The sequence below is a fragment of the Tursiops truncatus genome, chromosome 2 (assembly GCF_011762595.2).
Source record: "Tursiops truncatus isolate mTurTru1 chromosome 2, mTurTru1.mat.Y, whole genome shotgun sequence".
In the NCBI taxonomy this organism is placed as follows: Eukaryota; Metazoa; Chordata; class Mammalia; order Artiodactyla; family Delphinidae; genus Tursiops; species Tursiops truncatus.
In genome coordinates, this window is record NC_047035.1 from 92597747 (window position 1) to 92830384 (window position 232638).

Genomic DNA, 232638 nt, shown 5'->3' on the forward strand with positions numbered 1-232638 from the left:
CAAAAGAAAAACAGTGTAAAAATGGAAAAAAAATACATTAAGTAGTATATTACATCTTCTAAAAATGGTTTAAGTGTGAAAATTACATCTTTCCCTCACTAATTATCTGGAAAAGCATATATTATAAAAAGGAGACATTATTCAGCTAAAAGAGAAAAAGATTCAAGTTGTAAATTAAAATTCCATTCCACCTTTAATAGGCTCCTTGAGTATTAGACCGATATAACACTTGAAATTCTAACTCAGCCTGGTATTGAGAGTTGCACATAATAGATACTCAGTAAACATGTACTAACTAAGACAATTTAAAAAATTTTTAAGTCAGACAGTGGGAGAAGATATTTACAACTCATGCAACCAGCAAAAGATTAGTTTCCAGAAAAATATTAAACTTCAACAAATCAATAAGAAAAACTACCCAATAAAAAACAGGTCATGAACTAGCAATTCACAGAAGAATAAATGCTAACGGACCAGAAACAACAGGGAAAAAATGTTCAGCCTCACTAATAACAGGGAATTGCAAATAATGAGAACAATTTCATATCAATGGAGGCTGGCAAAAACAGTGTGACAATATCATGTGTTGGTGAGATGTGGGGAAATGAGAATTCTCATCACTATTCAGAGCCACTCTGGAAAGCAATTTGACAATGTCTGTCTAGTAAAATTACCTAGCCTCAATCTAACAATTCCATTTTCTGGGGAAACCTAGCACATCCCTGCACATAAGAAGATAAACATACGAGGATGTTCATTACATCACTATTTATAATAGCCAAAAATAGGAAGTGACACATCTATACACAGAACAAAGGATAAATACATATGGTATATTTATTTAATTTTATAAGTCAAAATGAATGATTAGATACTCAGATATGAATGTCTAAAATATTGATGAACTGAAAAACTCAATATGCAGAATGACATATGTATAAAATGATAACTTTAACAAAGTTTAAGAACCACAGAAACCTTACCCTATATTTATGAAATTTGGTATGCAGAAAAAGCATGAAAATGTAGACAGAACAATACATTTCAACCTCAGGATAGTGGCTGTCTTTAGGAGAGAGGAATGAGATGAGAAAGGAGAAAAAAGGGACTTCAACTACATCTGTAACATTCAATTTCTTAACAGAAAAGATTTGAGGCAAAGAAGGTAATTTTAAGATTTATTAAATTTGTAGAACACTCCCTAACACCATACACAAAAATAAACTCAAAATGGATAAAAGACCTAAATGTATGGCCAGACACTATAAAACTCTTAGAGAAAACATAGGCAGAATACTCTATGACATCAATCACAGCAAGATTCTTTTTGACCCACCTCCTAGAGAAATGGAAATAAAAATGAAAATAAACAAATGGGACCTAATGAAACTTAAAAGCTTTTGCAAAGCAAAGGAAAACATAAACAAGATGAAAAGACAACCCTCAGAATGGGAGAAAATATTTGCAAATGAAGCAACTGACAAAGGATTAATCTCCAAAATTTACAAGCAGCTCATGCAGCTCAATATCAAAAAAACAAACAACCCAATCCAAAAATGGGCAGAAGACCTAAATAGACATTTCTCCAAAGAAGATAAACAGACTGCCAACAAACACATGAAAGGATGCTCAACATCACTAATCATTAGAGAAATGCAAATCAAAACTACAATAAAGGATCCTCACACCAGTCAGAATGGCCATCATCAAAAAATCTACAAACAATAAATGCTGGAGAGGGTGTGGAGAAAAGGGAACACTCTTGCACTGTTGGTGGGAATGTAAATTGATACTAAAAAACTAAAAATAGAACTACCATACGACCCAGCAATCCCACTACTGGGCATATACCCTGAGAAAACCATAATTCAAAAAGAGTCATGTACCACAATGTTCACTGCAGCTCTATCTACAACAGCCAGGACATGGAAGCAACCTAAGTGTCCATCGACAGATGAATGGATAAAGAAGATGTGGCACATATATACAATGGAATATTACTCAGCCATAAAAAGAGACGAAATTGAGTTATTTGTAGTGAGGTGGGTGGACCTAGGGTCTGTCATACAGAGTGAAGTAAGTCAGAAAGAGAGAGACAAATACCGTATGCTAACACATATATATGGAATTTAAAAAAAAAAAAAATGTCATGAAAAACCTAGGGGTGAAACAGGAATAAAGACACAGACTTACTAGAGAATGGACTTGAGGCTATGGGGAGGGGGAAGTGTAAACGGTGACAAAGCGATAAAGAGGCATGGACATATATACAAAAAAAAAAAAAAAAAAAAAAAAAAAGCAGAAACTAACACACCATTGTACAGCAATTATACTCCAATAAAGATGTTAAAAAATTTATTAAATTTGGGTGGTAGGTACATGGATGTTTGTTAAATTATTCTCTATGACCTTCTATATGTTTTGAAGTTTTGATTAAAACAACTGAGTATTAAATCGTTTCTAACAAAAGTAGTAAACATTCTTAATTTGCTTCAGTGTTTGATGCTGAGAGTCTATTACTCTTCGCAGAAATATTTGGAAGTAGAGTCAGTTCTCTGGCAGACCGATAGTTTTTTATAAAAAGAGACTACAGATTCATTTAAGTGTAAGCTTTCTTAATGTATGTTATTTTTGTATAGCAAAACATGCAAATGCAATTTAAACTTTAAATAATTCTTGAGAGTTATAAGGATGGCAGGCAAAGGATAATTATGAAAAATAGTAATACAAAAAATGAATGCTTTACTGACTTTTATCTGGCATGCAAGAAAAATATTTTCGGGCTTCTCTCGTGGCACAGTGGTTGAGAATCTGCCTGTTGATGCAGGGGACACGGGTTCGAGCCCTGGTCTGGGAAGATCCCACATGCCGCGGATCAACTAGGCCCGTGAGCCACAACTACTGAGCCTGCCCGTCTGGAGCCTGTGCTCCACAACAAGAGAGGCCGCAATAGTGAGAGGCCCGCGCACCGCGATGAAGAGTGGTCCCCGCTTGCCACAACTAGAGAAAGCCCTCGCACAGAAATGAAGACCCAACACAGCCATAAATAAATAAATAAATAAATAAATAAATAAGCCAAGCATTTGAAGCCCTTTAAAAAAAAATATTTTCTTACAGAAAAACCAAGGAGACATTAAAATAATTCATAAAATTCAAAATTATAATCCATGTAATTAATCAGTAGTAACACTGTAATTGCATATATTTATATATGTAGAAAACATTACGTATCAGCCATGCACATGAGATCTAAACTGTGCAAATGAAAATTTGAGTAAGCAATTAATAAAGTGCAGTGGATAGAATCACAGAGATCCGGTCAAAATTTTTCCAGGAAGAAAACAGTAGTTTTGGGGGGAATTACAATACTTATCTAAAAATGAAGAGCCCCAAGAACTATATCTAAATTATATTCACTACTTGATTATCATTAATGTGAAATATTTTTAAAGGATCTCAGGGTATCAAAATGATGTAAAAAACTATAAGACTATCTATATATTTGGAAAATACTTTTAATAAGTCACAAAAATAATGATATCAAAATTTTGACTTGGAACCAGAAGCGTATTTTCCATCACAAATTACACAAAGTAATCTGAGAATGAATTCAAAGAGCTTACGTCAAACTGAGTCCATGTGCATTGAGATGTTCTCACCTAACATAGAGAAAGCAAATAGCAAACATCATTCAAAACTACAAGAGACTAGTTATCTATAATGAAATCCAAGTACAGTAAATATGACTTAATAAAATAACAAATATATTAGTTAGTTCATTCCTAAGTTGATCTGACATGATGGAAGGAGATATTTACTCAATAGAAGCTAGGTGAATAGAATTTTTTTTTTTCTATTTGCTATATAAGCCTGAGTCCTAATGCCTTGGGAACCCATCCATATGGATATAAAGGTTCCTACAATTGTTTTGTGATTTTATCTGAAAAGGGTCTTCTTCTTGATACATTTTGTCAGTTCTCAAGATCTTCCAGGTATTAAGACACAAAGAAACTTTATAGATTTCATCTGGAAGAAACTTTGTACAGAGTAAGACAAAAAATTAGTCATATCAGCATAAAGTATCCATGAATATCTATCAACTCATCAGTTCCTGTTATGGGCAAGGGTTTCTTCTGATTTTCAATAAATAGTATCATAAATGACCATGTTGAAGAAACATACTGGCATAGATTTTCATTAGCAATATGTTTTGGATAAACATTTTGTACACAGACCTTTTTGTTAAACACAAGTATAGTCCAAATTATATATTCACATTTATTTCCTTCTCTCCTTAGCTGTTATTTTGAACGTCACAGAAGAAAGCTCTCGAACTCCCAACCCTCCACCATCATAAACAAATAAAGCAATCCAGTGGTAGAGTGAAAGAAAAACTACCTGCTGTTGATATCAGGAAAGATTGACATAAAAAAGTAACTTCTAGGGCTTCCCTGGTGGCGCAGCGGTTGGGAGTCCGCCTGCCGATGCAGGGGACACGGGTTCGTGCCCCAGTCCGGGAGGATCCCACGTGCCGCGGAGTGGCTGGGCCCGTGAGCCATGGCCGCTGAGCCTGCGCGTCCGGAGCCTGTGCTCCGCAACGGGAGAGGCCACAGCAGTGAGAGGCCCGCGTACCGCCAAAAAAACAAAAACAAAACAAAACAAAAAAAATAAAAAATATAACTTCTAAAAGCCAGTAAAAATAAATGACAACACAAGCCCTTTGGGGAAGTAACTGAGACATAAATAAAGTAACAATAAATGAAAATTAGTTGAGAAGCACAGTCTCTGCAGATACCAGTTGTCAGATGAGGCTTTCTGAAATCATCACAGACCCAACCTAGAATTTGTAACCCCAGAGTTCTAGCGACTGTACACAGGGAAGTTTTAAAATCGTAAACGAGTAATTAGGCAATCAAGACATCTAGTGAACTCAGTGTCTAGAAAGTACATGACCAGTACTATTCCAGATGCACGGAACAGAAACTAATTCATTACAAGGAATTAATTCATTAGGCCCTAACATTTAGGGCATCAGAGCTTGATTCTCTCGCAGAACCCTGGTTGAGAAGGGCTGCTCAAGAAGGTGTTTGTTCATTTAAAATCAATATCTCATTCCCTTCATGAATATACAAAGAGAAACATCCTCAACCCATACGAAAATATCCCCATGCATTTTTGTTTACCACACAAATATTGAAATAAAGGAAACTGTGGACTGTTTTCTAAAAAAAATAAAGAAGGTGTTTGTTCACACATAAGTGGAAATAATTAGCCATCAATGTGGCAACCTGATGACCTTTAACTATGAATCCATCATTAGGTACTGGAAACACATTAAGTGTGGATTTCTGAAAACTTTATTATTTTATTCTGTCAGTTCTCTTAATCTTCTGCTCATAACACCATTGAGAATAAGTAGAATGCAAAGCTTTCCCAGCCCACCTCAAAACGGGCTAAAAAGAAAAAGCAAATGCTTTTTTTAGTTATAAGTTCTTGTTTAAGTTCTGATTTCATAGTACAGTGAATCAGGTGTAGATGATTAAGTAATTACACAAGTCCAACATACAGACTCTGAAAAACATGGACTTCCCCCCAAGACATTTCAATATCTACCTGATACTATCATACACTTATTCCTCTTAAGTATCAATTATTTTCTCCCATTTATGGCAAATGTTATTATAGATCAAAATTCTTTCGTGCACCAGGTAAAGTTTCTAGCAGAACAAAAGACTAGAAATCAAAGAAGGCATTAAATTCACTTTCAGAAGCTAGTTTCCAGCACTTTCTCAAGGATCTTCAGGGCCAATCTGGTCTTGGAAGCAAAACTATACAGTGGGGTGAACACGCTGCCCCTGCTCTACTCTGACACTGCACACGTTAGGGTACCCTTCCTAACATAACAAATCCATAAATGCACTAACGTACTAAAAAACAGACACAGAAAAGCAGCTTCACGCAACTGAAAATATGACTTGGCATTTGTAAAACCCAGTTTTAGATACTTTTAAGACACAGTGTGAAGAATTTATAATATTTTCATACATGGAATATGGCCGTAATACACAGAACAAACTTTTTAATGTGTGAATAAAATGTGGTCAAAATATAAGTCTACACTGAACATATGTGGAAAAGATATTTAATTGTAAAATAGAAAAGTAGGGCAGAGTACAGTTTTAAGGGTAATTGCTTCTTTATACAGTATAGGTAATCTAGAAGGGTCTTAGGGTTAAACATTTTTATAAAGCAATAAAACATTTAAAAATGAAACAGGAAAAAGAACTTGAAGTTATGTTTACAAAAAAGAAAGAACACTATGTCAGAGTTTAATGTCCATACATTGTGGAATTGAACAATATTGTGATGAGAGCCAGTCACAGCACAGACATACAGCTTTCACAGGGAAAGTAAAAGTTATGTCAGACATATCTATAGCATCACCGTAGTACAAAAAGTTCCTGTTCTACCATACAAAAGCAATTTTTTTCATAAGAATAATTTCCTGGGGAGGAAATGAGTCCACGAAATATTTCAGAAAGCCATATGCTTTGAGTTTTCTGAAAACATTATATTAAAATCCAGTGCCTTAAAGTGCTTTCATGTGGAAATCATGATGGAAGGCACAGAATTGTTTCACATCCCCACTATGAAATTTTCAAAAAAGCATAGATGTTGCAGTTTGCAAATTCAAGGTATCTTGTAAGCTGCTCCTTCCAAGAACATTGTCATTCCAATAAAACCAGCTGCTAGCTTACTTAGTTTCAATGACCTATAGAATAAAAGGGTTTCTTTCTTTCCTAGTAACTTTCATCATCTTTGTGGGAAAAATACCTATGCAAGTGATGCATTTTGAAATTATAAAACATGCAGAATATGTACAAACAGAAAGTTTTAAAAATATCTGCTTCATATACATGTAAATCTACGTGGGTATAGCTGAAATTGAACAAATATAAAAATTTGCTTTCTAAAAAATGTTTTCAGAGAATCTGAGACAACTTAAAGCTGTACAAGATTTCCTGGGAGAAATCTTCTCTTCATATAGAAGTTTATACCTACAGGAGTAATTCCAGCATCAGTCCACCACATAATTATTACACAACATTTGGTCTAATCAACAACGATCACCCTTAAAACTGTTCTGTTTCTGAGAAATTAAGGTTTGTACTAAAATCAAAAAGAATTCACAAAAAACAGTGGCTTATTGTGTTTTGGGATCTCTTCAACAATCTTTATCAACACATTTGGAACTGTAAAAAAAAAAAAAAACTATTTACAGAATTCAGTTTTAAATACATTTCACAACTTCTAAAGTAAAGTTTTATGTTACAAGAATCCAGAGCTCATGGCTTAAGTCCAATTATCAAGCTGCAGTCTCTTTTATTATCCTGTCTTCCCATGACTGCACCTTACTGTGTACAGTTCAAGACTGTATTCTTTCTTGACCAAAAGTAAACTCAAACTATATGTTCATTTCAATTAAACAGCTTCTTTATTTGTCTGAAGACGAGTCATAGCTTCTAATTTCTGTCTGTAGGCCTCTGCTTCCTGTTCTTTCTTTAGAAGTTGCTGTCGATATTTTTGTGCTTCTCGATTAGCTTCATCCAGCTGTTTCTGAAGAGCTTCTCTCTCCTAATTTAAAAAAAAGGTTTTTTTCAATTGTTGCACAAATACAATAACACATACAAGCATGCATCTTTCAAATAAAAAAATGTGGAGTTGCTAGAAGTAGCCATGTATTGGTATTTCTGAGACATCTTGCCTTTTTCACCAATTCCCTTATAATTAAAGCCCTAGTTTCGAGCTCCACACTACGAGATACAGATTAGTCTCTGACCTCAAGGAAATTATTTTCTAATTAGAAATAAGACTAACATAATGAACCCAAATTGGGTACCTGTATTTTTATACATACTACAAAAACTAGTGAACAACTTTAACAGGGAAATATACCACCATACCTCTTCACATCTTTATCTGTGATGTTAAAAAGCTACTAATTATAAAAAACTTAATATTTAATGAGCACCCATTATATATATAAACAAGGTAATTTCCAATAACAAGTCTCTAAGACAGACATTATGCCCATTTTACAGATGAGGAAAATGATGCTCAGAGACAATGTAGCTTTCTCATGGTAACACAATAAGGAGTCAGGGTTATGAGGTTCTAATATTACTGCTTTTAAAACTATCTTTCCCGGGACTTCCGTGGTGGCACAGTGGTTAAGAATCCGCCTGCCAATGCAGAGGACACGGGTTCGAGCCCTGGTCCAGGAAGATCCCACATGCCGCGGAGCAACAAAGCCCGTGCACCACAACTACCGAGACTGCGCTCTAGAGCCCACGACCCACAACTACTGAGCCCTTGTGCCACAACGACTGAAGCCCGCGTGCCTAGAGCCTGTGCTCCACAACAAGAGAAGCCACCACAATGGGACGCCCGCGCACCGCACCGAGTAGCCCCCACTCGCCACAACTAGAGAAAGCAGCCAACGCAGCCATAAATAAATAAATAAATTTTTATGAAAAAGTAAATAAATAAAACTATCTTTCCCTATGACAGCAAGCAAGATTCCTCATCTTTAAAATGAACAGTGCTGGTCTAGATTAGTGTTTCCTAAATTATACCATTTTACAAACCAATAAAATACTAATTTCTCTACTGTGATTCATTATATTATATGCTGTAAAATATATGTATCAAATTTCTGAACAAATTGAGAGGAAGAACACAAATCTGGTCCAATGTAAGTGGTATTCTTTCTCCTCTCCTCACTCTGTCCCTATACAGTTGCCTAAGGGAAAACACTTCAAAGATTCCTTTCCCATACCTCTAGTAAGCACATGGACAAAAACTCAACTTGCCCAGGTCCAAGCTCAACCTCATTACAGAAGCCCAGGCCTTCTGCTTGGGGTGGGGGCTGAGGGTAGGACTACTAATGGCAAAGAGAGGCCAGGTTCACACTGGACAAGACACTTAAAAGAGAGAACTGAAGGTAAAGGCGAGGGGTAAGAAGCTTGCTGGGAAAGAGGGCACTGTGGTCTCTTCCACTGCCTCCTAGACCCTTGTCCATTGTGAACACCGAAAGATTCCCTACCCTCCACTATTCACATGGTCCACAAGGAGGAACATGTAAAATACTCCTGCCTTCCTGTGATCCCACTGCCTTCTCCACACTGAGAATGAAGCTAGATCTAACATTTATTTTTCCCATGAGTCCACCAAATGTAAGAGTGATTGATTATATAAGTAGCCTCCAAATCTTCCAATTACACAAAATGTACAAGTAGAAGAAATGCCTACGCCCTACCCTGCTATCCTTTTCTCCTTACTTCAGGCAAGATGCCAGCCTCACGTAAGCAAATGACACCAGTCCCTGGCAGTGAACTATGCAGGAATTTGGGCACCAGTGGAAGGGTGGGAGTTAGACCCCTACCTCTGGCAGGAGTACAGCCTGTGAGTACAGCCATGCATAAGTGTTTTATACTTTTACATGTACTAAGAAATAAGATCCTTTGGCAGCCAAAGTTTTGAATATGGATAAAAACTTGCCCTGATTTGGTTGGAAATATTAGAAAAGATTAACTCTAAGGCATCTTCTAGTATTACCTATTTATTCACACTTAGAAACAGCAAGAGATTCACAATTATTTCAGGAGATGAAAGCAGTAAGGAAGATACCTTACACTTCAACTCCAAGCCCAAGCAATATATTATGATTACATTAGGCAACAGAATAATAGAACAAAGAAAGACTTCGAGTTTGCTTTTTAAATTCCAAACAAGATTCTTGAATTCTGCTTCAGGTATTAACACTTATCTTTTAATAGTTTATATGTAATTTTCTAATATTCAAATTTATTTTACTTTAGCTATTATAAAGCAAAAAAAAATCATTAAAGTGATTTATCTTCTACCATACCACAATATAAATTTTAGAAGATAATAATAATACAACTAACAGTTACTGAGCATTTACTATATGCTCACCACTGTACTAGTCCTTCACATGCATTCTCATTTAAACCTTACAACACTCTGATAATGTAGGTGCTATTATTTTCCCCTTTTTACTGATGGGGAAGCCAAGCCTTGAAAGGCTAAATAACTTGACCAATCACACTCAGAAAATTATCATTCAAACCTAAATCTGCTTCCAGACTCATATTCTTAACCATTAAATGTTTTTTTTAAAAAAGAGAGAAACTAGGCAGGGTGTATGAGCTCTCTCCTTGTCCATTGAGCTGGCCATTTTCTAACTGCCATGGGTCAAATATGATCCTGTTTTTATAAAGTTTTACTGAAATACAGCCATACCCACTCATTTCCAAATTGCCCGTGGCTGCTTTCCTACCACAACTGCAGAACTGAGCGGCAAAACACACATTGTAGGATGTGTGTAGTGTTTAGCAGCATCCCCAGCCTCTATCCACTAAATGTCAGTGGCATGTCCCTCATTGTGACAACCCGAAATGTATCCAGACATTGCCAAATGTCCCCTGGGGTCAAAATTGCTCCAGGTGAGAAGCACTGCTTTAGAGAAACTTTTTGGGTTAATGGCTAAGCAATCACTTAGAAAGGAATATAAAAGTATACCCCCAAGATAACTCTATTGGTCACCTCAGAAAATAAAATCAAAAGAACTCTTATGTACTATAAGGAAATGATTACCTGGTTTTAGAAAACATTGGAGGTCTCTCTTCATTCTGTATCCCCTGCCCACCTCTACCATCTCTTCTCACTGCATGCTTCAAAGTCTCTCTGTAATAGCTCTAACATCCTGCAACTTTGGCTTGAACATTTCCAGTGATGGAGAATAAGACTTCCATTACCAGAAAGCTCTAATTACTAAAATTAAGCTAAAACTAACTCGTGAAGTTCTTTATATCAAGCTAAAATTCCATCTCCCTGAAGTGCTAATCTCCTTGGTTCTAGTTAATTTATATACCTCAATTCACACTTTCTTGTTATTTGCGATTATTCTCCTTGGTCTCTGAAAGACTGTAAGAGTGGAATTAGGTTGATCTTTGATGAAAACAGAAATTCTCACTGGTTGTTAGGTAAATAAAAGTACAGCCTGCACATTCATTATTTTGAAAATGTTGAATTGACATAAATCTACTATACTTCAATTAAAAGAAATGTTGAATTGAGTCAGTTTATGTTCAATAAGAATTCAAGTAATTTAAAAATGTTTTATTAAATAGTTAAAGCAAAGTACATCACAAAATCTTTCTCACCTTATATGCCAGAAAACAAGATCAACTGATTTATCAGTAAAAGACATTAAAGATTTTAAAATAATAAGTATACTGATACCATTCAATGAAATAAATGGTTAGTTTATAAAAACTTCAGTGTACTGAATATCACTTTAAATTTTGAAGAAATGAAACAACTCACCCTCAATAATTAAAGTCACAAGTTTATCAAACATTCTGGTTAAACCATGAATCAAATTCTTCGTAACTCAATAATATGTCCTTTGAGATTGTGGCCAAAGATGTACCAGTCTTACATGTAAACGAATTTGGGCAAGGATATTTTCTAATTGTCCTCAGTCAGAATTATGTTGCCTTTAGATGGCATTTTTTTAAATCCTCTCTTTTCTATGATAACAAAGAATTCCTAAATAGTCACCAACATTTATTATTCACACATATTAGATATTATGAATGTGTATATAATGAGTATGCTGACTTTTTCAACTCTCATAGAAACCCCAAAATACAGATATTGTTATCTTAAATTCCAATTTGGGAGAAAATAAACAGGAACTCAGAAAGGTAAGATAACTTGCCTCAAAGCTAATAGGGAGGGGCAAGAGGTGGGATTCAAATCCAGCTCATGTAATTTCAAGTCCAATATTCTTTTCTTTACACTGCAGTTGCTCTTTCAAAGTTATTCAAGAATGATCTTATTTTCATTTGATATAAGTTAATATCAACTTTGGAAAACATAACTTTATTTACAGTCATGTGAGAAAAAAATCTGTGAGGTAATAACTATGGTTTGGTTACACTTACAAACTAGTTTACAATTACAAACTAGTTTGGCAGAGGGAAAAGAAGGTGAATCCTATCAACAGTCTAAATTTAATTTCCTTAAGGGACTTAATCGTGAAATAAACAGTTACCTATGGCTTTTTACAAAATAACTCAGCTGACAAACTTCAACATTCTTTAAGAGCATATTCCAGCCCAAATAGGCATTCGCCTTTCACTTTTGAAAGAAAAAAATTTTTTTAGTCAATATATAGTGACATTCCCTTTAGTGACTTGGGAGAATGATGTATGTAAATTTAATAGAAAATAAAGGATGCAGTACAAGAACAAAAGACATTCCAATGTTACCATGATGACAGACTTTGTTACAAACAAATTCTTTACTCATTCATTCATTCATTCAATATTTATTTATTGAAGGCTTGCTATATGGATAAGGCCAAAAAATTAGACAAAAAAGTACTCATGCTATATCAAAACAATACTGTCAGTAATAAATATAAAAGACAAAAAAAAAGAAAAGAAAGAAAGAAAAGCAAATGGAATTTATTTTGGATGACTGCAGCAAAACACACCGGGTAAAAGACTCCTTACTTCTATTTCTGCAGACTCCACCCGGTTTTCAATTATTTCAATACATTGTCTCTTGGCTGGTGGTTCTTCACTTATAACAGTTTCTTCAGCAATGTCTGTTGCTGGTACTGTTAATACTAAAATGAAAAAATGTACACATTACTTCATTTACAGATAGGTTTAGAAGAATTAAAACTAGTCTTGAGATTGTTGATGCAACTCATCTAAAATAAATATATTCCAAAAACAATAATTTCAAAACACTAATTTGCTGTTTATGAGAAATGTCCATATTTGTCTTCAACTTCTTGTCTATTTACTGAAAACTACTTACTGTTTAAGGTACCTACTTACGTTTTTTAATTTTATAGATAATATATTCATTGGCTCAAAATCAAAATAATACTTAACAAGCATATTTTGAGAGGTCTGACTTCACCCTTGCTAAAACAGATACTTTTACTGGTTGCTTATACATTGTTCTTGTGTTCATTTATGTAAAACCAAACATGAATATACATTCTCCTTTTTCTCTCTCTTACACGAAAGGTAGCATACATACAAAACATACATTCAAACATACATAAGATAGATATATCATTCTGTGTCTGCTTTTTTCACTCCATATATCTAGGCTATCTTTCGCCAAGACACAGAGAGCTTTCTTTCATTTAGCTGCATTATATTCCACTGTGAGGATACACCATTATGAACAATGTCTGTTTATAAACTTTGCTTGTCTTTCCACTGGGTTGTTAGACTGTCCCAATTTTTAGTATCTCTTTACATAAATGTACATAAATATCTTTACATAAATATACAGAGAGCAAGAGGCTGTCCTTGCTTTGCATAACCAGTGTGGGAACATAAACATGACTGTGAAAGCTAAAACTATGCAAAACAATCTTAATCATCAATGGGAAAAATTACAACTGTCCTACAGCCTTTAAGGTTGTCAAAACATTAAAAACTCTCCTACTGTCATTTATAAATGTAAATAAATGAAAAAATAGTAAAACTATTATTTATTTAGTACAATGTAATTAAAACATTAGAAATATTGAGAATTAAAGTATTTCTTTTAACTCATACCATATTACATTACACTTATAAATTCACTCAAGAAGAACTGAGAATTATATCTGTTTCACTGGACTACCTACATAGTCTATATATTCATTTTCCAGTTATAATTTTTAAATTATGAAAGCTTTAAAAGTTTATTTTAATATTCAGTAGGGTCCTCTCATTGCTCTTCTTTTCTAGTTATCCTTATTCTTCTTCCCTCCTCCTCTATCAAAATAAACTTCAGAATCTGTTTGGCTAATTCCAGAAAAAGACCTATTGGTCTTTGTTATGGCTTGAATTGTGTCCCCCTCAAAATTCAAATGTTTTAAGTCCTAACCCCCAGTACCTCAAAATGTATTTGGAGATAGGGCCTTTAAAAAGGTTAAAAAGGTAAAATGAGATTTTGGTTTTATTTTTGGCTGCATTGGGTCTTCGTTGCTGTGCACAGACTTTCTCTAGCTGTGGCGAGCGGGGGCAACTGTTTGTTGCAGTGCACAGGCTTCTCATTGTGGTGGCTTCTCCTGCTGCAGAGCATGGGCTCTAGGCACGCAGGCTTTGGTAGTTGTGGCTCGCGGGCTCTAGAGCACGGGCTCGGTAGCTTTGGTGCACTGGCTTAGTTGCTCCGTGGCATGTGGGATCTTCCCCGACCAGGGCTCGAACCCACGTCCCCTGCATTGGCAAGCAGATTCTTAACCACTGCGCCACCAGAGAAGTCCAAAATGAAGTCATTTAAGTGGGTCCTAATCCAATATGACTGGTCTCCTTATAAGAGGTTAGGTCGCAGACAACACACACAGACTGAGGGCTGACTATATCAGGACACAGCAAGAAGGCAGCCATTTGCAAGCCAAGGAGAAAGGCCTCAGAAGAAACCAAACCTGCCAACACCTTGATCTTGGACTTCCACCTTCCAGCACTGTGAGAAGATAAACTTCTGTTCAGTCACCCAGTCTGTGGTAGTTTGTTATGGCAGCCCTAGCAAACTAATACAGTCTTTTTTTTCCTATCACATTACATTTATCAATTAACTCAGGAAGAATTGAGAGCTTTATAATAGTGAGTCATCCTATCCAAAAACATGAGTTTCTTTCCATTTGTTCATCAATGAGATTAGACTGTGTGTATAATGTCAGGTTTTGGAAACAATGTTATATCTGCTTAAAACAAATACTTTGAAAGTTTCTTCTTTTCTATATAATTAGAATTAGTTCTTTAAAGCTTTGTGAAAGTACCTGGGCTTGATCCAAATCTTGGACCACCAGCAGGAGATTTCTGCATAGCGGTGAGAAAAGCCTCCCAGGCTCCACAGGTCAAGGGTTTCCTCCTCCACTGCTATGGCAACAAAATCATTCCTTGAGACCTGGCCTCTCTGCAGGGCCATACCTCCACTATCACTCTAAACCAAACCTGGTTTAGGAGAACTTCTACCTCCAGCCCTTCCGTTCCCTAATTCCTTCACAGGCCATGAAGAGGCTTGGTCTCTGCAATCCTAGTCGTTTTCTAAAAGGTTATGTGTGCACATACTTTTTTTGATGGGGGGTGGGGGAGTACAGAGTACTGGGTACTGGGATGCTTGTTCAGATAGGAACTTTCTGCACCTTCTCTTTCTGCTTCCTCCAGCTTTCATGCTCTAGTCTATCTTAATCCTACTTGCAGCACTTCCTACTCAGATTGGGCCCTGTCTTACTGGAAGTGTATATTTATTGCTGATTTCTGAGCTCAACCCCTTTTCTTGATGCACGACTGGGGGTTTCCCTGATACTGCCCTGGCTTAGATCTTAAGATGTTTTTGGCAAGCACTTAAAATATGGAATTTTGTGGTTTTCTCAGTCTTTTAGGTTCACTAAACATGAAACTGGGGCTTATGTTTCATCTATCTTATTACTACTCTCTTATTACTCAAAAGGAAAAAATTGGGACAATTATCAACAAAGCTGCTAAAAGTTGTCACTATGTTCCTACCATAACTCCTAAGTCCAACTTCTTTTTAAGTAGCTTTTTTTCACATGGTGTTTTTAAAAGCCCGTATGATATCTGAATTGCATTAAATGGCCTAGGAAAGTATTGTCCAATACTGATTTTGAATTATTTATTTAAGCTCATTTTCCAACCAGAATACTTTGGGGCCAATTCCTCTTTGTACCTAGTATACAACCAGAGAAAGCAAGCTAATTTTAACAGTAGCCTAAGCAAATAAAACTAGGCAATTAAGTCTGCTGCAAAAGGTTACAAAAACAAAATTTAAGGCAAAAATAAATGCTTTGAAAAACATGTCACAATTTCCTGAGGATTAAGAATAAATGCAAACTTTATGTAAATGCCTTCTACCAACCTTGTTGTCCATCTGGCATGGTCACAATGATGGGCTGACCTATTCCACTGGTTGGAATGGAGTGCAAATTTCCAAGCTGAATTCCATCTGTAACTATTGTGATGACTTGCTGACCCCCTGAACTAACTACTTGCTGAATTGCACCATCCACAGATTCTGCAGTAACTACTTCCTCCGTAGCCACTACTGGAAAAAAATATATATATGTAAAAATCAGTGAACATATATAAAAGTATGAACAGAAGTTTATTTTTGCTCTGCTACCTTTGCTGTCCATCCTTCTTTCTTACACAGAAAAGCTTTTACATGATTTTTAAATTCAGTCTCCATTGGTGTTGTAGATACCTATGTAAATAGTTGACTACAAGTCCCACAATTTACAATAAGTGAGTTCCAACTATCTATGCATGCACATGTTTAAATAAACTATCTTCATTTAGTTCTATGAGGTACGAAATTTAGAAGCTCTCCTAAGGTCACAGATATGACAAAGGTTATGCCAGCTTAATAAGATTCCACAATCCAAAAAATAAGATATTGTATGTGGTTATACTCCATTCAAATTTACATATATGAGTTGATATATATTTCCTATCCAACAAAACATGGAAATTTGTATTCTTCAAGCAGAGAGAATAAACAGTATTCCCTTTTTGGATTGTGTGAGCAAGGGTTGCCTTCATAATAAGTGGCAAATAGATCTGGTACTGTAGGCTATGAAAAAATATATTAACATTTACATAAATAAAATTCAAAACTATGTTCTCAATGTTTTATGAAAGGTTCAGAGAGGATTCTGGCAGCTGAACACAGCACTCCAGGTCTTGCCTAGGTAAAGAAATTGCCAAAATCCCTTCCCACAAGCTACGCCCAACTACTGATCCCAAAAGACTACACATAGCAGCTTTACTCATAATAGTCAAAAACTTGAAACAAATCAGATATCTGTCAAAAGTAGAATGAATAAACTGGTAGATTCATGCACTGGAATACTACACAGCAATTAAAGTGACTCCTGATGTGATGCAACAGGAGATTACAAAATATCCCTGTGTTCTTATTGGAAATGTTTGACCTGAATCTAATTATTAAGAAACAAATGAATCTAGAATGTGAGTGATCCTGCAGACAACTGGCTTAAACTCTACAAAGATTTCAGTGTCATAAAGAACAAGTGAGGCAGTAAGACTGTCCTAGATTGGGGGAGACTAAAGAGACATAATAATCGAATATAGTGTGTGAACTTTGATTGGATCCTGGGTGAAAACAAATAGTTATAAAGGACATTTTGGGGATAATTGAGGAAACTTGAATATGGACCATATGCCAGATAATATTACTAAATTAATATTGTTTTTAAGAAACATAATAGAACTGTGAATACATAGGAAGCTGTCCTTGTTCTTGGTAGATACATGCTGAAGAATTTAAGGATGAAGTGTCATGATGTCTTTAGCCTACTTTCAGATAATATGGCAAAATAAAAGCATGTGTCTGTGTTTGTGTGTGAACATGCAGGTGTGGCAAGATGTTTACAGGTGGTGAATACAGTTGCAAGGTATAAAGTTCATTCTCCAATTTTTCTATGGGTTTTAATAACTATCAACATTAAAAAACATTTTAATATAACTAATTCTGAAAAAAGAAATGACCAAAAAAACTATTTCTAAATGATATGGTTTTTTGAAATGTGTTATTTGAGGCAACACTTTACCAAAAGTGTAATGAAATAAAATCATTCTCTCCTGAAGTCACACTACCCTTCAGATACACAGTTACTCTGAAACACGCCAAGTTGCTACCAAATTCCAGCAGAATGTCATGGATATTAACGACCAAGGGATTTACTAAATACAGAGATGCTCTAATTAAACAAACTCCTTTTTTAATAAAAGGCAAGATAAGTACTAGGACCCTAGTTTTCAAGGATGAACTCATGGTAACAGGCCTGGCTGCAACCCTGTTACTGTGTTATTTGGGTAATCAAGGGTCACAATGCAAACCACAGATGATATTCAAAATGCAAAAACCTTTATGTTTTGAGTTCTCTCATTTTTGTTTGTCTTAAACCATAATTAGGCTTTATCACCAAGCACTTAAGAAAATTTCAGGAAGATAATTATTAAAATGAAATGTAGGGCATAAAACAGTAATGTATTCAATAGAACAACTACTGAGGTTTTCAAAGACATTAACTATTGCTTTGATCTTGTAAAAAATATCCATATGAAAAACAAATGTTCACTATGGTTGAATGTTAACTATAAGTAGCAAGTATTTTTAAAAACATAATCATATGTAAGAAATTTCTGAGACCACATATGATCAAGGCACAACTCAAGAACTTTCATCTTTGCACTATTTGCAATGACTGTCATTAAGATAAGAGAGTTCTTGCCTTTCATCTAAAAAGCTTTCTTTTTAAGTTGTGCTATGGTAAGGAATTTAAGAAAAAATTATAAGGAAACCAATTATGTAAGAAAACAAAGAACCCCCTCAGTAATCCTAAAAACAACCCAGCAGTGAAATGTTGAAACATGTAAGAATAAAACAGAAAGCCTAAAAACTTTAAAAAGAATGTTATTTAAAAAAATATACATAGACAGATATATCCAAATATAAAACCCCCGGATAAAAAAATAACTAATAAATATTCATTGGTCTAATTTAAAAGTCAAGTTATAATATACAAAGAGAGCCTAGATAATCTACAGCATCTCTGAAAATGTTTGAGACCTCTTGTTCAACATGACTTTTGAATTTTAATGCCATAAAAGTCAACTAAGACAAGGAAAAAACTGTCTTTCAGATGTTACTAGAAGATTGAAAATTCTATATGCATATAAATATTTCAATAAAATAGAAACTAGGCTTACTGAAGAAAAAAATAACATTTCAAAAGTAGGATTGCCTGCAATAGAACCTGACATTTTTTTTAAAAAGGCAAAAACAAGACAATCTTATGAAGCCCAGTAACATATACCTGAAAGCCAATTCACTTTTATTGATCTACTTTAGGAACAGACAAAAAAAAACCAACAACATGCAAAGGGGACCTGACTCAAATTTCACTATTAGGAGAAAGGAGGGAAACAGCCACCAGATGCATTATACCTTTGGAAAAAACCACCTTATTAACAATTAGCTTAAGTTGCTCTAAAGACAAAAAGAAGGGTAGTCACAGATGTCCATTTAATGGGATTATATAGCTGGGCCGCAAGAAAGAATAAGGCTAAGCAATGCAAAATCAATGTAAAACTGTAGGTTAGAGCCATAAAATATTGTTTTATAAGAGTTTCATAAGGACTAAACTACACTGCAGATGTAAGGCCTACATCCAACCAATTTTAACTTCTGATTCTACAACTAAATAACTCTCAAATCTATTCACTTCTTATTATCCCTTTGCCAAATCCTAATCCACGCTACCATTATTTCTTCCCCAGGTGACTGCATTAGACTCCTAACTAAACTCCCTTCCAGAGCCCACCAAAGAAATCATTTTAAAAGTCCTATATAATCTTACCTTCAATTACCATGACTTACTCTCCCACTTGCTGAGCTCAGCCACGCTGGTCTCTGAGTCCTCTGAAAGGACAAGCTTTCCTGCCTCAAAAGCTTCACATGTGTCCTCCTTCCTAAAATGTTCTTCCCCCAAGTTTTGCTCCACTAATTCCTATGTATATTTTTTAATATATATAGGAATTAGTTTAAATGTAGTATAGTAAATATATATAGGAATTAGTTTAAATTTAGTTTAAATGTCTCTTCCTCTAGAAAGACTCACCAACTTGGTCAAAATCCTGTATTCTTTATATATACCACGAATCACAAGTATTTATCTGAGTGAATAACTTTAATATCTCATTCTACTGAAAGACTACGTGTTCCACAAAGGTTGGGACTGTATATGATTGTTTACCAGAACATAAGAGATATTCAACAACAATCTGTTCAATGAATGAATAAATATTTTTCTAATTGTAAATGAACAGCTATTTGTAAACCAATATATGGAAAACTTAGCTCAAGAACAGTTTTGAGTTATTCCTTTAACATAAGCATGATATATCCCTCCATGAATTTTTATTATTTGTACATTTTAATTTTGTCCTAAAGCAAGAAGTGAGAGTAAGGGTGAGAGCTTCCTGGAATTTTGATTTTCCAAATAGGAAACACCTGTAACAGACTGGTGTGTAAGCTTTGGTAGAAAAATAGGACAACATGATTGCCTCTGTTTAATAGTGTACCACCAGGGGTGGTTTTCTTATGAGGAAAAAGGCAGCTGCAATCCCCAAAAGAAAATATTTACTTTTTTGTATCTTCATTTTGGAATACATTCCAAAATGGAATAACTTGAAATGAGTTCTTATCTATCTAAATCCTTAAATCCCATTCATTCTTTAGGGTACAACTCAACCTCACCCCACTCCCCTAACCCCATGCCCCAACTCCAGCTAAAAGTAATCTCTGTCCTCTGAAGAACTATAGTGCCGACCGGCACTCACCAGCCCGAGAGGCTTGTTTGCTCACACGCCGGGGCGGGCGGGACTGGGAGTTGAGCCTCGGGCTTCGGTCGGAGCGCAGGGAGAGGACCGGGGTTGGCGGCATGAACACAGCCTGCAGGGGTTTAGTGCGCCACGTATAGCCAGGAGGGAGTCCGGGGAAAAGTCTGGACCTGCCGAAGAGGCAAGAGACATTTTCTTCCCTCTTTGTTTCCTGGTGCGCCAGGAGAGGGGATTAAGAGCGCTGCTTAAAGGCGCTCCAGAGACGGGCGCGAACCGCCGCTAAAAGCGCGGACCCCAGAGACGGGCATGAGACGCTAAGGCTGCTGCTGCTGCCACCACCAAGAAGCCTGTGTGCGAGCACAGGTCACTATCCACAACCCCCTTCCGGGGAGCCTGTGCAGCCCGCCACTGCCGGGGTCCCGGGAACCAGGGACAACTCCCCCGGGAGAACGCACGGCGCGCCTCAGGCTGGTGCAACTTCATGCTGGCCTCTGCCGCTGCAGGCTCGCCCCGCACTCCGTGCCCCTCCCTCCCCCTGGCCTGAGTGAGCCAGAGCCCCTGAATCAGCGGCTCCTTTATCCCTGTCCTGGCTGAGAGAAGAACAGACGCCCTCCAGCGACCTACACGCAGAGGTGGGGCCAAATCCAAAGCTGAGCCCCTGGGAGCTGTGAGAACAAAGAAGAGAAAGGGAAATCTCTCCCAGCAGCCTCAGAAGCAGTGGATTAAAGCTCCCCAATCAACTTGATGTACCCTGCATCTGTGGAATACATGAATAGATAACGAATCATCCCAAATTGAGGAGGTGGACTTTGAGAGCAAGATTTATGATTTGTTCCCCTTTTCCTCTTTTTGTGAAAAGTGTCTATGTGTATGCTTCTGTGTGAGATTTTGTCTGTATAGCTTTGCTTCCACCATTTGTCCTAGGGTTCCAGAAGAAGAAGAGAAAAAGAAAGGGACTGAGAAAATATTTGAAGAGATTATAGTTGAAAACTTCCCAAACATGGGAAAGGAAATAGTTAATCAAGTCCAGGAAGCACAGAGAGTCCCATACAGGATAAATCCAAGGAGAAATACGCCAAGACACATATTAATCAAACTGTCAAAAATTAAATACAAAGAAGCATATTAAAAGCAGCAAGGGAAAAACAACAAATAACACACAAGGGAATCCCCATAAGGTTAACAGCTGATCTTTCAGCAGAAACCCTGCAAGCAAGAAGGCAGTGGCAGGACATATTTAAAGTGATGAAGGAGAAAAACCTGCAACCAAGATTACTCTACCCAGCAAGGATCTCATTCAGATTTGATGGAGAAATTAAAACCTTTACAGACAAGCAAAAGCTAGAGAGTTCAGCACCACCAAACCAGCTTTACAACAAATGCTAAAGGAACTTCTCTAGGCAAGAAACACAAGAGAAGGAAAAGACCTACAATAACGAACCCAAAACAATTAAGAAAATGGGAATAGGAACATACATATCGATAATTACCTTAAATGTAAATGGACTAAATGCTCCCACCAAAAGACACAGATTGGCTGAATGGATACAAATACAAGACCCATATATATGCTGTCTACAAGAGACCCACTTCAGACCTAGAGAAACATACAGACTGAAAGTAAGGGGATGGAAAAAGATATTGCATGCAAATGGAAACCAAAAGAAAGCTGGAGTAGCAATTCTCATATCAGACAAAATAGACTTTAAAATAAAGACTATTAGAAGAGACAAAGAAGGACACTACATAATGATCAAGGGATCGATCCAAGAAGAAGATATAGCAATTGTAAATATTTATGCACCCAACATAGGAGCACCTCAATACATAAGGCAAACACTAACAGCCATAAAAGGGGAAATCGACAGTAACACATTCATACTAGGGGACTTTAACACCCCACTTTCATCAATGGACAGATCATCCAAAATAAAAATAAATAAGGAAACACAAGCTTTAAATGATACATTAAAAAAGATGGGCTTAATTGATATTTATATGGCATTCCATCCAAAAACAACAGAATACACTTTCTTCTCAAGTGCTCATGGAACATTCTCCAGGATAGATCATATCTTGGGTCATAAAACAAGCCTTGGTAATTTTAAGAAAATTGTATCAAGTATCTTTTCCGACCACAATGCTATGAGACTAGATATCAATTACAGGAAAAGATCTGTAAAAAATACAAACACATGGAGGCTAAACAATATACTACTTAATAACGAAGTGATCACTGAAGAAATCAAAGAGGAAAGTAAAAAATACCTAGAAACAAATGACAATGGAGATACGACAACTCAAAGTCTATGGGATGCAGCAAAAGCAGTTCTAAGAGGGAAGTTTATAGCAATACAAGCCCACCTTAAGAAACAGGAAACATCTCGAATAAACAACCTAACCTTGCACCTAAAGCAATCAGAGAAGGAAGAAGAAAAAAACCCAAAGTTAGCAGAAGCAAAGAAATCATAAAGATCAGATCAGATATAAATGAAAAAGAAAGGAAGGAAATGATAGCAAAGATCAATAAAACTAGAAGCTGGTTCTTTGAGAAGATAAACAAAATTGATAAAGCATTAGCCAGACTCATCAAGAAAAAAAGGGAGAAGACTCCAATCAATAGAATTAGAAATGAAAAAAGGAGAAGTAACAACTGACACTGCAGAAATACAAAAGATCATGAGAGAATATTACAAGCAACTCTATGCCAATAAAATGGACAGTTTGGAAGAAATGGACAAATTCTTAGAAAGGCACCACCTGCCAAGACTGAATCAGGAAGAAATAGAAAATATGAGCAGACCAATCACAAGCACTGAAATTGAAACTGTGATTAAAAATCTTCCAACAAACAAAAGCCCAGGACCAGATGGCCTCACAGGCAAATTCTATCAAACATTTAGAGAAGAGCTAACACCTATCCTTCTCAAACTCTTCCAAAACACAGCAGAGGGAGGAACACTTCCAAACTCATTCAACGAGGCCACCATCACCCTGATACCAAAACCAAACAAGGATGTCACAAAGAAAGAAAACTACAGGCCAATATCACTGATGAACATAGATGCAAAAATCCTCAACAAAATACTAGCAAACAGAATCCAACAGCACATTAAAAGGATCATACGGGACTTCCTTGGTGGCGCAGTGGTTAAGAGTCCGCCTGCCGATGCAGGGGATACGGGTTCGAGCCCTGGTCCGGGAGGATCCCCCATGCCGCGGAGCAGCTGGGCCCGTGCGCCACAGCTACTGAGCCTGCGCTCTATAGCCGGTGCTCTACAGCAAGAGAAACCACTGCAATGAGGGGCCCGCACACCGCAAAAAAGAGTAGCCCCCACTCTGGCAACTAGAGAAAGCCCGCGTGCAGCAACGAAGACCCAACGCAGCCAAAAATAAAATAAATAAATAAAAAAAAAAAAAAAAAAAAGGATCATACACCATGATCAAGTTGGGTTTATTCCAGGAATGCAAGGATTCTTCAATATATGCAAATCAATGAACGTGACACAGCATATTAACAAATTGAAGGAGAAAAACCGTATGATCATCTCAATAGATGCAGAGAAAGCTTTTGACAAAATTCAACACCCATTTATAATGAAAACCCTGCAGAAAGTAGGCACAGAGGGAACTTTCCTCAACATAATAAAGGCCATATGACAAACACACAGCCAATGGTGAAAAACTGAAAGCATTTCCACTAAGATCAGGAACAAGACAAGGTTGCCCACTCTCACCACTCTTACTCAACATAGTTTTGGAAGTTTTAGCCACAGCAATCAGAGAAGAAAAGGAAATAAAAGGAATCCAAATCGGAAAGGAAGAAGTAAAGCTGTCACTGTTTGCAGATGACATGATACTATACATAGAGAATCCTAAAGATGCCACTAGAAAACTACTAGAGCTAATCAATGAATTTGGTAAAGTAGCAGGATACAAAATTAATGCACAGAAATCTCTGGCATGCCTATACACTACTGATGAAAAATCTGAAAGTGAAATCAAGAAAACACTCCCATTTACCACTGCAACAAAAAGAATAAAATATCTAGGAATAAACCTACCTAAGGAGACAAAAGACCTGTATGCAGAAAATTATAAGACACTGATGAAAGAAACTAAAGATGATACATATAGATGGAGATATATACCATGCTCTTGGATTGGAAGAATCAACATTGTGAAAATGACTCTACTACCCAAAGCAATCTACAGATTCAATGCAATCCCTATCAAACTACCACTGGCATTTTTCACAGAACTGGAACAAAAAATTTCACAATTCGTATGGAAACACAAAAGACCCCGAATAGCCAAAGCAATCTTGAGAACGATAAACGGAGCTGGAGGAATCAGGCTCCCTGACTTCAGACTATACTACAAAGCTACAGTAATCAAGACACTATGGTACTGGCACAAAAACAGAAAGATAGATCAATGGAACAGGATAGAAAGCGCAGAGATAAACCCACTCACATATGGTCACCTTATCTTTCATAAAGGAGGCAGGAATGTACAGTGGAGAAAGGACAGCCTCTGCAATAAGTGGTGCTGGGAAAACTGGACAGGTACATGTAAAAGTATGAGATTAGAGCACTCCCTAACACCATACACAAAAATAAGCTCAAAATGGATTAAAGACCTAAATGTAAGGCCAGAAACTATCAAACTCTTAGAGGAAAACATAGGCAGAACACTCTTTGACATAAATCACAGCAAGATCCTTTTTGACCCACCTCCTAGAGAAATGGAAATAAAAACAAAAATAAACAAATGGGACCTAATAAAACTTCAAAGCTTTTGCATAGCAAAGGAAACCATAAACAAGACCAAAAGACAACCCTCAGAATGGGAGAAAACATGTGCAAATGAAGCAACTGACAAAGGATTAATCTCCAAAATTTATAAGCAGCTCATGCAGCTCAGTAACAAAAAAACAAACAACCTAATCCAAAAATGGGCAGAAGACCTAAATAGACATTTCTCCAAAGAAGATATACAGATGGCCAACAAACACATGAAAGAATGCTCAACATCCCTAATCATTAGAGAAATGCAAATCAAAACTACAATGAGATATCATCTCACAGCAGTCAGAATGGCCATCATCAAAAAATCTAGAAACAATAAATGCTGGAGAAGGTGTGGATAAAAGGGAAGACTCTTGCACTGTTGGTGGGAATGTAAATTGATACAACCACTGTGGAGAACAGTATGGAGGTTCCTTATAAAACTACAAATAGAACTACCATATGACCCAGCAATCCCACTACTGGGCATATACCCTGAGAAAACCATAATTCAAAAAGAGTCATGTACCAAAATGTTCATTGCAGCTCTATTTACAATAGCCTGGAGATGGAAACAACCTAAGTGTCCATCATCGGATAATGGATAAAGAAGATGTGGCACATATATACAATGGACTATTACTCAGCCATAATAAGAAACAAAATTGAGCTATTTGTAATGAGGTGGATAGACCTAGAGTCTGTCATACAGAGTGAAGTAAGTCAGAAAGAGAAAGACAAATACCGTATGCTAACACATATATATGGAATTTAAGAAAAAAAAATGTCATGAAGAACCTAGGGGTAAGACAAGAATAAAAACACAGACCTACTGGAGAACGGACTTGAGGACATGGGGAGGGGGAAGGGTGAGCTGTGACAAAGCGAGAGAGAGGCATGGACATATATACACTACCAAACGTAAGGTAGATAGCTAGTGGGAAGCAGCCGCACAGCACAGGGAGATCAGCTCGGTGCTTTGTGACTGCCTGGAGGGGTGGGATAGGGAGGGTGGGAGGGAGGGAGACGGAAGAGGGAAGAGATATGGGAACATATGTATATGTATAACTGATTCACTTTGTTATAAAGCAGAAACTAACACACCATTGTAAAGCAATTATACTCCAATAAAGATGTAAAAATAAATTAATTAAATAAAATAAAAAAAGAAAGCCATTCCTCTCTCCCACATCTTTTCCTTAGTAGAGATTCACCTATGCACCCCATAAACAGTTGAATAAATATTAAATTACACATAAAGATGAAATAAATAAGAAATATATATTATTCAAGCAAATCTTTGCTGTAGTACACTCACAATCTTTAGATATTTACTATACAGTCTATTAGTAGTAAGAAATAGAACTTTTAAAATTTGGGTCAAATTCTTAAATTTTGGTGTGCCATAGGATCACTTTTGGTGTGCCATAGGATCACTTTTGAGAGCATGTTAAAAACATGGATGTCATGGTCCCACCCTAAAGTTACTGAATTAGAATCCACTGGGGTAGAATTGGGGCAAATGATTGTTGAGAAGGTGATTCTGATTCACACAAAATTTAAGAATGCTGCTCTTGTTGATATTACCATATTAATTCAAACTAACTGAGAGCAGTTCAAATTAGTAGAAAACTTGAATCACAGAATATTTAAAGTAACACAGCCTTCTAATCATTGGGTACATAAATTAACAAGATAATTTCCAACTATTTCCAAGCAAAAATTCGACTAGTTTGTTTGAAGAACCTAGGGGCAGGACAGGAATAAAGATGCAGACATAGAGAATGGACTTGAGGACATGGGGAGGGGGAAGGGTAAACTGGGACGAAGTGAGAGAGTGGCATGGACTTATATACACTACCAAATGTGAAATAGATAGCTAGTGGGAAGCAGTTGCATAGCACAGGGAGATCAGCTCCGTGCTTTGTGACCACCTACAGGGGTGGGATAGGGAGGGTAGGATAGGGAGGGTGGGAGGGAGGGAGACGCAAGAGGGAAGAGATATGGGAACATATGTATATGTATAATTGATTCACTTTGTTATAAAGCAGAAACTAACACACCACTGTAAAGCAATTATATTCCAATAAAGATGTTAAAAAATAATAATAATGTAAAAGAGGACAATTATTATATTAATGTTAGAGATGCCTGATACTTCTGAATTATTCCACTCCAAAATTATGAAGGATGTTTTAAACAAGTATCTTGAAAACTGTGTCTGCATACTTTTAAAGGCTGTAAATATTTTCACTGATTTGTTTCAAAATGAGTAAGGTAATTTCATGTATCAGAAGACAGTTGTATCCTCCCTTTAAAAGAAATTAAAAATAAATAACTTAGTATTTTGATTTATGTATCACTTTCTTATGAGTTTGCTGAGTGTGAGTAGTCCTTTATATTAACCCAGGATATATTAATAAAATATTTCTGAAACCTCAGAGCTGAAAACTAAACCTCAGTCAATGATCAATGATAATATCTTAATTCAGATGACTATTGCGAGATGAGATAGTACACGTAAAGCACTTAGCATAATAACAAGCTTATAGCAAGAACCCTATACATATTAATCATTATTTTTCTATATTTCATCATGCCAAGTTAAATTTATGACTTACATCAAGTGTTTCATCATGTTTTTCTGGCCTGGCCTGGACCTAGATAGACCTAATGATTATTTAATATAATTATGCACATTAGCATAGGCCTGTGGGCTCAGGAACTGAAATAAAAACTCCCAAAAAACCAATTTAATAAAAATGAACATTAGCAACAAACTCTTCAGGGTATACTGAGATTTATCAAATTTTTTTTTTGTACTTCTATCAAACAGACAAAGAATCATGAAAATTATGCATGGAGATTAAAAATTTAACAAGTTAAATGCTCGGAAAAATAAAGGTTTATGAGAAAAGAATAAAACTGGAAATATTTACATAAAAAATGCCAGTAAGGAAGCAATTCAATCATCAAACAGTGACAATCTGAAGTTATATTTGCTTGTAACATCAAGAAGACATTTCGTTTCACAATGAAAGCATTATACTAGACTGATTTCCTTTATGATGTTCCCATTGGACTAACATTAAGATTTGTTTTATATGTCAAAGATAGTCCTAATGTAAACATGAAAGAACTATTTAAAGCCATAGTTCAAATGAAACAGCATGGTATTCTAGACTATCATGAGTACCTCCCCTCTGTATATAGGACCATGTCAGCCAGCTAGCTTCCATTTCAAATGCAGTCCATTTGCTGCTACACTGGCTATTTATTATCAGAAGATGTATTTACTGTACTACTTAGCCTGTAAAAGAAAAGAATAAGAGCAGTACCAGTTAGTGTACTGATGGTTCTTATATTTTTTTTTCAATCATTTAAAAAGGGCAAACAGGAGAACATTTATTTCAAAAGACTGCTCCAAAAGATACACCTCAGAAGTAAAACTAGGAATAGCGATGCTTTTGTTTCATACAAGACAAAGTGATGATTACACAAATATTTATTCCTATCACAAACCAAATTATAAACATTCTAGAAGAGACTCGGCCACTGATCACCTGAAGAAACTGCGTAGAGGAAACAGTATATTTAGTGGTCACAGACACACAACTTGGGAATCAGTCAGACCTTGAGCACAAACTTCCTTTCACCACTTAATAGCCATGCTACATTAGACAAAACTATTTAACCTCCGCAAACCTCAATTTCATCATATATAAAATGGGAGTACTACTTCATTTCCCAGATCCTGAGATGTCCTTGAAAAAACATATAAACATTTCTAAATCAGGATGAGTCTGACAAATAATGTTAAAAGAAACTGGACGGCCAAGAGGCAGAGAAATAACTTGACTGAGCATGTGCAAACTGACCTGCGAGAAGATATTTCTTTATGTGATTACACAACTCAGCTGAGTTGTTTATACTGGCGGCAATGTACTCACCTGAATTTTAACTTAATTTAAGCTCTTAAAATACCTTCAGAAAGATTTCACTATGATGTAGTATTGAAATAAAAAAATTGTTGTGCTCACAGAAGACTGTAAGTCACATGCAATAAAAATCAACTAAAATTGTCAATTCTCTCACACTAGACCACACATAACATTTTCAAAGGTAGAAGTTAGAGAAGTTGGTATGACCAATTTGTGGAGTCAAACATCTAAATGTAAAAACTTCGAGCTGACTTTGAAGAAAAGATTAATTTTCAGAGATATGTACTTTAATAAAGGCAAAAATTTTACAAGTTTAATCAAATAGAAATCCACCAATGAAATTAATTTTCTTTGATATACTTATGCAATTACAAAGGTGCTGAAGAGATCCAGGCATAGGTCATAAAAGCAGCATGTCAATAGGATGATACACGTAGCTGTTAATGGCCAAAAGTGATTCAGAAAAATCTTAAGACTCCCAAATATAAAGGTTTAGATTCAAACATTGATTACAATGCTAAAGAAGCTGGAGAATGAATAAATGTTTACTATTACTAGTTGAGGGGCATAGGGGGAGAGAGGGGGGAGGGAGGGGGAGGGGGGAGACGGAGGGAGAGAGGGAGAGAGAGAGGGGGAGAAAGGCGAGAGATAAGTAACCACCCCCCCACCACCAAAAAATACATCATCCAATCATCACCTTGAAGAGTCAAATCCAGTAATATCTACCTTCGATCTTTTTGGTGAGGATTAAATGAGACGTGTAAAACATCAGCCATAGTGCATAGCACACACAGTAAACATGCAGCGAACTGTTGCTGTTATTATTATTATTAGTCACATTTTGAAAAAAAATTAAATAATGACAACAAATTATTCTTTACTTTCTTAAGCATTGGTCCAAATAAAATGGCTTAAACTACAGTAAGAAAAATAATTTTGTGGAGTCTTTTAAATTCCCTAATTAAAAAAATATTTTACTTACATAATTATAGCAAGAATTATTTTGGTTAAGTATAAAGGTAAACCTTATCAAACCAGCTATTAATACTGTTTGTAATCATTTAACCCCAAGTTATACTTTAATGGTGGTTGTTGGTGTGCTATTTCCTAGTTTTGTCAGTCACTAAGATTTTATGTCATTCTAATAGAGCTGCCAAAAATTAAAAGTTATGAAAAAGACAGCAGGTTCATATATACTTAGCTAATTTATTTATACAAAAAGTCAGAGTAGTAAAACAAAGCCAAATGGGGTACACAGACATGTTTTCTGTGAACCACACAAGTTTGTTTTTAATTTTAATTAATTTTAATCTTAATTTAATTTTAAATAATTGCCAAGATTTAATGTTCTTTTAAAATCCAGATTTTCAGCTTCCCTTGAAAAAAACAGAGTCTGGCAATACTAACTGAGCATTTTACTATAATCAGTTAGAGCTGAGTAGGAGATGCACCCTTGCCCCGCCCCACTCTCCTCAGATGGCCATAACCTCAACCCTGCCCCCTTTAGTCTTTTAAATTTCCTTCCTGGCCTGTGCAAATATTTGAATCTCCAACTTTCGATGTACACATTTGACTCGTTTTTCTAACCTGGAGTTTCTGAAGAATTGGACAATGGAGCAGATGCTTCAGCTAAGGCAGCTAATGTAGCTAATACTGATGTAGAGGAGTTTCCAAATTGAACAGCAGATACACCCGTTTCATCTACGATAAAGGAGAAAACATGTTTGAATTTTTAAGGAATTTAATCTAGTGAATTTTTCTGATCATCTGTTTTACTTTATTCAACTCTTAAATGAAGCTTAGATAATATTAGTTTTGTGAAAAACGAGCTTGGATAGCATTAACTTTTGAAAGGTAATACTGCAGTACATTTTGCAATATCACCTTTCTTTAGATTATTTTGCCTCATAAAAATTTTTTTGCCAATTATAACAAAGAAAACCAAGGTGGCTGATATAATCTTACCCTCATTCTCCAACAGTCCTTTCTTAAAAGGATGAATACCTACTAAAGCATAAAATCCCAACAGCTATCCTATATGCATCTCAATACCTGTTGCCTTGGATGAATTTTCTGAAGATACCAGACCTGTTAGGTTCACCACCCCTCCAGGTCCAATGATAAACTGTGGTGTTGCAGCGTGTATCGTCACAGTGTCGGGACTCTCTGGGTTTGTGTTGATTTGGTTCTGCATAGCAATCTAGAGGACAAATTACCACAGTGTTTTCAGAATTATAACCAGAACATATAGGACAGACTTTTAATGTAACATCCTGTAATCTAAGAATCATATAATACAAATGGAAATCTTTGTTTCTGGTCTACTGAAAGTATAGTGGTAAATCATAGATATGTATTTATATCCTGAGTTCCCCTATTAGGTAAAGCAGCAAAATCCCATGTGAGGCGAAGTAGGTATCTGAAAGGATTGTATAGAACTCAGTTGAGTGAATTCCCTGGTGGTCCAGCAGTTAGGACTCTGCGCTTTCACTGCCAAGGGCATAGGTTCAATCCCTGGTCAGGCAACTAAGATCCCGCGAGCCACGCGGTGGGGCCAAAAAAAAAATCTGTGTTCTATATATAAATAGAACACAGTTGAAAGATATTCTGCTGCCCTGCAGCTACAGAAATTAAATTACTTAAATCAAATTATGTTCTCTACTATATTCAGCAATATATAACACTACCTATATAAAGCACATCCTTCTCAGTTAATTGTCCTCCATCCTCAACCCTAGGCTCCAAACTGCACCCTTGGGAGTAAAAGAATTGGAAGAAGCACAGCAAAATTTATTTTCCTGAACACATAACATCTTTTAAGTAACTAGATGAAGTTCAACAGACTCAGATAGTCTTAGAGAAGAGTTCTACTGGGAAGGAGAACAAGAAGATAGGCAAGAAGACGCAGTAAGTAAAGAAGAAAATTTACATCAATGTTGTCTAGCTAAAGAAAAGAGAAGTAATGTTGGTTAGTAGGAAAACTTGTCCAAAAACCATAAATAACTATGTTCACAAACAGATTTTTTTGAGGATGGTGAAAAAATAAAAGAAACCAATCAGAATGATGAAGACTGCATCACTCACTGAGGGGACATGATTATGATTCCTAAAAAAAAATGTTAGTGGAAGTATAACAGACTTGAAAAACCATAAGGTATCCAAACATGCATCAAAATAATTAATAGACTAAAATGTATAGAAGGGAATTCAGAACCTTACAAACACTGAAAGTAATCACTTTATCTAATCTTCTAATGTTACATGCAAAGACTGTGGTCTTACAATTAGGAAAATGAACAGCAATGAACAAAGAGGAAGTGAAAAAGGAATAGGACTGTCCAAAATAAGTCCAAAATGAAAAACTACAAGCTAAATAGTTCAAATCATCCATATGACAGAGATCCTTTTATTTTCTTAAATTAAAAGCCAAAAGTTACCTGTAGTATCTCTGCTAAATCTTCATTCCCATTGTCTATTGAAATATCAAACGCAGTTTTACAAAATTTACTTTGCGTGTGTACATCAGCACCATATTTGATTAAGAGTTCCACCACCTCTTGATGATTGTGTTCTGTGGCCCAGTGTAGAGCTGTCATCTTCAACATGTCCTTTGCATTGACATCAGCGCCATGCTATACAAATATTTCAAAATAAGAAATTTCTAAAATACGAAATATAAAGAAGTCCTGATATGAAAATACTAGCCACTGTGCTTTAAACCAAGACTTTGCTACTAATATGACCAACTCTTTATTTTTGTGTGTTGAATGATCTACATGTTCCAGGAATCACCACACATCTGTCACGTAATCAGTTTCCTATCATGTTGGCTTTCCTAATTGCATTCCTTCTAATTTCTTAGGCGTACAGCAATTATTTTTTCAGTCATCCAGCCATGAGTATGAAGGGCTAGAATGGCATAAGGTGCGAAGGAAAACTATGAACATTCCTTCAAAACCCTCCAGCTCCTTATTTACACAAAAATATCTCTTGCTTTCAAAACCAGTGCAATATAATGAATTAATAGGGAGCTATCAAGAGATACACTACCCATTACGGTTGTCACTAGACACGTGTAGCCGAATACAGTTATGCTGTGCATGTAAATACACACTGGAATTCAAAGACCTCACACCAAAAAAAGGATGTAAAACATCTCAATAATTTTTAAATTGATTTCATGTTGAAATTATAATATTTTATATATACCGAGTTAAATAAAATATAATATTAAAATTATTTTGTTTTTACTTTTTTAATGTAGCTATACAAAATCTAGAATTACACATGACTTGTACTCGTGGCTTATATTGTATGTTTTTTGGATAAGTTGATCTAGAGGCCAGAATAAAAAGAATTAAGAATATCTAAATCTATCACTCTGTTTCAGAATTTTCTCTTTGGCATTTAGATGATTAAAGAAAAAGCCCTGCCTGTATTATTTGTTTGTTAATTATTCAAGCCTAACATTCCCTTCCATGTGCGTTTTAAATATGTTGAGTAAGACAAAGCTGTAGTCCCTCACCACAGCAAAGACCAAGATCTAAGAAGTCAATTGTCTGACTTAACTAAAAACATACAATGAGGAAGTTTTTCCCCCCACAAAATAACACTTTAAAATAATTTTCACTCAAATGAATGCTTACCCACAAAAAATGAGATAACATGGGGGAAAAAAGTAGACATTCAATAAAACAGAGACAGGCTCAGACCTGGGACCCTTTGCTGCAGTGCTTGCACCTGGACAAACATCTCCTCCAGCGACAGAATACAAAGAAACTAATATAAGGGACTAAAAATAACTGCGTGCATGTGCAGTTGGGGCAAATTATGAACAATTAAGATACAAAAGACCAAAAACCCAACTGCCACTTCTGCCAACTTCCAAACCCACTTGGGAGCAAAAGCAGGGTACTGCATACAGCACCACTAAGGGGGTGGGCAGACCACCCAAGCCACCCCTCCCATGTGACCCCTGGACTGGCCCCTACCCTCACTGCATTTAAGGGACCAGCTCCTCCCCTGTCAGGGAGCGAGCAAGGGAACCTGATACTTGTTTTCGCTCCCTAGTGCTACAGCACAAGTCCTAATAAAGCCTTGCCTGAATTACTTGTCTGGCCTTAAGGAGTCCAAGAACCCTGTCAGTAACAAAACTAGTTCCCTTCTCCCTCTTATAAAACCACTATGGTTTTATAGCCTTTGGGGTCTTACTTTCAAAAGCAAAGTGCAAAAAGAGAACACATACCTTAAGCAAAACCTCCACTATGCTGGCATGGCCCTCAGAAGCTGCCATATGCAGTGGCGTTCGGTCCACTTTGGTTCTGGCATCCCTACTTACACCGGCTCGGAGTAGTACTTCTGTGGTGGAATAATGTCCGTACTGTGCTGCCAGATGAAGTGGAGAAGTTCCAAGCTATACCACAAGAAAAAAAATCCACATCTATAGTCATTTTAAAATATACTTCTATCTTCTACTTTATATATTCTGTTTACAGAGCAAACAGATTCTCTTTATATCAAATGTTTACACAGTAACTCAAAACTGAAAAGGAATAATTTTTGCTGATCACAGTCTCTTCATAGGGGCCTTCAAGAATTCCCATTCATTTCTCAGTGAGGAAGAAATGACAATATTTCATTTAATTCAAACTTGCTTTATTTTGTTATCAGATAGTCTAAACAAAATTAATTTCATCAGGAATTAGATATAATTAGGGTCAGAAATTTTTGAGCATTAGAAAGTTTTCCTCACACCATTCACACAAAACTTTTCATCTATGAAATTCACATCAAATAATTGTAACAGTGTACATTTTTACATTAAACTGTTTCTAGGACTTAAAAATAAATTAATTAAAGCACCTCAGTGATCTTTTTAGAGGAGTTCACATAGTCATTTTTCAAGGAAAAAATCTGATGTGAGGTGCACTTGCCAAAGGTGAGTTAAGACGGAACCAAAACATGCAGCAGAAACTAACACAACATTGTAAATCAACTATTCTCCAATAAAAATTTTAAAAAAAGAATCAAAAGAGAGCCCAGTTCTCCTGAAATTGGTTCCACGTGGCCTAGTCATGCTACATTCAAAATATACAGAAGTACATACTAAAATGTGAAGAAGAGCCTTATCAGGGGTATAATTTTTTTGTGTGTGTGTGGTACGCGGGCCTCTCACTATTGTGGCCTCTCCTGTTGCGGAGCACAGGCTCCGGACACTCAGGCCCAGCGGCCATGGCTCACGGGCCCAGCCGCTCCGAGGCATGTGGGATCCTCCCGGACCGGGGCATGAACCCGTGTCCCCTGCATCGGCAGGCGGACTCCCAACCACTGCACCACCAGGGAAGCCCAGAGGTATAATTTTTAATAGGTGAAAACTAGAATTACATTATATCACATGCACTTAGAAGCACAAAAAGTCCCTACAACTCTCGGATTACCAAGGCACTCATGTTCTAAAGAACCAAGATAGTTCACTAGAACATGCAATTTGCTAAGACCACTGCTGTAATAATAGCAACTAAGGTTTTTATTTAAGCACTTTCCATAGCAAGCACTATTCTAAGACCTTTACACCTATTGTATCATTTAATCTCCTCAAAACACAGGTACTATTACTATCCTCATTTGGCACTAAAAGAAACTAAGGCATGACCAGGGGATAAGCGGGGGATAAACTGGGAGATTGGGATTGACATATACACACTACCATATATAAGACAGATAACTAATAAGAACCTGCTTTATAGAATAGGGAACTCTATTCAATAATCTGTAATGGCCTATATGGGAAGAGAATCTTAAAAAAAAAAAAAAAGAGTGGATATATGTATAACTGATTAACTTTGCTGTTCACCTGAAACTAATACAGCAATGTAAATCAACTATAATAAAAAGTTTTAAAAATTTTAAGAAAATAAGTAAGGCACAAAGAGGTTACTAATTTGCCTGAAGTCACACAAGTAAGAGTCATAATACAAAGCTAGGTATGTGCTCTCAATATATGGTAAAAATGGAAATCATTTACCCTGGGAATAATTATTTTATTACTATTAAAAGCCTTGTATTTTTAAGGGAAGGTCATTCCTGCAGATTAAAGAAGATTTTTAAACAATCCTTTCTTCCTCCATGCTCTATCATACTTTTCTAAAACTGGCCCTTTCTATACTCTTAAATTCTAATATTTAATGAAATATCTCCATAGCCTATTTAGCAACCATGAGTTCTGCTCAGTGTGATAAAATGGTTTCTTTTGTAATTTTTTCTTCTCGAGACCTTACCTTTTTGGTTGATGATACAAAATATATATATACGTACATATATGTAGTTTGAAGGAGGAAAATAAGGTAAATACCATCACAGTCTATAAATAAAACATTAGCAGCAATTTAGAATCTTCCCACGTGCCACTCCCTAATAAGCCCCTCCCCCAACCCCTGAGGTAATTACTAGTCTGAATTTTGTAATAAAGATTGCTTTACTTTGCTTTTTTAAAAATTACTATGTATCCCTAAATAATATACTTTGGTTTTGCCTGCTCTGAACTTTATTTAAATAGAATCACATTGCATGTATTTCTCTGAGACTTGCTTTCTTTGGCTTAATATCATAAGATTCACCCACGTTGATGAATATAAGTATAGTTCACTAATTTTCTCTGCTCTATGATTTTCTACCAAATGAATAAGCCATAATCAATTTAACCAATCCACTGTTGAGCATTAAGGTTTCCAGTTTTTTATTATGAATAATGCTGCTACTAAAAACAGTCTTATACATGAATAAGAACTTCCCTTGGAAATATTCTTAGAAGTTCAATAGTTATGCCAGAGGGTATGTACACATTTAAATCTACTAGGTACTGCCAAACTGTTCTCCAAAATGTTTCTATCAATTTATGGATCTCCTCACCAACGGTTGGTGCTGAAAGACTTTTTTGTTTAGTTTTTGCTTATCTGATGGATAAGCAATAGTGTTTCATGATTTTACTTTGCATTTGCCCAATCATTAATGTAGCTGAGCATCTTTTCACGTTTATTGGTTATTCAAACATTCTCTTTAGTCAAGTACCATATCAAGTCATTTGCCCTATCTTCTTTGTCTTGTTTTTCATCACTGTCATGGGAATCCCTATGTATTATGGATACTAATCCTTCTTAAGATTTTTGTCTTTTTTTTTCAGGGTTTATAGATATTTTTTTAATTGAAGTATAACTGATTTACAATATTATATTAGTTTCAGGTGTACAGCATAGTGATTCAGTATTTTTATAGATTATACTCCATTAAAAGTCATTACAGGGGCTTCCCTGGTGGCGCAGTGGTTGAGAGTCAGCCTGCTGATGCAGGGGACACGGCTTCGTGCCCCGGTCCGGGAAGATCCCACATGCCGCGGAGCGGCTGGGCCCGTGAGCCATGGCCGCTGAGCCTGCGCGTCCGGAGCCTGTGCTCCACAACGGGAAAGGCTACAACATTGAGAGGCCCGCGTACCGCAAAAAAAAAAAAAAAAAAAAAAAAAAACAGTCATTACAAGATAATGGCTACAATTCCCTGTGCTATACAATATATCCTTATTGCATATATATTTTATACATAGCAGTTTATATCTCTTAATCCTATACCCTATTTCGTCCTTCCCCACTTTACTCTCCCCACCAGTAACCACTAGTTTGTTTTCTGTATCTGTGAGTCCAGTTTCTGTTTTGCTATACACATTTGTTAATTTTTTAGATTCCACAAATAAATGGTATCATACAGTATTTGTCTTTCTCTGACTTATTTCATTAGGCATAATACTCTCCAGATCCATCCACATTGCTGCAAATGGCAGAATTTCTTTCTTTTTTATGGTTGAGTAATAGTCCACTGTATATGTACATACCACATCATCTTTATCCATTTGCCTGTTGATGGACACTTGGGTTGCTTTCATATCTTGACTATTGTAAACAGTACTTCTATGAACATTGGGGTGCACGTATCTCTTCGAATTAGAGTTTTCATTTTTTCCAGATATATACCCTGGAGTGGAATTGCTAGATCATATGGTAGTTCTATTTTTAGCTCTTTGTGGAACCTCCACACTGTTTTCCATAGGGGCTGCACCAATTTACATTCCCACCAACAGTGCACGAGGATTCCCTTTTCTCCATATCCTTGCCAACATTTATTTGTAGACCTTTTGATGATAGCCATTCTGACAGGTGTGACGTGATATCTCATTGGTATCTTGAAGGCTCTTTTTGTCTTGATGTACTACGGGATCACTATGATGTGTCTAGATATAGATTATTTTTATTGATTCTGCTGGAGATTTTCTGGGCTACTTGAATCTGTGAGCTGCCATCTTTCATCAGTCTTGGAAAAGCTAAACCATTATCTTTTAAAATTATTTCATCCCTATTTTCACTCTCCTTGTGGATTTATGATTAGATTTATGTTAGACTTTCTCATACACTAGCCTTCATGACTCCTGACATCTTTTATATTTTTTTGTTTTTCTCTGCACCGCATTCTGAATGATTTTTTTTTGTTTTTCAGTTTACTAATTTTCTCTTCAGCTATTCCTAATCTGCTATTAAAATCTTATCTAAAGTCCTTATAGGTCTGCTTATGTTGTCAGTTGTTCCAGTGGGTTATTGTCCAAGCTGCCTTGTGTCCTTGTGTGTTCAGTTTTTGTTGGGTTTTTTTTTTCGTTTGGCCACACGACGTGGCATGCGAGATCTTAATTACCCGACCACAGATCAAACCTGCACCCCCTGCAGTGGAAGCACGGAGTCTTAACCACTGGACTGCCAGGGAAGTCCCAGTGTTCAGTTATTTCTGACTGTTCATTTTCCTTGGAATTTCATTTGTAGATATGAAGCCTGGGAGGAAGGCAGCTTCCTCCAAAAAGGATATTCATTTGCTTGTGTCAAGAACCAAGGGTAACCTCTAGTCCAAAGATAATTTTAAATTCATTCTTCAGTTCAGAGTTTTGCAGAATACATAAGTATTTATGAGTTAAGGCCACAAATGTGTGCAAAGGATGGCTTTTGACTCCAAATTCTCATCAACAACATTTTTCCTCTCTCCATTTGGTACCTTAGTTCAAGCCAGTTCATTTGCAGGGGCAGGGGCAGGGGCAGGATCAAGTAGGAGGATGGAGGGGGTATTTCTGGTTTACCCTTACAACGAAGGTACATCTCTTTAGGATTCCAGTATTATGGGGAAAGGATCTCTAGGAGACTTCCCTCTATGAGCAGTCTCAGGTCTTTATCTTAAGTAACCTATGCCGGGGAGGTAGAACACCAACTGGCAAATTTACTGAGTTAGCAAATGTTCTAAGGGTGAAATTTCTCTGGGTTATGGTCTTTGCTTAGTTTTTCAGCTTGATAATCCCTTACTTTCTTTCTAACTCATCAGTGCCCTTAAGATTTTTTTTTAATATACTCAGTCAAAAAATCTTTATCTTTTAAAGACAGATGCTGAAAGCTATGGATGAAACAAAATGGTTCCTGAAATTTACTTTAAAATAATACTAAACAAAGAAAGTAAATGGGGTTATAGAGGAAGTAAGATTCATTTGATTTGATAATTTTTGAAGGGTATACAGGGGTTGATTTATGTTTGAAATTTTCCATAATAAAAAAAATTGTTTTGAATGAAAAGTTAAAAAGAACATGGAACAAGTAAGCTAAAAACAACAAAATCAAAACTCTGGAGTTTTTAGTTGTTACCAGTGGGAGAGTTAATCCATATTCCTAACCCTCCACATTCCCAAGAATATCCCTTTTGATTTACCTGCAGAATTAAACAGAGTTATGGTTTCTGTCTTCTTCACAATTGCCTTCTGTAATTACTAAGAACTCCTTCTCATTCCTTTCTTCCTTCTGAGTGATGTTTGCAATAGTTTTACAAGTATCAATTGAAATGCACACATTTTTCCTTTTTTAGAATCAATTATAACATTAACACCAAATTTGCTTTTTCTGAATTGTAAATTCTACCTGTGCTATTTATAAGGCCTTTAAATTAAATCGCCAGCAGCTACATTTTACATTCATCCTACATTACTGAACTCCGTAATTTAAAGAAAAACCCATGTGTGGACAGAATATTTGGATAAGGTGGTCTATTATAAAAAAAAGTATATGAACCATTCTCTTTAAAAGCAAGCTATAATTCTAAAATTGCAAACAAATTTGCAAAAAAATTAAATTTTCACCACTTATAAACACAATACTGACTAAACTTTTAACTGGAAAAACTCAAAAATGAGAGGAAGAAGAAGAAGGAGAAGAAGGAGGAGGAGGAAGAGGAGGGGGAGGAGGAGGAGGAGAAAACAAAAAACAAAAAAACCCCACAACATTAAAACCATTCTTTACCCAGTCTGTAGTAAAAGGAGCTCCATTAGCCATCAAAATACGAACTTCATCATCTTGACCTGCTCGAGCCGCTTCTAAAAGCTTCTTTCCCAAATCTACCAGGGACATCTAAACAAAACATAGATGAATTTAACATCTCCATTTATACATTATGACATAATTTTTTTCCCTTCTATCTTCACTAATAAGTCAGTTCTCAATTAGACCTTCAAAAGGTTGTGATATAGTTCCTCTGAAACTACAGATCATATAAAAGCAATTTTTATTTGAATTTTGGGAACAGATTTTTCTTTCTTATCAAATTTTTAACTAGGATAATAAAATTAATTTGAATTCTCCGAACACAGCTGGTAAAAAATAGAAGAGGTAAGTGGCAAAGAAAGCTTGTCTAAAATTTAAAACTAGCAACAAACTGTTTTCACTGCAGGAGTTGCAGCAATAAAGTTTTCTCACAAATGTAAATAGAAATAAGGTAAATATATTATCCTCTTTAAGTGGTACAAAATTTAAAATAAATCTACCATAACTTTTTTTAGCAACAGTGAATGTGCTCAGTATTTGAAAATAAGTATTTTCAACCCTCATACAGGCAATGTGCATGTAAATTCTTTCAGAAAAAGGCACAATTCAGGGCTTCCCTGGTGGTGCAGTGGTTAAGAATCCACCTGCCAATGCAGGGGACATGGGTTCGAGCCCTGGTCCAGGAAGACCCCACGTGCTACAGAGCAACTAAGCCCATGCACCACAAGTACTGAGCCTGCGCTCTAGAGCCCGCAAGCCACAACTACTGAGCCTGCGTGCTACAACTACTGAAGCCTCCGCAACAAGAGAAGCCACTGCAATGAGAAGCCCATGCACCGCAATGAAGACCCAATGCATGGGACTTCCCTGGCGGTGCAGTGGTTAAGAATCCGTTGCCAATGCAGGGAACACAGGTTCAAGCCCTGGCCCAGGAAGATCCCACATGCCGCGGAGCAACTAAGCCCGTGTGCCACAACTACTGAGCCTGCGCTCTGGAGCCTGTGAGCCACAACTACTGAAGCCCACGCACCGCAACAAAGAGTAGCCCCTGCTCACCGCAACTAGAGAAAGCTTGCACGCAGCAATGAAGACCCAATGCAGCCAAAAATAAGTAATAAATAAAATAAATAAATATAAAGAAAAAAAGACCCAATGCAGCCAAATAAATAAATAAAATTAATTTATTTTAAAAAAGGCACAATTCACATTCAATGAAAATAATGAAAAGAGAGTCTAACAGTATTATCAATAGAGTATGTGTCTCATTAAGAACCTATAAAGTAAGTATGCCCCACATCCTGAATACAAGATATCTGAAAATGTCACAGCCTAGGATGGGTGTGTGTGTGTGTGCATGTGTGTGTATGTGTGTTTGTGTCATCTTGAATAAGAAATATTGAAATATGTGTTAAGGAAAGATCATGTCAGGAGTACATAGGAGAAGAAAGATTTGAAAGTATCAGAAATGCTCAAATTCAAAAGATGACACTTCTAGAAGAAGAAAGTTCCCAAATCCAGAAAGACTATTCAATGATGTTATATGTATCTGGAAGAAAGGCAAACAAGTAGAATTTGAAGGTTGTGGGGATGGGAAGATATGGAACCCCTGAAATTTACACAAGAAAAAATGTGCCTCAGGTATGAATTTGTCTCAAAAAGTGAATACTCTTTGAGTTGAGGGGAAATAAATTATCAGAGAGGAATGTAAGGTTGATTAGTATATCCCAATCTGGTATGAACAGGAATTACTCAAGAAAAGAGGGGAAAGGAGTATGTGTGTGAGAAGAATGTTGACAGAGCTTGGAGAGGTTATTTATACCAGAAAGGAACAAAATGCATCACATAATTAGAGGTGTTAGGAAATCTAAAAGGGTTGATTAAAGGTTGATTAAAAAATGTCCCCAAAAGAACACAAGTTTGTGCTTAAATTATTGTATTTTTTAGTAGATTTCATAACATAGAAATAACCAAACACAAAAAGAGTGACCAGGAGCAGATGTTAATACTGGGAGGCTCACACAATGATTAGGTGAGATGTACACGTCCAAAACAGGCATTTGTCACCAAACAGGAAAGAATTTTTTATAGTTGTTCTCTTTGTAAGAATAGAAATAATTCATAATATATCCTATGGTGAAGAATAAGAAAAATAACCACATGCACTTGTGGGTTTTATGTGGGGGGTCTTTTATGCCTTTTTGTGACATTCACAACGTTTTCACCCTTGAATGTCTGATTTCCTTTCCTTTTTCCTCCCATTCTCTCATTCATACATTGGTGGAGTCACTGGAACCCAAAATATTCCTTAATCCCACTAAAAGCACTAAAATCAAGAGATTACTGTTCTTTAACGAAGGATTTTTCCTAGGGAATATGTACCAGCTGGATATAAATTAATAGCATGTTCAATAGGCAAAGAATCAGAAATAATAATGTCCTACTAAAGGCAGAATAAGGTAAAAAAAAACTGATCTCTCTTCTACAGAAATACAGTAAAATCTAAACTGGCCATACTAACAAAGACAGTGTTCTATAGTCTGGATGACCAAAATTTAATATTAACCTGGTTTTACAATGAAGTAAGTATTTCCCCCAAATACACATTTTTAAATATGTCTTACACAGTAATATAAAATCAATCTGCATTCATTCAGCATACATACTGCCAGATGGTTTAAATATCTGGATATCTTTTATGAAGTGGTGGTTTAGGGCTTTTCCTCATTCTTTAGAAATTGGATTGTCTGCCTTTTTCTTAATGATTTGTAAGCATTCTTATATACATTCTGGATATGAGTGCTTTGTCAGATATAATATGTATTATAAATATCTCCTTCCAGAACCCTGATTTCTTGACTCCACATCCCATGTTCTTTCCTTGATATCACATACTATCTTGTACAAGTAGATAACTGTCGTCTCATAAAAATACAAATAAAATAATCAAACTAAAATCAAAGATAGCATAAAAATGAATGTAAGAAACATTGAAATATTATTTAAAAGGTCTGATTCGAAAAGAGAAAACAAAAAAACAAAAAAAACCACCAAGCACCCAACAGATCAATAGTCAAAGGGCAGACCACACACTTTCTAAAAGAGAAAATAGAAATAATTCACTAAACATGTTCAGTATCACTGATGCTCAAAAAATGTGAAGTAAATAACTTTTAAAGTCAATTTGCAATTTTAAGAGAAGTTATAAAAAAATGTAACTTTTGTTAAATATTAGCCTAATCCTAATGACCTAATAAATGACCCCAGTTCTGAAGACCTATCCTAAAGGAAAAATGAAAATATACTGAAACAGATAAAAAATATATATGTTTTTATAATGTGAACAAACTAAAGGTAGGAAAATAGTTAAATTGTGGAACCTAACAGAATAGGATGCAGTAATTTAAAATAATATTTTTGAAGTTATATAATAATATTAAAAAGTTATGCCATGTTGAGTGAAAAGACACAAAACTAATTTTTGAATGTCAAAATATGCATATACAGAAAAAAATACTGAAAATATTAACAGTTGTTAGGGTGGTATGATTATGGGAAAATTTGCCTCCATTTCACAAAGTTTCTGTAATATCTTCCAAATTTAAACAATGGGGTTTTTTTAAGGGACAAATTGTGTGACTGTTAAATAAGTAAACAGTGACATTAAAGAAAGTTATATACTACTGACTTACTAAACAGAAAGAGTGGAAAAAATAAAGACTATGGAGGCTACTAGGGACCTAAAATAGCAAACATATTGATCTGCTTATAAGAACTGCAACAAAACAATGATGCATTTGAACAAATCAACTTCTTACGTAATTCTGCAATTTTCTTAACTATTTAAAACATCATATTTAAGGACCTAGGATGCTTAAGTTACTTTGGTTTTGAAATTCCATGAGAAATACAGGTGTGTAGATTAATGTAGCTAGATACTTTTAAATTGGTGGTTCTCAATGTTAGCAGCACTGCCCCCTAGAGGATCCTCTGGATTTATATAGAGGCATTTTAGGGATTACTGGGAAGAGGGATGGGATGAATACTTTACCAGCAATTAAAAGGCAAGTGCCAGAGATACTAGAGGTCCAACAATGCAGGAAACAATCCGGTATGGCAAAGAATTGTCATATGTCTTGTTGACTTTCAAAGGTCCCACTGAATATATCTAAGACTAGAACTTAACTAATATGTAAACAAAATGAATTTTCCCACATATTAATGCACCCCAAATTTTCTAGACTGCAACAATGCATCTCTTTGTTTTATTCAGAACTTTACTAAGAGTTTTTCACCATTTTGGAAAATCATGTCACCAATGCCAATGCCACTTGGGTATCTGAATCACCAATAGGTATTATAATCAGCTTTCACAGCTATCCCATTCACAGTGATTCATAGTCATTCTATGTACAGGCGCAAGCATTTGACTACCTCTTGTTTCATCTAGTGTAGTCTGCTCCAGTACTTACATATTGAAATACACATTTTATTATAAATTGCTTTCCTTCTACTTCTCCTTTACATTAAAATTAGGGCATCATAATGATTTGTTGAAATTGTGCAGATAGATAATATTAACTATGATTTTCATTTCAAGTTAGTAAAATGGGCAATACAAAATATTTATTATAAAAGAGCAATAGAGGTAATAATATTGAAAATCAATGGAAGAAAATACATGTGAGATCAAGTAAGACCAAAATCAAAGATGTTCTAATTTTCTTGCCAAGAAATTTAGTGAAAGTTAAGATGACAAAAATACCAAACTGTAGCAATTTCACTCCTGATTCTCACTGGACAGGAACATGCACATCATAGTAGAATAATTCGGACCCTTAGAGGAACTCAATTGAGTTAGGACAACAAAATTGACCAAGGGGACCATAGTTCCATGTCGAGCCCTCAGTTTACTTAGTTTGTTACCTCTATATTAAATCCTCAGAGATAAAGTGTTGGATTTACATAAGATCAGTTAAAGGCTTAGCAGAAAAGGTTGCTTTTTTGGTGTGGCAAATAACTTTTCCACAAGCATATGGAGAAGTCTAATTAAATTCAATAAATTTTAATTAATGTTTAAAATACTTACTGAAAATATATTATGTGTATGGTACTGAATGTCATTTAGTTTAACACTCCGTTCTTCTTGAGAAGAAAACCAAAAAACTCCCACTAATAAATTCCACCTTGAATTTCTTTACTACTTCTAAAAAAGCTTATCATATAACCTGATATAAACCATTTTTAACTCCAATTAAAATGTCTTTTAATAAGATCTATAGAGGAAATTCAAACTGTCTATAAACTTGCTACTTTTGCTCAAAAGTACATGCTGAGAGGGCCATCTAGTGGTAACAGGAATTATTACCAATAATTACATTTGCAAAGTTTAAAGTCTATTTTCTTGTGATTTTCTATAATTCATAGTTCGAAGAGCTATTGTGAGAATTATAGCATCTATTGGACATGAAAAATCTCTCTAAGACTACAAAGTACTAGTTCTATGTGAATTGTTATTAGCACTCAAAAAAATAATATGAATAAAAACACTTAGAAAATTTAAGCCTACTATAACATTCTTAATGACAAACTTTGTCTCACTAAAAATTTTAGAATAGGACTTCCCTGGTGGCGCAGTGGTTAAGAATCGGCCTGCCGCAAAACCATAGAGGCGGACGAGGGGAAGATGGCGGAAGAGTAAGACGCAGAGATCACCTTCCTCCCCACAGATACACCAGAAGTACATCTACACGTGGAACAACTCCTACAGAACACCTACTGAACGCTAGCAGAAGACCTCAGACCTCCCAAAAGGCAAGAAACTCCCCACGTACCTGGGTAGGGCAAAAGAAAAAACAGAGAAAAAAGAATAGGGACCTGCACCAGTGGGAGGGAGCTGTGAAGGAGGCAAGGTTTCCACACACCAGGAAGCCCCTTCGCGGGCGGAGACTGCGAGTGGCGGAGGGGGGAGCTTCGGAGCCGCGGAAGAGAGCACAGCAACAGGGGTGCGGGGGGCAAAGCGGGGAGATTCCCGTACAGAGGATCGGTGCCGACCAGCACTCACCAGCCCGAGAGGCTTGTCTGCTCACCCGCCGGGGCGGGCGGGGCTGCGAGCTGAGGCTCGGGCTTCAGTCAGAGCGCAGGGAGAGGACTGGGGTTGGCGGCATGAACACAGCCTGCAGGGGGTCAGTGCACCACAGCTAGCTGGGACGGAGTCCGGGGAAAAGTCTGGACCTGCCGAAGAGGCAAGAGACTTTTTCTTCCCTCTGTTTCCTGGTGCGCGAGGAGCGGGGATTAAGAGCGCTGCTTAAAGGAGCTCCAGAGACAGGCGCGAGCCGCGGCTAAAAGCGCGGACCCCAGAGACGGGCATGAGACGCTAAGGCTGCTGCTGCTGCCGCCACCAAGAAGCCTGTGTGCGAGCACAGGTCACTATCCACACCTACCTTCCGGGGAGCCTGTGCAGCCCGCCGCTGCCAGGGTCCTGGGATCCAGGGACAACTTCCCCGGGAGAACGCACGGCGCACCTCAGGCTGGTGCAAAGTCACGCCGGCCTCTGCCGCCGCAGGCCCGCCCCGCACGCAGTGCCCCTCCCTCCCCCCCGCCTGAGTGAGCCAGAGCCCCCAAATCAGCGGCTCCTTTAACCCCGTCCTGTCTGAGCGAGAAACAGACGCCCTCCGGCGACCTACACGCAGAGGCGGGGCCAAATCCAAAGCTGAACCCCCGGGAGCTGTGAGAACAAAGAAGAAAAACGGAAATCTCTCCCAGCAGCCTCAGAAGCAGTGGATTAAAGCTCCACAATCAACTTGATGTACCCTGCATCTGTGGAATACATGAACAGACAACGAATCATCCCAAATTGAGGAGGTGGACTTTGAGAGCAAGATTTATGATTTTTTTTCCCCTTTTCCTCTTTTTGTGAGAATGTGTATGCTTCTGTGTGAGATTTTGTCTGTATAGCTTTGCTTCCACCATTTGTCCAAGGGTTCTATCTGTCCGTTTTTTTTTAAATTTTTTTCTTACTAATTAATTTTAATAACTATTTTATTTTACTTTTCCTTCCTTCCTTCCTTCCTTTCTTCCTCCCTTCCTCCCTCCCTCCCTTCCCTCCTTTAGACAATGAATCATCCCAAACTGAGGAGGTGGACTTTGAGAGCAAGATTTATGATTTTTTCCCCTTTTCCTCTTTTTGTGAGAATGTGTATGCTTCTGTGTGAGATTTTGTCTGTATAGCTTTGCTTCCACCATTTGTCCAAGGGTTCTATCTGTCCGTTTTTTTAAAAAATTTTTTTCTTACTGATTAATTTTAATAACTTTATTTTATTTTACTATTCCTTCCTTCCTTCCTTCCTCCCTTCCTCCCTCCCTCCCTCCCTCCCTTCCCTCCTTTAGACAATGAATCATCCCAAACTTAGGAGGTGGACTTTGAGAGCAAGATTTATGATTTTTTCCCCTTTTCCCCTTTTTGTGAGTGTGTATGTGTATGCTTCTGTATGAGATTTTGTCTGTATAGCTTTGCTTCCAGCATTTGTCCTAAGGTTCTATCAATCCATTTTTTGTTTTTTTAAATTTTTTTCTTAATAATTATTTTTTAATTTAATAACTTTATTTTATTTTATCTTCCTTCTTTCTTTTATTCCTTACTTCCCTCCTTCCTTCTTTCCTTCCTCCCACCCTTCTTTCCTTCTTTCCTTCTTCCTTCCTTCCTTTTCTTTCTCTTTCTTTCTTTCTTTCTTTCTTCCTACTTCTACTAATTCTTTATCTCTACTTTTTCTCCCTTTTATTCTGAGCCGTGTGGATGAAAGGCTCTTGCTGCTGCAGCCAGGAGTCAGTGCTGTGCCTCTGAGGTGGGAGAGCCAACTTCAGGACACTGGTCCACAAGAGACCTCCCAGCTCCACATAATATCAAACGGCAAAAATCTCCCAGAGATCTCCATCTCAAAACCAGCACCCAGCTTCACTCAACGACCAGCAAGCTACAGTGCTGGACATCCTATGCCAAACAACTAGCAAGACAGGAACACAACCCCACCCATTAGCAGACAGGTTGCCTAAAATCATAATAAGTCCACAGACACCCCAAAACACACCACCAGACGTGGACCTGCCCATCAGAGAGACAAGATCCAGCCTCATCCACCAGAACACAGGCACTAGTCCCCTCCACCAGGAAGCCTACAAAACCCACTGAACCAACTTTAGCCACTGGGGACAGACACCAAAAACAACGGGAACAACGAACCTGCAGCCTGCAAAAAGGAGACCCCAAACACATTAAGATAAGCAAAATGAGAAGACAGAAAAACACACCGCAGATGAAGGAGCAAGATAAAAATGCACCAGACCAAACAAATGAAGAGGAAATAGGCAGTCTACCTGCAAAAGAATTCAGAATAACGATAATAAAGATGATCCAAAATCTTGGAAATAGAATAGACAAAATGCAAGAAACATTTAACAAGGACCTAGAAGAACTAAAGATAAAAGAAGCAGCGATGAACAACACAATAAATGAAATGAAAAATACTCTAGATGGGATCAATAGCAGAATAACTGAGGCAGAAGAACGGATAAGTGACCTGGAAGATAAAATAGTGGACATAACTACTGCAGAGCAGAATAAAGAAAAAAAGAATGAAAAGAACGGAGGACAGTCTCAGAGACCTCTGAGACAACATTAAACGCACCAAGATTCGAATTATAGGGGTTCCAGAAGAAGAAGAGAAAAAGAAAGGGACTGAGAAAATATTTGAAGAGATTATAGTTGAAAACTTCCCTAATATGGGAAAGGAAATAGTTAATCAAGTCCAAGAAGCACAGAGAGTCCCATACAGGATAAATCCAAGGAGAAATACACCAAGACACATATTAATCAAACTGTCAAAAATTAGGGCTTCCCTGGTGGCGCAGTGGTTGGGAGTCCACCTGCCGATGCAGGGGACGCGGGATCGTGCCCCAGGCTGGGATAATCCCACGTGCCGCGGAGTGGCTGGGCCCCTGGGCCACGGCCACTGAGCTTGCGCGTCCGGAGCCTGTGCTCCACAACGAGAGAGGCCACAACAGTGGGAGGCCCACGTACCACAAAAAAAAAAAAAAAAACCTGTCAAAAATTAAATACAAAGAAAGCATATTAAAAGCAGCAAGGGAAAAACAACAAATAACACACAAGGGAATCCCCATAAGGTTAACAGCTGATCTTTCAGCAGAAACCCTGCAAGCAAGAAGGCAGTGGCAGGACATATTTAAAGTGATGAAGGAGAAAAGCCCGCAACCAGGATTAATCTACCCAGCAAGGATCTCATTCAGATTTGATGGAGAAATTAAAACCTTTACAGACAAGCAAAAGCTGAGAGAGTTCAGCACCACCAAACCAGCTTTACAACAAACGCTAAAGGAACTTCTCTAGGCAAGAAACACAAGAGAAGGAAAAGACCTACAATAACGAACCCAAAACAATTAAGAAAATGGGAATAGGAACATACATATTGATAATTACCTTAAATGTAAATGGACTAAATGCTCCCACCAAAAGACACAGATTGGCTGAATGGATACAAATACAAGACCCATATATATGCTGTCTACAAGAGACCCACTTCAGACCTAGAGAAACATACAGACTGAAAGTAAGGGGATGGAAAAAGATATTGCATGCAAATGGAAACCAAAAGAAAGCTGGAGTAGCAATTCTCATATCAGACAAAATAGAATTTAAAATAAAGACTATTAGAAGAGACAAAGAAGGACACTACATAATGATCAAGGGATCGATCCAAGAAGAAGATATAACAATTGTAAATATTCATGCACCCAACATAGGAGCACCTCAATACATAAGGCAAACACTAACAGCCATAAAAGAGGAAATCGACAGTAACTCATTCATAGTAGGGGACTTTAACACCCCACTTTCACCAATGGACAGATCATCCAAAATGAAAATAAATAAGGAAACACAAGCTTTAAATGATACATTAAACAAGATGGACTTACTTGATATTTATAGGACCCATCCAAAAACAACAGAATACACATGTTTCTCAAGTGCTCATGGAACATTCTCCAGGATAGATCATATCTTGGGTCACAAATCAAGCCTTAGTAAATTTAAGAAAATTGAAATTGTATCAAGTATCTTTTCTGACCACAACAACATGAGACTAGATATCAATTACAGGAAAAGATCTGTAAAAAAATACAAACACATGGAGGCTAAACAATACACTACTTAATAACGAAGTGATCACTGAAGAAATCAAAGAGGAAATAAAAAAATACCTAGAAACAAGTGACAATGGAGACACGACGACCCAAAACATATGGGACGCAGCAAAAGCAGTTCTAAGAGGGAAGTTTATAGAAATACAAGCCCACCTTAAGAAACAGGAAACATCTCGAATAAACAACCTAACCTTGCACCTAAAGCAATTAGAGAAAGAAGAACGAAAAAAAACCCTAAATTAGCAGAAGGAAAGAAATCATAAAAATCAGATCAGAAATAAATGAAAATGAAATGAAGGAAACTATACCAAAGATCAATAAAACTAAAAGCTGGTTCTTTGAGAAGATAAACAAAATTGATAAACCATTAGCCAGACTCATCAAGAAAAAAAGGGAGAAGACTCAAATCAATAGAATTAGAAATGAAAAAGGAGAAGTAACAACTGACACTGCAGAAATACAAAAGATCATGAGAGATTACTACAAGCAACTCTATGCCAATAAAATGGACAACCTGGAAGAAATGGACAAATTCTTAGAAATGCACAACATGCCAAGACTGAATCAGGAAGAAATAGAAAATATGAGCAGACCAATCACAAGCACTGAAATTGAAACTGTGATTAAAAATCTTCCAACAAACAAAAGCCCAGGACCAGATGGCTTCACAGGCGAATTCTATCAAACTTTTAGAGAAGAGCTAACACCTATCCTTCTCAAACTCTTCCAAAATTTAGCAGAGGGAGGAACACTCCCAAATTCATTCTACGAGGCCACCATCACCTTGATACCAAAACCAGACAAGGATGTCACAAAGAAAGAAAACTACAGGCCAATATCAGTGATGAACACAGATGCAAAAATCCTCAAGAAAATACTAGCAAACAGAATCCAACAGCACATTAAAAGGATCATACACCATGATCAAGTGGGGTTTATTCCAGGAATGCAAAGATTCTTCAATATACGCAAATCAATCAATGTGATAAACCATATTAAAAAACTGAAGGAGAAAAACCATATGATCATCTCAATAGATGCAGAGAAAGCTTTTGACAAAATTCAACACCCATTTATGATAAAAACCCTGCAGAAAGTAGGCATAGAGGGAACTTTCCTCAACATAATAAAGGCCATATGACAAACACACAGCCAACATCATCCTCAATGGTGAAAAACTGAAAGCATTTCCACTAAGATCAGGAACAAGACAAGGTTGCCCACTCTCACCATCTTATTCAACATAGTTTTGGAAGTTTTAGCCACAGCAGTCAGAGAAGAAAAGGAAATAAAAGGAATCCAAATCGGAAAGGAAGAAGTAAAGCTGTCACTGTTTGCAGATGACATGATACTATACATAGAGAATCCTAAAGATGCTACCAGAAAACTACTGGAGCTAATCAATGAATCTGGTAAAGTTGCAGGATACAAAATTAATGCACAGAAATCTCTGGCGTGCCTATACACTAATGATGAAAAATCTGAAAGTGAAATCAAGAAAACACTCCCATTTACCACTGCAACAAAAAGAATACAATATCTAGGAATGAACCTACCTAAGGAGACAAAAGACCTGTATGCATAAAATTATAAGACACTGATAAAAGAAATTAAAGATGATACATATAGATGGAGATATATACCATGCTCTTGGATTGGAAGAATCAACATTGTGAAAATGACTCTACTACCCAAAGCAATCTACAGATTCAATGCAATCCCTATCAAACTACCACTGGCATTTTTCACAGAACTAGAATAAAAAATTTCACAATTCGTATGGAAACACAAAAGACCCCGAATAGCCAAAGCAATCTTGAGAACGATAAACGGAGCTGGAGGAATCAGGCTCCCTGACTTCAGACTAAACTACAAAGCTACAGTAATCAAGACAGTATGGTACTGGCACAAAAACAGAAAGATAGATCAATGGAACAGTATAGAAAGCCCAGAGATAAACCCACACACATATGGTCACCTTATCTTTGATAAAGGTGGCAGGAATGTACAATGGAGAAAGGAGAGCCTCTTCAATAAGTGGTGCTGGGAAAACTGGACAGGTACATGTAAAAGTATGAGATTAGAGCACTCCCTAACACCATACACAAAAATAAGCTCAAAATGGATTAAAGACCTAAATGTAAGGCCAGAAACTATCAAACTCTTAGAGGAAAACATAGGCAGAACACTTTATGACATAAATCACAGCAAGATCCTTTTTGACCCACCTCCTAGAGAAATGGAAATAAAAACAAAAATAAACAAATGGGGCCTAATGAAACTTCAAAGCTTTTGCATAGCAAAGGAAACCATAAACAAGACCAAAAGACAACCCTCAGAATGGGAGAAAATATTTGGAAATGAAGCAACTGACAAAGGATTAATTTCCAAAATTTACAAGCAGCTCATGCAGCTCAATAACAAAAAAACAAACAACCCAATCCAAAAATGGGCAGAAGACCTACATAGACATTTCTCCAAAGAAGATATACAGACTGCCAACAAACACATGAAAGAATGCTCAACATCACTAATCATTAGAGAAATGCAAATCAAAACTACAATGAACTATCATCTCACACCAGTCAGAATGGCCATCATCAAAAAATCTAAAAACAATAAATGCTGGAGAGGGTGTGGAGAAAAGGGAACACTCTTGCACTGCTGGTGGGAATGTGAATTGGTACAGCCACTATGGAGAACAGCATGGAGGTTCCTTAAAAAACTAAAATTAGAACTACCATATGACCCAGCAATCCCACTACTGGGCATATACCCTGAGAAAACCATAATTCAAAAAGAGTCATGTACCAAAATGTTCATTGCAGCTCTATTTACGATAGCCCGGAGATGGAAACAACCTAAGTGCGCATCATTGGATGATTGGAAAGAGAAGATGTGGCACATATATACAATGGAATATTACTCATAAATAGAATAAAAAGAAACGAAATTGAGCTATTTGTAATGAGGTGGATATACCTAGAGACTGTCATACAGAGTGAAGTAAGTCAGAAAGAGAAAGACAAATACCGTATGCTAACACATATATATGGAATTTAAGAAAAAAAAATGTCATGAAGAACCTAGGGGTAAGACAGGAATAAAGACACAGACCTACGAGAGAACGGACTTGAGGATATGGAGAGGGGGAAGGGTGAGCTGTGACAAAGCGAGAGAGAGGCATGGACATATATACACTACCAAACGTAAGGTAGATAGCTAGTGGGAAGCAGCCGCATAGCACAGGGAGATCAGCTCGGTGCTTTGTGACCGCCTGGAAGGGTGGGATAGGGAGGGTGGCAGGGAGAGAGACGCAAAAGGGAAGAGATATGGGAACATATGTATATGTATAACTGATTCACTTTGTTTTAAAGCAGAAACTGACACACCACTGTAAAGCAATTATACTCCAATGAAGATGTTAAAAAAAAAAAAAAAAACCCATAGAGGCAAAATGTAGAATGGTGGCAGAGTGACAAAAAAAAAAAAAAGAATCTGCCTGCCAACGCAGGAGACAGGGGTTCAGTCCCTGGTCCGGGAAGATCCGACATGCCGCAGAGCAACTAAGCACATGTGCCACGACTACTGAGCCTGCGCTCTAGACCCCACGAGCCACTACTACCATGCCTGCGTGCCACAACTACTGAGCCCATGCACCGCAGCTACTGAAGCTCGCATGCTCTAGGGCCCCGCGTGCCACAACTACTGAGCCCACGTGCTGCAACAACTGAAGCCCTCACACCCTAGAGCTCACACACCGCAACAAGAGAAGCCACTGCAATGAGAAGCCCACATACCACAACAAAGAGTAGACCCCGCTCGCTGCAACTAGAGAAAGCCCATGCGTAGCAACAAAGACCCAACGCAGCCCAAAAAAAGGAAAAGTTAGAATAAAATTTGCAATATCACCCCTATGGTCAATGAGTACAATTATAAATCCAATAAAATTCTTCTAAAGTTTTGCATCAAGAAATTTAGCACTGTGTATGCATCTAAAGTTTTTATTTATTTTTTGTATAATTTTTTAAAATTTATTTATTTTATTTATTTATGTTTGAATGCATTGGGTCTTTGTTGCTGCACGCGGGCTTTCTCTAGCTGCAGCAAGTGGGGGGCTAGTCTTCGTTGTGGTGCGCCGGCTTCTCATTGTGGTGGCTTCTCTTGTTGCGGAGTACGGGCTCTAGGCACACGGGCTTCAGTAATTGTGGCACGTGGGCTCAGTAGTTGTGGCTTGTGGGCTCTAGAGTGCAGGCTCAGTAGTTGTGGCACACAGGCTTAGTTGCTCCGCAGCACTAAGCACTATGGGATCTTCCCGGACCAGGGCTCGAACCCGTGTCCCCTGCATTGGCCGGCGGGTTCTTAACCACCTAGCCACCAGGGAAGCCCTGCATCTAAAGTTTTTTTAAATGTTCATACTCTTTCACCTAGTAATTCCACTCATATAAATCATAAGAAAACTATTTAAAATATAAATATATTAACAGCAATGTTATTTAAAATAGGGAAAAAACTGAAATGCCCTACTACAAACAATAGTTAAATTAAGATAGATCATAATGGAATGTTGTAGTCTTTTATTTATATTTTTTACTTTTTATTATGGACAATTTTGAGCATATATAAAAATAGACACAGCAGTATAATGAAACTCCACATCGCCACCACCCAGCTCAAATATAGATTATGCCCAGCCCATTTCCCATCCACACTCACAACCTTGTAATAGAGGAGAACAAATCTGACTCCATATTGGATCTGTTTCTTTTACTTTAACCTTTGTATTCTATTGCTTTTGCTACAAGTTAAGAATGTTGTCTATAGACTGAAATGTACAGGATAGCCCATTCTCAAGGCTCTGACCTTTAAAGGTATAACACTTTTCCATTCACACAGAGATATAAAATTGCAGAACAGATAATAGCATTTGTCTTATTGGAGGTTTACAGGAGCATCAATGACCTGACCTACCTGGACAGATGCAAGAACAAAGGATTCCGACACAAAGAAGTTTGCAACAACCAACCACGCCCCCTCCCCTTTTAGTATAAAAGAAGCCTGAATTCTAACTAGGGTAAGATGGTTCTTTGGGTCACTAGTCCACCACCTTCTCAGTCTTCTGGCTTTCTGAATAAAGTCACTGTTCCTTGCCCCAACAACTAGTCTCTCAATTTACTGCCCTGTTGTGCAGTGAGCAGTACAAGCTTGGACTCAGTAACAACATCGTATCTTTTTTGTTTTTTTAATTTTTGGCTCTGTTGGGTCTTTGTTCCTGCGTGGGCTTTGTCCAGTTGCAGTGAGCGGGGGCTACTCTTCATTGTGGTGCACAGGCTTCTCATTGTGGTGGCTTCTCTTGTTGCGGAGCACGGGCTCTAGGCATGCGGGTTTCAGTAGTTGTGGCTCGCGGGCTCTAGAGCGCAAGTTTAGTAGTTGTGGCGCATGGGCTCAGTTGCTCCGCAGCAAGTGGGATCTTCCCGGACCAGGGCTTGAACCCATATCCCTGCACTGGCAGGTGGATTCTTAACCACTGCGCCACCAGGGAAGTCCCCATACCGTTTTATCTGTAAATATTTCAGTATGTCTGTCCAAATGATAAAGGTATCTTTTAAACAAAATAATGTAGTTATCTACAAAGTTATTTACAAAGAATATGTAACAGTATAAGAATCAGGACTCTAATTTGAATACATCATGATCTTAACTACGTAAAAAATCCATAGAAAAATACCTAGAAACAATATACCATGATAATGAAAATTATGGATTTTTTCTCCTTCTTTCTAGTCTTCCCTATTTCTTAAGTTTTCCATAACGTGCAGATATTGCTCATGTAATTAAAAATAAACTTTTAGGCCCTTCTCACCTTCTGAGATGGCCCACACCCTGTCTGTGGAGCGTGTTTCTCCCAAAGCTGCTCTCGCTTTCTGAGATGGCCCATACTCTGTCTGTAGAGCGTGTTTCTCTCTAAATAAATCCCCTTCAGGACTTCCTGAAGAGTAGCCCCTGCTTGCCACAACTAGAGAAAGCCTGCGCACAGCAATGAAGACCCAATGCAGCCCCAAAATTAATTAATTAATTTTCTAAATAAATAAATAAATCCACTTTTACCTATCAAATAAACTTTTATTAAAAAGTTTTTCATCAAAATTAGATTACATATAAGCCTTTAATGTAGAAAATTAGATGTTGAAAGAACATTAATGGTAAAAAGATATAAAATGGGACTCCAAGTAAAATTAAGCATATTATTAACCATGTGTATAACTATATGTATGAAGATATTCTTGGGCATCAGATTTTACATTCTCATAAGCAAACAACTTCAGTAATAATAAAAGTAGTGCCTGGCATCTTGTTAAGTCTTAATCTGCATCTAACCTAGACAGTTATCTGTAGGGCGCGGTCAGCTAACTGCTACACGGCAGGAAGCTGAAATAAACTGAGTCATCCTTCCTGTGGCCACTGCGCTTGCGCTAAGTATACTAATGAGGTTTTAAGGTGGCGACCTATCCGATGCTGGCTCACAAATCGCACCATCGGCGAAAGCCAATCACAGAGCGACACATGTTCTTAATCCCTATATAAGCAGACTGCTATAGGATTGCGGGGTCTTCCTTCCATCTTTTCTTTAACCAAGCTGTGCTCCAATAAAGTGTGATACGAGAAGAATCTTGCGTGTGGCGGCTCGTTATTCTGCTGGTCGGAAACGGCCCGCCGCAGTTATCGACTCCATTTTGCAAAAGAGGCAAGCGAAAAGTAAAAATTACCAAAGAGCACTGGTTTTGGTCAAAAGAGAAGATGCATATTATGACCTCCTTTCAATGTAGAAAACATTGGGAATCTGCTGGGATGTAAAATAGCATGTCCTCCACGGACTTAAGCTTAGTCTCTCCCTGTGTAATTCCTTTGAAGGGAAAAATCATCATAGGAACTCCAATATATTTGGATTTTTCTCCCATTCTCATTTTGTCTAGTGGAATTTTTCCCGCTTTTTAACCTTAAAAATAAAACGACGTTTTCAAATATACCTTAAAAAAATAATCTCCCATTTACTTTTTTTTCAGAAAACCACTAGAAGATATGCTCCACCAAAGCCAGGAGTAAACAAGAAAGAAGAATTAAGGGCTTCAGGAAACAAGGGATCCAATATAAACAGAGTGGAGGAAGACCCCACAGATGATGGTAAAGGGAGACCCCAACATCCTGCAGACTTGGAAAGCAAATCCAGGCTGGAGCCAGAGGACAGAGTTTCCAAGGAAGGAGGTTCCCAAGGAAAAGACATGCTGGTAAATCTCCTAAGAGTGAAGCTTTTCTCTTTTTTGAGATGGGTTAATCATGGGTCTAAGAAATCTCAGCAAAAGAAAAAGACTAGACAATTTCTTTTTCAGAGGGAAAAATAACTATACAAGAAAGGAATTGTAATCCCAATATATACATATATGACAGGGGTTAGCAAAGAATAATAGTTCTAGGGCTGTAGTAAACAGTGAAAACTAATCCAAGCAAAATTTTTGGTGTAATTCTATTGAGAGGATAAAGGGCAAGGAAAATATGCATAGAGATTGTTTGGTTTAAAAGAACTAAAACTTCATCTTCATAAGTAGGAAGTCAAAGATATCTAAAATAGAAAACTCAAGAAATAGCATACCCTTGTGATTTAGAAATATGAAGGGAAGGAAAAAAAAACACTAAAACATAAGATAGATGCCTCTGGGAAAGAGCGTTCTGGAATGGAAAGGGATGACACAAGGGACTGCAGGTTTTTTACCATAAGCCTTGTATTTTTTACTTTTTCAACTATGGACATGTACACTTTCATAAAAATAAAATTACAATAATATGTGTTCACTGTATACAAGAAATGTATAGTTCAAAATCAAAGTCATCCCCACACCTCCTTGTGTTTTTACTCCTGAGAAGTAACCACTATTTAAATGTTTAGTGTGTATCCTTCCTGATCTCTTCTATGCATGTTGAAACACACATACACACAATGCCTAGTTCTTTTTAAATAAACAAACCAAAAAAACACACACAAAAAGGGAACATATTACATTGTTTCGCAGCTTGCTTTTTTTCACTTACCAGGGATTCCCTTTTTTATCAGTGACATCTTTCTCTGTCAGTATACACAGACCTAAACATCCTTTTTACTGGCTGCACAATATTACGGAGTGTGGTAGGTAGGCTGAATAATGCCTCCCCACCCCCAGACATCTAGATCCTAATTCCCAGAATCTGTGAATATGTTAGTTTACTCGGCAAAAGGGACTCTGCAGATGTGATTAACTTAAGGATCTTGAGATAGGAAGAGAATCCTGGATTGTCCAGGTGATCCTAATGTAATCACAAAGGTCTTCGTAAGAGGGAAGCAGGAAAGTCAGAGCCTGAGAGAAGGAAGCACAGATGAAAGAAAGGGAGATCTGAAGATGCTACAGATGCTAACCTTGAAGACAGAAAGAGGGGTCACCAGCCAAGAAATGTAGGCAGTTTACAAACTAGAAAAGGAAAGAAAATGGATACTCCCCTAGAGCCCCCAGAAGGAACACAGCACTGCTGAAATCTTAATTTTAGGTCTCCTGACCTCCAGAACTGTAAAGTAATACATTTGCATTGTTTTAAGGCACTAAGTCTGTGGTGATTTGTTACAGCAAATAGGAAACTATTACACTATAGACAGAGGAGACAAATACACAGAGTATGAGTCCATTAATTATTCTATCCTATTTTAAATTTTCATTTTTACAAATAGTGCTGCAACACTACATACATAAAACATTCACTTGTGTTTGCATTTTTATAGAAATTATTATGAAAAGTTTAGTTGCTAGATTTTTTTAAATCACATTTTAATTGTAACAGACACTGTCAAATTATCTACCAGAAGATTATACCAATTTACACTCCCACTATCAGTGTACAAGAGTGACTGTTTCTCCATAAGGTTCCTCACTCCCCTAAGAACTTGATCATGGGTCAAGATCTCCTCAAGTTAAGGCCAAGGATCCAGTGAAATCATATTGACAAAGCTGATGAAAAAACTTCCTTCCATAATAACTTTCTTCAGGAATCATGACCTGAAGAAATCTCACTACTACACCAGGAGAGCAAGACTTAAGTACAAGACACAACTCTTTACCATCTTTAAAGCCTCTATTAAAAGGACATTCTTTGCCCCCAGCTGGGAGTCAAGGAGAAAATACCCTTCTTGGATTCTCCCATGACATTTTTCACCCACTTTACCAGTGAAAGCCTGCTCAAAACCCTGTGTGTTCTCATTTGACCCACCAACTCACCAATTATTAAATGACAATAATTCCTGACATTTTACACATATTAACTCATTCAATCTCACATAATATAATAGTAGGAATTATTATCATCATGATTTTACAGATGAGGAAAGCAAGGCACAGTAGATTACACTGCCCAAGCTCAGTCTGCTAGTGGGGATCTGAACCAAGGCAATCTGGCTCCAGAGTGCAGACTCATAGTCACTATCCTCTACCCCTGGTCTGAGCCTCCTAGTAACCATAGGCCAGACGTCCCCACTGAATGCAGGCACTACCAGTGCTACTCCCTGGCCTAAACACTAACCACTATCTCTATCCACCTAATTTTATTTCACATTGAACATAGAGGTAAAACAATAAAACTCGCCACCAAATTATACTCTGATTTGCATTGGTCACCAAATAGTTCATGTTTATGTGTCTTATCTAAATTACAAAATGCCTGGAGGCTAGGATGGTAGCTAATGTGTCTTTCCACAGGATTCCTTTTCTTTTCCCCTTAAATATTGGCAGTTCCTCAGTGTTTCATTTTTTAGCCCTTTTTTCCTTTCTCTACATTCTCTCCTCTAGCAGATTTTATCTTTCTTAGCCACGGTTACCTGATGACTTCCAACTCTATCTTCAGTCCAAGCCTCTCTCCAGAGCACTAGACCCAAGTATTCACCTGCATAGACACCTCCACCTGTACATCCCAAGGCACTTCAAAATTCAAATTGTCCAAGTACTGGCTTGTTCCCTAGGGTCAGAAACTTTGGAGTTGTTTTTGACTTCCGACTCCTCCCCCTCAATTCCAAACAATCATCAAGACCTGCCACTTTTACTCCTTAAATCTCAAATACTCTACCTCTGTCCACTGATACATAGTGGGCCTTCAATAAATATTTGTTGACTGGATTTTCTCCTCTGCCACAATCCTTGCCCATGCTTCCAACCTTCCTCTCTTAGAGCACATCTAAACTAGTGTCTATGCCTCAGTCTTGCCTTCCTCTAATTTATTCTCCACTCTGTTACCAAACTTCTTAATCATTCTTAAAGAGAAATCATGTCCCTCCTCAGTTAACTCAGATAAAGTCAAACTCTTTGCCATGAGATTCAAGGCCTTTCACATTTGGCATCTGCTGCTGTTGCCCCCCACTCACACTGAATTCTATACTCCAGACAATATGTTGCACTAGGCTCTTTTTCTCATCTTTGGGCATCTATACACAACATTCCCTCTGCCAAAAACAGTGTTCTTCTCTCCATACCCACTTTGCCATATTTATTCCTACTTTTTTTTCAGAGTTCAGTTTATCTCCTTGGAGAAGTCTTTCCTGATGGCCCCCAAATTAACTCAGTTATCTTTCCTGTGTGTTCTTCTAGCATCCTAAATTTATCTCTATCATGGCATTTATCAAACCACATTAAATGTGCCCATTTACTTGGCTACAACTTGTCACTGAGCCTGGGCTATGGTGCCTGGTAAATGCTCAATAAGTATTCTTTCACTGAATAAACAAACAATGTTTGGGCACTGTAGAAACTGCAGAAATACTTGGGATAACCAATAAAGTCACAACATTTGACTTTTTAAGTGTAAATTAGGCTGACAGCTTCACAAATTCTAGAAAATAGCAGAATCAGTAGAATGCTCAATGAATTCCTATCAACCTTGTAACTAAGTTCCTCATAACTGAATGAGGCTGGGACTTGCCTGGATATTCTCCTTTTACTGGCAGCAACTCAAATTGACAGATTTGATCCAAAATAATCTGAGGTCAATTCTATATTTGCTGAGTCAAAGGAGAAAATTGTGAACATAATCAGTAAGTATGGATAATGGCTTCGTCTGGGACCCTCAGAATCACTCTTGGACCTGCCAAGTTAGTAATCTGGACAGCAAGCCAGAACTTATCTAATAACCAGCAACAGGAGAGTGAAGCAAGATCAGCTCAGGGCCACTCTCAATGACAGTGGATCAAATCCGTACCAGACTGAGTTCAAAGGTTTCAACTCAGTATGTCCTAGAACTGAACCGTCCAATACAGCAGCCACTAGCCATATGAGGCTACTGAGCACTGAAATGTGGTTAGTCCAAACGTAAAATATCTCAATAATTTTTATACTGATTACATGTTGAAATATTTTGGATATATAGGGTTAAATAAAATATTTTAAAATTAATTTCACCTGCTTTTATTTTTAAATAAATTTTACTTTATTAAAATTTATTTTAAATAAATTTTTGTGGCCATAAAAAGTTTTAAATTAAACATGTGGCTCACATTATATTTCTATTGGACAGAGCTGTTCTAGAACCACTAGTCAAAAATTCTTACAGGCACCTACCTTAGAATTTGCAAAAAGTTGCAACATTTTAAAGTAAGATATGGGGCAGGGGTATGCTGTGGGGAATGAGAGAAATAAGTAAGGGACATTAAGATGCACAAACTTCTAGCTACAAAATAAGTGAGTTATGGGTATGAAATAGACAGTGGGGAATATAGTCAATAATAACATAATATCTTTGTATGGTGGTAGATGATAACTTGACTTATTGTAGTGATAATTTTTAATGTATAGAAATACCAAATCATGATGTTGTGCACCAAGAAACTACCACAGTGTTGTAGGTCAATTATACTTCAAAAACAAAACTCATAGAAAAAGAGATCAGATCTGTGGTTACCAGAGGCAGGGGGTGGGGGGAGGGGGAATTGGATGAAGGCAGTCAGAAGGTACACACTTCCAGTTAAAAGGTAAATAATTACTAGGGATGTAATGTACAACATGACATTAATGTTGTACAATATTAATGTAATGTACAACACTATATTAACATGGGTTAATATAATTAACACTGCTATATATCAATATAAAAGGTTTTTTTGAATTTTTTAATCTTATTTTATTTTTTCATACAGCAGGTTCTTATTAGTTATCCATTTTATACAGATCAGTGTATACATGTCAATCCCAATCTCCCAATTCATTACACCACCACCACCCACCCCCCTTCTTTCCCCCCTTGGTGTCCATATGTTTGTTCTCTACAACTGTGTCTCTATTTTTGCCCTGCAAACTGGTTCATCTGTACCATTTTTCTAGGTTCCACATATATGCGTTAATATACGATATTTGTTTTTCTCTTTCTGACTTACTTCACTCTGTATGACTGACTCTAGGTCCATCCAGGTCTCTACAAATGACCCAATTTCATTCCTTTTTATGGCTGAGTAATATTCCACTGTATATATGTACCACTTCTTCTTTATCCATTCGTCTACCGATGGGCATTTAGGCTGCTTCCATGACCTGGCTATTGTAAATAGTGCTGCAATGAACATTGGGGTGCATGTGTCTTTTTGAATTACAGTTTTCTCTGGGTATATGCCCACTAGTGGGATTGCTGGGTCATATGGTAATTCTATTTTTAGTTTTTTAAGGAACCTCCATACTGTTCTCCATAGTGGCTATACCAATTTACATTGCCACCAACAGTGCAAGAAGGTTCCCTTTTCTCCACACCCTCTCCAGCATTTGTTGTTTGCAGATTTTCTGATGATGGCCATTCTAACTGGTGTGAGGTGATACCTCACTATAGTTTTTTTTGTTTGTTTGTTTGTGGTATGCGGGCCTCTCACTGTTGTGGCCTCTCCCGTTGCAGGGCACAGGCTCCGGACGCGCAGGCCCAGTGGCCATGGCTCACGGACATAGCTGCTCCGCGGCATGTGGGATCTTCCTGGACTGGGGCACGAACCCGTGTGCCCTGCATCGGCAGGCAGACTCTCAACCACTGTGCCACCAGGGAAGCCTCTCACTATAGTTTTGATTTGCATTTCTCTAATAGTTAGTGATGTTGAGGAGCTTTTCATGTGCTTCTTGGCCATCTGTATGTCTTCTTTGGAGAAATGTCTACTTAGGCCTTCTGCCCATTTTTGGATTGGGTTGTTTGTTTTTTTAATATTGAGATGCATGAGCTGTTTATATATTTTGGAAATTAATCCTTTGTCTGTTGCTTCACTTGCAAATATTTTCTCCCATTCTGAGTGTTGTCTTTTCGTCTTGTTTGTAGTTTCCTTTGCTTTGCAAAAGCTTTCAAGTTTCATTAGGTCCCATTTATTTTTGTTTTTATTTCCATTACTCTAGGCGGTGGATCAAAAAAGATCTTGCTGTGATTTATGTCAAAGAGTGTTCTTCCTATGTTTTCCTCTAAGAATTTTATAGTGTCCAGTCTTACATTTAGGCCTCTAATACATTTTGAGTTTATTTTTGTGTATGGTGTTAGGGAGTGTTCTAATTTCATTCTTTTACGTGTAGCTGTCCAGTTTTCCCAGCATCGCTTATTGAAGAAACTGTCTTTTCTCCATTGTATATCCTTGCCTCCTTTGTCATAGACTAGTTGACCATAGATGCATGGGTTTATCTCTGGGCTTTCTATCATGTTCCATTGATCTATATTTCTGTTTTTGTGCCAGTACCATATTGTCTTGATTACTGTTGCTTTGTAGTATTGTCTGAAGTTGGGAAGCCTGATTCCTCCAGCTCCGTTTTTTTCCTTCAAGACTGCTTTGGCTATTCGGGGTCTTTTGTGTCTCCATATAAAATTTAAGACTTTTTGTTGTAGTTCTGTAAAAAGTGCCATTGGTAATTTGATAGGGACTGCATTGAATCTGTTTTTAAGTTTTTAAAGGAATAAATCCTAAAAGTTCTCATCACAAGATTTTATAACTATATAAGATGATGGATGTTCACTAAATTTACTGTGGTAATCATTTCATGATGTATATAAGTCAAATCATTATGCTGTATACCTTAAATTTCTACAATGCTGTATGCAATTATATCTCAGTAAAACCAGAAGAAATATATATATGGCATTCTTTTAGAAAAACTGCATCTGATAAATTTTCCCTGTTATGTTCCTGGATAGACTTTCCCTCTAAAAACTATAGGAGGATATAGCCTTTGCCCTTGTAAGACTTCACAAACTGATTTGGGGATGAAGGCATCCATAGATTCTACTAAATTCTCTTCATCTTTGCAACCCACTGTCCCTTTACCCCATTCAACTACTAGTCTCTTTTAAATCACATGTATTCACCCAAGGAAGAGACTGAGGCTTGAAAGGATTATGAGCAGAGAATGAAGATAAGGCTAGAATCCTATTAGACCTGGACCATTAGATGGTTTTGAATTAATCAGGAAAGCATACCTTACCTGTTTACTATAAAGTGAAACCAACAAACTGATAGATGTTGTAAGTCACAAGAGTGAACCATCAATATCCTGCCCAACGATAAGAATGCATACACTTTGATCTTTTCTCTCCAAGATTTCTCTCATAGTCATCCCTTCCTCTCCACTACCTCTAGTCTTACACACTCACTGCCTCATACTTTAAACAACACAGTAGCCTCTTAGCTGACCTAACTCTAGTTTCTCCATCCTGCTGCCAGGCAATCCCCCTAAAATACAATTTCATTCAATTTAAACATTTCTATATGGGTCTCTACACAGTACCTACCCTCAAAGAATTCACCATCTAGTAGAGAAGACATACGTTTCATGATCCCTTTGTCTAAAATTCTTAACAGTATAATCATTTTGAAGAACAATTCATTGATATCTAGTAAAGTTGAAGAAGCATCTACCCTTTGATCCAGGGATTCCACTGCTAGGAAGCTAGCCTATTTCCTTGTGTACTCTACAATACGCATACAAGGAGAGGAACATGTGTAAGAACGTCTATAGAAACATTATTTGTAATAGAAAAAAAGAAACTACAAGCAACTTAAGTGTCCATGAACAGAAAAACATTTTTAAAGTTTTTATTCTAAAAATTTTCAAATATAGGAAAGTATATGTATATGCATATATGTGTATATATGTGTGTATGTACACAAACACACATACCCATATGCCTATCACCCACATTCTAAATTAAAAGTTGGCCATCTTGCTTCATCCTACTCCTTTCTAAAAAAAGTACTTTACAGCTGACACACACTGCAGTTGGTTGTTACATCTCTAAATTAGTTTTATTCTAGGTAAATTTCCCTTTCCCCCATCTACCCCAATGTTTTTCTCCCCCGTGACATTAAATGACTAGTTCATCTGTATCTCACATTCTGGATTTTTCTAACTGCTTCCTCAAGGTAGTACTTAATTTCTTTCATCTTCCATATTTCTTTATAAACTGAAAGTCTTAAAAGTTTGACTAAACTCAGATTTTAAATTTTAGACAAAAATATTTCAGATGATGCTATATACTTGATATTGAATCACATCAGGAAGCATACATTTTTTGGTTCATTTTTAGTGATGCTACAATTAATAATTAGCCTGATCTTTCCACTGATCCAAAGTTTTATCGTCTTACTTTGAGACCAACCAGTACTCTGTGGAGTTGCTTTGGTTCCACGTGAATATCCAATTCCCAATGAACCTTTTGCCTAATGGTTTTAGCATCCATTAATGATCCTGGTCCAAGTCAATTATTTCATAACAGCTTGTAATAAATTGTGATTTCTAAATCTATAATTCCTTCTATATTTATTACCTGGCATTCCTCATTATTTGTAATATAGTTTCTACTAAAAGGGCAGTTCGAATGTTTAATTACCAATTTTCAGAGTAAAGAACAGGTATAAAGGCCATTTCCATTTGTTTTGTTTTGGTTTTTGTTTCAATAAATACTCTCCTTATTCTTTTTTGTTTTTTTGTTTTTTTGTTTGTTTTGCAGGCCTCTCACTGTTGTGGCCTCTCCCGTTGCGGAGCACAGGCTCCGGACGCGCAGGCTCAGTGGCCATGGCTCACGGGCCTAGCCGCTCCGCGGCATGTGGGATCTTCCCGGACCGGGGCACGAACCCGTGTCCCCTGCATCGGCAGGCAGATTCTCAACCACTGTGCCACCAGGGAAGCCCTGCTTATTCTTTTTGATATTCAACCTGTCCCAATTTTGGCCAACAAGAGGTTCTCTGGGTTGGCTTTTTGTTATCTTTGAAAGCTTTCTTGCTTCTGGCAAAACATGTTCCAGTTTCACTATGTATGCTCCCTGCCCCAGTCCTGGAATCAGTCATTTCTTTGAGGAGTGCTGGATTCTAAGTAGAAGTATTTAAAGACCAAAATTAGAGTGAGAGCAGTACGCATATCTACGAAAGGGACACACTGTTTCTAGGTCCTTTCAATGGACAGAGATAAGAAAGAAATATGTATTTGGATAGAATTAAGAAATAAATATTTTAAATCATGAATTCATATTGATATTTATAATTCAAGTTCAACATTGTCAGGTTTTTTGCTTAACTTCTTTGATTGTACACAAGTATCTCTACTGCCTCCTAATATATAAACATAAAAACTTATGGGCTTTATCCTAACAATACATAAAAAATGCTGTCAAAATAAAAATACCAATAATTCCTGAGCATATATCCAGAGAAAACCATAATTTGAAATGATACATACACCCCACTGTTCACTGCAGCACTATTTATAAGCCAGGACATGGAAGCAACCTAAATGTCCATCAACGGAGTAATGGATAAAGAAGATGTGGTACATATACACAGTGGAATATTACTCAGCCATTAAAAAAGAATGAAATAATGCCATTTGCAGCAACATGGATAGACCTAGAGATTGTCATACTAAGTGAAATAAGTCAGACAGAGAAAGACAAATATCATATGATATCGCTTATATGTGGAGTCTAAAAAAAGGGTACAAATGAACTTATTTACAAAACAAAAATAGAGTCACAGATGTAGAAAACAAACTTATAGTTACCGAGGGGAAGCAGGGGGCAGGGGAGGGATAAACTGGAAGACGGGGACTGACATACAAACTATTATATATAAAATAGACAACTAATAAGGACCTACTGTATAGCACAGGGAACTCTTCTCAAGACTCTGTAATGACCTATATGGGAAAAGAATCTAAAAAAGAGTGGATATATGTATACATATATTGATTCACTTTGCTGTATAGCAGAAACTAACACAACACTGTAAAGCAACTATACTCCAATAAAAAAAATTTTTTTAGGGCTTCCCTAGTGGCGCAGTTGTTGAGAGTCCGCCTGCCGATGCAGGGGACACGGGTTCGTGTCCCGGTCCGGGAAGAGCCATGGCCGCTGAGCCTGCGCGTCCGGAGCCTGTGCTCCGCAGTGGGAGAGGCCACAACAGTGAGAGGCCCGCGTACCGCAAAAAAAAAAAAAAAAAAAAAAAAAAAAAAAAATTTTAAATACCAATATTACAACAAGCAATAAAATGAATGAATAAGATTTCTTTGCAGTTCTTTTTGTCTTTAGCATATATGCCATTTAGTGTTGAGCTCAAAAGTCACTTGAGATACTGTTTTTCTTCATGTATTTAAATAACTATTTTGATATACACATTGGTTCATTTGTTCAAGCTCTCAATTTTAGGAATTGTTTTTCATCTACTTTGACTTAGTGTAATTTTTGAATATGTAAAATATTTCCACATTTCAAAGTCAAAACTAAATAAAAAGGTAAACCCAGAAATCTCACTTCCATCTCTGTTTCCTTCATGTCATTCCCACCCACCCCACCACAGGGCAACAATTCTATTCTAGTTTGTCTTTTCGGTTTTTCTTTTTGCGACATAAGGAAATTAGTATATATATTCTTATTCCTCCCCCACACACACCTCTTAACACCAAAAGAGCATGGTACATACATTGTTCTGCACTTTGCCTTTTTCTACTTAATATATAACCTTGAAAATCTCCTTAGAGATTTTCGTCATTCTGTTTTACAGTAGCATAGTACTCAGCTATGTGAAAATACCAGTTTATTTTTAATTAAAAAAAAAAACCCTAGCAATCGTTTACTCTCCAGCAATCAAGTCAAGACTTCAACTTACAATTCAAGGTCCTGTATCAACTGCTTCAACCTCACACATTCACCTCATCCAGTTTTCTCACCTCCCACTTAATAACCCCCAACAGTCATCAGAATCTAAACAGTTTTTCCTCATCCCATACATGCCCACCTTATTCCAGACCCAGTGCCTCCCCTCATGCTATTTTCCCAGTTGGGAATGGCTTCATCCCTTTTCTCCAAATCCTAGACTCCAACCAAAACCCATTTCAAAAATTCCTCTTCCCCAATAAGCTTTCCTTAAATGAGCTAATCCTTCCTTTCCATTTTTTCTGAGCAATTTATGCCATAGTTCATGTATTTCCCTTTCATTCATTACACAAATGTTTACTAAGCATACACTATCTGCCAACAGAAAGGTGAACAATGACAGACAAATCCCTACCCTCATGGAGCTTGTGGTCTGCAAGGAGAGCCTGGAAATCAACCAATCAATCAGTAAAAGTAGTAGTAGTAGTAGTGATAAATGCTGTGAATAAAATCTAAGAGAGGGTAAGAAAATATAAGGCAGGGCAAGAAAATGGAGAGTACTGGATTAGGGACAGAGAACTGCCATTTTAGACAAAGTCTAAGGACAGGCCTCTTTGAGGAGGTGACATTTGAGTAGAAACACAAATGAAGGGAAGAAGCAAAGCAAGGAAGGATTCCAGAGAAAAGCATGATGGATATGTCACTCTTTTAGCTGCTCAACATCAGAACACCTTCATATATCTAGGGAATTCTCCTCTTGAGTCTTGAAAGGCAGAAATGGCCACCTATTGCTAAAGCTAGATATATACTTTCCCAGCTTTCCATGCAGCTAGGGCACAGTCATATGATCCCCTCTCAAACAGAGAAGTAACTATACTGGAATTTAACTTAGATGATAATGCATAAAAAAAGCAGGAAGTACACAGAATCCATTATGGCAAGAGTGGCAGCAGATTCCAACCACAGTAGTGGTAGCAGTTTCTTCCTCTGATAAATTCCTTTTCTGCGAAATTAACCAGAGGCAGTTTCTGGTGCTTAGAACTAAGAGTTCTGACTGTTCCTGGTGAACCAGGGAGATGCAACAGCAAGTATAAGGGCCCTGAGCTAGAGTGAAGAAGAAGAGCAGGATATGCAATCACAGAGATATGAATGGGCCACTTCACGTAGGGCCTTATAGGCACCACTAAAGCGTCTGGATTTTATTGAGTTTACTAGGAAGCTGTTGGAATATTTTAAACGTGTTGTGATGTAGTTGATCTAGTTTTTAAAAACTACTCTTGTTATTATGTGGGTAATACATAGAAGGTGGCAAGAATTGAGGCAGTAATACTAGTTAGGAAAATATTTTGGGCTGATGGTGCCTTGTGCTAGGATGATACCTGTGTGATCATTTTGACATTTTACCTTTAAGTACTATCTATCTAGGTTTAAATCTAGCATCTTATTTTGTGCTTTCCATTGTTCCCTGTTGGGTTTCTTTTCTCTCTTTCTTGCCTTCTTTTGGATTGATTCATTTTTTTTTTTAACATTCTATCTATTTCCTCTAGTGATTTGGAAGTTATACCCTCTCTTCTTTCAGTGGTTCCCTAGATATTATACCATGCATTAAAGTCTAAAGTTAATCAAAATCTTTAGTTCCCGCTTCCCCAAAGAGCCTATAGAGTTTAGAAAACCCAAGCAACACATCAACCAAATGCCATGTGTGGACTCTGGATTCAATTTGAAGAAACTAAGTGTACATTTTTAAAAGTCATTTTTTTAGGGCAGTGAAAAAATACTTGTATGAGACCATAATGATGGATACTTCTCATTATACATTTGTTCCAACCCATAGAATGTACAACACCAAGAATGAATCATAATGTAAACTATGGACTTTGGGTGATCATGATGTGTCAATGTAGGTTCACCAATTGTAACAAATGTACCACTCTGGTAGGGGATACTGACAATGGGGGAGGTTATGCATATATGGGGAAAGATGGTATATGGGAAATCTCTGTACTTTCCCCTCAATTTTGCTGTGAACCTAAAACCGCCCTAAAAAAATAAGTTAAAGAAATCATTTTGGAGATTACTGGGGAAATGTGATCACTGCTTAAATATGTACTGATATTAAGACATTATGTTGACTGTTTTTCTGGATCTGATAATGATACTGCAGTTTAAGTTTATATCTTTTTAGAGATTAAAAACAATATATTTACAGATTAAATGATATGATACTTGGAATTTGTTTTAGAATAATTGGGGGATATATCAATATATGAAACCAGATTAGTCATGAGCTGATCACTGTTGAAGCTAGGTAATGAATGTGGGGTTCATTATACTCTTTCCTTTCCTTTTATATATTTAAAGTTTTCCACACAGTTTTTTTTGTTTGTTTTTGTTTTTGTTTTTTTTCGCACAGTTTTTTTTTTTTAAATTTACCCTCCTACTAGATAAGGACCCTAAAACCCCACTTATCCCCCTTCTCCTATTGCCTTGTTTTTTAATCCATTAGATATTTTTTACTGTTTTATGCAGTCCATATTCATTTTCATTTTCTAAATATACATCACTTTCTTTACTTTTCAGCCCTTCATACATTTTATTCCTCCCATATGAGATTCATTCTGCCTGATGTATATCCTTTAGAACTGCACTAATATGGTGCACGTGACCATTTAAATTTAAATTAATAAAACATTCAGTTCCGGGCTTCCCTGGTGACGCAGTGGTTGAGAGTCCACCTGCCAATGCAGGGGACACGGGTTCGCGCCCCAGTCTGGGAAGATCCCACATGCCGCGGAGCAGCTGGGCCCGTGGGCCATGGCCACTGAGCCTGCGCGTCCGGAGCCTGTGCTCCGCAACAGGAGAGGCCACAACAGTGAGAGGCCCGTGTACCGCAAAAAACAAAACAAAACAAAACAAAAAATTCAGTTCCTCAATCACAATAACCACATTTCAAGTGCTCAATAGTCCTATGTAACTTATAACTACAATATTGAACAGCACAAAGAATATTCCTATCATCACAGAAACTTCTATTGAATGGTGCTGGTTTAAATTATTTATTTATTTATTTTGCAGTAGGCAGGCCTCTCACTGTTGTGGCCTCTCCCTCCCGTTACGGAGCACAGGCTCCGGATGCACAGCCCCAGTGGCCATGGCTCACGGGCCCAGCCGCTCCGTGGCATGTGGGATCCTCCTGGACCAGGGCACGAACCCGTGTCCCCTGCATCGGCAGGCGGACTCTCAACCACTGCACCACCAGGGAAGCCCTTAAATTATCTTTAATAAATGTTGGTAACAATCTGTTTTAGTTTAAAATATCTTTATTTCACTGTCATTCTTCAATGATATTTTCACTGGGTATAAAATTCCAGGTTGGCAGAGTTTTTTTTCATTTCATATTGCAGACATCATTTCACTCTCTTTTGATTTCTTTGTTGTTGAGGAGTCATCTGTTAGCCTAATTCTTGCTACTTTGATGGTTATCTTCTTTTCCTCCAGCTACTTTTAGATTTTTATGGGACTGGTTTTCTGCAATTTCATTATGCTGTGTCTAGGTGTGGAATTATTTCCATCCTAATTAGGATTCATTGGGATTCTTGAACCCTGGTTTGGAATCTTTCATTGTTTCTGGAAAACATCAGCAATCACCTCTTTAAATGTCCTATTTTCTCTCTCTTCTTCTTCTGGAATTCCAATTAAGGCTTTCTTACTCTATCCTCCATATCTCTTACCCTGTCATCTATATTTTCCATCTTTTTGTCTTTAACCTACATCCTGGATAATACTGTCTGATCTATATTCCAGTTCAGTAATTTTCCTGATGTGTGTAATCTGCTGCAAATTATATCATTAAGTTTTAATTCAGTTACTCTATTTTTTATTTCCAGCAGTTGTATTTGGTGGTTTTTTTCAAATCCACAACACAACCTTTTTTTCCTGTTTCCTGTCTTCAAGTTTGTTATTTATTTCTATAAACACAGTAATCATGGTTGCTTTACCATGTATCTTCTAATTCTAATACTAATATATGATGCCTATGACAATCTTTTTCTGCTATTGCTTCCACTGGTTCTTGCCCATGTTTCCTTGTCTCCTTGTATGCTTGGTTATCTTTGACTATGTGCTGGTCATTGTCCTTCAAAAATTAATTGTGGGGAGGCATAAGATGAAGGAGCATTCCTTAAAGGAACATTTGCATTTGCTTCTGCCAAACACCTGAGGGATAATACCAGTCAGGGACCAATCTAAATTAAGTCGTGACTTAAGTTTCCCTTACATAGCTAGGCTGTGATCACAGTTTTGTAGAGAGTTTTGTTTCCTTTTTTTTCTCCTGTTCTGCTCAGTACCAAGACAACCTGCCCTGAAGTCCCTTCATATTTGACTGGGAGGTAGGCAATGAAAGGGGATCAGGAGTTAGTTCTGGTTCATCCTTCCCTTTCAGGTGTAGACATATGGAGTTCAAGCCTAACAAGGAAGGATCTCTTAAAAGACTTTACCTGTCCACATGTGGGTAGGCTCTGAGTCTTGATTTCTGTCCATCTCATCCCACAAGGCTGATAAAGAGAAACCTAAATTTCCTGGTATCAGCAAACATACTCAAGGCAAAAGTGGCTTTAGTTCTCTAGGTATTCTGCTAACCTCTCTTGGTTTAGGCTTTCTTCCAGAATTTGACTTACCAGATTCCACTATCTCCCCAGTTCTTCAAAGCTCTTAAGGTAGTGCTTTATATATCTTATCCAGCCTTTTCAGTTGTTTCCAAAAAGAGAACTGGTTTAAGTAATCTATCCCACCATTACCCAGATTCAAGGTATATTTCAAAGTAGAGTTAACAGGTCTTCCTGATGTATCAGATGTCAATGCACACAAAAAAAAGAGGAGTCAAAGATAATAACTAAGTTTTTAGTCTGAACAACTTGATGAAAAGTGGGATTATTTACTGAAATAAAGATGGCAAAGTGGGATAGGGTGGGTCATGTGTTAAAGAGTTTGGCCACAGACTTGTTAAGTTTGAGATGCTTTAGCTAGGTTTAAGTTCTTATGGGGAGAGACAAAACTTTCTTTTAGTGTCATTTGCACCCATAACTACTTTAGAGCAGTGCTACATACATAGTGGGTATTCAACTAGCAAGGCATTCTCCACATTTAGCAGCATCTCTGGTCTCTACCCTTAGATACCAGTAGCAACCCCCTCCCCATTTTATGACATCAAAAAAATGTTTCTTGATATTGCAAAATCACTCCAACTGAGAACCACTAACTAAATCCTTCTTGAATTAAAGTTAATTTCTATACACTGTGCTATCACCATCCTTTCCATCACCGTCCACTCAACTGGACATATCAAAGATATATAAGATATATATGAGTTGATCCAAGCCAAAACTGTAGCCAAGCCCAATTCAGCGTTTCCCAAAAGCTCCAGAGGACTGCAGTACTGAGAAAAACATAGGGTGAAGGAGTAAGTACAGGTTGGAGGCTACAAAACAGTTTCACCCTCACTCAAATAAGAACATCTCCAGGGACTTTCCTGGCTGTCCAGTGGTTAAGACTCCACGCTTCCACTACAGGGGGCATGGGTTCGATCCCTGGTCGGGGAACTAAGATCCCACATGCCACGCAGCGCAGACAAAAAAAAAATTTTTTTTTAAACAAAAACAAAAGAACAAGGCCATCTCCAATTGTTACATGATCCTATGTAACATTATTTGTAAATTTTAAAGCATTTTTAAAAGAAAACTATTGCCAGTTCAACATCTTTTCATCAGATATAAAATGGTTAAAATTTTAAATCTCAAGCAGGAATTACTTAACAGCTCTTTTTTGTTGCTACTCCACACCCAAATCCCTGTTAACATAAACCCAGAAAAGAACTACTAATTCATTTGCAAGTCCTGGCATGTATGTACTTTATCTGTGCTCCCCTTTTATTTTTTTCACTCTAGCCAAATAGAAATCAAAACTCATATGGATAAATTAGGGCCTCTAAAATCAGATTCTGAACTATAACTCATTCAAATAAAGTTTAAACCCAAAATTATACAGCAAGAGCTTGTTTTAGCAACATCCATGCATTTCATGATTCCTTTCCTTCATTAGGTTAAAACCTCTTTGTCTTACACAGTTACTCCCCAATGTACCATATAAAAAAAAAATACTTTTATGATCTCCTATAAAGTTCCTTAACTCAGCTTTAATATTGTTTTAAATATTATAATATAATCTCAAATACCTTAAAGATCACTTTGTTATTCAAAAGCCATTTTTATTTCTTTGAATTTCAGGCATCAAAAGATGTAATTAATTTGGACCCATGCTAATAAATTCCTACTTCCCATATAAGCTATGTATTTGTCAGACATACATCCTTCTATCTACATTCTATCAGTATCTGTGCACACCAATGTCCCTATTTGACTGTAAAATTATGACATCATTACAAAGCTGTTCTCAAAAAAAAAAAGAATATGTCTGTAATCTAAGCATAAAAAATGTTTATTTATGACTGTTTACTATTCATGTTTAACCTCTAGTACCATATCTAAAGCACATAAATTATACACACACACATACACACAACAGAAAAGGAGTAAGCATTCGTCAATTGGCACGACCAGAACTTCTCATGCACATGTCAAAACCTAGTCTTCCTCTTGTATACCTGATGACACTACCACCACGTTTACCTCCCAAATTAGAAATCCAGGAGCTATCCTCAACTCCTTCCTCTCTCTCATGTCTCTGCATACAGTTGATCAAGTTCTACACAGGCTACTTCACTTCTCCTTTTCTGTTTTTTCAACAGTTCAAAAATCCAAAACACAGAAATGTATACATTGAAAAGTCTCAATGAAAGTATTTATGCTATTCCCATCTTCCTCCCAGCCACAATTATTCACCTTTACTAGTTTCTTGGGTATCCTTCCAGTATTTCTATAGTTACCAAAAGATTGCATTACTATATACACTGTTCTGCACTTGCTTTTCTTACTTAACACATCCTGAAGATCTTTTCCTATTAGTTCATAGAGAGCTTCCTCATTTTCTGTATAGCTGCTTAGTATGCTATTGTGTGGATATGCCTGTTTATTACAGGTGGACATTATTGCTATTATAAACAACACTGCAATTAATAAGTTTGTAGATGCATCATTTCACTTCATATAACTGTAGGATAAATTCCCTTAAGTAGGGTTGCTGAGACAAAGGTAAATACAACTGTAATTCTGATAGATACCAAACTGCCCTTATGTCATTTTTTTTTTTTTTTTTTTTTTTTTTTGCGGTACGCGGGCCTCTCACTGTTGTGGCCTCTCCCGTTGCGGAGCACAGGCTCTAGACATGCAGGCTCAGCGGCCATGGCTCACGGGCCCAGCTGCTCCGCGGCATGTGGGATCTTCCCAGACCGGGGCACGAACCCGTGTTCCCTGCATTGGCAGGCGGACTCTCAACCACTGCGCCACCAGGGAAGCCCTGGTTTGTTTTTTTAAGTGGGTATGTACCACACATCAGTGTTTTTCAAACTGTGGTCATAACCCATTAGCAGACTATGAAATAATTTTAATGGGTTAAAACCAACACTTTAAAAAATATCAGCATATATCAAATATAGTAAAGTCATGTTTCATGAATTTCTTCCAGCCATACGCATGTGCACACATACACACAATACACAAACAACAATACATTTGTATGCTAACAATGTTAAATACACTTCTTACCATGGGTCACAATAAAAAATAATTTGGAAGCTACTTCCATAGTTGCTAACTGGGTTTGGAGAAGCTTTAAATTAACAAACAAAAGTATATAGTCAGGAAGGCTTCTTCAGTGAAAGACTTAACCATCTGAAGCATCATCTGGCTCCCTACTACCTCTCTAATCTCATCTATCACTTCCCCTTATTTATTCTGCTCTAGCCACACAGGTCTTAGTAACTATTCAAACAAGCCAAACATGTTCCCAGCTTAGGATCTTGGAGACGTTGTTTCCTCTGACTAGAAAGCACTTTACTTGGATAACTGCATGATTTACTCCCTCATTTCAGGACACCCAAAGAGAGAAGCTTTCTCTGACCATCTAAAATAGGAGTCACTTCCCACCATTCTATCCCCTTATCCAGTTTTACTCTTCATTGCACTCATTACCACCTGACATTTGTTTACTGTGCCCTCTCTCCCCCCACCCTGAATGACAGCTTCAAGAAAACAGACTTTGTCTTCTGTGTTGTTCATTACTGTAACACTAGAGATTAGAACAGTGCCTGGCACAGAGCACTGTTAAGCTGAATAGGTTTTGACAAGCAAGGAAAAGGAAAAGGAAGAGCACATAGAGTTATGCCTAAGCATGGTGTAGTACAGAGAGGAAATACTACCTTGGTAATGTTAAGGAGTAAAGAATAAGGCTGAAGAAGCAGACTGTAATATGAAAAGATCTGAAAGCCAGAAAGTAGAGTTTGGACTTTATCCTGCAGACAATTGGGAGTCGTTCTATGTTTTGAGCAAACGGTGATCCATTCAAACATTTATTCAGCACAAGTTCAATTCACTTTGCTTGGCACAATGCAGAGTGCAAAGGTCAACAGTACATGCTCTCTCTTCAGACTGCTTAGGTTTAGCAGCAATGGGTTCAAAAAAATTTTTAGGAAAATTATTCTGGCAGCCATATGAAGGATGGATTGGAGGAAGGTAACTCTAAAGTTAGAAAGGGCAAATAACAGGCAATGCAGAATCCCAAAAACAGAGATCCAGGAGAGAAATCTAAAGAATCATGCTGACTGATGGATATACAAAATAAAGGAGAAACATGTATCACAGACAACTTTAAGATTTAAGCATGGGGACTTCCCTGGTGGCACAGTGGTTAAGAATCCGTCTGCCAACGCAGGGGACACAGGTTCGATCCCTGGTCCGGAAAGATCCCACATGTCGCAGAGCAACTAAGGCTGCGCATCACAACTACTGAGCCTGCGCTCAGGAGCCCATGCTCTGCAACAAGAGAAGCCACTGCAATGAGAAGCCCGTGCACCGCAACAAAGAGTAGCCCCTGCTTGCTGCAACTAGAGAAAGCCCATGCGCAGCAACGAAGACCCAATGCCGCCAAAAATAAATAAAATAAATTAATTAAGCAAAAAAAAGATTTAAGTATGATGATAAAACAAAGAAAAACAGAGTAGGTGGCAAGTGGGTAATAATAAATCAAAAAGTGAAGGAAATTCCTTGAGCCTCTCAATGGAAGTATTCAGTAAACCACTGGAGATACAAACCTGGAGAGTACACACTGATGAACATATAAACATATAAAACATCCATGGAGAAGAGACAAAGAGAGGTGAGCAGAGGGCTAAGTACTGAGAAGAATAACGACCGTTGTTAAGAGGATCATGAAACAACAACCAAAAGAAAAAAAATAAACGTAGTAGCCAGAAAATCAGGATGCACACTAACATGAAAAGCAAGGAAAGAAAGTTAAGAAGCCTAGGTGGAAGTCAACAGTAACACATATACACTAACTGAATAAAATCAGGATGAAGCCAATACCATTGGAAAAAAGGATGTCCTTTGAAGCAGCAGTCTGAATACGTCACATTCACATGTAATGTCATTACAAAACTGCAGTAAGTTAGGGAAGAAGTAGTAAAAGGGCTGAGGGCAGCAAGAGCTGAGGGCAGAAATTTTAACTAAGATCTTAAAATTTTTGAAATAAAAAAGAGAAATGAGGAAGATAGCTAGAAAGAACAGTAGCAATAGTTAATCAAAGTTTATTTTTTTCTCCCAAAATACGGAAGTCTGTATATACTTGAAGGTAAGGAGGAAAAACCCCTGGAGATAACCATCGAAGTGATCAGAGGAAAAGTTAAGTATAGCAGCAAGATTCCTCTTCCATTCAGTTTACAAAATAAGGTGAAAGAATAGAGATTTGTCATGGTGAAAACAAAACAAAAAAAATGCAAGCTTGTATTCTATTTTCTTTTTCAATTAAGTAGAAGTCAATGGCACCTTCTGAAAGAGAGGAAGATATATGAGACAAAAGCAAAATATTAGACTAATAAAATGATTGCCAAGTAGCAAGCGTCCATTGGATCTGTCCAGCATAAATTTATAGTGGCCAAAAATTTTCATAATTACCCACCTTCCTCCACAAATACACTGTGACCTATGAGGAAGAACAGAGGAAATAGATGGGTAGGAGAATTTGACAACAGGAGCCCAGTAAAATATGAAAAAGTGACTGATGCAAGTTCAGGCTATATATAATGCACACAGGAATAAGCTAAGGGAGAGAAATTGAGGGTCCCTATGGAAAAAAAATAGATAAAGGAACATAGGTGGAGTAATCGCAAAGATCAGAGTTCACACGAGCCAGTTAGGATGTAAGAAATTTTTTAGATCATTCACTTACACACCATACTGTATGCTATGGTCTGAATATTTGTGTCTCCCCACCCCTCAATTTTATGTTGAACTCCTAATGCCCAAAGTGATGGTATTGGAAGTGAGGCCTTTGGAAGGTGATTAAGTCTTGAGGGCAGATCACGAATGAGATTAATGTTCTTATAAAAAGACCTGAGAGAAGTCCCTTTGCCCCTTCTACCATGTGAGGATACAAGAGAAAAGTCTGCAACCCGGAAGAGGGTCCTCACCAGAGCCCAATGATGCCAGCACCTTGATCTTAGACCTCCTAGACATGCTTTAATATTAAAAATGTTTTAATATTAAAATAAAATAGGACTCAAAATTGAGTAAATTCCACAGGTTCCTTAACTGCAATTCCAAAACCAAAAAACAGCTCTGAAACCCAAAATAATGCATTTGGCAGTGAAACCTTACCAAAACTGACATGAAGCTATTTATAGTCTTTATTTACCCCATTTAGTGTAAACATTCATACATTTTGCTGCAGAAATAGTAACTTGTTTGAAGAAGGCTACTGCACTGGACTGTTGAAAGGTTACATAACACTACCTTAGCTATATCCAAAAAATTCTTAATTCCAAAACCTATTAGACCACAGAGTTTTAGTTGACTATGATCCTACAATAATTGCTAACATTTACTGAGCTATTAACCATGTGTCAGACACTGTTCTGATCACTTTATATGCAGTAACTCATTTAATCCTTCCAAGCACCATGAGGTAGTTATTATAATTATTCAAATTTTACAAAGGAGGAAAGTGCGGCACAGAGAGATTAAGCAAGTCACAGAGCCAGAGAGTGACTAAGCTGGGATGAATACAACATTTAAAATATTACACTTAAGGTGAAGAAAACATTAACAAAATATAGAACTGATTATAGTAGGGTGGTAGGAGTCAGTGATATTTTTCTCTATTCAATTAATGTATTACTTTTAGAATGGTAAAGATTCAAACACTTCATGTGTTCATTAAATACAGAACACTTCATGCACTTACAAATTCTCATTTATGTGCAATTCCTTAGTCAACTTGCATAAACTGCACAGTATAAAATCCAAACTCCTCAGCTTATGCTAATATTTTTAATTTTTTATTGAAATATAACACCTTAATATCTTTTTAATCACAAGCAATACACAATAATACATATTCATTGTAGAAGTAAGAAAATTTGTATAAGTAAAAAGAAAATAATCACCTATAAATTTACACTCAAAAATAACCACTTAACAGTTTGGCACATTTCCTTCCAGATGTCAATGTATGTTATTTAATCAAAATAAAATCATGTTTTTAAATTTACTTTTTTCACTTAACATACACCAAGACATAATTTCAAGTTTTTATTCTTCTAACCATCATTTTAATGGCTAGGCAGTACCCCACTTTAGGGATGTACCCTAACAATCACTGTGAAATATTTAAGTTGTTTATAATTCCACAGCATTGAGTCACCGGCTCTGGGAGTCAAACTGTTTGGAATCAAGTCCATGCTCTACATTACTAACTCTGCTACCTTGGGCAAGCTACCTAATTTCTCTATGCCTCAGTTTTCTCTTCTGAAAAATGGGGGATAATATAACCTACTACATTATTAATGTGGGGAGGAGGGTCAAATGTGTCAATATACAGCTTTTATTATCAACAATGCTGCAATTGGTATGTAAACAGCTACCAATTTATTGGCATATCTTTACTACCCCAAAATAAATTCATTTAAATAGGAATTTCCACATCAGAAGGTATGCCTATTTTTCAGGCTTTGAATCTGCCAAATCACAGCTGGGTTTAAAACCTTCATCAAATAGCTCTCTCACTTAATACTCATTTCTCTTTATCCAAGAAAATGAAAACTATGATCCAGTTAAGCTAACCAGCTTGTTTCAATTAGCTTTTGCTCTTCCACTTTTGTACATGCAAACCTAGACGGATTTCATAAAATCTGTTTGTAGGGAACTTAACGAAACCTGGCCCAAATCCTCATTCAGCACATCATTTCCTCTACCCTTGAATCCCTAACTTTAACACTGTCAGTGGGAGGGGACAGCCTGCCACCCAAAACAACACATTATATTTTTACTGTTTTGAGGAAATTTTTCTTGGAAGAATGCTGAAATTTGCCTCCTTCTAACTTCTACCCCTTGATCCTACTTCTTTCTAGTCAAATCAAACCTGATTTTTCTGTGTGACAGACCTCCAAATATTTAAATACTACTATCATTTCTTAGATGAGCTCCTTTTTTTGGGGCCAAACATCACAGTTTTTCAACTTTTCCTCCTTTCCATTTCCCCCATGATCAGAATTCTCTGGCTATGCTCTATAGTTCAGTGGTTTTTAAACCTGATTGTCTGTCACCTAAGGAATGTGAGAAAAACAGAGTGGCCCAGTTCCTATCTTACTTAAGCTTGGGCCTCATGGTTTTTTTTAATTAGCTCTCCAGGTGATTCTGATACAAAGTTTGAGAACTGATTGATGCAAGGTCCCACTTACAATATGATATATCATATGCTACCTGAAAATCTGACATAATACCCCAGGTATAACACAACTAGTAAAAAGTAAAGTGGGGCTAACACCTTGCTCTTTCTATATGCTGTTCTACCAACTTCAAAATGACATTTACTTTTAAAAAAATTATAAGTGTTGATTCTTATTAAATGTACAGTTAAAATGATCAAGTCTTTTCCACACTATTTGTGCATTAGCATCTTGGGCCCTAACTGCCAACCTTTATAATCATTCCCATTAAAAGGTGAGGGAACTCGGGCTAAGAGTTTAGATTTCTATTTCTAGAAATCTAGATCAATGGCCCTGCATGTGGATTTACCTTCAGTGGAGAAATCACTTCATGCTTAAGCCTCTACACTTACATTATGGACATACTCAGCCCAAATAAAAGTGCACTAGCCCACCAACGACTGAATTGACAGTTGACTGCACCAAAGCATCTCCTCTGTGCAGAGCACTGTTGTCAACATTATGAGGTAACACATAGGCACTAATACTAATAAATTGACCTTCTAGAGAGCATGATGGAACAAACATCTTCAGAAAAAGTTAAGTATAATACTAATTATCGTTGTCCCAAGGTAGACACGTTAGTGCTGTAGAAACATATGATTACTAGTTGGAAAGCTCTGGAACCAAAGAAATGATTCATTAGAAAACTAAGTTGCCCTGAACGCTAAGGTTTTGTTTCAGTTTGTTTTTTAGCAATTGCAGAGAAGAGATGGAGCCCATCCACACTCAAGCTACTTGCAAAAGGGCACTGCACCCTCAAAATTAATTCATGAGTCAAAATTTCTTGCAATGACTTCTGAATCCCTAACGATTTGTTTGCTTTACTTGTTACTATTTCTAACTTGAGGTACTCAAGGGCCAAAAAAAAGTCCATTCTATGGACAATGAGGCCCATTATAAATATATCTTAGAGTTGAGGGTAGGGGGGACAAACCAAGATCCAATCTATTTATTTTCATTTGAATAGCAAACATCAAAAATATACCTGGCATTTTCTAACAATTACATGAAGAATGACCAGATGCTTCCTGTTGATGGAACAGAACTACAGACTGACAGAATCAGACTAAAGTTCACAAAACAACTAGAAGTGAATTTAGCTTCATTTCAAAACCATTAAACCAAAGTAAGTATGGCCTTAAATTTTCACACATCTACAATTTAATTGCCCCCCAACCTAGAAAACCCAGATTGATTCAAAGAGATAGACAATTCGAACTCTAAGTTACAGACAGTTAACTCTAAGTTTGTATACACACTACAATACAAAAGCACTGTTTCACCAAAGGTTTCACTGCAGGATTCCTTTTAAATCTGGCACTCCTATATTGCTTTGAAAGTGTCCTATCTTCAAAAATTACATTTACATACAAGTTTTCACAAGCAAATCTAACACGGAATTCATGGTTTACTTGTGTACATCATTAAAAATAAGTTGTGGAATTAAAAATTAATTTTAATCACTTAAAATTTTTTCAAATGTTCTAAATCCCAAACTGAAAAAAAGTTGGAGTCCAAGAAAAAAGCACAGGAATCAACCTTCTTATCCATATTTTTAAAGTGTGTCTTGTATAATAACATCCTGATTTGACTTGTGAGACGATAGAAACGACACATTTTTTAGTTTTTTAAAAAAGGCATGAGCATACAGTGTTTTCCAGTGGTTACATGGTGTGACACCACATCACACTGAATGCAGAAGTAGGTTTAAGAATCTAGCTATCTTCTGTTAAACCTGACATTAAAGACTTGCAGAAATGCAAAACAATGTCACTCTTGCCTAAAAGGTCACTGATGTGAACATGCAATGGATTTTTCTTTTGTTATTTTTGGAAAAATAAATACTTCAAAAGAGAGAAAAGAAAAAACATAAAGCCGTCTTTAGTTTCCTTAAATTCAAAATCTGAGCCTGAAAGTGGAAGTGTCAAGGTCGATGGTTACAAGTCAATGAGAAGAAATTTAAAGTAAGCTGGCTGGGTCTATGTGTGAGATAAATATCTGCAAAAAGAACTTTTGACCACGAACTTCTGCATAATAAACTATGGTGCTTCTTTAATTCTGGGATGGCAAACTACTGTACAAGGATCATTTACTCACTACATCAAACCATTTTCCAAATAAAAACTACTTCAGAAAGTAACTTGCCTGAATCGAGACAGCAAATCAGTGTCCAGAGACAGCACTTAAAATATTTCCATATTACCAAGCCCCCTTCAGAAGTACTGTGGTCTCTGCCCCTCCTTTGAACAGATGTCTGTTCGCCAGAGTCCAATCAGCTTTAAAGCAACAGTCTGTGTACTGAAAACAGGCTTCAAGTGGGAAAACACACACAAAGCAGGCCTATATCGTTCCTTTGGTTTCAGTTTTCACGATGCACTCTTGAGGCTAGGCACGCTGGTTCAACACGGTAGGAGAGTTTCAACGAAACACACTAAATACACACTGATTAACTGTGCCCAGGCAGAAATGACCTGGCAAAATTCCCAACTTCTTCCCCGAGGCCCTGCACCCGCAGATCCCGGCGGCTAAGTCCCAAGAACAGAAGTGCCCCAGCATCCTGAGCGGCTGGCTTCGTCCCCTCAGAGACTCGAGTCCCCAAGGCTGAGGCAGTCGACGGCGCGGCCCAGCGCAGGACCGGCCGGGCGCTCCCGTTAACCCTGTCCGGGCCGGCCGCTCCCGCCGCGGCCCGTGCGCCACCCGGCCCCGCGGGCCCAGCAGCACAGCTCACCCGAAGCCGGCCGCCCCCGCCGTCCCTTCCCCGCTCCGGCGAGCCAGGCGGTGCGATCAGGCCGCCCAGACAAAGAGAGCGGCGGCTCCCGGGGCGGCGGGCGCCAAGGCCGTGCCGCGCCTGCCTGCCTGTCTCCCTCCCTCCCTCGCCCGCCTCCCGCAGAGCCCCCAAAGCCCCGGCCCGACCCCATTCCGCCCCGGGGCGGCCGCTCGGGACCGGCCGGGCTATGAGCCGCGGGGAGGCCGCAGCTCGCCAGGGCCGAAGAGGGGGCGGCGGCCGCCACCATGTCTGCCCGCCCCTCCCAGAAGCGGGGTGCGAGCGGACAAAGCGCGCCGGCGGCGCGGGCGGAGCGGGGGCCCAGGCCGACCCCGCCGACCCCCGCGGAATAAGCGGGGCCAAGAGCCCCGGAAACCCGGCGCCTTAATGCAATAAACAGGAAATCGCGGGGATGATCTGGGTTCCGGGGGAAGTGGAATTATTTTTTACCAGCGAAGAGATCAACTTCCACATCCGGTGGTAACAGGGCCCTACACAGACCCGCACTGACCTGGAAAAGCTTCGGGAGCGGCGGCCGGGGAGCAGCAGGAGGTGGTTCGGGGACCCGAGGCGCCTCGTACCCGGCCGGGCTGACGCGGCCCAGCTAAACACAAAGCGCTTCAGCTGCACAAGGCGCTATTTTCCGAAAATGCCGCGTCTGGTCGGCGCCCAAAATCCCCACCGAAAAGTCCCCCGTGCTGCGCGCGGAGGGACACATGGTGTGCGAGTGAGTCAAAGCTCCCAGCATCCCTCCCGTACCCGGCCCTCGTCAGCCTCTCTTCTGAGCCTTTCCGCCCCTGCCCTGGTCAGCAGATCCCTCTCCCACCCACTCCCCGATCCCATTCCGGCGGGAGGAAGGGGGCGAGACGGCCTGGTTTTTCTTTTTAACAAAGGGGAGGAAAATATGCCATCTCTAGAACTTGAGCCACACAAAGAAAGCGGCGGAATGATCCGTTGTCGGCGACCGCAAGTCCCGGCTCGCCCGGCGCCTGCGCGGCACGGGGGTAGGAGCTGCGGCCGGCCATGTGCGCGGCGGGGCTGCAGGCCGGCCACCTAGCCTTCCCGCCACTTTCTGCGGGGCTAGTAGTGGGAGGCTGAAGTGCGTGTGCTAACGTTATGTCTTCGGCATGAAAGCTGAGAGATGGGGAATCCTGACTCCTTTCAGGTTAAGCTGAGACATCTAGCAGAGTCCTGGGAGACGGAAGGGCAGTGAAAAAGCTAGGATTTAACTTGAAGCCGCCCTAGATTCCACTAGGCTGACTGGGACAGGAGTCGCTGTTGAGGTACAAGGGGAGGAACTACGGATGTTATTTCTCCACTTCACCTAAACTGAGCAAGTCAAGTTCGTGACGAAAACGTACATATTCCTGTAGCCACCCCCGCCTTTTTTTTTTTTTTCTTAAACATTCTTTTGATGCCTTATACTTCGTAGACCTTTCGTAACTGCTCGCCGAATTCCCTCGGATTACTGTCACCTCAGAGGTAGAAGTCTTGTTTTTCCGTGGCTGGAATGTCAAGATTTTTGTTGTGTTGTATTTTATTAAGAAAGCAGCAAAAGTTTATTTGTGGATGGTGATTTACAAAGTAAGAGTCTTAGGAGTTTAAATTACTTGTGATGATTTTGCTAAAATACCCACCACACTGGTAATGTTTTTAACAGATGAGCCTGGGAATGACTTTTCCAACCTTCTAACCGTACAATTTTTGGCTTCCTATATTTAGGAATTGGGAATATGTGAGAGAGCGCCAAGATTTTAATCTAGAAGAGTTTACAAACAAATGAAATAACATGTTGTCTACAGATTTTGGGTGGCCTCAGATAAACAGTCTTTCTCCACTTACCCTTTTGTGTTATTGATGTAGAGATTTGTAAAGTCTTTGTGTAACTTATTAAAGCGTTGTGCCTAAAATAGAAACAAAGTGAATGGCATAGGAACCTGTATTCTATTTTTCTTTCAATTTAATATTTTCAGTGCTTCTTTCGATAGTCACATGCTTCTCTTTAACATTGAGTTTATCTGAGTAAGCATTCAGCTAATGGTTGTTGTAGAATCCTTGCCCTCATTAATCTTACGCTGTAGAATGCAGACAAGTAGGCATCATCAGTAGTATAATGAGGGTAAACTGCTGAATGCTGTGAAGTTTTATATAGGAGGAATCCCTTACTTGTCAGGGAGGCATGGAATGGGACTGGAGAAGCAATCAGCTTTAATAAGGGAGTCGGGGAAGAACCTTCCAGACAGGTGAAGCAACAAATGCAAAGGTTAAAAGGAAAACTCTGGAGAAATTGTTGGACAAAGAAGATAATGCTTTTTCAGGAATGCCTAAAGATGTGTCTGAAGAGGTCTAGTCATAAAGGCCTTGAATGCCATTTGCAGAAATTAGCTTTTGAGAGCTAAGAGGATGGCATTGAAAGATTTTAAGTAGAAGCATAATCAGATTGGATTTGTATTTTAGACAGATCACTGTCATGCAAAAGTCAGAGGCAAAGAAAACAGTTTGGAGAAAACAGCAATCTATGAGAGAGTAATGACTTGGACTGAGATAGTGGCAAACAGGAGTGAAGAATATGACCGAAGATGTTGAGAGCTTGGTGATTTGGTTGACTGGATACGGAATGACTGAAAAGATGTCAAAGATGACTCCCAAGTGTGTTGAGGGAGCATTTAGGAGGATGTCTTCACTGAGATTGTATGTCTAGTAGGCACTTAGGTATTCTTTCATGTGAGTTGTCTCGAGAGCAACTGTCACTGGCACTGTTCTACACATTAGAACAGATTAAGCAGGAACAAGACCAACAAGGTTCCTGCTCCTGTTTCCGTGGAGGGAACAGACTATAAACAAGTTTTATAAAAGAAGAGGAAAGGTAATACCACATAATATCCTTTATGAAGAGAATAAAAGGGTATTTGGATGAAGCATTTCTCTGGGAAGAGAGAGCAGGCATAATTTTGAAGATTGTTCAGAAATGGCCTCTCTGGGAGTTTCCTGGTTGCCTAATGGTTAGGATTCTGGGCTTTCACTGCTGTGACCCAGGTTCAGTCCCTGGTTGGGGAACTGAGATCTGGCAAGCGGTGTGGCACAGCCAGAAAAAAAAGTGGCCTCTCTGAGAAGGTATTCTTTGAGCTAAGACCTGAATGGGAATAAGTTGAGGGCAGTGTTCAAGACCAAAGGGAATAGTAAGGCAAAATCTTTGGTGAGAAAGCAAGAAAGGCAATGTGGCTAAAGTCTAGAGAGCAAAGAAAGGAAAGGTAGAAGATGAAGTCTGCAGCCTTGGTAAGTTTCAGAGCTCTAGAAGCCACTGAAGGGTTTTAAGGTATGGAGTAACATGGATAGTAACAGTAGAGATAAAGTGGATGCATTGAAGATATATTTTGTGATTAGACCCGACCTATATTGCTAATGAATCAAACAGGGAAAGGGAAAAATCAAGAGTGATTCCTAGGTTTGGGGCATGATTGTCTAGGCCAACACTGTCCAATATAAATATAACACAAGCCACATATGTAATTTTACAGTAGCCACATTAAAAAAGTGAAAGAAAACAAAAAGAAATTTAAAAAATCTTATTTGACCCGATATATCCAAAATAGTATCATTTCATATGTGATCAGTATTTAAAAGTATTAAATATTTTGCATTCTTTTTCTCATTACCAAGTAAGTGTTCAAAATCTGGTGGTTTTTTACATTTATAGCATATCACAATAATTGATTTCATAAAATTTACAGCTGAAAAAGTAGATTCACATACTCGAATCATTCCAAACATATTTCAAAAGTTTTGCAGTAATTGAATTATGTATAAGATTTTTTATTTTAAATTAAAGTTAAGATTAAAATTTTACTTACTAAATTAGCCACATTTCAACTGCTCCATGGCCACTTGTGGCTAGTTGCTACTATATTGGACAGTGCAGGTCTACTAGAATAAAGAATAGTGGAAAATCAGACCAAAAAAGTTGTGTGGAACCAGCCTGGAAGGCCTTTGATGCCATGTTAAAGGATTGGGATCTTACCCTTTAAGACAGAGGGAACAGTGGGTCGTTTTTAAGCTAAGGAGTGACACAGCGTTGTGCTTAAGGCTAGAAAAAGTCCAGTAGGTGACCAACTGATGACTCAGGTCCAAGACTAACCCTTCAGTAGAGTCTCCACATTCTAGGACCTACCTCAGCCCTTCAAATTCAGAAGCCTGATTTTTGTCAGTGCGCTAGAGCAGTGCTACCGAAAGTATGGGCCACGGGCCACCGCCGATCTGTAAACCCTTTGTTATTGGTCCAAGGCATTTACAGAAATCGAGAGTAAGAATTTAGAAACTTTTATAGCAATTAGTGTTACACTAATTTTATGTTTATGGTTCTAATAAAAATTGGGGGCTTGTATTGTTGTATCTTGTATATGCCTTTGTTTTATTTCCCTTCTCTAGTTAATTTATTTTTATATTTTATAGAAGTGTCTATGATCTTTCACCACATATTATTTTTGCTTTTGTTTTTGTTTTTGCGGTACACGGGCCTCCCACTGTTATGACCTCTCCCGTTGCGGAGCGCAGGCTCAGCGGCCATGGCTCACGGGCCCAGCCGCTCCGCGGCATGTGGGATCTTCCCAGACCGGGGCACGAACCCATGTCCCCTGCATCGGCAGGCGGACTCTCAACCACTGCACCACCAGGGAAGCCCACCACAGATTATTTTTGAAGCACTGCTCTAGAGACACTCTGATGAAGGGAGTCAGAAGGACCAAGTTCCCAGAAGACTAATCTAAACCCAGTGCCTTTTTTTTTTTTTAACTTTATAGTGAGAACTATAATGGCTAAGAGGGGAATGGACATCTACTCAGTTTCTCCCACTATACCGAAATGGCAGGCTACATGGAAATAACCAAATTTATAATGGTTACCACTTATTAAATGTTCCTATTTGCCAGCCACTATGCAAAACCTGTTACATATTATTGTCTCATTTAACCCTCATAACAACTCTTAAAATAGGTATTATTAGCCCCATTTTTCCAAAGAGGATACTGAGGCTAAAACAGTTTAAATAACTTGCGTAAAGTCATCAAGCTGGTAAATGTTAGAGACAGGATTCCAATACAGGTCTCTTTTCAAAGCTGTTGTCCCTAATCACTTTTTTTGACATTATATTCCAAGTATCTAGCAGATTCCATGGCACAATAACTCTACATTGGTTTAGAGAGAATGCGCAAAGTTGACTGCATTACCTCCCAGAGGGTCATTAGTGAATTTGGGGTTCTGCAGAGTAAGAGGAGTTAGTGGTATTCTAATAGCATCCAACAAATGCATTCATTTCTACAATAGAAATATGTCTGTTTTGCTGCCATTCAGAATTTATAGACTCCCACAAATCAGTAAAAAATAGAGACAACCCAACAGAAAAATTGGTAAGATTTAAAGTCACTTCACAAAAGAGGATATCTAAATGGCCAATAAACACGTAAAGGTGCTCGACTTCTGTAATCATTAGGCAAATGCAAATTGACATCACAATGAGATGCTGTGGCACACCCACAATAATGGCTAAAATGGAAAACAAAATGTCAAGTATTGGAACAAATGAAACTGTACACTGTTGGTGGGAATGTATATTGGTATAGCCATTTTGGAAAATTCACAGTTCAAGAAAACACATGAAACCAAACTAGATTTAGGGATACAGGTTTAGGTAGTAAAATCTATGAAGAAAAGAAAGGAAATGATTAGCTTTGGGTGGGGGAGTAATGCTTGGGAGGGTATGTAGGGGTGCTTCTGCAGTGCTAGCAGCGTTCTGCTTCTTGACGTGAGTGGGGGTTGCATAGATGTTCACTTTGTGATTCATTGAGCTGTCAGTTTTGAGGTGGATGACTTTTCAGTATATGTATTATATATTTCATGGTTTTAAAATTTTTGCTGAAGTTAACAAGTTAGAAAAAATATCCCATGCTGGATACAGACTACCAACTATTACCTTACTGAGCCAAGCGTTACGGATGTGAAAGATAAGGCAGGCTTGAATTCTGAGGTTGGCAGTGGTGAAGGAGAGGAGAGACAGATGCAAAAAAATGCTGCAAAACTTGAGGCAGTATGAGATGGTGAAAGAGCACAGCAATTGGAGTGAGGAGTCCCAAGTTCAGGACTTAACTGGTTTTTCATCTAGACTAACCACTCTCTAGCTAATGACCTGGGCGTATCTCCTAACTTGCCTTAATATCATTTTTCCCACCTGGGGCTCAGGGGAGTTTGATAAGACGTACATTTTTGTTTTGTTTATAACACTTCGTAAGCTATTAAAATGTCATATAAAATTTTTACTGATGTTCAATTGGATGTGATGGGAAAGGGGGAAGGAGTTAGGATGATTGATATTTTGAGTCTGAGTGATGGAGGTTACGGTGATAGCGTGAACTAAATGATTTGGAGAAAGATTTTATTTAAACTCTATTTTATACATGTTGAGTTTAAGATCATGCCAGAACATCAAGGTGGAATTTTCAAACAGATTTAGAACCTAAGTTTTGGTACTCTGAAAAAAGTGTCAGAATTGGTGATAGAAATTAGAAATTACCCACATAAGGGTAATAATTAAAGCCATGGGCGTGAATACGATCATTGGAAGAGAATATAGAAAAACAGTACTGAGGACAAAGAAGGAGAGAGGTAAAGGAAAAAGAGGAAATCCGCACTTACTGAGCACCTGTTGAACTGTGTGCCAGCTGTTCTCTATTTGTTATCTCGTTTATTCCCCTCAAATTCCAGGGTAGCCAGTTGAGCTTCATTTGGTAGACTGACTTTGTAGACTCACAGTAAGGTAAAGAACCAGCATTTAAAACCAGCTTGACTCCAGCTTGTATGGTGCAATACACCATGCCTGTAGAGCCAAGTATCTAAGTCCATGGGGAGAATTTGAGTCAAGGAAAGATATGCCCTGAGAAAAGACCATTGGATTTTTGTGATTTGCGACCAAGGGTTTCTGGAGCATAAAGCAGTGCCTGTACTGTCATATTTGTTGTGCTTCTGTGAGCATGGTTAATCCAGACAAACATTCGTGTTCTAGACCTCTGGCAATGAGAAAAAAGTCAAGGTGGTAACTGTGAAAACCAGTATAATGAAAACAAAGTCAGTTATTAAAGCCTAGCTAGATACTTTTTTGCCAAGTGCATTAAATCATGCCAAAGCATGAAAGAAACGGGAATAACTCATACGTGATTCATTGTTGTTTGCTGCTTTGTTCGCATACTGCCAAGAACCATCTCGCATATCATCAATGGTATGGGTCCTTCACATTGGAAAACGCTGAAATGTTATATAATAGTGTTCACTGTTCACAGGGCATTTTCAGTCACCTGAAATTTTAAGGGAAAAGATCAAGATGGCTTTGCCAGCCAAGGGCATTATAACTTAGAATGAAAGATAATTTTGCTGGTGATAAACACTTGCCTTTTGGAAAGCAGCAATATCTCCTCAAAATTTAGAGTAATCCACTGTACCTACGAGGACGACTTTTCCCTACTAGGTTTACTAAAACTATTTACTCTTAGAATAGCATCTTAACATTAAAAAAAAGTAAAAGAAGAATGTTCCGCCACAATACAATTACCGGTTTCTTACTGTGTGTTTTTAGATTTACAGATGAATAATGTGTGCGTTTTTGGAAAACAGACTGTTGAGGAATTTTAACTTGATTGCAGGAGCATGATGTCTTCTGTCTTTATCTACTCCCTCTTTCCAAGTTCTAGAGAAGACCTCCAGTAAGCAAGTGAAACTCTTTGGCATAGTCACTGATCTCAGAATCGCTTAGGCGCACCGAGAACTTTGATTTCCAGGAATTGGTTAGGCACAGCCACTTCACTCAACCTTATATTTTACACCCCAGAGTAAAGGTTGCATTTGGGCAACCTGATTTTCTTTCTTTCTGTTTTAAGGCGGTGGGCAGTTAATAATTGTTGGTTGGTTACAGCCTCCAGCCAGATTTGTTAAAATAGATAATCCACCCACAGGTGCAAAAAACTTTTTAAACATCATCACTGTCTTCCATCTATACATTTCCCACCCCCAAGGTAACCTCTACTCTTACTTTTTTGTGTATTTTTCAAGAGTTTTTCTTCATGCTTATACGTGTAATTATTTTCATGCCTTTACATGTTATTTTTCCCCATTTTTATATAAAAGGGAGGATACCGTATACAATATTCTGCACTTTGCACTTAAGACATCTTGGGCTTTTCCGTATAAATGCATCCTTTTTTCTTACCCCTGCAGATTATTTAACCAGTCATTGTCCAATTGAAGAACATGAGTTTCTTTTTTCTTTTTTCTTTTTTTTTTTTTGGCTGTGTTAGGTCTTCATTGCTGCATACAGGCTTTCTCTAGTTGCATTACGTGGGCTTCTCATTGCCGTGACTTCTCTTACTGTGGAGCACGGGCTCTAGGAGCACAGGCTTCAGTAGTTGTGGCCCGCAGGCTCAGTAGTGTGGCGCATGGGCTTAGTTGCTCCATGGCATGTGGCATCTTCCCGGACCAGGGATCAAAGCCATGTCCCTGCATTGGCAGGTGGATTCTTAACCACTGCGCAACCAGGGAAGTCTAGAACGTGAGTTTCTAATCTTTTATATTCTAATTAGTGCTTGGATGGGTATCGTTGTACACAAATCTTTTCTTGTATATTTAAGCATGTCTCATCTCAGTTCCCAGACTGGAATTACTCTGCAAAAGGGCGTATGTGTATTTTTAATTTTAATAGGTACTGCCATATTGCCCTCCATGTACCAAATGTTTCTCCACAGCACTGCTGATAGACTAGAGTATTACCAAATTTTTGGATATTTCCCTGTGAACTTTTGAAGGGTAGATTATTTCAAGTCCTACCTAATATTTTCAGGACCAGTAACAGAATCATTTGGTTAAACTGGGGGAAATGAGATTTGGTTTACACAGTTTGTTCAGGACACAAATTATTTGCTGCAGATCCTGCAGCTACACACCCACGACTAGTAAAAACATGGCTGCTTATGCAGTGGAAGCAGCCAGCAAAAACCTGGAAAAGTGCCAAGAATGACTACAAACAGCTCCACCTACTCTTTTTGTGTGTGTGTGGCAAATTTGCAAGCTTAGCAGTATCTAAAAAGATCCTTCAGCCTTTGTTTGAATTACAGAGAATCAACCTGGTAAGAGGGAGGGAGTTACTCATTTCATGGAAAATTCCCCTGATATTATAGGAGCTGAAAATGATTTTTATTTAATTTTGCTTCAGTGCTGAAGTGACACAGGGAGGGAGAAAATAGAGCTGTTAGGCTGTGGGGTCCACCTGCACTGGGGTTTATGTTAGAGTGTGAAGAAAGATTTCCAGGAATGATAATCTCAGTTACTTGGAGCCAAGGTAATTTACAGAGGAAAAAACAGAGTTCAATGTGGTATGCTAGCTTACTGGCTTTTCAGATTTTTTTTGTTTTTGTAACATTTTTCTAAATTGAAGTATAGTTGATTTACAATGTGTCAGGTATACAGCAAAGTGATTCAGTTATATATATATATATATATATATATATATATATATATATATATTCTTTTTCAGATTCTTTTCCATTATAGGTTATTATAAGATATTGAATATAGTTCCCTGTTCTATACATTAGGTCCTTGTTGGCACTTCTAAATCATTTTACAAATTTGTAGGCTTGTTATGGACTGAATGTTTGTGTCTCCCCCTCTCCCCCCAAAATATTCATAACTCCTAACCCTTAATGTGATAGTATTTGGAGATGGTGCCTTTGTAAGGTAATTGAGGTTAAATTAGATCATGATAGTGGGGCCCTTATAATGGGATTGTGGCCTTATAAGAAGAGGATGAGAGAGATCTTTTCCAGCTGGAGCTCAGAAGCACAGAGGAAAGGCCATGTGAGGACCCAGTGAGGAGGCCATCTGCAAGCCTGGAATAGAGCTTCCTACCAGGAACTGAAATGGCCAGCACCTTAGTTTTGGACTTCCCAGCCTCTAGAACTGTGAGGAATAAATTTCTGTTGTTTAAACCACCTACTCTATGGTAGTTTGTTATGGCAGCCGAAGTTGACTAAGTGTATTTTTAGTTTTCCACAGATTCATAAAGATCCATCCAAAAAAAATTGTGATGATTATTAATAGTGTCACGTCTTTCGTCAAATTAACTACAACCAACATATTGTCTGTGTAGTTCCTGCAAAATTTGGAAACTGTTACCTCTTTAGGCATGGCAGGTGACTATTGGGGAATCCTTCCATTTATTTAATATACCCAAATGTTAACTTGCATCTCAGGAGTGGCTTAGAATTTGGAATCCTTCTGTCTCTTGAGTTTGAATAAGAGGCATATAAATGCAGGCCTAAACTCATTCACTTGATGGGCTGTAAGTAGTGGTACACACTGGTGATTGATTGGATATTCGATGATACCAAGAAAACATATTACTTTTATTGAACTTTGGTGTTTTGTTATGATAATAGTATTATGATTAAGTTTTTTAATCCAGAGTCTTTTAGACATGATATCTGGGGTTTGTTTCAAAAGAATGTGGTGTTGCAACAGGGTGTAAACTGTTGGCAGTATCAAGGAAGTAATAGTGGTCTAGGGTATGATCATTGGAGAAGCTAAATGATGGATACTTGGGGGTTCTTTGTGTTGTTCTGTACTTCTGTATATGTTGACATTTTCTGTACTAAAAAATTGTTAAAGTAATTTATCATTGTGTATAACTAGTGACTCATAATTTTACCTGCTGAAATTAACATATAAAGAATCTTCAACTTAAATGTCTTCTTAAGCATGGAAATTTAAATGCTGGCCATGAACATGAATTGGACTTCACTTACCATGCATTTATTTAGCAGCTACTAAATGCTTTCCTGTAGATTTTTCTCATTTAATCTCTGCAAAGGTAGGTGTCATCCCCATTTTACAAATGAGGGAAATGTAAACTCTAGATAACTAGTACACAGGTAGAAAATAGCATAATTGGAATCTTCCCCCCATTTGGTCTGTCTCCCAAAATTCATGTTTTATTTCTACCATACCATGCTGCTTCTCAGACCTACCTGACCACCTTTTCCTCCATGCTGTTTTCCTTTTAGTAGTGAAAGCTTGGCACAGCAGATGGACAAACATATATGAAAATGTGGAAGATTTCTGGGGTCTTTGTCCTCTCCTTTCCTCTTAGGGGGTCTTTGTCCTCTGGGGTCTTTGTCCTCTCCTTTCTGCTGGAGTCCTCTGGGGTCTTTGTCCTCTCCTTTCCGCTAGGGTCCCAAAGCAGGAGTTAAAGGTGTGTTGCACCTAAAGGAAACCATGAAGCAATGAATTGATAAAATTCTAGACCTAACTCACCAACCTTTGGTTCTGCAAGAATTCATTTGACCATTATTACATATATTTGTGTCAGTTACTGTTCAAGATACTGAACTGATACTCTCATCTCACTTTCAGAACATAAATTAAGAGGTCAACCTTGAGGACTTTATGCTAACCTTGAGGGCATTATGCTAAGTGAAGTAAGTCAGAGAAAGACAAATTCTGTATGATCTCACTTATATTTGAAATCTAAAAAAACCAAACTCTTAGAAACACTAGATTTGTGGTTGCCAGGCATAGAGTAAGGGGAGGGGATGTGATGAAAGAAGGAGGAATGGGTGAAGGTGGTCTAAGGGTACAGCGTTCAGTTATAAGCTAGATAAGTTCTGGCGATCTAATGTACAGAATAGTGACTATAGTTAATACTGTATTGCATAGTTGAAACTTACTAAGAGAATAGATCTTAAAAGTTCTCACCACAAAAAAAAAAATACAAGAAAAAATGGTGAGTGTGAGGTGATAGGTGTGTTAACTAAACTTATTGCAGTAGACATTTTGCAATATAAACCTATATCAAATCATCATGTTATGAGTCTTAAACTTAATGTTATGCATCAATTATATCTCAGTAAAGCTGGTGGGGGATGGTGGTGCTCAGTCCTAACACACTTACCTCTCTCCTCCTCCCGCCTATATCCCTACTCCACCCTCAGAAGCAACGGCAACACAGCTCAGGAAATGGACTAAGTGCAAGGTAGAAACGCTGAGCAGCCTGTCCAGTCACTCACTGCTTTCTCCTTTCTCTTCCCAAGAACATGCCAAGTTTGCAATATAAGGGAACTTGGGACAACCCACTACTTCCATGCCAGTTGTAACAATGGAGCTTTAAGAATACTTAATATATAGTGTGGCACAGCTTAACAAAAGTCCCATCCTGAAGTGTGTGGAGAGAAAATACCAGATTTTATAAGCACTTGTGGTTAAAGCAAGACTTGAATCCAAGAAAGGCTTTATGTGCAATCTAGATATTTACACTCCCTTTATTCTCCATCACCTACCCATCCCCAAATAAAAATCACCATACTTAGGCAAATCTAGACTTACCTGTGCTTAAAATAACCCCATGCTGATTAGCCTACAGAGTGGGTCATGTGGGATAGACTTTCAGCTGCATGGTGTACTTTCCCTGCCCCTGAATTTCCACATCTCTAGGCCAGAGAAACCTAACATGACGGAGTTAATAAGAGCACAAACTCCAGTTTTATCCACAGAGCTGTCCTTTGACCAAGCAAGAATGCTGAATTACTGGAGAAGCTATAGCATGTTTGATTCTTTAAAAAAAAAAAAAAGATTTGATGCTTGAGCCCAAAGAGTTGGAAAACTAAGAAATGAGAGATTGAGAGTTTCAAGTTAGAGTAAGAGAATACCTACAGGTTATTTAAGGGCATAAATTCAAAACTGCCCCTGCCCAGCCTCCTGAGAAGGCTTTCAGTAGGATGGAAAGCTGACAGCCGCCTTTCCCCCTGGCTAACCCACCTTTCGCTGGCCGCAGGCAATCAATAGGTGGAGTAATGTATTATTTAGTAAAGCACTGAAACCCATAGCTTGATTTAAATTTAGATGTTTAGTTTTTCACATGTACTAAAAACTGATTTGTCTGCCTTTCTGCCATCTGCACACATGTGTGCAGGATCTAGAAGAAGGTACTTAGGTTTCGCTCTTCCCCTTAAACTCTTCAAATGAAACTTGTTTTGCTTTTCGCCTTCCCATCTTTTTTATCTTTACCAAGGTGCCACCTTTCTAAATAGGCCAGACTCAAAACTTTATCTTCATTTTTCTCATTTAGTTTTTATTTCATAATCATAAACTTAACTATGCAATCCAACTAGACTTGGAGGGGAATAAGGAAAATATAGAACCCAAAGAGCTGCAGCACATGAATAGATGTTGAGTATTTTCAGACAGCACAAAGATTATAGGATAGAGTGAGCAGATGAAGGTGGTGGGGTACACTCCTGAGCTATAGAAGGAATGGTATGGAAGTTAAAACACAAGTCAAATTTATTGGAGTTGTCTGTAGTCAGCCTTAAAGAGCTACTTGGTGGTTCTGCCATTCCTGGACTGAAGCACTCCATAGCTTCCACAATATTCATGCCCTCTTCTACCTTGCCAAAGACCACAGGTCTGCCATCCGACCATTCCGTCTTGGCAGTGCAGGTGAAAAACTGGGAACAGTTTGTGTCGGCCCCAGCATTTCCCATGGACAAGATACTAGGACCCATATGCTTCAGGATGAAACTCTCATCATCAGATTTCACCCCGCACATGGACTTGCCACTAGTGCCATTATAGCCTGTGAAGTCACCACCCTGGCACATAAAACCCACAGTAATTCTGTGAAAGTAGGAACCTTTACAACGAAGTCCATTATCCCCAGTGTTCAGGGCATGAAAGTTTTCTGCTGTCTTTGCAACTTTGTCAGCAAACAGCTTGAAAGAGACGTGGTCCAAGGGCTCACCGTGGACAGTGATGTTGAAGAACACAGCAGGGTTGACTGTGGCTGGGTGATGGTGATGTCTGCAAAGCCAAACTTTCTTCATTCTTTAGTCCAAATTGCTTGTCCTCCTGGGAAGAAATCTCTTGTGTTTTTACCTGTATCTCCACAAGTAAGGACTTCACCCTAAATGAGTCTTTATCACTTTTCCTTAAGGTGACTGAGTCTTGTTGCCCTCTTTGAATTTAACCTTTCCTTCCTGCCCCCAGACTACCCTGCCTGACTACCATTGTGATTTTCTTCACATATTGCTTTCATCTTGAGACTCCTCTGAGCATTAGCCTACAGAGTATCTAGGCCCTATCCAGCCCTGGGTATGAGCAAACCTGCAGTCAAAGATGATAGGATGTGAAAACACCTAGCATCATTCCTGGCACATGGCAGGCACTGTTGACTTCTTTTTTCTCTTCTTATCAAGTTAGTTTCTTTACTGTCCCAAAGACTACCAATGGTTGTACCAGCCTCATAGATTACAGGCATACCTTGGAGATATTGCAGATTTGGTTCCAGACCACCACCATAAAGCGAATATCACAATAAAGTGAGTCACATGAATTTTTTGGTTTCTCAGTGCCTTTGAGTTATGTTTACACTGTTCTGTAGTCTGTTAAGTGTGCAAAGCATTATGTCTAAAAAAAGATCTTAATTAAAAAACACTGTATTAAAAAAATACTTTATTGCTAAAAAAAATGCTAACCATCATGTTTCTGCAGTGAGTTGTAGTAACATCACAGATCACCATAACAAATACAATAAAAGTTTGAAATATTACCAGGATTACCAGAATGTGACACAGAAACATGAAATGAGCAAATGCTCTTGCAGAAGTAGCGCCAGTGCACTTGTTTGATGCCACAAACCTTCAATTTGTAAAAAAACACAGTATTTGTGAAGTGCAATGAAGTGAAGCTCAAGCTTTTTGATAAAATGAAATATGCCTGTATTCTCCCTCCAAGAAATATATTCACTCCAATCTTTTGCCTCTCCAAATCTATCAAGCATGAACAAATACAAATTCTATGTTAAAACTTTAAAACAAGCTTGAAGGTCACAGAAGTAGAAACAAATGGAAAACCATACTACCTTGTTCTTGGCTAAGAAATTTAACATCATAAAAACAATGTTATTTAACATGTCAAAAATACTAATAAGGTTCTGGGGGGAACAGAGGAAATGGGAGGAGGGGAGCTAGCCAAGCTGATTCTAAAGCTCATATGGGAAAAATAAAGCAAAAATGGGCAGAAAATTTTGGCAAAGAAGAGCGATAAAGGGAGATGAGCATCTGTTAGATATTAGTCAGATTATAAAGCCTAAGTAAGGGCACTAATCTACCCTTATGACCTAAACACCTCCCAAACATGCCACCTCCAAATACCAATACATTGGGGATTAGGTTTCAACAGAATTTTGGGAGGACACATTCAGTCTGTAGCATCAAATGTCCATCGATAGGGAGCTAGAGGGAAAAAAAAAAGCACAAAGTATAATATAAACAATATACCATTAAGGGCTTCCCTGGTGGTGCAGTGGTTAAGAATCCACCTGCCAATACAGGGGACATGGATTCGAGCCCTGGGCTGAGAAGATCCCACATGCCACGGAGCAACTAAGCCCTTGCGCCACAATTACTGAGCCTGTGCTCTAGAGCCCGCAAGCCACAACTACTGAAACCCATGCACCGAGAGCCCGTGCTCCACAACAAGAGAAGCCACTGCAATTAGAAGCCTGCACACTGCAATAAAGAGTAGCCCCCACTCGCTGCAACTAGAGAAAGCCCGCGGGCAGCAATGAAGACCCAATGCAGCCAAAATAAATACGTTATTAAAAAAAAAGTACACGCACATTTTCTAAATATATATATATCACTAAGTTAAAAAGTAAGGTGCATAAAGTATATATAGTGTGCTACCTTTTAATAAAAAGAGAAGATATAGATATATGCCCATGGGGACAGTAGTGGGAGCAGGACCTTTTAGTGTACCCCTTTTGATACTGTTTTGTTTTTGAACCATGTGAGTTAAATGTATTACCTTTAAAAGAGAAAAAAAAAAGATGCTTTCCCAACTATAAATAGAAATTTAAAAATTAAGAGTTGGGAAGGCCTTCAGAGATCACCTACAAGTTTCTTCATCTTAAAAGTGAGGAAAGAAAGAATATAAGAGGGAAATGTTCATGAGATAGCATAGCTAATTTGTTACAGAACTAGAATACAGGTCTCTTGAGTGCTTTTCTCTTAGGTTTCTTCATAAGTGCTATCTACTCTAGCCCGTGCTGATCTCCCTTTTTACTGACTCACTGATACCTTATTTGCTGATTTCATGGGTCTTAATTTTTTCTCATAAATGTTTACATCTTTGAAGGTATTCCCCTGTAGTTTCTATAGCACTGCACATGGTGTTTGGCCCATAACTACTTTGTTCATTTATTCAATATTTTATTGAGTGTTCACTGAAAATGCCAGACACACTGCTTGGTTTTATGGATAGCTGTCAATTGGGATACTGGAAGTAGAGGTAGAAGTTTTCATCCTTGTTCTAAGCATTGAACATAAAGTCAATAAAGCCTGTAATTCATTCACCTATTTATGTGAAGCCATATTTATGTTTACTTTCTTAATAATTCTTTTGGGTAGGGCCTAAGCAGCGAGTGATATACATCCTGCTGCTCATATGTAGGTGTTAGATGAATAAGATTACTGCTCATCAAGCCCAGAGTTAAGTAAACAGAGAAAACCTTTAGCCTGCTTGTGTTAGTCAGATTCCCCTTCCATCCTACTTCTGGGGACTGGATCACTCTGGGTTTTCAGAATCGTTTTAGAAAAGACTCTCTCCCCTGGTACCCAGTTTCCTATTTCTGTCAACAGACTGCCTATGCCAGACTTTCAGTGTCTTGAAAGCAGGAACTCTTTCTTTGTATTCCTAGTGCCCGTTAAAGTGCCCAGCACAATCATTGTTAGTTGAACTGAACCAAACCTCTAGGGCCATACACACCTATACTTAAAATATAAATGTGTCTCCTCCAATGTGTTTCCACAAGACTGAATTTCGTTTCATTTCCAATCTATTTTAATGTTTCAGATTCCCAGCTATAAAACCTGTAGCCTCCATTCCCTTTTCCCATAACCATAACTGCCATCTTTCCTCTGTCCCTTCTGGAAAGTGCTCTAACCGTAAGTGCCCTAGGACTACTGGGAAGCAGGTGTTTCCCTGGTGCTCAAGATAAAACTTGGCAAATAGCCAAAGTAATCTCGAGAAAGAAGAATGAAACTGGAGGTTTCACACTCTGTGATTTCAAACTATACTACAAAGCTACAGTAATCAAAACAGTATGGTACTGGCACAAAAACAAGACACATAGATTAATGGGACAGAATAGAAAGCCCCAAATGAATCCACACTTATTGACATATTTTGTTAGTTAATATATGTCAAAGGAAGCAAGAATATACAATGGGGAAAAGATTCCTCTTCAATAAATGGACTTGGGAAAACTGGACCACTTTCCCACACCATATACAAAAATAAACTCAAAATAGGTTAAAGACTTAAATGTAAGACCTGAAACCATAAAACTCCTAGAAGAAAACACAGGCAGTACACTCTTCGACAACATTCTCAGTAATATTTTTTTGGATATGTCTCCTCAGACGAGGGAAACAAAAGCAAAAATAAGCAAATGGGACTACACCAAACTGAAAAGCTTTTGTACAGCAAAGGAAACTCAACAAAAGGAAAAGGCAGCCTACTGAATGGGAGAAAATATTTGAAAATCATCTGATAAAGGGTTAATATCTAAAATGTACAAAGAACTTACACAATAGCAAAAAAAATTTTTTTTTAATGGGCAGAGAATCTGAATAGACATCCTTCTAAAGAAGACATACAGATGGCCAGCAGGCACATGAAAAAATGCTCAACATCATTCATCATCAGGGAAATGCAAATCAAAACCACGAGATATCACCTCACACCTGTTAAAATGGCTACTATCAAAAGACAACAAATAACAAGTGTTCACAAGGATGTAGAGAAAAGTAACTATTGTGTGCTATTAGTGGGAATGTAAATTGGTGCAGCCACTACCGAAAACAGTATGGAAGATCCTCAAAAAATTAAAAATAGAATTACCATATGATCCAGCAATTCCACTTCTGGGCATTTATCCAAAGAAAGTGAAAACACCTACTCGAAAAGATATATGTAACCTCATGTTCATTGTGGCATTATTTACAATAGCCAAGACATGGAAACATCTAGGTGTCCCTCAACAGATGAATGGATAAAGAAAAAGTGGTGTATATATATACAATGGAGCATTACTCAGCCATAAAATAAGAATGAAATTCTGACATTTGCAGCAATGTGGATGGACCTAGAGAGTATCACACTTAGTGAAATGTCAGACAGATAAAGACAAATAATGTATTACGCCACTTATATTTGGAAAAAATAATACAAGTGAATGTATATGCAAAACAGAAACAGACTCACAAATATAGAAAACCAACCAATGGTTGCCAAAGGGGAAAGGGGAGGAGAAAGGGGGAAATTAGGGTATGGAATAAAGAGATATAAACTACTATGTATAAATTAGATAGGCAACAAGGATATATTGTATAGCACAGGGAATCATATTCAATATCTTGTAATAATTTTAAATGGAATATAATCTGTAAAGATATTGAATCACTATGCTGATAGATCTGTAACTAATACTATAAATCAACTACACTTCAACAAAAACAAAACTTTTTAGAGAAAGACAAATATCATGTGATCTCTCCTATATGTGGAGTCTTAAAAAGAAAACTCAGATACAGAGAACAGATTGGTGGTTGTCAGAGGCAAGGAGTAAAGGGTGAGCAAAATGGATGAGGGGAGTCAAACAACTTGCAGTTATAAATAGGTAATGGGGATGTAATGCACAGGGTGGCAACTATAGTTAATACTGTATTGCATTTTGAAAGTTGCCAAGAGAGTAAATCTTAAAAGTTCTTACCACAAGAAAAAAATAGTCTTTAACTATGTATGGTGATGGATGTTAACTAGATTTATTTTAGTGATCATTTTGCAGTACATACAAATACCAAATCATGTTGCACACCTGAAGCTAATATAATATTGTATGTCAATTATACCACAATTTAAAAAAAGATAAAACTTGGCAAGTTTATTTTTTGTTCCTCAAGGATTTCCTCAATAAAAATTTCATAAAAGCCTGATCCTTGGTCCTGGCAGGTTATGCTACCCTAGATTCAAGTGTTTCTCTAGTGGTTTCTCCAAAAACCTTCTGAGTATATTACATGATAAAGTGAGAAAGAGCTTGTGCTTGACAGTCCCATATACTACCAGCCTTCAAATCTCCTTATTTGTAAATTTAGAAATAATAATGCTCATCTCATAATGTTATGGTGATGTAGAGATAAGGCATGTGAAAATCCCTGGCATATAGCAACTGCTCTAAACACATCCCACTTCTTATCCACAAAGTAGTTTACAAATTAATGAAGAAACAAATGAGCAGCTTTCCCAAGCAGTAATATTTACCTTATTTATAGAAACCTGTGCTACCAGTTCCTGAAGAAACCAGGTCTTCAGAAACCAGGTCTCTTAGTAGCTTGCCTTGGCCTGTCTCTAGCAGTTTAGTTTTGGAACATTGTGCTCTTGAGGTGTGTCATAGTATGTCCTGATCAAAGGACAAGCCTAGTTTTGTCAATGATATTGGTATGTAAGGATCCCTTTTACTAGGTTCCATGAGGTCCTCAGATATGACAAGGCAGAGTCTCTGCCCCTTAGGTGATAACCATCTATTAGAGAATATAAGGTATTTACATAAATAACAGTTACAAAGTAATGTATGTTTTAAGTATATAAGAGATATACAGATAAAAATGCTATCGCGATTTAATAAGGAAAAATTACTTACAGCTGGAGAAGATCAAAAATGGGTTCACTCTGGGACTTCCATGGTGGCGCAGTGGTTAAGAATCCGCCTGCCAATGCAGGGTACACGGGTTCAATCCCTGGTCCAGGAAGATGCCACATGCCGCAGAGCAACTAAGCCAGTGCGCCACAACTACTGAGGCTTCGCTCTAGAGCCCACGAGCCACAACTACTGAAGCCTGAGCGCCTAGAGCCTGTGCTCCACAACAAGAGAAGCCACCACAGTGAGAAACCCCTGCACTGCAATGAAGAGTAGCTCCCGCTCTCCACAACTAGAGAAGAAAGCCCACGCAACAATGAAGACCCAACACAGCCAAAAAAATTAATTAATTTTTAAAAATGGGTTCACTCGGGCTTCCCTGGTGGCGCAGTGGTTGAGAGTCCGCCTGCCGATGCAGGGGACACGGGTTCGTGCCCCGGTCCAGGAAGATCCCACATGCCGCGGAGCAGCTAGGCCCGTAGCCATGGCCGCTGAGCCTGCGCGTCCGGAGCCTGTGCTCCTCAACGGGAGAGGCCACAACAGTGAGAGGCCCGCGTACCACAAAAAAAAAAAAAAAAAAAAAAAAAAAGGATTCACTCAGTCATTCAATAGGCATTTATCATAGATGTGTCTCTGCAAGGTATTAGACTAGACACTAGGGATGCGAGATTTAAATTATATCACACTTGTTCTAGGAGAGCTAAGAGCTTAGTAAGGGAGAAAGTCACAGAAAGAATAATTGCGGTACTATGTGGTAGGGACTGCTTTATAAGTGGGATGTTCAATGTGCTTTGGAAGTAGAGATCAAGAGTGATTAACTCAGTGTACAGAGACTGGGGAAGAAATGATGTTTGAGCTGGGTCTTGAAAGATAAAGAGGAGTTTCCCAGATAGAGAAGATTGGAAAGGGTATTTATTAAGAAGTTGCCTTTTTATCTTGAAAAATGGGAAGAATTTAGACATTCAGAAGTGGGGAGAATCCAGAATTGCATCAACAAAGATTGGAAAATCAGAAGAAAGCATGAAGTGAAATAGTTCTCATGGGTGAGTAGAAATGCATGAATTTGATCCAGTTTGTGGTGGGATTAAAGACAATGGAGAAAACTATTAAAGATCTTCAAACTGGGACAGGATAAGGTTAGAACTTTGGATTAAGAAGATTGAGCTTATAGTTTTGTACAGGAAAGTTTGGATAAGGCCACACTAGGAGCAAGGAGGGCAAGTAAGAGACTATTAAAATAACTAGGTAAGAGGTAACAAAATCATGTAGAAAGTGGCAGGAGGAATGGAAAGGAGAGGCCAAATGGCAGAAGTGTTGCAGACATGGGGTATGGTTATTGGCAACCTGAGTGCTTGAGAGGATGCTGTACCATTAACAGTAAGAAACATAAGAGTTAAGGCTCGGGAGAAGTGAAAAGTAGATGCACTAATTTTGAGAATCTGCAATAGACTGGTAGAAACAATAGACAAGATGGGACAAGTGGTTAAGGAGAAATGGGAAGTGAGAAAGAGACAACAAATGTGACAACTTTTTGTGAACTTTGGCAGTGAAGGAAAAGAGTTTATGAGGCAAATCTTGAGGGTTTTCACTGTATGATGAACTGGAGAGATTGAGCTAATTTGTAGGTGGAAAGGGAAAATGAAGAGCAGACCAAAAATTGAAAATGAAAGAGAAGGGGGTAAATGATGGAGCAAGGTCATAGTTTCAGAGGTATTAGTGGAGGAAAGGATGTGAACTGTTGCTGTGACAATTAATTTGTAGGCATAGAGGTGAAGAATTTCAGTTTCTACTTAAGATGATGTCAGATGATTTGCAGATAATTTTTTTCCAGTATGGAAAATCTCACCCTGTTTTATTTTTCCAGTCCCTTGTCAATTAAACCAATTTCTGACTGGACATGGCCTACTTAGTAAGACACTTTGCTGTAGTAGAGTGGGAGTTGTGTAATTGTTTTCCCTAGTATTCCTGCTGCAGAGAGCTGCTTGTTAAATCACTTCAGATTTGATATCATAATACTCTGTGACTGGCTCCTCAAAAAAAGCTCTTCAATTTGGATAGATGTTGATTTTCACAACTTTCCCAACTCAGACATTTTAAAAGTCAGAAGTAAAAGAATAAAGCTTCTAGAAGAAAACATAATAGAATAGCTCATGACCTTAGAATAGGCAAAGATTTCTTAAATAGGACAAAAACTCGCTAATTATAAAGGGGGAAAAACGTGATAAATTGGGACTATTAAACAACTGTAAAGTCTTGTTCATCAAAAGACATCAATAAGACAATAGAAAAGACCAAGACACAGTGAAAGATGTTCTCAATATGTAAATAAAATAGACACACACTCAGAATACATAAAGAATGTCTATAAATCAGTAAGAAAAAGTTCAATCGCAAAATAGGCAAATAATTGAACAGGCATCTCATAAAAGAGATTATTTGAAAGACCAATAAACATTTTACAAGGTACTCAACTTCTTTAGTCATCAAAGAAATATACGTTAAAACCACAATAAAATATTTTAGCCATCAGAACTACTAAAATGAAAACACAAAATATCAAGTGTTGGATAAGGATTTGGAGCAACTAGAACACTGATACACAGCTGGTGAGAGTGTAAATTGGTACAACCACCTTGGAAAATAGTTTGCTCTTATCTCATAAAGCTGAACAAATGCATACGCTGTGACCTAGCAATTCCAATCCTAGGTGTCTACTCAGCAGAAACAACTGGATTCTATGCAAATGTCCTAGTAGAATGAATGAATAAATATGGTGTATTCATGCAGTGTAATACTACTCTACAATGAGAATGAATGAACCACAACTACACACAACAACATGGATGAATTATCATGATGAGCAAAAGAAGCCAGAGGCAAAAGAGTTCATGCTGTATGATTCCATTTGTATAGAGTGCAAAAACAAGCAAAGATAATCTATTCAGTTAGAAAAGAGGATAGTGGTTGCCCGTGGTGTTTGTGTATGATGTGGCGGGGGGGCAATGGAGCAACTGAAAGGGGGAACAAGAGAAATTAATGGGGATGGGTAACATTATCTTTCTTGATCTGACAATAGGTACACAGGTGCATTCAATTTGTACATTGAATGTACATCTCAATTCATTGAGATGTACATTCATAATTTGTGCACTTTTCTGTGTGCTTGCTATACTTCAGGATTTTTTTTTTTAGTCGGAGTTCTCAAGTCTGTCAACCTTGTTCTCATAATAGGCTTAAATCAAGACAAGATCAAAATTGTAATTTATCATTTTCCTTCTGATTTAATCTATGAATATTTATTAAAATTATTCATGTTTCTCAGTTTCTACCTTCCAAATCTTTAACTGCCCAGTTCTCCACATCTTGAAACCCTTTAACGGTTTCCACACAAGAGAATATTACCCCAAGTTCTGTGCTTTGTGGTCTGTGCTTTTGTGTTATAGAGCACAGGGTATCTCCCTTAAAATACACAACTCTAATGAAATTGATCAAATAACCAAATGGATAATAACATCCATTTAGTTTGGAGTTCACAACCATAAAGTCCTCTCAGCACTACTACAACTATGGACATCCTCAGTTTGCTCAGTGCTTTTGATGTTTCTTGTTGCCACATGCTAGTCTTCTGGTCTCCTGGAGAACATTTTGGATGTTAACACCAAGTTCAAGGGAAAATAATGATAATGGAGGGATATTAAGGTCAGGAGTTCCTTGTTTGGGGCAGCTTCCTAGTTTATTAGTTATTCACCATTCCGGAGAGACAACTAACTATGCAAAAATACCTTCAATATGAACATCTGGGTACTAGAGGAAAAAAAATGAAACATGAACTAAGTTTTAAAGAATAAAAATAAGCTTAATATCATGGATTCCTGGGATTTTTTAAATAATGCATTACTGGTTCAGAGGGCATGGACATTTTGATTGGTATTGCATTTCACTGAAAATGTGATTTGCAAGAAGTGACATTTTTAATAATGTTCCATTTTCTAATCCAGGAACATGATGTGTCTTTCCATTTATTTTCTTGTTCTAATATGTAAAGTTTTAAAGATTTCTCATTTAGGCCCTGCCCATTTCTTATTGTGTTAATTAATTTCTAAGTAAACACCAGTGATGACTTTGAAATTCCTGAGGACTCAGGGCTCCCAAGGGAGCCCAAATGAGCACAAAGTGAATCCTTTTAACTCTTTAAATTGTTTCTCTCCTAGTATAATTCAGGAAAGAAAGATTTCCTACTCATGTAGCCTCAGATAAATCTGTCTTTTTATTTTGGCTGGGACAAAGGAAAGAAGAGAAACACATGGTCGTGTTTTACCATTCTGTTGTTGGGGTGGAAATATTAATGTTATCGCTCTTTTTTTTTAATTTATAAATTATTGGTTCACAGCTTTCATCCTCACGACACTGTGAAGAAAGGCTAATCATTCTTTATTATTATTATTATTTATTTATTTATTTATTTATTTATTTTTGGCTGCGTTGGGTCTTCGTTGCTCCATGCGGACTTTCTCTAGTCGTGGTGAGCGGGGGTTACTCTTCGCTGCAGTGCACGGGGCTTACTCTTCGCTGCAGTGCACGGGGCTTCTCATTGCTGTGGCTTCTCTTGTTGCAGAGCACGGGCTCTAGAGCGCAGGCTTCAGTAGTTGTGGTGCATGGGCTTAGTCGCTCCGCGGCATGTGGGATCTTCCCAGATCAGGGCTTGAACCAGTGTCCCCTGCATTGGCAGGCAGATTCTTAACAACCGTGCCACCAGGGAAGTCCCAATATGTTACCTCTAATCAGCTAATTTTCTCATTATTATTGCCCTTCTACAGTACTGCCATTAGGCCCAGGAAAAAATAAATTATTAAAGAACACAGAAGTGTCTCTGACACTCAGGATGGGATGAAACCCTTAACAATCACTCCCATGATTATTTTCATTTACTTGTCAAGGAAGCACTTCACATCTCTTTCTCTGTCTTTGAAATAAAAGGCAACTATGTTCAAATGCCACAGAGCAGGGTTCTCAAGCGTTTTAACTCAAGACCCCTTTACATTCTTAAAAACTGACGGCCCTAAAGAGCTTCTGTTTATGTATGTCTATTGACATTCACTATAATCTAAATTAAAACTGAAAAAAATTATTAAATCACTTAGAAATAATAATAAACCCATTATGTTAACATAAATAATATATTTTATGAAAAATAACTATTTTCTCCAACCAAAAAAATTTAGTGAGAAGAGTGACATTGTTTTACATTTTTGCAGATCTCTTCAATGTCTGGCTTAATAGAAGACAGAGGGATTCTCATCTGCTTCCACACTCAATTTGTTAGAATATTACACATCATACAGCCTTTAGAAAATTCCATTGTACATTTGTAAGAGAATGAAAGTGAAAGTGCAAATGATGTCATAGTGTTCTTAGGAAAATAGTTTTGACCTTGTGGACCCCCCAAATGGAATTGGTAACTTCCTGGGATCCCCAGACCACAGTTTGAGAGCCACTACCACATAGGGTTGGCAATTTCACATGGTTCAACCTCATATACATCTTTCTTCAAAATATTCAGTGCCAATAAGTCAAATAAATACTTACATCTTTTTAAACATGGTATTCACTGCTTCTTAATACTTGCCTTTTATAGTAATGTGTGGGTAGTGTGACACATGTATCCAACTTTTACCCACATAGATTTATGAAATCAGAAAATATACCAGTAGAAAAGTGCTAAAGGATAAATGATACATGTGGGAAGTTCAGGAAAAAGAAAGACTAATATACATATAAAAACATTTTTTCACTACCGCTAGTCAAAGAAACCCAAATAAAGCAACACTAGGTACTATCCTTCAATAGTCAAACTGACAAACTCTTGGGGGTTTTATTGTAAAAATATGAATCCATATCTATCATCATCACATTTAATGTTATCAATGTAAATCAATAACATTTAATGTTATAAAGCTTTTTATAATATTGTTAAACAGGAATAATCTAAGTGCCCAATGGTAGAGTTAAATAATTAAGAGATTATTGAATAATACTGTGCAGTTATTAAAAATGATATTAGAATAATTCAATAATGACAAGGAAAAGTGTTCATGAAATACTAAGTGAAAAGGAGTATGACAAATCAGTATGTATAGCACAACACAATTGTGTAAATGTATGTGTGCCTTTGCAGAGAAAGGAGGTTAGAAGGCAGGTGTGCCATGTCCATGTTGCATGTTGAGCTCTCCAGAGGGAGCTTAACAGGAGAGTTAGAGCAGAGGTCAGGTTCTACTCCATTCGCCTAGCCCTGCACCTTGTGCACAGGGGCTATCTACAGCCAAGGGAAGGGGATATCTTTTTCTGAATTGTTCAGAAGCATCAACTGGACTATTGATAGCCCTGGGATTGTGACCAGTATATATTTTCTTCTCCTGGGTAATCTGTATTTTCTATATTTTCATCAATGAATAAGTATTACTTCTGTGAAAGAAAAAATACAATTATTTTTAAAATTTATTTAATTTTTATTTTTTTATTTTTGGCTGCTTTGGTTCTTTGTTGCTGCACACGGGCTTTCTCTAGTTGCAGCAAGCCGGGGCTACTCTTTTTTGTGGTGCGGTGGCTGCTCTTGTTGCGGAGCATGGGCTCTAGGTGCACGGACTTCAGTAGTTGTGGCATGTGGGCTCAATAGTTGTGTCTCACAGGCCCTAGAGCGCAGGCTCAGTAGTTGTGGCACACGGGCTCAGTTGCTTTGTGGCATGTGGGATTCTCCCGGGCCAGGGATCAAACCCACATCCCCTGCATTAGCAGGCGGATTCTCAACGACTGCGCCACCAGGGAAGTCCCCAATTATTTATCTTTTTACAAACAGACAAGTGATAGTAGTTGAAGCTGGGGGATGGGCACCTGGGTATTCATTATACTGTTCTTTTTTTTCATGTGATATTTCCTATAGTAAAAATATCTTTTTTGACATGCTTATGGACATAATACTTTATATAACCTGCTCTTTGTTAAAATATGAACCCGTATCTTGTCATAACTGGAGCTTTGGTCTCAAAATCTCTGAAAGACTTAATCTAACACCTGAAGAGTCTCTAAAAGATTAACTTTAAAGCTATGCAGCAAATACAAGTCTCTGCTAATTTAACCTGGAATGTTTCAGCAAGATTAATAGTGAGCTTTTAGACTCCAGAAAGCACTATACTTACCTCACATATCCACTTAAAATCTAAGCCTGTGGGAGTTTTCAATTTGAAAAAGGTTCATAGGTCTTGGTTGATAGTTCTGACCTGTAGCAGAAAAGTATTCAAAACTAGACACAGAAACTCTCTGTCCTTTTTTCCCCTTTCTTTGAGTAAATAAAATAATTCTTAACTTGATGAGCTGTTTACTTGACAATTATCAAAAGCTAAATTGTCACTTTCTGAAATGCTTGCTTGAAATTTGGTCTTTTAAGCTGTCTAGTTGTCCCTTGTGCTTCAATCAAAAGTCATAGGAAAGTTTTTTCTCTCTTACCAAATGTACTTATTTGCTGATCACTATTCCATCCTTAACTGAAGTTGTCTACTTTAACTTGAATGAGAATTTCCTTTTTCACCTTGACTCTGTGAATTCAAGAGAGATCAAGTCAAATTTTATCTCTAAGCTCTGGACCCATGTATCCAATTTCTCTAAATATCTAACTCCATTTGGAGGTCTCCTAGCCACTTCAAATCCACATGTTCATGGCCGGGGGGAGATGGGGGACCGTGGCTGACTAAATTAAAATTTTTTATTTTTATTTTTTTAAGTATAGTTGTTTTATAATATTATATTAGTTTCAGGTGTACAGTACAGTGATTCAGTATTTTTACAGATTATACTCTGTTAAGTGTTATTACAAGCTAACACCTGTTCAACAGTGAGTCCTTCCCTTTTCTCCCTAAACCTGATCCTCTTCTAGTGTTCCCCATCTTAATGAATGGCTCTATCATCCACCCAGTGGCTCAAGTTAGAGTCCTCGGCATCATCATGTTTTTCCCCTCCCCCGATCTCCCCACATTTCCTCTCACCTACTTCAAACTATTCTCTCCCACAATAGCAGGAGTTATCTGTAAAAAAGCAGATCGGATCATGCCATCCCTTTGTTTAAAAACCCTTGAGAGGTTTTTCATGGCTTTTAGGATAAAAACAAAATCCTAAATCCTATGTATGGTCTACAAGGCCCCAGATGATCTGGTCCCTGCCCACTCTAGCCACTCTCAGTTCCTATCAGTTCTCCCAAACACCCTGCACCTCCTTCCTGCCTCGGGACTTTAAATATAATGTTTCCTCTATCTAGAAAGCTCTTTTTCCCCACTCCCAGCTGCACTTCTAATTAATTCCCATTAGCCATCTAGAATTAGCAACAGTTAATAGTTGGCTAATATTTAGAGGGAGCACTTCTTAGGTACTAAATAATTTAATCCCCAGAGCCACCCTGTGAGGTGTGTTATCATCTCCATTTTACAAATGACATAACTGAGGTTGCAGAGCAGTGAAATAACTTGGCCAAGGTCACATAATTATTAACTGGCAGAGCCCGGATTCAAAAACAGCCATCTGGTTCCAGAGCCTATCCTCTCTTAAATATTACCTTATGCTGCTCTGCCATTTCATCCAGGAAATCTTTGCTCTAGACCTCGAATTATACTTGCTGAGTAAATGGGAGGAAGAAAGAAGGGAGGAAAGAGGAAAAAAAGAAGGAAAGAAAAGTGAAAAAGGATTCTCAGTTTATGCATGTCAAGTTGCACACTCCAGTTGATTTCAATCTTCTTTGGTTGGAGGTTTTCTGTTACAATTGGCCGAAGATTTAGTTTCTTCAGTTTGATACCATTTGTGTAGGAAAAATATTTCCTGGAAAGCCTAAGAAAAAGGCATAAGAAGAAACATTGAGTGTACAATATACTATTATGTAACAAGAAAGAATTGGCAGAGACACATGAAATTTAAAGACATTTTTAGTAAATGTTATGAAACTTCTGTAGACAATCTAGAGCACTTCTGTGTCCCAATAAGGGGAATGTGCACCTTGGGGTAAGACATAGACATTATTAACAGAACGGTCTGGGTTCAAAGGCAATGTTTTTGAAGATTTTCAGAAGATCATCCATTATATTTTGCAAAGACCATCAGATCATCTGGCTGATAGACTGAGATAGCAAGATTCATTTTGATGGGAAGTATGGATTCCAAAAGGTCCATGAAGAGGAATGGCCTTGGGGGTGGAGAGTAGGAAGGTAGGCTGGGTCAGCTGGGAATGACAGGGTGGCAGCATGAAAGCAGAAAGTGCCTGGTGAGAGGAAGGAGCTGCAGAATAGGAGGAGGAGTAGACTGTGATTTATAGGCTGCAGTTGGTAGACTAAGAAGCAGACAGTCACACTAAGTAGGATAAGTATGCGATGCTAAGGGAACTCAGAGGCAAAAGCAAGGAGGGGGTGAGAGTAGTGTCCAGAGGAGAGAGAAAACTTGATATGAAGATTAAAAGGACAGTGGGAATTGCCAGATGGTTTCAGGGGAGGGAGAATATTCCAGGTGAACAAAGGGTACAGAAGTACATGCAAGAAAGCTAAGCTTATTGAGAGAACTGCAGCTAGTACAGCATGACTAGAAATTCAAGTGCTGTGGAGACCTGATGGGGAATAAGATTGGAGAGGGAGGAGTTCCCTGGTGGCCCAGTGGTTAGGATGCCACAGGTGTGGCCAAAACAAACAAACAAAGCCTCTTTGCTGCTGCACTGAGGGGGCTTTATCTTGAAAGTGATGGGCAGCCATTTAATATCTTAAGTAGAGAAGTTTTACTTATCAATTAATCAAATATTTTTTGATCACCAGTTGCCTACCATGTTCCAGACCCTACACTAGATGCTAGAAATTCAAACAAGATTTTTAAAAGAAGGGAAAAAAAGATTTATAAGGAATTATTCCATACATAATGTGACCAGTGCTTAAAGGAACTATTATGTACAAGGTGCAATAGGAACATAGTTGCTTGTTCTGCCTGCCTCCTTCACAGCCTAGGTGAAGATTGAGCTGTGTTCTGAAGGGTGAAAAGTTTTCTAGATGAACAGAATGCAAAGGTACAGAGGTATAGAAGTGTGGCAAGCTCTGGGAATGACCAAAGAGTCAGTATGAAAGGAGGAGAAGATGGATGTATAAAAATGGCAGGTGAGGCTGAATAAGTTGAAGACAGTCAGATCATGAAGATTCAAGTGGGTGTGCTAAGGGATTCAGACATGATGTATAGATGATGGGTGTATTAGTCACTGTTCTCCAGAGAAATAGAACCAATAGGAGATAGAGAAAGAGAGAGAGAGAGAGAGGGAGGGAGGGGGGAAGGAAGAAAGAAAGAAAGGTGGGAGGGAGGGGGAAGGAAGAAAGGATTTTAAGGAATTGGATCATGTATTTGTGGAGGCTAGCAAGTCCAAAATTCATAGGACAAGCTGGCAGGCTAGAGATTCAGGTGAGTTGGTGTTGCAGTTTTGAGTTTGAAGGCTGGAAACTCAGGCAGAATTTCTATGTTGCAATCTAGAGGCAGAATTCCTTTTAGTTTCTTTGGGAAACCTCAGTCTTTTGCATCTAAGGCCTTCAGCTGATTGGATGAGGATGAGGCCCACCCATATTATGGATTGTAATCTGCTTTACTTTAAGTCAACTGATTGTGTAAATGTTAGTCACATCTGGACAAACCATGACACCACTTATATGAAGAATCTAAAATAGTCAAACTCATGGTGATTGCCAGGGGCTGGTTAGGGGAGGAAGCAAGAAGGCACAAGGGTACCATGTACTCCTTTGATCAAAGGATATAAGGTTTCAGTTACATAAGATGAATAAGTCCTAGAGATCTATTATACAGCATAGAGCCTGTAGTTAACAATATTGTGTTGTATACCTAAAATTTGACTCAGAGGGTAGATCTTATAATTGTCCGTATCATACACTAGCAAAAAGTTAATAATCATAAAGAAGGCAAGGAGAACATCTTAGAGGTAAGGTATGTTTATAGCATAGATTGTGGTGCTAGTTTCACAGGCATATACTTATCTCCAAATTCATCAAGTTGTATACATTAAATACGTGCTGTTTTGTATGCCATTCATACCTCAATAAAGTGGTTTAAAAAATGTTAATCACATCTACAAAAACACCTGTAATCTAGCCAAGTTAACAAATAAAATTAAATGTCACAATGGGGAAACATACAGTCATAGGTGACTAGTGAGCTGTTTATATATTTATTTATGTATCTGGAGATCTGGAAGGAGTATTGGGCTGAATAACTTAGAGCCAAGGAGTAGTTGAAATTATGAATGAATGAAATTTCCTGCAGAGAGTAACAGTGTGAGATGGGGAGAGCACTGAGGGTGGACCATGGGAGACATCAACATCTTAGGGAGGGGGTGGATGAAGAAAGTGATATCTTTGAAGGTGACTGAGAAGGAGCTATCCACGAAGTTGGAGAGGTACCAAGAGAGCATAAAGTCACAGAAATCAAGGGAGGAGAGAGTTAGAATGGATGCTAGAGAAAGGCCAAGGGAGATAAGGACTGAAATGTCTTCACTGGATCTTGCATTTAGGAAATCCCTGGTGACCTCAGCAAGAAGAGTTACTCCTGAGAGAGAGGTGAGGAAAGAGAGACCCTGAATTTAAGCATTCTATTAAGAACGTGAAGGAATCTTGCATGTGAAAGGAAAAAGGGTAAGAGAGTGATGGTAAAGGAGGATATGAGATGGAAAAAGTTGGGGGGAGGTATGTGTTTAAGATAGAAGAACATGTTCATGTTCAGAGAGGAAAGGGCAATAAGAGAGAGACAGAGATAGAAGTTATAAGAAAAAAAGGGTAATTGACAAAGCAGAGTTCCTGAGGAGGCATGAGGGGATGGGATATAGAACACTAGTAGCCTAGGACTAAAAGAGAGATGGGTGGTGATAGATAACAACTCTCAGAGGAAGACATGGCTCTATGAGTGTTGGAGAATAATAAAACCTAGAGTTGGAATGGACTTCAGAATATTTTTAGCTTCAGTCAGGTAGTGCATTAATGTCTCCACTTTATAAATAAGAGGGCTGTGGCCTGGAGAAGTTCATAGTTTACCTATTCATATGACATTATCTTCAGAACCACTTTTTAAACCTTTGGGTAATAAGACTGCCAATTTGTGGGGCTTCCCTGAGTGGCACAGTGGTTAAGAATCCGCCTGCCAATGCAGGGGACGCAGGTTCGAGCCCTGGTCTGGGAAATTCCCACATGCCGCGGAGCAACTAAGCCCGTGTGCCGCAACTACTGAGCCTGCGCTCTAGAGCCTGCAAGCCACAACCACTGAGCCCACGTGCCACAACTAGTGAAGCTTCCGTGCCTAGAGCCCATGCTCCGCAACAAGAGAAGCCACTGCAATGAGAAGCCCGTGCACCGCAATGAAGAGTAACCCCCCTCTCACTGCAACTAGAGAAAGCCTGCACGCAGCAAGAAAGACCCAACAGCCAAAAATAAATAAATAAATTTATTTATTTTTTAAAAAAGGAAAAAAAAAGATTGCCCACTTGTGCCTTCCAGAAAGAACATTACTGCCTAACAGATCTGTGACAAAAACAGGCTCTGCCTTATTTCACTATTTTTCAGATTCCCTGTAAGAGAACCCACTTCTGTTCATAAGCTCTACTGACTCTTGCTGTATTTAAAATAAGATGCTAGTAAAGAGGTTCTGGGAATTCCGTGGCGGTCCAGTGGTGAGGACTCCGCGCTTTAACAGCTGAAGGCGTGGGTTCAATGACCAGGAACAAAGATCCTGCAAGCCATGTGGCTTGACTACAAGAAAAGAAGAGAGATTCTACTCTTATGTTAGTTATGAAGATGTTTACTTTCTTGTTATTGTTATGTATCACTTGTGAAAAATATTATTTTAATTAGAAATAACTCCTTTTAAACATTTTTATAGAAACATGGCTATAAACAAAGTTTCTATTTTGCCAAAAAGTTAAATCCCAGTAAAATGTCCTTAAGTCGGTTCCTGACACATAAACTTAGAAAAGTGATAAATAGAACTCAAGATGCCCTTTAAAATTAAAAGTGTAATATTGTGTGTGCACCTTTTATATCCTAACAGGTCTTTCTTGCCTTTGAAATGCTGTAGGTGGTGTGACTTCCCTTCCAACTCAGCATTTTTCATGGGGGTTAGAGAAGGTTTGAGCTAGACTCCAACCATCTCATCCTATAGACAAAGATTTTTAACCTACAGTTTGCATGTTATCAGCTGTGGAGTCTAATGTTTCTAATAATTGTGTAAGCAACAATTTTGTAGTGTTCAAGTGAGACCATTCGTGAATTCATTGTTATCTGGCCCTCATAGACATAGCTTTTTGGAGTTTGTTTCCTATTTTTAACCATATTCCACTTCCTAAATCTGCCTTCTAAATTATACGTTCAATTAGACATTAGCCAGCGGTGGATGACTCTTTTCCCAGAGGATAGCTAACTAGAGACACTTTCTTTTTTTTTTTAATTAATTTATTTATTTTTGGCTGAATTGGGTCTTCGTTGCTGCGCGCGGGCTTCTGTCTAGTTGCATCGAGCAGGGGCTACTCTTCGTTGCGGTGCGGGGTCTTCTCATTGCAGTGGCTTCTCTTGTTACGGAGCACAGGCTCTAGGCGCACGGGCTTCAGTAGTTGTGGCACACAGGCTCAGTAGTTGTGGCTCGCTGGCTCTAGAGAGCAGGCTCAGTAGTGGTGGCGCACAGTCTTAGTTGCTCCGCAGCATGTGGAATCTTCCCAGACCAGGGCTCGAACCCGTGTCCCCCGCATTGGCTGGCGGATTCTTAACCACTGTGCCACCAGGGAAGTCCCAGAGACACTTTATTGATGTCATAAACTTTTCTGCACAAGATGCTGCTTTGGAAATAGCTGTTGTCACCTGAGAAAACTCTGTTATATATGTGAGATATTGAATATCAAGGCAGATGGCTTGAGGGTGGGAATTCAGGTAGGAATAAAAACTGGCAAGGAAGCACTGACGGAGAAACATACAGGTTTTATCACTCTGTGGCCCACTGTTACTGGAATATTATAAAATTGTTGCTCACATGCTAGTATGTGACTTACAAAGCAACAACAGCTGAGATGCACGAGGACATGCATTCCATTTCTTTAATATCTGTTCCCCTGAAATCAATGAAATGATGTAGTGTTGAAGACATGCCTTGCAGTATGCCCAGATGTTAGAAGAAAGCAACTGTCCGTAGCGGGACATTCGCCCACCCTTGGCTCAGGGTCTCTGGCCTGGCCTGACTCTGAAACCTTAGTGCTCTCTCCTTGGACTTGACCCTCAGTGCCGTGTAACCCCACTGGATCCTGTATTAACCCAGGAATACCTTGCTTGTTTCTGTGCATTTAGCTGTGAACTTAAGTACAATAAACTGAATACATTGTTTATAAACAAAAAAAGCGGGGAGCTTTAGCCCATGTAACTTCCGTTGTGCACCCATGTGTTCTCCTTTGGTAGGGAGGAGTTCATATGTTCAAATCTCTTTGTGCTGCCTCTCAGCTGCCCAAAGCCTTCTATGAAACCTTGGTTCTCACAATACTTCCATCTTCTTATCTTCACTTTCCAAATCCTATCAAAATTTACCTGTCCTCTGTTTAATTCTCTCTTTAATAGAAGGCTGCCTGATATGGGAAACTAGTTTAACACTAGGAAGGAAGGTTTTTTCAGAGATGCTCCATTTTCATATGAAGAAATGAATCTTTAATGGTAGCATTTCAAATACCATGATAAATCAGAGGAGGGATTAAAAATGACCTTGTCTGTCTGTCTTGCTACTACTAGATAGAAGAACTAAATTAATTGTGGAAAACAAATTGCAGAAAGAAAGCAAGATTATTTCAAAGGCAACACATGTCAGTGAGTCAGAGAGCCATTGGTGGTTCCACAGTTTGTGTACAGGAGGGAGCACTGGAACTGTTGGAAGGACAGGCTTACAGTTGCTTTTACATGTCACTTTACCAAAATACTGATAAAAATGTTAACTGATCCCATTAAAGAACAAAGGGGGGTGGTTGCTGATGGAGTCTATTAAAGGGTATTGAACCATTCCTCAATTTTTCCTCTTAGGTGCCAGCCACCTTTACAGTCAGGTAGCATATTCATTGAGGGCCAATTATGTACCAGGCATTAGTTATAATCCTTTAATTATACTTTTAAATCCATAAAAGTATAAATCATTTGATCTTTTCCATACAGTCCAATCATGAAGCAGTGGGGAAAAAAATCTACTTATGCATTTTTCCCTTATCCCAAATCATCACACTCCTAGACACAGACTGGTAAATAGGCTCATCCAGTCATCCCATTTTTACCTGTGAATATATTATACAAAGACAGGCAGAGACACTCTATTACATTCTGAAATATGCTCACCTCTCTATAGAGGTACTGCATAATCACTGAGATATTTACCCAGTTCACAGACTAATATGACCCACTGAGAGGATGCATGTTCTTACTCTTTCTACATATCTATATATGCAATATACTCACACCTTTGTAATAAAACTCTAGCAGAATAACTGACATGGAGGAAACATCAACCAGAATGGCACCCTATTTTTACACATCTCAGCCACAAAAAGGACCATTAAAAATGGCTTGGGCAGGGCTTCCCTGGTGGCGCAGTGGTTGAGAGTCCGCCTGCCGATGCAGGGGACATGGGTTCGTGCCCCGGTCTGGGAGGATCCCGCATACCGCGGAGCGGCTGGGTCCGTGAGCCATGGCCGCTGGGCCTGCGCGTCCGTCCGGAGCCTGTGCTCCGCAGCAGGAGAGGCCACAGCAGTGGGAGGCCTGCATACCGCAAAAAAAAAAAAAAAAAAAAAGGCTTGTGCATTGTACCTCTGCACTTAGCAGATTATAGAATGACATACTGATGGATTTAGAATTTTAAAATATTGCAGAGACAAGATTATTTATATACTCCCCAGTAATGTATAAAGAATCTCATCCTCTAGTTAAAATCTCAAAAATCTTCCATACGATTTCTCACAGACAGCTATTACAAAAGTAAATTCAGATTAAAGAGAATGTTTTGTCATTTCTTCAGGGGGAATTCATGACCGCCAGCATCAGTATCACCACAGATATTTTTAAACGCAAATTTGTTGTTCCTTTTCCTTTTCTACTAAATGTAAACCAGAGGTTGGTTCTTATGCACACTTGAGTAAAGATACACTAGTCTGTCTGCTGGATAACCTGGGTGCTCTCATTCTCTTTCTGCAGCCTAGCAACAAGCTAGCTCAGCAGGGTGGCTCTAAAGGCTCAGGCAGAAACTAGAATTGATAAGGAAAACTTCACAGGCGATTGGTCTCAAAAACCTTGTTTTTTAAACCGATAAAATTGTAACCTCAATAGAAAAGCTTAGTTTTCCAAATTGGCTGGGTGATCCCTGCTCCCTCTCCACTCCTCTAGAAGTATGTGATGAGGCAGGGGGTTGGGATCCCTCATCCAGAACATTTCCCAAAGTGCATTCCAGTTGTGCCACGCCCAGGCACAACTCTCCATGTGTTGGCTAGCAGCTGGGGCATCCCAAGCATTGGGCTAGCCCAGAGTCTGTAAATTTTTGTTTTGGGTCTGCATTGTTGTTGTGTTTATTCAAGCCACATATTGCTTGATAATACTGAAGTTTGAACCACTGGGCATGTATTATTTAATATATTTACCTATAATTTGGAAGACATAAATACCACATCAAAAATCGTACTCCTGTTCCCATAGACACTACATCACTTTAGATAGTTAAGAGTTGTATAAATGGGAATAAATTACAGAAAGACTTTTTTGGAATTTTGACTTAAAAAGTATCTTCTTTAAATTAGGTGCTTCATTAAAATGTCGTTATATCGAAAGCTTAATAAGTTTTTTTTTTGTAAATACGTAGAAAAGGCTTAAGCATGTGTGTTGATTCTATGATCTCAATTCAATACACTGATAGCTCAACAGTTCCTATGGTTATTGAATGGGATTCTCTTTCTGCCAGTTAGAGTTAGCATGACAAAACTGCAGACAATTCTTAAGAAGTTTAAGTAACTCTTTGATGACCTCAGTCAAGTAGGTGAAAATTCTGTGATAGGATCAACAAACTGAAAACTTTATCTTTTTGGGATAAAACCATGTGCATCACCATTTGTAATATTGTATTCTGAGTATTACAAGGAAATATCTTTCTGCAAGGAAAATCTAATGGAAGCAGGAAGATCCAGAAGACAACATTACAATGGGGAACCACTGAAGAACATAATAACCAGATTAAAACTTTTCAGTTTAGATAGAAAATCAAAGGGAGAAAGGAAAGAAGACCTAAATCTGTAAAATCATTAAGGGTTGAAAAAAGTAAGTATAGTTGTTCATTAAACCCTGAAATCATAGAATGAGGATATATCTCTAAAACTTTATTAAGTTTAGGCCAATTAGATAGAAGTATAGGGACTTCCCTGGTGGTCCAGTGCTTAAGAATCTGCCTTCCAATGCAAGGGACGCAGGTTCAATCCCTGGTCAGGGGACTAACATCCCACATGCTGCAGGGCAACTAAGCCCACGCACTGCAACTACTGAGCCCGCACTCTTGAGAGCTTGAGTGCCATAACTAAGGGCCCACGCGCTGCAACGGAAGATCCCGCATGCCACAACTAAGACCCGATGCAGCCAAATAAATTTTTTTAAAAAAAGATAGAAGTATAACTTCACATTAAAAAAAAAAGAACTCAAATCACCTTAAGTGGTGATATAGCAAATTTTTTACAACTTAAGATAAACCAATCTGGTAGAGTCTTAGTGAAGTGCAAAGAGTGGTGACTGCCTAAACTCTGAAGTTGATATCCAGGAGAATAGCCAAGACTTACCACCCCTTTTCTGGTGATGCATTCCCTAGAGATAAAATGTTTGATGGGCCATGCAACTGGCCCAATGCGATGATCATTATGATTTTAGGAAATAAAACCCAGATGAATAGAAAAGAATAAGTGATTAATAAAAAAAACCCACAAGACACTTGTGCTTTGGCTAAAAGATAATTGGGATGAACATTTGTACATAATGTTGTAAATTTTATTATATATATGAAAGCTAAATTTTCTCATAAAATATTAACTTGTGATTCACTTCTTGTGTTATTTTGGGATAAACATGTTTTATTGGCTTACAAGGCCTATATAATCTGTGCTCTATTCTCTCCCCACCCCTTTGAGATCATCTTCTATCACAATGCCACTTATTCACCTTATGCTAGCTATACTGTCCTCCTTGCTGTCCCTCCAGCACACTCTCCTTTTCCTCCCTCACTGCCTTCACCTGTGCTGCTCCCATTGCCTGGATGCTTTTCCCCCACAGGTATCCATGGCTCTCTCCCTCTTTTCACTAAATGCTCTATGGAAATGTCACTTCGCCAGAGAGCTCTTCCCTATTTCACCAAAAATACCACTGTCTTTGCTGGCCGTTTACCCTGTTTTATTTTTCTTTTTAGCACTTAACAACACCTAACATAGTATACAGTTGATCTTTGAACAACACAGGGACCAGGGGCACCAAGCCTCTGCAGAGTTGAAGATTCCAGTATAAATTAGAGTCGGCCATCCATATCCCAGGTTCCTCCGGATCCGCCAGTTCAGTTCCGCAACCACAGATTCAATCAATGTCAGATTGTGTAGTACTGTAGTATTTACTATCGAAAAAAATTCACATTTAAGTGGACCTGGGCAGTTCAAACTCATGTTGTTCAAACTCATGTGTGTATGTATTTGCTTATCATATTTCTCGCTCATCTGAATGTAAGTCAGCTCTCTGTTGAGGAGGGACTTTATAACCCAAGTCCAAAATAATCCCTGGCATAGTATACATATTCATCATATACTTGTTGAATGGAAGGAGGATGAATCAGGTTCAATACATTTTGGACTACTGCTTATGCTGGATGGCCTGGGTACCATAGATACTGCCACCTGGTTTGTTACAGTACAAATTTGAACAAGTGTTAGGGTTTATAATTCCATTCAATAAGCATAGTTTCATCTAGGTAACCCTGCTCCTTAAGAGCTCTCATTCCACTAATTTTGAAAAGTCCAGAGCCTGTCCCCAGATTTCTGTGAATTTCCCAGGAATGTTTTGTTTTTTCCTGCTTTCACTAACTCAGTTCAGTTTTGGAATCATCTTGTCATCTTGTGCCTGGTTTCTCTCCCACACCTGTCGACCCACATGTGGGAACTTCTTAGTTTTCAAAAAATGCACGCAAATGACTTATGTTTTAGCAAACTTGACTGATGCTTTAGGGAAGTTGGGGAATTCCACTTACTGGGAGGATGGGATTGGGATTGGGGCAATTACATCAGAGCAACAAAAATAACTTTAGGTGAATGTTAAAGAGTCCTATTTATTAAAACCTTTCTGCCATCCCACCATAGGAGACTTTTCACTGGTTGATTCATTCTTATGGGCTTCGATCTTTCTTTATCACCTCACATTCCTAGGATCCTCCCTCTCCAAGATTGTCTTCAGAGAACTTTTCTTCCTCTGTCTTTGTTTGGTTCCTACTCCCAAACTAAACTCTGGATTTTTCTCAAATTCATCAAGATGCTCAGCAGACCAAAAACAAACAAAAAAAAGCAAACAACCAATAACCAATTTACTTTCTTAAGATCCACCCTCGAAAGATGGATGCAATTTTTCCCCTTAGTTATGAAAAATTTGCTAAGGCTTCCTAGTTAGTAGTCTCAGGTAGTATAGTATATTTCATATTATATGTCTTAAATCCTTTGGGAAAATAGTGTATAGCATAGGTATAAAGAGCTACCGTATTTTTGCAGGTATTTCATTGTGATGGAAAGGAAATTACCATTAATGGAAAGACCACTGTATGTGAAACACTATTGGGTTAGGTCCTTTCATTTATTCATTACACGTTTACTGAACACCTATGTGACACACACTTTCACTTAACGCATTTGCTAGACCTCGCCTTCCAGCTTTTCCATCCCTGAGACACTTGGACTGTCCCTGGGGACTTAGTGACCATGGCCCACAACTCCATCCAAGCAACTTTATGTTTACAGATAATCGGAGCATTCAATCACCTACAAAGAATCACCTCGCGAGAAAGTTCAGACCTCTCGTTTTGTTTCTGTAAGATTGGGCTTTTAACTGTGTATGTGTATATATAATGTGCTTTAGAACTGTGTCTATTCTTCTCTTACCAGAGGCGTGGCTTCGGAGAACGTTAAACTTTTAATCAGAATTTGAGATTCAAATCCGTTTTCTAGTCTGCCTTTAAATCTCCAACCTGAAGAGGAAGAGGCTTAGCTAAGGCGTTAAGAGCAGCCCTGCTTCCTTCACAGCAAGACCCAGGATGCGAGTAACACCAGGGTGACAGAACTAAGCCCGAGAAATGCAGGGTGCAGGGGACAGGCGGACAAGCTCGCCCCAGCTCAGTGTAGCCTGGACACTACCCAGACCGTCCATCCAAAACGTCCTCCTCGGCCCTCCTTCGCCCTCCCGCGCAGCCCTCACAGGCTAGGATGAGGCTGGGAAATAGCAAATAGTCAAGGGCACGCGCGCGCGCGCCGCGCAGCCCCGCCCCTGCGTGACGTCAGAGACGCGACGCGTCGCAACGCAGTGCAAATTGGGAAAGAGGGATGAGCTGAGCTGACTTCCGTCGGGATAGAGATTTTTCTTCGGGTTGGTGGGAGATGGGCCTTTGGCGAGGAGGCCGGCATTAGCGCGCCCGGCGCCAAGGTGAGTGCGGGACTGGGTCCTGGCCTTTGTTCGTCGGGAATCCGTCCTCAGTGAACCCCTTTCCTTCCACCAGCTGCTGGTCACCCGGGAGACAAGCCGTGTCCTCGGAGGGGGTGGGACCACCCCGAACATAGAATCGGCTTTTGGAGGAAGGGACCTACCGCGAGTCTTTCCCGCTACCCACCTAGGGTTGCCCAGCGAATTCCGTGTGGGCTCCGGTTTTTCCGGTCTTAGAAGGTGGCCTTGACCATTCTTCCACCTTCTTGGACACTCAGACCGACTTTGACCTCTTTCCTCTTGCCTCCGTTTTCAGATTTTCTGCCCGTCGACCTACATTCCCAGACCTTAATACAACCTCTCAGAGTGTTTTCCAATCCCTCCTCTGATCCAGTCAAACTTGCTTGTAGTGAAGTCCAGGTATGAGTTTAAAGACCCTGCGAGCGCATCAGAGTTAAAACTGTGACTTCCCCAAATAAAAGCTTGTCTTTCCTAAAACGTGGCCTTTCTCCTAGAGTTGTGGGACAAGTTAATTTCACCTCGGAAATTATCAGAACCCTGAATTTGTACTTAAAGCTGCAGACCACACTTCTCGGTTTATTTCTTGCCTCCAGTTCATTTTGTGACCTTGGAGCAAGTCCCTAATCACTAACAAAATATTTACCTGAAGACAGAGGTGTTGCAGAGTCTAAGGAATTTAATATTTGTTAACAGCCCTGAGGGTTTCAGCTGTAGGGGATGCCGAACTAAGGATTTTACTCTCTCTACGTCAGCAAGCATCCTATGTACTTTCTACTGCAGCCATGAAAAATGTCAGGTGATTTTTGTTGGGGAAGTGTTCCTCTTCTAGGCTTGCTCTGCGGCTTTGCTATGTAAGCAGATTTTGCATTTCAGCAGATTCTGTTTAAGATTCATTGTTGAATGTCTTTCATGATGGATTTAGATAGTTTCTCGTGATTCCAGAGTACTGGACCAGTCTGTCAGAAAGGTTCCATAGGTTGTGCTATGTCTTTAACATGTTGAAATGTGTATTCCTTTTCTTGTGACACATTAGGTGCATCTTTTAAATTAGATGGTAAGGACTCTATAATAACAACAACTTGTCATTAATGATATAAATTTATATTAGTTGCACATAGGTATGCATTGTTTTTGAGAAAACAATGCGTGAGAAAAACAAAAATATTTTAAAGATGTCTTTCTAGAATTTAATTTTTAATATATTTACTTGAACTTTGTCAGTCATTATGGTCATTTGTTTATTAGCATGAACATAATGGGAAAGAACCAAAATGGCTTTTGTAAAGTAAGAGAGTCAGTACATCAGATTTTTTTCCCATAAAATGTCTAGCATTATATTTTATTATGAACATTTTCTACATAAAAATGTACTTATTTTGTAGAGATGAAAGGGAAAAAAGTGTCTATTAAATATGAAGTGTTTATAAAATTAGATATTATTGAGTCTTTTTTGTTTTAATCTTGGTCATTGTCCCAGTTGCCTATTGCTATATAACAGATCACTCTAAAACAAAGTGACTTAAAACTACAATTCATTATCTCATGTTTCTGTGGGCTGACTGGACTCAGCTCGTTGGTTCTCGGTGAGGGTTTCATGTATTTGTAGTCAGATATCCAGCTAGGGTTGGAGTCATCTGAAAGCTCAGCTGGGCAGGACACCCGAGACGGCTCATTCCCATGGATGGCAATTGATGTTGGCTGGGAGTTCAACTGGAGTGCCTACAACATAGCCTCTTCATGTGTCTTGGACAGATCGTAACATGGAGGCTGAGTTCCAAGACAAGTGTTTGAAGGGTCAGGAAGTGGAAGCTTTCTCTTAAAGTCTTTTAAAAGCCTGGACCCAGAAGTTGGCACAGCGTTACTTCCAACATTCTGTATTGGTTAGGGCAGTCAGAGCCCTCCCCCAACCAAATGATAGACTTTTTGAAGAGGAGAATGCCAAAGAACTTGTGGCCATCTTTAGCCTACCATAATTTTGTTGACTGATGTTTGGATATAATAGTAAATGCAGAATAAGTTACGCTTCTGATTTCTTTAGCCATTTCATGGCATGTTATAATTTTCGGAGCACTTTTTGTATATATTTTTTCATTGACACCTTTGAAAACTCTGTAGAAGCAGATGAATTATTCCCATTTTGCAGATGATAATAAACTGAGCAGTGGCAGTGGTTGTGGTGGAGGATTTAAGGAATTTGCCCAGAGTTGTATGATAATAAGTGGAAAATGAGACTAAGACTTTTATAATACTTTTATAATATAAAATTTATTAGTAAATGATGAACTGTTATGTTAAACTTATTTGTAATAACATTTATAACCATACTAATTCAAGTAACACAGTACTCATGTACAGTGAATAAAGTTAGTGTTGAGATAGCTAAACGTTGCCTCTTCTAACACATTACAGTTTAGTCTTTCATAATACTAAATTCTCTGAAATGTACCAACAGTGATGTGAACCTGCATGTCTTTCTTGTTTTTTAAATTGAAGTATAGTTGATTTACAATGTTTCAGGAGTACAGTAAAGTGATTCAGTCATATATATATATATATATATATATATACTTTTTCAGATTCTTTGGCATTATAGGATATTACAAGATGTAGAATATAGTTCCCTGTGCTATACCATAGGTCCTTGTTGTCCTCATTGTTTATCCATTTTATATGTAGTAGGGTGTATCTGTTAACCCCAGATTCCAAATTTATCCCTCCGTACCCCCTTTCCTTTTGGTAACCATAAATTTGTTTTCTGTGTCTGTGAGTCTATTTCTGTTTTGTAAATAAGTTCATTTGTATCATTTTAGATTCTACGTGTAATATCATATAACATTTGACCTGATGTCTTTGTAATGTAGTAAAATGAAATTATTATGCATTATAATACCAATTTCAAAACAAATTGAAAAGCTGTGGGTGTAGGAATCCTGGGGTTTTTAATTTCTTAATTACAAAATATTAAAAATTTAAATGATTTCTCATAATTTTGGTAGGTTGGGCGTTATATAACTTAAGATGTTGATTTCATGTAAAATAGATAACTAGTGGGAAGCAGCTGCATAGCACTGGGAGATCAGCTCAGTGCTTTGTGACCACCTAGAGGAGTGGGATAGGGAGGGTGAGAGGGAGGGGCAGGAGGGAGGGGATATGGGGATATATGTATACATATAACTGATTCACTTTGTTATACAGCAGAAACTAGCACTAGCTAGCATTGCAAGGCAATTATAATCCAGTAAAGATGTTAAAAATAAATAAATAAATTTAAAAAAATAAAATTCTACCTTAAAAAAATGTTGATTTCAGCTGAAAATTAACTGTCATCTTCATAGTGTTTTATTGCTTCTAGTAACATGCTTATATCCATTCTTTATGCCCATGGTTCCCTGTCTTGATTGCACGCTAGAATTCACCTGAGGAGCTTTATAGAAATACCTATGTGCAAGTCTCACACTCAGAGATTCTGATTGAACCATTTAGGAATGGGTCCTGGGCATCAATATTTTTTTAAAGTTCTGTAGGTGATTTTAATATACAGCTAGGGTTGAGAACCATAGCTTTTTTTTGGGTACTTACTAAGTACAGTTGGGTTCCCAGCTCATCAATTTTGCATCTGCTAAAAAAAAAAATTAAAGAGATAAAGAGGAAGAGGAGATAAGAAATGGATCAAGGTTATATAGGTAGGTAGACACCTATTGTGTAAAACATTTATCCTCGTGTTTTTTCTGGGAATGGTCCTTAATAAAACCAAAATATTTGGGCATGGTACGTTAGTGCCTGTAATATGGTACTTTGCTTTGTATTACCACTGTGTACTCATCTTTCATCCTAAGAGGTAGAAACTCCGTTAGGAGGTATATTCTTTGTATCCCCTACAGCCCCCAGTGCTACACTTTGAAAAGATGTAGGTATTCTAAATGTTTACCACATTGAAGCTGGTTTTTAATCACTCTTCAGAACTAGGGCTAGTTATTTTACTCTGTTTTTCTTTTTAGCATTGTAAGAACTTTGTAACTTTGGACTTCTCTTTTTCTTTGGTTTCCATGATATTGCACTTTCCTGGTTTTCCTTCATTCTTTGTTTCTTTCCTCCTTTAGGAACCACCCCCACCCCCCAAGTTCTGAGCCCTTCAGGTATCTTGTCAGCTGTAGAGAAACAAGATCTCATTTCCTTAGTGATTCATTCTCCTGATTTTAGTTACTAGTGTAAATGATGTTTATGTTTTTAAAACTATTACAAAAGTTTAAAAATATACATAAAAGTGAAGAGAATAGAATTATTTAAACTATATCCTAGATAGCATATTATTTCAATGTCAATACTTTGTTGTCTCCCAAAACACTGAGGATTATCGAAGTAACATTAACGCCTTAATAGTTGATTTAATATCTGGTCTTTCTGTAAACCTGATGTCTGATTACGTATTTACATCTCTATCAAGGCATCCTTCTTTAGATGTTATTCCTTTTGCATACACTCAACATGTTCAAATTTTTTTGTAAATCAGTGGTTCTTATTTGGGGGTAATTTTGACCCCCCCGCCCAGGGGACATTTGGCAATGTCTGGAAACAGTTTTGGTTGTCACAACTGGAGAAGGGTGGATACTACTGGCATCTAGTGGGTAGAGGCCAGGGATGCTGCTACACATCCTACAATGTGTAGGGCAACCCCACAACAAAGAATTATTCAGTCCAGCATGTGAGTAGTGCCCAATTTGAGAAATGCTGCTGTAAACTGATCAGTTTTTTAAACTTTTTATTTTTGTTAACAGCACTGCCATTCTTCACATTTCTCAGGGTTGAAAGTGTGTGTGTGTATGTGTGTGTGTGTATACTCAAGAGAGAAAATACTGTTTCAGTCAAAGCACATTTCTACCTTTCTGTGTTCTTTTTTGCCATGGCCTGCTAGTTATTCTTTTCTAAAGTATCATTCCCTTGTTCCTGTTTCCTTCAAATCTGTCTTGCATATCCCCACTTTGACCTGCCCAGAGATACCATTTTCCCTTCAAGATCTGGCTTCTTATTGCCTGCTGAATTAAATATAAACATTTTTGGGTGGCTTCAAAAGTCCTCCATCATGTAATTCCATTTCCTTACCTAATAGAATTTATTATTGTTAGGCAACAGTTATTAAGGGTTGACTATAAGGACTACTAAGGTAGATGTTAGAGATCTAGCATGTTAGAGTTATGACTTATAAAGACATGTTAGTATAATCCCTTGATCTTATTTGATTATTTCCTAATAATCCCTATAGCATTCTTTATTTTTCTTATTACCTTCCCATACTGATTTCTCATTTTGTGTCTTTGTTCGTGTTGATTTCCTCTTCTGGCATGCCCTCCTTTCTCACTCTATTCATAGCTAACTCCTGTCCTTAGGGCCGGTTTCTGTCTCTATCACAGCATCATGAAACTGCATGCTTATGAGGTATGAGTATCTTAAAGCCTAGTCATAATTGTCATTTGATCCAAATTCTGTACTAAAGGAATGCTATAGATAGCAAATATTGATAGTATAGGATTTAGATCAAGAAATAAACTCCACGGCTTCCCTGGTGGCTCAGTGGTTAAGAACCTGCCTGCCAACGCAGGGGACACGGGTTTGAGCCCTGGTCCGGGAAGATCCCACATGCTGTGGAGCAACTAAGCCTGTGCGCCAGAACTACTGAGCCTGCGTTCTAGAGCCCACGAGCCACAACTACTGAAGCCTGCACGCCTAGAGCCCGTGCTCCGCAACAAGAGTAGCCACCGCAATAAGAAGCCCTTGCACCGCAACCAAGAGTAGCCCCCGCTTGCCGCAACTAGAGAAAGCCCGCGCGCAGCAACGAAGACCCAATGCAGCCAAAAATAAAATAAATAAATTTATATATTTTAAAAAAAGAAAGAAACTCCAAGAACTGGGACCATCAAGGATGGAAGAGGTGGAACTTAAGTTGGTTTTTGCAGGACGAGGGATCAGTACAAAAGAGTACACTCTGGGCTGGAAGAAGCTCTCCCCTCGCCCCAAGTTACCGTGAATTTTTCCCTCCTTTTGACTTCCCAGTGACTGGAGTCACGTATTAATGTACAGTGTAGGAATTAATTGTTGGCTTATTATTTAATGAGTATTAATTTGGTCTTGATAAACTAAGGTATTTGTGATCAGAAGCCCTGTGATACTCTATCTCCCTAGAGCAGTGTTACTCAAAGTAGCCAGTCTCTTATAGTCTTGCAGCTTGTGCTAGAATATAAATCAGTGCATTGCTTTCTTTGTAAAGAAAGTCTTGCTGCTATGAAAAATTTAGTGTGCTTAATAGGTTTACATTCTGTTATAAGCTTATTTTATCACAGGCTGGTAACCAACAGTTCCTCAACCAGCACTGGTCTGTGGACCACACTTGAGTAGCGTTGCTCTGCAGGAGTTTTACACTTTGAATTGTAACCTATAGACATTTCACATTTATACCCAGTGTTCTATATGTGCATACACAGGTACACAGCCAAAACTAAAGTTTCATGAAACAGTTTTAACCTTACTATGTGTGACATGCTCTGATATTTTCTCTTCAGGTTTTTTTTGTTTTTGTTTTTTTAATGGTGATTGTGACCTTCTAAAGGGATTTTAAAAAAACACTGCTATTGTCACTAGACTCATAGTAGATACTCAGAAAATACTAGAGGTTTTTTTTAGCAGTGATGAATTCTTAAAAGGGTTGAGCCTTAACTTTAGGATTGCTTTAAAGCAGATTATTTCATCAGTACTTACTTGTCTGTGGCATTTTAACTAGAATGAGTATAGAATGGATTATATGAAATTTAAGATAGTCAGATGATGTAGTGAATACTGTTGCTATCTGAAGGCCAGAGATGGGGTGAGATGAGATGATGGATGGCCAACAAGGACAAACTGCTTTCCTTTCAGTGTTGCCAGCAACCTTGGCAGTGGTTGGTGTGAGGCCCTAGTTAAGATATCAGGACCAGTTTGAATGACAACAAACTTCAATCTTTACTTTTTTGCTTTTTAGTCATCACTCTGTGGTTCAGGTCATCCAATCTCTACTCCTTTCTTTGGAAGGATCAGAAAAATGTCAGGAAGAGAGAGAGGGGTATATATGCCTTCCATTTTCTCCCTATTGTCAGCTCGTTTTCAGCACTGCCTGTATTTCATTTTTGGAGCATTGCTGTTTGATTAAGGTGTTGTTCTTAAATCTTTATCAGGTTTACACATCTTAAATTTTTTTTTTAGGAGAACTTTTTCTTACATTACTTAGTTATTTTATTTTTTGTACTTACAATCCTTTTTGAAGTATAACATAGTTTTAGTGGGTTATATGTTGTATTTAGTTCTAGAGCTAAACAAATAGATTTTAAAATTATTTGAGTTCTGTAGTTATTGAACATTCCTGTATAAGTATCAGTGGGTTTGTTTTTACTGTTGCAGCCAAAATAAGGAAATTGTAAATCCATTCAGTCATTCTGGCCTTAAGTTATTTTATGCCAGTCTCTTTTGAAATTTCTTTAATGGCAAAATGCAGCAGAATGACTTATCAAAAATTTAATACATTAAAGTTTACATACATTTAAGTTGGATATGTATTCTTTGCTTTCTCATATGATTAGGGAAAAATACCCTTTACCTTGTGCTTTGATTTCTGCAGAAGTATATGTGATTGTAGAGGCTAAAATAGCAATTAAGGCAATGCTGGAAGTATTTTTAACACCAGGCATCTTATTTGACAGCATAACGTATAATTTAATGAAGGAAAATGGAAACAACTGTGGTCCTTTCATGACATTATCAGAGCAAGTTCTTTATTTCAGCTGTTCTCAAAAATCAAATAAGGACAGAAAAAGTAACTTTAAAAAAGCACAATCTTTTTCCTGGAAACCCTCATTAAAACTTTGTTGTATCATAATCTTATCCCTGTAGTTTCCATTGGTGTGTCTGATCGGTTGTCACTCAATCGGAGTCCTGTCATTCTACCTTTGCAGTGTCTCTAGTATCTGTCTGCCTCCTCCATTCCATCTCTACTGCCCTAGTTCTGACCTTCATCATCTTTCCTTAGGATCATTATTATGGGTAACTAATGTCTTCCTTATCTCCAGTCTTTTAAAGCCTAACCTTGTACTGTTAGTTTAGATCATATAACTCTGTTCTTAGAATCCTGCTCTGGTTCTCTGTTACCTTTAGAAAACAAAGTAAATGCTTTAATGTGACATTCACAGCCTTCCATTTATCTGTTCCTAGACTATTTTTCAGGCCTTACTGCCTAGCAAATCCTTGTTGATTCTGTATACTAGCTAGTTCCTAAAGATGTTCTTTACTTTTTTGACATTTTCCTCAAACTCTTTCTCATCTCTATCAAAAGCCTTCTCTCACCAAGACTCACAGAAATGCTATCTCTTCCATGATGCCTCACAAGATCCCTCTAGTCATACTTGATCTTGTTAATTTTTCTTATTGTGCATTATTTGTAACTCTTCATAGTTTGATATAATACATGTTGTATTAACACTGCTTACAACTTTCTCTTTCACATTAGCTTTTTAAACTTTGTGAGGAAATGGATCACATCTAATTTTTGAGTTCCTGGGAGCACAATGTCTTCTGTACAGTAGGATGCCTGTGAATGTTTGAATGGAATTTAACTTTGAAATAGCTAATGATTTATTATTTTAAGTTGCCTAGGTAGCGTATATAGTTTTTATATTCTTTTGTCTTGTAAAGATCCAAGCTTTAAAGGTAATGATGAGAAAAAGATTTGACTGAGACATATTCTAGACCTTCATTTTAGAGGGTTCAAATAAATAGCTTTCTTTTCCCAACCAAGAAACCTAATTGTCATGAATCAACAAAATAGACTCTACCTGACTTTTTGAATATGTGTCCTGTGGTTAGACCACTAATACTTAAGATGCAGGTAAAGGATAGAGTAGGAAAAACAGATACTGTCAGACTGGTACAAGGTCACTCTGCCTAACTCTGGCATTAATCCTTATCTTAGTACATTTAGTGTTGCCAGTAAAAAATCATTGGGCTTTTTGGAAATTACATTTCAGGAGCTAGCCTATATCAGGGGAGCATATGTTGGCTTATTGTGGTTGAGTAAGCTTAAGATCCTAGCTGAGCTAGGTGGGGGCAGAAAAGTCAGGAATAACTCTTGTTACTATTATCTTACTGTCCTTTAGCCCTCCTTAATAGTCCAAGCTCCAACATCCCCTGCCCTCTGCCACCATGGTGTCTGTTGTGGCATCAATAAGGACTCAAGTTTCCTTAAGCACCTTCCTGAAAAGTTAGTTTCTTGGCCTTACTGTGCTTTCCCTTAGTCAAAAGTATTATTTCTCAACTGTTGCTTATGTTTCAGTAGAAATCATGTTCCTGAAGCACCACTCTATCCCATCATTTTCTTTTTCATTGCCAATTTTTTTTTTAAGTTATCTATAGTCTGCTTCCATTTCTTTATTCCTTAATGCTTGTACTCTTGCTTCCACTCACACCACTGTATGGAAGATGTGCTCAACGAGGTTATATATACTAGGCTCTTAAAATATTCCAGATCTGTTTTTTTCTGAATGAGTATTTAAAAACATATATATTTTATGTTTGCTTGTTTCAACCATAACTTCCTAACTTTTACATCTCTCTGGGTATTCTTTTCATATTTGTAGACAATTTATTCATATTTGCATTGTTATATAATTGCTTTCTTTAAAACTTTTTGATGAAATACATTAAGTATATTACATATTATTTTATGTTATAAAAGCCTGATAATAAAATGATCATCTGTACAAACTATTATATGTAAAATAAGCTACAAGGATATATTGTACAACAGGGAATATAGCCAATATTTTGTAATAAATGGAATATAACCTTTAAAAATTGTGAATCACTTGTGAATTGTGAATCACTATATTGTACACCTGCAACATACAATGTTGTACATCAGTTATACTTCAATAAATACATAAAACAAAACAGTCATCTCTGAGCATATGTGAACATACCACCCAACTTGAGAAATAAAACCTTACATATCGCTGAAGCTCTTTGTGTGTGCCTCCCTTATTGTATCTTCTACCTCTCCAGAAATAGAATTTTATATTTACCATTTCCTACCTTTATAAATTTATCTGATTTGTATCCTTAAGCAATATATTGCTCAGTTTAGTTTGTTTTAAAACTTCTTACAAATGGTGTCACGTGTCAACTTTTTCACTCAGCTTTAGGGGGATAAGCAGGGGTTGAGGAGGTGGTGAGCATGGGGGAGTAGGGAATGTTCTCTTGTTAAACTGTTTATTCTGGAAGGTCAGGGACCACTTCTTATGTATCCTTCGTGTCTTTAACATGTAACAATGGTTTTTTACAAGGTAAGACACTCAATACTGTTGTCTGTATAAGTATGAGGAAATCCAGGGGATCCCTATCATATTCTGTAATGGATGCTCTTAGCTGTTTTGGTGGTGCATTGTTGATGAATTATATACCTAATCAAGAAATGAGAAAGTATTAATATTTAATATAAAATGTGACAAGAATCAAAGCAAATTGGGGTGCTTTTGGAGTTTCACATAGGTGAACAGAAGCCTTTTCGCCCCTAAAGTTGTACCTTACTCAGCATTTTAGGATTCAATGTTCATTGATGTCCATTCGTCTAATAATAGTGAACTGATAGAATGAAGAGCATTAAGGTAGTGGAAATAAGTGACAGAAAAAAAATTGTAATCTCTCTTTTCTTTAAATTGGAAGTATAGATGATTTACAGTGTTGTGCCAGTCTCTGCTGTACAGCAGAGTGACTCAGTTTTACGCATACATACATTCTTTTTTTATATTCTTTTCCATTATCACAGGATATCACAGGTTTATCACAGGATATTGAATATAGTTCCCTGTGCTATACATTAGGACCTTGTTGTTATCCATTTAAAATATAATAGTTTGCATCTACCAGCCCCAAATTCCTAGTCCATCCCTCTCTCTCCCCCACTCCCCCTTGGCAACCACAAGTCTGTTCTCTATGTCTGTGAGTCTGTTTCTGTTTTGTTGATAGGTTCCTTTGTGCCATATTTTAGATTCCACATATAAGTGATATCCTATGGTATTTGTCTTTCTCTTTCTGACTTAGTTCACTTAGTATGATAATCTGTAGTTGCATTCATGTTGCTGCAAATGGCATCACTTTGTTCTTTTTTATGGCTGAGTATTCCGTTGTATATATGTTACCACATCTTTATGCATTCATCTGTCAATGGACATTTAGGTTGTTTCCATGTTTTGGCTCTTGTGAATAGTGCTACTATGAACATAGGGGTGTATGTTTCTTTTTGTATTATAGTTTTGACCGGGTATATTCCCAGGAGTGGGATTGCTGGATCATACGGTAATTCTATTTTTAGTTTTCTGAGGAACCGCCATACTGTTTTCCATAGTGGCTGTATCAAAAAATGTTGTAATCTCTTAAATGTATTAATGCAGCTCTTTATTCAAATTGTAATTAGTTCTTTACAACTGAAGACCTTGTATAAATTTACTTGGGTTCCTGAAGTTTTCATTTGGTGACACTTACGATCTTGTCAAGATTCCCATTTAGTGTGCTCCGCTGATCTGCCCCATCTGTATGCATCCCTGCATAGGTAGGTACACACACACACACACACACACACACACACACACACACACACACCTTGTAGGTACACACACACACACACACACACACACACACACACACACACACCTTGTTACATACCTAGCCTTTCTTCTTCATTTTTTTTTTTGACTACCTCAATCTTCCCAGTCAGAATTTACCAGAGCAGATGAGAAAACAAAGAATGTCATGAAACATCAAAGACCTTTTCAAAGTAAACCAAAGTATTTGGGTGTATTCTACCAGAAACATGTTCATACATCCCCAGCTTCATATAATGTGCCCTGGCTATCCCTCCCCCCAACTTGTTTCCTTTTGTAAACTGGTGAGAAAGAAATATTTTTAAATGAAACTTCCTTCTGTTTGTAAACTATACGTTAATGCAGATTTAACAGAAGAAAAATATAAAAGCTTTTATTATTCTGTTCCTTTGACAGGAAAGATTCCTAATACTTAATGCAAAATGATACAAACTAATTCATTTCGTTAATGAAAATTTGGAGGGGAAAGTAGATTGTTTATTGATACCCTGTATATTGAACTCCGAAAATAAATATTCAAGATAATTGAAAATTAACTCTGTTAGCAAAGGACACAGTTTAGGAGGTTTGTTTGTTTGTTTTTTAAACTGCTCACTTGTTTTATTGTTAATGAGGAAAACTAATGGGATTATTTGTGTTCATTTTGTTTCAGAAAAGAACTACTTTTAATGAAGTACACCATCCATTGTGAAAGTGGAGAAGTAAAGATTATTCATCATGCCTGCTGTGGCTTCAGTTCCTAAAGAACTCTACCTCAGTTCTTCACTAAAAGACCTCAATAAGAAGACAGAAGTTAAACCAGAGAAAATAAGCACTAGGAAGTGTGTATACTTTGCTAATTTGAGTCATATACAGGTATCCCCCACTATTCAAAACTAGAGTGTTCCTATGAAGCCTTTTGTAAGCCAAAATGGCATAAAGTGAGGAAACAACTTTTTTCATGAAAGCAAAAATCGCCTCTGTATTTCTTTCGATTAGTAAAAAAGGTACTTAGGTGTTCTGTAAAAGCAAAGTGGTGTAAAGTGAACTTTTGAAAAGTGGGGGATAACTGTTAACTTTTAGTTCATTTCCATTTTATTAAATGAGTTAGAGAAGTTCCTAATTTTATCTTGGCAGAATACATATATATTCTGCTAATAAGCATATTATCTGTTTTCTGGACAGTATGTTACATCATAAGTTTAAGAGGTGAAGACTGCAAGGATTCTACAAAACTCATTCAGCCACAGTTAATGTCTTTTCCTAAAACAGTGTAAAAGTACTTCTTAATTAAAGATCATTTTTATCCTTGTGTATTTCACATATAAGATCTGGTTCTAGCATAGTCTTTGATTAAAAAAGAAGAGATACGTATTTTTTATGCAGTATTCAGCAAAGTATTTATACCAATTTGACATGAAGTTTTAACCTAATGATTTTTTAAAATTTATTTTACTTGTTTATGGCTGCATTGGGTCTTCATTGCTGCACACAGGCTTTCTCTAGTTGCAGTGAATGGGGGCTGCCCTTCGTTGTGGTGCACTTGTTGTGGAGCACAGGCTCTAGGCACGCGGGCTTCAGTAGTTGCGGCACGCGGGCTCAGTAGTTGTGGCGCACGGGCTCTAGAGTGCAGGCTCAGTAGTTGTGGCGCATGGGCTTAGTTGCTCCACGGCTTGTGACATGTTCCCGGACCAGGGATCAAACCCATGTCCCCTGCAATGGCAGGCAGATTCTTATATATCCTCTTTTTTTTTTTTTTAAGTCTTGTTTGTTTGTTTTATTATTTATTTATTTGGCTGTGCTGGGTCATAGTCGCGGTACGTGGGATCTTTGTTGTGGCATGCATGTGGAATCTAGTTCCCTAACCAGGGATCAAACCCAGGCCCTCTGCATTGGGAGTGTGGAGTCGCTGCACCACCAGGAAAGTCCCCTAATGATTTATTTTATGTATTTTTATTTTTCAGGGCATGTAGTCTATCTATGTTGGGGTAGACTACATGTTGAGGTAGAGGCTAGAGATGATACTTTCCTGATAACGGTTGCAGAATTTGTCCTGAGATAAAATATAATAGAGATGGAAAGGTCCAGCTATTTTGATATTTACTGGAAGTTATTTTGCTATAAAAATGGGATATCACTAAAATTGTTAACTTGTTGATAGTTTTATTTCTGTTAAGGAGGGACAGGAGACAATAGGGGAACTTTTCCTCTGAATTTATTTTGACCAACAAAGGAGAAGATTTAGAGATATATAACTATATTATTATAGAGCTGGGAGTAAGAGTTTCAGAAAGAAAGGTGGGTCTAGCCAGCCTTACACCCTACACTTGAGGTAAGCAGATTTTAGAAATCGGGGAAAACAGGTGTTCTGTGGCTGGAGATAAACGTGAGGCTCTAACAAATGATATGTATGATCCCAAATGAACCTGTGAAGAGGCATCTTAAACCTGTGTTTGCACAGGAACATCTTTATGAGTCATTTTCTAGAGGAAATAAACAAGATGGGAAGGAAATAAAACATTAAGGATGAAGACAGGAGAGTAGTAAGAACTTTAAAGAAGGTCAGGAAAGAAAATCCCAGAATGAACTAATATTCGTAAACATTACTAAGTATAAAATGGGCTTTTGAAAAGATCTTTGGGTGGGGAAGGGATAGGAAGAGTAAGAGAGGGATTGGCCTACTTCTTGAGCTTAGTTGGTAATGTTGATGGGGTGATAGAGAAAGTAGCGCTGTTTAACTCACATTGAATGATTTTCAAATAGAAAATAGTGAGAAGGGTAAAACCACCTTGAAGCTTTCTCAGAGAGCTTCATCTAATCTTAAAACAGATAAATCTGTTTTAGCAATGTCTGGTTTAGCTCTAGGACTACCCTGATCCCACAGGAAGTGGTATGTTGGCCTAAATGTACCACCACAACATGTAGCACTATTCTAGAGAATGCTAGAATCCTTTTAGGATATTTGGCTGTTTCACTGGACCCACAGTGACATTGCAGCCATCTCAGCTGGGCCTGCTGCTACATATGGGCCCATGAGATATACATGCATCATGATGAAAGAAATTTGGAAAAACCTAAGGACTGTTGTACCCACTCCTAAACTCTTAGAGAATCTCCTTACTAGCTTTGGTTTGATTTACCTCTATCCTGGAACTTTGATGCCATGCTTAACAGGGCATGCACACTGACTGAAATTGTCCTTGTGTAGGACCATCTTTGGTCTTAAAGACCAGTTTGGCCCTGTTCCTTTGTGTGGTGTTCTATCTAGTTCCTTGGCCTGACCAACTTCATCACTAATCCATGTCTCAATCGTAGAGCACAGTTTGAAAAATATAGAAAACAAGATGCACTGATTTGTAGAAATAAGTTATTGATAAAGCATATGGTGTATTAGCATTGGCACTACAGCTTAGTTGCCAAAACTTTAGTCCTAAGTAAATGAATTCCTCTTGCAGAAATGTCTGTTTTATTAATTTGCTTTCTGAAGACTGTTAAACCAGGAAAATGTCCTTAGAATGAATGCCGTAGTGGACTTCCCTAGTGGCGCAGTGGTTAAGAATCCGCCTGCCAATGCAGAGGACATGGGTTCGAGCCCTGGTCCAGAAAGATTCCACATGCCGTGGGGCAAGTAAGCCCATGCACCACAACTACTGAGCCTGCGCTCTAGAGCCTGCGAGCCACAACTACTGAGCCCACATGCCACAACTACTGAAGTCCACGCACCTAGAGCCCACGCTCCACAACAAGAGAAGTCACCACAATGAGAATCCAGCACACTGCAACAAAGAGTAGCCCACGCTCTCTGCAACTAGAGAAAAGCCCACGCGCAGCAATGAAGACCCATTGCAGCCATAAATAAATAAATTTATTTAAAGAAAAAATAAATGAATGCCGTAGACCCCTCAAATTATTTTACTGAAGTGGAATTTTAAGATGACATGTTTTTAGACTTTAAATCTCTTCTCTTTTCAGGGCCAGTGAATCAGAGTGCAGTTCAGCCATTGTGTAGAAAACTCTAAAAGATTGAACTCATGTCCCCTTTCCTGTCCCTAGTTTCTTGAGTTTTTAGGTGAGGAGAATTTTATATCATGGTTAGAAAGGAGTAAGGAGAATTGAAAAGTATTTGTTTTAACATTAAAATAATAAATATTTTAGCTCCCCTACTTCAGTACAAGTAGTATGCAGCTATGTTCTTTATAGAGTATGACTATTATATGGGTGCCGGAGGACCATTTGCCTCAGGATTATCTATTGTAGCAAATCTTTTAAAACTGGATTTAGAATGCATTTTGTACAGTTTGGTGATATACAGACAACTATTAATGAAACATAAGTATTTAATTGTAGTATAAGGGAAATTTTCATGTTGCATCCAAACTTATATCTAACTTTGTATAATTCTGAAGTACTGCAACCTAAATTATGAAATGTATTTTATTGAGTCTCTGTGGACTTTATACATGACTTTTTTCCCCCAGATGTCAAGTGTTTTAATTACTTTTTCTCTAATTTTAAGTTATGTACAGAGTGCCCTGAAGATCTTCAAGACCGCAGAAGAAAGCAGATTAGATCGTGATGAGGAAAGGGCCTATGTGCTATATATGAAATATGTGACTGTTTATAATCTTATCAAAAAAAGGCCTGATTTCAAGCAACAGCAGGTACCTTTTACTTCTATGTTTTTATTTGCTAAGTTATTTTTACACAGTGGAGCTATTGATCTCTAAAATTTTTAACTAATACTGAAATTTAGATATTGTGTAGCAGCAAGTTCAAACTTCTGCAGATAGAAAAAGCAAACTAAAGATTTTGTTTCATTATTTGCAATATATGTGTATATGTATGGTTACACTCACACTATATACACATACTTAATTTGCTGTGGATTGATACAGGTTTATAGCAACATACAGACTCATGATTAATCTTCTGTTGTAATAAATCACTGCCAGGTCAAATAGAAGGATTCAGTTTACTCATGCATTCAATAAGAAAAATATGACTATAGTTGTACTTTTTCAAGGGTCAAGGTTTAGTCACTTGTTTTTATGTGACAGCTTTTTATATTTAATTGACACTATAGCCATATTAAAGATCTCAGTTTGCAACATTAATGTTGATTAATTTATTTAATTTAGATATTCATTTTAATCTATTTATTTATTATTTTTTGCTTTTAGTCTTTTGAGCCAGGTGCCTTTCTTCCAATTTGCTGAAGTGTGAGGAGGGAGGGAGTATGGGAGAGGTATAAATGGGTAGAGAGAACTGATGACTAGGACAAGTGTTGCTAGAGAAGAGGTTGCATTTTTATTACACCAGAAACAGACAAAAGAAGAAAATAGAGAGTGGGTTAAAGAAATGGGAAGAATATTGTGTTGGTGTTTCCACCTTTACCTAGGAATGATCTTGCTACTAGAGAATAATAGCAAAATACTGCTTATAGATTTCTTTCCTGGTAGACAAGTCATTTTATTTTTTTGGCCACAGCATGTGGCATGTGGGATCTTAGTTCCCTGACCAGGGATCAAACCCATGCCCACTGAGTTGGAAGTGTGTATGGAGTCTTAACCACTGGACTGCCAGGGAAGTCCAAGACAAGCCATTCTTGAGTTAATATTGAGATTTTTATTTAGTTCACTTTTGGCAGAATTGTCTTGCCTCATTAAAATTTTTTTTTAATTTGTTTTATTTATTTATTTTTGGCTGCGTTGGGTCTTCGTTGCTGTGCATGGGCTTTCTCTAGTTGCGGTGAGCGTGGGCTACTCTTCATTGCAGTGTGCAGGCTTCTCATTGTGGTGGCTTCTCGTTGCGGAGCATGCACTCTAGAGTGCAGGCTCAGGAGTTGTGGCGTGTGGGCTCAGTAGTTGTGGATCACGGGCTCTAGAGCGCAGGCTCAGTAGTTGTGGTGCACAGGTTTAGTTGCTCGGCGGCATGTGGGATCTTCCTGCCTCATTTAAATTGACTTATAGAAGTGAAAAAAAAAAGTTATCTTATTCTTCGAAATAACCTTTTTTTGTCCACAGTAGTGGGACTAATAAAATTTCTTTCGGTTGTTGGTTATGGGATAACTTTAATGTTTTATTTAATGGTGACAAATGATGGCTGGTGTTTCTTCTCACCAGCAAAATTATGCTGATAATCTTTATGGGTTTTTAGATCTAGCTTTGGAAAGGTAGCTCCTTGCATTTGGAGATTCATCTTCCTGTCTACAAATGGCTGGGTTGGTCCTGCCCTTGGAACATTCTTGGACATACTTATCTGCAGATAGAGACAGAGACTTGTCTTGCTCACTCTTCGATGGTTTTTACAGTATCTGTTAAAAAGATACTGCTTAGAGCCAGGATACGGTTCATGTGTTTAATACTTTCTGTCATCACTGATATTTTTCCTAAACCCACTGGAAGGTTTCAGAAAACAACAATGATGTAGTGGTCATTTTACTCAGAGAGTCTTTGAGTCATGTTGTTTCTGCCCAACATAAAATTGAATAAAAGCTACTCTGCTATATACATGATCTATGGGATATGAAGGACTACCCACAACTAAAAGTTTGGCTTAGGGCTTCCCTGGTGGCATAGTGGTTGAGAGTCTGCCTGCCGATGCAGGGGACACGGGTTCGTGCCCTGGTCCGGGAAGATCCCACATGCTGTGGAGAGGCTGGGCCTGTGAGCCATGGCTACTGAGCCTGCGCGTCTGGAGCCTGTGCTCCGCAACGGGAGAGGTACCACAAAATAAAGTAAAATAAAAAAATAAAAGTTTGGCTTATTTATGAGATAATAAAGAGAAACCCAGTGCCGGAAGACCCTGGTGGCATGACAAAAACATCACAGACTGGGGTAGAGTAGACCTGGGTTGGGAATGTGCTCTCTTACTTTGGGCTCTTACTTCATCTTTCCTGAGCCCCCCAGTACGTTCATCTCTAAAGGGAACCTCCTTGGTGGGTTGCTATAAGAATCGAAGATAAGTCTTGTATTATCATTCCTGTCATACTATAAGTATTCTATAAATATTGAATGGGTGAATGAATGAATGGTGGCAATTATTCTGCTTATTACTATTGTAAATGTATATTTTATTTATTAAAACATAAATCTGAAAAAAAACATAAATCTGAACCCTGTCAGAAATTAAAAAAAAAAAGACTGCTTAAAAAGAAGTGTAAAAGTATTTACTGAAATAAATATTTTTGAAAGATTTGCGAATTTGGAGAACTTCGGAAGTTTTGGTGTTTCCTTTTTTGTCTGTTGTGGTAGGGCCAATTTTTTATGTACTTATTTAATTTTTGCTTTATTTTTCTAACTTACTGGTTACTTTTTTTTCTTTGGCAAGATTGGGAGTGGTTTTGTAGCTACCTTTTTTTTTTTTAACTTGAGAAGGTTGGGAGTAAATTTTAATCAGTAAGAAATTTTTCCATTTCCACAGAGTATCTATTGCATTTCCAAAGAGAGTATCTAGTTGAAAGTGGCAGGAGTTGTTCGGGTTAGGAAGCTCCCTGCGAAGGCTCAAGTAACCCAGCCTGTTACTTCATACGCTGTAGATGTTCAGTTCCTGATATTAGTAAAGGGACTGTTTCCATTTGCTCTGTCTAGGGTACCACATCTGCTTCTGTCTTAGAACTGTTTTTTGTTTTATTTTATTTAGCTTAACGTCTCCAGTGCATTTTAAGTATGTGAAGTGTTAAATTTAGTAACTATATATTTTCTGGGTTTTACCCTTTAAATCAGGAAGTGACAGGATGTAATGTGACCAGCCTTCTTCAGAAACTTACATTTTTCACTTGTTTTACACTAAGATTTAGATAAAACTTGTTAATTTAGCAAGCTCACTAGTAGAAAACACATTACATTATTGTTTACTCATTGAAAAAATTAGTTTATGAACAATTTTTTCAGGGTTATTTGAAAAGGGGGAGAAGGCAAATATATTGAAAATATTAGTATAGCAAAGTCTAGATACAGTTAGAATATTTTTAAATATCCATGGCAATCATGATAATTAATGCTAAATATTATTAGTAGTGAACCATTTTGTTTGGGAAATCATGAGAATTGCTTGAATTTGTGTGTTCAGGAGTAGGAAAGTTCTACTAAGTAAACCTAAGAAGCAAATGTTTTTAGTTGTATAAGAATTGGACTTTTTTTTTTTCTGCCAATTGTCAATACTATTGAAAATTGGAAAAAAATTATACTTACTCCAACTGTGTTCCTTTAAGAGCACAGAGAGAGGTAATTTTTTTTTTTTAATTTATTTATTTTTGCTGCGTTGCGTCTTCGTCTCTGTGCGAGGGCTTTCTCCAGTTGTGGCAAGTGGGGGCCACTCTTCATCGCGGTGCGCGGGCCTCTCACCGTTGTGGCCTCTCCTGTTGCGGAGCACAGGCTCCAGATGCGCAGGCTCAGTAGTTGTGGCTCACGGGCCCAGTTGCTCCGTGGCACGCGGGATCCCCCCAGACCAGGGCTCGAATCCGTGTCCCCTGCATTAGCAGGCAGACTCTCAACCACTGCGCCACCAGGGAAGCCCCGAGAGAGGTAATTATTGACAAGAAACCTCATTAATATTAGGGGAGTGTCTTCTGGGAGTTTGTATCAGACATGCCCAAACATGATTTTTTCAGCATTTCAGCAGTGTTAAGCTAGGCTTTTAAATGAGTTCATGTCAAAAAATTAATAAAACAAGTTATATAAAGCAACCATACTCCAATAAAAATTAATTTTAAAAAAAAGTCATAGTGTTTTTCGGTTTTACTTTGTATTTTGTTTTTATCAGAGAAATATTACAGTAATGGCTAATTTTGTTTTCTCTTAAAAAAGTATTGCATCAGAAGTCAGGACATTGTGATAATGGAAGTGATTACAGTTTCCACTGTAATTTTTAGTTGATATAATATTGAACAAACTATATACTTGTATTAAAAATTACATAATGAATGGCCCTTTTATATATTTTATCTCTAATCTAGAAGAATAAAATCAAATAAAACATGATCTACTTTTAGGCTAGATAGACAGACATAGGATAACTGTTATCAACAGATCTATCTTATCAGCTCTTCGTAACTGCCTCTCAAACAGCCAGAGATGGATATTTCTGGCCTCCTGGCCTTTCTTTTTATAACTTCTGATTACAGTATCATTTGTGATAAACTGTGTTAGTAGGCTCTATTTGCAAAGTCATAGTGATAAGTTGCGGCAAGTTAGATCCACTAGTCAGTTAGCTGAGTCTCACTGCACTACTGTCATGTTAAACCAGGCTTGATTTGGAATTATCTCTGATTGCAGGATCTAATGAGTGACCCCTTAGGGAAGTGATTTATTTTTTTCAATTCATTATGCTTGTTAATAAATTATGTGCTAAATCTTTTGTGTATGTATGTGTGTGTTTTAACGTAGATCATACTATTGATTTATTTTCTACCATTTGATTTTTAGTTACTCAGGGTTTCCTCAAGTGTAAAACTTGTTTTATGTCTAAAGTGATTTGACTCCAGTTGGGAGGTAGGTAGGTATTATAAAATACAGGTGGAAGGAAACATCTCAGTTTAAAACAAGTAAAACAAAACAAATTCTATGCTGTGGATCAATACAGAATTTGCTTTACTGCTTCTGAGACTAAAAGAAAAAACTAAGTAACATATTTACAGTAGGAAAATATATTTTGCTTCTAACATATATGGTTTGCTTTTTGGCACTTATTAAAAAACAATAAGAATAGTATTTACACTTCGTAAAGGTGCCTTACAAATAAGAAAATTATTACCTACCGGCTTTTTTTTTTTTAACGTACTAATAGTATGAAAAAATATTTTTGAAACAATTGGAGAATAAGTTGTACACTTTTGTAGGTTTAAAGTTTTAAGAAATATTTCATTCAGTCATAATATTTTTATCTAAACTTTTGTTTATATGAACACCATAATTTTGTGTTTTTAGCATTAGTGCTATGTACAGTGGCTAGTACTAACAGTGTAAGATGGTTTTCCTATAATTTTAGGACTACTTTCATTCAATACTTGGACCTGCAAACATCAAAAAAGCTATTGAAGAAGCTGAGAGACTCTCTGAAAGCCTTAAACTCAGGTACAGACACTATTATGAAATCTTTAAAAGAATGTAAATTTAGAAGATTAAAATTATGTTTAGAATTTGTCCATTTATATATGACCATGCATATAAATCCCAATTCCTAAGAAGAAGTCTTATATTCATGTGTTACCATTAATGTTCTTTACTGAAAATTTTTAAATGTTTAGACTAATACATTGTTAAGATAAGCATTGGTCTATTAGATTATAGCTCAGGTCCAGTTTTTTCTAAGTTTCTGACAGGATTCTTCAGAAAAACATAATATTCTCATATGCTTCATGTCATAATGTGCTACTGGACACTGGACTTGTGGGAATGAAGTATTTAATGTTAGTTTTGACTTGCCTGGTTGCAGAAGTAACATATTTTTAAAAAAAATCTAACTCTAGTATTTGTCATGACTGACTTACCAGGCTTATAAAATAATTAGAAATTAAAAACAGTATGTTTCAATTTTTAGTCATTAGTCACTCTTTAAATAACAAAATTAAAAGGAAACTATTTTTACTCCACTAGTTTTTTTAAACTTGGATCAGTTAACTGCTATAGTTACACAGGTTTTCCCCTGCTATCTGAAAGTAAAGTGTTCCTATGAAACTTTACCTAAGCCAAAATGGCGTAAGGCAAAGAAGCAACTACCTCAGGACACGTCTTGCTACAAGATGCACAAAATAAATCAAGATAAAGCACAGATGCTCACAGACACAGTTCAAAGCTATGGCAGCTTGATGCTGAGATGCTTGTGTAATTCCTGGGGAAGGAGCTTGGCGGTGCCACTCTCTGATCAGGGTGTGGCTACTTCTCTAACAGCTGGCTGCAAAACAACTGCTAAACGCTATTTTCATTTTTCACCTTTTTTCCATAAGTGAATATCCTCTTCAGATTTCTTTCGGTTAGTAAAAACAAGTACTAATGTAGGTCTTTTGTAAAAGCGAAGTGGCATAAAGAAAACGTCTGAAAAGCAGAGATACCTGTATGTATCATAGCCTTTACTTTGAAATTATCTTTTTCAACTAGTGTGTTCCTTGGTCCTTTCCACAGTTACTAATCTTGGGGCTGGAATATGTTAAGGTGGATGAAGTCATTTAGAATTACTATTCTCTTTTTCCTTTAGCCAGTTAATCAACTAAGTAGAATAGAATTTCTCCTAATCTTTGGGTTACCCATTATTAACTGTTCTCTCTTAGATTGCCTAATTTTTCCCTAATCATTCTACTGCTAGCAATAATCATGTTCTTTACTCCTCTATCTTTGGGGCTTTAGGTTCTTTCACTTATTTATTGTCTGTACTTTTTTGTATTTTGAGCTATTTTATAAGTAAATCGGGCTTTATAGTTAATTTTAGGATTTTAGGATTGTTGAAATTAGTGGGAGAGAAAGAGCAAAAAAGAATATTGAACAACTTCAACTTGAGACCATAGAGTTTCTTTTCAAGATTTTTGAGCAATTTGAAATAAATCTACAGAGGACAAATTTGTGAGTTGTGATTTATAATGGAACACTGGCAGAGTTGAATTTCAACTGGAGGGAGAAAGAATGCAGCCATAAAATACCTCGTGGCAGGATATTAACTTTATACAACTGGAAATCCTTTACTTTCCACCATCATGCCAATAAAAGACATGCTGACTTCTTTTTTCAACTAGATATGAAGAAGCTGAAGTTCGGAAAAAACTTGAAGAAAAGGACAGACAGGAGAAAGAGCAGCTGCAGAAACAGAAAAGGCAGGAAACAGGAAGAGAGGATGGTGGCACATCAGCTAAAAGTTCTTTGGAAAATGTATTGGATGCCAAAGACAAAGCCCACAAGGTATTTCAGATTTATTCTGCTAGGTAAAAAGACTGGTTCTTTTTGTCAGATGATTTGCTTAAGAAGAGTTGAGATGCCACTATATCATTCTTTTGGGCAAAAAGGATAAAATTTAATGTGTTTTTATTAGAAATTGAATTAATTATTCTAGCTTTAGTTGATTCCAGGTTTTTCTTGAAACTTCTAAAGAAATATGTTGTGTGTATTTGTTAGTTTTTAGCAGTCACTATAGACTGGAGCAGTGGAAAGAGCATTTGGGCTGTGATTCAGTATATCTGAGTTCTGGTCCCATATCAAGTCTTGCTTAACTGTTTTGGGACTCAGTTTGGCCAATTAAGATCTTGAAATAGATGATCTTTAAGGTCTCTCCTTTCTAATAAATGTAATTTACATTAGGGAAAGATTTGGTACACTATTTATTTGGTGTGAAACTTTTTTTCTATTTCTGGCGTCTCATTCTCTCCCCTTTGCTTTTTACTCCTTTCTCTGCCTGTTTCCCCTTCCTCTTTCTCTCCCTCTTGTTCCATGTGTTCAGCGACTACTTGTAGTCTTTTCAGCTACATAATTTGTTTGCCAGAAACTGTTAATGACTCAACCTGTACCTGCTAGCTGTCACTGTATCTCCCTCCCTTCACCTCCTCAGAAACTATTCTTTCTAAAATATAATTTCTTGTGCACTGTTGAAATTCATGGAAAGTTTTCCAATTTAATTTTTCTTAAGCATTTTGTAGCTTTCAACTATCACTTGTATGTGGGTTATCACTGATTTCATTAAGTAGTAGTTGAATTGCTTGTGACATTGGGCTAGGCACTATGTAGAAGGAAGTGAAGAAATCGGTCTTTTGATTTTAGGAGCTCATAATGTAAGATTAATAGTACTGCCTTAGAGACATGTTCATTTATAGGTCAAATGGCTGATATAAAAAAATACCAAGATTCCAAAGAACTGTATGAAAGGGACTTTGCAAATTCTTCATTTTGTTGCTTTTCCAACAGCAGGGCCAACTACCTTTCATTACCTTTTTTTTTGTTTCGCGTTTTTTTGTTTTGTTTTGTTTTTGCGGTACACGGGCCTCTCACTGTTGTGGCCTCTCCCGTTGCAGAGCACAGGCTCCGGACGCGCAGGCTCAGCGGCCATGGCTCACGGGCCTAGCTGCTCCGCGGCATGTGGGATCTTCCTAGACTGGGGCACGAACCCGTGCCCCCTGCATCGGCAGGCGAACTCCCAACCACTGCGCCACCAGGGAAGCCCTTGTTTAGCTTTTTTATGTTGAAAAGAGAATACAGTAAAATCCTGTCACCCAGCTTCAGTAATCAACTAACATTTGCCATGTTTTTTTATCTGCACCTCTCACGTCTTCAGTCAAATTCCAGACAACATATCATTTTACCCCTAAATATTTCAGTATGCATCTCAAAGAAAGGAGCATTTTTTTAAGCTTTTTTTTTTTTAAATTTTATTTTTGGCTGCATTGGGTCTTTGTTGCTGTGTGTGGGCTTTCTCTAGTTGCAGCTCTAGTTGCTACTCTTCGTTGTGGTGTGCGTGCTTCTCATTGCAGTGGCTTCTCTTGTTGCGGAGCATGGGCTCTAGGTGCACAGGCTTCAGTAGTTGCGGCTTGCGGTCTCTAGAGCGCAGGCTTAGTAGGTATGGCACGCGGGCTTAGTTGCTCCGCAGCATGTGGGATCTTCCCGGACAAGGGCTCGAACCTGTGTCCCCTGCATTGGCAGGCAGATTCTTAACCACTGTGCCACCAGGGAAGTCCAAAAGGAACATTTTATTAATAACCGCAGTGCTATTTTCCCACCTCACAAAATTAACAATAATTCCCTGATATAATCTAAAGCCCAGTCTATTCAGATATTTTACCCACTTGCTCATAATGATTTTTCAGAGTCAGTATGTTTGAATCAGGATCCAAAGAGGGTCCACTCATTGTCTTTTGGTTGCAATTTCTCTTAAGTCTCTCTAGCATTCTCTGATTGAGTTTCCTTCTCATTTTTCATTTCCTGCATTTGGCTTTTTATTACTGGATCAGTTCTATAAAATCAGCCACATTGTAGGTTTGTCTGATTACTTCCTCCTTATGTCACTTAACTTGTTCTTCTGTCTCCTATATTTCCTGTAGGCTGGAAGTTCAATCTAAAAGCTTAATTAGATTGAGGTTCAGTTTTTGTTTTTTGGCCAGAATGCTTCATAGGTGATACTGTGTACTGCATACTGTATCATATTAGGAGGCACATAATATACACTTCTTTTCTTTTTTACTTTTAGTGATGTAGAAATTGATCAGTAGGTTCTAGTGGGGTCCTTAGTTTTCCCATCTATGAAATGAGTTAGTACCTTAGAGAATTATCGCATGTTATCTTGGTTAGGAAATGCAAATTTATAAAACTTTGTATCACTTCATTTTCCTTTAATTCTGTAATGGAGGACACTGAAGGGATTGACCAGAATTTTTATTTCATTATAAGAAGTGCTCTCTTGTTAAGTTAAATACTAAATTTCTCTAATAATCTGTGCTTTGAAATCATATTTGGTCTTTCACTGGAGAAAATGACATATGATTGTGATATGCTACTAGTTAATTTTAGTTATCAGAGTAATCTGTTAATGCCATTACTGTTCATCTGTATTTTTATAAAATGCCAGTACTCTGCACATTTCTTTTCCTAGAAGGCTTTCAGTTTCAAAGAAGTATTAAAGTTGAACTTTTTCTTTCTATAAAAATGTGTGTTTCTATTAAAGTTGAAACTTTTTTTTCTTATGAAATAGATAAATGGTGAAAAGAGTGAAAAAAATGAGACTACAGAGAAAGGTAAGTGTGCACAGAAAGAGGGAGTTCTTTTAGGCTATTTTTGAGATCTCTTAATCAGAATAAGCTTCAGATTTTACACAGTGAGATTCTTAGCATTGTGTTTAGTTTATGAGCTTTATCATTTTTCCTAACCTGTACAATAATATGAAAATATATTATATTCTGTATTTACATGTCATGGGGAATATTTATGGTAATGTGCATTTGAAAACATGAAAACCACAGTTGGTACTTGTCATTGCTTTTTTTCAAGATATAGTTTAGCATAGTGGTTAAGAGCATGGACGCTCAGAAGTCAGACTTCCTAGGTTTGAATACAGGCTCCTCTGAGTTTGCATGTCATCTTGAGCTTATTACTTCACCTTTCTACTTTAGTTTCGCCATCTGTAAGGTGGGAATAATAATCGCATCTATTTCATAGTGTTATTGTGAGAATTGACTGAGTTAATATATGTGACACTCTTACAACACAGTAAACTGCATATAAGTAGCTGTTAGTACTTATGACTTTAAGTGGAAAGCTTAAAATATTTAAAGGCTTTTTCACTCCCCTCAAAAAAAATCTAAACCAGTAATTTGGATGTTATCCGTAGGTGGTGTTGATGCTCCAGTAACAAGTACGTGACCTAAACAACAAGACTTATTAGGCAATTGTCTAAGTTTTCCTCTCTCAGAAAAGGTTTAATTTAAACATTAATTGTATGTAACACTAAAATTATCTATTTAAAATGTTTCCATACAACAATTTAAAAAATAAAACTGTGAGTGTAGTAAGGTACCTTCCTAAAAGCTGTTATCAATTCATTCTTAGTTGTTTTTTTTTATATATACATTTATTTATTTTATTTATTTATTTTTGGCTGCTTTGGTTCTTCGTTGCTGTGTGCGGCTTTCTCTAGTTGCAGTGAGCAGGGGCTGCTCTTTGTTGCAGCGTGCGGGCTTCCCATTGTGGTGGCTTCTGTTGTTGCGGAGCAGGGTCTTTAGGCACACGGGCTTCAGTAGATGTGGCACGTGGGCTCAGTAGTTGTGGCTTGCAGGCTCTAGAGCGCAGGCTCAGTAGTTATGGCGCACGGGCTTAGTTGCTTCGCGGTATGTGGGATCTTCCCGGGCCAGGGTTCGAACCCGTGTCCCCTGCATTGACAGGCGGATTCTTAACCACTGTGCCACCAGGGAAGCCCTAAGATTAGTTTTTATCCACATGTTCCTTTGTATCTCACCCTGCTTAGGTGTTGCATGTCTTGGTGGTTTGTTCTCCGCTTTAGATTGTTTTGTTATCAGAATGATCTTGATGGTTAGAAAGGGAAGTAAGATGGTTATTAGCAACTGGGTATTTTAGCTTAGGAGATGGTGTGACTGTGTTCTTCGTACAGCTTACTGCTGAAATAGTTCTTTCCATATTTAAGCTTCCTTTTAGTGCTTTTTAATCTTTCACTTCAGGTGGTAGAACCTGGAAGAGGAAAATAGCAACATAGGGAATATTTATTTTGGCTAAATATTAAAGGGCTAGATATTAAACATTTTAGGCTTGGGGGGCCCTGTTGTCCTTTCATGGAAGCAGCCATAGACCATATGTAAACAAATGAATGTAGCTGTGTTCCAGTGAAAATAACTGGCCATAGTTTACCAACCCCAGATGTGGAACACAGATAACAAACTTTTGGCTTATTATTCTAGGAAACCTATAAGTTTTTCAGATAGCCCCCATAAGACCCCATGGAGACTTTAAAAAAAGAATTTAGAGCCTTTCAAGAACTTTTGAACCACAGGTATTTCTTCTGGTTGACATTTCTCAAATAGCTTGATTTTTAAAAATAGAATATTTTCATGAGACACCCATACTAATTTATTTTATACAGCAGCAGAGCCCACACCAGATGTAGTTGTAACATCACCAGCAAGTTTTGGTATTTAAGTATTTATAAACAAAGCATTGAACTAGTTTTTTGATAAATGTCAAAAACATAAATTGTATTTAAAATTAGTTTAAAAGATAATAAATAATATGACAGAATAACAAGTATATGACACTTCTAGGAAAAGCTATGCTTGTCCTGTATTTAGTGATATAATAGCACACGGAACTAGGTGTTTCTTGTCACTTATATTGTCTCTCTCGATTCCAAGGAGCAATCACAGCAAAGGAGCTTTACACAATGAGGATGGATAAAAACATCAGCTTGATTATAATGGATGCTCGAAGAATGCAGGATTATCTGGATTCCCATATTTCAAATTCTCTCAGTGTTCCTGAAGAAGCCATCAGTCCAGGGTGGGTCGCTGTATATTTAGATAAAATGGTAAACTGTGGACAGTAGTAAATATTACTACTTAGCATCCAAGCTAAATGTGATAAAAGTAGTCTTTTCTTTTCCTGTGGACCTTTTCATTCTTTACTCCTTAGTGGCACACCTTACCCTTTCTGAAGGGTACTGTAAAGGACATTCCAGTTTGGCTGTTTTTTCTTATCTGTGGCATTTGGAGTCTTACTAGAAGAGAAATGAAACTCCCTTGTGTGTCCTCTTTCCCCAGGTGTTTGTTGACTAATTTCTCCTGCTATTTTTTATTTGAATTGCTTCCTATTTTGAAATTCCCCATACTATTATCTGTGGTAAAAGATTACACAAATACTTTTTCGAAGAAGAAGCAGGATAGCTAAGTGATTAAGAAAAAATACAGGCTCTAAAATCAGACTATATTTAGACTATATAACTCCGTCTCTCATTAGCTACATTACTTCTAGCTAGTGGCCTAACCTCTCTAAGCCCATGTTTCCATCTGTGAAATGGGAATAATGATAGTACCTATCTCAGAAGTTTTGAGAAGTTTAAATGACAAATTTTATTTATGCACACAGATAACACAGTGCCTGGCATTAGTAAGACTTACTAAAAAAATACCTTTTTCTTTCTTTTTTGATAAAAAGGCCTTTAACCTATTAAATAATTTAAAGTTACTTGCATGAATATATGGTATATTAAAAACTATCATAATAGCCATAGGGCTAAAACTCCAGCCCAGGGCTATTTTCAACTATTATGAGTGTTATAAAAATTATATAACCTCTCTAGGTCTTAGTTTATGGGACTGGATTAGTTAAAATCTATGGTCTATTCCAGTACTAACTTACGCAACCTTAAAAAGATACATTTTTAAAGTTAAGTAATAAAATTTGCATAGTTTTTAGCATATTGCCGAGGCTTATGAATGTTCGACCTGAAGAATAAAGTGCTTTGTAAGTATGCTATTTAAAAATGAGATTAGAAAGGAAAACAAAAAATTAAAAAAAGAAAGACAAGAAATTTTTTTTAAATAAAATAAAAATTTTAAAAGGAAAAAAAATGCGATGAGGGTGCATAGTCTAATCAAGTAGGTATGAATATATTTCTGGGATTTGAAAAGAGAAAGTTATGATTAATCTTTGATGATCTAATCTTTACTGACAGAAAGCTGGTGACTTTTATTAACTGTTTCCCAAAATGTGAGAATTTGACTAATGTGAAACTCAAGATGAGTTTAGGTTGAAGATTGAAGATGAATTGCCAAGAAATATGAAAAGATGAAATACCAAGAAAATTATTACCTTTTAATTTCTGTTTCAGTCCTTCTGAATTAGTTAAAAGAAATTTCAATTTGGTGCTAGCATTCCTTTTTAGTATTTGATAATATCCCTTTCTTACCAGAGAGCAGGCCTCAGAGCTCACTGTAGGCAACAGTATCTTCAGCTAGCTGATGGTGAATACTATATTACTAGTTTTTCATTGTCTGTTTTAAAATTTTAATACAGCATAATATACACACAAAATCACTCGTATCCTCAGTATTTAGCCCAGTCAGTTTTCAAAAACTGAATGCATCCATTTACCTAGCATCTGGACCAAGAAACAGAACATTACCATCATTGCAGAAGCCTCTCTTATGCCACCTGTCAGTGGCTACACTTATCCCCACCCACCCAAGGGAACCACCAACAGAATAGATTTGTTTTTGTAGTTTATATAAACGGAACCATACAGTCTAAAGTCTTTTATGTCTGGCTTCTTGTACACAACCTTATGTTATGAGAGTCATGTATATTATTGTGTGTAGTTGTAATTTATTGATTCTCATTGCTATATGGTGATCTATTATGTGAACATAGCATAATTTACTGATCTGTTTTATTTACTTTTAGGATTATCCTTTATTTATTGGATATGATGCTATTTTCCATGTATATAGGAATATAAATTTTCCTGTTAAAACAAATTTAAGTAAAGGATCACTTCCAGTTAAATAATTAAATTAAAACGTTACACAGTAGACAAGGTAGAGCAGAGTTGCAGCAGCTTGTGAAGGGGTTACATGAAAGACTGAAGTTTGGGGAGTACTGACTGATATTATTGTTTCCCAAACTAGTATTCTGCAGAATACTAATGTTGAGTTTTTAGACAGAGTGATTTAGGCAAGTATATCCGTAGTGTCAGAAATTGTCCTTAAGAATATCATGTTTCAATTTTTCTCATTCTTTGTTGACCAAGCATCCTTCTAATCTCTACATATCAAGTGAGACTTATTACGAAACAGTATTTTTTTTATTTTTTACAGTACGCGGGCCTCTCACTGTTGTGGCCTCTCCCGTTGCGGAGCACAGGCTCCGGACGCACAGGCTCAGCGGCCATGGCTCACGGGCCCAGCCGCTCCACGGCATGTGGGATCTTCCCGGACTGGGGCACGAACTCGTGTCCCCTGCATCGGCAGGCGGACTCTGAACCACTGTGCCACCAGGGAAGCCCCGGCAATAAATCTTAAAATGTGTATCTGCTGTTGATAAGTGCTATGGAGATGGTTATGTCAAGTGTGTATGTTGGGGTGAGCATTGAAATTTTTAATCCATGAAGCCTTCATGGAGAAGTTATTCCTGGGCTAATCTTGAGATAAGGGAAATGAGTGATGCAGTTATCTGAGGGAAGAGGGTTCCTGACAGAGGGGACAGTAGGAGCAGAGGTAATTAGGCAGGTGCATACCTGCATAAACCAGGAATTACAAGGGAGCCAAGGGTGGAGTGGAGAAAGGGGGAGTAAGTTAGTAACTAGTGATGAGGAAGTTGAAGTAATAGGACTGGAGAGAGGGGCCATGCATCGGGCCATGGGAAGACCTTTAGGTAAGAACTTAAGCTTTTGTGTGAGTGAAGGAGAACGTGAACAGCATGCTTTAGTGTAGAGTTGGTATTGTTCACAGGTGATGATGTAGAAGGCAGCACAGCACAACAGCTGAGAGCATAGACGTGAGCCAGGTTGCCTGAATTTGAATTCTGGCTCCACTTGGCAACTGTAACCTTGGGTAGGTTACTTAACCTCTTTGGGCCTGTTTCCTCATCTGTAAAATGAGGATAATAATGCCTGTTTTATAGGAGTGTAGTGAGGATCTAGTGAGAGTCAATGAGAATAAAACATTTAGAATAGCACCTGGCACATAGTAAATGCTGTATGTGTTTGTTAATAAGCATTTTGTTATTTGGTTAACGATTAATTATCTCTATAGGTATAAGAGAACTGAAATATAAACAGTGTTACCCACGTGCTCCCACCACCACCATTTATTTATATTTGGCTGAGACATACTCAGATGACTTCCTGTGTTTTCATTTTTGGCCCTTTTTTTTTTTACATAAAGGGTCAACTGAGTCTATTTATTTCAGTCTTTAATAATTACTAAAATATATTCCAATATTATGCAGTGGTAAAGGTGTTAAACACTTTAGGCTATATACTATCTTAACATACAGTCTGACCTTAGAAAGGAAGCTGTCTTAATGTTTGCTATGGTATGGGGAAATTTCCTGGCAGTCCAGTGGTTAGGACTTCAAGCTGTCACTGATGAGGGCCCTGGTTCGATCCCTGTTCGGGGAACTAAAATCCCATAAGCCCCGCAGCATGGCCAAAAACAAAAACAAAAACAACAAACAAAAAAAACGTTTGCTATGGTATGATAAAGACTGAAGAACAAAACTCAGTGTCTTATATTAGTATGTTAGGACCTCTCATCTACTTTTGCCCCAATACAAATGTTAATACATTTCAGAGTCACTGCTAGTTGGATTGAAGCAAACCTCCCAGATGATTCTAAAGACACGTGGAAGAAGAGAGGGAATGTGGATTATGTGGTACTTCTTGACTGGTTTAGTACTGCAAAAGATTTACAACTTGGAACAACTCTGCGGAGTCTGAAAGATGCACTTTTCAAGGTTAGCAAGTTTCCTTGTTAGTTTACTGTAATTGCAAGCCTTCTCTGGTTGTTAGAAAGGTATGTCGACTAGTTGATTATCTTAAGGACATGAAGATCCGACATGCTTTGGTTGTAGACTTTTAAAAAATTCAGATTTAAAAGACCAGTTTTGACTCACCCAATAACAATAAACTGATCTTTATAAAGTAGGATATTCGAATTTTCCGAAACATAAATTGTCTGGAAAAAAGTGTTATTTTTTGTTATGAAACATAAAGGCAAAGAAAAAGCCACTAAGGAAAAAGAGATTGATAGATTTGACTTAATAAAATAAAAACTTAGGTGTGCAAAAAAATACCAGATTTGAAGGCAGAAGACAAAAAAAAATATTTGCAACAAATATGCCAGTGATTTAGAACACCTGAAATCTGAAGAGCTTTTGCAAATAAATAAGAAAATTACTTAAGATAAAATGTTGAAATAAGCAGTGGACACAGATAGACGTGAACAGAAGAAGATATGCAAGTGACAAAAACATAAAAATGTCAACTTGACTAGTAATCAGAGAAATGCAGATTGAAACAGTAAATGCCACTTTCATGATCAAATTAACAAAGATAAAAAATAATACTCGGTTTAATTCGTTAAATTATTAAACAATAATAGCACTGAATGCTGGTGAGCATGGGTAAGTATAAAACTCAGTCTTCTGGTAGGAGGGTCAATTGATGGAACATTGCCCTCCAGGAGAGTAATCTTAAAAGCCTTGAAACAAATCATGCTTCAAAGTAAGGAATCTAGAAATATACCCAGATACAGGTCAACATGTGAGATTGCCAATATTCAACTACAGTTAAGTCCCCTACATACGAACGAGTTCCGTTCCAAGAGCGTGTTCGTAAGTCCAATTTGTTTGTAAGTCCAACAAAGTTGGCCTAGGTACCCAACTAATACAATTGGCTATATAGTACTGTACTGTATTAGGTTTATAATACTTTTCACACAAGTATTACATAAAAAACAAACACAAAAAAATAAAACATTTTTAATCTTACAGTACAGTACCTTGAAAAGTACAGTAGTATAACACAACAGCTGGCATACAGGGGCTGGCATCGAGTGAACAGGCAAGAAGAGTTACTGACTGGAGCAGGGAGAGGAGGTGGGAGATGGGAGAGCAGAAGAATCGTCAGCAATAGGAGACGGAGGGCAAGATGCAAGTTCACTCATTCCTGACTTTGATGGAATGCACATTTATATCTTTGAAAGTTCGCAACTTGAAGGTTCGTGTGTAGGGGATTTGACCTAAAAAAGTGGCAGCTTCATAAAGTTACCTGAAAGTTTAGTGTATGATAAAGATGACATAACAGATCAGTGAGGAAAAGATGGATTGAAATAACTGGTTTGAGGACAGCTGGCTAATCAGCAAGTAAAAGAAAGGGGATCCCTACCTTATTTCTTAGACCACACTAGATTCCAAATGGGTAAAAGGTATAAATATGTTGATTCAAACAATGAACTACTAGGAAAAAGCATTGATAAGTTTTTTTTTGTTTTATTTTTAAATTTATTTATTTATTTATTTATTTTTGGCTGTGTTGGGTCTTCATTTCTGTGCAAGGGTTTTCTCTAGTTGTGGCAAGTGGGGGGCCACTCTTCATCGCGGTGCGCGGGCCTCTCACTATCGCAGCCTCTCTCGCTGTGGAGCACAGGCTCCAGACGCGCAGGCTCAGTACTTGTGGCTCATGGGCCTAGTTGCTCCGCGGCATCTGGGATCTTCCCAGACCAGAGCTCGAACCCGTGTCCCCTGCATTAGCAGGCAGATTCTCAACCACTGCACCACCAGGGAAGCCCCTGATAAGTGTTTTTATTACCTTGATGCTGAACCAAGAGGCTAATATTTTTGACGGTGTTAAAAACACCACAAATAAAGTAAAAAGTCAATTAAGGGAAAATATTTGTAACAAATATGACAAAGACCTATTTTCTTTAATATTCAGAGTACATTCACTGTTTACCAAGAAAATAGCAAATTCTATAGAAAAATGAGCAAAAGACGAGATTAGTTAAGCCATAGACTATAAAGGGTTAATAAACATGAAAATATGTTCAGCTTCACAAATAAGTACTAATGAAAACAACCTGGGCTTCCCTGGAGGCACAGTGGTTAAGAATCTGCCTGCCAACGTAGGGGACACAGGTTCAAGCCCTGGTCTGGGAAGATCACACATGCCGCAGAGCAACTAAGCCCATGCGCCACAACTACTGAGCCTGTGCTCTACAGCCCACGAGCCACAACTACTGAGCCCACGTGCCACAACTACTGAATCCCACGCACCTAGAGCCTGTGCTCCACAACAAGAGAAGCCACCGCAATGAGAAGCCCGCGCACCGCAACGAAGAGTAGCCCCCGCTCGCCGCAACTAGAGAAGAGCCGGCACACAGCAATGAAGATTCAACACAGCCAAAATAAATAAATTAATTAATAAAATAAAATAAAATAACCCACTTTATGTCCACCAGTTTGATAAAAATTATAAAGACTTATAATGGGCATTCTCATACACTGTTGGTAAATGTGTAAATTGGTATTGTCTTTTTGAAGGGCAGTTTGGTGGCATCTACCAAACTTGTAAGCCAACAGTTCTCCTAGGAAATTATTGTACAGAATACACAAACATATTTTTAAAAGATCATTTCAGAGATTAGCAATATACATTAAAAGCATTAAAATGTTCATGACCCTTGGCTTAGCAGCTCCACTTGTGGGGATTTTCCCTAATGGAGTTGATTGGGTATGTACATGTATGAGGATCTTTAGTTTTTATCTCACCATTGTTTATAATTAAATAGGAAAAATAATAATTGTTCAAATGATTGATTCAGTTTTGGCGTGTGTGTGTGTATGTCTGTATAAAATACAATATTTGTTCATTACAGATGATGAGACAGTTCTTTATTAATAACAGATGCTCATATAAGAGAAAAGCAGCATAAGTTTCATTGTTTTCTAAAAATAAAATTTAAAAAGAAGTATGTCTATGTAGAAAACTAAAAATAAACTCTAAAATGTTAAAGTGGTATCTCTGGGTGATGAGGTTATAGAAGATTTTTATTGTATTTTAAGTTGTTTTCCTATTTTTCTTCTAAGATCATGGATTACTCGTGTGGTTTTAAAAACCTGATCTATCCATTTGTTTCACTTAATGCTGAATTTTGAATTCAGCTCTCTTTTTTTTAATCATTTAGAAGATGAATCTTTTAAGAGCAATTTTAATATTCAGTTTTGTTGTGTTTTTAGCTGTCAAGAGGCTGCCTCCATGTTAAACATACTATTTCCTTATTTTATAGTGGGAAAGTAAAACTGTCCTGCACAATGAGCCTTTGGTTTTAGAAGGAGGCTATGAAAATTGGCTCCTTTGTTATCCACAGTATACAACAAATGCTAAAGTCACTCCACCCCCACGAGGCAAGAATGAAGAGGTGTCTGTCTCATGTATGTATGTGAAAATTTTTGTTTAAAATTGCTTCGGTAAAATAAACTTTATTTATGTTCTCAGGGTAATGTTTTTGGTTGTGTGTGCATTTGTCCTGTCAGATAGCAGTTTGCTTTTAGGCATAAAAATACAAGATGTCCCCATCCTGGAAGTTAATGTTTATTAATTCTTTAAGGCTGTTGTGGCTGTCAGCTCTTAGTTTACATTTAACTATCACATATAACATGCATGAGATATGAAGTACTGTTTATGGGGTTTGCTTTTCTTTTAAAAATATTTTTATTCTTTTGGGGATTTTAGTGGATTTTACTTACCCCTCACTGGAAGAATCAGTTCCTTCTAAACCTACTGCCCAGATGACACCTCCTACAGAAGTCAATGAAAACACAGAATTGATAAACAATCAAGATGAGAGAGTGGGACCACTGAATATATCAACTCCAGTTGAACCAATTGCTGCTTCTAAATCTGATGTTTCACCCATAATTCAGCCAGTGCCTATTATAAAGAATGTTCCACAGGTATGTTCTTGATTTTCTTTTAACTTTTGTCTCTTTATTTTAATATTATATTAAATATATAGTATAGAAATATGTGTCTAGCATATATATGCCTTCAGTATTTTAGAAAGAAAAATATTGAGAAATATCTATATGCTTTGGTACCTTTTTTGCTATAAAAAATTTTCATTGTAATTGTCTTACTGCCACAGCAATATTAGAATAACTAATTGGAAGGATTTTAAACCCAGCTGGGTCCATTTAGTACAGGCAGTACTAATGAAAGACAGTATTAGCACAGTGAAGTTGAACAACACTTTCAGGTGTTTTTTATTATAATTTAATTCATAGTATTTTCCCAAATAATTTGGCTTATAGATGATAGGTATGTGATGTCAATATTTTGGTTTTGAAATAGTATTTTAGTTCCATTTCCTTAGAATTTGACACATAAATAACAGGCATTTTTTATCAATAATTATTTAAAAGAGTTTAAATAAAAGATGTTACAATAGGGGGCTTTCCTGGTGGCACAGTGATTAAGAATCTGCCTGCCAGTGCAGGGGACACGGGTTCGAGCCCTGGTCCAGGAAGATCCCACATGTCACGGAGCAACTAAGCCTGTGCACCACAACTGCTGAGCCTGTGCTCTAGAGCCCGCGAGCCACAACTACTCAGCCCGCGTGCCGAGAGCCTGTGCTCCCAACAAGAGAAGCCATCACAATGAGAAGCCCGCGCACCGCAACGAAGAGTAGTCCCCACTCACCGCAACTAGAGAAAGCGCGCGCGCAGCAACGAAGACCCAACGCAGCCAAAAATAAAATAAATAAATTTATTTTTTAAAAAAAGATGTTACAATAAAAAACTTGTAGCATCTTTCTCTTCATTAGATTTTACTTAAAGGAAGGTTAACTGATTCTTTCCTGTGTGTTTTCCAACAAGATTTTTTAGCATTTACTTTTAATTTTTTTTCCTCGGGTATATTTAAATAGTATTTCACATTTGAAGTGGATGACATCTGGTTTGTGGAGCAGAAAATTAGTCATTTTTTTGTTGTAAAATGAAGTGGTTCATTTCTTCATTTTTTTTTTTTTTTTTTTTTTTTTTTTTTTTGCGGTACGCGGGCCCCTCACTGTTGTGGCCTCTCCCATTGCGGAGCACAGGCTCTGGATGCGCAGGCTCAGCGGCCATGGTGCACGGGCCCAGCTGCTCCACAGCATGTGGGATCTTCCCAGACCGGGGCACGAACCTATGTCCCCTGCATCGGCAGGCGGACTCTCAACCACTGCGCCACCACGGAAGCCCCATTTCTTCATTTTTTATGGCCTGCTTTTAATATTTCTGATTAAATCTTAAGACTAAATAGTATTTGAATAAATTATTCTTAAAATGGAAATTTAAGAAATTTTAAAAAGGGCTTCCCTGGTGGCGCAGTGGTTGAGAGTCTGCCTGCCGATGCAGGGGACACGGGTTCGTGCCCTGGTCCGGGAAGATCCCACATGCCGTGGAGCGGCTAGGCCCGTGAGCCATGGCCGCTGAGCCTGCGCATCGGAAACCTGTGCTCTGCAACGGGAGAGGCCACAACAGTGAGAGGCCCACGTAACGCCCAAAAAAAAAAAAAAAAAGAAATTTTAAAAAGAGCTTATGATATTGCACTTCCTTTCAACTTAATCAACATGTTATTTGCACCCTAATCCCTTCGTGACTTTCCGAGATATGTACAATTTATCAAACACATTTTGAGGATTTCCTATATGAAACAAAATATGAAGGTTTACAAATATGGGTCATCCATGGATTCTGTCTGATGTTTAGGAGAGACATGGACAAAATCAACCATAGCATAATGCAGAATATCCTAACTGTTTTTAATAGTCACTAGAGCACACAGCAAAGAGAGAAATTCTGACTGAGAGTGGGTATCATCAGGGGGTCTTCATGGAGGAGGTAGTATTTTTATCTGAGTTTTAAGGATTGAATAGGATTTGAGAAACAAGTGGAAAATTGTATGACTGAAGGCACAAAGCATGTTCTGGGGTCAGTGAGTAGTTTTGACATGCTTGGGCACAGCTCTCAGTTGGAGACAGGTGAGTGTGATAGTAGATAAGATTGGAAAAGTGGACAGAAGTCATCAGGAGAGACTTGGATCTCTTGGAATTTTATCCTGTAGGCGAAAGGAAAGCATTTAAAAGAATTTTAAACTTGAAAGTAACAAGATCATAGCTATGCCTTTAATATGAGTGGAAAATGGATTGTTGCCAAAATATGGATGAAAACATTTATTTTGGTTCTTGTTCACCTTTTATTAACCTCATTCTCATAGTGGTCCTTCCACTTCATTCTCAAATAAATTTAGAAAAGGGGGCGGGGAATAGTTTCATTTTTACTGAAGAGGCAAAAAGAGAAGTAAGGAGCAAAGGAATGATTCCTTCTTCCTATGGTAGTGTTTCTAATGGAAAAACATAGTTCATTTTGTAAGAACACTACACAGGTTGTTACTGGCAGATATTCTCATTTTTGTTTCAGTAAACTTCATTCTCAAGAAATGATGTTAGGGTCACTTTTAACAATTTTGTATGGTTAGTATGTTGTTAAATTGAGATAATTACTCAGTTTGTCTTTAGTATCTTATCTCTTATGAAAGTTGTTATGGAATATTTTATTCATTTGCCCTGCAACATTTATTTACTAAGTGTCAGGCACAATCTCTACCCTCCTGGAGCTTATGTGCTCAGAGGGAGGAAAGATTTTAAACAGACAATTATAGTTATTTAATCAGAATCCCAGTAAATACTATGAGGGAAAAGAATAGGGTATTATGAGGGCATATATCAGGGGACTTGGCTAGTCTTAGGGATCAGGGAAGTGTTTAAGGAAGAGATATTTAAGCCAAGATCTAATGTTGTGGTGGGGATTATCTAGATGAATAGCTGGTATAAAGACCTGAGTTGGGAAGGAGCATGGCATCTTTGAGGAATTAAGTGGAGGGAGGTAAGTATGGCTGGTGTAACAAGTAGTATGAGATAAGACTGGGGAGATAGGCAGAAGTGAGACCACACAGGCATGGCAAGGATTTTAGACGTAATCTAAGTACAGTGAGTGGCTATTTAAAATAAGGTTTTAAGTAGGTGGTTGGATTTGTGCTTTAAAATGATTACTCTGGTAACAGTGTGGAGAAATAAATTTTCTGGTTTGAGCAACTATTTGCATAGTGGTCACACCCATGTGTTTGTGGGGCGAAATCATGAATTCTGTTTTGTCCGTTTTAGGTTTGTGGTATATGTGAGACACTCACATGAAGATATTGAGTAGGCAGTTGGTTATGTAGAAATGGAACATTAGGTATGCCCAGGTCTGGGTTTTATGTTTTAGAGTGAACTCTTCATGTACAGAACATATCAGTGTATTGAAAGTGTGGAATCAAGAGGACGTAAGTGCCAAGTGCCTTCTGAGAAATCTTGACATTGGATAATTTACAAGTAGATGTTTTGGTAGATGTTGTCTCCACACAGTGATGGTTCTTTTATCACAACTTGATATCAAGAACTGAGGTTACCATGTTCCTGGATTTTGACAAAAGTATGTTTTTCTCTGTTTTTGTTGATATAGATTGATCGTACTAAAAAACCGGCAGTCAAATTGCCTGAAGATCATAGAATAAAATCTGAAATTACAGATCATGAGCAACAGTCTCCTCAGAATGGAAAAGTTGTTCCTGATCGGTCCACAAAACCGGTATTTCCCCTTCCAACTGCCATGTTAACAGATGAAGAAAAAGCTCGTATTCATGCAGAAACTGCTCTTCTAATGGAGAAAAACAAACAAGAAAAAGAACTTAGAGAAAGGCAGCAAGAGGAACAGAAAGAGAAACTGAGGAAAGAAGAAGAAGAACAAAAAGACAGGAAGAAACAAGAAGCTGAAGAAAATGAAATCACAGAGAAGGAACAAAAAGCAAAAGAACAAATGGAAAAGAAAGAAAGTGAACAGGCCAAGAAAGAAGATAAAGAAACCTCAGCAAAGAAGGGCAGAGAAATAACAGGAGTAAAAAGACAAAGTAAAAGTGAACATGAAACTACTGATGCCAAGAAATCTGTGGAAGATAGGGGGAAAAGGTGTCCAACCCCAGAAGTGCAGAAAAAGTCAACAGGAGATGTGCCCCATGCCTCTGTGGCAGGAGATTCCAGTTCAGGCAAGGTAAGCAGAAACAAACAGTACAAGTTGCCAACTAAGTGTAATAAAATGTATATAAATAAATAATAAAATGTATATAAAAAGATGACACCAGTAGCATTCCATAAACAGGGCAGGCATTTTAAGTAATTTTCTTAGGAGATGATAGATTTGTACTGATCCACCTACATTTGCTTACCTACTGTTATTTGATTGGTTGGGAATGGAATTGCTTTTTGTGTCTATGAGATGCAACATATTTTCGATAATTGAGATAAATAGCTACGTTCTTCATTTTATTTTACTAAATTTATTTATTTATTTTTGGCTGCATTGGGTCTTCGTTGCTGCGCATGGGCTTTTCTCTAGTTGCAGCGAGCAGGGGCTACTCTTTGTTGCAGTGCTCGGGCTTCTCATTGTGGTGGCTTCTCTTGTTGCGAAGCATGGGCTCTAGGTGCAAGGGCTTCAGTAGTTGTGGCGCATGGGCTCGGTAGTTGTGGCTCACGGGCTGTAGAGCACAGGCTCAGCAGTTGTGGCGCATGGGCTAAGTTGCTCCACGGCATGTGGAATCTTCCCAGACCAGGGCTTAAACCCATGTCCCTTGCATTGGCAGGCAGATTCTTAACCACTGCACCACCAGGGAAGTTCTACATTCTTTATTTTTATTCTTGATGTATGATCATCAAAAGACTAGAATGAAATATAATACGATCTCCGAATGGAGGAATTTGCTGCCAAATATTTATATAATGAAGTTTGTCTCTGCTTAGAATATGTCCAAAATCAGTGACATCTGAATGAACCAACATTTATCTTTGTGTATAATGTTTTTTCTGTCAGGTCTATGTCATTTTGTTTGTTGATTCATGTAGTCAATAATCTTTGCAATAACCCCATTAATGTTGCCTTTTTCTGCCCTTGGCTATTCCCCAACATTGATTTTCAAAATTTTGGAGGAGATTTTTTTTTTTTCTTTTTTCTTTTTGGCTTCCCTGTGCAGCTTTCAGGATCTCAGTTCCCAGACCAGAGATTGAACCTGGCCACAGCAGTGAAAGCACCAGATCCTAACCACTAGACCACCAGGGAAGTCCCCTGGAGATTTTTTTTTAACCTAATAATATCATGTATGCTTTTCATGGGCTTCTTTTTTGCCTTTTTGTTTTATTTTGTTGCTCTTGTTGTTGTCTTACGCAATTAACAATGCCTTTCCCTTTTGAACACTAAACTAAATAAGTGTTTTGGGTTTTTTTAATCCTACTTTATTTTTTTCCTTCTAGTTATATTGAGATATTAATGACATACAGCACTGTATAAGTTTAAGATGTACAGCATAATGATTTGACTTACATACATCATGAAATAATTATCACAGTAAATTTAATGAATACCCATCATCTCATAGAGATACAAAATTAAAGAAACAGTAAAAAAAAAATTGTGTGATAAGAACTCTTAGGATTTACTTACTTAACATCTTTCATATGTAATGTACAGCAGTGTTGAGTATATTTGTCATGTCGTACATTACATCCCCAGTACTTACTTACCTTATAACTGGAAGTTTGTACCTTACAATTACCTTCATCCAGTTCCCCCTACTCCCACCTCCGATAAACACAAATCTGATCTTTTTTCCTATGTGTTTGTTTGTTTTTGAAGTATAAATGATTTATAACGCTGTTAGTTCCTGTTACACGACATAGCAATTTGGTATTTCTATACGTTTCAAAATGATCACCGTAATAAGTCTAGTTACGATATGTCACCATACAAGGATACATAGCTATTGACTATATTCCCCACACTGTATATATTTCATCCCTGTGACATTTATTTTGCAACTGAAAGTTTATACCTCTTAATCTCCCTCACCTATTTCTTTCCTCCCCACACTGTCCTCCCCTATGGCAACCACCTGTTTGTTCTCTGTATCTATAACTGTTTCTGTTTTATGTTTGTTCATTTGTTTTTTAGCTTCTACATGTAAGCGAAATCATACAATATTTTATCTTTTTGGGGCTGACTTATTTCACTTAGCATACTACCCTCTAGGTCCATCCGTGTTGTCACAAGTGGCAAGATTTCATTCTTTTTTTTTTTTTAATGGCTGACTAATGGGCACCTGGGTTGCTTCCATATCTTGGCTATTATAAATAATGCTGCAATGAATATAGGGGTACATATATCTTTTCTAATTACTGGTTTTGGTTTCTTTGGATAAATAACCAGGAGTGGAATTGCTGGATCATATGGTAGTTCTATTTTTCAGTTTTTAAGGAATCTTCATACTGTTTTTCATAGCGACTGTACCAATTTACATTCCCACCAACACTGTTGTAGTAAGGCTCCTTTTTCTCCACGTTCTCGCCAATACTTGTTATTTGTGGTCTTTTTGATAATAGCCATTTTGACAGGTGTGAGGTAATATCTCATTGTGGTTTTGATTTGCATTTCCCTGATGACTGGTGATGTTGAGCATCTTTTCATGTGCCTGTTGGCCATCTGTATGTGTTCTTCAGAAAAATGTCTATTCAGATCCTCTGCCCATTTTTAAATCAGGTTTTTTGTTTCTTTGATGTTGAGCTGTCTGAGTTCTTTGTATAATTTGGATATTAACCCCTTATCAGATATTATCATTTGCAAGTATCTTCTCCCATTCAGTAGGTGGCCTTTTCATTTTGTTGTTAGTTTCCTTCTCTGTACAAAAGCTTTTTAATTTGATCTAGTCAAAATTTGTTTATTTTTGCTTTTGTTTCCTTTGCCTGAGGAGACATATGCAAAAAAATATTACTAAGACCGGGCTTCCCTGGTGGCGCAGTGGTTGAGAGTCCACCTGCCGATGCAGGGGACACGGGTTCGTGCCCTGGTCCAGGAAGATCCCACATGCCGCAGAGCGGCTAGGCCCATAAGCCATGGCCGCTGAGCCAGCATGTCCGGAGCCTGTGCTCTGCAACGAGAGAGGCCACGACAGTGAGAGGCCCACATAACGCAAAAAAAAAAAAAAAAAAAAAATATTACTAAGACCAATGTCAAAGAGTGTTCTGCCTGTGTTTTCTTCTAGAAGTTTTATGGTTTCAGGTCTTACATTTAAGTCTTTAATCCATCTTGAATTTATTTTTGTGCATGTTGTAGGAGAATAGTCTAGTTTGATTCTTCTGCATGTAGCTGTCCAGTTTTTCCAACACCATTTTTGTTTTGTTTTTTGGGTTTCTTTTGTTTGTTTTACATCTTCTCTCTTGGTTTTTTTGTTTGTTTGTTTGGTTTTGGTTTTGTTTTTTGGGGGGCTGCTTCACACAGCTTTCGGGATCTTAGTTCCCCGACCAGGGATTGCACCCAGGGCCACTGCAGTGAAAGCGTGGAGTCCTGACCATTGGACCACCAGGGAACTCCTGGCTTATTTTTAATATTAATAAAATGTCAGTGCTCTTTGAATGCTGAACTTTATAATGCATACATACTTTGAATTATTTCATCCAATAAAAAGAAGTGTGGAAAAAAATTACTTGCTTCCTTATGTATCTCAAAGACCTGATCCATCAACAACACCATTTATTGAAGAGGTTATCTTTTCCCCATTGTATATTCTTCCTCCCTTGTCATAGATTAATTTGACCATGTAAGTGTGGGTTCATTTCTGGCCTCTCTGTTCTGTTCCATTGATCTGTGTGGCTGTTTTTGTGCCAGTACCATACTGGTTTGATGACTGTAGGTTTGTAGTTGAAGTCAGGGAGCATGATTCGTCCAGTTCTGTTCTTTCCTAAGATTGCTTTGGCTATTTGGGGTCTTCTGTGTTTCTGTAAACATTTTAGATTATTTGTTCTAGTTCTGTGGAAAATGCCATTGGTGTCTTTTTTGTTTTGTTTTTATCTTTTTTCTTATTAATACAGTATTTATTTGTCTTCCTTCTGTCAAACCGTGAGCCAACCCCTTTCCCCAGGCTGCCTGGGGTGGTACAGGAAAAGGAACATACAGGGCAGACAAGACACGGGAGAAAGAACTATGGGAGGTAGAAACAGCCCCTTCACATGGTGAAGAGGATGAGAAAGGACACCATCAGGCAAAAGAGTCCCATGGCTTCCAAGAGGCAAAGCCCAGAATGGTGTAGGAGAAGAGCTGTTGCTTCAGAGAAGGGTTCCTAGCATAACCAATGATGAGGCTCCCAAACACAGTCCCAATTCCAGCCCCAGAGCCAGCCACCCCTACTGTGGCAGCCCCAGCTCCAGTGAACTTGGCTGCTGTGTCAGTGTCCCTCGAAATGGCACTGGTTTGGAAGCAGCGACTAGGAATAAGTGAGGTGGTCAGGGGACTCGGGGTTGCCAAGCTGCTGTGGCTCTCATCTGTCAGCATCTCCAGTTGTTTCAGCACCACTGCAGACAGTGATCGGCTCATTAGTGGAGAGGTTCTCCTGATCAAGGAGGGGATGGAAATGAACTTGGCACACGTGTACATTTTCAGGGGCTGAAGGGCCATGGCAGGAGAGCTGCTCCCAGTGCTGAGAAGACAATAGAGAGCACCATTAGTGTTTTGATAGAGATTTCATTGAATCTGTAGATTGCCTTGGGTAGAATGGACATTTTAACAATATTAATTCTTCCAATCCATGAACACAGTATTATCTTTTCATCTGTTTGGGGCATCCTCAATTATCTTTCATTAGTGTCTTACAGTTTTCCAAGTACAGGTCTTTTACCTCCTTAGTTAGATTTATTCCTATATATTTTATTCTTTTTTAATATTTATTTATTTTCTTTATTTAAAAAAATTTTTTTTTGGCTGCATCAGGTATTAGTTGTAGCATGTGGGATCTCTCGTTGCAGCGCAGGCTTTTTGTTGTGGTGTGGGCTTCTTCTCTCTAGTTATGGCATGTGGGCTCCAGGGCATGAGGGCTCTGTAGTTGTGGTGTGTGGGCTCCAGAGCACATGGGCTCTGTAGTTTGTGCCATGCGGGCTCTCTCGTTGAGGTGTGTGAGCTCAGTAGTTGTGACACGCAGGCTTAGTTGCCCTGCGGCACGTGGGATCTTAGTTCCCCGACCAGGGATCGAACCCACATCCCCTGCATTGGAAGGTGGATTCTTTATCACTGGACCACCAGGGAAGTCCCTGTTTTATTCTTTTTGATGCAATTGTAAATGGGATTGTTTTCTTAATTTCTTTCTGGTAGTTCATTATTAGTGTATACAAATGCAACAGATTTCTGTATATGAGTTTTGTATACTGCAACTTTACCAAATTCATTGATGAGCTCTAGTAGTTTTTTGGTGGCATCTTCAGGATTTTCTATGTATAGTATGATGTCATCTTCTAACAAATAAGTTTTTATAATAGTAAGAACAGCTATAGCCCTTTTTACATTTCATATAAATGGAAATATATTTTTGGTAGTGTGAAAATGAATTCTAATTGGAGGTGAAATACTGTCTTTATTGAACATCAATTTCTATACTTCTCAAGCAGCAGTTTATGCATATACCAAAATTAACAATTCATATTAGTGCCACATTTATCCACTGAACACTTAACCTAGTAACTTTAATTATCAAAGATGTAGGTCCCATGCAAAAGCCTTCTAAACATCCAAAGTTAGGAAAATGAAGCTCATGTTCTAAAATTCTCTAACTTTATTCATAGAAGAATCAGAACTTAGGAGCTCTTACCATTTAAATATTATTCATTGTGTAGCTAGTATATGCCAGGTATTTCTACTATTGATACATAATCTTACTTATTCCTCCTAATGATAACTCTATGAGGAATTCAATTTACAGATGAAATTGAAGCTTAGAGGTTAAGTAAGTTGCCTGTGAATCACATATGCAGTTAAATTCCAAAGCCACCTTCTGTCCAGAGGCAGGTAGTCTTAAGAACTTAAAGCATTCGTATTTCTGGGGTCACTTAGTATAGGTGCCAAATATGCATACAAGTCTAAATAGCCCTGAGATGATCACATGTAGTTTTTTAATGTTTCCTATAATGTAACACAAGGAAAAGTTAAGATTGCATTCATTGTATGATCCTTTTAAAAGTAGGCAAAATGTGTGATTTATTCTGGAATAAATTTTGTTTAAGTTATCACACTTTTAAGTTTTTACTTTACTGTAGTTATTTTTAAAATCTATAAGATTAAAGTGAATTTCTTAAAGCATCTATGAGAAGTTCTAAGAGGATATAAAATGAATTTTGCACTCCTGAATATTGCTCTGTATGAAATTCTATAATCGCTTCATTCTGTTTAATACGTTAATGATTTTAAATCACTACCACTTTCAAGGTAGCCAAAATCATAAGAGATTTAAATAAAAGGATAATGTTCACAAGAGGCCATGGTGTGTGTACACTAATGACCTAACATCTTATATTTGGCCATGTATTATGAATCAGTGTGTCATAATCCACTGTGATTGACATCTCTTCCCCACCACTGATTCATCAAAGTTTCTTAGTTCTTTACCTTTGGAGTTAGGAAATCCCATATGGGCCCCGCCACCTTTAATTTTAAGTGTCTAATTTGACAGTAAAATCAAATAAACTTTTCAGAGCCTCATTTTTTTTTCTCTCTTTTTACATTTGCAGTCTGATGGATTTGCTTGTATTAGCTAGTGATAGGTAGGTTTTTGTTGGGGAAAAGTTAAAGTTTTGTTTCACTTCTGATTTTAATAATTTTATAGCCTGTTAAGATTAAAGGACAACCAGAAAGTGGAATTCTAAAGACTGGAACTTTTAGAGAGAATACAGAAGGCACTGAAAGATATAAAGTAAGCAACAGTTCATTGGATAGGAAAAGAAAACATGGATTATAACCATGTGGTTATCTCTACCATATCATCCTCCATCTTAAGATCTTCTCTCTGAGGGTATCTTTGCTATCTTTGGTAGCATTTTTTGCTTGTTTTTGCATGATGGGTCCACTCATATGCTAAAGGGAATAGATCCTTATCTTCCTATTTAAAGTATGATGATATGTTCTATTCATTTTATGAAATTAAAAGATACTTAGGCCTTATTGTATGATCTAGCAATTCTACTTCTGGTTATATACCCAAAAGAATTGAAAGCAGACCCTCAAAGAGAAATTTATACACCCATATTCATAGAGTATTATTCATAATGGCCAAAGGATGGAAGTAACTCAAGTATACACTGATAGATGAATCTATAAAAAATGTGGTATGTACATATAATGGAATATTATTCAGCTTTTAAAAAAGAAATTCTGACATGGATGAACCTTGATGACATTACGCTAAGTGAAATAAACCAGTCACAAGAGGACAAATGTTCTTTGATTCCATTTATATAGGGTACCTAGAATGGTTAAATTCATAGAGACAGGAAGTAGAGTGGTGGTTGCCAGGGACCTAGGGGTTGGGAGAAGTTCGGAGTTGTTTAAATGGGTACAGAGTTTTAGTTTTGCAAGATGAAGAGAGTTCTGGAGAGTGGTTGCACAACAGTGTGAATATACTTAATGCCACTTACCTATACACTTAAAAATGTTCAAGATGGTAAATGTTATATTTCATCACAATTTTTAAAATATTTAGGCCTTTTATAAGATGTCTTTGCCTTTGTTTTTATTTAAGAGTTTTCTTGACGTATAATTTGAATACTATAAAAGTAATCCATTTTTAATGTACAGTTCAGTGATTTCAGTTCAGAGTTGTGAAACACTTTTAATGCAATCCAATTTTAGGACATTTCCATCACACCAAAAAGATCTCTGTGCCCAGCTATAGTCACTCCCCATTCCAGGCACCATGAATCTAATCTTTGTCTCCACAGATTTGCCTCTTCTAGGCATTTCAGACAAATAATATATGTATAGTCTTTTGTATATTTCTTTCACCTACCGTAATTTTTTGACATTCATCTATATTGTACCACGTATCAGTAGTTTATTCCTTTTGTTGCTGAGTAGTATTCCATTGTATGGATATACCACATTTGATGGACATTGGATTGCTTCTGCTTTGGGGCTGTTATCAATAATGCTGCTATTAACATTTGCATCTAAGTGTCTTTGTATGGAAATGTATTTTCATTTCTTTTGTGTTGACACCTAGAAGTGAAATTGTCTTTGTGTTTCTATTTTTTTTTTGTTTTGGGAGTTTATTTTGATGAAGTCCAATTTATTATTTTTTCTTTTCTTCTTTTATAAATTTATTTTTTTCTCTTTGGCTGCATTGGGTCTTCGTTGCTGTGCACGGGCTTTCTCAAGTTGCAGAGAGCAGGGGCTACTCTTCATTGTGGTGGGCGGGCTTCTCATTGCAGTGGCTTCTCTTGTTGCAGAGCACAGGCTCTAGGGCACGCAGGCTTCAGTAGTTGTGGCACAAGGACTCAGTAGTTGTGGCTCACGGGCTCTAGAGCTCAGGCTCAATAGTTGTGGCACACAAGCTTAGTTGCTCTGCAACATGTGGGATCTTCCCGGACCAGGGCTCGAATCTGTGTCCCCTGCATTGGCAGGTGGATTCTTAACCACTGTGCCACCAGGGAAGCCTGTGTTTGTTTTTTTAGAGAAACTTTTAAAAGTCACTGTTATTATAGGCTTGTGCACACACACTCCTTCCCCTTGCTGTGATAATTTTAGGACTTTAAAAAAAACATATATAAATGGAATATTACTCAGCCATAAAAAGAAATGAAATCGAGTTATTTGTAGTGAGGTGGATGGACCTAGAGTCTGTCATACGGAGTGAAGTAAGTCAGAAAGAGAAAAGCAAATACTGTAATCTAATGCATACATATGGAATCTAAAAAAAGAAAAAATGGTACTGATGAACCTAGTTGCAGGGCAGGAATAAAGAGGTGGACATAGAGAATGGACTTGAGGACTTGGGGTGGGAGGGGGAAGCTGGGGTGAAGTGAAAGTAGCATCGACATATATACACTACCAAATATGTAAAATAGTTGGGTGGTGGGAAGCAGCAATATAGCACAGGGAGATTGGCTTGGTGCTTTGGGATGACCTAGAGGGGTGGGATAGGGAGAATGGGAGGGGGGATATGGGGACATGTATACATATGGCTGATTCGCTTTGTTGTGCAACAGAAACTAACACAGTATTGTGAAGCAATTATACTCCAATAAAGATCTATTTAAAAAAAGAAAGAAAACATGTATAGTTCTTCATCTTTGAACTTGTTTTAAAAAATATTAAGGGCAGCAACACAAGGGTTTTTGGTTCTTTGGTACAAGTAGCTTAAGTTTGTATATGGCAAGATGTAATTTAAAAATCTTTTACTTTTTTGTTTTTTTTTCTTTAGTCTCGAGAGCCTTTGACAAGAGCACGAAGTGAAGAAATGGGGAGGATCGTACCAGGACTGCCTTCAGGCTGGGCCAAGGTAAAATTCAAAATTAGCACAGAAATAAATTACATGGTCACTGTTTTTTTAAAAAACAAAACATGTATTTGTTTATTCTGCATCTTCTCTAATGCAGAGTGGATTCTGTTTCTTCATTATAAAGGACATAACTCATTTCCCTAATTACAGCAGGGTTAGATTTTTCATCCAATCTGGGATGATGGCTACAGTATATGAACATCCTGGCATTTGTCATTGAGAAACAGTGTATCACTTTAAAACCTGAAGTTGTTTGAAAGTTTAATTATAGAAGTGATTATCACCATTTTATTCAAATAATTTTAATCCAGAAGTAAATTCATCAGTGAAATACTTTTGAGTGATATTTTTGTTGTTGTTCTCTCGATGTTCATCATTTTCTGACCTTTGTTTTTCCCCATGTAAGTTTCTTGACCCTATCACTGGAACTTTTCGTTACTATCATTCGCCCACCAACACTGTTCATATGTATCCACCGGAAATGGCTCCTTCATCAGCACCTCCTTCCACCCCTCCAACTCATAAAGCCAAGCCACAGATTCCTGCCGAGCGCGATAGAGAACCGTCCAAGCTGAAGCGCTCCTACTCCTCCCCAGATATAACCCAAGCCATTCAAGAGGAAGAGAAGAGGAGACCAGCAGTAACTCCAACAGTTAATCGGGAAACCAAGTAAGTTTATCCTGACTCCTAGAAACGAATCATCTGCTGTATTTGAAAACTTCTACTCTAAGCATATCAGTTTATTAACATCAGGGCGTCAGAAAATTCTGTGGATGGCTGTCCCAGCCTTTATTTACTAAAGAGGAAAAAAGAAATAAATGGATTAAATGTCCTTGGTTTTTCTCCCAAGTGCTAACTTAAATATATCACAGAGGATTATCATATGTAATCATGTAGATATAAAAGTATACACCTTGTTAAGTTTTAAGGCAGTGTGCCATAGACTGCTTAGATGTGTTGTATAAACTTCCTGTGATCCCTAAATCTCCTTTTGAGGACCATAATTTATGGAATTATTGAGTATGTCTTGTTGCAGCTCTTAAATTCCAAACTTTTTTTTTTTTAACTCAGCCAGTAATGTGGGAGTAAACTTACATAGTATTAAAGTAATGAGCATTATAGTGTGTATCAGCTTCTATTTACCACTTCTGATCATTACTTTTGGGGGATGTAGGATAGATGGAAGTGAAAATAAATGGATTTTTCTATTTATTAAATACAATCTCTTAATTGCTAAGGAATTCTAACTAGGCTGTCTTTTTGGCCTCTTCAGAATCACCTCCGCAAAAAGTAGTTAATATATTTTCCTCATGAGAACCTTCCCTGCCAGGTAGGACTTACCTGGAGGAGATTTTGTAAAATTGGTAAATCTAGTTATAGATTTTAGGGCTCACTATTAAAGCTGGTGAGGTGTAATTCCTTCTTGAATTATCATTCTTATGAAAGTTTGTTAATTTGACAGTTTTAAAAACTACAGCATATGCAGTTCATGTATTTTTTTATCTGTGTTGAACAGAGAAATAGCACATGAGTGCATACACCTGAGCCATGTGTAAAGAAAAGGTGGTTGAAATATAATCTGTTCTCAGTATTCCTTTCAGAGGTGGAAATATACTTAGGATCAATAATAAAAGAAAGACTTATCAATTAGGAGTTTTCTTAATGCTGTAGCAGTTCTAGAAGTTCCACATATACATCAAATACACTAAGTAACAAAAGTCTTGGAGGCATTCTCTAGTCTAGTGCTGTCCAATAGACATGTTGATAGAAATGTTCTGTATCTGTGCTGTCCAGTATGGTAGTGGCTATTTTGAATTGTGGCTAATGTAACTAAAAAGCTAAATTTTAAATTTTATCTTAAATTTATATAGCCACCTGTGGCTAGTGGCTACTACCATATTTGTCAGCACAGCTCTAGACTTCAGGTTATAGTACCCAAATAACCTCTGCCTGCTTGATAATATACTCCACAGTACCATATATATATATACACACATACACTTTTTTTTTTTTTTTTGATTCCTTGTTTGGCATTCTGGTTGAATACAACATATGGTAATGCTAAATTTCCTGGGATCATTTAAAGAAGTTTGAAAGAACCTTCTCTACTAGAAGACTCTACCTGTTCATGAGAAGCCAGAGAATCTATCTCAGGGTATCTGTAAAAAACCATGGACTCACATAAGAGGTTAAAGGTGTTTGTTTCATGGGAGAGTCACAGAATATAACCAGTGTTAACCTAGATACTAAATGTCCTGTAAGACCCATTACCTTATGAGCTAACTTAATAACTATTTGCAAGATTACTGAATACACTGGTACAGATGCTGGAGTTTACTGCCCTTTGTAGTGTGAACCTTCATTTCAGGTGCTGTGCATTTTAAAGTATCTTGTACACTTTTTTCTTCCTTAGGCCAACAAGCTACCCTAAAACTGAGATCACAAGGCTTTCTGCTTCTCAAATTCGGAACCTCAATCCTGTTTTTGGAGGATCTGGACCAGCTCTCACCGGACTTCGTAATTTAGGAAATACTTGTTACATGAACTCAATACTGCAGTGCCTATGTAATACTCCACATCTGGCTGATTATTTCAACCGCAACTGTTATCAGGATGATATTAATAGGTAAAGAAATATCATACTTTTTGCAGTACAGTATTAAAAGGGTGATCTAACCACGCTTCCTTACCAGCCAGTTCCAGAGATGTCAAATTAGGAAAGAGGAAAATATTCTTAAGAACAGTGTAGAAATTGCCAGGACATGGAAGCAACCTAAGTGTCCATCGACAGATGAATGGATAAAGAAGATGTGGCACATATATACAGTGGAATATTACTCAGCCATAAAAAGAAATGAAGTTGAGTTATTTGTAGTGAGGTGGATAGACCTAGAGACTGTCATACAGAGTGAAGTAAGTCAGAAAGAGAAAAACAAATACTGTATGCTAACACATATATATGGAATCTAAAAAAAAAAAATGGTTCTGAAGAACCTAGGGGTAAGATGGGAATAAAGACGCAGATGCAGAGAATGGACTTGAGGACACAGGGAGGGGGAAGGGTAAGCTGGGACGAAGTGAGAGAGCGGCATGGACATATATACACTACCAAATGTAAATAGATAGCTAGTGGAAAGCAGCAGCATAGCACAGGGAGATCAGCTCGGTGCTTTGTGACCACCTAGAGGGGTGGGATAGGTAGGGTGGGAGGGAGACGCAAGAGGGGGATATATGCATACGTATAGCTGATTCACTTTGTTATACAGCAGAAACTAACACACCATTGTAAAGCAATTATACTCCAATAAAGATGTTTAAAAAAAAAAAAAGAACAGTGTAGAGAAAAGCCTCCTCTGATTGGTAAAGGACAACAGGAAAGGAACAGTACAAGAAGGTGGAACCACACTGTCTTAAACTGGAGCCTGTTGATAAGGAATAGGAGACCGTGCAGGGCTGGCAGCCAAAAAGAAGCAAGTTGGAGGGGTATAATCAAAGTAAGATTCAGATAGGTATTTGGTAATAAACCTGTGAATAAGTATTTTAGTGTAGTGTAGGGTCACATATTACAGTATTGATGTCAAGAACCCACTGTACCTTGGCTTTTTATAATTCCTGTATTGCTTTTTTGTAACTTTAATTTTATTTGCAAAGGTCAAATTTGTTGGGGCATAAAGGTGAAGTGGCGGAAGAATTTGGCATAATCATGAAAGCCCTGTGGACAGGACAGTACAGGTATATCAGTCCAAAAGACTTTAAAATCACTATTGGGAAGATCAATGACCAGTTTGCAGGATACAGCCAGCAAGATTCACAAGAACTGCTTCTGTTCCTAATGGATGGTCTCCATGAAGATCTTAATAAAGTAAGAAATTTTTCTAAGTTGCAGAGGCCCCTTAGGGTTGCTTAACATTGTACTCATTTTTATAGCAATTTAAAATTATAGTTGGTGATTGTTCGGTGCTAATTTATTGAAACCTAGTGACTCTGTACTATGGCATGGAAGTTTAAAACAAATATAACTGATAGGTCTAATATTTGAAAGGAAGTATATGCAATTTGTATTTACTTATGAAAATGTTAACAGGTTGTATTACTGCAAGAAGTTTGTAAACGTTGTAAATTTGTAAAAATAGTTGTCAGAGATGCTGTGTTTGTGACCCACATGACCAAATGATTCATGTGAAAAGTTATTACTGAGGCATCTTAGTCTGTGTACTGTGGCTTCTTTTTAGCACCAAGCTGTCCTCTTTCAGAACCTTTGGGGTCACCTTTCTCACCAGCAACCACAGACATACACAAATAGATACACACACTTATATATGTATATGTGTGTGAATATATGTATGTTGTGTGTGTCTATATGTGTATATGTGTGTGAAGGTAGGTAGGTAGGTAGGTAGGTAGATAGATAGATAGAATGTATCCATCCATGAGACTAGGACAGCAAAATAACATCTGTCTAGTTGTAGTCCTAACTCCCAGCTATATGTGGAATGTCTTTTCAAAACCAGACTTTTCAGCTCTTTAAATAAAAATTTGTTGAGCAATTGCAACAAGTTACATCCTTTGATAAAGTGGGTTTTGGTATTTTAGGAGGTTTTCTTGGCTAGAATTTTTTTGTAGCACTTGATGAGATTAGAATTCCTTTCTGAAAAGAACAAGAAGTGTTTCTAAATCCGCAGAGTGTTTGTATTTAATATACGCTTTCAATTTTATATTTAAATGTTGACTTTGAGATATTAATATAGAGTCTAAATTTTATTTCCAGGCTGATAATCGGAAGAGACATAAAGAAGAAAATAATGATCATCTCGATGACTTTAAAGCTGCAGAACACGCTTGGCAGAAGCACAAGCAGCTCAATGAATCTATCATTGTTGCCCTTTTTCAGGGTCAATTCAAATCCACAGTACAGTGCCTCACCTGCCACAGAAAGTCTAGGACATTTGAGGCGTTCATGTATCTGTCTCTACCACTAGCATCTACAAGTAAATGTACATTACAGGTAAGTTTAGGATTGAGAGAAAATGATTTGTTGAAGAAAAATTCTGTTCATATGCACATAGAGGTGTACTTTATTCAGTAATTTATTTCTCTTGTTTGCCCCATAAACATTTTACAGGTTAAAACTTAAACAAAAATTTTGTTTTAATTAGGCCTCTGTAGATTAGGAAAAAACCAGCATTTTTAAAAAGAAATTTTCCTTTTTAAAAGATATTTTCCTATAAAATATTCTTTTAGAGTTAATAATTTTTTTTAAAGTTTGTATTTATTGAAGAAGTTTTAAAAGTTAATTTGGAAAATTGTATGTTGACTTTAATTTAGGTACAGTTTTATAGGAATTTGCTCTACATGGGTATGTCAAATCAATATGTTTTGCAGACAACAGCGGTGTGATTTAGAGAGCTTGTTGACACCCTTTAGTGTTGGCTTCCTGTTAGTCAGAACTTCCGAGCCACCAGGTAGAAGTTCCTCAGTGCTCTCAGGGCATGCAGGACTTCTTCCCTCCACCATTGGCAGCACCACCACTCGCCACACTCTTTGTCACTGTCAGCTCCCATCTGGGTCTGCATCCCTCACTAGATCATAAACTTTGTGGGGGCAGGAACTGTTTTGTAATAGTTTACTGTTGTATTCCTCATGCCTGGCAGAGTAACTTATTGAATAGATGCTCAGGAATACTGTGTTGAAAATATTAACAAGTATCTACTACTTGTTTTTGCCTCTAGGATTGCCTTAGATTATTTTCCAAAGAAGAAAAACTCACAGATAACAACAGGTTTTACTGCAGTCATTGCAGAACTCGACGGGATTCGCTAAAAAAGATAGAAATCTGGAAGTTGCCACCTGTACTTTTAGTGCATCTGAAACGGTAAAAGGGACACATTTTTCTTAGTGTTTAGTACTTTTTAGATGAAGGACTTCTAAGTCTTTTATTCTAAACACTTTGTTTTACTACCTGCTTAGGATGTATAACAAAGGAAGATCATCTGGTTAGGGTATCTCTAGGGAAACTAGGCAGAAATGATGAGATTCTAGTTCACCTTAGTGTCTGTAATAACAGGGCAAAGTGACAGCATCACTCTTTCATATAATTCTGTTTTTAAAAATCTGTGAAACTAGTGGGGAGGGATAGATTGGGAGTTTGAAATTGACATGTACACACTGCTATATTTAAAATGGATAACCAAGAGAATTCCCTGGTTTCCCAGTGGTTAGGACTCTGCACTTTCACTGCTGAGGGTGTGGGTTCAGTCCCTGGTCAGGGAATTAAGATCCTACAAGCCACGCAGCACAGCCAAAAAAATTAAAAATAAAAAATAAATAGATAATGAGTAAGGACCGACTGTAGAGCACAGGGAACTCTGCTCAATAGTCTATAATAACCTAAATGGGAAAAGAATTTGAAAAAGGATAGATACATGTATATGTGTAACTGAATCACTTTGCTGTACACCCAAAACTAACACACATTGTTAATCAATGATAATCCAATATAAAATTTTAAAAATAAAATCAGTGAAACTAAATTATTGCATTTCAAATATGAAAATTTTAAATCATTACAAAGCATTCAGTGAAAATGTATAAAAATAATGTTATACAATATAACTAACACACTATTAGATAAAATTTATCATTCAAACAATATAGTAAACATAAAAAATACTGTGCTGAAAATGAAATATATGAGTTTTTTTAAAGTATAATTTTTAAAGATAAAACATTAAGGATGCCATTGTAGAGTGCAGACATATTTTTGCCCATATTTTTCCAGCCAATGAAAAAGATCTGGACCTATAGCAGTAGAAGAATAATGGCGAGAGAGTTGTAAAACACGTGCCAGGTCTTTTGCTCTGATCCTTTGTCTTTATGGTATCCATCTGTGGAGTGATAACTTTAAGTCATTTTTTGGAAAAACTTTAAAAGGAAGTTTCATCTGTTTATTGAGAGCTCTAATTTTTGTTTCAAAGAAAGCATTTCTTTTTAATTTTTTGTTTCATCTTATATTATTGGAGATTCTTAGGCAGTTATTTATGTTAATTTCCACATTGATATATTCAAATTCCTCTTGTGTAAATTTTCTAACAAAAGCTTATATCAGTTGTCCTTTTCTGCTTCTTGCAGATTGTGGAGGTATAAACATTCTATAAATGATTACACATTTGTTCTGTTAAGATTTTTAATGCTGTGTATTACTCTTGGAGAATATCTAAAAGTATAAATGGTTCAGAGTTCATTTTTTAAAAAATAATTCTGAAATAACCAGTATTTTGGTGTTTAAAGAAGCAGAATATGTCAGGATAATGGAATGCCATTATTTCAGTCACTAATTTATGTGCTTGCAATTACCAGCTCTAGTGTCCCCAAAAGTACAAGCTTAAATCTAGAGCAGCTCTCCTCTGTCATTCCTCTGTACTTTTGTGGTGATTAGCATTATAAATGGGGGTTTTCATAACTTTTTACCTTTGTAGAAGACTAATCTAATAGCTTTAGCTGGGTCTACGGATTAAGGGACCAAGGTATGGCCCTACCTCTACCACTCTAGCTGTTTGACCTGCGGTTAGACATTTAACTCATTATTGATGGGGGATTTTTGCAGAAACTAAGGCCTGCGGCTGGCGATTTGTTATGTAAATGAATATTGAAATGCCTACAGTCAATACGTTCGGGTAACAAAAGACGTATTAATACGTCTCTGGTCAATAATGTGTTAATATCTGTGTACAGCAGTTTCTTCATTTGTAAAACAAATGAAACCAAGTACAGCAAGTCCCCTATATACGAACGAGTTCTGTTCTGAGAGTGCATCTGTAAGTCCAATTCATTTGTAAGTCCAACAAAGTTAGCCTAGGTACCCAACTAACTCCACTATATAGTAATAGGCGTTACTGTAATAGGTTTATAATACTTTTCACACAAATAATACATAAAAAACAAACACAAAAAATAAAACAGGGCTTCCCTGGGGGTGCAGTGGTTGAGAGTCTGCCTGCCGATGCAGGGGACACGGGTTCGTGCCCCGGTCCGGGAAGATCCCACATGCCGCAGAGCCTGCACGTCCGGAGCCTGTGCTCTGCAACGGGAGAGGCCACAACAGTGAGAGGCCCGCGTACCACAAAAAAATAAAATAAAATATTTTTAATCTTACAGTATAGTACTTTGAAAAGTATAGTAGTACAGTACAACAGCTGGCATACACGGGCACATTCACGTCTTTGGAAGTTCACAATTTGAAGATTCGTATGTAGGGGACTTACGTTATCTTTTTCTTCTTCTTTTTTTCTCTTCCTTTTTTCTTTTTTGGCTGCACCATGCGGCATGTGGGATCTTAGTTCCCCAACCAGGGATCGATCCCACGCCCCGTACATTGGAAGCGCTGAGTCTTAACCTCTGGACCACCAGGGAAGTCCCAAACCAGGTGTCTTTAACAGGTCCCTCCACTATTAAAATTCTGATTGTGTGTTTGAAATGGATTTTATGGTCCTGTCTAAAAATCTGGATTGTTAATGAATGAATTAGGGTTCATTCTGATGTCTTTGGTCTGTCAGTGTAATTGCTGTAATGTTATGCTCTACAGTTTTTCCTATGATGGCAGATGGAAGCAAAAATTACAGACATCTGTGGACTTCCCATTAGAAAATCTTGACTTGTCACAGTATGTTATTGGTCCAAAGAACAATTTGAGGAAATATAACTTGTTTTCTGTTTCGGTAAGTATCTCATTAAACTAAATACAGTTTCTTTAGAAGCAAACTAAAAAACCCAGTTTCAAGTGGTTCCTTACCTCATAGGAAAGTAAGAGCAACATAAGTCTTTGAAATTATTGACATATTTTAAATAATTCAATTTGATTTGATTTTCTGTCTTGTTTGGCACAGAATCACTATGGTGGGCTGGATGGAGGCCACTACACTGCCTATTGTAAAAATGCAGCAAGACAGCGGTGGTTTAAATTTGATGATCATGAAGTTTCTGATATTTCCGTTTCTTCTGTGAAATCTTCAGCAGCTTATATCCTCTTTTATACGTCATTGGGACCACGAGTAACTGATGTAGCCACATAAGGAGAAGTAGGTTATAAGCTAGTTATCTTTTAACAGGCTGAGCAACACAATTCTTGAAATGCTTAAAGATTCTGGATAGCTATAGCTGGCCATTTAAAGGAATTCTAGGACAGTGAGAGTTGTGTTACTATACCATATACTTCAGGTCAGTGCTATTATCAAACAACTGACCAAGCACATTTAACGAGTATTGCAGTAAGCATTCCTTACAGGTACCATTTATTTCAAAACAACTTTTTTAGTTTGCTCCAAAGTTAAAATAATTAGCTAAGCATAATTATTCTACTGGTCTAAAAACCATTGTATCCTTTATTTTCCTTTTTACTGTTATGGCCTTTTCACATTTCTAAATCCCAGCTTGATCTATGAATACTCTAGAATGATGTAAAACAAACAGATAGGAATGTATGTGTATATATTTATTGCACACTTGCACATCAAATCGATGTACATAGTATAAGATGTGGTCCTTTTGTGAAGCCTAGAACTCAGAGGATTGCTTTTTTTTTTCTTTCCTTTTGGCCTATTCTGAGTAATTGCAGTGCTTTCTTAGGCAAATGACAGGGCAAAGCTATTTTTCTGTTGGCTTTGGGCTGTATTTGTGCACTAAATCTTTATTCTAAAAAAATAAATGGAAACTTTTCTTTAATTTTTTAAATGAGAATTTTCATTTACACCTACATTAAAATCTTAATGAGAAAAATAATTTAAAACCCTGTAAGTGTTCTGTCTTTAATTTTATATTATTAAACATAGAACAGTAGAATTACAGATTTTATACATACACTCTTTATACCACTACAATGACTTAAAATTTAGTACACTTATTCCTTTGCATCACTTGATTCCACTCATCCTTTACCTTGACCCTGAACTGCACATAGCACTTATGATGCGCTCAGAGTTGGGAGTCAGAGTAAAATACAAATAACTTAATGCCCAGACTCATTCTATCACGAGTAGTAGAATTCTTAGGATTAAGATAAAAAGAGATGAGTCAGACATGACTGCAAAGTGAACTGCATTATAAACCACATCTTTACAAAGTGATGTATTAAAAGGGATAGAGGAGCTTAGAATTTATCATTTACCTCAGGGACTTGGTTGTTATAGGTAAAGTCAATATATAAATATAAAAACAAGATTCTAAAGGTGCTTCTGAAAGATGTCACCATTAGTGGACACTCAGGAAGAAGATGAAAGGAAGGTGTTGAATTGTGAAACTGACAACTTTTCATGTTCTACAATTAGTCTGAGAGATTATAGTTTCTTGCCTAAATTATCTGAACAATTAAATATTTTCAAATCACATTCCTAACCTCACAGAGCCACTTGAACAAAAGTTATTTTGGTTTAGCTCCATGAAGTATCTTTGGAAAATAATTTGTTGGATATATATAATTATTATGAGATAGTATATGATAAAAATACACACTAATAAACACTGTACTTTGAAACCTGAACATAATACTTATAATCTGATTGCTTTGAAGGTCCCCATTCGTTAGCATTGCATCATTTTCATGCTGCCTTTTTCAGTGGGCCAGGACCCATCTTTTTATAGACTTACCTTGTGAAGGTTGCGTAACATTCCAGAAAGACTTAAAAATGTCAGTGACGCAAGTAAGTTGCAAGAGTTTTAATGACAAAGCAAAACTTAAGTACCAGGTTCTAATTGCTAGTTTTGCAATTTTCAGGAAACACCATTTTCCTAACTCCTGCGTTTTTGTATAGGTATAGAAAAGGGCCGGCAGCTATAGAACAGGAGATATGCTGTAGCAGTTTGAACTGAAGTATCTGGAATCTCACTGACTCGTGCGTCATCAAAGTTATACCAGGCGTGAGTCACTGAGTTTTTGCAGAAAGCAGTGTAGTGGCCACCATCCAGATCACCAGAGTGGTTCTAGGGGAGAAAGGAATGTCACACAGTATTTACATCTGAATACTTTAAATATTAGAACCCAAATGATAGGGCCAAGAAATATTTTTATAATTGTCCCTTATACTGGATTAAAAGCTAAATCATACATTATGTTAAATCATACATATAGCCTGACGACTGGTATATTTTTCATGTCACTGAAATGGTTATATATTGTGTCCATCGATTATTTAATAGACTGTGAATGAAATAGGATAGTATTTGGCATCTTCTAATATTTATCAGTTAATACTTACTGAGCACCAACTGTACATAGAGTATTAAACATCAAAGGAAATTTTAAAATAAGAAAATAGTCATGTTTCCTAAATGAGCTTATAGTTTAATTTTGAAGACAGTCTAAGATAGACATGAAAAAAGATATTTAACATTGGAACAAGACATTAAAACAACTGCATACTGCTACCACACAATTTGAGGAGGTTGTACAGCAACAGCTCCCTTGGTCATCCAAGGCCCAAAAAAGAACCTGTTCTATTCTCTTTTTCCCATGTCTTCCCTAACCCAGTAAAGCAATGTTTGAAACAAAGGCATTGGAGAACCTCACTTCTCAGAAGGTGGTATGGCATAGAGCAGGGGTTGACAAACCATTTGCGCATGGGTCAAAGCCAGCCTGCTGCCTGTTTTTATATGGCCTGTGAACTGAGAATGCATTTTATATTTTTATATGGTTGAAAAAAATCAGAAGAATAATATTTTGTGATGTGTGAAAATTATATGAACTTCAGATTTTTCAATGTCCTTAAATAAAGTTTTATGGGATCACAGCCATGCTCACTTGTTTATGTTTTTAAGTGGCTGCTTTCACACTACAACTGTAAAGTTGAATAGTTACAAGAGAGACTATAGAATACATGGCCTGCAAATCCTAAAATATTTACTATCTAGCTTTTTAAGTTTGTTGACCCCTGGGGTAGAGGGAAGAAAATGGATTTTTCTAGTCAGTTCTATGAATTCAGCTCTAATATTGCACAATGACCTTAAGGAAATTATTTAACCTTTCTGAGCTTTAATTCCCCTATCTTTTAAAATGGGTAATAAGACCTTGTCTTATACAACTACTGTCTCTCTTATAGGGCTAGCACATAGGAAGTACTTATTAAGTGTTCCCTTAGACCTTCATCTTCCCCACATCTCCTGTTAACTCTTAGAGAAATATCCCAAAGCTGACATTTTAAAGATTCAGACTCTGGTCCTGGTCTTGGCCATGTGACCTTAAGCTGATATGCTTGAAATTCCTTATTTATAAAATGGTGCCCATAATAGTGTGATGTAATTTGAGAAAAACAAAACATCTGGTGGATCCAGATGATGAAGTAATGTTCTAAAGTGACTACACAGATTATGGCTGGAATATGTTCTGTTCTGATGACAGTGTAAACAAACAAAATTGACATAGTAGAATAGGGCAGGGTGAAGCATCATTCTAGACTTCCATTCTCAGTAATTTTGGCAATTAGCTAGCCTGAAAGCCTTAGTTATGAAACTGTAAAGAATGCTCGATAGGGACTTCCCTGGTGGCAGAGTGGTTAAGAAACTGCCTGCCAATGCAGGGGACACAGGTTCGAGCCCTGGTCCAGGAAGATCCCACATGCCGCAGAGCAACTAAGCCCATACACCATAACTACTGAGCCTGCACTCTACATCCCAGAAGCCACAGCTACTGAGTCCACGCACCTAGAGCCCATACTCAGCAACAAGAGAAGCCACCGCAATGAGAAGCCCATGCACCACAACGAAGGGTAGCCCCTGCACACCATAACTAGAGAAAGCCCATGCGCAGCAACAAAGACTCAACCAGCCAAAAAAAAAAAGAATGCTGGATAAAACATGGTAAATACCCTTTGAAATATATGGCTAACTTTAAAGATTGTATAGTGAGAGTAATCTCCAGGGTCCAAGAACAGAGTAAATAAAAGATGAGCATGATGTGTGGTTAATGCTGTGACTGCCTGAGAGCAAAGACAGTTTCTGGTCCCTGGAACCACAGTGCTTGGGTTTTAAAGGTCACACAAGGGCTGGAGGTAAAGTCCTAAGTCCCTGCAAGGTGAGGAGTTGGATTGAAATCCACACACATAGCCACAACCTCTTAAAGAGAGGCACCCTCAATAAAAGAATAAACTAGGGGGGGGGGAACAAATCCACCCTCCAGTGCTTAGCTTAGCTTAGGCTTTGGGTACAAAGAATAAAAGTCATTCCTGGAAAGTCGTTACCACAGACCTGGCTTCTCTTTGGTTGGGGATTCAAATTTACACTACTGTGTCTCAGAATCCTGTGAATTTAAGGTAAGAATGAAAAGTGTTTTGGGGTTGCTTGGCAAAAAGAATTACTTTCTGATTGATGCACCTTAATTCAGGCTACACAGGATACCCACATACAAAAACCCAGTGATGCTGAACTCACAATTCAGTATTACAGAGCATACAAGGAAACAATTCACCATGAGTAAGAGTTAGAGGGCAATAAATAGCAAGATTAAAAACTCCAAGGGGACGTGGGAAAGATGGCGGAAGAGTAAGACGCGGAGATCACCTTCCTCCCCACAGATACACCAGAAATACATCTACACGTGGAACAACTCCTACAGAACACTACTGAACGCTGGCAGAAGACCTCAGACCTCCCAAAAGGCAAGAAACTCCCCACGTACCTGGGTAGGGCAAAAGAAAAAAGAATAAACAGAGACAAAAGGATAGGGACGGGACCTGCACCAGTGGGAGGGAGCTGTGAAGGAGGAAAGGTTTCCACACACTAGGAAGCCCCTTTGCAGGCGGAAACTGGGGGGGGCGGAGGGGGAAAGCTTCGGAGCTGCGGAGGAGAGCACAGCAACAGGGGTGCAGAGGGCAAAGTGGAGAGATACCCGCATCGGGGATCGGTGCCGACCAGCACTCACCAGCCCGAGAGGCTTATCTGCTCACCCACCGGGGCGGGCGGGGGCTGGGAGCTGAGGCTCAGGCTTCAGTTGGAGCGCAGGGAGAGTCCTGGGGAGCGCAGGGAGAGAGGCCTGGGGTTGGCGGCGTGAACACAGCCTGCAGGGTGTTAGTGCACCACGGCTAGCCGGGAGGGAGTCCAGGGAAAAGTCTGGACCTGCCGAAGATGCAAAAGACTTTTCCTTCCCTCTCTGTTTCCTGGTGCGCAAGGAGAGGGGATTAAGAGGGCTGCTTAAAGGAGCTCCAGAGACGGGCGCGAGCCGCGGCTAAAAGCGCAGACCCCAGAGACAGGCAGGAGACGCTAAGGCTGCTGCTGCCGCCACCAGAAGCCTGTGTGCGAGCACAGGTAACTATCCACAACCCCCTTACAGGGAGCCTGTGCAGCTCACCACTGACAGGGTCCCGTGATCCAGGAACAACTTCTCCGGGAGAACGCACTGTACGCCTCAGGCTGGTGCAACGTCATGCTGGCCTCTGCCTCCGCAGGCTCGCCCCGCACTCCGTGCCCCTCCCTCCCCCGCGGCCTGAGTGAGCCGGAGACCCTGAATCAGCGGCTCCTTTAACCCCGTCCTGTCTGAGCGAAGAACAGACGCCCTCCGGCAACCTACACGCAGATGTGGGGCCAAATCCAAAGCAGAGCCCAGGGAGCTGTGCGAACAAAGAAGAGAAAGGGAAATCTCTCCCAGCAGCCTCAGAAGCAGTGGATTAAAGCTCCACAATCAACTTGATGTACGCTGCATCTGTGGAATACATGAATAGACAATGAATCATCCCAAATTGAGGAGGTGGACTTTGAGAGCAAGATTTATGACTTTTTCCCCTTTTCCTCTTTTTGTGAGTGTGTATGTGTATGCTTCTGTGTGAGATTTTGTCTGTATAGCTTTGCTTCCACCATTTGTCCTAGGGTTCTATCTGTCCGTTTTATTTTCTTCTTCTTTTAAAAAAGTTTTTTTCTTAATACTTATTTTTTATTTTAATAACTTTATTTTATCTTACTTTATTTTATCTTCTTTATTCTTTCCTTCCTTTCCTCCTTCCTTCCTCCCTCCCTCTCTCTCTCTCTCTCTTTCTCGTTCTTTCTCTCTCTCTCTTCCTTCCTTCCTTCCTTCCTTTCTTTCTTTCTTGCTTGCTTGCTTCTTTTTCTCCCTTTTATTCTGAGCCGTGTGGATGAAAAGCTCTTGCTGCTGCAGCCAGGAGTCAGTGCTGTGCCTCTGAGGAGGGAGAGCCAATTTCAGGACACTGGTCCACAAGAGACCTCCCAGCTCCACATAATATCAAACAGCGAAAATCTCCCAGAGATCTCCATCTCAACGCCAGCACCCAGCTTCACTCAACGACCAGCAAGCCACAGTGCTGGACACCCTATGGCAAACAACTAGCAAGACAGGAACACAACCCCACCCATTAGCAGAGAGGCTGCCTAAAATCATAAGTCCACAAACACCCCAAAACACACCACCAGACATGGACCTGCCCACTAGAAAGACAAGATCCAGCCTCATCCACCAGAACACAGGCACTAGTCCCCTCCACCAGGAAGCCTACACAACCCACTGAACCAACCTTAGGCACTGGGGACAGACACCAAAAACAACGGGAACTATGAACCTGCAGCCTACAAAAAGGAGACCCCAAACACAGTAAGATAAGCAAAAGGAGAAGACAGAAAAACACACAGCAGATGAAGGAGCAAGATAAAAATGCACCAGACCTAACAAATGAAGAGGAAATACGCAGTCTACCTGAAAAAGAATTCAGAATAATGATAGTAAAGATTATCCAAAATCTTGGAAATAGAACAGGCAAAATGCAAAAAACATTTAACAAGGACCTAGAAGAACTAAAGATGAAACAAGCAACGATGAACAACACAATAAATGAAATTTAAAATACTCTAGATGGGATCAATAGCAGAATAACTAAGGCAGAAGAATGGATAAGTGACCTGGAAGATAAAATAGTGGAAATAACTACTGCGGAGCGGAATAAAGAAAAAGGAACAAAAAGAACTGAGGACAGTCTCAGAGACCTCTGGGACAACATTAAACACACCAACATTCGAATTATAGGGGTTCCAGAAGAAGAAGAGAAAAAGAAAGGGACTGAGAAAATATTTGAAGAGATTATAGTTGAAAACTTCCCTAATGTGGGAAAGGAAATAGTTAATCAAGTCCAGGAAGCATAGAGAGTCCCATACAGGATAAATCCAACGAGAAATATGCCAAAACACATATTAATCAAACTTTCAAAAACTAAATACGAAGAGAACATATTAAAAGCAGCAAGGGAAAAACAACAAATAACACACAAGGGAATCCCCATAAGGTTAACAGCTGATCTTTCAGCAGAAACTCCAAGCCAGAAGGGAGTGGCAGGACATATTTAAAGTGATGAAGGAGAAAAACCTACAACCAAGATTACTCTACCCAGCAAGGATCTCATTCAGATTAGATGGAGAAATTAAAACCTTTACAGACAAGCAAAAGCTGAGAGAGTTCAGCACCACCAAACCAGCTTTACAACAAATGCTAAAGGAACTTCTCCAGGCAAGAAACACAAGAGAAGGAAAGACCTACAATAACGAGCCCAAAACAATTAAGAAAATGGGAATAGGAACATACATATTGATAATTACCTTAAATGTAAACGGAGTAAATGCTCCCAACAAAAGACACACATTGGCTGAATGGATACAAAAACAAGACCCATATATATGCTGTCTACAAGAGACCCACTTCAGACATAGTGACACATACAGACTGAAAGTAAGAGGATGGAAAAAGATATTCCATGCAAATGGAAACCAAAAGAAAACTGGATTAGCAATTCCCATATCAGACCAAATAGACTTTAAAATAAAGACTATTAGAAGAGACAAAGAAGGACACTACATAATGATCAAGGGATCGATCCAAGAAGAAGATATAACAATTGTAAATATTTATGCACCCAACATAGGAGCACCTCAATACATAAGGCAAATACTAACAGCCATAAAAGGGGAAATCGACAGTAACACATCATAGTAGGGGACTTTAACACCCCACTGTCACCAATGGACAGATCATCCGAAATGAAAATAAATAAGGAAACACAGCTTTAAATGATACATTAAACAAGATGGACTTAATTGATATTTATAGGACATTCCATCCAAAAACAACAGAATACACATTTTTCTCAAGTGCTCATGGAACATTCTCCAGGATAGATCATATCTTGGGTCACAAATCATGCCTTGGTAAATTTAAGGACATTAAAATTGTATCAAGTATCTTTTCCGAACACAACGCTATGAGACTAGATATCAATTACAGGAAAAGATCTGTAAAAAATACAAACACATGGAGGCTAAACAATACACTACTTAATAACGAAGTGATCACTGAAGAAATCAAAGAGGAAATAAAAAAATACCTAGAAACAAATGACAATGGAGACACGACGACCCAAAACCTATGGGATGCAGCAAAAGCAGTTCTAAGAGGGAAGTTTATAGCAATACAATCCTACCTTAAGAAACAGGAAACATATCAAATAAACATCCTAACCTTGCACCTAAAGCAATTAGAGAAAGAAGAATGAAAAAACCCCAAAGTTAGCAGAAGGAAAGTAATCATAAAAATCAGATCCGAAATAAATGAAAAATAAATGAAGGAAATGATAGCAAAGATCAATAAAACTAAAAGCTGGTTCCTTGAGAAGATAAACAAAATTGATAAACCATTAGCCAGACTCATCAAGAAGGGAGAAGACTCAAATCAATAGAATTAGAAATGAAAAAGAAGTAACAACTGACACTGCAGAAATACAAAGGATCATGAGAGATTACTACAAGCAACTCTATGCCAATAAAATGGACAACCTGGAAGAAATGGACAAATTTTTAGAAATGCAAAACCTGCCACGACCGAATCAGGAAGAAATAGAAAATATGAACAGACCAATCACAAGCACTGAAATTGAAACTGTGACTAAAAATCTTCCAACAAACAAAAGTCCAGGACCAGATGGCTTCAAAGGTGAATTCTATCAAACATTTAGAGAAGAGCTAACACCTATCCTTCTCAAACTCTTCCAAAGTATATCAGAGGGAGGAACACTCACAAACTCATTGTACGAGGCCACCATCACCCTGATACCAAAACCAGACAAGGATGTCACAAAGAAAGCAAACTACAGGCCAATATCACTGATGAACATAGATGCAAAAATCCTCAACAAAATACTAGCAAACAGAATCCAACAGCACATTAAAAGAATCACACACCATAATCAAGTGTGGTTTATTCCAGGAATGCAAGGATTCTTCAGTATACACAAATCATAATCAACGTGATACAGCATATTAACAAACTGAAGGAGAAAATCCATATGATCATCTCAATAGATGCAGAGAAAGCTTTCAACAAAATTCAACACCCATTTATGATAAAAACCCTGCAGAAAGTAGGCATAGAGGGAACTTTCCTCAACATAATAAAGGCCATATATAACAAACCCACAGCCAACATAATCCTCAATGGTGAAAAACTGAAAGCATTTCCACTAATATCAGGAACAAGACAAGGTTGCCCACTCTTACCACTCTTATTCAACATAGTTTTGGAAGTTTTAGACACAGCAATCAGAGATGAAAAAGAAATAAAAGGAATCCAAATTGCAAAAGAAGAAGTAAAGCTGTCACTGTTTGCAGATGACATGATACTATACATAGGAAATCCTAAAGATGCTACCAGAAAACTACTAGATCTAATCAATGAATTTGGTAAAGTAGCAGGATACAAAATTAATGCACAGAAATCTCTGGCATTCCTATACACTAATGATGAAAAATCTGAAAGTGAAATCAAGAAAACACTCCCATTTACCATTGCAACAAAAAGAATAAAATAGCTAGGAATAAGCCTACCTAAGGAGACAAAAGACCTGTATGCAGAAAATTATAAGACACTGATGAAAGAAATTAAAGATGATACAAATAGATGGAGAGATATACCATGTTCTTGGATTGGAAGAATCAACATTGTGAAAACGACTCTAGTACCCAAAGCAATCTACAGATCCAATGCAATCCGAATCAAACTACCACTGGCATTTTTCACAGAACTAGAACAAAAAATTTCATAATTTGTATGGAAACACAAAAGACCCCGAATAGCCAAAGCAATATTAAGAACGAAAAACAGAGCTGGAGGAATCAGGCTCCCTTACTTCAGACTATACTACAAAGCTACAGTAATCAAGACAGTATGGTACTGCCACAAAAACGGAAAGATAGATCAATGGAACAGGAAAGAAAGCCCAGAGATAAACCCACGTACATATGGTCACCTTATCTTTGATAAAGGAGGCAGGAATGTACAGTGGAGAAAGGACAGCCTCTTCAATAAGTGGTGCTGGAAAAGCTGGACAGGTACATGTAAAAGTATGAGATTAGATCACTCCCTCACACCATACACAAAAATAAGCTCAAAATGGATTAAAGACCTAAAATGTAAGGCCAGAAACCATCAAACTCTTAGAGGAAAACATTGGCAGAACACTGACATAAATCACAGCAAGATCCTTTTTGACCCACCTCCTAGAGAAATGGAAATAAAAACAAAAATAAACAAAAGGGACCTAATGAAACTTCAAAGCTTTTGCACAGCAAAGGAAACCATAAACAAGACCAAAAGACAACCCTCAGAATGGGAAAAAATATTTGCAAATGAAGCAACTGACAAAGGATTAATCTCCAAAATTTATAAGCAGCTCATGCAGCTCAATAATAAAAAAAAACCCAATCCAAAAATGGGCAGAAGATATTTCTAAATATTTCTACAAAAAAGATATACAGACTGCCAACAAACACATGAAAGAATGCTCAACATGATTAATCATTAGAGAAATGCAAATCAAAACTACAATGAGATATCATCTCACAGCAGTCAAAATGGCCATCATCAAAAAATCTAGAAACAATAAATGCTGGAGAAGGTGTGGAGAAAAGGGAACATTCCTGCACTGCTGGCGGGAATGTGAATTGGTAAAGCCACTATGGAGAACAGTATGGAGGTTCCTTAAAAAACTACAAATAGAACTACCATATGACCCAGAAATCCCACTACTGGGCATATACCCTGAGAAAACCATAATTCAAAGAGTCATGTACCAAAATGTTCATTGCAGCTCTATTTGCAATAGCCCAGAGATGGAAACAACCTACATGTCCATCATCGGATGAATGGATAAAGAAGATGTGGCACATATATACAATGAAATATTACTCAGCCATAAAAAGAAACGAAATTGAGCTATTTGTAATGAGGTGGATGGGCCTAGAGTCTGTCATACAGAGTGAAGTAAGTCAGAAAGAGAAATACAAATACCGTATGCTAACACATATATATGGAATTTAAGAAAAAAATTGTCATGAAGAACCTTGGGGTAAGACAGGAATAAAGACACAGACCTACTAGAGATAGTACTTGAAGATATGGGGAGGGGGAAGGGTAAGCTGTGACAAAGCGAGAGAGTGGCATGGACATATATACACTACCAAACATAAAATAGATAGCTAGTGGGAAGTAGCTGCATAGCACAGGGAGATCAGCTCGGTGCTTTGTGACCACCTAGAGGGGTGGGATAGGGAGGGTGGGAGGGAGGGAGATGCAAGAGGGAAGAGATATGGGAACATACGTATATGCATAACTGATTCACTTTGTTATAAAGCAGAAACTAACACACCATTGTAAAGCAATTATACTCCAATAAAGATGTAAAAAATAAATAAATAAATAAGAAAAAAAAGAACTCCAAGGACTTTAGGTAATAGAGACTATACAGAGAGTATATAGAGATTTAAGAAAAGGAAGCAAACTGAAAACCTAAAAAGAACTTTCAGAAATGATAAATACTTGAAATTAAAAATTTAATGTAGTGAGTAAATAGTACATAGAATTGAAGAGAGAATCAATAAACTATAGAAACAAAACAGGAAATTACCCTGAGTGTAGTAGCAACGAGACGCTGAATGAGAGACTTCCCTGGTGGCACAGTGGTTAAGAATCCGCCTGGCAGTGCAGGTGACACGGGTTCAAGCCCTGGTCCGGGAAGATCCCACATGCTGCAGAGCAACTAAGCCCGTGTGCCACAGCTACTAAGCCTGCACTCCAGAGCCCACAAGCCACAACTACTGAAGCCTGCATGCCTAGAGCCTGTGCTCCACAACAAGAGAAGCCACCACAATGAGAAGCCTACACAGCGCAACAAAGAGTATCCCCCACTCGCCGCAACTAGAGAAAGCCTGCGCACAGCAACAAAGACCCAATGCAGCCATAAATAAATACATAAATAAATAAATAAAGTTGAATGAGAACATTCAGTATATGCCTTGTAGAAGTTCTAGAGAATATAGGAGCAAAACAGTATTGAAAGTGATAATGACTAGAAATGATTAATGAAAGGCATGAATCTTCAAATTTAGGAAATACAGTGAACCAAGAATAAATAAAAATAATACTGCAAGACAACAAATACAAAGAGAAAAGTTTTTAAAGCAACAAGAAAAAAAGATTACCTACAAAAGAATAAAATGATGGTAGAACTCCATGGCAGCCTTATAAACAGAAATAATAAAATTGTTTCAAAATGATAAAAGAAAGTCATCTAGAATTTGGTCTCTAGTTAAATTATTCAAGAATCAAAGTAAACTAAAGACTTTTTCAGTCAAAGACTTGGGAGACTTCAGGATCAGAGACCTTTGTTGAAAAGTCTACTGAAATATGTCCTACACAAATAAATAAAATTGAATACAAATGAAAAAGTAATATATAAGAGAGATTAGTTTGCAAGAAGGTTGGTAAAGATTCTGGTAAATCTAGCCTGCCCCTGCCCCCTCCCGTGGCCACACTGCAAGGGTGCGGTCCTGGTGAGCAAGGGCCAGTCTGGTGCCTGCTATCCTTCTCCCTCTCCTGCCATCCATTGCCTCAACTTCCCTCCACCGACCGGCACGCAGAGCCCAGGTCTGTGGTCATGTGTGTGGCGGCAGGCAAGCGTGATGAGGCGGGCAGTGCTGCAGCTTTGTACGCTGAGTAAAGGGCTCCTTGCTCCCATCAGAGAACTGACTCAAGGATCTCAGAATCCCAAGAAACAGAGAGGCTTCCACATTCATGAAATTCCAGATAAGTTGCAGGAGATAGTAGGAGCATCCACAAACTGGAGAGACCACGTGAAAGCAATGGAGGAAAGAAAATTACTTAATAGTTTTTTTGGCTAAGTCACAGAAAGGACTGCCACCTAAGGAGAATGAAAGACAGTTACATTGAAGTTCTCTTACCTTTGGGCAGTCAGCCTGAATTACAAGAGAAATATTTGACTGTTCAAAACACTGTAAGGTTTGGCAGGATTCTTGAGGATCTTGACAGCTTAGGAGTACTTATTTGCTACATGCACAACAAAAATCATTCAGCTAAGATGTCTCCTTTATCAATAGTTACAGCCCTGGTGGACAGGATTGATATGTGTAAGAAGAGCTTAATTACGCCCAGAACAGGACATCAAGTTCAGTGGCCATGTTAGTAGGGTTGGGAAGACGTCCATGGAAGTGAGGATGCGTATGTTCCAGTTACACCACAGTGAATTTTCCCGTTTTGGATGTGACATTTGTAATGGTGGCCCGTGATTCTGAAAACAAAGGGTGGGCATTTGTAAATCCACTCACCCTTGAAAGCCCAGAGGAAGAAGAGCTCTTTAGACAAGGAGAATTGAACAAGGGGAGAAGGGTCACCTTCAGCTCCATGTCATTACTGAAAATGGCTCCCACTGCTGAGGAGAGGACAACCATATATGAGATGTTTCTTAACATGCTGGATCCAAAGACTATAAGTTTTTGAAGTTGGGTTTTGCCTCCTAATGCAGTATGGATGGAGAAACCTTTAGAGAGAGTCATCAAGGAAAAAAAGAGAGAGGGCCCAAATCAATAAAATCACAAATGAAAAAGAAGTTACAACTGACACCACAGAAATACAAAGGATCATGGGACTTACCTGGTGGTTCAGTGGGTAAGACTCCATGCTCCCAATGCAGGGGGCCTGGGTTTGATCCCTGGTCTGGGAATTAGATCCCGCATGCATGCCACAACTAAGAGTCCGCGTGCTGCAACTAAGATGTCTGAATGCCGCAAATAAGAAGCCCTCGTGGTGCAGCTATGAGCCTGCATGCCACAACTAAAAGATCCCGCATGCCACAACTAAAGATCCCACGTGCAGCAACTAAGATCCCAAGTGCCACAACTAAGACTTTTCACAGCCAAAAAAAAAAAAAAAAAGAAGTACAAAGGATCATAAGAGACTACTACAAGCAACTATACACCAATAAAATGGACAGCCTAGGAGAAATGGACAAATTCTTAGAAAGGACAACCTTTCAAGACTGAACCAGCAAGAAATAGAAAATATGAACAGACCAATGACAAGTACTGAAATTGAAACTGTGATTAAAAATCTTCCATCAAACAAAAGTCCAGGACTAGATGGCTTCACAGGTGAGTTCATCAAAACAGTTGGTACTGACACAAAAACAGAAATATGGATCAGTGGAACAGGATAGAAAGTCCAGAGAAAGTCCAGGATAGAAAGTCCAGAGATAAACCCATGCACCTATGGTTACCTAATCTATGACAAAGGAGGCAACAAAGTACACTGGAGAAAAGACAGTCTCTTCAATAAGTGGTGCTGGGAAAATTGGACAGCTACATGTAAAAGAATGAAATTAGAATGCTCCTTAACACCACACACAAAAATAAACTCAAAATGGATTAAAGACCTAAATGTAAGATCAGACACCATCAAACTCTTAGAGCAAAACATAGGAAGAACACTCTTTGACATAAATTGCAGGAAGATCTTTTTTGATACACCTCCTAGAGTAATACAAATAAAAACAAAAATAAACAAATGGGACCTACATAACATTAAAATCTTTTGAACAGCAAAGGAAACCATAAACAAAACAAAAAGACAACCCTCAGAATGGGAGAAAATATTTGCAAACGTAGCAACTGACAAGGAATTAATCTCCAAAATATACTAACAGCTCATGCAGCTCAATATCAAAAAAAGAAACAACTGAACAATAAATGGGTGTAAGATCTAAATACACATTTCTCCAAAGAAGACATACATATGGCCTAAAAGCACATGAGAAAGATGCTCAAAATCACTATTAGAGAAATCAAAACTACAATGAGGTATCACCTCACACTGGTCAGATGGCCATCATCAAAATATCTACAAACAATAAATGGTGGAGAGGATGTGGAGAAAAGGGAACCCTCATACACTGTTGGTAGGAATGTTAATTGGTACAGCCACTATGGAGAACAGTATGGAGGTTCCTTTAAAAACTAAAAATAAAGCTACTGTATGATCCAGCAATCCCATTCCTGGGCATATATCTGGAGAAAGCCATAATTTGAAAAGACACATGCACCCCATTGCTCATTGCAGCACTATTTACAATAACCAGGACGTGGAAGCAACTTAAATGTCCATCAACAGAGGAATGGATAAAGATGTGGTACACATATACAATGGAATATTACTCAGTCATAAAAAAGAATGAAATAATGCCATTTGCAGCAGCATGGATGGACCTAGAGATTGTCATAATAAGTGAAGTCAGACAGAAAGACAAATATCATATGATATCGCTTATATGTGGAAACTAAAAAAAGGGTACAAATGAACTTATCTACAAAAAAAATAGAATTACAGATGTAGAAAACAAACTTATGGTTACCGGGGGGTAAGGAGAGGGGCATAAATTGGGAGTTTGGGATTGACATATACACACTACTATATATAAAATAGATAACTAATAAGGACCTACTGTATGTATAGCACAGGGAACTCTACTCAATACTCTGTAATGACCTATATGGGCAAAGAAGCTTAAAAAAAGGGTCTATATATATATATGTATAACTGATTCACTTTGCTGTACAGCAGAAACTAACACAACAATCAACTTACTCCAATAAAAATTTTTTAATAAATAAAATAAATAGCATTAAAAAAAGAAAATCCTAAGATCCCATCAAAGAACTACTAGAACTCATCAATGAATTCGGTAAAGTTGCAGGATACAAAATTAATATACAGAACCTACTGCATTTCTGTACACTAACAACAAACTATCAGAAAGAGAAATTAACACAAAAACAGACACATGGATCAGTGGAACAGAATAGAGAGCCCAGAAATGAACCCACATTTACATGGTCAATTAATCTATGACAAGGAGACAAGAATACACAATGGGGAAAAGACAGCCTCTTAGAGAAATGGTGTTGGAAAAGTGGATAGCTACATGCAAAAAAATCAGACTAGATTACTCTCTCACAACATGCACAAGAATGAATTCAAATGGATTAAAGATGTTAAGTTTCTGAAACCAGAAAACTTCTAGAAGAAAACATAGGCAGTATGCTCTTTGACATTGGTCTTAGTAATATTTTTTTTGCATATATCTCCTCAGGCAAGGGAAACAAAAGCAAAAATAAACAAATGGGACTACATCAAACTAAAAAGCTTTTGGACGGTGAAGCAAGCTATCAACAAAACAAAAAGGCTGCCTACTAAATGAGAGAAGATATTTGCAAATGATATATCAGATAAGGGGTTAATATCCAAAATAATAAGTAACCCATACAACTCAACATCCAAAAAACAAAAACCCTATTAAAAAATGGGCAGGGGCTTCCCTGGTGGCGCAGTGGTTGAGAGTCCGCCTGCCGATGCAGGGGACACGGGTTCGTGCCCTGGTCTGGGAAGATCCCACATGCTGCAGAGTGGCTGGGCCTGTGAGCCATGGCCACTGAGCCTGCGTGTTGGAGCCTGTGCTCCACAACGGGAGAAGCCACAACAGTGAGAGGCCCGCATACCGCAAAAAATAAATAAATAAAAATAAAATAAAAAATGGGCAGAGGAGCTGAATCGAATTTTTTCCAAGGAAGACACACAGATGGCCAACAGGTACATGAAAAAATGCTCAATATCACTAGTCATCAGAGAAATGGACATCAAAACCACAATGAGACATCACTTCACACCTGTTAGAATGGCTATTATTAAAAAAAATAAAGTGTTGGTGAGAATGTGAAGAAAAGGGAACCCTAGTACACTGTTGGTGGAAATGTAAGTTGGTGCAGCCACTATGGAAAACACTATGAAAATTCCTCCAAAAATTAAAAATAGAACTACCATATGATCCAGCAATTCCACTCCTGGGCATATATCCAAAACACTAATTTGAAAAAATACATACACCCTTATGTTCATTGCAGCATTATTTATAATAGCCAAGATATGGAAGCAACCCAAGTGCCCATCAATAGATTAATGGATAGAGAAGATGTGTGGCATATATACACAATCGAATACTAGTCAGCCATAAAAAAAAAAAAGAATGAAATCTTGCCATTTGTGACAACATGGTTGGACCTAGCGGGTAGTATGCTAAGTGAAATAAGTCAGCCCGCGAAAGACAAATACTACACAATTTCACTTATATGTGGAATATGAAAAATAAAACAAATGAACAAACAAAACAGAAACAGAGTTATAGCTACAGAGAGCAAACAAGTAGTTTCCAGAAGAGAGAGGCATAGGCGAAGGAAAAATAGACGTGAGGGAAATTAAGAGGTACAAACTTTCAGTTGCAAACAAATGAGTCACAAGGATGAAATTTGTTCAGTTGCAAACAAATGAGTCACAAGGGGAATATAGTCAATAACTATATAATATCTTTGTGTAGTGATATAGCATAACTAGACTTACTGTAATCATTTTGAAATGTATAGAACTATCAAATCACTCTGTTGTGTGACAAGAACTAACATATTGTTTTAAGTCAATTATACTTGAAAAACAAACAAACAAACTCATAGAAAAAGAAACCAGATTTGTAGTTACCAGAGGCGGGGGGGTGGGAGAAGGAGGAATTGGAGAAAGGTGGTCAAAAGGTACAAACTTCCAGTTATAAGATAAATAAGTACCAGGGATGAAATGTACAACATAAATATAATTAACACTGTTGTATGTCATATATGAAAGTTGTTATGAATAAATCCTAGGAGTTGTCATCACAAGGAAAACTTTTCTTCTATTTCTTTAATTTTGTATTTAAATGAGATGATGGATGTTCATTAAACTTACTGTGATAATTTCATGATTAAATAATTATGCTGTACATCTTATACAGTGCTGTATGTCAATTATATCTCAATAAAACTGGAAGAAAACAAAAGAAAAGAAAGAAAAGGACAGAAAAAGAACAAATAATATCATCCAAAAGAAAGCTGGAATAGTTTTTTCAATATCAAACTAGACAAGACTTTAAGTGAAAAGGTATGGCTAAGTATAAAAGATTCCCCTACCATGATAAAAGGAATAATTCACTACAAAGATATAAAATTGCACACATAGCTTCAAATTATGACAATTACTGGAAAATTTTGGCAAAATCACAGTCTTTTTTTATCATATATCTTTCAGTTATTAATCTTGTTAAAGCAAACTAAAACTTATTAAGAGTATATATTCAAACAACACAATTAATGCATTATATTTAATGGACATATGGAACCCTGAACCTAATTTAAAAATTCTTTTCAAGCACACACAAAACTATGACACAAAGTGAGTATCAACACGTACCAAGAATAGATAACATTTGGACCATATTTTCTGATAAGAATGCAGTTAAGTTAGAAATTAGTAACAAAAAGATGACTAAATAAAATTATGGTTGGAATTTTTCAAATGCACCTCTAAATAACATGTTGATGGAAACTCAAAGAAAGTATAAGAAGGGAAATAAAGACCAGAAATTAATGAAATAGAACACAACGGAATAAAGAATCAACAAAACCACAAGCTTGTTCTTTCAGATAACAAAATAGATAAACTTTGGCAAGACTGACCAAGAAAAAACAGATTAGACACAGATAATATTAACAATAAACAAAGGGAGAACTGAGAATTCAATAGAGATATTAAAATGTCAAGAGTATAATGTGAGCAATTTTCTGCCAATAAATTTGAAAATGTAAAAAGTTGGAAGTTTTCAATATAATTTTTTAAACCATGCTAAAGTAAAACAAAGCTTTTATAAGATAGAATAGGTAAGTGTCTTCATGATCTTTGGGTAGAGCAATTTGTGGTATTTTCACACAGTGTAATACTATACAGCAATGAGAAGGAACAAACTACAATACATGCAACAATATGAATGAATGTTGCATAATTTTGAGTAAAAGAAGCCAGGCACAAAAGAGTACACACAGTATGATTCCATTTCTATAAAGCACAAGAGCTGGCAAAACCTATTCTGTCAGCAGCCAGTGGTCTCCTGGACTAGAAGGGGGCACAAGGGCAGTTAGGGTGCTGGTAATATTCTACTTGAACTGTTTTCTGGTTACATGGGCAGGTTACCTTTACGAAAATTTATTGAGTTTTACATTCATGGCTTGCATTCTTCTATATGTATGTTTTATCTCAATAAAAAGTTTATTTTTTCAAAAATGAAGAAACAGAAACTCCTGAAATAGTCTCATCCTGGCTAAAGCAAATTGAGCAAATATTTTAAAATCCACCCACCAAGAATAAAAATTTCAGGACCAGATAGGTTTTTTGTTTAATTCTACCAGCCTTTCAAAAAACAAGTTATTTTTATCTTCTGCAGACTGTGCCAAAGAATAGAAAAGAATGGCCAGCTTATTTTATGAGGCTAGAAACAGGCTGATCCTCAAGACAAAAACAGAAAAGAACAGTATGAGAAAGTTACATGTTAGTTTCTCGACTGTGAAAATAGATATAAAAAATGTGAAAACATTTTTAGCAAAGAAAAAAGAAATTAAGTGTTTTATGTTAATAGATTAAAGGAGAGATTCAGGTCAGTTATCTTCAAAATGTGATCTGGGAGAACACACACACACACGTATATATAGTTTCATGTGTTAGCACATGACAATGCATTATACAAAGTTGTAGGAGCAGAATGCTGGAAACAACCTAACTGTCCAGCAACAGGAGAAATGATAAATAAATAGACACAACGAATTAGTAAATGCAGTAAATGTACGCACTAAAGCTAATATATCAGTATGGATTAATATCATAAAAATAATGCTGAGGAAAAAAGTTACAGAAGGATATGTACAGTTAATGATACTAGATTTATAAAACACGCAAAACACACTATATCACACATGTGTGATAAAAGTATGAAAGTATAGTATAGACACATACGAAAGAATGCATGGGTATAATTCCCTCCAAATTCAGGACAGAGAAGGGGGGGAGTGGGGTTGTTAAAGATACACAGGGGCTTGATTTTTTCTACAATATTCTATTCTTAACATCTGTGTGCACACTTACTGTATTCTGTTTTCTGTGCCTGAAATATTTCATAATTTTAAAAAGTTTTTCTAGAAACCAATCATCTGAAATGGGTTGAAGGAGGTAAACATTGTTGGTGTATGATCACTATTTTCTAATATTTGAACGGTCATCATGTATAAGAAAGAAGAATGTGTTCTGTTTAACTAACACATATGTACAAGCATTTGTTAACCAAAAAGCCACGCACATATTACTATTACTACCTCAGAGGACAGAATTAGGACAAATGGAAGGAGTTACAAGGACGAAGGTAGATTTGTGCCCCATACAGAGAGACAAGTTAACAGTCAGAGGCAGCGTAACATGGCAGTGCGAGCAGGACTGTTTGGAGCCAGCCTGCCTGGCTTCAGGTCCTGGCTCTGCCCTTTGTAGGCAGTAGATTGGAGCAGATTATTTAACCTCTGTTCCTGTTTCCCATTCTGTAAGATGGGGATAATAATAGTGCCTACACTTCACAGGGCTACATAAGGATTAAATGATTGATTATTCATAAAGTGCTTGGAAGAGTGCTTGGTACATAGCAAGCACTATATGTTTGTAAAATAAATCAAACAAATCTGGCAGATAAAGAGCCTTCCTTATAAAGCAGGAAGCTCTTTAAGGGCTTATTCAAAAGCTGGATAAATCTCTGTTAAGGGTGGTGTGGAGGTAATCCTTCTCTTCTGGTCTGAGTACTGCTCGAACTTCCATATGCATTCAAATCACATGGGGATCTTGATAAAATGCAAGTTTCTAGTCAGTAAATGTGGGGTGGAACCTGAGATTCCTTATTTCTAACAGGTGTCTCCTGGGGACGACACCTTGAGTAACCGAGCTATGGCTGGCCTTTCCCTATGACCATACATCGTAGTTTCTAAGATGCTTAGTTCTTGTTTCTGATCAATCATCAATTTGCAGCAAATCCTAGATATATTTCTCTTTCAAAACCAATTTTTACCCTTCAATTAACAAATAATTTAAACACTAAAAGGATTAAGAATTTATAGGAAGCTTGGGTGACTCTTTTTATCTAACTGTAGATAATTACCACGTAATTTTTTATAAATTCTGCTTTTGGATTTCTTTTTGAAGCAGAAACACTTATAATGAGATGTTAAAACAGTAAAATATGGGGGGGGCATATCATTTTGGAATTCACATTAGAGTTTATTATGATAGGGAAGAGGATGTCACTCTAGATTTCCAAATTGGCGAGTGAGACAAGGAAAATCATATTTAAGGGCAGGATAAATTAGAAAGGAGAATGTGAAGGTTTGAAGTAAAAAGGAAAAAGTAAAGAAGGATTTTTTTTGAAGTATGGTTCTGAGAGATGTTAAAGAGAAAGACCAGTGGGATCAACATTTTATATTAATTCAGTGATAAGCCCAAAAGGGAAATTAGACTTCAGTACACTGGAGGGCTCTGGTGAATCATACTGGGCTCCAGTGGGAGCCCCGCCCATCTGACATTGGACACAACTGGACCTCCAGGTTCAACTGAAATCTGAATGTTCTGAAGCAGATCTTTAACACTGTGATCCAGAACAGAAACCCAGAAAATGTCCTGTTGCTTGGGGTGGTTGATGTTGTGGGAAGTTCTAGATGATTTGGTCTGAATTATACTCCATGCTTTCTTTCCTTCAGGGAATCCTCAATGATGACAGTTGATTTAGAGCCAAAGGGAACCCCCAGAGTTTCCTTAGGACTGACGCACACAGGTAGTGAGTCTATGACTACCGTGTACCTAGGGTTTGGGGCTTTCACCATAGAGGGGCTCATGATTATTCAACATAATGCTACTGGAACCGACTTCTGCTGCCCCCAGAGCACAGCTCACAAATGTCCCTAGATCTGAAATAGCCTGTCTCTACTATTGTTATAGTATTATTTATTAGTATAAATACTAATAAATAAATACTCTGTAGTATTATAGAGTAGAGGGACAGTGGGGAGGCAGCATAGAGGACATTGTATTCTTTGATGTATTCTTTCACTGCTCTACTGTTCAAGGTCAAAGCAGGGAGTTTCCAGGCTCTATATTTTGTTTTAAAAAGGGCAGTATAGGAGAAGTCAGGGAGAGATAGAAGTAGTAGTCATTCAAACAGATAATTCTACAGTTTTCTTTAAACCTGTGTTACTTTAAATAGTTTCAGTATTTTACTCACCACCACTGCACAGAGGTTATATTTAGGATGTTTCCGAAAAATTGGACAAATGTAAGGAGTAAGGTCCAAGTTAGTGAGCGGGTAATGAATATCTGTCCTCAGTTTCCTTTTCATTGTACCCAGAATGTCAAACCTGCAGAGATATAATAAATGTGTAAAATAGAAAGTAAGTTTGTGAACCACTCATGAATGAAGTCCACATACCTTCACAAGTTCTAAGTATAGTTAAAAGTAATTTCTTGGAAAGATTATTTGGTGTAGACTTATACATAAATTATTTTTTTCTTATCTATATATATTTGAATCTCCACAGCCAAAACTGAGGCTGAAGTGGACCAAGAGCCTGAGTCAGGGAGTGAGACAGGGTAGAGTCAATCCAGCGGGAGAAAAAGAAAGGGATAAAGCCAAGCTCAGCATCGGGGGGAGTAGAAATCACATTGATAACTTCCAGAAGTCTTCCCTCCATCTGATGCTGTTCACTCTAACCAAGCTGACTCAGCTTTTCCTTATGTTGATTTCAGCACACACTGTCTTCGCAGTGTCCTGTTTTGCAACTTGGAGGTTTTAATATATCTTTAATAAGATAAAATTTTGTGAAAATCTTGTCACATTCTCTATGTGTTATACAGATCAGCAATTCCCAAATCTGAGTTCATATCAGAATCACCCCAGAGCTTTTTAAAGAATAAATTATGTTCATTTTGGAAAAACAGCTGGTTTAGGTCAGGGGAAGGGAAATTACTGCGTGAGGCTGAGATATTCTTGTGCCAGAAAGCAAGAAATCTTGTTTGCAAAAACTAAGGGACTATCATATCATATGACCCAGCAATCCCATGCCTAGGTATCATCTCAGAAGAAACAAAGACTTATATCCACACAGAAACCTATACGCAAAATTTATAGCAGCTGTATTCATATCTGCCCCAAACTGGAAACAACTCAAATGTTCATCAACTAGTGAATGGATCGACAATTTTGGTACATTCATAAAAGGGTATACTACACAGCAATCAAAAGGAAGGAACCATGACTACATTCCACAACATGGGTTAATCTCATTGTGCTAAGTGAAAGAAGCCAAACTCAAAAGGCCATATCTGGTATAACATACGACATTCAGGAAAAGGCAATAAACATGGAAATCAGATCAGAAGTTTCTAGGGGCTGAGGGTGGGAGAAGGAATTGATTATAAAGGACCATGAGAAAACTTTTTGGGGTGATGGAAAGAATCTCTGTTGGCAGTGATGGTTACATTACATTTGTCAAAATTCATAGAACTATATAAAAGAAGGATACATTTTATATATGTAAGTAAACTTAAATTAACTAATGGGGTCACAGGAGCTGGCTTGAAGGGGTTCCCACTGGCCAACTTTGAACAATTTGAGCATGGAGGAGAATGATAATAGTAATGGATATTAAACCAATTAAGTTTAAAAATATCCACGAGTCCAGAGTGATACTAGTTACAGAGGGGAAAACTACTATACCTTTAAATGGTGAGATCGTATAGTCACCACCTTAATTAACTAAGTGATCAAATTAACATTACCAGTAGTGGGACAAACTTTTATTATCTGCCTCCTGATGTAATGTAATGACAAGTCCATAACATCAGCTATGGCAAATTCTTGCTAAAAAAAAAAAAAGTTTAGCCTAAATCTAACTATGGGGAAACAATTAGACAAATCCAGGATGGGTGACATAATCTAAACAAACTCAAAATGAGAAAAAATTGTTTAAATATGAAAAAAGAGGGAAGGAGTCTTCTAGATTAAAAGAGACTAAAGAGACAGCCAAATGCAATGTATGACCCTTGACTGGATGCTAGATTGGAAGAAAAGTTATGAAAGATATTTGGGGGATGGGGGAATTTAGATATGGACTGTATCTTGGGTGATATAAAATTATTGTTAAATTTCTTGGGCTATATGATAATGGTGTGATTATGTAGGAGAATGTCCTATTCTCAGGTGATACCTGCTGAAGTATTTAAGCATGAAATGCCATGGTGTTTGCATCTTACTTTAGACGGTTCAGCTAATAAAGTGAAAGGGAGGGCTGGAGGGAGAAACAGACAGACAGGAAGAACAAAAGGAAATGTGGCAAAGTGGCCCCAACTAATGAAGATTCTAGGGTATATGGGTATTCATTATATACCTTTTCAAATTTTCTGTAGATTTGTAACTTTTAAAAATAAAAACTGGGACTTCCCTGGTGGCACAGTGGTTAAGAATCTGCCTGCCAATGCAGGGGACACGGGTTCGAGCCCTGGCCCGGGAATATGCCGCAGAGCAAGTAAGCCCACGCTCCACATCTACTGAGCCTGTGCTCTAGAGCCCGCGAGCCACAACTACCGAAGCCCGTGTGCCCTAGAGCCCGTGCTCGGCAGCAAGAGAAGCCACCACAATAAGCCTGCACACCGCAACCCATGCTCCACAACTAGAGAAAGCCCACACAGCAACTAAGACCCAATGCAGCCAAAAATAAATTAAAAAATAGGGCTTCCCTGGTGGCGCAGTGGTTGAGAGTCCGCCTGCCGATGCGGGGGACACGGGTTCGTGCCCCGATCCGGGAAGATCCCACATGCCGCGGAGCGGCTGGGCCCGTGAGCCATGGCCGCTGAGCCTGCGCGTCTGGAGCCTGTGCTCCGCAACGGGAGAGGCCACAACAGTGAGAGGCCTGCGGACCGCAAAAACAAAAACAAAAACAAAAAAAATAAAAATAATAACTGAGCGCGGGGGGGGGGGGGGGTGTTAAAATTTTAAATAGTGATTCTTAGATTCCACCTCAGACCTGTGCGAACAGAATCCCCAAGGGTGGAGCTAGGGAATTTATTTATTTATTTTATAACATCTTTATAGGAAATTTATTTTTTAAAAGCACTCAAAGTGAGTGCCAAATGTCCATCGACAGTTGAATAGACAATCAAAATATGATGTACATACATACGATAGAGTATTATTCAGCTATAAAAAGGAATGAACTTCTGGTACACGTCACAACAAGGATGAACCTTGGAAACATGCTAAGTGAAATAGGCCAGCAAAAAAGACAAATGGTGTGTGACTACACTTATATGAAGCATCAGAACAGGCAAATTTATAGACACAGAAAGTAGACTGGAGGTTACCAGGGGCTGGGAGGGAAGAGGAATGGGGAGTTATTGCTTAATGGTTCCAGAGTTTCTGTTGAGGGTGATGAAAAAGTTTTGGAAAATCGATGCACAATATTGTGAATGTAATTAATGCCAGTGAAATTATATACTTAAAGTGGCAAGTTTTGTTACATATATTTTAGCACAGATTTTAAAAAATTAATGTAATGTACTCAACACCATTGAATTGTACACTTAAATAGGTGAATTGCATGGTATGTGAATTATATCATGATAAAGCTGTTCAAAAAATCTTCTCACAAAATGTTAAAATCCATACCTTTTTAAGTGAAAGACAATTATTTTTGGTGCTTTAGAAATATTGGCCTTCACAGCTGTTTCTTGCTTGGTTTCGCAAAAGGAACAGTAAATTTGGTTGTCCCAGGCCAGTGTGTCTTGTTGAAAAAAACACTGGAGACAGTCCTGTTGAGGGAAGAAGCATTTGGTGACGAAACTGAATCCACTTCAACCTGGGGTCCTGTCTATATTAGAACTCTGAAAGAGCTGCAGAAATGTAATTCTCTGTGCTTTTCTCCAAGTCCAAGAGATGCCAGCGCCGCAAGCTGCAGCTTGGATATAGTCCACCTGGCAAAGGAGGTGCTGCCTTCTCACTGAGTTATTGAAATAGATCCAAATGTCCATCTCATTTCTAATCTCTGAATCAGCATTTTAACATTTCTGGTTTGTTTCAGAATAATACCAACTATGCAATTTCCACTAACCAAGTCAGGCAGCTGCTTTAAGTTATTCATCTCATCAGAAAAATGATCTGGGGACTGAAAAATGACCGTATCCCTGTATTTGGGGGTGGCCCATAATAAAGACAGCAGAACAGAGAGAATTAGATCTCATGCCCACAGGAGACATCCTCAACCAGCCAGGCTCCCCGCTCTGCAAACCATTAACCTAAAGAGGAAGACGAGCACAGATTGCCAGCACCTCACTTAGAGGCTTTGGAATTCATCTTCAGTAGTGTTTAGCAGTTTGATCTGAGAACAAAGCCCAGTTCTGAATAAGTAGTAGGATTATTTTCTCTAACTCTGGTATTTCAAGACTTTTAGCAATTTAAGAAGAAAAATATAAATGTGTGTTTTCCTGCAAGGAAACTTATTGCTCCCTCCCTCCTCACAGTTCCCTGGCTTTTACTGCCACCTTCCACCCACCCCTGCCCCCGACTCCCACCACTCCTCCGCTTACAGATTAACTTTTGGTATTATGGTAAAGAAAACTCGAGAGGTAAACTAAGGCACTATTCCATTCTATCTTCCCCCCAGATTCCTAAGCTTTTGTCCAAAACATAAGAGCTCAAGAGTAAGAGTCAAAGTCATTTCCTAATATGTACCTACAGACCTCTGGGATGAGAAAGGGCCATAAAATTTTTATAAGTATAAATTCCCTATATGCGCCAAGCCATCTCAATGGACTGAATAAAGCCCACCCATCTTTCCAGTTTTACAGTGAGGCTCTTTCACTGAGCACATTTAGAGATACATCTGAATTCATAGTAACTTTTGGCTGTATGTCACTTTTCTACAAAACGTTCTCATCACGGGTTTCCAATTTTTTTAAGTTATAAAGTAGCTCCCCTCATACTAGAAAATGTAGGAAACAGCCTTGGGAAAACCCAGGGTTGGGGTAGAGAAAGACAAAAGAAGTCTCATGGAGTAAGAATCCCTACCTGAAGAGAGCACTCGTATTTGGATGGAATGGGGAGGGAGAGGACGGTGAAGACTTCATTCTTGTAGGTACAGTTCTCACACTTTAAACATATGATGCTATAATTGAGCTGCCCTTCAAACAGCCGGGTGATGATGGAGGACTCGTTGGCAATCATCTTCCTGCAGGATCTCGGAATAGATCTTTTTTCATATGATCTTCTTCGGTGGTACTGAATAAAGGAACAAATTCACCCCAAATCAACTACTGGTTCTCAAAATATTTTTAATAGAATGACCTGATTTTTCTAACAGAATGCTACCCAAAACCACTTAGTTTTGGATTCAGAAAATAAACAGAATAAGATCTTCTTAAGAGCATATAATATGTGTGATTTCTGATAATTCAGTTATTTGCCTCTTTAAGTGAACCTGAGGAACGAGGACACCCTAACCCTGGTAAAACATATATCCATGGCGCCATAAACTGACAGTAAATGATAATGTGATATAGGGTCCTGCAGGCAGTTTTTCCTGGGCAGAGGGTAAGCTGCAAACTAGCTTCTGGTCATGCAAGCTGATCTAGAGGTAAGATAAAGGAATTGGATCTCTCCTCCAGTCCCTTCAGGTTACGTTCCTTAGTCTCTTCTTTTATTGTTAGAAAAGAATTTTTTAAAGAGCTAATCTTAAACTCCAAGGGCAGCCCAATTTCACTAGCCTTGTAGCCTGATTTGAATCTAGCTGATGCTCAGGAACAGTATTTCCGGGAGCATACCCTGACTGGTGATTCTACAGCCTCAGCAGAATATACATTCTGAAGGTGCTTTAGCTCCACAGTCAGCTACGCTTTGGAACTGTGCACAAGGCTCCGCTTTGGCTGCTTCTTTCATCACACCCACCTGCCCGTGTCTTCCACCTGACAGTAGTTTGATGCCTCTAACTCCAAGTTTAACCTTGAGAACCAGAACGCTATTTATTTCAGACTGGCTGCAGATGAGGACCTCAGTGATTTTTACTGACCATCACCCTCCCCTCTGGCTAAAAAAAGTGCTGCTGTGAATATCTCAGTAAAAATTAAAAATGGAGCTGAGGATTGCAGATGAGAGGGATTAACAGTAATAGTTTGTGGTCTTTCATGATAAGTGTCTCCTGGCTATGAGGTAAGCTAACAGCAGCACAAAGACACTGCATAAAATCTAGGGCATATCTTTGGAGAGTGTGGGTCTCAGATCAAGGCTGAAGGTAGTGAGTCTTATAAATAAAGGCAACCTCCTTAGTAACTGGCAATTTCATGTTTTATTAAATGTATGTCCTAATCCAGTGAAGAACTCAGGTTAGGCACATTTAGTATAAAGATGAAACTGCAGTTTACAGATCTGTCCTTTCACCTTACACCAAGCTTAATATTTCCTCGAGTTTGTAGCTACCAAGAACACTTGTTTTAAGTTGTAAATTTTATATATTATACCTCATGAGGAATATATTTTTATAAAAAAATGTAATTTTCACTCTAAAAAATAGTCAATGCAGATGTTACTGCAAAGGGAACTAGACCAGTGGTCCCCACACCTGCTGATTACTGGAAATCCCAAGTGACTTTTCCCAGAAGACAACCCAGACATTCTAATTCAATAACACCAAAGGGCCTAAGAAGCTGTGCCATAAAATCTCCCCAGGTGATTCCGATAAACAGCTAAGTTTGGGAAATACAGGCCCATTCAAATACTAACTTGAATGTTCCCCATAGTGACCCCAGCACCTGTGCTCAGCACAGAGTAGGCAATACTGACTGAACAAATAAAAGAATGAAAAGTGAAAGTTGCTGATAGAGCTAAAGGTCTATTTCAAGGCCATTAATTCTACTTACCTTTTTCAGAGTTTCATGAAGTTCATTCAGGACATAAATCAAGAATTCCTGAGCATCTTGCTGCGTCTTTTTCATAAATGCTGGGTAGAGTTTGCCAAAAGCTGACCAAAATATTTCTGGTGAGACACAGTCAGAGTCTCCAAGCCACATGTCTGTCATCACGTAGGCAAAAGCAGTGGCAACCTCACTGCAATCCCTTGGAAGAAGGAAGGGAAATGATTCCGGCTAATTATGTGGCATCAGACCCCAAACAAAGCTTCATTCATTTCTTGGTTGACCTTCCCATTTTACTCACCCTAGAAATGGGATCTGGGGCACTGCAGCCTCTCCTAACTGGTTTAGCCCTTCATAGGGACTCCAGAGGGTCCCTTCCCTAACCGCACCTTGGAGAGCAGGGGTGAGGGCCCGGCTGCAGGGATGGCAAATTGTCTTACTTTTGAAGAGCGGTAATGTACTTTCCAGAGAGAAAGTATTCCACCAGCGGTGAGATGCTGCAGAGACACTGTAAGATGGCATTCATGTAGCATGTGTTGCCCAGGTTCTGCAGACCAGTCACGCCCTGGAAATGGGGCTGGTTCTCATCAGCCTCATTAACTGGAAAGGGGTCATAGTGATCTGTGCACTCTGTGCTGTGTTGGTGCCACATGGAAAGAAAGGACAGCATTTTGAGGAAACAAAATACGTACAAATGAAATAAGGCCATCTCAACCTAATGACACAAAGAAGAGTCCTTCATAAGACTTCCACCAAATACATTCCCTATTAAAGACAGAAGTATTCGGACTTGGAGTCTAAAATTGCATTACTTTGTTTGGGACTCTTTGAACAGTGCCTGCGGCCAAATAAGCAGAGATAAAGTTTCTTCCTTAAACCAAAGCAAGAGGACAGAAAAAATTGGCCTTTCAGAGACCTAGAATTGCTTTGTTAAAATGCAGACTTCCTCTCTAAATACCAAAGTATTTCCTTTTTTGCTGGGCAAGTAATTTAATTATTATTACCAGTAATAATAATAATAGATAGTAGTTAATAACAATAGCTATCTTGTATTGACCTGACACTATGTTAAGTACTTAACATGAACTTTCCCATTTAATTCTTTCAACAATTCTATGGGGTAGGTACAGTTATTTTTAAATCCTGTTTTACAGGTGAGATATCATGTGTAAATAAATGGTTTCGTCATTTGCCCACGGTAATATACTAAGGCATGTGCAGTGGCACACAGAGAGAAGGGATATCTATCTATCTATGTATCTACCTACCCATCATCTGTCTGTCAAGAGTTATTTGGATTTATATATCAAATATTAGGAGTATATATGTGTGTGTATATACATATATATGCCATATATACATTTGAGAGCATAATATATACACATATTAAGAGAATATATACATATATTAAGAGCACATACATATGTGTGTATGTTATATATGTATATATAATACATACATATATAAACACACACACATACATAGAGAGGGGGAGAGAAAGAGCATTTAGTTTAAATTTTGATGGTCACTTACCAGCTACATGATCTGGGACTCATGTCTGTTTCTCATCTATAAAACAGGAATAGTGTTACCTGCCTTATAGGATTGTTGGATTGTGAGGATTAAACAATGCAAGGAACGAGGCACAGATTACATAGTTAATGGTAACCTAAAAAAATTTCTTTAAAGAAATGACTGATCCAGGATGTCCTTAACAGTAGCTACGAAATTCGTGTGTCCCTGTGGATCAACCAGACCTGCACAGAGGAGAGGGTCCTCTTCTTTCCACACAGAGCTTCCTTTTGTAATTTGGCTACTGTACCAGGCAGCCCAATATCTTCATCCTTTTAGGTTTTCTTTCCATGTAGTATCTAAAATTGGGACTCCAGGAGACAGCTACCTCATGTCAGTACCTCTACTTACAATTCTGCCAGTTTGAAAAGTGCTCGCTTTTACACGGAGGGACATTTCCCCTTTTATTTACCAATGTCACAGGAGGCCCTGGGCTGTCACTCTTTAGGAATAACTATTGGCTAGATATTAAATAACATCTTCCCATCCCTTCCCTTTGGGAGACCTCCAATGGGTCAACCCTGAGGAATCCATTCAAAATTCGGCATGTACCTCATGACCCCTTTAAGCATGGCTTCCCCGCACCCCACCCCAGCCCAGCTAAACTTATCTAGAAAACCGTAGTAGACAGAGGCTCACAGGACACAGTAGATACCGAAGTCATCTGCAGTGAAAGGCTGTTGTGAAGCCATTTTAGTGAAACGACGTTGGTCTTTCACTTCTATTCAGGAGCTACATCTAATCCTTTTAACTTCATTTCTCCAAGCCTGTTACTTTGGTTCTTCTTGTTTGTAATAAACAACTTACATGTTCCTTCCTACTTTCAGTAGCTGCAAACTGATTTCATCTGTACTTCAGGTACCTTCCAACTTGGATTTCCCATACATCACAATCCTTTACATTACACTTCAAAATTCTAGAATGCTGCCTGAGATACTGTTACTTGGTTGCTTTAAAACTTAAAAGATTAGATTTCAGAGAATTAACTGAACATACAACCTCTCTTCATCTTTCCAAGTTTCTCTTGTATATATATATTACAGACACACACACACACACAAACACATACACAGAAGATTTGCCTCCACATCAGTGGACACTCTGGCAACTCTGCCCCCTTAGGGCACTCATCCAGCTTCCCAGTGACCACACCACTCCAGGGACTTTGAGGGACTGTGTCTCACACCGGGGAAAGAGGCAGATGGCTTTTGCTGCTTCCCAAAATGCATAGCATTGGGATAGACTGGAGTATTTCCCTTCACAGTCAATCAATTATAGTGCAAAAGAGGTACACACACACACACACACACACACACACACACACACACCCCTAATGCCACACTGGGCAAATAAAATTATTCATCAAAGAAGAAGTTATAAGTTGAGAAATAGCAAAGCACACATGAGCTCCTGAGCTCTCATTTTCTTCACAGAGAACTGTGCTTAAGAAAGCACTTCAAAAAAAAAGAAAGCAAGCACTTCAGCCACATAGCACACGGAGATCAGCTCAGTGCTTTGTGACCACCTAGAGGGGTGGGATACGGAGGCGCAAGAGGGAAGAGATATGGAAATATATGTATACATATAGCTGATTCACTTTGTTATACAGCAGAAACTAACACACCATTGTAAAGCAATTATACTCCAATAAAGATGTTAAAAAAAAAAAAGAAAGCACTTCAATAGAGAGGGACCCCCCCCAACCCCTGCAAAGAACCCCTACCCAATGCTCTGTCTAGATGAAAAGGGGTCAGAGAATACATGTGACCAATAGCAGTGATGGCAACCTGGTCGAGGAAGTGGCCTTGTTAGAAAGGGGGAGCCTCTGGAGTTCCGGAGCTAATACCAACATGTTCTTCCTCTGAGCTAACTTAGAATCTGTAGAGAGTAGGTAAAGAAAGAGCCATTAGGGCCAATTCAATTCATCTTTTCTCAGCTCTCCATCTAGTAAAATGAATGAGGTAACAAAAGGAAAAAACTCTTCAAAATTGTCAATGTCAGGAAAGAAAAAAGGCTGAGAATTATTTCAGGTTAAAAAGAAACTAGAGAAACAAGACAAATACTCAATCCTGGGTGGGATCCTTGGTCAGGAAAAAAAATAGTATAAAAGGACATTATTGGGACAACTGATGAAATCTGAATATGGATTATATAAGAATAGTTTTATATCTGAATTTTATAAAACTGTATTCTGTTTATTAAAGATAATGTCGTTTTTAAGAAATACACACTGAAGGATTTAGGGATAAAGGGGCATGATTTATGCAACCTGCTTTCAAATGGATCAGGAAAACACACACAGACACAGACACACATGAGGAAAGGAGGGAAGAAGGAGTGATAAAGCAAATATGAAGCAGATGCAGCCCAAATGACTGCAATTGGCGAATCCGAGTGAGGGTATATTGGAGTTCTTTATCCTCTTCCTGAAATCCTTCTGTAAGTTTGAAATAATCTCAAACTAAAAAGTTTAAAAAATGAGAATGTAGTAGACATATTTGTAATTTGGATTTATCTCCAAGGTACAGTACTGGTAAGTCAAAAAGCAAGGTGCTTAAGAGTTTGCCTATAGTGTGTCCAAATGCTTATACATATACATTTAAATTTATATATTTATACTCAGGCTACACAAAGACATTAAGAATAATCACTTTTTGACACCAGGATAAGGGATCCTGGCAACTAGAGGTGCTAACTCTTGCAGCTATTTGATCTTTGCAGCCTATTTACAGAGGAGTTTCTTGAAGTCACCACAGTGGTGATTCTGGAGGACGTGAATCCTATCATCCTGCTCCTTTTGTCAGTGAAGTTCTCCCAAGACCTTCAGTTTCTCCTAATCAATATAGTCTTGCTAAAATTTCATTTTAATTTGATGCTGGGAGGTAAAAATACAATTCATATTCATATGTTGATCTTGTATCCAGGAACCTTTATAAACTTACTTAAGTCTAATTTTTATTTAGGTTCTTTGGATTATTTCCTTTCCAATTTCTTATGCTTTTTATTTTTTATCTTTTGAACTAGCTAGCACCTCTAGTAAAACATTGAATACAAGTGGGATAGTAGGTATCCATAGCTCATTCCTGAACTGAGGAAAAGCTTTGTATAATTCACCATTAAGTGTGATGCTTACTAAAGGCATAGTTGTTTTTTTTTTTTTGAGAGTTGTAACCATGAATAGATTGTGAATGTGATCAGGTTTTTCTGTATCTTTTGAGGTAATCATGAGATTCTATCTTCTTTATTCTGTTATCATGGTTAACTATTGATGATGGTCACATATTAAACCCATATTCTATTTCTCGGAGACACCTATCTTACTTGTGATATAGCATCATTTTCATGAATTGCTGGATTCTATTTGCTAATCTTTTGTTCAAGATTTTTGTATCTATGTGCATGACTAAGATCACCCATGGATTAGTGTTCCATGCTGTGTAACAAATTACCAAAAACTTAGTGGTTTAAAACAACACCCATTTACAATATTACCTCAGTTTCTGTAGGTCGGAGTCCGGGCATGGCTTAGCTGAGATCACATATTGCATTTTGTTATCACATCTCTCTGGGATCCTTCAACCTGAAAGTTCTTATATATCTCCTTGACTTTCAAGAACTTGGCCCTTTTTTGAAGATTACTGGCCAGTTATTTTGAAGAATACTCCTTAATTTAGGTTTGTCTGATGTTTCCTCATGATCAGATTCACTTCATGCATTTGTAATACAAATATCACAGAAGTGATGCTGTGTTCTTACTGCATCATATTAGGTGCAACACAATTTGATCTGTCCCAGCACTGGCAATGTTAACTCCAATCACTCAGATAAAGTGGGGCCTTCCAGATTTCTCCGATGTAGTTACTTTTCCTTTTTGTAATCAGTATTTTGTGGGGAGGACTTAGAGACAGTGTAAATGGTCCATTCTTCATCAAACTTTCACACATTAATCAATGTTGCTTAGCTGGATTAATTATCACTATGGTGGTTGCCAAGTGGTGATTTCCTAATGCTGTTATTCCAATTACATTCATTAGCTGATCCTCTACTATAAAGAGAAGTTTTATCTTTTCCTCATTTGTTTTTTTTTAAAAATTAATCATGGTGGACTCATGAATTTCTGTTTTATTCACTGGATTAGAATCTGTTATTATCATTTATTTCTGATGTATAAATCGTCTCAAGATTAGCCAGCAGGAGGCCCTTCAAGATGTTTTCTGTACCCATTTGACATGTCCCCATCATTCTTTGGGCACTTTTTGGTACAGCAAGGTCTTCCAGACTTACCTTGTCTTGTCCCTGTCCCAGTCCTGAAGTCAGCCATTTCTCAAAGAGCCCTGGTTCCTGTTAGAGGAGAACAGTATTTAGAAGATCTGGGAGCTAGGTATACTCACACTATTACAGTGTCACAGCCCCCCATTACTCTCAATATGTTTCCTTATTTGATCAACCCCTATGCATGTAAATTATCTCCTGTTGCTGCCACCCCTGATCCCCACCCTATTACACTACACACAGACACCATCCCTACCCTGCTTCTCTGACACCCCACATCAAGTCACTGCTGCCCTGCAACAATATGAGACCTAACTAGACTGGTCTCAACTATGGCTTTTAGACTAAAGTGTGAAAGAACGAAGGAAGAGAGGAAGAAAGGAATCAGGCTCTCCCTGTTATTTTCTGCTTCTGATTTTGATGGTTTACTTTTTTTTTTTTTTGGTCTCTTTTCTCAGATGGCTTTAAGTTCACTAAAACTGCACCAGAAACTACGCAATATGGCTTTTTAGCCTGAGAGTGAGTGTACAAGTGTTGGGGTGGGATGAGGCTGTCAGCAATTGTAGGCAAGTCTTAGCGGACTTTCAGTGGGAACAGGCTGCAAAGACGTGTGGGAAAATAATTCTAACACACGTGGGTAGATTGCAAGTGTTCCGACAGAGGCCAGTAACGCCTACAGAGGCCACTCATACTTTGTCATGGGAAGAACCCGAAAAACATGGGTCTGTTCTGCAAATGTCTGTTGTCGTACAACTATTTGAAGTATTCTCTTATGATTGTATATCTTATCTGTGATATTGATTGTAACTTCTCTTTCATTTCTAATTTTGTTTATTTGGGCCCTCTCTCATTTTTCTTAATGAGTCTGACTAAAGGTTTATCGATTCTGCTTATTTCTTGAGTTAGGCCTGTATTGCTATAAACTTCCCTCTTAGAACTGCTTTTGCTGCTTCCCATAGATTTTCAAAATTTGTGTTTTTATTTTCATTTGTCTCAAGATATTTTCTGTTTTCCTCTTCAATTTCTTCATTGACCCATTGGGGTTTTTCTTAGTAGCAAGTTGTTAGGTCTCCATATGTTTGTTTTTCCAATCCTCTTCTTGTAATTGATTTCTAGTTTTATCCTGTTGTGGTCAAAAAGAAGCTTAACATAATTTCAGTCTTCTTAAATTTGTTAATTGTTTTATGGCCTAGCATGTGATCTACTCTGGAGAAAGTTCCACGTGTACTTGAAAAGAATGTGTATTCTGCTTTTTTGTTCTAACATGTCATTTAAGGCCAATGTTTCCTTATTGACTTTTTTTCTGGATGATCTATCCACTGATGCAAGTCAGGTGGTAAAGTCCTCTACTATTATTGTATTACTGTCAATTTCTCTCTTTATGTCAGTTAATATTTGCTTTATGTATTTAGAAGCTCCTATATTAAGTTCAGATAGGCGCACATTTACGAATTTATAGCCTCTTTTGGATTGACCACTTTATCATTATATAATGCCCTTCTTTGTCTTTTATTATAGACTTTGTTTTAAAGTCCACCTTATCTGATGAGTACTGCTACCCCAGCTTTATTCATTTCCATTTGCATGGAACATCTTCCATCCCTTCATTTTCAGTCTGTTTTCAGCTCTGAAGTGAGCTTCTTGTAGGCAGCATACAGATGGGTCTTGTTTGGTTTTTTTAAATCCAATCAGCCACCCTATGTCTTTTGGAGCATTTAGTCCACTTACATTTAAAGTGATTATTGATAGGTAGGTACATATTGCCATTTTGTTACCTGTTTTCTGGTTGTTTTTGTAGTTCTTTTCTGTTCTCTTCTCTTAGTCACTTCTTTGTTGTTTAATGATTTTATTTAGTGTTATGTTTGGGTTCCTCTCTAATTTTTGCATATATATTTTTGGTTTTTGATTTGTGGTTACCATGAGGTTCATATATATCGACTTATATCAACTTGTTTTAAACTGATAGTCATTTCAGCTCAATACATTTTAAAAAGATCTCCATTTTTCACTCCTCCACCATGTTTTATGTTTTTGATGTCATATTTTACATCTTTATGTCTATCCCGTTACTGTTTATTGTAGTTACAGCTGATTTTACAATTTTGTCTCTTAATCTTCATGTTAGCTTATTTCAGTGGTTGATCCACTGCCTTTACTGTTATTTGCATTTGCCACTGAGATTTTCCATTTCATATATTTTATTTCTTGTTATAGCTTTTTCCTTTTCACTTTATAAAGAAGACCCTTTAACATTTCTTTTAAGGCCAGTTTAGTGGTGATGAACTCTTTGTTTTTGTTGTCAGGCATACTATCTCTTCTTCAATTCTGAATGATAACCTTGCTGGGTAGAGTATCTGAGGTTATAGGTTATTTCCTTTCACCACTTTAAATATATCATGCCACTCCCTTCTGGCCTGCAAAGTTTCTGCTGAAAAATCAGCAGATAGCCTTATGGGGGATGCCCTGGATGTACCTCTTTGTTTTCTCTTGCTGCCTTTAAAATTCTCTATAATTTCTGCTGTTTTAATTATGGTATGTCTTGGTCTCTCTTTGGGTTCATCTTGCTTGGGACTTTCTGTGCTTACTGGACCTGGGCATCTGTTTCTCTCTTTGGGTTAGGGAAGTTTTTAGCCATAATTTCATCAAATACATTTTCTGCCCCTTTCTCGCTCTCACTCCTCCTTATGGGATCCCTATAATGTGAACCTTAGTACACTTTATGTTGTCCTAGAAGTCGCTTTAACTATCATTAAAAAAAAAAATTTTTTTTTTTTTGGCTGTTCTGATTGGGTGATTTCCATTATTCTAACTTCCAGGTCACTTGTACGTTTTTCTGTATCACCTAATTTGCTATTAATTCGTTCCAGTGTATAGTTTTCATTTCAGTTATTGTTTGGTTCTTTCTTATATGTTCTTTGTTGAAGCTCTGAGTTCCTCCATTTTTCTCCTGAGTTCAATCAGCATCTTTATGACCATTTCTTTATACTCTTTATCAGGTAAATTACTTACCTTCATTTTATTAGGGTTCTTCCCCCCTTGAGGTTTTATTTTGCTCTTTTGTTTGGAACATATTCCTGTCTTCTCATTTTGTTTGATTTTCTGCCTCTATAAAATTAGGTGAAAGTTACCTATCCCAGTCTTCATGGTGTATGGGAACATCCCTATGCAGTCTGTGTGTGGCCAGTGGCTTTAGTGGGAGAGCAGGACATGAAGTGAACAGGGGCCATATCTTCTCCTGGGGTGCATCGGCAGCTGCCTCCTTGGTGGGAAGTAGGGCTGGGGTTGGAAGGGCTAGAGTCAGTTGCAAGCTAGAGCTTCTCCTGGTTCAGTGGTGGTTGCTGCCATCAGGGGGGCGAGTCCGGGGCCCAAGGGGCTGGAGCAGGAGCCCTGAGGGAGCTGGGCTTCTTCTAGGAGCAATGGCAATCTCTGCCATGGTTGAGGGCATGGCCAGGGTCTGAGGGGAAAAATATGGAACACTTCACAAATTTGTGTGTAATCCTTGTGCAGGGGCCATGCTAATCTCTGTATCATTCCAATTCTAGTATATGTGCTGCTGAAGCAAGAATTAGATTTTTTCTTTTTGCTTGAGTTTATCCTTAATATTTTCCAAGAAAATTGTGAACTTTCTGAGAAAGCCATTAAATAGCTGGGTTCAAGCTCCCCCTTTTCACTTAACAATATTGCTTTCTTGTCTCCTAGATACTATAGGACAGGTGAAAATTCTTATGTCAATGATTTTTCTCTCCTTTGTATACTTACCTTTTTTTAAAAAAATTATTTTTGGCTGTGTTGGGTCTTCATTGCTGCACACGGGCTTTCTCTAGTTGTGGCGAGCTGGGGCTGCTCTTTGCTGTGGTGCATAGGCTTCTCATTGCGGTGGCTTCTCTTGCTGCAGAGCATGGGCTCTAGACACGTGGGATTCAGTAGTTGCAGTACACGGGCTCAGTAGTTGTGGCTCACGGGTTCTAGAGCACAAGCTTGGTAGTTGTGGCGCACAGGCTTAGTTGCTCCGTGGCATGTGGGATCTTCCCAGACCAGGGATCGAACCCGTGTCCCCTTCCTTGGCAGGTGGATTCTCAACCACTGTGCCATCAGGGAAGCCCTGTATACTTACTTTTTTGCTCATTTGCAGAGTGACCAAAATGTGGCATTAAGTAGGTCTTTTCACTTATTTCCTCTCTTCTAGGTCTTTTAATCTGGAATGCCTATTAGTTATTATATTTCATTTATTAATCTAGAAGATATTTATTGTGACTCTACTTTGTACCAGTCTCTGTGCTCGGTGTTTAGCAGTGAATAAAATACAAGTCTCTACCTTCAGATAACTCACAGTCTATTGACCACTTAGATTTATTCTCTGTGCTTTCAACTCTTCCCACAAATTCTCCATTATTTTGAATTTCGTACACTTACACTTGCACGGTTACTTGACTTGAATTCTCTTGATGTTTTAGTTTTACCTTTGTACTTACGGCAACGTTTTGCATCCTTTTTTTTTTCTCCTAATCTCACTCTTAAAGTCTTAAAGGATAACATAAAAGTGCCTTCAATTGTTGAGATGATGATGGAAAAGACATACACTTTGAGCACATTATACACATATACATGTCTCTTAAGCATGTGCTGATATTTTAACTATACTAACAAAAGAAGCTACAAGATAATAAGTTCCTTTATAAAGAGAAAAATCACTCTCAGAATGTTCTCTATTCTTCATCATACCCTCCTCTCCCTATTAGAACTTCCAAGAGAACAAAAGGTAGCATGAAGAGACCTATTATTTGAGTACTTTTATTTGCTGAGTACTTAACTCACTGCACCTTCACAATATGAGACAAATATTGTCAAATAGGCTTGCTCAATAAGTTGGTCAGTCATGGAATAAGTGGCAGAGAAAGAATAAGAATCCGAGTCTATCCAGCTTCATTTTGCACTGTGGTGTATACACAGTTACTACAGAATTGAAAGGCCCATGGGATGTTGTAGGCTATATCAATACTTCCTTTTATAGCCAGACAATATTCAACTTTTGGATAAATCGTATTTTATTAATCCATTCATCCAAAGGACATTTGTGTTGTTTCCACATTTTGGCTGTTATCAATAACGCTGCTATCAACATCTGTGTACAAGGTTTTGTGTAGACATTTTCATTTCTCTTGAGTATAAACATACACCAAAGATTAAAACTGCTTTGTCATGAGCTGTCTTTTTATTGATGTAAGTTCTTTACACAAGTCCTTTATCAGATATATTACTTGCAAAATTTTTCTCCCATGCTGAGAGTTGTCTTTTCACTGCTGATGGTGTACTTTGAAGCACAAAACTTAAAAATTTTGACAAAGTTCAATTTGTCTATTTTTTCTTTTGTTGCCTTTGCTGTTGGTGCCGTATCTAAGAAACTATCACCTAATCCAATGTCACAAAAATTTACACCTACATTTTCTTCTAAGAGTTTCATGATTTAGGCTCTGACATTTAGGTTTTCAATCTTTTTTTTTTTTTGGCTGCATTGGGTCTTAGTTGAGGCCCACAGGATCTTTGTTGAGGCATGCGGGATCTTTCCGTTACAGTGCACTGTCTGCTTGGGCTCCTCTCTAGTTGCGGCGTGTGGGTTTTCTCTCTAGCTGTGGTGCATGGGCTCCAGAGAACATGGGCTCTGTAGTTTGCGGCAAGCAGGCTCTCTCGAGGTGCTGAGCACCTCAATAGTTGTGGCACGCAGGCTTAGTTGCCCCACAGCATATGGGATCTTAGCTCCCTGACCAGCGATCAAACCCACATCCACTGCATTGGAAGGCAGATTCTTTACCACTGGACCACCAGGGAAGTCCCTTCAATCCATTTTGAGTTGACTTTTGCATATGGTGTGAGGTACTGATTCAACTTCATTCTTTTGCAAGTGGGTATATAGTTGTCACAAAACAATTTAATGAAAAGTCCATTCTTTCCCCATTGAGCTGTTTTGGCACCCCTGTAGGGTGCCAAAATTAACCACAAATTTCTGGACTCTTAATTCTATTTTATTAATCTATAAGGCATAACACACTGTCTTGATTTGTCTAGCTTTGTTTGGGAAGGAGTATTTTAGCAGGCTTTTTAGATAGTTGTGGACATTCTTATTTGAGACAATACCAAAATTTGACAAATGGAGGTTTCTTAAAGGTCAGCTGCAGTGTAGAATCTGAAACCCCTGTAAACTTCTACCCTGCTAGAGTTTCACTCACTTCTTCACTCACGGACCATTTTGTAATCCATGCACAGAGCATCTGGAGAACATTGGTTGTTTTGCAGATCGTCCGAATGTTGACACATTTCATATAAACTATCAGAAACAACTGTTGTTAAATCAGCACTGATTATATTGGAAAAGTATTGGGAAGCTGTCATGCTACAGTGTTAAGAGGCAAGTTTTCTAAAATTCCAACTTTCTCTTGAAAGTTCAAATTTTAGCAGTAACAAGTACTGTTAGTTTTCTGCCAAATACTCAAGTCAGAAGAACCCTGGTTTGTCTGCCAGCCATTCTTCCAAGCAGACATGTTCAATGAAAAAAGTGACTAGTTCAGTTTGTAACTCACACAATTGCATAATTGCCTTTCCTTTGAAACAATCATCACACTTCATTATGTAGCAAAAGTGCTTTATGCATATTTTTCATTTTGTTCCACAGACTATTAAAGACATGTTTTCAAGGTCAAGATTAATTAAAAATTGAAATGAACTTTTTAAGAAAAACTGTGGCATGAAAGTGAAGACTATAATGAACAATAGTACAGTTTGGTGCTACTGTCTTGATTCATGCTAAGGTCCAGCAGCTTTACCCATCAATAATTTTGCTACATCAATAAAACTTTCAACACATTGAAAAAGGTAAATAATAACTTAGAGTTATGAGGAGTTTTGACCTTGTACGCCCCGTGAAAGTGTCCTGGGGACTCTCAGGGTCTATGGTCCACTTTGAGAACCACTGACCTAATTAATACATCTAAGCAATGACCACCAAAAAGACAAGACCTGTGTCTCCTAGTGGAAGTACACACCACCACCAATGAAGCATCCTTCTCAAAACATCAATCTTGAATTTGACCAAGCCGCTAAACATAACAACTAGTTTATGGCATATACAGGAAACATAAACATAAAATGACAACTAAGGAAATAATCAGCAAAACCTTTTATGTGGGAAACTTTTTAGAATGAATGAGCTGGTTCTTCAAAAAATAAACTGGAAGAAAAAAGTGGGAGGAGAAACCTATATATTAAAAGAAAATTTAAAGACAAATCAAGCAACTGCAAAACATGAATCATATCTGGGTCCTGATTCAAGCAAATTATAAAGAATATTTTTTGAGAATGACTATATTATCTGATATTAAGTAACTTAAGTTTTTTAGATGTGAAGATACTACAGTTCCTGTATTTTAGAAACATATACTAAAACATGTAGTTCCATAATGCAGGACTCCAAACAAATTCCAATGAAAAAACAAGGGTGAGAGCTAAATGTGGGGTGGGACAGTGCATGAAAGAAAGTACCCTGATGAAAAGTACTGTTTACTGTAAACTGGCGCATGTCGCTTTTCTGAAGAATAACCATACCCTTTCCCACCCCTCTCATGCCCACTAAGGTAGAATCAAGAAACCCAGGAAGAAACTCTGCTTTGAGGAATTTCCAAAAGGCCTAGAAAGAGGAAAACATATTCCAGAGAGGATCAGAACCTTACCTTGGGATTTCTCCTAAGAAAAAGCTCACAGATCATCTAATATTGGAAATCTTCTGTGGTACTTCTTCAATACGTACTTATTGAGTACCTATATTGTATGCTACAAAATCCAGCAAGGATCCAAGGGAAATACAAAAATAAGACAACTCTTTGTTGGTAACACAGACGATCTAGTTTTGAGAGACACACATAGTGGGTGAGTAGTTTTATTCCAATATAAAATTACTGAGTATTTAACTAGGTGTTTAACTGTGACAGATCTGAGGAACTGGGTTCCTCAAATACAGATGCCTTGTGTGAAATCTAGCTAGGAAACAATCAGAACAGATGTGGTAAACAAGGAGTACTCAAAAATCCCTCCCTGCCCATAGATGCGCCCCTTCCTGCAAATAATTATTTCATCTCTCTTGTGATAAACAGCTGGGTCTGCACTGGGTGCTTCTGCCTTGTCTACATAAATACACAAGATGGTATCATTTTGATCTATCTTCAAGAGAAAGTTTGATATTGTGGAAAAACACTTAAAAACTCAATTATTTTTACAAAATGTCTGTCACAAGGCCATGTGGTATACAAGGTGGTGGGTGCTACAGGAGCAAAAAATCTTAAGGGTCCTTTCCTCTGTGAATTGTACAGTCTAATGGGGTATAAAGACACACGGTAACTATGAAAGCAACATAGTTCAACTTAAAGGTCGAAAAGGAGGGTAATTCTATATTTTTCTTTACATTTAAAATTGTTTCCATATGTTCCAATACAATCAACGTGCATTACTTTTAAAATAATAGTGGCTCACATATACCACCAGACCAAGGAAGGCACATTATTAGAGAACATCTGCAGAAGATATTTTATGAAGTAATATTTGGTAAAGAGGTGGAGCTCTGTTCTAAGTCGGATGAGACTGACAAGAAATGTTAAAGAGATTAAAGTAAATGACACTTTCAGACCATGGAGTAATAATGAACTTGAGTAATCTAAAAACAACACTTCTTTGGAATGAGAAATGTGGTTTTCAGGTAAACTGTTACTTTCTACAATTAACAAAAAAAGTTAATGGAGTAAATCTGTTTCAGAAAAGTGACTAGGAACTGGTACAGAAATCATCATTGGTCATTACGCTTGAAAGTTAATACGGCACGGGGCTTAAAAGCATAGATAAAAGCCTATCTGCCGCTCATCCACCAGAGGGGAGAGAGCAAAAGCAAGAAGAACTAAAATCTTGCAGCCTGTGGAACAAAAACCACATTCACATAAAGATAGACAAGATGAAAAGGCAGAGGGCTATGTACCAGATGAAAGAACAAGATAAAACCCCAGAAAAACAACTAAATGAAGTGGAGATCAGCAACCTTCCAGAAAGAGAATTCAGAATAATGATAATGAAGATGATCCAGGACCTCGGAAAAAGAATGGAGGCAAAGATCGAGAAGATGCAAGAAATGTTTAACAAAGACCTAGAAGAATTAAAGAACAAATAAACAGAGATGAACAATACAATAACTGAAATGAAAACTACACTAGAAGAAACCAATAGCAGAATAACTGAGGCAGAAGAATGGATAAGTGACCTGGAAGACAGAATGGTGGAATTCACTGCTGCAGAACAGAATAAAGAAAAAAGAAAGAAAAGAAATGAAGAAAGCCTAAGAGACCTCTGGAACAACATTAAACTCAACAACATTCGCATTACAGGGGTCCCAGAAGGAGAAGAAAGGACCCGAGAAAATCTTTGAAGAGATTATAGTCGAAAACTTCCCTAACATGGGAAAGGAAACAGCCACCCAAGTCCAGGAAGCGCAGCCCTATACAGGATAAACCCAAGAAGAAACATGCCGAGACACATAATAATCAAATTGGCAAAAATTAAAGACAAAGAAAAATTATTGAAAGCAGAAAGGGAAAAACGACAAATAACATACAAGGGAACTCCATGAGGTTAACATCTGATGTCTCACCAGAAACTCTACAAGCCACAAGGGAGTGGCATGATATACTTAAAGTGATGAAAGGGAAGAACCTACAACCAAGATTACTCTAGCCAGCAAGATATCATTCAGATTCGATGGAGAAATCAAAAGCTTTACAGACAAGCAAAAGCTAACAGAATTCAGCACCACCAAACCAGCTCTACAGCAAATGCTAAAGGAACTTCTGTAAGCGGGAAACAAAAGAGAAGAAAAGGACCTACAAAAACAAACCCAAAACAATTCAGAAAATGGTCATAGTAACATACATATCGATAATTACCTTAAACATGAATGGATTAAATACTCCAACCAAAAGACACAGGCTTGCTGAATGGATACAAAAACAAGACCCATCTATATGCTGTCTACAAGAGACCCACTTCAGACCTAGGGACACAAACAGACTGAAAGTGAGGGGTGGAAAAAGGTATTCCAAGCAAATGAGAATCAAAAGAAAGCTGGAGTAGCTATACTCATATCAGATAAAATACACATTAAAATAAAGAACGTTACAAGATACAACGAAGGACTCTACATAATGATCAAGGGATCAATCCAAGAAGAAGATATAACAATTATAAACATACATGCACCCAACATAGGAGCACCTCAGTACAAAAGGCAACTGCTAACAGCTATAAAAGAGGATATCTACAGTAACACAGTAATACTGAGGGACTTTAACACCTCACTTACACCAATGGACCAGATCATCCAAAATGAAAATAAATAAGGAAACAGAAGCTTTAAATGACACAACAGACCAGATAGATTTAATTGATATTTATAAGACATTCCATCCAAAAACAGCAGATTACACTTCCTTCTCAAGTGTGCATAGAACATTCTCCAGGATAGGCCACACCTTGGGTCACAAATCAAGCCTCAGTAAATTTAAGAAAATTGAAATCATATCAAGCATCTTTTCTGACCACAACGCTATGATTAGAAATGAATTACAGGGAAAAAACCGTAAAAAACACAAACACATGGAGGCTAAATAATACATTACTAAATAAACAAGAGATCACTGAAGAAATCAAAGAGGAAATCAAAAAATACCTAGAGACAAATGACAATGAAAGCACAATGAATCAAAACCTATGGGATGCAGCAAAAGCAGTTCTAAGAGGGAAGTTTATAGTTATACAAGCCTACCTCAAGAAACAAGAAAAATCTCAGTAAACAATCTAACCTTAAACCTAAAGGAACTAGAGAAAGAAGAACAAACAAAACCCAAAATTAGCAGAAGGAAAGAAATCATAAAGATCAGAGCAGAAATAAATGAAATACAAACAAAAAAAACAATAGCAAAGATCAATAAAACTAAAAGCTGGTTCTTTGAGAAGATAAACAAAATTGATAAACCATTAGCCAGACTCATCGAGAAAAAGAAGGAGAGGACTCAAATCAATAAAAGTAGAAATGAAAAAGGAGAAGTTACAACAGACACCGCAGAAATACAAAGCATCCTAAGAGACTACTACAAGCAACTGTATGCCAATAAAATGGACAGTCTGGAAGAAATGGACAAATTCTTAGAAAGGTATAACCTTCCAAGACTGAACCAGGAAGAAACAGAAAATACGAACAGACCAATCACAAGTAATGAAATTGAAACTGTGAATAAAAATCTTCCAACAAACAAAAGTCCAGGACCAGATGGCTTCATAACTGAATTCTATCAAACATTTAGAGAAGAGCTAACACCCATCCTTCTCAAACTCTTCCAAAAAATTGCACAGGAAGGAACACTCCCAAACTCATTCTATGAAGCCACCATCACCCTGATACCAAAACCAAAGACACTACAAAAAAAGAAAATTACAGACCAATATCACTGATGAATATACATGCAAAAATCCTCAGCAAAATACTAGCAAACAGAATCCAACAACACATTAAAAGGATCATACACCATGATCAAGTGGGATTTATCCCAGGGATGCAAGGATTCAATATAGGCAAATCAATCAATGTGATACACCATATTAACAAGTTGAATAAAAACCATATGGTCATCTCAATAGATGCAGAAAAAGCTTTTGAAAAATTCAACACCCATTTATGATAAAAACTCTCCAGAAAGTGGGCATAGAGGGAACCTACCTCAACATAATGAAGGCCATATAGGACAAACCCATAGCAAACATCATTCTCAATGGTGAAAACCTGAAAGCATTTCCTCTCAGATCAGGAACGAGACAAGGATGTCCACTCTCACCACTATTATTCAACATAGTTTTGGAAGTCCTAGCCATGGCAATCAGAGAAGAAAAAGAAATAAAAGGAATACAAATTGGAAAAGAAGTAAAACTGTCACTGTTTGCAGATGACATGATACTATACATAGAGAATCCTAAAAATGCCACCAGAAAACTACTAGAGCTAATCAATGAATTTGGTAAAGTTGCAGGATACAAAATTAATGCACAGAAATCTCTTGCATTCCTATACACTAATGATGAAAAATATGAAAGAGAAATTATGGAAACACTCCCATTTACCATTGCAACAAAAAGAATAAAATATCTAGGAATAAACCTACCTAGGGAAACAAAAGACCTGTATGCAGAAAACTATAAGACACTGATGAAAGAAATTAAAGATGATACCAACAGATGGAGAGATACACCATGTTCTTGGATTGGAAGAATCAATATTGTGAAAATGACTACACTACCCAAAGCAATCTACAGATTCAATGCAATTCCTATGAAATTACTAATGGCATTTTTTATGGAACTAGAACAAATCATCTTAAAATTTGTATGGAGACATAAAATACCCCGAATAGTCACAGCAGTGTTCAGGGAAAAAAATGGAGCTGGAGGAATCGGACTCCCTGACTTCAGACTATACTACAAAGCTATAGTAATCAAGACAATATTGTACTGGCACATAAACAGAAACATAGATCAATGGAACAAGATAGAAAGCCCAGAGATAAACACACTTATGGTCAACTAATCTATGAAAATGGAGGCAAGGATATACAATGGAGAAAAGACAGTCTCTTCAATAAGTGGTGCTGGGACAACTGGACAGCTACATGTAAAAGAATGAAACTAGAATACTCCCTAACACCAAACACAAAAGTAAACTCAAAATGGATTCGAGACCTAAATGTAAGACCAAACACTCTAAAACTCTTAGAGGAAAACATAGGAAGAACACTCTTTGACATAAATCACAGCAAGATCTTTTTTGACCCACCTCCTAGAGTAATGGAAATAAAACCAAGAATAAACAAATGGGACCTAATGAAAGTTAAAAGCTTTTGCACAGCAAAGGAAACTATAAACAAGATGAAAAGACAACCCTCAGAATGGGAGAAAATATTTGCAAACGAATCAACGGACAAAGGATTAATCTCCAAAATATATAAATAGCACATGCAGCTCCATATTAAAGAAACGAACAACCCAATCCAAAAATGGGCAGAAGACATAAATACACATTTCTCCAAAGAAGACATACAGATGGCCAAGAAGCACATGAAAAGCTGCTCAACATCACTGATTATTAGAGGAACGCAAATCAAAACTACAATGAGGTATCACCTCACAGCAGTTAGAATGGCTAT

The 232638-nt window shown here is 37.8% G+C and overlaps 3 protein-coding genes and 4 pseudogenes across 17 annotated transcripts; 2 read left to right on the forward strand and 5 right to left on the reverse strand.

Moving 5' to 3' along the window:
* Positions 1 to 6126: 6126 nt before the first annotated feature.
* On the reverse strand, positions 6127 to 85415 carry GABPB1 (GA binding protein transcription factor subunit beta 1). Of its 7 annotated transcripts, none has more exons than XM_019929327.3 (9): positions 85191 to 85414; positions 40590 to 40697; positions 34472 to 34639; positions 32664 to 32858; positions 31279 to 31426; positions 30814 to 30927; positions 15988 to 16173; positions 12609 to 12724; positions 6127 to 7635 (listed from the first exon to the last, which is right to left on the reverse strand). In XM_019929327.3, the coding sequence occupies exons 2-9, from the start codon at positions 40695 to 40697 to the stop codon at positions 7483 to 7485; spliced, it is 1188 nt and encodes a 395-aa protein (XP_019784886.1). In that variant the 5' UTR covers positions 85191 to 85414; the 3' UTR covers positions 6127 to 7482. The 7 variants fall into 7 exon arrangements, with proteins under 7 accessions (XP_019784886.1, XP_073657078.1, XP_073657079.1 ...); XM_073800977.1 differs by lacking the exon at positions 85191 to 85414 and adding an exon at positions 84061 to 84433; XM_073800978.1 differs by lacking the exon at positions 40590 to 40697 and having other exon boundaries at positions 85191 to 85415.
* A 587-nt stretch (positions 85416 to 86002) lies between these two features.
* Positions 86003 to 185028, forward strand: USP8 (ubiquitin specific peptidase 8). 4 transcript variants are annotated; one of them, XM_019929305.3, is made up of 20 exons: positions 125104 to 125230; positions 125544 to 125647; positions 137576 to 137744; positions 141419 to 141563; positions 146890 to 146975; positions 148628 to 148790; positions 151564 to 151606; positions 153731 to 153875; positions 157667 to 157829; positions 161162 to 161306; positions 161608 to 161828; positions 165417 to 166001; positions 175234 to 175311; positions 175718 to 175980; positions 177725 to 177937; positions 178963 to 179173; positions 180080 to 180316; positions 181041 to 181183; positions 183893 to 184025; positions 184194 to 185028. In XM_019929305.3, the coding sequence occupies exons 3-20, from the start codon at positions 137641 to 137643 to the stop codon at positions 184377 to 184379; spliced, it is 3264 nt and encodes a 1087-aa protein (XP_019784864.1). In that variant the 5' UTR covers positions 125104 to 125230; positions 125544 to 125647; positions 137576 to 137640; the 3' UTR covers positions 184380 to 185028. The 4 variants fall into 4 exon arrangements, with proteins under 4 accessions (XP_033707561.1, XP_004312412.1, XP_019784864.1 ...); XM_033851670.2 differs by lacking the exons at positions 125104 to 125230; positions 125544 to 125647 and adding an exon at positions 86003 to 86161; XM_004312364.4 differs by lacking the exon at positions 125544 to 125647 and having other exon boundaries at positions 125086 to 125230.
* LOC117310381 (peptidyl-prolyl cis-trans isomerase A pseudogene) lies at positions 97945 to 98589 on the reverse strand (annotated as a pseudogene).
* LOC109549052 (ATP synthase F(0) complex subunit C2, mitochondrial pseudogene) lies at positions 169999 to 170719 on the reverse strand (annotated as a pseudogene).
* On the reverse strand, positions 184976 to 220567 carry USP50 (ubiquitin specific peptidase 50). Of its 6 annotated transcripts, none has more exons than XM_073800981.1 (8): positions 219374 to 220567; positions 215051 to 215086; positions 213958 to 214152; positions 213524 to 213719; positions 211680 to 211889; positions 210282 to 210424; positions 206844 to 206976; positions 184976 to 186282 (listed from the first exon to the last, which is right to left on the reverse strand). In XM_073800981.1, exons 2-8 carry the CDS (start codon positions 215071 to 215073, stop codon positions 186091 to 186093), a joined length of 1092 nt encoding a protein of 363 aa, XP_073657082.1. In that variant the 5' UTR covers positions 215074 to 215086; positions 219374 to 220567; the 3' UTR covers positions 184976 to 186090. The 6 variants fall into 6 exon arrangements, with proteins under 6 accessions (XP_073657082.1, XP_073657081.1, XP_073657080.1 ...); XM_073800980.1 differs by lacking the exon at positions 219374 to 220567 and adding an exon at positions 215745 to 216573; XM_073800979.1 differs by lacking the exon at positions 219374 to 220567 and adding an exon at positions 215729 to 216573.
* Positions 195985 to 203596, forward strand: LOC141278013 (acyl-coenzyme A thioesterase 9, mitochondrial pseudogene; annotated as a pseudogene).
* A 2256-nt stretch (positions 220568 to 222823) lies between the features above and the next one.
* LOC117311269 (U6 spliceosomal RNA) lies at positions 222824 to 222923 on the reverse strand (annotated as a pseudogene).
* Positions 222924 to 232638: the final 9715 nt, after the last annotated feature.

What these genes read in the sequence shown, in the direction of transcription:
- USP50 (XM_019930699.3), bottom strand. Translation starts at nt 215,781, where the DNA reads ATGGCTTCACAACAGCCTTTCACTGCAGATGACTTCGGTATCTACTGT. An exon ending in TACATTACCGCTCTTCAAAA is followed by an intron (nt 213,720 to 213,957) that starts GTAAGACAATTT and finishes CCTTCTTCCAAG; the next exon opens with GGATTGCAGTGAGGTTGCCA. An exon ending in ATAACCTCTGTGCAGTGGTG is followed by an intron (nt 186,283 to 206,843) that starts GTGAGTAAAATA and finishes TTTCTCCCCTAG; the next exon opens with AACCACTCTGGTGATCTGGA.
- GABPB1 (XM_019929327.3), bottom strand. Translation starts at nt 40,697, where the DNA reads ATGTCCCTGGTAGATTTGGGAAAGAAGCTTTTAGAAGCGGCTCGAGCA. An exon ending in CTCCTTTTACTACAGACTGG is followed by an intron (nt 34,640 to 40,589) that starts GTAAAGAATGGT and finishes CTTGTGGTATAG; the next exon opens with CTTGGAACTTCTCCACTTCA. An exon ending in CATGCCAGATGGACAACAAG is followed by an intron (nt 12,725 to 15,987) that starts GTTGGTAGAAGG and finishes TTTTCATTTTAG; the next exon opens with TATTAACAGTACCAGCAACA.
- USP8 (XM_033851670.2), top strand. Translation starts at nt 137,641, where the DNA reads ATGCCTGCTGTGGCTTCAGTTCCTAAAGAACTCTACCTCAGTTCTTCA. An exon ending in TGAAGAGGTGTCTGTCTCAT is followed by an intron (nt 161,307 to 161,607) that starts GTATGTATGTGA and finishes TGGGGATTTTAG; the next exon opens with TGGATTTTACTTACCCCTCA. An exon ending in TGCCTTCAGGCTGGGCCAAG is followed by an intron (nt 175,312 to 175,717) that starts GTAAAATTCAAA and finishes TCCCCATGTAAG; the next exon opens with TTTCTTGACCCTATCACTGG.